General features: G+C 45.8%; 13 protein-coding genes and 4 pseudogenes across 21 annotated transcripts; 8 read left to right on the top strand and 9 right to left on the bottom strand.

The window, feature by feature from the left end:
* Positions 1 to 18969: 18969 nt before the first annotated feature.
* On the top strand, positions 18970 to 28365 carry MOG (myelin oligodendrocyte glycoprotein; the record flags this gene model as incomplete). The annotated part of the gene is made up of 7 exons (XM_082847859.1): positions 18970 to 19051; positions 20204 to 20551; positions 24300 to 24413; positions 25739 to 25759; positions 26086 to 26106; positions 27677 to 27793; positions 28091 to 28365. The coding sequence occupies 7 exons, from the start codon at positions 18970 to 18972 to the stop codon at positions 28363 to 28365; spliced, it is 978 nt and encodes a 325-aa protein (XP_082703985.1).
* Positions 28366 to 29225: 860 nt separating this feature from the next.
* ZFP57 (ZFP57 zinc finger protein) lies at positions 29226 to 33450 on the bottom strand (the record flags this gene model as incomplete). Its single annotated transcript, XM_082848428.1, has 5 exons — positions 29226 to 29237; positions 30021 to 30688; positions 31971 to 32051; positions 32523 to 32649; positions 33109 to 33450. The coding sequence occupies 5 exons, from the start codon at positions 33448 to 33450 to the stop codon at positions 29226 to 29228; spliced, it is 1230 nt and encodes a 409-aa protein (XP_082704554.1).
* An 8345-nt stretch (positions 33451 to 41795) lies between these two features.
* On the bottom strand, positions 41796 to 47706 carry LOC309967292 (uncharacterized protein ZNRD1-AS1). The gene is made up of 3 exons (XM_082847862.1): positions 47620 to 47706; positions 43123 to 43198; positions 41796 to 42728 (listed from the first exon to the last, which is right to left on the bottom strand). Exon 3 carries the CDS (start codon positions 42687 to 42689, stop codon positions 41961 to 41963), a length of 729 nt encoding a protein of 242 aa, XP_082703988.1. The 5' UTR covers positions 42690 to 42728; positions 43123 to 43198; positions 47620 to 47706; the 3' UTR covers positions 41796 to 41960.
* Positions 47707 to 47774: 68 nt separating this feature from the next.
* On the top strand, positions 47775 to 51299 carry POLR1H (RNA polymerase I subunit H; the record flags this gene model as incomplete). Of its 3 annotated transcripts, none has more annotated exons than XM_082847869.1 (4): positions 47775 to 47937; positions 48057 to 48212; positions 48441 to 48541; positions 48739 to 48900. In XM_082847869.1, exons 2-4 carry the CDS (start codon positions 48077 to 48079, stop codon positions 48898 to 48900), a joined length of 399 nt encoding a protein of 132 aa, XP_082703995.1. In that variant the 5' UTR covers positions 47775 to 47937; positions 48057 to 48076. The 3 variants fall into 3 exon arrangements, with proteins under 3 accessions (XP_082703995.1, XP_082703994.1, XP_082703996.1); XM_082847870.1 differs by lacking the exon at positions 47775 to 47937 and adding an exon at positions 50731 to 51299 and having other exon boundaries at positions 48061 to 48212; positions 48739 to 48848; XM_082847868.1 differs by having other exon boundaries at positions 47775 to 48212.
* Positions 51300 to 53283: 1984 nt separating this feature from the next.
* Positions 53284 to 56354, top strand: PPP1R11 (protein phosphatase 1 regulatory inhibitor subunit 11). Its single transcript, XM_082847887.1, has 3 exons — positions 53284 to 53510; positions 54606 to 54714; positions 55137 to 56354. Exons 1-3 carry the CDS (start codon positions 53442 to 53444, stop codon positions 55337 to 55339), a joined length of 381 nt encoding a protein of 126 aa, XP_082704013.1. The 5' UTR covers positions 53284 to 53441; the 3' UTR covers positions 55340 to 56354.
* A 476-nt stretch (positions 56355 to 56830) lies between these two features.
* On the bottom strand, positions 56831 to 61638 carry RNF39 (ring finger protein 39; the record flags this gene model as incomplete). 2 transcript variants are annotated; one of them, XM_082847853.1, is made up of 5 exons in its annotated part: positions 56831 to 57251; positions 57450 to 57742; positions 59259 to 59350; positions 59564 to 59586; positions 61258 to 61623. In XM_082847853.1, the coding sequence occupies 5 exons, from the start codon at positions 61621 to 61623 to the stop codon at positions 57162 to 57164; spliced, it is 864 nt and encodes a 287-aa protein (XP_082703979.1). In that variant the 3' UTR covers positions 56831 to 57161. The 2 variants fall into 2 exon arrangements, with proteins under 2 accessions (XP_082703979.1, XP_082703978.1); XM_082847852.1 differs by having other exon boundaries at positions 56831 to 57742; positions 61258 to 61638.
* Positions 61639 to 83894: 22256 nt separating this feature from the next.
* On the bottom strand, positions 83895 to 87135 carry LOC309967662 (E3 ubiquitin-protein ligase TRIM31-like; the record flags this gene model as incomplete). The annotated part of the gene is given in 3 exon segments (XM_082848427.1): positions 83895 to 84263; positions 84265 to 84407; positions 87108 to 87135. Coding segments are annotated over 3 exon segments (540 nt in total).
* A 4006-nt stretch (positions 87136 to 91141) lies between these two features.
* Positions 91142 to 103191, top strand: TRIM40 (tripartite motif containing 40; the record flags this gene model as incomplete). Its single annotated transcript, XM_082847861.1, has 4 exons — positions 91142 to 91486; positions 101835 to 101930; positions 102538 to 102762; positions 103057 to 103191. The coding sequence occupies 4 exons, from the start codon at positions 91142 to 91144 to the stop codon at positions 103189 to 103191; spliced, it is 801 nt and encodes a 266-aa protein (XP_082703987.1).
* A 6199-nt stretch (positions 103192 to 109390) lies between these two features.
* On the bottom strand, positions 109391 to 117173 carry LOC309967661 (tripartite motif-containing protein 10; the record flags this gene model as incomplete). Its single annotated transcript, XM_082848426.1, has 7 exons — positions 109391 to 109932; positions 111152 to 111184; positions 112401 to 112516; positions 112855 to 112877; positions 113615 to 113845; positions 114871 to 114966; positions 116745 to 117173. 7 exons carry the CDS (start codon positions 117171 to 117173, stop codon positions 109391 to 109393), a joined length of 1470 nt encoding a protein of 489 aa, XP_082704552.1.
* A 2347-nt stretch (positions 117174 to 119520) lies between these two features.
* On the top strand, positions 119521 to 128566 carry TRIM15 (tripartite motif containing 15; the record flags this gene model as incomplete). The annotated part of the gene is made up of 7 exons (XM_082847850.1): positions 119521 to 119889; positions 121771 to 121866; positions 124426 to 124656; positions 125424 to 125446; positions 126705 to 126820; positions 127169 to 127201; positions 128049 to 128566. The coding sequence occupies 7 exons, from the start codon at positions 119521 to 119523 to the stop codon at positions 128564 to 128566; spliced, it is 1386 nt and encodes a 461-aa protein (XP_082703976.1).
* Positions 128567 to 138842: 10276 nt separating this feature from the next.
* On the bottom strand, positions 138843 to 139741 carry LOC309967296 (ras-related protein Rab-9A-like; annotated as a pseudogene). Its single transcript has one exon. The product of its transcript is annotated as a ras-related protein Rab-9A-like (transcript).
* Positions 139742 to 142954: 3213 nt separating this feature from the next.
* On the bottom strand, positions 142955 to 165595 carry LOC309967276 (tripartite motif-containing protein 26). The gene is made up of 8 exons (XM_082847846.1): positions 165500 to 165595; positions 152563 to 153050; positions 152303 to 152398; positions 150812 to 151042; positions 146514 to 146536; positions 145907 to 146022; positions 145632 to 145664; positions 142955 to 145112 (listed from the first exon to the last, which is right to left on the bottom strand). The coding sequence occupies exons 2-8, from the start codon at positions 152998 to 153000 to the stop codon at positions 144427 to 144429; spliced, it is 1623 nt and encodes a 540-aa protein (XP_082703972.1). The 5' UTR covers positions 153001 to 153050; positions 165500 to 165595; the 3' UTR covers positions 142955 to 144426.
* A 5065-nt stretch (positions 165596 to 170660) lies between these two features.
* LOC309967283 (tripartite motif-containing protein 26-like) lies at positions 170661 to 236875 on the top strand (annotated as a pseudogene). The gene is made up of 7 exons: positions 170661 to 170720; positions 188450 to 188545; positions 188771 to 189001; positions 189922 to 189944; positions 192335 to 192450; positions 235719 to 235751; positions 236185 to 236875. The product of its transcript is annotated as a tripartite motif-containing protein 26-like (transcript).
* Positions 207175 to 208757, bottom strand: LOC309966992 (cysteine-rich protein 1-like; annotated as a pseudogene). Its single transcript has 2 exons — positions 208730 to 208757; positions 207175 to 207436 (listed from the first exon to the last, which is right to left on the bottom strand). The product of its transcript is annotated as a cysteine-rich protein 1-like (transcript).
* LOC309967285 (BOLA class I histocompatibility antigen, alpha chain BL3-7-like) lies at positions 220152 to 223681 on the top strand. The gene is made up of 8 exons (XM_082847854.1): positions 220152 to 220243; positions 220565 to 220834; positions 221036 to 221311; positions 221932 to 222207; positions 222326 to 222436; positions 222871 to 222903; positions 223047 to 223094; positions 223258 to 223681. The coding sequence occupies exons 1-8, from the start codon at positions 220180 to 220182 to the stop codon at positions 223260 to 223262; spliced, it is 1083 nt and encodes a 360-aa protein (XP_082703980.1). The 5' UTR covers positions 220152 to 220179; the 3' UTR covers positions 223263 to 223681.
* Positions 236876 to 258448: 21573 nt separating the features above from the next.
* LOC309967660 (cysteine-rich protein 1-like) lies at positions 258449 to 259455 on the bottom strand (annotated as a pseudogene). Its single transcript has 2 exons — positions 259359 to 259455; positions 258449 to 258710 (listed from the first exon to the last, which is right to left on the bottom strand). The product of its transcript is annotated as a cysteine-rich protein 1-like (transcript).
* Positions 259456 to 271338: 11883 nt separating this feature from the next.
* On the top strand, positions 271339 to 274920 carry LOC309967286 (BOLA class I histocompatibility antigen, alpha chain BL3-7-like). Of its 2 annotated transcripts, none has more exons than XM_082847856.1 (8): positions 271339 to 271492; positions 271814 to 272083; positions 272285 to 272560; positions 273180 to 273455; positions 273574 to 273684; positions 274116 to 274183; positions 274290 to 274337; positions 274501 to 274920. In XM_082847856.1, exons 1-8 carry the CDS (start codon positions 271429 to 271431, stop codon positions 274621 to 274623), a joined length of 1236 nt encoding a protein of 411 aa, XP_082703982.1. In that variant the 5' UTR covers positions 271339 to 271428; the 3' UTR covers positions 274624 to 274920. The 2 variants fall into 2 exon arrangements, with proteins under 2 accessions (XP_082703982.1, XP_082703981.1); XM_082847855.1 differs by having other exon boundaries at positions 271340 to 271492; positions 274116 to 274148; positions 274501 to 274634.
* The last annotated feature ends 3795 nt before the right edge of the window (positions 274921 to 278715 follow it).

The following is a 278715-nucleotide window of genomic DNA, read 5'->3' as shown; positions in this document are numbered from 1 at the left end:
AGGAAAGGGGGAAGTTTGCAGAACTAGATGGAAAAAAAGGGGGTGGTGGACACAAGACGGATTCCCTTGGGGAATGATGGAGGTTGTCCAGGAGGTATAGAAAAGGACTGTCCTCTTCCCATCCCATCCCTCGGTAGTCCTTAATACTCTGACAATTCTGCCCCCACTTTTAAGTCTTTTAAATTTTTACCCTGATAATTTTCCACCCCGGATAGCCTTTTCAATATTATCGATTTTTCTAAATATGATATATGATTTATTGCTGAGTCTTTACAATAATTCAGGTATATAATGAAGGGAGAGGGATCAATTCTAGAAGAAGGTTATGCATAGAAAGTTCTAAGTTTCGAGAAAGGAACTGAGGCTGGGGAAAACTGGAGTAGTTAAACCTTAAGAAGGGTGATGGAGGGAGAGATTCACAGGAAAGGAGAAAATGTGAGACCCAAGGATTGGGAGCACGGGGAAGATATTAAAAAAGAGAAAGGTAAAGGAAGGAAGCCCCCAGCATAGATAAAGTGGACACGGGGGACTGCAGCAGCAAGTTTGAGGCAGGTGGATGGAGGAAAGTGTTAAGCATTCACCTCTGCCTCCCCCATGCCCCCCATTTTGTATAGCACCCTATTTTTCCCCACCATCCATTCCCACCCCACTCCCATCCTCTGACAAGCGTCCTCATCTGCTGCATGCAGGCAGCTGTTCCCCTCACCCTGGCAGTGGGGCTTGGGGGTGCTCCACTGGCCCTGACTACAGATGCTCCGGGAGCTGCCCACCAGATGGAAGTCGGAGTCACACCGGAAATCCACCCGGGCTCCGTCCAGAGCTGGGAGGTCCCCACCCGTCAGGAAAACCTTCCCATTTTCCAGGGTCAAATAAGACTTGGAGCAGATTCGGACTGTGGAGACAGGAAAATAGAGACAGGCGAGTTGGAGAAGACTCCTTCCCCCTAGGGAGCAGGGAGGGGGCTCAGATTTGAGTTTGGGTCCACAAGCATCCTACTCTGCAGGAAATCAGGTGTTAAAAGGATTAGCTTCTCTAGCTGCCACTCCTCCCTTAACCCTGTAAGCATCCACACATTCCAAAAAAAAGAAAAAGAAAAAAAGAAAAGAAAAAGAAAAAGCATTTCCATCCTAGGAACCCAAGATGGAGCTATAAGCACATAAAATGGGACCTCTTCAGAGTCAGCTACAGTGGGCGGTTCTTTGGCTTTGAAATGTGTGGATGTATGTAACTTTAGATGCACAGTCAGATTTGCCTTATTATCGTTGGCTTATACTCACGTTAAACTGGGTTTTAGTTTGGGGGTATATGGTCTCTCCGTTGGAGACAAGTATTCGAAAATGTGATGAAATCATTTTAGAATATTTTTGCATAATCTGCCACTAATAATCCTCAAAGAGACTAACTCACAAGATGAATAACCAAGTTATTTTCTCAAATGGGCAGTGGCCTAATGAAGGGAGGATGAAATAAAATGTGCAGGCTGCTAACTTTGCTGCCTGCAACTGCACACAGCAAAGCCCCTCTTACATAGTAGTTGTTTAATAAATGTACTTGTGAATTTAGTTACAATGGATTTAAAGTGCTGACTTGCAAGCAATGATGCTAAGTTTGAGACAGGAAGAAGAATTCGCTTGAAGAGGAGAGGGGCTTTGAAAGGCTACTCACCACAGCGGCTGGGTGTGTCCATATCTGTCCAGGAGCCGTTGGCCAGGCACTTGCGGACCTTGGGCCCCACGACCTCGCGCTCCCCCCGGCACACATACTCAATCTCATAGTCCACGGGCAGGAAGTTGATAGCCTTCACCTGGTCTCGAGTCAGGCCCCTGTACCTGATGCCCCCTTCCCAGGGCGGGTGTATGATCTGGCAACCTGAGGGGGTGAGTCCAGAGGCAGGCGGAAAGAGAGGGATGGTGGGGAAAAAAGAAAAGGCAGAGTCAGCAGTGGGAGGCAGGGGAGGGTAGGGCGTGGTCAACGGGCAGGTGGAGGACAAAGGGGATGGGATGAGGTGCGAGAGGGTGAGAGTGGGGAGGGGTACAGACCCTGGGCGGAAGGACACAGCGGAATGAGCCAGGGTCAAGGAGCTCACAAGTGGGAAGGGAAGGGTGCTGGTTGGGGTAATGGAGAAAAGTAACTAAGAAATCGTGAAAGGGTATGCTATGCGAGTGAGTTTGCTAAGAAAGGCTAAAGGAGAATCTGAGTTGAATTAGCATGGGGGGGGGTCTTACAAGGCCACCTGGGCAGCAAGGTGGGACCAAGGAAAAGGCGGAACTGAGGTAGCAATGGGGGGCCCAGAAAGAGGGGCGGGGTTGAGGGAATAATGCGGGGTCACAGAAAGGGGGCCTAGTGTGGTAACCGGGGGCCAGAGAAACGGGTGCTGGGTAATAATGCGGAGTGATGGAAAAGAGGTCAGGAGTAGTAAAGTGGGGCCGAGGAGACGGGGCTGCCAGGCCGGGATGCTACGTAGGGCCGACGGGATAGTAGAGGGGATGTGAGCAAAGGGGGAGTGGAGGGGTGCCCGAGGTCGCCGGAGAAGGGTGCACCTTCCGAGGTGGCGTTGGGGGTCTGCGCCCCGCCCGCGCCCGGGGGGCGGAGGAAGAGTGGCGCCAGCGGCAGCAGCAGCAGCAGCAGCAGCAGCATCTGAGTGAGAGGCGGCCGTGAGGACCGGACCGAGCCCCGCCGGCGCTGGCCCGGACCCGGGAGGCGGCCCGGCCTCCCTCCGGTCGCCTCCCGGGCTCCGACCCGGCTCAGCCCGGGGACCCGAAAAGCGCCCCGTGGAGGAGGCGGGGGCGGAGCCCGGCGCGGGGTGGGGGGAGAGGAGGAGAGAGAGCCTGTCCCCACCCTCCTCCTGCCTCCCTCGGCCCCCCCCACCCTCCCGGGACTCCACCTCTCACCACCTCCTCTCCCCCGGCCCCCGCGGCTTGCCGGAGCCCGGCTTCCCCACGCTCCCCGGATCGGCCGCCTCGCCGCTCCCGGTTCCTTCCCCGCCGCTCCTCTTCTCCCGCGGCCCCCAGACCCCCGGCTCGGCCCTCCCCGCGCGCCCCTCTCCAAGCACTGCCTCCCCCGGGCCCTGGCTCTTACCTCGGCGCTCCGGCCCAGCTCCCCGGCTCTCCCGGGCCTCAAGGCCCCAGGCCCCGCCGCTCCTCCCCGCTCCCCCCTCCTCTCTCTTCCACCTTCCCCCTCCTCCCGACCCTCCTCCCCGCGAATCCGGGCTCCTCGCCGGCCAGGGTCTCTCCTCCTCTTTCACCTCCCCCAAACCCCACCCCCGTCTCTCCTTCCCCGGGGCAGCGGCGGCCGCGGGAGCGGGGAGCCGGGAGGGAAGGAGGCGGCGCCGGGGACCGGGGAAAGCTCCCGGGCGGAGGGAAGAAGGAGGGTGCGGGAGGAGACAGGGCGGGGGGAGACCGGGGAGAGGGCACCTCCCACAACCCGAGCCCCGGGAGCCGCCCGGATCCCAGCCCCGCCCTGGACCGCCCACAGCGCCGGGGGGCGGGCGGCAAGGGAGCGGGGCTCCGAGGTAGGGGAGAGGGACGCCGGTGCACAAGCACACACGCGCGGGGACCCGCAGGCTAGACTACTGGAAGCTGAGGTGGGGGCGAGGGTGCCCGAGCCAAAGGCCGAGGAGCTGGCGCTGAGACAGGGAATCTGGGATGCAGGTGGAGAAAGATGGCTTTACAAAGAGAAGGCAGCCCTGGTTCGGGGTGAGACGAGAGAGGCAGAGGCCGAGGGCCAGGAAGAGAACGAGACGGGTAGGAGAGAAAGGAGAAGCCAGGGTCAGACAGGGGATGGGCGGGGAGGGGAGGGGGTGAAGGCCGGGAGCCGCCTCAGCGCGACAGGAGTTGGGTGGAGAAGACAGAGCTGGAGACCAGAGCTGCTCCGTGGGTCCAGCAGCAATGCTACTCGCCTGCTTCGGGGAGGGAAGGCGGAGAGAGGATTGGAAGCAAAAGATGGAGAGGGTAGCATCAAGGAGAGAAATTGAAGTAGGAGGGGAAAAAAGAAAGAAAGAAAGAATAAGACCAGGAAATAAAGAGCCTCCAAGTGGGCAGAAGCCAGCATTATCTCTACTCCAGCAGGGCCTAGCAATCAATATTTCTTGACTACGGAAGAACTGGGAGCTCTAGAGACAGTGGGGGAAGTGCAGGCCTTTTGACAGTTCCGGAGGCTCCAGGCTGTTGTCTGGTGATGGAAGGTGTGTGTGTGTGTGTGTGTGTGTGTGTGTGTGTGTGTGTGTGTGAGAGAGAGAGAGAGAGAGAGAGAGAGAGAGAGAGTATGTGCGTGCGCACGCACGTGTGTATATTGTTCATGGGAATGAGTTTGGGCTGCCAGAGGAGAGAGAGGGCGCCTTCTGGAGGATGGGGTAAAACAAAAAGCTTCTTTCTGGCTTGTCCTGGGAAGGAGGTGGGGAAAAGCCAAATGCTGTGAGACTGATTAGAACTGAGGTTCTCAACCTTCAACCCTTGAAACATTTTGTCATGACTCCTTTACTGTGCTGAATTGAAGCTCATAGAGGAAATAACCTACCTACACACAGAACTTTTAAAAAAATCAACATGATTCCCTGTCTGTGACATAAGAAAAAAAGTAATTTGTAGTAAAAGAACATAAACAGTATTTTAACGAGTATTGAAGTCATGATGAAGTAGGCAGATGCTTGCACTTATCCATAGAATTACGGGGCTGGAACTGCTACAAATGCGGGATGATACAGGTGCTGAGTTGGTGACTCAACTACCTCCAGCACGTCGCCATCAATGAGGTGACTTAACGAAATGTTGAACAACTCTTGATAGCAAAGTCAGTCTTCCCTGAATTCACGCAGAACCGTAATTGCATTCCTAGAAAGTTCATTGTATATTAAAACCACTTTTAAAATTGTATTAAATTCTAGGCTCCGATAATTAAACACAAGTTTTCACCTACATGAATGTCCTAGGGGACATTTGAGAATCTGGAGGAGGGACAGTTCTTCATTTGTTCAGGCTGTGCTTTGAAGAGTATCTTATTCCCCTACCCTACCCATAAGGGCCCACAGTTCCCCCCTCATCACTGTAATTACAAAAAGAAAGCCCACGAATCTTCAAACTGTTCCCTAGGGAGTGGCTGAGAACCACTGAGCTAGAAAATGGGCAGAAGAGAAGAAGAGAGTGGGCAGGATTTCTAAACACTGAAAATGATAGCAACCCCTCCTCTGAGTGACCTGCCGTTCTTTCAGCAGGGCAGAATCTAAAATGTGTCTGTCAAGTTACTGGCAGCAGAAAAAGCATCATATGGTTGAGAATTTTCCCAGATTGCTTTAGAAAGACGAGTTTCCTGTCTGTGCCCTGTCTATGGGCTAGGTCAGCTCTCTGGTCTCGGTGCTTTTTCATGGTCCTGGCAAGGTTGAGCGCCCAGAGGACACCCTTCCCCGTCCCAGCAGGGCCTTTCTGTAGGGGAGTATCTGAGTAGGCATTCTCTCAGGAGCCCACAAGTTCCTCACCTAGTTTTTGTGTTTTTTGGTTTTGGCTTTTGTTTCTTTGTTTTGTTTTGTTTTTTGCCACATGCAAGACTTGTGGGATCGTTGTTCCCTGACCAGGAATTGAACCCGGGGCCCTAGATGCTGAGAGTGCCAGGGAATTCCCTTGTCATTCATTCTGGAAACTTGTCTCTGTCTTCCCTGAAGTCCTGAGTCCTTTACTATGCTGAATTGAGGAGGATGGAAGGATGGAATCACCCCCTGGAAAAGAGGAGTCTATGATTCTATGAACTTGAAAATTATCTTGGTAATATTAATCACCACACTCCTGATGCTAACCCAGGAAAGGAAACAACTTTAATGTCCAAATCACAGAGTGTTTATTGATTCAATAAATTAGAATGTAGTCTGTTCAAAGGAATAGTTATAAAAACATGTTCAAAAGAGTATCTAATGACATTTACATGGGAAAACATGAGAGTTTGGGGAAAAAAAAGCAGAATACAAAATGTGTACAACTGTGATATAATATGTGTTTAAAAACTGAAAGAAAATACATCAAAATGTTAGCAATGATTGCCTCTGGGGCCATGAATTATTAGATAACCTTTTTTGGTCATATTTGTTCAATTTTTGTTCAAATGTTTTACAAGGGTTACCTTTATAATCCTTTCTCTTTTTAAAGTTGGGTTTTGTTTTCTTTTAACCTTCCAAAGTACATTGAAACAGTCTAGCCAATATCTGTTATTCAGTGGGCAGAGGCATTTGAGGGTGTGGAGAGAGGCTCCAATTATATTCACTATACAAACCACTCACCTTTTTCCACCAGTAGCTGCAACTTCCTCCTTTTACACTTTTTATCTTCCAATATAGCTTCCCAGCTTCCCGGTCCATATTCCTCAGGGACATTTATTGAGGTCCTTCCCCAATCACGGCTTGAGTACCCTAACCCCACCCTCCCCACAGCCAATCCTCTTCTTCCACACCAGGCACAGAAGTCCTCTCCTCCGGAAAAGTCCCTGGACGTGATTCCATCCTTCTGCCATCACTCCTGTATTCTTTGTGCCTTTGGAGAAACCACCTCTTTTCTCAGTTTTTGACTGTTTTTCATAGAGATGGTGGTGTTCCCACTTGAATTACCTGAGAATGACCAATCTCCTTGTTCATTTTATTTCCCATACTTCCACTTCCTTTCCTGTCTTCTGCCCAACCCTGAGAGCAAAGAGCCCAGAACTTGACACCTTGTAAACTCTGGGAACATATTAACCAAAGTAGCTTAACTTACTGATGATCTGCTAGATACTAGGTGCTTTCGGGGTGAGGGGATGGTATCCAAGTTAATTCTCTCACAACCATGCAGAGTAGATGTTAGTGCTTTAATTTTGGAGCCAAGTAAACTGTGATTTAGAGAAGTTAAGAAGCAAATCAAAGGACAAAAAAAAAAAAAAAAAGGACATCCAGCTACAAAATCAACAGAGCCAATATTTGAATTCAAGTCTTTTACTCCATTTCCAAATTCTTTCCAAGGCTTTCAGAGACTTAGTCTCAAGGCACTTCTCTCACCCAAGTCCCACCTCAAGGCATTCTTTATCAGAGGTCAAACTGCATTTCAGTTCTGTCTTCCATCTAAAGCAGCAGTGGTGACTGTGTGAAGGGAGGATATTGGTGCCCTCTTACATTAGGATGAAAGACTTACCTTCAGTGGGGGCGTTTCTGTTGTACACAGCTCTTGCTGTTTAGAACATGTATGGGATGAAGATTTAAAATTCAAACATGAAGTTATTTACATGCTGGACTTCACTCAGGCATATACAGAGGAACCCAGTCTGGAATTCACAAAACTTCAATAAAATAAAAAAGCCACACTGTGAATGCCTGGTCGAGTGCTTACCTCCCCTACCCACAAGGTGCTCTGGGGTCACGGGGAACACTGTCTCACAGGATCTCAGGGCCAATAACCAGATTACAAAGTTGACACCATGAGTTACCTCTGCAAATAATTTCTCCATAAATAAGCCCTTCTATAATATGAATGAACACAACGTAATGAAATGCTCAGTCAACCTAAGCCACAAAAAAGGAAAATGGTAAGTTTGTCCCTCTTCTAAAGGGTATATGAAGTCAGTTAACAGATTTAGAAAATATTCCATTCTCACAAACAAATTTAGTGTGTATTTCTACTCCTGGAACTATGAGACAATTGGATTTTTAAGGATTTAAAAATAAACAAGTATTATGTTTATTTAAATATATATAATTAAGTATATACCAGGTATGAGTACCTGTACATAATTATTCATACCATTTCGAAAAGTGCGTGCATCTTAATGCATGTATGAAACTGGTTGGTGGGGTTTTTGTTTGTTCATTTTGCTGCAACAGACTTGTCTCTTCTGATATGTCCAATTCATGTACCCTATAATGATTCTCACTTATGCTAAACACGCTAGCACACTAACCAAATAATACTCAGAGTAAAAAGACACATCACCCAGATTTTTCTATTAGAAGCTACAAAATGTTGGAAACTCTTGTTATCTGATATGTATATGCAGGTCTCAAGCCCATAATAAACACAATTATGTTTCTGCAGTAAAATGCATGACTATTAACATTAGGTTGAGTAAACAAAGACTATAAATAGCGTCGCCTCTGGCTTTGCCACAGAATGGATGCAAGTCAGGCCAGGTTTTGCCACCCAAATGAGTTAGAAACAAAATTTTTGGTTTTCAGAACGTTGCGGACTTTGGAATTACAGAAAAGCATATGTGGAACTGACTGTATAAACATGAGAAAATTTTTACAAATAGATGTTTTTAGGAGTCAGATGAACACATCTGAGGCAACAGACTAGAAATGTCTTTTTATTATTTTTTAAATTTTTATTGAAGTATAGTTGATTTACAATGTTGTATTAGTTTCCAGTGATTCAGTTATACGTGTGTGTGTGTATACATACAGACTAGAAATTCTATTTATGGAAATACCATAAAAACACCATTGAGATGGGGCTTCCCTGGTGGCGCAGTGGTTGAGAGTCCACCTGCCGATGCAGGGGACGCGGGTTCGTGCCCCGGTCCGGGAGGATCCCACATACCGCGGAGGGGCTAGGCCCTGCGCATCCGGAGCCTGTGCTTCGCAACGGGAGAGGCCACAACAGTAAGAGGCCCGCGTACCGCAAAAACAAAAAACAAAAAAAACCACCATTGAGGATCTCCATAAAGGCACTATATGAAAACCATGACCCTATTACAGTGGGGCAGGTGGGTCCTTCCCTGGTCCAGAGAACCATATGTACCATTCAAATCCTAGCAGAAGGCAATGCCTAGAACAGCTGTGAAGCAAGCTCTGCTTTTAGCAACCTAGAGTAAACAAACACCTGCTGAGTTTTAACTCTTCCCTATTCTTCCAAGCCATCACTCTGAAACTCTAAAAACCAACATGACTCATCCACACCTTCAGATGCTTTCAGTATTCATTGCACTTAGATCAGCACAGAAACATAATACCTTTATTGGTGCATAATTTACAAAGAACTCACATCTCTCTTAATCCTTTCAACTGCTTCAGTGTGGTAATATCTCCATTTGTCACATGAGAAAACTGCTGCTCAGAAAGTTTAAATGACCTGCCCAAGGTCACACAGGCAATAAATAGCAGAGCTGGGCAAAAAACCCAGGTCTCAGGTCCTCCCTCCTCACTCACGGTGCTCCAGCCATGCTGGCCTGATTACATTTTTTAAGCTGCTCAAATACAGTACTTTCAACTCAGGAGACACCAGTCTCCTCTGCCTGGAGATGCCCTCCTCCTCCTCCACCTCCCCACCCCATACCATCTTCACTTCATTAACAGCTTAAATATCACCTCCTCAAGGAAACCTTCCCTGAATTCCTCAGACTAACCTAAACCCCCTCCCCACCCTGCTAAGTGCTCTCTTGACACACTGTATTCATCATTCAAAGCACTTATCACATTGGTAATTAACTTAATTGTGGAATCATTTACTTAACATCTGCCTTCCTGACCAGATCTTAAGCTCCATGAGGGCAGGGACTTATGGTGCCCATTTTTTCCCTCCTACGAGAGCTGCACAGTGCCTGCTATTTGGTTAGAAGTTTGATAAAAGATCAATCAATAAAAACATCTTCTGACTCAAAGATCAGTATTCACTCCACTGTACAGAATTATCACACCATTTTCCAAGCCTATTACCCTCTTGGTGGTCTTTGTTGTTTGTCAAAGACCTTCTAGTTATTGGTGAAATGGGTACTTTATTCCACAGGCCATAATGGTGATACACCCTCCACGCGTTTAGGTCTTTCCACTCTGTGAGTTACAGGGTCATAATAATAGCATTTATTATAAACAGTTCGGGGCTGTGTACTTTACTTGGATTGTCTCACTTGCTCCTTATAACATTCTCTGACATAGATATCTTTATTTCCATTTTGTAAATGGGGAAAATGAAATGCAAATAAATGTAATAATTTGCGCAATGTCTGACACATAATAAGCCAAGATGTGAACATTTATCTGACTTTAAAGACCCTGCTCATCCTGATGACCAGCTGTGGGAAGCATCCCCAAGGCACCTAGGGAGTTATCAAGGCACCCTGAGAGTTATCTGCACATCAGCATTGCTAATGTGGATAAAACTGACGGGGCAATCATTATGTGGGTAAGATTTCTGTTAGGAGTAGATTCACCCTGCCACAGAGCAGGGAGCTTGGCGGGGACACAGGCAGGGTCCCTCTCCAAGAAGACTTCTCCAGTGTTTTTCTGTATGTTCCCTTTTAGCAATATCTCTACTTACTTGCCTTATTTGCAGGTGCTGTTATTTAGCTGTCCACAATGCTGGGATGCCCATACCCTTCCCTTGCTTCCCAGTACCCTTCCCTTACTGCCCAGTAGCCCTTACTGTTAGCAGACTGAAGCTCCCTCACCGGCATTAGGCCTGGCAGGACCGCTGCTCATCTCCCACCACTCACAAGTCCTCTAATGGCATTACGGGTATAATTTCTGGTGCATGCACAAGTTTACACCCACATGGCAGCTCTAATGGTGGCCCAAGTCAGACCACTCTACTAGTACAGCAAGATGCTACCAGGAAGATGGTCCTGCTGCCTTTCCTGCTGCTCTTAAGGAAGTGCCCTTCCAAAGATCAGCCTTCTTGGTCTTATTCCAAGATCCTGCTGTGAAATAGGGACAAAGGTGGAGAATTTCCAACTGTATCTGGAGCAAACTTTCATTCTGTCTTGATAATTACAAGTAGGACAGAAGAAGGGGACAAATAAAAAGAAGAGGGAGACCAAGACCCAGTAGACCTTAGGAGAACAGGTGACCCTCTTGTCCCTGGTTGCTGTAAAACAGCCAGCAGGCAAGACAGGGTGTCTTCTTTCATCTTCCTTCTGTACTCACTGTCCTAAATCCTAGAACCAATGCCCTTTGAAGTCTCCCTCCCTAAATCCAACCCAACTGAAGCTATTGTGGGGAACTTTTTAAATAGCAGGAATGTACCAAGCAAGTATCCCTGAATTTGCTAGCTTCTTACCAACATGTTACTAAAGGGATTGAGGGTAACAATGTAGCTTCTAACTCTAGGGGCCCATGATGGAAGAGCACAAAGTAAACTGGAGGTTAAAGTGGGAAGAGCAGGATGGTGGTCAGGAAGGAGGATGAAATGGCTCCAAATAGAAGCACGACTAGCATGGGCTGAGCACCTACAACCATTTTTCTCGATTCTAAGTCCTGAGTAAATGTGAGTTCATTGATGCATTAATATTTCAGTAAGTATAAGCTCTGTACAACTTTGTCAAACGACTATGGTATGTCGTCCACTAAGTACTCTCACTGGGGCAGATCCTGACTGAACTCCACCCAGTGTCTTCCCAGCGCTAGCTTTGTGTCCAACCTCAGAGCAATAACTTAACCTGACCACTAGATGGCACTAGTTACAAGGCAACCTTAGATTCCCTCCAGAAACAGTATTTTTCCCAACTAAGACTTTCCCAGGTTTGTTTGTTTTGTAACTTTGTAAAAAATCATAATTATAAAGGCCATATGCTCACTGTGAAACTATATCAAACAGTGTATGAAATAAAAAGGAAATGCCTCAATTCTGGCAGTTTCCTAGCCTTGATTTGAATACAATAGTGTGTAGCCCTGATTAACCCCAGTTAGGCAGAAAGCTGTGCTGGGCTAATATGACTATCACCATAATATCTCAAGGCCACACCAGAGGTATAGCCATACCCAACACAAAACCACTGTACCCAGGACTATCCCCTCCCCCGCCCCGCCACCTGCAGACACACATGTCTCCACATTCAACTCCACTCACTAGTTTTAAGGCCCCAGTCCCCTTTATAGTTTACCATCTCCTTTCAAAATCCTTGTCCTTCTTTGAGGGAATAGCTTCACCAGACTAACTGAGCTGGTTGAACTTCTGTGGTTTGTTAGTCAGTACCTGAATCAACGGTTTCAGGAAGCGTATTTAAAATCCTACAGTCAAAGATATTAACATAATAGGTTTTTTTCCTCCTCTATAACATTTTTTTCTGAGATAAAACTATACCTAACATGCCTCCTTTATCAGATGACTTGGCAACACCAACCATTTGGAATGCTGCTGAGAACCAAGGGTAAATGGGAATCAAATTGCTCCAGTTGGTCAAAATGGCTGTGCTAAAGCTCATTCAACAAGAAAGACTAAGTTTGAGTCAACTTGATTGATTAAAAAATCTGGACATCGGTTTTCTCATCTGACACTTGAAAGATTCTTGAGCAGCTGGGTGCTGTGGCTCCAGAAGCCTCAATGTCCCCTGAAATATACACAGAAATGGGATTGCTGCTGGTGGGTAAAACTAATGTCTTCCTTTCCTGGAGCAGCAGGGAAGATGACACAGAGAGGAAGACTTGGGTCCTGTGAGAGTCTTGGAAGCGGTGGAAGTGGCCGTGGGGAATAACATTAAGAGAAGGGAAAGGTGAGGGGGAAGGGAGAGGAGATGCTGGCTCCGGCTAAACCACCTTTGGCCCCTGAAAATCAACCAAAGTCATTTATCATTGGTCATCCTTACCCCTCAAAATAGCTCCCTCCAGGCTAGCAGACACCTGAAGTTCCTCATCACACAAAGCCCTTAATCCAGGATTCAAGGTCAAAAGTCAAAACTACTAACCTCTGGGGACTTCCCTGGTGGCGCAGTGGTTAAGACTCCGCGATCCCAATGCAGGGGACCGGGGTTCAATCCCTGGTCAGGGAACTAGATCCCACACGCATGCCACAACTAAGAGTTCTCATGCCAGAACTAAGGAGCCCGCATGTCTCATCTAAGACCCAGTGCAACCACACAAAAAAACCAAAAAACTAACCTTTGAGTTAACAAGTTGGTGTGATCTAGATTAAGTAAGAGTGTAAATATCGACCTAGAGGGATTACAATGCAAGAAGGTGCATGAAGGGGGAACCCACAGCCTGAAAGGGAGGAGACTACAAAGCGAGGAGAATACAAAGGCTGGAGATCAGAAGGTTAAGATTCCACTTTGCTGTTCATTCTTTCCACAAACCTATTCTATTATGTATCCCTCACTCTTCTAGCCAAGGAGGATACAGGGAAAACAAGATAAAGTCCTGCCCTCATGGCTTGACTTTCTATGCCCAGGCCCTGCACAAAAGGTGTTATTACGGTTTTTGAGAGCCAGACACAGACCTAAGTACTTTGCGTACCTTATATTCAATCCTACACGGAAGTAAAGAAACACGGAAGTTTCTTTACTTTCCAAGGTAACAAGTCCTCCCCCAGGACAGTAAACTGGAGTCTGACATCAATCAGCTGCATGGAGCTGAAATTTGCATCTGAGCATCCAGGTTTATATAGATATATATTTTATATCTATATAATATATATTATATATAATATATATTATATATATATTATATATCCATATTATATATATTATATATATCCATATATATATGGAGACGCAGGTCCGCCATATTCTGGAATAGGGATATAAGGAGTCCTGAAAGAGCTTTAAGATTTCCATACTACAGAATTCTCTCTCCATATAGTTTTCTCTGCTGGGAGGCCGGCGGGGTGCTGTAGTGGCCAGGCTTTAAGATGATGGCCAAAATGACAGTCGCCCAGCTCCAAAATGGCCACCACTGTGTTTTCCTTCTATCGGAGCAATCGTGTAGTGACTGAAGGGCCATCACTGGTGGGTGCTCTCAGGAACTGGGCCAGATGCCAAAATGGCCACCTGGGTCTTCCCTCTCCTAAGCTATTCGCCCCGCAACATTTTAGGCTTCCATAATCCAGGATGGACAAAAGCAGAGGAACGAAGCGGACAGGGGAGGAAGGCAGGTAACCAAGGGCGGTGGGTCTGAAGTGACAGGGCAAGAAAAGGTTTGCCCTTTGGAACTGGATGTCACTGCACGGTCCGCAGGCGCCTCGCTTTTGCCGGAATATGTGTAGTCACCGCCTTATTCTCCGCCCCCAAGGGCTCCTGGCAACCAATTATCGGCGGGAAGTTGAGTACGTCAGCTGTTGCGAGGCAGACTGGGAGCTCCTCCTGGGCCTTCCCCTGCAAGATCCTTAGGGAATGTTGGTGGAGAGTGAAGGCGTTGGGGAGATTGTAAGGAGGCGGCAGGAGCGGGAAAAAAAGACGAGAAAGGAAAATGTATATTCTCGTAGGGTCTTATAGCTAGGGAAAAACCTTAGAGTTACCTAGCCTAACTTCCCATTCTATGTTGGCTGGATGTCCAGGGATGGGAAGCTCGCTCCCTCAGTCTCTGCCAGGGCTGGACGATTCTGATGGAGAGAAGATTCTCCTTTGTATTGAACTGAAATCTACGTTCGAGGACTTGCACCTAATTGTTTTACCCCACGAAGACCTGCAGAACAGTTTAATGCCTCTTCCATAGGACAACTCATAACATTTTGCTCAAAATCAGCACAAATTCATTCCCATTTACTGGGGGGCGCGGGTAAGCTTAAGTGTTTGACTCACCTGATTCATAACAAGCTGAATGTTTTTCTTTTTGAAAAAATGAAAAATTTTCAGAATAATAACAAAAAAGACACCAAAATGGGGGAAAATGTTAATAGATAAAATGTAAACCTTTGGGTACAAGAACTCACTTGCTGGGTACCTGCATCAGCTTGATTCAGATCAGTGTTCTCATTTTTCCTGCAGACCCATGAAACACTGGGCTAAACAGATATAAATTAGACATTTTACAGCCTATCGGTCACTGAGTCTCCATGGAATTTGCAGACCAGTTTAAACACACATATACTATGAAAATAAGACCACAAAAGTGGAAAAGAAAATATCAATCTCCTCCTGAGATTTATACCACTAGAGGGAGTTCCAGAAGAAAAATCACTGCAAGTGAGAGCTAATAACGGCACTTACAGAATGTTTACTGTGTACCATTCACAGTTCCCATGGGTCATTCATGTAATTCTGTTCACAGCCCTAATGAGGTGGATGTCAGTATCCCCCATTTACAGAGGAGAAAGCTGAGAGGTATAGTGTGTCCACCTGTACAAAGTATACAACTTTGTGCTGGGTAATTTATCAACATTTATTAAAACTGCAATTGCACATGCACTTTGAGCCAACAACTTCACCTGTGTAGAAGGCAGTGAACTTCATGGGCATTTGACAGGCAGTCACACAGGGCCCATGCTTAGGAAGGGACACTATGTTTGGGCCATGATGCTCTGTGTCACTATCTTGAAATTCTTAATAATTTTCTTTCAATTTGTGTTTTGTAAGTGAAGTCTGATGGGGTAATAGAACATGTGCTGAGGGCTTGGAGCCGAGGTTCAAGCTTGATCTCACTTCTCAGCCTCCCCAGGACTGGTTTTTAGTTGCCTTCAACTCCCCCCAGGAACCATTGCCACTCTCTGTGCTGCCCTCTCCCAGCAGGAGCCTGGGCACAGGGGAGAGGTGGAGTCAGACATATATACCTGTCTTGCCAAGTTGAGAGGCAGGACCCCAGGCACATGGGAAGGCCTGCATTCACCCCCCTAAGTATCCCAGTGCCTGAAGGAATGTGATATTAAATAGCAAAAACAAAAACAAAGCCACCATGACAGGTCAAGAGTGAAACCACAAAGAAAGCAAGAACATTCTTGGGAATTCCCTGGCTTTCCGGGCTTCCACTGCAGGGGGCCGGGGTTCGGGAAGCTAAGATCCCACAAGCTGCAGCACAGGGCGGCCAAAAAAAAATGCTTTTTTCTTCATCTTACTGAAACTTTTTACAATCAGAGCCTAATATAAAGCTTGACACACATCGTTTCTGTTAAATATTTATTGATGTAAATTAATTGAATACATTTTTATTTAACCTAGTAAAATGGATATTTTAAAAATTGAAACAATCTAAATGTCCTGGGAAACTAGTTAAATAAGTATGATACATTCATGCCATAAAATATTGTGTAGCTGTGTAAAATAACAAGGATGTTCTTTAGGTACTAATATAGATTGTCTCCAAGATAAATTGTTGTTACCATTTATGTTAAAAAGGGAGGGAGGGTAGATTAGTTCTCACACGAAGAAACTTTCTTGTGGGGCTCCCTCTAGTGGCACATATGTGGAAGGATTCAGAGAAAACAAGTTGGCCCAGGATGGCTGGGCGATTTTCAAAGTATGTCATCTTATACATTTTGGATTTGGAAACAGAAGCAAATGAACACCTAAATAAACAAATAAATAAGAACCCATTTTCAAAAGTTCAAGAGGGCTATGTTATGTATTAATATGGAATTATGCATTATTAAGTAAACACCACAAGAAGAACACAAGAAGCAGAACAGGGCATGATATATATTTTACACATTCTCTGGAAAAGCTTACGCAGTACTGTTATTGGGTAACATCTAGGTAAGCTCCCATTTATTGAGTGCTTACTATTTTACATACGGATAGTGTGTTAATATACACATGAACATATTTATAGTATGTCACTTTGCATACATGACTGTGTACACGGCCTGTTATCAGACCTGGTGAGAGGTGTAGATCAAATGGAAATTACTGAGGAGAGTAAGAAACAACTCAAGAATATTTGCAAGATCATATAACATATGCCACACAAAATTAAAGTAACTTTTAAGAGCTGAAGGAAATGACCAGCCTGACCAACAACACAGGGTTGTTAGACACGTCCACACCATGCACCATGCCCAGCAAAACCCAGATGTTCCTATACCCAGATTTCTGTAAATGGCAACTCCACTGGCTTTGTTTTGCTGGTAGCCCTGCCCCTTTCCCTTGTCCAGAGACCATGTCATCCAAGGGACTGCTCACCCCAGCTCCAGAAATCCACCCCCTTTCCAAAGATGTGAGGCAGTCGAGGACGTGGAGGCAAGTGAGGTGAGCTCTTCAGAGGTAGGGGGTGTAGTAGTTATAAGTGGTTTTGGTTGGTTAACTCCTGACCCTCTCTGATCTTTTAACCCTCCACTCCACCCTGATCTCCTATCCAGCTTTTTTTTTTTTTTTTTTTGTGGTACGCAGGCCTCTCACTGCTGTGGCCTCCCCCATTGCGGAGCACAGGCTCCGGACGCGCAGGCTCAGCGGCCATGGCTCACAGGCCCAGCCGCTCCGCGGCATGTGGGATCTTCCTGGACCGGGGCACGAACCTGTGTCCCCTGCATTGGCAGGCGGACTCTCAACCACTGCGCCACCAGGGAAGCCCTCCTATCCAGCTTTTGACAACTGGACGAGTGCCAGACAAATTCAAGCACCTTACGACCCCCAAACCCTGTCCAGGAAAGCATCTTATGCATAACTTTCTTACCTGAACCTGAACTTGTATCTTGGAGGAAGAGCATCACAGGATATGTTAGGTTCTAGAAGGAGAGAATCCCCACGTGAGAGGAAGTCAGGCAAGCACAGAGACTCCTCTTCCCACCTCATTCATCCCTCCAGACCTTGACTTTCACCCTCACGGCTTCAGAATAGCCAGCCTGCTTGTGCCCAAACTACAGCCGCCTTGCAGAATAAAAGAATACACCACTCCCAGACTCAGCTGACTGGAGTCCATCCTTCTAGCCCCTCATGCTCATCTCAGACAAGAGCAGAAAATGTCTGTCCCTGTTCTGTTCCTAGCCCTTGAACGGTGCTGCCCAATATAATTTTTTGTGATGATGGATCTGGTCTATATTTGTGCTGTCCGATGCAGTAACCACTAGCTATATGTGCTACTGAGCGTTTGAAACATGGCTAGTGCAATCAAGGAACTGAATCTTTAATTTTATTTAATTTAAATGGGCACTTGTGACTAGTGATTACAGTATTGGACAGCATGGCTTTAGATTGTCCATCCTGACTTTTTTTTGATGAGACATCCTTAAGATTGGAAAATATATTTTTCAAACTTGGTGCTGATACTGGCCTCACTCTTTAGTGATCAGCCAAGTCTGGGGATAAGGAGAAAGATCGTATTCCCATCCCAGATCTCACTTTCCCCTGTGACAGAGGAAATTGGAGAGTGATGCCCAGGCTGGGGGCTGTGTCCTGACTGCTGATCTGTCCTCAGTGCCTGTATTGATTGACAGCCGCTGACTTTGCAGATCTTGCTTTCTTCATGCCTGCTTCTTGGAGCACAGGTGACCATCAACTCCTGACACTTGACTTGTGACTTTATTATTTTTTTAAATGCATTACTTTATATATATATATATTTGGTTGCACCAGGTCCCAGTTGTGGCAGGCAGGCTCCTTAGTTGTGGCATGAGAACTCTTCGTTGCAGCATGCATGTGGGATCTAGTTCCCTGACCAGGGATCGAACGCAGGCCCCCTGCATTGGGAGCATGGAGTCTCATCCACTGCGCCACCAAGGAAGTCCCAACCCCGTGACTCTCTGAAATGTATTCTTTGGGAGGGAGAAGCTAACTAAGTCCAAGCAACACATCTGAACATAAGGAAGGGCGTTTGGATTTGCGGTGGGAGAGAGAAAGGTCAGACATCAAGAGGAAAGAATGCCCTGGTAATGACAGTTATGAGACCATAGAAATAGGAAACCAAGTCTAAATGTTCCTTCCTTTTTAAAAATCCAACACAGATCCCTATCTTTTGGCTAATACCTGGAGGAGAGGGATTGAAGGGACCTTGCAGATTGCACCGACAAGCTGTAGCCTGCAGGCCAGTGAGTGATCCATCCCAACAGGTCAGATCCTAGAAGCCCCCTCAAAGGCTGGCCACCGGGAGAGAGTGGGGGAGGAAGGCCTAGTACCAGGCAGCCTCTGCTCCGTAGCTCTGAGGGGGTGGGGAAGGCAAACCCTGGTCATCCCCTGGCTCTGTAGCCCTTTTGTGTAAGTGCCTGGCAAGGGTAACGTGGGGCTGTGCCTGGGAGCACAGCTGCGACTCTGCTGGGGAGGAAGCAGGGCTAGGGCAGCTCTGCCCTCCCCGATCCTCCCCTGGGGCTTCTTCAGCCGTGGGGACACACACCCCGAGGGCCTCTGTTGGCCTGACCCTGCTGCAGGGGCTCTCTTTCCCCACTGACAGTGGAGATGGCCAGTTTTTTGAGCTCCTTTCTGCCCAGCTGCCTCCCCTCCCTCCTCTTCCTCCTCCAGCTGTCTTCCAGCTCTGCAGGTAAGATTTCTCTTTATTCCTGCCCTGGGGAGACCCTGAGAACAGGAAGGCTAGTTCCCTGGGCTCACCTCCTTCAACTCACCCTCAAGTTGCCATGCAAGTTATCTTTTCGAAACATAGATGTGCTGACATGGTTCCCCTCAGATACCGCCAGTGCCTCCCTACAGCCTTCAGAAGGAGACCCAAATCCATCATGCGACCTTAACTCAGGGCTCTCCTTGAACTTGGTCTTACCTATCTTTCCAACTTTGCTTTCTCACCTATCAAATGGGGAATATCATAATAACAGCCTCTTAGAGTTGCTGTCAGGGTTCAATTAGATAAGGTATATATAATATGCTTAGTTGTGCCTATCCCATGGTAAATCATGATAAATGTTTGTTGAGTTGTAGCATCTCATCATGTTTGAGAGTTCTGTCTCACACTATCAGGCACTAATAAGTTTTTACAGAGGATCCCTGCTCTCCGAAGACAGATTCCCAATCTCAGGGAGCTGCCTAACAGAGAAGGCTCAGAACATATACTCCCTCGGGAAGTGGCTGCAGGTCTAATGGAGAAACTAGCTTCATCTTCTAGTAGCTACAAGGCTGACAAGGAGATATATCCCACGGAGGAAAAAAGACTGGGAACATGTAAGGTCAGGGTCCAGGAGCTGTAGAGAGGGCTGAAGATACAGAGGAAAAGAAGAAGGAGGAAAGAAGGAAAGAAGATCCTCCACCTCTAGGGTGGAAGATCTCAGAGGAGAAGAATTTGGGACCAGGGTGTGAACAAATACAGAGGGCTGAGAAGTGATGGAGAGGTGGTGGTGGAGGAACGACCAAAGCAAAACCTCTAAGGGGAGAAGAAGGATCAAGTTGGCCAAGACTGAACAGGGAGGCCCATGGGACAGTTAAGCTGCAAGATGCTGGACCACATTCCAAGGTGGGACCTAAAGGCTGGGATGACCACATGCTAGAATGTTCTGTCCAGGGAACTCACGGTATCTCTATAACCAGAGACCTTTAAGAAAAATTGAGCTTCTCCCTGGCTCTAGAATTCTATTTAAAAATCAAATGTCTTCTTTCCCTGTTTAGAAGCAGCCCTTCCCATGAAGGGTTTGTTTGTCAAGGTTCCCTCTGATGCTCAGTTTCTTTTCTTTTGTGTCTTGGATAGGACAGTTCAGAGTAATGGGACCAGGGCAGCCCATCCGGGTGCTGGTGGGGGATGAAGCGGAATTGCCCTGTCGCATATCTCCAGGAAAGAACGCTACAGGCATGGAGGTGGGATGGTACCGACCCCCCTTCTCCAGGGTGGTTCATCTCTACCGAAATGGCAAGGACCAAGATGAAGAACAGGCGCCTGAATACCGGGGCCGCACGGAGCTGCTGAAAGAGACTATTGGGGAGGGAAAGGTGACCCTCAGGATCCGGAATGTAAGGTTCTCAGATGAAGGAGGTTTCACCTGCTTCTTCCGAGATCATTCTTACCAAGAGGAGGCAGCAATAGAATTGAAAGTGGAAGGTGAGTAGTGTCTATAATAGTAGGTATTGTCTGTTGGGTGGCCAGGACCTCCCTTTGAGCCTTCAGTCATTCTCTCAATTGAGATGAGATCCTTCAACCCAAACAGCTCATTCCTGGGAATTAACTCCATAGAGATACGCACATCAGTATCTCTGGGAATTCATATGCTCACATTGTCCGTTACATCATTATTCTGTAATGATGTAAGGAAGCCAGAATCAGAGTCCGTGCCCACGAATAGGGAAGTGACTGAGTAAACACTGTTACCCATACAGTGAATATCATGCAGCCATTTAAAAGATTGTTGTAGGGCCATTCCAGACAGCTTGGAGGCATTTTACAAGGTATTGTTGAGTGATAAAAGCAAGCTACAGAATCTAGGGAACAAAAAATTTATCCATTTATATAAAAGTGTGTATATAACATGCACATTTGTGGGTACGTATAGAGAACTTTTAAAAATTTTTAAATAGAAAAATTGAAAAATGTAGGCAGCAAAATCCAAAATAATCCATTTGTGATTATTTTGTGCTACTAGAGGGGAATATTACTTATCTGAAAGATAATCAAAGTATCCAAGTGGACCTTTTCCTTTCTTGTTTTGCTTTGGATTGTCTTTTCATTTATTTGTTATAAACAAGGGCCTTATTCCTAAGGAGTCAAACCCTATTACAGTGAATTCCTCATTTGATGTGTTTGTGGTGTTTTATTAGATGAGGAACATTATTAAACAATATATTCCTGGTAAACATCGTTGCAAGGAATTAAACAAGTAGAACCAATGTCTGAATATAATCATAAAAAGAGATGCTACCTATAGATTTTACCTCCACTGATTCCTTTCTCCAGAATTTCATTTGTGGTATGTTTGGCTTTTTGTTTGGGGGTTTTTTGCCGTACGCAGGCCTCTCACTGGTGTGGCCTCTCCCGTTGCGGAGCACAGGTTCTGGACGCGCAGGCTCAGCGGCCATGGCTCACGGGCCCAGCCGCTCCGCGGCATGTGGGATCTTCCCGGACCGGGGCACGAACCAGCGTCCCCTGCATCGGCAGGCAGACTCTCAACCACTGCGCCACCAGGGAAACCCCGTGTTATGCTTTATGTGAGGGATGACTTTGAAATTTATTTTTTTGTTTTATCCCCGAGGGGTTAAGACAAGGACAAGGAGGGGGAGATTTGAAAGTTAATTGCTATTTAATTGAGGAACAAAAATATTCTGAGGCCTGGGCCTCAGGTCATTTCCCTTCCCTCCTCCCCACCTGCTGGGCAAACATCAGACAATTGATCACTTTTGTATCTCAAGGGCCACTGTTGCAGTACTGGGACCAGAAGACGGCATTGTATGCAGGATAACAAAGCACTATTTCTAGAGACGGATCTCAGGGATGTGAAAACAGCTTTGTGTGTCACAGAATGTTCTTCATACAGCTGTTTACACTGGGGGATTTTTACCTGCAAGGAAGTCTGATAGTGAGGATCTCTCCGGTTTTCCGATTTTCCTCATTCCTGTTCAGTAGCTTCCTGGCTCAGTAACTGCCTCCCCAAGTACATCCCCACCCCACCCCAACAAGTAAACAAACAAACAAATGAACTGCCCGGGGAGAAAGTTTTCCTTTCAGTGGATTTCCACATTCCCACCCTCTTCTCCTTTCTCATAATCTGCATGCCTAAGAGTCTTTTTAAAAAGAGAGTTTAATGATGGACCACCCACCTAGTGTGAGGAAGCTGAGACAAATTTAGGACTGAAATACAGTAACTATGTGATTGCCAAGTTTCAGGTGTAATTACCTCACCTCTTTCTCTAAAGAGTTTCTAATCTCTCCTTCTAACTTTGTATTTTTCTTGTCAGTTTTGTGATTTTATTACTAGTTGTCTCTAAACCTTTCTTTAAACTCTTCATTATGAAACTTTAAAACATATACAGAAGTAGAGAGATTATTATAATGAGCCTCCAAGTTCCCATCACCTGACTGCAACAGTTATGACCCAAGGACAGGCCACCTGTTTCACTAGACCCCACTCATCACCATCCTCCCCAAATGAATTCCTCCGGCAAATCCTAGGAAGCATTATCGTGTCATTGCTAAATCCTCAAAACTGTATGTCTCAAATAGAAAAACTCAAAAACAAAACAAAATCATAACCAAAATACTATTATTACATCTTTAAAATTTAACAAAAATTCTTAACAATACTCAGTCTGTGTTCACATTTTTATGATTGTTTTATAAATATATTTTTACAGTTGGTTTGCTTGAATCCAACCCAAACAAGATCCACAGGTTGGTATTCGCCCTGTAGAGTTTCCCACGATCTAGATTTTGCTGATTTCATTCCCACGTTGTTTAACACAGTGTTCCATACCTTTTATTTTCTGTAAACTTATAGATTAGGATATGAACAATCAGATTCAGGTTTGATTTATTTTGTCAAGCATATTTCATAGGTGATGCTATATACTTCGTTCATATCACTTTACATCAGAAGTCTCATAATATCTTTTTCTCTCTTTTTGTGATCCTAACCCTTTGTTAAAATATAAAAGGTGTACAAAAAAAGGAACTAAAATATGTAATTGTTAAACCATGTTGCTCCAGGTAACTTCCAATGAGAACTTTGAAAGTAGAGCTGGCTGTGTTTTCTCCTGGGGAACACAGTAACAGACAAGAGCCTGAAACCGCAGCTTGAAGGATGGTATTTATACCTAAGAAACCAGTTTGATGTTGTTTGCTTGACTTAATGCCTACCCTGATGGCAGTATCTTTATCTAGCTCCCTAACGCAGAGAACAAGATGTCAAGGGCCGGCCCTGAACATTGAGATTATACAGGGAAAGCTTTGGGGCACTGAGCCGACTCGAGAATGGGCAATAGATGGCGCCAGAGAGCCAAAGGTCATCCCCTGTCTGTTTATCTTTCCCACTCCATGTCCGCTCAGTTACCAAATCCGGCGGATCTTACTTTCTCAAAAGCTCCAGAAGAAAGGTTCTTAACTTTTCTTTGTGTCATGCACCCTTTTGTCGTACCGGTAAAGTCGATGAACCCCTTCTCAGAAGGATATTTGAAATGCATAAAACATACTTGTACTGAAATACAGTTATCAAAATATTAAAGTAAGATATGGGGTGGCCCTAATAATAGTGTCATTTCAAAATGAACATAAGTGATATTTTGAGATTTCTGTACCGTGATATGAAAATATTTGTGATTTTTAGGGATGACAAAGTCTCAGGTTCTGTTCATATTGTTGTGGAGTGTTGCCTACAAACATAATTGAAAGAAACACTAAATTTCAGCTTAAAGTTTAATGAAAATATGTATTTTTTTTCCTATTTAAGTTCACCTTGACTTCCTACACCACCACCACTGTCCTAGGCTCATGTGTTTTACTTTCACCATTACCATGGCCTCTTAATTGACTGCCTTCGACCCCCTCCTCCAGTCCTGCAGTCAGTAAATCAGACCTTGTCACTCCTCAGCATGAAATGCTTCAGTGTACCCCGTGACCTTGAGGATCAGATCTAAGTCCTTTTCGTGGTTCTCAGAACTCTCCAAGACTGGCCCAGTATACAGCCTCAACTCCTGTCATTCTAAACCACTGGCCCTTCCCAGAAACAACCACTTACTTTTCCTTTAAACCTAAGCTTAGGTGTTAGTTCTGAGTCATCTTCTTTGATCCTGACTCATGGAGCTGTGGGCACTGTGCTGGGTGTTGATGACGCAGTGCTGGGCCCCCCGGTTCTGCCTTTCAGATCCCTTCTACTGGATCAACCCTGGAGTGCTGGCGCTCATCGCGGTTCTGCCTGTGCTCCTCCTGCAGATCACTGTGGGCCTTGCCTTCCTCTGCCTGCAGCGCAGACTCAGAGGTACAGGCTGGAGGGTGGCTGGCTGGGGACCCTCCCCTGAAGTCCCTGGCCTCTTGGAGCTTGGTCAGCTAACGTTTATTTTTGAGGGACTTCTGGGTTCAGAACTCCATAACGACAAGTTTTACATCCTACCGAATGTAAATATCATTTAGATAATAGGGCCTTTCATTTCCCTATGAGGTAGGGCTGATATATAATAGCCCCATTTTAGAGAGGAAGCAACTGAGGCCTGGAGTGGTTCAGAGATTTACTCAAGCTGGCACAGCTTATAAGTGGCAGAGCTCAGGCCTAAACCCCTATCTTCTGGCCCCTGAAACATACACAGCAGCTCATGCAACTGGGGGAGTGTGAGCTTCAGAATCAGGCAAGTCTGTGCTACTAGGTTTAAATAAAGATACTGTAAGTAAAAGTCCCTACCACATAGTAGGTGTTGTTTCCTCCTTTTCCATCCAACACTGAGGACATGGGTTCAACCGTCTGAAGCTCCTCTCTTGCGCCCAAGAGCTTTCATTTTGAGACTTCTCCCCACCACCAAGCGTTCTCAAAGCTAAAGCCCGCAGGGCCTCCAATTCTCCTCCGCCTCCCATTCCTAAGAGGATAAAGCAGCAAGGAGGGCTTGGAGTATATGAGGGGGGATATTGGTGGGATCTTTTCTTCCCTTGACCTCATCCCAGATACTCAGTTACCTCTTCTCCCACATGAGAAAGGTCTTCAGCCCACATGGCTGAGCAGAAAGAACCTGATCAGTGGAGTTGGCCAGCCTGGGTTTAGATCCAGTTCAGACAATGACGAACTCTCCAAGCCTCAGTTGCCTAGTCTGAGTCAAGTAGAGATAACACCCTCCCTCCTACAAGTTATGGGAGGATTAAAGGGGATAGTGTTATGTAAAGCATCTAGTACAGAGCCGGTCACAAAGCAGCTGCTCAACTAAAAACTTAGTTCCTTCCTTCCTCATTCAGATGTGAAGTAGCTTTAGATTTACTAAGTGACAACCCAGCGGGGTGGAGTGACCTTGTGAACTGAGAACCAGCAAGAAAAGGAGCAGAGAGCAGTGGGGGCGGTAATAAAACCTTAGATTCGTTTGGGGCATTGGTGAACATCGCTGTCTACTGAGCTTCTCCACTTTCTTTAACCCAATATTTAACCCAGGCAATAGCCAGGGAATGAGCCTGAACTCCTGTTTTCAAATCTGGTGCTCTTCTCACTCTAAGGGAGTTCATGGGCTACTGAGAAACAACCTGCACAAAGGCCCAAGGCAATGGGTGTGGAGGGGCCCCATCTAGTGCCTGAGCTGGAACTAAAAATGTCGCCTTTTTCTATTTTAGGAAAACTTCCAGCAGAGATGGGTGAGTTCCAGGCACCTTCCCTCCCCATGCCTCCCTCCAGGTCTTCTGGTGTAACTGAAATGGTCATTTTCTCAGACCATCTCTGCCTCTGTCCCAATACCCTGTGCTCCCTTCAGGCGGGAACTTCACTATTAAAACTCCTATAACCAGTCATAGAGTCTCATTCCTCTTCCCTGCCTTCAGCCAGAGTAGAAGTAAAATCCTACAGCTTCCTTTCCTCCATCGTGCATCACTTATAATTTAAAGTGACTAAATAACAAAGGCTCAGAGGAGAAAAGATTGTTTCGAGTGCCATACTAATAATCCCTTTCCATTTGTTCTTTCAGAGAATCTCCACCGGACTTTTGGTAAGTCCTGGGGTACCCAGCCCCCCAGGTCAGCTTGGTGCTTCACTCGGCTCCTGTTACCTGGGGACGTAAGGACCCCTGGCTTCTGGTTGGTTTCCTCCCTCTCTTGTTCTTTCTTTGAATGTCATCATCTGCACCTAGGATGGGTTAGATAATAGCAAACACATTACGCTTTCATGTACCTGGCACTGTAACAGCTTCCCGAATGTTAATGTTCTAGCAATTACAAGTACTTTATGTACATTACTTCTTTTTTCAGGAGTTACAAAGGGGAGGTAAACAGATCCTTTGCACATCAACTTGATGTCTAGTTGGGGAGGTGATACATATACATAAATTACTGGAGAACAAAGTACATATACATCACCGACAACTCACAGAGGAAGGAGTTTTCACAGTACAGAATGAGTAACTACATGTGACTCCTCAGGGAAGGCGACTTGGGGGAAGAGTGAAGACATCAAACCCCACTAGAATGTTGGCCTGGACTTCCTGGTGGTCCACTGGTTAAGACTCTGCACTTCCACTGCAGGGGGTGAGGGTTCAATCCCTGGTGGGAGAACTAAGATCCCGAATGCCATGCAGCAAAAAAAAAAAAAAAAAAAAAGAATGTTGGCCCTAGGACATGGTCTCTGTCCTTTTTATTCACTGCAGATTGTCCAGTGCCTAACGACAATGCCTACAATAGAAGGGCACCCAAATATTTGTTGAATGGGTGTTGCAGAAATTATAAGATGGTCCCTGCTCTGAGCAGCCTTCCTGAACAGCCTCTCCTCCTGAGGCTGGAGGTGCCCCTGGCTCCACGCTAGCATTTAATCAGTGTGCAGGAAAAACAACACACATAGTCTGCAACTCAAAGGGAAGGAACAGGATCTTTGTTTTACAGGATTCAAAAAAACAAAGGTCTTAAAACAAAACAAAACAAAACAAAAAAACAAAAAAAAAAACAAACGAACAAAAAAAAACCACAAAGGTCTTAACTTTTTGTACTCTTTGGCAATCTGATGAAGCCTCATGGACCCCTCCCTTCCCAGAATGTTTTGAACTGTACACATAAAATATAACACATAGGATTACAAAGAAAACCATTGTTTTGAAATAGTTTTCGAAATATAAACCAATTTGTGATAAAGTAACAAATGTACATTAAATAATATACACTAAATACAAAATATACATTAAATAATAAAATGTAGCAGCAGGTCTAATAATTTGGTAATTTCAAAATATTGATAAACAGTATTCTGAGATTTCTGCAACAACTCTGAAGGGCATGTGGTTTCCATTGGTGATAAAGTCACAGGTACTGCCGATAACTGGTTTGTTAGCTACATTTTTAGTGTAAGAAAATGCTAAATTCAGTTTGAAGTTAGTGAAAATAAAAATGGAATGCTTTTCTCATCCAAATTCATGAACTCCCTGGACTCTATCCACAAACTATTTTGGAACCCAGGTTAAGAACCTCCCCCCTCCACCACCCAAAATAAACCCAATAATAAATGGAGAGGGGTGGGTGGGACACAAGGGGGAACACATGTTAATCCTGTTTGTTCTGTGGCAAACAATTCAGATCCCCACTTCCTGAGGGTGCCCTGCTGGAAGATAACCCTGTTTGTAATCGTGCCATTTCTCGGACCCCTGGTGGCCTTGATCATCTGCTACAACTGGCTACACGGACGACTAGCAGGTGCAGTGCTGGGGCAGCAAACAGGACCACTGGGCAGCAGGGGATCAAGCCAGCCCTGAGTGGGAAACATAAAGAGGGTGGATGGAACCAGGGCTCAAGATTCAGAGCTGGAATTTCCTTCCTGCTCTGTCCACATGGCCAACTCCAGGCTCCTCAGAGAATCCATAAAGAGAGCCACTTACTGAGATCTGTGGGGTCCCTTAGTGGAAAGGGGGGGGGGTGACTATGAATTCCACAGGGAGGATGTGGGAGGAGTTAGTCATCTTCCACTCATCACCTATTTCTCTTTGTTTTCAGGGCAATTTCTTGAAGAGCTAAGTAAGTTTTCTTCTCTTTCTTATAAGCTGAGAGCAAAAAAAAAAAAAAAAAAAAAACAAGGAAAGCAGCAAGGGGAAGAGGGGGCTATTGAGGGATCAAAATCCCAAAGGAAAGGAAGGGCTGGTGAGCCTGGCTGGAGGGAGGATTCCTCCTCCACCTTCGTGCTCCAAAGCAAGAATCCCACTCCAGCTGGCCTCCTTTCTCAATTGTTCCCTACAGCAGCTGCCCTGGGCCTCCCCTCCAAGGCCAGATGACTCCACAGGGCTTTCTTCTCCCTGGTGTGACAGTTTCATGACAGAAACTGTTGACAGCTTTTTCAAGTCATTTTCTCCTCCTTCTAGGAAACCCCTTCTGAATGATGTCGCATCTTGGCAGGGTGGAGAAGAGCCTGGTTGGCCCAAAGACTGGTCCTCGGGGATGTCACATCCATCAAGTTGCACTCACTGGCCTCTTTGCTGTGGGGACATTCCAATCTGCACTTGCAGGAACGCTCTGAATTCCAAATAGGATCAACTTCTCTTCTGTCATCTACTTTGTCTCTCCCTTTCCCCAGCTCCTTCCTTCCTCTCCCCCTTTATGCTGCCCACATATTTCTACTCCTTGGTCTATCTTCCATCTGGAAGCCCTCTCTGGTTACAGCCAGGCAGCTGCTCTTCTCTTCATCAGAGGGCACCTGTGCTGCAGAGTAACACAGACAAGAGGGTCTCTGCCATGAACTGGAGACCAGGAACCTCCTCACTGCAAATTATAGCACACCAACTTCGCAAATGGTGGTCGTTTCTTCCAAGATCTCAGCCCTGCTGGGAAGGAGCAGGAAAAGTCCAAAACATCCAAGACAGCGCCAAGTGACCTGCAGAGTGAGGACATGGGGAGCCCTAACCAAAAACAGGAGATGGGGAGAAACCCGCAAAACACTGGCCAGAGCTCCATCTTGCCCCAGGCAGCCTACCGAGGTGCCAGGGGAGCAAGGGGTGAGAACTGGGCCACACACCTGCTTTAAAATGCCTCCCTTCTACATCTGGCCCAGATGGGTCCCTCACACTCTCTCCCCCACTCATCTTTTTTCTCCCATCTTCATATCTATTGGAGTGTCCACTGTTGTCTTCAACAACTACTACTTGATGGTCTGTCAGACACAAAGAAACAAGCTGGGTGCTAATTAATAATACTACAAGTTTCCATGTGCCACCTCTTGTCCCTTTTCCTTTCTGTATTTCCTTCATTATTCCTTCACCTCTCTCTTCCTCTACCCCAGTCTCCTTACCCTGGAGGTTAGCCCTCAGGAAAACCAAACAGAGAAAGACCTTGGGTGGAAAGGCCATTTATTTACATTCCCAGACCTTCACTGCCTTATCTGCTTTCTTTCCTCTGCTGCCTTCTCCCCTCCCTTCCTTCCCTCTCCTGAGGGTATGGATCCAGGAGAAAGATCCGTCTCCTCCCCTGCCACAGTGGGCGCATCGGGAAAGAAGCCAAGCGACTGACCCAGGATCGCCCAGCATTTATGGGGACTGCCCAGGCAGAGCCCCTTGCCCCTGTAGCCCCCCCAGTGACCCAAAAGGTCCTCTTTCTCCCCAAAGCAGACGTCGCAGATAGGGCAACAGTAGAGCTTCTGCTTCCAGTGAGTCTGCTGGTGCCTGACCAGCCCAGAGAATAAAGTGAAAGACTTGCCACAGTGGAAGCAGCAGTTGGACTGCTCTGTGAAGTGGGCCTTCTGGTGGCTGGAGAGACAGCTTTTCTTGCTAAAAGTCAAGGGACAATGAGGGCAAGAGAAGACTTTGAGTCTTGAAGGCTTTCCTGGGTGAGAGCTGGACTTGGTATCCAGGCAGGCGGTTCTCGTGTTGGCTGCCTGGGTCCTGGTCACAGGCTCTGCAGTTGTAACGACTGGGCACTGAGCCTTCCCAGTGACTACCTGGTTCTTGGTTGCAGGTGCCGGGCTCCTGTCTATAGATGGCTGGGTCTGAGCCTCGGGACCGGTGGTTTTAAATGAGGGTCCTTGGGTCCCGGCCACTGGTGCATTGTTTGCAGTTGCCAGCCCCTGGAATCCAGCTGTGTTGTCTGGAATCTTCAGGATATGCTTCTGGTTTCCAGCCCCCAGCTCCTGGCCCTGGTGTATCTTCTGGTGGCGTTTGAGCTCAGACTGGTCCCGAAAGCACTTCCCACAGAAGGGACACGAGTGGGGCCGGTAACCCAGATGGACACGGCGGTGACGGCTCAGTCCAGAAGCATCACAGTAGGTCTTGTCACAGAGCGAGCAGCAGAAGGGCCTCTCCCCAAGGTGCTTGCGCCGGTGGTAGCTGAGGTCCTTGGGGTTCAGGAAGGACTTCCCGCACTGGCCGCAACTGTGAACAAACTGGTGGTTGTAGAGGCTGGAGCGCTTGCTGAAGCACCTGCCACAGGTATGGCAGGTAAAGGGTGGCCCAGCCCAGGATGCTGGGGACACTGGTGTCCTGTCCAGGGACCCAGCTGGAGCAGAGGATGGGCCTGCTCTTCTGCAAGCAAGGGAGACCTTCTTGTCATCGCTATTTCCCTCATCTCCCAAACTCTGACTCTGTTCTTGAAATTCCTCTCTCTTGTCTCCTGTAGGGAATGAAGAAGAATAGCGAGATTCACCATGACAACCCCAACACAAGCTCTCAGTCCAAGCTACTTCCCCTCTTTCTGCCCTCCCTCTCCCCCCCGCCACATTCACGCTCACTCTTAGACCTCAGAGGCCAGAGATAAGAATAAACTTTGGGGGCTTCCCTGGTGGCGCAGTGGTTGAGAGTCCGCCTGCCGATGCACGGGACACGGGTTCGTGCCCCGGTCCGGGAAGATCCCACATGCCGCGGAGCGGCTGGGCCCGTGAGTCATGGCCGCTGAGGCTGCGCTTCCGGAGCCTGTGCTCCGCAACGGGAGAGGCCACAACAGTGAGAGGCCCGTGTACCGCAAAAAAAAAATAAATAAATAAATAAACTTTGGGGTTTTCCAATTAAAAGCAAATAAAAATTTAACTGGAATCTTCCAAAAATATCAGAGATCAAAATTTTAACCACATTTCTTGAAATCCATTTCATTTTTTTTTAAAATTGAAGTACAGTTGATTTACCATGTGTGTTAATTCCTCTCATTTTCAATTTTGTTCGTACTCCCAGACACCCCAGATACCTATAGGTGACCTCATAATATATCATGCAAATTGGGACGCTTGAATGACGGGAGGTGCTATTAACAATCAAGCTAGGATGAGAAGCATAAACCAGGACTGTCCTGGCAAACCAGGAGTGTGGTCAGCTCAGACTTAAATTTCTCTCAAGCCTTTATTCTACTCTTAAGAACAAGTCTCCCCTGCTCCAACTCAGCATCAAGCTCATCTCCCTTCCCTTTCTTTTCTTTTGGAAAAGACTCTAAAAAAAAAAAAGAAAAATTTATTTACTTATTTATTTTGGCTGCGCCAGATCTTAGTTGCAGCATATGGGATCTTTTAGTTGCGGCACACGTGTGGGATCTAGCTCCCCACCCAGGGATCAAACCCGGGACCCCTGCATTGGAAGCATGGAGTCTTACCCACTGGACCACCAGGGAAGTCCCGGAAAGGACTTTTTAATCAAGGCGGTATCACTGACAAGCAACTGACATGGAATCTCTCCATCTCTAGGAACTGAAGATATTCATTTGTCCTGAATGCTTTAGATACTCATCTTCTTGAAGCCAGGGGACTTGAGCAGATGATGTCAAGGTTTCTTCCAGCTCCACGTCTGACCAGGCAGGAAGGATGCAGGCTCGGGGCGGGTATGCAGACCCCGATCCTCTTAGTCATTTCTATCCTCCCAAGGCATGTCCTGGGTCCTTTTCACCCTCCTCTCTCCTTTGCAATTCTTACCTGAATGAAGGCCTTCTCCGTTTGGGGGACGGAGACCTGCTCTCCACTGTTTCTCTTCTTGTTCAAACTTGGCGATCAGGTCTGGATTAGACAGAAAGATTCTGACTGGGGAGTGGGAAGGAGAGGAAGAGTTGGAGTCCCAGGCTCGGCCCCTTCACACCTGATGGGGATAACAGGCTACCTTCTTCCGTTATCTTTGGTTTAAGAGCCATAATCTGGGACACTTAGGTGCAGGGAGGAGACACGCAAAAGGCCAGCTCTTAACAAAGTGCCTGGTATATAATAGGAGTGACTCAGTAAATACTAGTTGGATGAATAGGCAGATTTGCATACTTTGAGAACATTATTGTCATGTCACAAGCCTTATCTTTGCCTTCATGCAAGCTTTCATTTCTTCTTTCACCCTGAGCCTAGTAACCCAGATCTTGCATACCTGGAACGTATAGAACCAAGGATCAGCGAAGCTAGTTGTGAGCTGATCTACCTGCCCAGGGAAACAAGATGTCCCAGAGGCCTGGGACAGAGGGCTTGTGAGGAACCCCAGCCTCTTACCCACAGACATCAGGTTTCTGAAGGTCTCTGACATAACGTCCTGGTAGAGGACCCTCTGACTGGCATCTAGACATTCCCACTCTTCCTGGTTGAAATTCACTGCCACATCCTCAGAGGTGACTGGCTTCTGGAAGAACAGGAGAGATTCAGAGAGTCTGTATATAGACAGACAGACATCCTGTCTCAAGATTCAGACAACTAACAGAAAAAGAAAAACATGGAAGGAAGGGAGAAATAGGAAAAGACAAGTACAAAGCCAGCAACTTTAATGTACAGACAGGAAAGGAAGGATGGAGAGGAGGGAAGAACAATGTGGGGGGAGAAAGGAGGGGTATATACTGAATATAAGTAGGAAGAACGCAAAGGAAAAAGGCTGCCACTCTGATGAATTTCAGCAAGGACTCCTTGAAGGATGCCAGGGTGGTGTGGAGTCTGAAAAAAAGTCCTTGAAACCCCTTCTCCTGAGTGCTGTTTATCTTGGAACACTCTTGAGATTCCATTTGTTCTGTAGACAGGATAATGGATGAAAGAGCTCCTGGAGTCCAGGACCCAGCCCCTCCCTCTGTCTCTCGCTAGGTCTCCTCACCTTCACCCATGCCTTCCACCAGCATTCTCCCTTCACGGCTTCCTGCAGGGCCTCCTCATCCACCTGAGGGAGCAGCTTCTGTACAGGTTCAGTTGGCTTCAGCAGGTCAAACACCACCTCTTCCCTGATGTCTCTTTCTAGCTTTATCCACTCCTGGTCTGGCCCCCAAGGCTGACTGGGCTCCTTCCTGGGGCTATCTACCTCCCAGTGACTGAGCAGATGGAGAGAGTTTGAAAAGGCCCCAGGGTTTGATGTGGCCTCCAGTGGCAAAGGTATCTGCTCCAGGGGGCTGTCTTCCTTTTTTGTCCTGCTGTCCAAATTCTCTTTCACAGCTGAGAACATCTTTGGTTCTCTCCAAGCCTAGGCCACAGAGTTCAGGAACCTGGTCACCCTCGGCTCAGCAGCCGTTGTTCAGTAATGCCAGCTTGGGGCTCGGAAGGCGTCGTCTGCCTTCTGCTTCACCTGTTTCTAGCCGCTGGCTGGTGCCCACCTCTAGGAACCTGAGGTCAGAGAGAAATGGTATCAGCAAGAGGGGGAGTGAGTGAGGAACAGCAGTTTCCTAATTTGGTCAGGGAACACCAAGAGTTACTGAACTCCTGCTTTGTACCTAAAACCCCTCAGCACTGCCCCATGAGGTAACAATTAATGACCTCATTTTAAGGAACCTAAAGTAGAGATGCTAAGTAATGTGCTCAAGGATACTCCTGGTCCACAGCAGAGTTTGTGTTCAAAGCCTTGACTCTACCACTGAGGACATGATTTCCACTGTCCCAAAGCCCTCTCTAGAGCAACATCACGGTATTCTGGAAAGAAAGCATGTGCCTGAGGTAACCAGCCCTGGATCTGCCACAAACCACCTTGTACAAGTTTCTTCATTCTGATCTGGTTTTATTGGAAAGTAAGATTAAAGGAGACTCTCTAAGATCCCATCCAGGACCCAAAAATATACGATTCTGTGGATTTTTAATACATACAGATACTTGTAAAGAATGATAATGGAGGGACTTCCCTGGTGGTCCAGTGGTTAAGAGTCTTAGCTCTCACTGCAGGGGGCATAGGTTTGATCCCCGGTCCAGGAACTAAGATCCCACATGCCTTGAGGCATGGCCAAAAAAAAAAAAGAATGATAATGGTAACAACCCAACAGCAAATGCTTCTGCAGGGCTCCCAAGGAGCCCGGCGCTGGGCTGCCTGCCCAGCCCAGGAAGTTCCTGCTCTGCCCACACGTGGCTGAACTCCCACCTCCTCCTACTGACAGCCACTCACCCCGCTTCTCCTCCCTCCAGATGGAATGAAAAGAATGAAGACATAAAAACCTGTTGACTTTCTTCCTTTCACTTCTTTGAAAGGTGGTAGAATTGAAAATGCCAGCAAGGAAAAGGGCATTCAATAATGGAGTTAGTGGGATAGCTAAAAAGAAAGCTGACAGGAAATGTGCATTCCTGGGAGGTGAAGTTGAGTCCCTCCTTCCCTCCCTCCCTTCCTTTCTTTCAAGACCATCCACAATCATCGCGTGAGAGGGGCAGGTCTGGATTATTCTCCTACTCTCCAGCCAAACACAATGAAAGTAACACTTCAAAACAGTCTCAGTAATAGTATCCTCAAGGTCCTGGCTTTCCCGTTCTCCCGCAGGAAAGACCCACCCCTGTCAGTCATTCTCAAAAAGCATTTGCTGCAGGTGGTAGCCTGAGGCCCTCGGTCCGGATTCTAAGCTGGTTCTCTGGTTTGGGAAGGGAGCATGACTATGGAGACTGAAATTTCTGGCAGCTGCTGCCTGCCTCTGGCACTTTTATCTCGATAGTACTTTCTACATCCACACGCCCCAGAGCTCAAGCCGGCTGGGCCACGATGGAAAGAGGCTGGATATAACTCAACAGACTTTCGGCGCAGACCGGTTTATCTGTTCCCGGCCCGGCCCTGCCCTTCCAGAATGTAAATTCCTCCAGGGAATGTGTCGCCATTTTCCAGTTCTCTGAGTCCACCCAATCTCTCTCTAACCCCAAACCCGTCCATGGTTTCCCATAGCAATTCTGAGAACGACCGAAATCCCCACCACACCTGCCAGGCTTCGTGGGGTCCGCCCTCGCCTCCCCCCACCGTGGTGTTCCAGCCACTATTGTTTTCTGCCTTTCGGCCAAGCAAAAAGACCCTCGGGCATTAGCCCTTCTCACCCGGTCTTCGGGTCTCTGCTCTGTCCTCAAGGACCCTTTGCAGCTCCTGCCCAGCTCTGCCGGACCAGATCGCGAGCCCACAGGGCGTACCTCCCGTCACTGCGCGCCCAGCCCCACACTCCGGTCTCGGGGCCTCCCGCGGGCAGGGACGGAGAGTTTCGCTCACCACTGCGTGGCACGCTCGTTAATACCCACTGGTTGGGGTTTCTGTGCGCTGAACTGGTCCTGTTGACTGGGACGGCACTGCCCGATGCCTGTCTGCCCCGAAACTTCGTTGCTGGGATCCCGACTTTTTCAGCACGTGCCAGGAGCCCGTCCTCTTCGCCGAGTCCCCCACGCGGCCGGAGTGGTCGGCGCCCTGGGCCATACCCTAACCCAGGTTTCCCCATGGGCCCCAGGGGTTGGAAGCTCCCCCAAGATGCGGGGCGCGATGCTCCCCTCGCCTGCCGATGTCAGGGGCGGAAGGTTGCGGCACAAAGACCCTTCACTAACTTCCACCACCGCGAGCTCAACTACCCTCTGTCCTACTCACCCGCCGCTGCCGAGGACCGGGACTTTGGGACGTAGGGTTTCCGAGGGGCCAGCGGCGAGCCCGCTCCACTCCAGCGCACGTTTACCGGCTGCCCAAGACCCCGTCCCGGCCCCACCAGTGCCTGGCACCGGCCTCGCTCTCCTCGCCGGTTTCCGCAAGGCCACCGTGCACCCTGTCGGGTTAAGCTTGTGGGCCCGCCAAGGTCAAGAGTTCACAGTCTAGGAAGCTTAAAAAGGAAGAGGACTCGCCCCGCCCCACTAGCCCATTCCTCCTACCAATTGCAGCCGCTGGTCCCACCTAGCGCTCGGATCTCATTCCCAGTCTTAATTTAGTCTTGGGGGGTAAAAAGGATTAAATTACCTCTGATTAAAACACATAATCACCAACCACCATCACCTAGAGCCCAAAGGAGAAAAATGAGACCTTTACGCGCTCCCAGAAAGAGACTTGGAGGCACAAAGCACCTTAAAAAAGCAAAGCAGGGGTTTCTGGTGGCACAGTGGTTGAGAGTCCGCCTGCCGATGCAGGGGACGCGGGTTCGTGCCCCGGTCCGGGAAGATCCCAAGTGCCGCGGAGCGGCTGGGCCCGTGAGCCATGGCCGCTGAGCCTGCGCGTCCGGAGCCTGTGCTCCACAACGGGAGAGGCCACAACGGTGAGAGACCCGCGTACCGCAAAAAAGAAAAGCAAAGGCAGGACCGCACTGGTGGCACAGTGGTTAAGAATCCGCCTGCCAATGCAGGGCACAGGGGTTCGAGCTGTGGTCCAGGAAGATCCCACATGCCACGGAACAACTAAGCCCGGGGGCCACGACTACTGAGCCTGCGCTCTAGAGCCTGCGAGCCACAACTATTGAGCCTGTGCTCTGGAGCCCACAAGCCACAACTACTGAGCCCGTGAGCCACAGCTACTGAGCCTGTGCGCCACAACTATTGAAGCCCGCGCGCCTACAGCCCGTGCTCTACAACAAGAGAAGGCACCACAAGGAAGAGAAGCCCCTGCTTGCTGCAACTAGAGAAAGCTTGTAAGCAGCAAGGAAGACCCAATGCAGCCATAAATAAATAAAATAAAATAAAATAATTTTAAAAAGAGGGAAAGAAAGAAAAGTGAAGGCAAACCACTGCGACTTAAATGGTGACAGCAGACAGAGGTAGGAGAGCAGAGAGTATATGTTCAGGTCAAGTTCTACTTACCTTGGCCACTTACCCAAACCCAGTTTGACCTTTATCAGTAATGCCTTTTTTTTTTTTTAAATCAGCTCAACGGAAATCACATTTATTTCCTTTCCACTTAATTAGCATTTACCATATACCATTTTGTATCATGATCATACTTTTTTTTTTTTTTTTTTTTTTGCGGTACGCGGGCCTCTCACTGTTGTGGCCTCTCCCGTTGCGGAGCACAGGCTCCGGACCCGCAGGCTCAACGGCCATGGCTCACGGGCCCAGCTGCTCCGCGGCATGTGGAATCTTCCCGGACCGGGGCACGAACCCGTGTCCCCTGCATCGGCAGGAAGACTCTCAACCACTGTGCCACCAGGGAAGCCCCTATGATCATATTTTATATTTCACATTGGCATGGGGTTTTGCAATTTACAAAAAAAAAAAACCTTGTAAACATAGCCTCCATTAAATCCCCACAAACATCTTGTGAGGTAGGAATTTGTTATTCTGCCTTCACAGATGAGGAAACAGGCTCAGAGATGTTGAGCCTTGCCAAAGCCCACATCTGGCTGTACTGGGACAGGAAACCAGATCCCCTGCTTTCAAGTCTGTACACTGGAGTCTTGGATCCATGGTTAGTACTGGATGGCTGGCAGATGCAGGTTTTAAATCTCTTAGTGTTCCCAAGGTACCTGACCCTGTGATCTGCCCTTGTGGACAGACCATTCATGTGGGTGGGCTGAGGAGGCTCCCACAGGGTCAGATGGAGACAGTAGTCTGGTGGAGATGGTGATGGAGGCAGCCTGTGCTCAGTGGCACCCCTTAGGGTTCTGGACCTGCCACCTTCCTAACATGGTTACTGGGTACACTCATCTTGAAAAGCAGCATCAGCTTGCTACTGGGCTCCTATCGAAACTAAACACCCGACCCATGGAGGCCTTCTGACACTCTAGCTTAATGCTCACATTTGGGGGTAGGTCAACTTGGACTCAACTTCTAACAAAGTGGGAAGGACCCAATAATCCTCATTTGGAAATGGTATATTTAAGGATGTGGCCTGGCTTCAACATCTCTACTTTACATGGAAAATTGGCAGATATCCCTCTGGGAAAAACTTTATCCCCTACTCTGCCAACTGAAGCAAAGCTGCTGGTTCCATGGGGCTCTCAGTTCACAGAGATTCCCCTAAATGCCTGGCCCTGGTTCACTGTGGTTCGGCTAGGCTGAAACCCAGCACTGTCCCTGGCTGATGCAGCCATTCAACCTCATTGCCAGTGATGCAGAGCCAAAAATGGACGCTGTCGCTCCTCTTGGTGGGCAGAACACAAGGCCATTTCATAGCTCTCGCCAATAACCTCTTTGATCAACCTTCCTATAATTTTACTGACTCTTGTGCTGTTGCCTACCTATGTGGTATGCCACTTGAAAAACTAGACTGGTGAGACATCTGTCTTTGGAGCTGCAAACTGTGGAAATAAACCATAACTGCTTATCTAACCATCTGAGTCACTCAGGTGAATGCCCACAAGAAGAGCGTGGTTGCTGATGGAATTGACTGGAATCAAGCTGCTGATGGAAACATGTTTTGTGAAGACAGTCTCCACTGCTGCCTGAGTTGATCATCATACTAGACATGGCAAGACATTCACCATCATAGACTGGGCACAAAGTAAAGAACTCAGTTTCTGATTTGGACTTGCAATTACTGCCAAAAGTTGACTTGTCTTACGATGAGGGAGGCCATATAGCAAGGGCCATTGTCCTCATGTGCTCCTGGCAGATGGACTTCATTGGCTCTTTGACCCCCTCAAGGGCTATCAGTGGAGCCTCACCACTGTTGACACTGTAGGGTACAGTGCTGCTATTCTAGCCCAGCCTTCTCCATCCATACCGTTGTGCCCCTTGAAACTAATCTGTGCCATATGTTTGGCCTCCCAGAAAACACAGCAATGGTTTGCCTTTTATTTGCCTATGCTAAATGGCCTTGCTGATCTGCTTACCATCCCCCTTGAAGGATAAAATGTACTCCTGTTCAACCTTACTGTAATTTGTAGTGCTACTCCAATGAAAGACTTTATAATCAGTTCTATTTAAAACAACACACCAACCTTGTACACCTTATATCCTGAAGCTCAATTTTCAAGCCGCTATGACTTCCATGTTTAAAGATAATATCAGGCATGCTTTAATGAGTTCAAATTCTTATCTCATGTAACTGACTCAGTATGAGGGTTATAGTAATTATCTGCTTTGTCTCCTGCCCCTGTGACCTGATAAGCTCTGTTTCTATTTTGGACTTTCTTAATCCTCCACTATTGGTTCAACTCAGCCTAAGACTCAGACTTGTCCCATCCCTAATGGAACCCAATTCAATAGTTCTACGTCCTGGATTTGTCAGTGCTTCTATTCCTATTCTTGTGTTTTATCCTGAGTCTTATAACTGTTTGTTTATCTTATTCCTTTGGTACCCTACTCCAGTTCCTTAAATGGGTTCCATTGGTTCCCTTGACTGATCTCCAACTTCTAAGGACTGTTACTCTTCCTTGGCCTCTTGTTTTCTGTGTCATGCGTTCTTACACTTGAATTGTTGATCCCTCTTGCTGCCAAATGCCTGTCAGGTCTTCTGCCTGTTGTTGGCACCTTCTCCTTTTCGTTCCACCCTTAACTGTCCATTGGATTTAGCCACACGGAGCTCTTTGCTGATGACTCCGTAAAAAGGGATTTGGTGGATTGATGGGCACTGAAACTAGAATGCAGGGAGCTGGTATAGACTTTCTAAGGGACGTGGCTTTAAAGGAGTGCAAAGAAATAGCATAGTAGCTTATTTATTCTTTTTTAAAATTTTTTTGGCTGCACCGCTCAGTTTGTGGGATTTTTCCCTGACCAGGGATTGAACCTGGGCCCTCAGCAGTGAGAGCACAGAGTCTTAACCACTGGACCATCAGGGAATTCCCACATAGTAGCTTATTTAGATGGGAGAGATTTGAGTACATTTATAGGTCAAAAGGATGGTCCAGCAGTGAATATCTTCATGGTAAACAATTACCAACAGTTATATATTAGGTTACTTTTCAATCCCACTCAACTCAAAGGCTGTATCATTACCCTATTGATTTGAATTTCTAAGTCTTTTGCCTCTGCATCCTGAGGAACCACATCTTTGCAAGGTATAAAATCTAAAGCTGCAACATGACGATGGAAGACCAGAGAACAGATAGGACAAAAAAGTCTGCATGAGGCAAATCAGGTGGGTAGGAATGAGATTTTCGTATGTGTCCTGGTCAAATTCCAGAAGGAGCAAAGGGAGGGCTAGTTTCTGAACCCAATTTAAGCAACTTCAGCCACCTCATTTCCACACAGAATTTGCCTACAGTGCTTTTTGAATCTCGTCATGGGATTAAGGAGCATCTCAAATATACAGGAAACTAAACTTATACTAATGTAAGTGAGCAGTGATCTATTATACCTGCAAATATTGTCAAAGACAGAAAACAGATTGTGGGGTTGAAGTCTAGAACACAGGAGTTATATTTATCTAGTGCCATGCTATACAATACGGCAGTCACTTGCCACATGTAGCAATTTAAAATTAATTCAAATTAAGTAAAATTAAAAATTCAGTTCCTCAGGTGTACCAGCCACATTTCAAATGCTCAGTAGCCACATGAGGGAAATGGCTACTGTATTGAAGAGCAAACCTATAGAACAGTTATATTATCGCATAAAGGTCTATGGGACAGTGCTGATCTAGCAATATCCTGGGTAAAGGGTGTCCTGTTAATACAAAAGGGTGGGCAAAGGATTATCACAACTTAAGTATAATATTCCTTAGGTCATCCAGTTTCCATTTCTCTGATTCTCTACTCACCAATTCTGAACCCCAAATTTCCCAACTTTTGGAGGACATCTATTTGAGAGAAGGTGAGTTTGGTTACCTATGAGCGAATCCAAACATTGGGAAGGTCTTGCTTAAGTGGGTGACTGAAAGTGACAAAATACGGAGCTGGAAGTAACATGAGAGATTACTACACTCCATTCTCTGACCTCCTTCCTCCTCACCCTGCTCACCTAGGCCAGGTTAGATGTCCATCCTCTGTACATACCTGTGCATACCTCTATCATAACCCTATTTTATTATCTGTTTTTAGAGTGATCTATGCCACTAGTTGTAAACTAGCCAAGGGCAGGGATATCTCTTTATTCATCTCAGTAACTAACAATACCTGGTACATAGGAGGTTCTCAAGCTTAAGTTTCTCATACAGAGAAATTGTATGGTACAGTTAGACTTTTATGGCCTGGTTAGCAGTTCCCTGATAAAGGTATGAATGGAAAATAAAAGACCACATAGTGACCTATAGCAGTCTCATCAAGATAACCTTTGAGGTTGCAGGCAGGGGGACTGGAAGAGGCAGATTAGAACAACTCCTTATTCATCATCTTTGTCCAACCCAGGTCTTTCCAACTGGGAAACCCAGCATTTATGAAACATCTAATATATGCTAATGCTTCACAAAAATGAAATTCTCCTATAAATGCTATGAACTATTATTTTCCCACTCTACAGATTAGGAATGAGCATCAAAAAGGATAAGCAACTTGAACAAACACAAGGCAACTAAAAATAGCCAAGCTAGTTTTAAAATCCAGAACTACCTGACACCTCTGTATCAGATATAAATGGGAAAATAGTCACTGAACCCTGTAGAAGAGAACTAGCATTAAAAAAAAAAGGGGGGGGCTTCCCTGGTGGCACAGTGGTTGCGAGTCCGCCTGCTGATGCAGATGCAGGGGACACGGGTTCGTGCCCTGGTCTGGTAAGATCCCACATGCCGCAGGGCGGCTGGGCCCATAAGCCATGGCCGCTGAGCCTGTGCGACCAGAGCCTGTGCTCCGCAACAGGAGAGGCCACAACAGTGAGAGGCCCACGTACAGCAAAAAAAAAAAAAAAAAAAAAAAAAAAAAGGTTAATTTAAGAGACATGACTTTATCATGAAATCACTGAATCTTTTATTTTTCCTATTTGACTTCTCAAAAAGGGTGGTATAGTTAAGAATCTTCTTTGATATGGCTTGATAATTGTACTGTCTTCTCTATTCTGAGATTTTTCCATAAGAATATTCACTTTAATCCGACTGCTACTGCATGGCTGGAAGAGTGGATATGCAATAATGCTTTCATACTCTTTTATCTCTTTCTTTACACTCTCATGCTTCTCACGTATAGGAGGCTGGCTCTGGTCTTTTCTCAAGACTCCTTCCTTGAGTTTTTGCTGTACAAGTTCTCTCCCTCGAATCATGCGTTCCTGGTGAGCTTTAATTTGCATCTGTTCCCTCTCATTTACCTGCTTTCTCCTCTGTGCGTCATGGATGCCATGTACTTCTGGCACAATTTTGGGCAATTTTATTTCACTAGGGCATGGTGGTAATTGTCTAAATGTTTTATTCTGAAACTCTCCGACCTGTTCAGGTCGATGTATGTGCATTTCTACATGTTTCACTTCTCTCTCAGGTACCAAATAATATTGTTTTTGTCCTTCTATGCTTTGGGTTGTTTTCCCCTCCAATCTCTTCTTGATTTCATTGCCTGTCTCTTGTTCTTTCATCATTTCCATTATCCTTTTATTATAATAAGGCTCCGCTTTGGCAAGCCTGTAGTCAAGAGAAAGACCTTGCTCTCTACTGAGTGTTTCATACTCCTCCTGATATTTTTGAATCATCAGTTGTCTTGCTGCTGTTGTATGCACGCCACCTAGATTCTGTCAAAGTGAGGTACAGAATTTTATAATATGACCATCTTTTTACTTTGAACATATTTAAACAGGAGCTTACGCTCACTATTGACACCAAGAAATGGCCATGGTCTTTCATTAATTTCGGAGCAATAGTGATTTTACTTCCATCGTTCCTAGGTGAGCTTGTGAGCTCTGAAAGTTGGAGTTCTCACCACCAAAATCAGTAATTAGTTTTTTAAAAACATAGGGTTGGGAGTTCTAAAAATAATACTTTGTTTTGCAAGTAAAGATTTAACTGGAAAACATTTGCCACTGTGGACACACTACTGGAAAGTGTCACTTGGACAGAAGGATTTTAAACTTAACTTTCCTTCTCCTAGTCATTTCAAACTGTATGATGTTAAGATAATTTATTTACCAAGATTTTTTTCTCCAGTGGGGACAGTTGACCTGCAGCAATCCTAGGGTCTTTAGATACTTTAGCCCAGGACAATCTGTAAGACAAAAAAGCAAAGGTAGATTAGAATGCGGGAGATGTCAGAACAAATCTGCTCTCATACTGACTAAACCAAAAAACCCAATTGTTTTGGTCATGGTCAAGGGTACTTCCCTCAGAAAGAAAAAACCTGGTAATAGGTAGGACTACAGCAGGGCCATTTCCCAATGGGAAACCACTACATTCCTATGGTAACAAATAATGAATGCTCTTTTAATAAGATCATATAAATAAGAGCACATACAGTCATCCCTCGGTATCCACGGACACCCCCCCACAAGGTCCCTTGGTTCCGGGACTCACCACCCCCACCCCAGATACTAAAATCCATGCCCTAGTCCCTTATATAAAATGGCACAGTATTTGTATACAACCTGGGCACATTCTCCTGTACACCTTAAATTATCTTTCAATTACTTGTAATACCTACTACAATGTAAATATTATGTAAATAGTTGTAAATACAATGTAAATAGTCGTAAGTACAATGTAAACACTGTAAATAGTTGCCAGTAAGTGGCAAATTCAAGTTTTACTTTTGGGAACTTTCGGGAATTTTTTTTTTTTCAAATATTTTCCACCCACAGTTAGTTGAATCTGCAGATGGGGAACCCTCAGATATAGAGGACCAACCATAATCCTTTCATATAAACTTAAAGCATACTTCTCCTGTGGACTCAACATGAACCATTCTGAATCTTGTACCAGGGACTGGGCAAGGGAAGAGACAGGCTCCTTGGTGAAGCTTTCCCCAAGCACATCTATGACAGATTGCTCAGTCCCACTGCCTCCTTTGTCTTCTGAGATAATTCTAGACTTCAGTGTTATCAGTTCATTCTCTTTGTGCAGTTTCTTGATCCAGGCCCTCTCTGCCTCTATCACCACATACAGCATCTCTGCCCTATAATCTTTCGTTCTGAAATTCTGTTCTTATTTGATCGTCCACCCCTCTGCTTGCCTGCCTTATTCTGCCAATCATCCTTCACCCTAAATCCATTATGAAACCATTCCCTGTTGATCCGCTTGGGATGAGACTCTGTGGTTACTCTGGGTTTATTTATAGGGACAGCCTGATGGCAACACAAGTGAAGACTACCAACTTTTTGTGTGTCATCCCTGGTCTAATCTGAGCTCACCGTGAGGTCATATTTAAGCCACTGAGGATGCCTGGCATCTCATCTCTATGCCTTTATTTACACCATTTATGGTTTAGAGCATGGGCTTTGAAGCCTTACAGGGCTATGCTTGAATCCTAATTCCACCACTTCCCAGGGTGTGACTCAGGGCAAGTAACTTAATCTCTCTCTAAATCAGTTTCCTCATCTACAAAATGGAGATATAAGACCAAAATTTGCCTCTTGGAGTTATAAAGAACAAATGAGAATTAGATTAAAGAGCCTGGCAAAATGCTTGATATACAGTAAGTTCTCAATAAATGGCAGTTGGGGCTTCCCTGGTGGCACAGTGGTTAAGAATCTGCCTGCCAATGCAGGGGACATGGGTTCGAGCCCTGGCCTGGGAAGATCCCACATGCCACGGAGCAACTAAGCCCATGTGCCACAACTACTGAGCCTGCGCTCTAGAGTCCATGAGCCACAAATACTGAGCCCACTGCCACAACTACTGAAGCCCGTGTGCCTAGAGCCTGTGCTCCGCAACAAGGAGGGCACCACAATGAGAAGCCCGCGCACTGCAACAAAGAGTAACGCTCCGCTCACCACAACTAGAGAAAGCCCACGTGCAGCAACAAAGACCTAATGCAGCCAAAAAAATAAAATAAAATAAAAATTTAAAAAATTAAAAAATAAATAGTATCCATCTCCACAGGTCAAGCCCTGACTATAAAGTCTTTCCAGTCTACTCTATGTAACAGTGATTTTTGCCACGCTATGAATATGAACACAACATTTTTTATTTCTACAACTCATTTGAAAACCAATCATGGTTTCCACTGTGCTATCTGCATCCATATATCACTTTTAACATTTTGATGATGAAATTCAGACTCATAAAGAGTTGGAACTATAATTTTTCAGTCTACAAATACAATGATCTATCTATCATATCAGAAAGGATCTGATAACAAATACTGGATCTCACTGACCTCTTGGGCATATTCTTATTTGCCTGACTACATATACCTATTTTGAGATTTTAAAAATATGACCACCTTACTTTTATTTCTCTGTACATAGTATCTAGCACAGTACTTAACATTAGAGTCTGTAATCCCAAATTCTCAAAATTAATGATTTGTTGATTGGTGATTATCCTCATCACATAATATCTGAGTATCTTTCTCTCTTACATTCCCCATGACACTGTATCTTTTTATTAAAACATTTACCAGTCCTCTTTGTAGTATACAGGCCTATTTGTTTTATATGCCTATCCTGGGCTCTCACATTTTGTCCTATAAGTGTACTTTCATTGCATTCTAATTATTCATTTGTACTCCTTAAGGTCAGAGACCATAGTTTTCAGCTTTGCAGCCCCAACTTCAGCTCCAAGACTGACATAGGTGCTTAATAAATACGAACTGAACAGATTGTGAGCTTTTGTTGGGAAAGGGCCATGCCTTATAATGCTTAGTTCCTTTACTGCATTAGGACAGTATTCAACTCATGGTGGATCTTCACTGAATTTTGTCAAACTTTAAAGGGAAAGTTGGCGAGAAAAGACGGCTGATTTCAATTTCCATTTTCAAAGGAGAAAGACACACAGAGAAGAGAGAATAAAAACTTGCCTACCATCACGGGCTCAGCAACAGACCTCTCCTTGTAGGACAAATTATTATGAGGCTTGTCACTCTCCAGTAGCTTGCTCAGAGTTTTAATCCCCTCACTACTGTGAGTGTTTCCATTATTGCACAGAGAAGTAGATCAAAGCCTCTCTCTAGGAGAGATCACAGCTTGTCTCTTTCAAAGGAGAAAATAGTGATGGCTCCAAAACCTTTATATTAAGGAGCTTAGCACAACTATCAGGTTGAGCGGGGTTGGATGGACTGAAAGCGAACTAGGAAATTCATTTAGAAGCTGTCCCCTCAGGACAACAAGATTCTATACTTTAGGGACTTCCCTGGTGGTGCAGTGGTTAAGAATCCACCTGCCAATGCAGGGGATACGGATTGGATCCCTGGTCTGGGAAGATCCCACATGCCGCGGAGCAGCTACGCCCGAGCGCCACAACTACTGAAGCTGGCGCGCCTAGAGCCTGTACTCTGCAACAAGAGAAGGCACCACAACGAAGCAAGCCCCTGCTTGCTGCAACTAGAGAAAGCCCGCACACAGCAACGAAGACCCAACTCAGCCATAAATAAATAAATAAATTTATTTTTTTAGATTCTATACTTTATTTATTTACTTATTTTTGGCTGCATTGGGTCTTCATTGCTGCACGCGAGCTTTCTCTAGTTGCGGAGAGCGGGGGGCTACTCTTTAATGTGGTGTGTGGGCTTCTCATTGCGGTGGCTTCTCTTGTTGCGGAGCACGGCCTCTAAGCATGCAGGCTTCAGTAGTTGTGGCACACGGGCTTAGTTGCTCTACGGCATGTGGGATCTTCCCCCACAAGGGCTCGAACCCGTGTGCCCTGCACTGGCAGGCGGATTCTTAACCACTGCGCCATCAGGGAAGCCCAGATTCTATACTTTAGATGGTAGGTTACAGATGAATTAAAATAGTAAGATTTAAAAAATACTTGTCCTCATGCTTTATAAAAGTTCAGGGGAATGTCAGCTGTCCACCTAAGGGATGACGATGATGAAGTAGAGTTGGTCCATGGGAGGCGGGGGACAAGGTGGAAGGGGGTCCGCAACTGAAAGCCAAACTCGACCAAGTCTTACTGAAATCCTACCCAAGGTTGCTCCCTTGACTAATGCTAACCTCCCTCATCTGGCAGGCATCTAAAGAGGAAGGAGTCCCAACCTCTTCTGCTCCGCCACCCCCAAGGTCCTGAGCCCCTTCCCAAGTGTCCTACTTCATCCCTCATCCCTGTTTCCTATCGTGCCTAAGGACTAGATGTTCCTCCTACGCCTTCACCCTCTCCACTTCCTGCACCGTAAGAAGTCGACTCACCCCTTCCAACGGCCCAGAACAGCCCCCACAGCACGCGAGCCAGGAGGGGCTCTGCAGAGAGCCCTTGCTTAGACCGCGAGGTCCAAGGAGCCCTAGAACTGTAACTCCCAGAATGTTTCGCTTTGTTTCTAACCACTGCCCGGCAGCTAAAGAAAAATATCAACTCAGGAACGGAGGAAATAGTAGTTCTCTCGTCCAAAGAAATTAGTATTCAGTAAGGTTAGTACGATTTTTCAGGAGAAACGCTCCCCGCGACTGCGTCCCTTTAAAATTCGAGACCAATAAAATAAACACCCCAGTACTGGGTCCTGAGGGGAAAAATAACCGGAGGCACATCTTCGATCACCTGTTTCCTTAGCCGACGTCACAGAACCAGGCTGAAGGCGGCGCTAAAACTTTCCTTCAGAGAAGTTCCTCCCCGTCTCCAGGCTCTCAGGACCACGTTTGCGATTAATTATGACGTCACAGCCAATCGTCAGGCGGGACGCATCGACGCTCTAGCCCGCCGTGCTCTCACTGCTCCGCTGCCGCGTAGAGCAGGTCCTCTAGCCCGCGGAGCTGGCTGGCCACTCACGCCAGCTCCAGATAAGCCCCCAAATCGAAGTACCGGACCCGGGCTTGGAATTCCAGATATTTGGTCTCCTTGGTTGCAGAGGAACAAGGCGTGCGTGGGAGAAGGGCTCGGGTTCTGTATGCTTAGGTCCAGGGACAGAATAGGAAGGACTCTTCAGTGGGGAGGGAGTTACTCTCTTTCTTTTATTAATACTCTCGTCCCCTTCCCAGCCCTCGACCACCCGTCCATCATGGACCTCGCCAGCACCTGCTCCAGCTTTCAGTCTGACCTGGATTTCTGTCCGGATTGCGGCTCGGTCCTGCCTCTTCCCGGAGCTCAGGATACGGTCGCGTGTACTCGCTGTGGCTTCTCCATCAACGTGCGAGGTGAGGAGCTCGTACGCAGCGGCCCCGGCAGAGGGCCCAGCGTGGAAGGGTCAGAGGCTTTAGGACCTCAAGATCGGTTGGATTGAAGAGGGGGACCCTAAAGCAGGGTATCAGGCACTTTTGGTCTTGGGTCGAAATCTGAAGGGAAGAATATAAGACCTCCTGGCCAAACCGAGAGGGAGTTGTGGGTGTCAGCCCTCTCCAAACCAACTCTTACTGCCTGCGCAGACTTTGAGGCGAAGGTTGTGAAGACCTCATTTGTGTTCCACAAACTGGGAACAGCCATGCCCGTGTCGATGGAGGAAGGACCTGAGTTCCAGGGACCCGTGGTAAGTGAGTGACATGGAGGACTGGCCCCGTTAGGAGGGTGGGAAAGAAACGAAGGGGGTATTGCACAGATCTGGAGTGTTTTGTACCCAAGTCTAAGAGGGAAGAGGGGTCTTTAAAACAGCAGTGTCTGAGGAGTGTGATAGCCTGATGTCTGTGATCAGTAGGGGGAATTATTAACCCACCAGTTGCTTCCCAGGTTGACAGGCGCTGCTCTCGATGTGGGCACGAGGGAATGGCATACCACACCAGACAGATGCGCTCCGCTGATGAAGGGCAGACCGTCTTCTACACCTGTACCAACTGCAAGTACGTATCCTTTCCCTCCCCTCCGCCCTTTCTCAGTCTGTTTGCTACCTAAACAAATCCAGCGATTTACTTTTTGTACTGAATAAACAGTTGTTTCCTTTGGTCCCATCCCTCATTTCTGTACAGTTCAAGTAATAGGGAGATTTGTGGTCTTGTTTTTTTTTAATTACACTTTTCTTATCCTTTTTATACCCAGTGAATTAAAGCTTTTAAGATATTTAAAAGGAAAGAAAAAAATACAGAAGGCAAGTATTGGTTGGTGATCAGTGTGTTATGTTGGAATCTTCCACTGCACTCAACGTAGTTTTACTTTGGTGAGAATTACTCTTGAGTGATTTAAAGAACACGGAATAGTTTTAAGAACTCCTCTTTCTCTTTGGTGTTCTGCAGTTTCACTACAATATATCAAGATGTGGCTTCCTTTTATTTATTGTGTTTGGGATTTGTTGGGCTTTCTGAAAGTAAGGATTGATTTTTTTTTCCAGCAACCTTGGAAAATTATCAGCCATATCTTATTGAGTATTGCCTTTCCCCTATGTTCTCAATTCTCACATTCTGGATCTCTAATTAATTAGTTGTTTATTAGGCCTTATCTTCTATCCTCCATTTCTCTCACCCTGTCTTTTATATTTTCCATCTCTTTTTATTCTGCCTCTGGGTAAATTCTTCTGGTCTTTCTTCCAGTTCACTAATTCTGTCTTCAGTTTATTTCAATTATTGTTACTTAAAAAAATTTTTTTGAGTTCTACTTGATTATTTTTCAAATCCCCTCCTCATTTTTAATAATTCACACTTCTTTAATCATATTTTAAATTGTTCCTTTTATTCTTAAAATATATATTACATTTAAATATACTAAACATGATATTTATATTCTGTCTGCTAATTCTCATACCCACAGTTTTTGTGGGTCTGATGCTGCCATCTGTTATTTCTACTGACTCTCATGGTGCTTCTTTTCTTTTGTGATTTTTGATGATAAGCTCAGATTTTTTAGAATTTGGACTATGGAATTCTTTGAGGCCTGGGGTGAAAGCTGTATTCTTAGCATTTGTGTTTCCTGTTCAGGTGTCTTGAGGTGCTAACAAGCTAGAATCACTTTAAATAAATTCTCAGCTTCATGTTTTTTGGAGCACACAGGTAGTATGAATTTGGACTGCAAATCCAATGTAAAGGCCAGCTTTTGGTTAGAAATTCTCAGGGGAGATTTTTTTTTTCTCCCTCTACCTAGTGAGACAGTCAAATTCCTCTTCTGAAGAGTTGGATTTTTTTTTTTCTTGTTCCCTTTTATACAAAAAGGTAGCCCTTTGGGGGTCTCAAACTTATTCAGAGTATCTCCTATCAGACATTGTAGGTTTGTCTCTAGTTCACCCATGTGGCTATCAAAACAGCAAGGGCACCATGGTAGCAGGGGCTTCAGTTTTAACTTACCTGTCTAGATTCCTGGTTTTATATCATTTCAGCCAGTGTGAAGGTTGCCTTTACTTTCTTGCCTTCTCACCAATGGATTAAAAATATTTATAGTTAGATGTGCCTTTTGCAAATATTTTTTTCCCAGTCTGACCTATTTGTTTTCTTAACTTTTTATTTTTTTTAATGAGCAGAAGTTTTTAATTTTTATGAGTTCTAGTTTATCCTTTTTTCTTTTATGGCTAGTGCTTTTTGTTTTCCTAAGAAATCTTGGCATACTTCATAATTTGCAAGATATATTTTTAATCCCAGCATTTTTAGTTGTCTTGAATTTGTGGAGGGTTGTTTAGGGGAACTAGTCCTCCACGGTCATAAATGAAAGTCTTTCTTGATTATTTAATTGATTGTCTTATCTTACACTGCTAGAACTTCTTCGTTGGGTCAATATAACAAGTCCTTTCTTTCTCTATAGGTTCCAGGAGAAGGAAGACTCTTGATTTTTTTCTGAGCGACTCAACAATCTCTCCTTCTCTTCCTTGGAAGGTGAAAGATACTGGGTTCTTAGATCCTTTGTCCATCTCCTGATTGCGGTGTTTTGCTCCCAGAGGAAAAGCAGATCATCATGTGGGGATTACCGTTGTCCCCAGAGTACTCCTACCCTAGTTGAGTTTCCTTTATTAAAGTTATAGTTTTCTATAAGAGCCAGACGTATGTATGTTATTTATAATCTGTCTTCTTCCAAAAGAAATTTTTGTTAGCTTAGAGAGATATATTTTTCCTTTCAACAAATATATCAGCTACAAAAAGAGAATATAAATTAGTACAACAAAAAGAAAAAGAGAAAAAAATAAATAAAACAAAAAACAAGGACATAAAAATGGAGCCAGGAATGAGGTTAATATAAAAAGGCAATTATAAGTACTCCCTCATTATCTAAATCTATTTGGTTCCTGAGTTTAGGGAAACAAAGAGTGGGAGTTTGGATAGTGGGAGGTTCAACAGAAAACTTAACCAGATTCAGTTGATATGTAAGTCTGGACAATAAAACAATCTGACACTCAGAGATACAGGTGGACACTTTGGAAATTTTTTTTATTGCTCTTGAGATAAATGTAATATATGTATATATATTTTACATTGTAATAGATTCATATATAGAAAGGTAGAAAGAAAAAAGTAAAAATCAAAAGGAATCCCATTCCACAGAGATATTTGGGGTTTTTTTTAATGGGATTTACTATACATGCTGAGTTGTATCTTGCTTTTTTCAGTTCAAACCAGAAACTTAAAAGGGAAGCAAATGCTTAGTCCAGGCACAATAAACATTCAAATTTCAGTCTGGGAATGCTGATTCCTGCATTCCTTGGTTTAAATGGCGACCAAGAGGTGATGGTAACGATTATCTTGTAATTGTGCGGCCCTTTATATATTGCGAGCTCTCTAACATACACTGTCTTGTTTGATCCCACAGCAACGTGGAGGGATGGGCAGGGCAGTTTTCTCCACTGTATGTTTGAACAGTTCTCCTGCCTCACTCCTGAAATCTAAAACAAATCTGTTCATGTTTCTACCCAGCTTTAAGCCTTTCACCGACTGGATAAAGTGCAAGTTTCTTAGCAAAGCATACAGGGCGTCTTATATAACCACGCCCACCTGTCAATCACCATTTGGAACTCCCCTTACATCCCTTCAGTATTAAACTGCATTTCCTTCAGTGCGCACAACTACGACTTTGTAAGCTGCTTTCTTTACCTAAAAAACCCATTTGTCTGCCTTCTTGTTCTCTTTTTGCCACTCTTGTGCTCCCTGAGGAACAAACACATATTTTTATCTTATAAACTGGCCTATATTGTAACTTATGACAATTTCTGTGCTTAATCTTACTCATCTCCACCCCAGAGCAAGGGTAGGCAGTATGTAACTAAATTCAGTTTCATAGATGAGACTTACATCTATGTTAATATTCCAATGTCTTATATTTCTGTTAGTATTTATGCCAGTCTTTCCCATTAGTCTGGGAGCTAAAACGCAGGGTGTGAGTGTTTTATGCTCCTCCATCTTCAAGTGACAGCACAGTGAAAGGAAAAAATCCAAGTTGAAGACGCATTAAGCGCCCTGCTCGAACACCTACAGGCAGAGGGCGAGGATTAAAACCCAGATTCTTTTTTTTTTTTCATAAATTTGTTTATTTTTAAAATTTTATTTTTGGCTGCATATAGTATTTGTTTTGCTCTTTTTGGCTGCGTTTGGTCTTCGTTGCTGCGCTCGGGCTTTCTTTAGTTGCAGCGAGCGGGGGCTACTCTTCGTTGCAGTGTATGGGCTTCTCATTGCGGTGGCTTCTCTTGTTGAGGAGCACGGGCTCTAGGCATGCAGACTCAGTAGGCGTGCAGGCTCAGTAGTTGTGGTGCACAGGTTTCGTTGCTCCGCGGCATGTGGGATCTTCGCGGACCAGGGCTACGAACCCGTGTCTCCTGCATTGGCAAGCGGATTTTTAACCACTGCGCCACCAAAGAGGCCTAACCCAGATTCCTAATCAAGTGTGTTTCTAACTGCTCCCAGGTCTCGATTCTTTAATTCCCAAACGAAACAATAAGAAAACGAAGCTAGGCCGTGGTAGGATCATTATTGCCCCTTAGTTTTCTCGGCGCTCCCACACAGCCAAGGGATGGGGGTGGGATGGACTCAGCTACTGGACATCTGAACCACGTGCGGTAACCAGTCTGCAGCGCCAAGCCCAACTCTACCCTCCCTGACCGCAGGTTCCAGCTCAATCTCTGTGGCGCATGCGCGTGCTGCACTTGCTCGCTCCGCCCCTGCTTCCACATCGCAGTGACGCCCCTTCCGCCAAAGTTGTGTAGCCTTCTTGCGGCGCCTGCGCACTGTCGCATTACGGCGGAACTAATCCGGCGACCTTGAGCTTAGACACATTTAGTGCCAGGAAGGGAAAAGGGGGACCACAGAATGCGTCACACACCCGGAAGCGGAGATCCGGAAGTGGGGTTGGACAGGTTATCCCCAGGGGTGGGGCAGCGGAGGCCCAGGAAGAGGGGGAAAAAAGAAGGTGGAGGATCCTGGCTACTAATCTGAATCCGATACCGATTGTCTTAGACCTCAGAGACACAGAAAAGACAGAAGGGTGCCTCATCCCCCTTCCTCCCCTCCTCCCTCTCTTCAGCCTTAGCCATGGCGGAGGCAGGGGCCGGGCTGAGTGAGACCGTCACTGAGACAACGGTTACCGTGACAACTGAGCCCGTGAGAAAGGCGGGGGGCGGTGCTGTTTAGGGGTTGGGGAGATACCGGGAGGGAAGGGATAGCGCTTTGGAGAGTTGCTGGAGGGGCTGGGCCTGGGGATATGGGAGGAAGTGGGGTTGGGAGAATCTCAAGGTATTGGGAGATTTGGGGTGTGTCAGAGTTGGTGCAGAAGGCTGGTCAAGAGACCAGCAATAGAGTTAGGATATAGGTGATGCTTCTTGGAGTGGTGGTGTGTATAAGTAATGAAAAAACGGGAATTTGGAGATTAAGGAGCAAGGGATGTGCTGGGGGTAAATGAAGGGCTGTGTGAGAGAGCATGGTTGGAGGCCAGCTGCAGGGGAATTTGACTGGAACCATACTTATCAGTAAATATTTGTTGAAGGAATGATTGTAAAAGGAAGCAGAGGGAATGAGGGAACAAGAAAAGGGAGATGAAGATAGTATTTTGAAAAATCAGAGGAGATATGAATAGAGAAAAATGTAGTATTTTTGCAAAAACAACTTAAGCTGCCTTCAAAGGGAGAAGGTTGTGTTGGGTTTAATAACCCTCGGACTAAGGGAGTTTAGAGTAATAGTTACTAGAGATGCCAGGATGCTGGGGAATAGGTGGATAACAGGTGGGGAGGGCTGGGCTTGAGGATGAGAGAAGTGAGAACAGAGTTCTTTCTTTAATGGGAAAAAGAGTAGGGGGTCTGGAAAAAAAGAAAGGGAGATCAAAGATTAGGCATTGGTGACTGAGAAAATAATTTCCATGTATTAATACCACCAAGGATGATTTGGGGAGGAAGATGGAGAAACAGCGAGGATTATATTTTCCTTTGAAGATTTGCTGGGACCTTTCCTAGGTTAGGAATTGTATCTTCTCTGTATACTAGTGGTTACCAAGAACAGGAAATAATACTTCATGATTCCTCAAGGGACTCCCTGAGGCCAAAAATCTGTTCTATTTTATCTTCTCCCAGCCCTCAGCTCCTCTGGCACTATGTCTGATCCTGATTGAGTGGGGGAAGGGAAGAGAGGAGGCCCCTGGGAGGAAGTGGGAAAGGTTAATAGGAGGGGACTAGCTAGGTATGGCCATCCTTCTTAACGTTCCAGGAGAACCGGAGCCTAACCATCAAACTTCGGAAACGGAAGCCAGAGAAAAAGGTGGAATGGACGAGTGACACTGTGGACAACGAACACATGGGCCGCCGCTCATCAAAATGTGAGTAATTGTTGGCCCACAGTAACCCTCAGCATGTCTTCTGCCTTCTTACATTCACTGACCTTCCCGAAGCCCCCAGATGCTCACAATCCTGTGGCTGTCCTGGTGGTTCTCCGGTATCAGGGAGAGAAGGTTAAGGTTAGAGGAACAGAGGTAGGGAGAGGCTTGAATTGGGATGTGCCAAGGCTTAAAGTCAAGAGGTATCTGAGGTGGGAGAAGTGGAGCTTCGGATTCCTGGCTGGAAAGGACGAGGGAGTTGGGTGTCTGAGTCCCAGGGTGTGGGCCTGGGGAAGTTGGTTCCTGGAAGGTAGGAGGAGAAAATGGTGAAAGTAGGGATTTTTACTGAGATCCAATGGGAATGGAACTGATGCTCCATCTTATCTCTTCCTCCTTTTTAACTGGGCTCCTCCCTCCAAATCCAGGCTGCTGTATTTATGAGAAACCTCGGGCCTTTGGCGAGAGCTCCACGGAGAGTGACGAGGAGGAAGAGGAGGGCTGTGGTCATACACACTGTGTACGGGGCCACCGCAAAGGACGGCGTCATTCAATCCCGGGACCAAGCCCCACCACCCCTCCCCAGCCTCCTGACCCCTCCCAGCCCCCTCCAGGGCCAATGCAGCACTAAATTCCTCTCTGCCCCACCATTCCTGTGTCTGTCTGGCCCTGAATGTATTCATGTGGCTACTCGGGGACTTAACCCATGGTTTGGTCCCTTCTCCAGCCCCCTCCTCCCCTCTCCTCTGCCTGATAGAGGGAAGATGGGGAGGAGGGTGGACAGAGATCCTGGAATTCTGACTTGCTGCTATTCCAGAACCCAGGCTTCTGGGTTCCCCCAGCCCTCATTTCTGCCTCCTCTCTTCAGGGATCCAGGCATCTTGGTCCCAGTCTTTTCCCTTTGTTCTCACTGCCAAACTACTTGTCCTGTGATCTAATTATCTTGGCCCCTTGCACTCTCTACTTGAGTTCCAAACAGTTAAATTGGGTTTCCAACAGCCCCAGCTTTCACTGCCAGGGTCCTAGTCAGATTCCAGGCAATCTTGCCCCAGCTATGCTTGTTAATCCTGGCTTAGAGCTTTTCCACTAATGTATTTATGTCATCCTAACTCTTAGTCCTTGCCTGTGGGATGTGAGGTCTTATGTGAGACCTCAGGGCTCCTAGCCCTTTCCCTCCTCTCCTGCCCACTCCCGTCATGCCCTTAAGAGGAGTTAGGAGAGAGAGAGGTCTTTGTCATTCTCACCTTGGGAGAATGGGAAATGGAAAAAGAAATAGTCATATCTTCTCCCCTCACCATTCTTGTGTGACCTAGGGTTTCTGACAAAGCTGGCTTCAAGACTGGTCACTTAGAGCCAACTATCTCCTCAGCCTTTGGTCTTCCAGCTTAGGAGACAGATCCAACACGGTCCCAGGGGCCTGGGTCCCTGGGAGAGGAAGGAACAGGGAGGGAGCAGAGATGTACTCTCACCCCTTCCTTCCTAGGCTTTGATGTCTCTGCCAGCCCAGATGTCCTGGCCTTCCCCACCCCTTACTGGGATCTAGATATCATTTTCCAGGCCTCTTGCCATGCACAGTTGCAGAGATCAGTCAAATCCATACCACCACTGAGATCTCATTTATTGCCACAGATGCACAAAATAAATAACCCAACATCACAAAATGTGTTAAATACGGGCCCATTTATACATATGGGGAAAGAAGTGAGGCTATATACAAGGGTGAATTTGGGGTGTCTGGGCCATTCCCAGGTTGAGGAAAGGAGAGGTAGCACCATTGGTTGCTTGTTGTATGTGCAGGGGGGAGGTTTTAAGAAGGTTCTTAATGGGAAAAGGCTGTAAGCATAGAAAGCCGCCATGGTGGAGTAGAACTGGCCTGCCCCCTTCTCCCCCAAAAAGAGGGCCCTAAGGCCCAGGCCAGAGTCAAGCCTCTTGTTTTGGGGGAGGAGGCTTTTGTTTCTCTTGAGGAGAAACCTCAGAATGGACGAGGCAGGGAAGCCCAACCCTCAGACCTGTGGAGAGGGCACTGGGCCCTTCTTTGCCAGGAGGAGAGGCAGGGGTGGGAGGTAAATGTTTGACCGGCAGGGCCTCTGTGTATTAAACATGGGCCAATTACCAGTACTGATGGGGCAGGACCTGTTCCCCAATTCAGGCCCGGGAGAGATAGAAGGGGAGAGATCCCTTGGGAAGTACTGGGGTAACCAAGGGAGAGAAGCATCCCAAGATTTGGTGGGGGGAGCAGGAATGAATTAAGCTTCGGGCATGGATGCGGAAACTGGAGGCCAGTTGAGGTCCTAACTATCTGGAAGAAAACAGACAATGTAGGTGGAGGGGTGCTTATCAATACACCGGCAATGGGCGTGGACATGATGCCTGGAATGAGTAAGGATTTCCGTGCCCAAGTGGAAGCAGCCTTATTTCTGACCAAGCCAGAATAAGGGTTGTGGGTGAGCTTCTCAGCCTTCCGCTGGCACGAGGCAGAGGGGGACGCGGGGGTCGCGGGTGCACAGCAGCGGGAAGACGCGCTCACCCAGGGGACCGGGCGCCTGGAAGGCGAAGAGCAAGTCCAGGGAACGGCCGTCGTAGAAGGCCACGCGGCCCCGCTCCCAGTCCAAGTCCACGCGGATGCGCCGCGGCTGGGGCCCGGCGCCGCCCAGCGGGGTGGGCTCCGGGGCCGTGAGCGCCCACAGGCGGCCGCCGCGATCCTCCACGGCCCACACAGCCTCCGCGGGACATAGGCCTACTCTGCCCTTGCGTCGCACCGACTCCCCGGCCACGCCCAGGGCATAGCGGCTCTCCCCGTCGTCCTCATCCTCCCTGGAAGAGTCTCCGCGGGAGGCGGTGTCGGCGATCTCCACCTCCCAGCAGTGGCGGCCAGCCCTGAAGCCCTGCTCACCCAGCACCGCCGGGAGCTGATCGAAGCGCCCCGGGCCGTCGCGGGGTGCGGGTGTCCCCGGTGGGGCCAGTCGGACGCTGCGGCGGTCCGCGGAGACCAGCAAGCGGCGGTGAGCGGTGCCAGGATCCAGGGTCAGGTCGGCTGGAGAGGAGAAAGCAGGAGGAGGACCGTGTGAGCTGGCTTTCCGAATCAGAGGAGGGATAGGATGGAGAGGATGCGCGGAGGGTACACAAGAGGCCCACAGCAGCTCAAAAGGCTGCTGGAGGACCGAAGAGGGTGAAGGCATACGAAGAGCAGGCTTGGGCAAGACCCAACCTGCGCTGATGGGCCACTTCCTCCTGGAGAATTGGACTTGGAGAAGGACCCTGCTGGCCCAGGGCAGGGGGCACAGCGCAGAGACTGAAGGAGGGGTTGCCCGGGTTTGCGGGCTTGGCGGCAGAGTGAGGCTCGTCTGACTTCTAGGGAAGGTGAGGACTGATACCTCAATCTGCAGCATCTGGGGCGGGGGTGGGGGTGGGTGGGAGCTGGGTCAACAGGATGGAGAAGATGGAGCTAAAGAGGAAGACTGATACCAGATACCAGCACCGCACGTGATAGAGGGGAGGGCTAGAGGGAGAAATCCAAGTATCCTGAGAAACCAGCCCACCACCCGCAGGAACAGGTGGGAGTAGACAGGCCTATTTCTATAGGGAGCGCAGGGCAGAGGAGAGAGAAGGTGGTGATAGCCAAAGGGACCAGAAAGAACTAATCATTGGCCTTGTGTGTATGGGTTGCTTTGAGGAAAGATTTCTGGATTAGGGGTGCTAGAAGCAATCTGGGTTGGGTGGGATGGTGGGTGACCAAGAGGGCGGAGCACCTTCTCTAGGCAGTTTAAAGAAGGGCAGAGGGCAGCCTTGGAAGTGATGGAAGGAACTCCCCAGAAGCTGCAGAGAAGGCCCAGAGCCTCAGGGGCAAGGAGACGCGGGAATCCTGGGACACTTCTGGAAGGGAGTGATGAGAAGTGGTGGCAGCAGGGATTCCCCAGAAGCAGCTGACCCCCAGGGGTCTGTTGTGTGAGTGTATGAACAGGTAAGAGGAGAGAATAGCTGGAATGTGAGGAATGAAGGATAGACCTTATAGGTTGAATTGTGTTCCCCCCCCCCCGAAAGTTGTGAAGTCCCCACAATACCTCAGAATTTGACTGTATTTGGAAATAGAATCTTTACAGAGGTAATCAAGTTAAAATGAGGTCATTAGGGTGAACCCCAATCCAATATATCCAGTGTCCTTATAAAAAGGGGAAATTTGGACCCAAAGACAAGTGTGTATAGAGAGAAGATGCTGTGAAGACAGGGAGATGCCATCCACAGGCCAAGGAACGCCTGAGGCTATCAGAAGCTAGGAGAGAGTCCTGGAACAGAGTCTCCCTCTCCGCCCCCAGAAGGAACCAACACTGTTGACACCTTGACTTCTACCCCTAGAATCATTTAACTTCTGCCTCTAGAACCATGAGACAATAAATTTCTATTGTTTAACCCACTCGGTGTGCAATGCTTTCCTATGGCAGTCCTAGGAAACTAATACAGACATCAAAAAAGACTTGATCATATTTGAGAGAGAAAAGGGAATAAACTGAAAACAGCCTCTCATTTAGTTCCCTCCCTTGTGCCTTCCTTACCCGTCAGTCTATGAAGCATGTTTTTGACCACTGGGTAATCTTCAGGGAGATCGTCCTCTGAGTTAGATGACTTGGGAGTTGGGGCATCAAACCTGGATAGATGAGGGAGAAGAGTCAGGAAATTGGTAGACACCCTCTGCCCTCTGATGTCCCCACCTCTATCCCACTCACACCTCTAGAGCAGAAAAGGGTGAGGCCACACCCACAAAACCTGTCTGTGAGTGGGGACAAAGGTGTGGCTCCTGTAAGAAGATGGACGTGGCAGCTGATAGTGGAAAAGAAAAAACAGTAAACATGGAACTCACCTTCTCCATGTCTTCTTCGTATCCTGGGGTGGGCAGAAAAAAACATGGATGTGAGCTCTGGGCTTCATACTGTGGGGAGCTCTTCCCCCACCTCCTCAGGTAGCTGGGTCTGATTTGGTGAGGTCCCTCCTCGCATCTCCAACTGATCTCACCTCTTTATCCCCTGTGCTCCCTTTTCCTCTCATTCTCCCGCTTCCCTTTTCATGACCTTTCCTTCCTCTCAGTCACCACTTTCTCATCCTCCTAACTCCACCCCTACCGTCCTCCTCCCTTTGCCGTGCCTCAAAGCCTCTCAGTTCCCCTTCCCCAGCCTCATCCAGGCTTTTTTCTTGTCCCCAGAGTCCTCACCGTTCCCTGTTTCCTCCCAGCCCGCCCCCCTTCTCTTTCTCAGTGGCCCCCATCCTTATCCACCTTACTGAGGGTGTATCCCAGATAAACATCCCCTGCCTCCTCCATCACACAGACCAAACACATACTTAGAGTCCTTAGGCTAAGAGTTCATTTATAAAATCCTTATAATAAAACTGCTTCCCCTCTTGCCATAAAAGCCCAGTGTCGTTTATAGGGCCCTTTGTTCTGTGTCTCTCTACCCTGACCAAGGAAGCAGCTGGACTTGGATGTGTCCCAGAAGGCCCAGCAGATCTGCAGGGTACCATGAGAGCCAGGAGAGGGCGCTGGATGCTCCCCATCCAAATACTAGGATTCCCTCTTCCGGCTTCGCAGTCTAGTGGGAAAGACTGGGGCAGACCCGTAGGGCGGTGAAGGGGAGAGAGGAAAGGCAATTTGCCTAATTATGCCAATTACACCTAGACTAGGTATATGTAGACTTCAAAGGGTGGAAGCAAGACTCGAGACCAGCTCGGCTGCTGGCGAGAAGCCAGGCGGGAATGCGGGGCGCCTGGGGGTCGGCAAGGGAATGGGGTTGGTTGACGGCCAAAGAGTCAGGGCCCAGGAGGGACGCGGGAGGCTAGGTGGGTGGGTGATCAGAGTGGGATGTGGAGAGGAGCCAGAGGTCCCAACGTCTGTTTTCCCGGACCTTGCCTCCACCCGTGGCCGCCTCTGCCTGGGGCCCTGGGAGGAGCGGAGGATAACAATAACAACACAGCAAGGCCCAGGCCGGAGCCCGGGGACCCACCCCACGACACGGCAGGGGAGTTTGGATCTGCCTCCCTCCCTTCTTCCCAACTTGTGACAGCCGCCTCCTTCCCCGCCCCTCCACTCCAGCTTTTTGTCCATCCTCCCTCCTGCTTCTCCTCCGCTGGGCGAGTTCTGATCTCCCTCACCAACCTCCCAGGCACCCAGCACCCTCCCCTCCGCCTGGCCTCCGCCTCCGGGGCGCCTAGCGGCGTCTTTTCCCAGCCTCCCAGTTCCCGCGCTCTTCGCCGGGCCTTAGGGGTCTCCTCCTGTTCTGTCTGCTGCCCCAACCCCTTCCCTCCAGCCCCTCTCCCAAGACTCAGGCATCCGTCCAGCTTCGCTCTGGGCAAAGCGTCAACTCCCTCCCGGCATCTCTCACTTGACAGCTGCCGCCCCCCCCCCACCCCCGTCCTCTGCTTTTCTTTCCCCAGCTCCATCTTTTGCCTAAACTTCGAGAAGGGCCCCAGCTCGGGAGGTGACATTCCCCGCTTCCCCAGGGAGCCCGCGGATGGCCCCTTCGGCCGACAGCTGCGGACTCGCGAAGCGCACCGCTGCCTCACCTCTCCGTGCGGGGCCAGGCAGCCCATGGTGGGGATGCGGCCCCCTCGGCGTTTCCCAGTTCGGGCCCCGGGCTCGGCCAGCTTCTCCCGCAGCTCGCGGCTGATCCGCACTTCCACCGCCAGCCGCACGTTAGACCTCAGGCTGCGGCGGGGGCACGGCCGGCCACAGCACGGGCAGGCGGTGGGGGGCGCCTCGGAGCCGGGGGGCGGCGGGGTCCCCCAGCGGCGGTCCAGGCACGGGCGGCAGAAGCTGTGCTCACACGCCAGGAGCACCGGGTCCTCGAAGAGGCTCCCGCACAGCGGGCACGTCGCTAGCTGCTCCAGGCGCTGCACCAGTCCCCGGCCCAGCGGCTCGGATGCCTCCATGGGGAGCCAGCGTCCGGGCGCCGTCCCTTCCGCGACCGTCGCGAGCACCTTCGGGCTACTCAGGTGGCTGAGCGCCTCTGCTGCTGGTTGCGTCGCTGCCCCTCTCTCCGCCTCCCACATTAACTTTCTGACGCTTTCTGGCGCTCTCATGGAATCGCCTCTCTCTTCAACCAGTCTGTCTCCGCCAATCTCCTCACTACGTCAGGCTTTATAGGGAGGGAGGAGGCCCCTGCGGGAGGTAAACATCAGGGCTTGCGTAACACCCCATCTGGTTCTCCCGCTTCCCCGTGAGGTTTGGAGGAGGAGAGTGGAAGGGACATCTAGGTCTCGAGCCAAGGAGGTGTTCGCTAGGGGGCGCTCTGGGGGCAAGGTATCAAGGTGTGGGGTGGGTAGCCCCCGTCACCCACCCCCCGAATTGCTCGAATCTCGCCTCCCCCTTGGCCTGCTGTGTACAGGTGGGCAGGGCGCCCCGGCTCGCTTTTGGCATGTGTGCCCACATCGCCAGGGTATGTCATTCTAGGTGGCTGGCACACCTACATCTGGGGGCCTGGGGCCAGGAAGCAGGGATCCTGGTTTGTGCGGCTTTGGCAGGCCTCTGAGTGTTGGTGTGTGGCTGTCATTCCAGAGGCCTCTCTCCTCTCCATCTTTCTGCCTTACCTATTAAGGGCTTGAGGACACTGAAGCTGTGGGGTAAGTGGTGGAGAGCAGGCGCCCACACCCCCACCTCAAGGAGTCAGCGTAGGGTTCTCTCAGCTGTACCTCTGGCTGGCTCCCATGGCCTCCCTTGTTTCTTCCTATGTCTCTCTTTCTAGTTGTCTGTCTCTCTTTTCCCTGTGTATGTTTTTTTTTCCACTTTTCTCTTTCTCTCCTTCTTTGGCATGTACCCAAAGGTTGTCTATTTTCACTCTTTTGGTCAACTGAGGCCCAGAGACCTGGCACTGTCAAGGTCACACAGTAAGGGAATGACCTGAAGTGGAACCATACCCAGATCTTCTGATTCATGGCCTTGCTGTGATTCCACCCTGCCGCTCTTTAATTTCAGATCCCTAGAACTCCCTTCTACTTTCTGATTTTTTTTTTTTCCGGAGTTTTCCTCATGCCCTCTTCCCTCACCTCCATCTCTCTGTCTCTTTCCTCCTTTCCTCTCCTCTTCCCTCCTTTCCTTCCTTCCTTCCTCCTTGCTCCCTCTTCTTCCTAGTTCCTCCACCTCTCTCATGCTAGGCCTTTCTGTCTGGTACCCCTGTGCGGTTGTGAATAAGTAAACATTCAGATGTCTACAACTATGATCACACATACTGTTGTACAAACATGCGTGTGCATCCACCAATGTCTAAATGCCCCAAAATGCACAAATAGGCAGATACTTTCATATAATGCAAAATCACAGATATGCCCAAATAGTCTCATACACACTAAATATCACTGGGACGGACCTCCAGGATTATTTAGGGACAGATAGATGTACTCAAAGAACACATGCAAAGAGACACTCTGTCATTAGTTTTATTGTCAATTAGAACAGCAATACAACAACAATAAGTCTTTATGAAGCAGCAGCATGTTATTAGGCAACTCCTCCAGGCATCCTTCTCTCCCCTACTTATCAGGGAGACACTCAAACATGACACCCTGATAAACAAGGTACACAAATCAACACACTCATCTTGGAAAAACCTCCCAGCTCCATGCTAATCAAACACACAGCTATCCAAGAAAAAGACTTCAGATATGACCAAAGTCTATTTTGTAAAATGGACATCCATGTAATGATAGGTAGAATAAAGGTCCCCCAGAGATGTCTATGTCCTAATTCCTGGAACCTGTGAACATGTTACCTTACATGGCAAACGGGAATTAAGCTTGCAGATGGAATTAAGGTTGCTAATCAGTTGAGTTTAAAGTAGGGAGATTATTCTAGATTATCCAAGCATCCTTAAAAGTGGAGGACAGGGACTTCCCTGGCGGTCCAGCAGTTAAGACTCCACACTTCCGCTGCAGGGGGGCGCTGGTTGGATCCCTGGTCGGGGAACTAAGATCCCACATGCTGCGTGGTGAGCCAAAGAAAAAAAAGAAAAAAGTGGAGGACAGAAGCGGAAGAAGACAACCAGAGAGATAGAAGCTTATCTCTCAGCCTGACATTGCTGGCTTTGAAGACTGAGGATGGGGGGTCATGAGCAAAGGAAGTGGGTGGCCACTAGAAGCTGGAGAAGGCTAGGAGATGGATTACAGATGGAATCCAGCCCCGCCGGCAGGGCTTAATTTTAGCCCTGTAAATCCTATTTTAGACTTCTGAACTACAGAACTATAAGATAATAAATGTGTGTTGTTTCTCAGATTTCAAACAAAAGTTTGTGATAATTTGTTACAGCAGCAAATAGGAAACTAATACACATGCTTTCCCTTTCTCCCTCAGTCTCTGGCCCTTTGGGACTGTATGCACTTGTTTTTGCCCCTTCCAGTTTGTCACGTTTTTCGGATTTCTCTGCCTCTCTGGGCTTTCTTGTCTGTCCTCTTCTGTCTCTCTGTCTCTGTCTCTCTCTCTCTCTTTTTTTTTTTTTTGGACTGCTTCATTTTCTTGGCTCTATCCCCACCCCAAGGCCTCTTGGACATTGGGTTCTTTCTGGAACTGGGCCTGGAATATCAGAGAAATGCCTCTGAGTCTCATCAGGAACCTTGTATCGTCACCAATCCAAGAGCCTTTCTATGACCTTCAAGTCCTAGTCGATGGTTCACATCCTTAGTTGCACATTAAAGTCATTGGGGGAACTTTTAAACTCCTGATGCCCAGGAGACACCTCAGATCAATTAAACAGAATCTCTGGGGATGGGTCCCAGGAATCAGGAGTTTTAAAAGCTCTCCAGGTGATTCCAATGTTTAACCAAGGGGGGACCCACTGTCTTACATGTTGAGGTTACAGGTGGACCTTCCCCTCCCCATTTTGCTCCTTATGCTTTACCTGCAGTGCCTTATATTTTCTGTTCCTTGAGCATAACAAGACTGACATTACCGCCAGGCCTTTGCACTCATGTTCCTTCCTCTAGCAATATCCATGGCTGTCTCCACCTTCTCATTCAGGTCTCAACTCAAAGGTAACATATTCAGAGAGACTTCTTTCACCACTGTATCTCAAGTAGTTTTCCTCCAAAGTGCTCACTGTCTCTTTACCCAGATATATTGATTCATGGTATTTATCACTATCTGAAATGATCTGTTTATCTGGTTTGATCTGTTTCTATCCAACAGAAGGTAGCTTTATAGGAACAGGAACCTAACCTGGTCACTGCTGTTTTCCCTGAACCTGGAACCGTGCCTGGCACACAGACGGTCTCCATAAATATATAGCCAGTCATTGAACTGCCCATCACCAATAGGGCAACGTGAAAGAATCTTTTGACTGACTCTGCTTAGATCTTCTAAATGCCAGATACAGATATTCTTTTTATTGTTTTTAGATTTTTGAGTTTTATTTTATTTGTTTTTTATACAGCAGGTTCTTATTAGTTATCTATTTTATACATATTAGTGTATATATGTCAATCCCAATCTCCCAATTCATCCCCCCCCCCACCTCTTTCCCCCCTTGGTGTCCATTACAGACACAGATGTTCTTATCCTTCTCAATCAACAGTCATTCTTCACTGGCAGACGCCAGGCCCAGTGCTGGGGGATGCTCATATGAAGTGAGACGTGGTGTTCAGTCTGGCTCAAGAAGTTCATGATCCAGCTGAAACTTGCGTTCTACAACCAGATGATGAGGATTTCTGCTAAAAATGCTTTAGCTCAGCTTTTAAGCAGTAGTTGCTGTGAGTTCACACTTAATGATTTTAGGACATGTAGTGCAGGGAAAAGGCATTTGGAAACAGACATTGCCAGGAAATGTCTCACTTCTCATGACTGTCTCCCTCCCTCACCAGAATCTCCATCAACTCTGCACTTGATCCTCTAATTCCCCCTTGGGTTTATTCTATCTCCGGAGAGCTGGGTGGGTGGAGGTGATTTTTAGTGTGTGTTGGCTTGGCTTGGCTTGGCTTGCTCTAGTTGACCGTGACTGGATCCTGCCTCTCTGTTAGCACCACATCTTCTTAATGTAGGTGTCTCCCACATAACTGTTCGCACCTCTTTCCAGCTCTCTCCAGGATGTCTGCTTGTGGTGTTGTGGAATGTTGCAACTAAACACCCATGCATGGCACTGGAGATGCTAGAGGTGCAAAGGCCTTACCTAATCCCCTCATTTCTTTTCCATCGCTTCCTTTTTTTCTCTCTTTTTGTTTATTCTTCAGTTTATCTCTTCCCATATCAGTCACATCCCCATCTTTTTAAACAGCCTACAAGTCTTGGGACTTCCCTGGTGGTCCAGTGGGTAAGCCTCTGTGCTCCCAATGCAGGGGGCCTGGGTTCTATCCCTGGCCAGGAAACTAGATCCCGCGTGCCGCAACTAAGACCCGGCGCAGCCAAATAAATAAATATTTTAAAAGGTAATAATAAAGAGCCTACAAGTCTTTGGGAGCCTTGGAGAGGGAGAGGTAGATATGAAAAGGTGTTTGGGAGACTGATGACAAGCCAACCAAGGTCCCTGCCCTTAGGAAGTATGATAAGGCAGGTAAAGTGTATCCATCATCATCCAAAATCTGCCATTACTGAATCAGGGAGTGGGATGAGGCAAACAAGGTATATCTATCATCAACCAAGATATGTCATTACCAAATTGCAAAGGTGTGCTGAGGGGAGAAGAGTGAGTGGAGGATTATGTTTACAGATCAGAGAATGAGTGAAAACGATTTCAGGAAGACTTCCTGGAGGAGGTGGCTTATAAATGAAGGATGGGTTGGGTTGAGCAGGAGACAAATGAAAAAGCCTGAACAAAGAATGTGAAGCAAAAAAAAAAAAAAAAAGAATGTGAAGCATCTTTGGGGAAAAAACTGGAAGTGGGAAAAGAGGCCCAGGGGTAAGAAGCACAAATGAAGGAGACCATTACTCTTTCTCAATTCCCACTTACTCTTCCCCTTCCCAAAGATTTTCTTCGAATTCGATTGCTTCCAGAAAGACTCTTCTTTTTTTTTTTTTAAGACTCTTTTTTTTAAAAGACTGCTGTTTACAATGTGCTTTAACAGAACTGAAAGTCCTAATAGAGCACGGCTCTATTAGGAATAGGAATAGGAATATTTCCTATTCAAGGGCTCCAGGAACTCTGGGTAAAACACCCCCTGATTCAGGAAGGGTGACCTTAAGATAGAGATAGACGACAAGGATTTGACCAGATTAACCAAACAATCCTGATACTCAAAAATGTGACCAGGGTTATATAGGACTGTCATCTTTATTGCCTGGTCTCTTGTTTAACCTTTTAACAGCTGCGGGGTTGAGAGTCCAGCCATTTTACAGTAAGGAGTCGGATTCCAGCACGGTAAGGGATTTGCCTGGGCTCAAACAGCTGGTTAGAGGCAGAGCCAGGACTGAAATGCAGATCTACTGCCTCCAAATTCTGTGCTCTTTCCCTTAAAAATTACTTCGTCTCTTCTGAGACTTTATTTTCCCTCCTGTAAGCCTCCTTTGTCCCTCTCCCTTTAAATCCCTGCTTAAGGCTAACAGTTTCTCCAGGATGTTGCCCCTCCTCAAGTTCATTCTGGATACTCATTTATTCTCCTTCCTTCTGACAATCCCCCATCAACGTCACTGACATTACTTTATCTATCCTTTAAATTCCCCCTTAAACATTTGCTAATCATTCTTCTCTTCTCAGTGCTCCCTAAGCCTTCTTATTCCCCCATCCTTTAGCAGTGTTCCTTTAAGAGCCATGCATTTATTCATCCATTCATTTAATCATTCAAGAGCTATTTACTAAGCACCTACTGTATGTCAAACACTGTTCTAGGAGTTAGGATACAGTGGTGAACAAGCCAGCCATGGTCCCTTTCCTCTGGCAATTTTATTTATTTATTTAGGCTTCGTTGGGTCTTCATTGCTGCGTGCGGGCTTTCACTAGTTGCAGCGAGCAGGGGCAACTCTTCCTTGCGGTGTGCAGGCTTCTCATTGCGGTGGCTTCTCTTGTTGCGGAGCACGGGCTCTAGGTGCGCGGGCTTCAGTAGTTGCGGCACCTGGGCTCAGTAGTTATAGCTACTGGGCTCTAGAGTGCAGGCTCAGTAGTTGTGGTGCATGGACTCAGCTGCTCTGTGGCATGTGGCATCTTCCTGGACCAGGGATCGAACCGATGTGCCCTGCATTGGCAGGTGGATTCTTAACCTCTGCCACCAGTGAAGTCCCCCTCTGGCAATTTAGATCCTACTGAGAAAGACTAACTAATAAGCAAGTAAACAAATAAATTAACAAGATAATTATAGATGTGATAAGTGCTTTGGAGAATATAAAGTGGGTAATATACAAGGAATTAACTGTAGGAGGTGCACACTGCTTTTAAAAGGGTGTTTGAAAAAGCTTCTCTGAGGAGGTGACATTTGAGCTGAGCCCTGACTGATAAGAGGGAGCCAGCAGTAAAAAGAGTTGGGGGAGAGCTTTCCAGGCAATGGGAACAGCAGGTGCAAAGGCCCTGAAGTAGGAAAGATCTGGATGAAGATCACATGCTATGAGGTGTGATGAGAATGGTTTAAAATGAGATTGGAGAGGTACTAAGAGCCAGGCTGTGCAGGACCTTAGGGACCAGGATAAGAAGTTGAGTTTTGTTCTACAAAGTGCAATGCCACTGAAGGGCTTTAAGAGGGGAATTTACATGGTCCAATTTATGTATTTAAGACATTCACTTTGTCCTAGTCATCTTTTCTTTCCATTTCCTTTTCTAACTCTCATCCTGTTTCACGTATTCAAGATGAGCATCTCATTTCCTGCCCATTTCCCCATCAGGGAGAATGAGTCTTCCAAACAAACAGTGTATTAACCTGTACAGTGCACCAAGTGTAGCTAATTTGACTCTGATTCCTGCCTATATTACAGAGTTCAAAGAATCAGAGATTTGTAGAATATTAGAGTTGAAAGGGGCTTTAACCCTTATATTGAAGATAAGAAAATTGAGGCCTAGAGGGGGTGTCCTAACTTGTCCAAGATAACTGGTAAGTGGGGAAGCCTTTGTGGACCTCGTCCTTCAAGAGCGCAAGAGCAAATTGCTTCCTGTTTCTTAGACACTCATTTCAATTAAAAAGGTATTAACTGACTACTCAGTATATGCCCAGAGTTGGGGCCCAGCTTGACAAGGAATAGGAAGAGCAAATGACAAGGTCCATTCACAGCCACACTGGCGTGTGATGGTGGGCATAACAACAACTGCCCTCAGGCAGCTTAGAGTCTGAGGGTGAGAGATACTGAATAATCACACAATGTATACCAACAGTGATACGAAGGAAGGTACAGGGTGATGAGAACTGTACCAGGAAGGCCTCAGTACAGGAAGCAGAAATCACTCTAGGTACTTTAAGTAGCAAGAGATTTAACACAGGGAAGTAATTGACAAGAAAATCATTGAAAGGCCTGGAGAATTAAAAGTCATTAGGTCCTAACTGGACTCTTGGCTTCAAGGTCAATCACCATAGGCGAGAAATGCTGCAGCTACTGATAGCATAGCAGCCACTGCCCCAAGTGTCCTACTCCCATGCACCTCTCATGTTTATTGGAGATTGTCCACCTGACCATCTGCTATAGGAAAATGGCTTCCACTTCACTTCTGCCTTTCAAATCTCATACAAACACATCTGGGACTTCCCCAGTGGTGCAGTGGTTAAGAATCCACCTACCAGTGCAGGGGGCATGGGTTCGATCCCTGGTCTAGGAAGATCCCACATGCTGCGGAGCAACTAAGCTCCACAACGTACACCACAACGACTGAGCCTGCTCTCTAGAGCCCGTGAGCCACAACTACTGAGCCCAAGTGCTTCAACTACTGAAGCCTGTATGCCGAGAGCCCGTGCTCTGCAACAACAGAAGCCACCGCAATGAGAAGCCCGCGCACCACAATGAAGAGTAGCCCCCACTGGCTGCAACTAGAGAAAGCCCACGCACAACGATGAAAACCCAATGCAGCCAAAAAATAAATAATTAAAATTAGGAAAAAAGAAAACAAACACATCTAATTGGCCAAACTTAATTCATGTCCAGAACCCTAGCTGCAAAAATCTCTGAGAAATAGTTTTTTACTGTCCAACCAGATAGAATGGGAATAAAGTCAATCCACGTATCTAGAGTTGCCAGGTAAAATACAAGCAAATTTGAATTTCAGGTAAATAATTAATTTAAAAAAAATATAAATATCTTCCAAATATGTTTGGGGGCATACTTATACTAAAAAAAAAGATTCATTATTTATCTGAAATTCAGATTTCAAGTAGGTGTCTTGTATTTGTACCTGCTAAATCTGGCAACTTTATAAACATCCAGCACAGAGACTGACAGCAGGGGGCTCTAATTTAGATGAGGGGCTGAGGAAGGCCTCTCTGAGGAGGTGACATTTAAGAGGAGACCTGAGAGATGAATAAGAGTTCATCAGGCACAGAGAGGAGGGAAGGGCGCTCCAGGCAGAGGAAACAGCTTTGTAAAGACTCTAAGGCAAGAACAATTTGGGCTAATTTAAACAAAGCTGGGGGAATTCCCTGGCAGTCTAGTGGTTAGGTCTCAGCGCTTTCACTGTCAAGGGCATGGGTTCAATCCCTGGTTGGAGAGCTAAGATCCCACAAGCTGTGCAGCACGGCCAAACAAACAAACAAAAGCTGGTGCATGGGGAGCTGGGGGGTAAAGATGGTATAAGGTGGATAAAAACTTAGGCAGAGACCAGATATGCAGGGTCTTAAGGTTTTTTTTGTTATTTATTTATTTATTTATTTATTTTTGGCTGTGTTGGGTCTTCGTTGCTGTGCGCGGGCTTTCTCTAGTTGCGGCCAGTGGGGGCTACTCTTCTCTGCGGTGTGTGGGGTTCTCATTGCGGTGGCTTCTCTCGTTGCGGAGCACGGGCTCTAGGCGCGCAGGCTTCAGTAGTTGTGGCTCGTGGGCTCTAGAGCGCAGGCTCAGTAGTTGTGGTGCACGGGATTAGTTGCTCCACGGCATGTGGGATCTTCCCGGACTGGGGCACGAACCCGTGTCCCCTGCATCGGCAGGCGGACTCTCAACCACTGCGCCACCAGGGAAGCCCCATTTTTGTTTTTTAAATGCATTCTTTTCCTTAATGGTTAAAGCAGATGCATGCTTGACAGGCTGTAAGACAGGCTGTTCTAGTTAACATATGATCAAGCAAATCATGTATTAGCCAGAGTGACTTCCCCATACCTCAACATGTGAACCTTTCTTCCATCAAGCCCTAGGTAAGCGTATGACATTATGAGCAGTGACAGAACCAAAAAGAATAGTTCATGTTTATATAGAAATTTATAATCTTTAAAGCTTCTTATTATTTTTAAAATTTCACTAACCGCTCCAGGGGAATTACAGGGACGAAACCAGGGCCCAGGCTTGCTTGCCCAAGGTCAAGGCTGCCGAGGTGCACAGTCAAGACTGGGATTCAAGGGCTTCTTCTCCCAACCCAGTGTTAGAACCCTGATTCCTGACTCCCAGGGACAGAGACACAGAGACACAATGAGAGTCAGAGACATGGATTATGAGTCACAGAGACCAAGTCAGAAACATGAAAGCAAGCGTGAGGCAGAGTAGGGGCGCCCTTGAGGGAGACAGCAACACAGGGAGTGACCTAGAAAAGCCTAATGAGCTGGAGAGCTGTTGAGAGAGCCCCACGTGCCTCTCAGGTCTTGACCCACATGATGGACTGTCCCTCCCTCCCTTCCTCTTCCCAGGTGACCTGTCGCCAAAACATCACTGGCATGCTGCTGGCATCCAGCCTGCCAATTAGTTCAGGAGCCTCTCCCTCTGACTTCCTCCAGAGCCTCAGATGTACTCCTTTTTCCTCCCCCTCCCTCAACACTCCCCTGCTGCACAGTCCCGCCCTGCCCTGCCCTGCGTCTCTGGGAGGAAAACTGACTTCGGAACCTGGGGACTCTGAAGCTCCCCTCATCAAACCCGTCCCTGTGTAGAACGTGGCATCTCGCACCCTTTTATCTCCCATCTCTGAGCACCTTTGCGAGCGTCTTGAAACCAATGCTTGGTAGAGGCATCCACCGGCCACGCCCGGCGGCCCCCCGACCGCTCCCCACCAGGGGTGGTGTGTGTGGCAGGAAGGACAGGGAGGGGCTTCCAGGAGGTGGAGGAAAAGGACCCCACCAAAGTTCGTGGGATGGCTCCGAGGAAGCTGTAAAGATTCATTTACACGTAAGAGGAGAAAGGCAAAGGCTGCAGAGAAGTCACTGGAGGAATTAGTGGAGAACAGGGCCCATCAACTTAGATGAAGGGGACTGGAGAGTGAAACAATAGCACCAGGACTGAATGGGGAACAGAGATGGAGGGGAGAGAGATGGTCTCACAGAAGTGACTGGACCTGGGGAGAAGATTTGTCAGAACTAAGTTGGAAATGAGATGAGTTTGGAGAAGGGACAATAATAATACTTGTTACTTTTTAGAGCACTTTTTATATATTTTAATTTATTTCATCCTCATGAAGTAGATATCTTTACCCCCATTTTACAGATGAAGAAACTGAGGCTCAGAGAGGTCATGTGACTTGCCCCAAATCACACAGCTAGTAAGACTCTAAACGGGCTCCTTTATCCTTTATACTAAAAGTGCTGCTGCTTCTGTATGTGGCATATTATATAGAAAAGAGAGATTAGACTTTCAGGAAGTTGAAGATTTTTATCCAACAAATATTTATGGGGACTTTTTTATGTGCCAGGCAATGTGCTAAGCCCTGAAGATGCTAAGACAGTCTGCCTTCAAAAGGCTGAGCTAGGGACTTCCCTGGTGGCACAGTGGTTAAGAATCTGACTGACAATGTAGGGGACACGGGTTGGAGCCCTGGTCCGGGAAGATCCCACATGCTGCGGAGCAACTAAGCCAGTGTGCCACAACTACTGAGCCTGCGCTCTAGAGCCCACAAGCCACAACTACTGAAGCCAGAGAGCCTAGAGCCGGTGCTCCACAGCAAGAGAAGCCACAGCAATGAGAAGCCTGCACACTGCAACGAAGACCCAACGCAGCCAAAAATAAATAAATAAATATATTTTTTTAAAAGGCTGAGCTATTTGAGGAGTAATGTGAGCAGTACAAATGGGATAGGAAGGCAGCCCAGATGACTGAGGGCTCTTCTCTGGGGGAGAGCAGTTTTCACAGGGGAAGTGATACAGTCTGGTCTCGAAAGAAGGGAAGTATTTCCCCAGTGGATGGAGGGAGGGCGGGTGGGAGAGGGCCTTTGGGGCATAGGCAAGCCAACACAGTGTCTGGGAGAGCTCCAAGGAGTTGAGTGGGTTAAAAGAGAACAAAGGAGGGATATGAGGGGAATTGGATGGAGATCAGTAACTTTTAATTCACGATCTATTTAAAACCATTGCATAAACAAAGAGAAGCCACTGCAATGAGAAGCCTGCACATGAGAAGCCCACGCACCGCAACAAAGAGTAGCCCCTGCTCACCGCAACTAGAGAAAGCCTGCGTGCAGCAATGAAGACCCAACACAGCCAAAAGTAAATAAATAAAATAAATTTAAAAAGAAAAACAAAAAAGACAAGGGAATTCCCTGGTAGTCCAGTGGTTAGGACTCTGTGCTTCCACTGCAGGGGAGCCAGGTTCGATCCCTGGTGGGGGAATTAAGATCCTGCAAGCCACAGGGTGAGGCAAAAAAAAAAAAAGGGCAAGAGATGAGTGATGGGAAAGATGTAGAGAAAACAGAACTCTGTTGGTGGGAATGTAATCTGGTACAGCCACTATGGAAAATATTATGGAGGTTCCTCAAAAAATTGAAAATAGAACTATCATACAATCTAGCAATCCCCTTTCTGGTTATATATCCAGAGGAAAGGAAATCCATATCTTGAAGAGATAGCTTCATCACATTCAACACTATTCACAATAGCTAAGATATGGATACAACCTAAGTGTCTGTCAATAGATGAATGGATAAAGAATATATGTTGTTCATCCATAAAAAAGAAGAAAATCTTGCCATTTGTGACAACAGAAATGAAGCTAGAGGACATTATGATAAGTAAAATAAACGAGGTACTGAAAGACAAAAATAAAAACCACTGCATAGCTCTTGTCAGGGTTGATGAGGGATCTCACAAGTATACAGTTAAGGGAAAGTGAGAGTGCCCCATTATGCTGGAGTAATAGGAACTTAAGTGAAGTAAAGAAACATTCATTGAGAATTTCTATGTGCCAGATAGCATGCAAAGCAGTTTCACATACATTATCTAATGCAATTCATGTAGCTATTAAAAAGGATGTGGAAGACCTCTTTGGAGTGACTTGTGAAGATCTCTAAGACCCATAGCTTAAAAGTGCAAGACAGGGGACTTCCCTGGCGGTCTTGTGGTTAAGACTCCATGCTTCCACTGCAGGGGGCATGGGTTCAATCCCTAGTTTGGGAACTAAGATCCCACATGCCATGTGGTGTGGCCAGAAAAATAAAATAATAAAATAAAATAAAAGTGCAAGGTAAAATAGAGCTACCATATGATCCAGCAATCCCACTCTTGGGCATATATCCGGAGAAACCCATAATTTGAAAAGATACATGCACCCCAATATTTATTGCAGCATTATTTGCAATAGCCAGGACATGGAAGTAACCTAAATGTCCATTGATGGAAGAATGGATAAAGATGATGTGGTACAAATATACAATAAAATATTACTCAGCCATAAAAAAAGTGAAATAATGACATTTGCAGCAACATGGATGGACCTAGAGATTGTCATACTGTATGAAGTTATACAGAGAAAGACAAATATATGATATCGCTTATATGTGGAATCTAAAAGAAAATGATACAAATGAACTTATTTACAAAACAGAAATAGAGTTACAGATGTAGAAAACAAACTTCTGGTTATCAGGGAGAAAAAGGGTGGAGGAATAAATTGGGTGACTGGGAATGACATATACACACTACTATATAGAAAATAGATAACTAATAAAGGCCTACTGCTTAGCACAGGGAACTCTACTCAATACTCTGCAATGGCCTATATGGGGATAGAATCTAAAATAGAGTGGATATATGTATATGTATTACTGATTCACTCTGCTGTACAGCAGAAACTAACACAACATGGTAACTCAACTATACTCCAATAAAAATTAATTTAAAAAATTTAAAATATAAAAGTGCAAGATATTTTGCACTATGAGTTATGATCCATATTAAAGACACACAGGGAAGTTTTGGTCAGAGGGAACAGGGAGTACAGAGCCAGGGAAGCCCAAGAAAACAAGGTGTGTCTGGAGAAAGGTAGGTAGTTAACCTTGATGTTGTGTATGGTACCAATGTTTTCGTGCCTGGGGCTGGAGCTGAGAGGGACATGGAGCTTGCCATGCAAAAGGCTTAATATTAACCCTGAGTCTCAGAGACATTTTTTCTTTATTTTTTAAAAAATTGAGATAGAGTTGATGTACAATATTATATAAATTAAGGGTGTACAACACTGTGATTCACAATGTTTAAAGGTTATACTCCATTTATAGTTATTATAAAATATTGGCTACAATCCCTGTACAATGTATCCTTGTAGCTTATTTATTTTATACATAACAGTTTGTACCTCTGAATCCCCTACCCCTATCTTGTCCTTCCCTCTTCCCTACTCCCCACTGGTAACCACTAGTTTGTTTTCAGAGAATTTTTAAGTGGGGAGAAACACACCCTGATGAAGCACGTTACAGAGGCGGTTCTGGCTGCAGGTGGAGAATGGACCAGAGCGGGGAGGGAGACCACGAGGGCTGCACAAGGCTGGAGCGTGGGAATGGAGAGGAGGAGGAAGAAGGAAGTGTGTGAACTGGTCTGAGGGAAAAAAAAACAAGGAACACAGAACACAGGTTATTTTGGGGGAGTGTGATCGAAGTTATACCTGCACGTGAAAAGGCAAACAATGAGTTAATGAGAAAAACTCGCAGCCCCACCCATATCCACCACTTTCAACTCTTTTAGCTGATTTGCTTTTTGGTATTTTTCTCCATATCTGTAAACAAGATTATATTATTACTGCATGCTTTTTCCATCTTAGGCATGATCTTTTGATTTGCTTTTACAAAGACACAGCTTTTTTTTTTTTTTTTTTTTTGCGGTACGCGGGCCTCTCACTGTTGTGGCCTCTCCCGCTGCGGAGCACAGGCTCCAGACGCACAGGCTCAGCGGCCATGGCTTACGGGCCCAGCCGCTCCACGGCATGTGGGATCTTCCTGGACTGGTGCACGAACCCGTGTCCCCTGCATCGGCAGGCAGACTCTCAACCACTGCGCCACTTGGGAAGCCCGACACAGCTTTTTTTTTAACCATCAACCTCATTTGGTCCACAAACAGATATCCTCACCATCCCCACCATCCTCACTTTATACCTGTTTTAAAAATATATACACACACATTCACCTAAATATGTATGTAAATGCACAGAAAAATGTCCTGAAGGACCACATCTAACTAGGATCTAGGGGGACACTGACTAAAGGAGACTTTCATTCTACCGGTCTGGTTTAAATTCTTTACAAGTGAATGTATACATTAATTACATGTGTAGTTAAAAAAAAAAAAAAACTAAATCACACAACAATAGTAAGAGGTAATTATCATTACCCACAGTTTACAGACGCAAAAACTGAATCCCAGAGACTTAATTAATCTGTTCAGTCTTACAGCAAGCAAGCACAACTGGTAAAAACCAGAACTGAGCCTGAAGGAACAAGCATCAGAGCAGGACAAAGGGAAGTGAAAGCGAAAGCCGGGAACATTTAACGGGAGAGGTGCCATCTTTGGCAGAAAGGCCTCAAGAAGGCAGGAGGCGGGAGGCAGCAGCATCGTAGCTGTTGTTTGGAAGGAGATGTTAAGGGCTCTGTGGGGGAGGAGGACTCACTAACAGACAGGAGCAGTGGACCGAAGGAGGCAAGGTCACAGCCTCATGCCCGCCTGTCCTTAGAGAGTATCCCCAGAGAACTCAGGTACCAGGCATCTGCAGTGAGTCACTGGATACCAGAAACTGATGGCATGAGTGAGATCATCAAAAGACAGGGAGCAGAGACAACAAGGCCCCCTTGGGGTCCAGGGAGTTCAACCTGTCTGGTCAGAGGCCACTGTCACAAAACCAACAAAAAGTTCATGTCTGATAAGTTTTCCTCAGGGCTCAAATGAATAGGTAGGGGAGTAACTGTGAAGCTATGATACCAGGCAGGATGACAAACAAAAACAGCCAGGCCAAGGAAACAACTGCAGAGTCTCTGTCCTGGGAGAATGAAGGATGTAGGGAGAGGTCGCAGCCCAGGCCAGCCAAGGCAGCCAGCCCCTCCCTAATCAGGACTCAGCTTCACCAGCGCGCCAGCGGTTACCAGTCCCCTCCCATGGCCATGGGGCTGATGACCGTAAGGGCTGAATGTGTCAGCCCTGTGACGTGGGATCATATGGCTGAGTTGGGGGTTGGACACTGGAGATAAACTCAAGCCTCGCTCTATTTGAAAAGTTTCTTGCATTGAACCGGATTCTGCAAAGATAAACACACATGCCCCAGCCCCACTAATTCATCCTTTGCCCAATTCCCCAACTAAACATGGAGAATGAACAAAAGAGCCGCCTCTGACGTTCAGAAGCTGGCTTGACACCCACAGGTAAACCATGTTATTCTTCTATTAGGCATAAACCATCTTACAAAACAATGACCTCAGACAAGTTCACTCTGAAATCATATGAGACAAAGCAAGCCCAGCTCGTAATTCTATCCGAGCACAGATGAAAAAACAGTCACTATGCCACCCACGAAATACCAAACACACCTTCCCTTGGCCAAAAAAAAAAAAAAAAAAAAAATGCTACTACTTCTTTACCCTCATTCTGGTCTCCCCTCCCTGTAGAGAGGATTGACTGAGATAGTCATAGAATCTACCCTGCTTTCTGACAGCATTCTATCTAGAGCAAATCCCTACTTCCTCAGACCCTCCCCCAAATCACCTAACCAAAGCCCAAATCCTATCATAGGTTTTCGTTCTAACACTCTCTTACTGAGATGTTCTACAGTTCCCTATGGTGTGCATTCTCTTTTGATGCCAAGAGTAATAAACCCAACTTGTTCAACTACAGGTGTGTTTCTGGGGGTCTTTGGCTGGAGGACATTGATAACATCCAGTGTTTCTTTTCTTCATTCTTAGCCTCTGAGATCTACCTTGAGGATCTGGACCCAGGCTGTGTGGGAGAAGATGGGACAAAGGCAGGAGGTGCTGTCAGAAGGGACAAAACAAAACATGCATTCACTCAACAAATATTTATTGGGGACCCACCCACATATGCCACACACCTATCAAGGTGCCAAGGACAATAGGCAAATAAAGCAGGATCCATGATTTTTCAGGAAGCTTTCATTTGGGGGCAGAGGTGGGAAGGACACATAAACAGATCATTATGATTTATAGAGCTAAGTGCAGTGATTGAGGGAGGGATGCCCTGGGGACTGTTGACTGCTCAAGAAGAGGTGCATCTATACTAATGTGGTAAAAGGCAGGTGGGGTATCAGGAAAGGCTTTCTGGGAAAGGGGATACTTGAGGTCCTGGAGGCTGAGGCCAATCTCATGAGAAGGGACAAGAAGAGCAGGGCAGGGAGGTGACAAACTAGATGGTGATTGGGGAATTTTTTGATCTCACTGGAGTGAAAAGTAGGAAGCACATTGCAGGAGGAATTAGGCTGCAGGCACTTGCAATCATGATACGGAGTTGCGTTTGGGCTTTACCTTTAACAAATGGTGCATCATGGAAAGTCCATTGAAAGTTCTGCAAGTCCTGACGTGATGAGATTATGTTTTTAAACATCATTTGAATGTCTGCAACTTACTTGAAAATGCATAAAATTATAAAATGGACTGATGGATGGATGAAGGGACGGATAGATGGAAAAAGCACTTGATAAAGTGATTATAGTAAAATGCTAATGATAGAATCTAAGTGGTGGGTATTTGGGTGGCCCCTGTAAAATATTCCAACTCTTCTGTTTGAAAATGTTTGTAATAAAATTTGGGGAGGGGGGGAATTATGTTGGCCTCCATCATGGAGAATGGATTGAGCAGCGTAAGTCTAGAGGCAGCGAGACTGGATTGATGCTTGTAGAAAGCCAAGGGAGGACAAGGATTGCCAGTGAACACAGGAATTTGAAGGGGGCAAGGAAGGTTCTTCCTTAGACCCTTCTGAGAGAGCATGGCCCTGTTGACACCTTGATCTCAGACATTCAGCTTCCAGAACTGCGAGAGGAAAGTTTTTCTTGTTTTAATCCACCTAGTTTGCGGCAATTTGTTATAGCAGACCAAAGAAAATAATACAGGAGTTGAGGGTGTCAAGGTAGAAGGCAATACCATGGAAAGGTTATTATTTGTTATACCACACTATCATATATTTTATAGTATTTTATCTTTTCAAGATGGCTTTTGTATGTGCTTTGGGTTAACAGACCTGAGTCTGAGCATCAGTGTGCCGTATCTGGAATATGGGGAGGTAATGAAACCTAATTCAAGAGGTGTTGAGGAACAAATGGAGTAATGTGTATAAAACTATTTGGTAAACTGTTAAACTCTGTAAACAAGTTGTTGTTAGTACTGTTATCAGCGTGTGGAGGAGCAGAAAACACCTTGAATTAGAGAATGGAAATCTAGGCCCTCGACCTCAGTGACCACTTGGCTTCCCAGCCGTATCACTGTGTGAGTGGCCAGCACCCTCTTCAGGTTTGTCAGCTTCTGAAAGATTCAACAGTGCTCCTCTCAGAAAGGGACAGAAGAGGGAGTGGTCGCAGTTCAAGGTCAGGGATCGGTGGGGAAGACCTCCCCAGATTTAAACCGTGTCACGCAGTGTCCCTTCATTCACTAAGAACTGTGCAGGAAGGGTGGGAGGGTGAAGCCAGAATGAGTAAGAGGCTGCTTCTGCCCTCAAGTTCACAGTCTCCTGAGGTCAGTGCTACCACTTTGGGAATGTGCACCTTCCTAACAGAAGGAGCCGGGAACCGGACTGGGGAAGGCATCCTGGAGGAGGTGAGGTGAAGCTGGTCCACGACAACTGAGTGGGATTGCCAAGACGTCCTTTGTGGGAAAGAGGAATTAGAGGATGGTTTCAATTTAGTAAATGTTATCAACTACCTCACTGAGGATCTGCGCTAAGCGTCAGGGGTTAGGGGAGGGAGAAAGAAAGTATGAAATCAACATACGTCAGTCCGGGAAGCTCCCCTGTTCTAGCAAGGAAACTAAATCTGCATACAATTAAAGGAAACTACGAGATAGTGTGACGTCAACGACTCGGGCTTTGAATACCGGATATAGCGAATGTGGACTGTGTCAGGGATGATTCTGAATTAATGTTGGGGGCGTGGAGTGTTGTGCGTCCTGGTCCCCGTGTCCCCAGTCGTCACCTAACAGGCAGATGACGGCTGTTTATATAATTGACGGCGCCTCGCAGGCGACCGGGGGAACAGGATGGGGGAGCCGGCCGGGGCTGAGTGCGCGCTCCTGGAATCCGCGCTGGGGTGTTGTCTCTCCCAGGCCCGACACCTGGGTCCGCCCTCCCACTGCGGAGACTGGCGCGCGGCCTCCGAGAGGTCGGCGGGCGGCTCGCCAAGCCTCCTGTAATCCAGCCATCTCCCAACTGGTACCGGGCGGCTGTAAATGCCCGGGAAGCCCGCCCCACCCGCCTACCCCGCTCTCCACCCGGTTGGAGGGAGTCGAAGAGGAGGAAACCGATAATAATCTTGAACTCTGGCGCAAATCCTGGGTCTTGCTCTCCGTAGGTCATCTTGTCACCCCGTTGGCTCGGGTTTCCAAGCCTCTCGCCCCTTTTACTTTTTCGGGATCATCCTGGAAACAGGGGCGGTCCTTCTCTGAGTCAAACTTCGATCCCTCACGTGACAACACTATATTAAGATTTTTGCTGCTCGTGGTGGTGGTGGTGAGGTTTAGAGAGGAGGATGCATCTGGTCTTGAGATTAATTTTGAGGAAGAAGAAAATGCAGACGGTTTGCCTTTGGAAGGGAAACTATTGATACATCCTCTTAACCTCCAGGTTAAGCCAAACTTTGGTAAGAATCAAAATCTTTTCACACCTTTGAAAGGATGTTTGGGTTCTGAGTCAGATTCACTCCTAAGTATTGACTGTGGGAGACCACACTTACAGGATGTCTTTAAATTTTTGTGTCAACTTTTTTCATATGGAAAAATTCAAACATACATGAAGTAGAGACAATAATATGATAAACTCTTGTGCACCCATCAACCCCTTCAACAATGATCAACCCATGACCAATTTTATTTCATCAATTACCTCCCACTCATCCTTCCCCTTTTCCCAGTGTGGTTTTTTTTTTTTTTTTTTTTTTTGCGGGCCTCTTACTGTTGTGGCCTCTCCCACTGCGAAGCACAGGCTCCGGACGCGCAGGCTCAGCGGCCATGGCTCATGGGCCCAGCCGCTCTGCGGCATGTGGGATCTTCCCGGACCGGGGCACGAACCCATGTGCCCTGCATCGGCAGGCGGACTCTCAACCACTGCGCCACAAGGGAAGCCCTCCCAGTGTGTTATTTTTAAGCAAATCTCAGACATATTTTATTAATAAAACTTCAGGGACTTCCCTGGATGGGGAACTAGATCCCACATGCATGCCACAACTAAAGAGTCTGCATGCCACAAGGAAGATCCCGCGTGCCACAACTAAGACCCAGAGGAGCCTAAAAAAAAAAAACTTCAGTATACCAAAACCTCATTTTTAAAGAGGTTTAATATAAATGTACAGTCAATGTTAAAATTTCTGTCTCATGTTTTAAACATTAGATTACAATTAATTTGTTCAAACCGGGATGCAAACAAGTCTACCACTGTGTTCTTTTGATATGTCAAGTCTCTTTTAATCTATAGGTTCCCTTTCTCTCATCACCCCCCCAACCCTTTTTCTTCTGGAAATTTATCTGATGAAGAAAACTGGTCCTTTGTCCTGTGAATTTTCCCAGACTGGAATTTGCTGACTGCATCTCTGTAGCATTTTTTAAATGATTCTGGTAGATCCAGAACTGCGATGGGTTTTAGATTCATCATTTTCGGCAAGTATCAAGTCATTACCTCCTGTTGTATTACATTGGAAGGCACATCATGTTGGATTGTCTTTCTTTTTATGATGTTAGGATTGATCAGTGCGTTCAGGGGTTGTCAGCCTGATTCATCATTGTAAGATTCCCCATAGGCTTTTCACATATGCTTCTAGCAGCTGTTGATGATTATTGCATAGGTCCATTATTTCATTGGGTGTTACGAAAGAATGATATTCTTCCATTCTGTCTTCATTTATTAGCTGGAGTTTGTAATAAAAACTGTCCCTCAACCATTTGGTATTCTTAGATATATTTGTACAAGAATGATAGCATAAAAAACTGAGTATTTACCAGTGTTCAGATAGTGGTATAGTTTCCTAGCATTCTCCAAAAAATGACCAATGAGTTTAGTTTTTAGTTGTCATGATGAACTGATGGAATTTTTTGCATATATGACGTGTCTCAATCAATTGCAGTTATCCTTATTCATGCCAAAAGTATCCCATCTTTAACCCTTCATGTTGGCTCCTGAATCATTTTTGACATGACCCCAGTAGCTTTCTCACAATCTGATGTGACAAGATGCTCCGGAATCATCTTGTATATTTTTCCTCCCAGACCTAGAATTAGCCAGTTCTTTAAGGAAACTTTTTTTTTTTTTCCTGCCACACTGCGGGGTATGTGGGATCTCAGCTCCCCGACCAGTGATCGAACCCATGCCTCCTGCAATGGAAGCAAGGAGTCTTAACCACTGGACCACCAGGGAAGTCCCAAGGAGCCGTTTTCTTTTTGGTGGGAAATAATAAGATCACCATCTGGATGTAAGCAGTGCTTTTGCTCAGTGTATCCAGATAGGCTATTAATATTAGGCCTTCTTTATGAAGGGAACTAAGAAATACATTTTATTATGTTTTAAGAGAAAACACATCATGAGTTTATACTGATTTTCCAATTCAAATTTGGGATCACTGTGTTTTTATTTCTCTTCTTTTATGTCATAATCATAAGAGAAAACCTAATCTTTCAGGTTGAAAATCTTGGTTCCTGGTAACATTAACATAATTGCTTATTTTTTTTATCCTATTATATATGTGTATATATGTACATGTACATAATATATAATATATTCAGAATAACAACAAAAATATTATTACCCAGATGATAACTGAAAAATTTAAGTTTTATTTTCACCTCTTTTTTGTCATTAGGCTACATCCCACTGGGGATATACAGCTAAATTACTGCATTTTAAAGTCACCTAAAATAACTCCTCTCTAAGGAGTAACCAACTTCCGAGAGTTTAAGCTACCAACTACACACACAGTTAGTTTCATTTTGTCTTAACTTAATTTTGTTTTATAGTGATGTAAAACATTTACATGATTCCAAAGCCAAACATACAAAACAAAGTACATTTAGAAATGACTAATTTCCATCTCTTCCACCTGGTTTTCCTTTCCCCCCCACAGGTAACTGTTTTTGTTAGGTTTTGGTTTATCCTTCCACTTAAAAAATAAATATAAGCCCCCCAAAATGTATATTTACATTTCCCCTTTCCTTAGGTAAAATGTAGCATGCGGTGTGCACTGTTCTCCACCTTGTTTTTTTCACTTAATATATCCTGGAAGTCACCATAAAATAATACACAGATAGTCCTCATTTGCAAAATGGATAGAAGGCGAGGGGGCAGACCTGACTGAGTCGCCTGGGGAGACAACATCCAGCGGTCCAGCGCCATGTTTTTCAGATCCCCAGAAAGGATGAGGTCAGATGGGTCAAGCCCGCATAGGCACCCATGGGCTTCGGGGAATGAGTTGGAGGAGGAGAAAGCCGCAGCCCAAAGTCAGTTGTCTGGTCCCCTGTATCTGGTTCTCAACCAACTTTCTCATTGCAGAGTTTTCAACTATCACCTATAGATTTACAGTGCGACAATAAATAGCCTTGTGTGGAGTCTTTTCGTGGATTTGAAGCTTTCTTTTCGACCGAGGTGTACTGGGGCATCAGGCCTGGATCAAGAAGGCCGAAGAGTGTAACCTTCCTAAATTGCTCCTGGAAGTCTAGCTTCAACCCTACCTGCCAGCTGCAGCATATCCCAAAGAGAGGAAGGAACGGGGAGGAGACGGAGAGAAAGGCAAAGGAACAACTCTAGGGACTCAAGGGAAACAAGAGCCAGAAAAAGGGGAAGACCTGCCCTGGAAAGGAGGCCTGGAAGGTGTAGATGTGGTTGCTGGTAGTGGCGTCGTAGAAGACTACCTCCCCGCATTCGTGATTCACGCGGACGCCCACTTTCCTGGGACAGACCGAGAGATCCTCCCGGGTGCCGGCCTTGGTGAGCGCCTGGCACTCGGAGCCTGCGATGCGCAGCGCCCAGAAGCCGGTTAAGGGCTCCAACGCCAGCATGCCCCTCCGTGGTACTGGCTCTGAGGCCACGCCCACCACGCAGCCCCCGCCCCCGGGCCCTTGGAGCTCCACCTCCCAGGCCTGGCAGCCGGAGGAGAAGCCTGGCAAGCCCAAGGACACAGCGGAACGGATGGGAGCGCTCAGGGTCCGTGGGCTCAGTCCAGCCGCTTTGAGAAACCTGGTCCAGCGTCACTGTCTTCAGATCCTGGGAAATGATGAGATCCGCGTGAGCCGAGGCCGCATCTAGGGTCACTGAGGCTGCGGGAAGATAAGGAGGAGAAAGAGGGGCAGCCCCAGGTCAAGTCGTCCAGCCCCCTTTAGGATGGCTTTCTCTTCATAGTCACAGTCCTCTTTGTCCCCAGAGAAGTCCTATCCCCCCCTCCCCCTCTTCGAAGTTAATTCCTAAATTTCACCATATGCTGCTCTGAGGGTGCTCTCCATTGGTGGTGAGGGGGGTGTCATTTCAACACTCAGCTGAGACTATCTCCTCTTCCTTCCCCGTTTCCTGTGGTCCTCATATCTAGAAGAAGATTTGAGGCTTGTATAAGAGATGTCGAAGCTCAGGCTATCTGAGCTCGAGTAATTTTCTAAAGTGCAGCCCCTCAAAAACAGGCATAAATGGAAGGGTGGAATGCAGAAGGAGGGATAGTCAGCCCCGGTCTCACCACAGAAGCACACATTTTTTTTCTTTAATTTAATTTATTTACTTATTTTTGGCTGTGTTGGGTCTTCATTGCAGTGTGCGGGCTTCTCATTGCGGTGGCTTCTCTTGTTGCAGAGCACGGGCTCTAGGCGCGCGAGCTTCAGTAGTTGTGGCACGTGGGCTCAGTAGTTGTGGCTCGCGGGCTCTAGAGCGCAGGCTCAGTAGTTGTGGCACACGGCCTTAGTTGCTCCGTGGCATGTGGGATCTTCCCGGACCAGAGCTCGAACCCATGTCTCCTGCATCGGCAGACGGATTCTTAACCACCGCGCCACCAGGGAAGTCCCCATTATTATTATTATTTTTTCTTTTTTATGTCCGCGTGGCCATGGGGGATCTTAGTTCCCCCACCAGGGATCGAATCCACGCTCCCTGCAGTGGAAGCGTGGAGTCTTAGCCACTGGACCATCAGGGAGGTCCCAAAACATGCACACTTTTAATTGGATTTGGACATTAAGTTATAGTTTGTCAAGGCTAGAAGGCCCCCATCTGCCCTCTCCAATTGCCTGAGTGGCTGTGGTTCCAGTCTTTGCCAAAGACTTAGGAATGGGGACCTCATTCTGCCTGTTGTCTAATTTGTTGTCTCATTTGTTGTCTACTTTGTTGTCTGATATGTTGTCTGATTTGTTGTCTGATCTGTTGTCTGATTTGTCGTCTAATCTCACACCCTCTTACTGTAATATTACTTAATTTTTCCTGCTGGATGGGGGGTGGGGAGAGATGGAGAATGTGGGAATGTGGGGAAGAGGAGAAAGAGTGACCAGGTTCATGGGGATGAGTTAGGTGAATTGTGGCCCAGGCAGTCCTTACTGGTCTCTAGAGTCTACCCTGGCTGAACTGATGCCTAGGTAAATAGTTTTAAAAAAAGAAAAAAAAAGGGGACCGGAGCAGTCAACTATAGTGACTTCCTTTATCCACTAGGGGGTACCACAGCCAAAGCAATAAGCAGAAGCCAAGCTGGGGCTTCCAGGTCATCTTCCTCTTTTTGCTTGAGAACCCCCTCTTCCTTCTCCAAAGCGTCAACACTACCCCCACCTCCCTCAGCCCAGCTCCACTCAGGGACACTGTCTCTGAAGTCTTCTCTCTGCTGGGGTCTCGCTTCTGTCTGCCCCTCACTCAACACCTCACCTAATGTCACGCTCTGCTCTTACTAGCTCCTTTTCATTCTTCTCCCTGCCTCAGTGAGCTTGGAATTTCATAAATTCCCCTATTTTGCTAATTGTATAGCTCCATCCTTTTGTTGAAAATAGGTGTGTCCAACCAAGTACTGATGGTAAGTCAGCCACTTGTACACTTTCCACTCAGGGTGGATTCAGCCCTTTCTGCAACCTCTACAACCAAAGCATCCATACAGGTCCATCTGGCTGTGCTTCTCGGGAGAAGCTGTTCTATAGGACTCAAAATAAGGACTCTATCAACCTGCTGAATGACTAATAGCCTCAGTACATTTCAGGCTGTACTTTCCTCCATGCCATTGGGTAGAATCCAGGAGGTCCCACCAAGAACGTGTTACTTTCATTAGCAGCTCCTAAGGCCTCTGCTGAATTCTTCATGTCTCCTGAGTTTCAAATCTTGAGCTCCTGTTCCCCCCACCCCTACCTCCTTTTTCATAATCGTGGAGCAGATAAAGGTTCAACATTACATTTTGTGTTTTAAAATTCTTGGCTATTTCTGCCACAGGACATCTTTCACTGGCGAACTTTCTTCCTTGGTCCCTGCCTTCTGCTGCTCTTCAGGCTGTCTCTCCTGGGCTGTACCCCTCTTCCTCTTACATAGTTTGAAGGCCCTTTCTCCTTCCTCCCTCCCTCCTCCTGGATCTGCATATTTCAGAGCTAACTTTCCACCGCCAGGTATTCCTTGCTCTGAGGAATGTCAAGGCCAGATTTGAAACTATCATTTTTTAATGAAATGTCCCAGTGCCCTGAGTCGTTCTCCCTCCCAGAGACGTGAAAATAAGGTCCTGTCTTGGGAGACAACGCCACCTACTGCCCACTGAGAGCTGTCAAACACACAGCTGAAGGACACTTTTTATTGCCTGTTCTGGGTAAGGTCGCAAATAATCCAGGTTAGAATAATTTAGAATTGAAGTTGAGGTGGTGATGAGACATTCAAGGATGCACAGGAATTTAAACTTGGTAAGTACATCGAGACCATAGACAAGGATCTGGATGGTCCTGGGGCTCAGGGAGGTTACAGGACCTGCTTAAGGTTAACAGCTGCAAAGTGGTGGAGTGGAGGTCTGAATCTGGCCCATCTACCTTCAAAGTCCATGTAGCTCCACCTCATTGTGCTAGGAGGGAGCGGATCTCTGGTAATGAATGGTAAGAGAGGTGATAGGGAACCCAACAGCCAGCAGAGACGAGAATTTCAAGGAAGGGACTGCTGACAATCTCATGTTTCAGAGTCATCAGTTTGGATGTGGGCTGAGAAAGCATCACTAGGATTTAGTTGGAGACTTGAAAGAGTGGCTTAAGATGCCCAGCATTGGGCAAGGCATCAGAGGGTAAGCAAAGATGGGAAGATATAGTCCCATCCCTCACGGAGCTAAGCATGAGCCAAAGTCAGGGAAGTTGGCAAAAAATGTAATGGTAATAAATTAGGAGGTGGTTCATAAAAGGGAGCGAGGTATATAGACCTGCAAGTCCCTCTGACACCTTTGTGCAAATTAGAATAAGCCCCTCCCCTTCCTCAGGGCCAGTCATGCTCTTGGCTGCAGAGGCCCATGGCTTGGTAAGTAGACTGTGGGCTGGGTCCCAGTTCCGACTCATCCACTCTCCTGGCTGCTCTTGTAACAGTGAACAACCTGCCCACTGTAAGTGGAGGCCCCGGAAGGATGACGACTGAGTAGCTAGGAAAGTTTCATGCAGGAAACTGGGACGTTGAGCTGGACTTAAACTGATGTGAGAATTTAGAGCAGCTGCAAGAAGAGGTAGAAGGGCTTCTCTGCTGGAAAGTGTCGAGCAGAGAGCCAGGAAAGAAGTGATGAAGGAGAGGGAAAAGATGCAAATCACCGGGCCCCTGGCTCCAATACTTTGAAGTAGGCAAAATTAGGTAAAATCACTCATTCAAAAACTATCAATGGCCTGCTGTATGCAAGGAGCTATCTGAATAGGTTGTGAGGCAGGGGAATAATAATAACCCCTAACAATTGTGCATTGGTTTATAATTTATAAAGAACCTCCATTCCCAGCTGTGACGTTTGATCCCCTTTCCTGGCAAGGAGACTGTGGTCGTGGTTGTCTCAGAACATGAAGCTCTAAATCTCAGAATTAGGATCATAATCCGGATCTTTTGGGCAGTTCAGAATTCCTTTCATTCTAACCACTGATGCTTCTTCTTCTTTAAATGTAAGTAATTGTTTAAATAGATGATACCCTTACTTGGTTCCAAATTTAAAAGGTACAATGGGAACCTCCAACCCCAGTTCTCCAGACAGCCAGACATCTAATTTGAGTGCATTTTAATGTGTGTTTTCTTCATGTGGGAGATACTGAGCATCTTTTCATATGTTTTAGAGATATTTTTTCCTATGAAGTATCTGTTCATTTCCTCTGTCCAGTTTCACCCTTGGTAGTTAATTTCTTTTTCTTTTGTAAGAGCTCTCTATGCATTAGGGGGATTAACCCTTTGATTTTCTATTTTTTTAGCCCTTTGATTTTGAAGGTAGCTGTTAATGTGTTTTCTTTTTACGCTTTCCTTTGGTCATTTGTCTCTTGACATTGTTTTTGTAGATTTTTCCCCCATGCAGATCTTTTAAAATATGATTGAATTTATCTGTCTATCCTTGTATGATTTCTATATTTGAATCATTCTTTCTTTTTCATTTTGTTTTGTTTTGTTTTCTTGGCCATGCTGCGTGGCTTGTGGGATCTTAGTTTCCCAACCAGGGATTGAATCCGGGGCCCTCGGCAGTGAAAGCGCAGACTCCTAACCACTGGATCACCAGGGAAGTCCCTATATTTGAATCATTCTTAAATTGGTGTTAAGTACAGTGGGTCCTTGCCTTCAACTTGCTCAATAAGAAAGTAGGAAAATCAAGAAAAGTACCTAAATAACTATAAAAGGAATTATCATATGGTCAGTACTCTAAATTTCTTCATCTGTCTATCCAGAATCCAGTTATCAATCTATCTGAAAATTCACTTTCCATTTATTAAGGCTTTACTTAACTCCTTCTAAGGGCCAGGAAAGGTGTGAACAGATGACATTTTGTGGTGATGAGGCATGTGGGCTAAAATGACAGAGATCCAGATCTGAATCCCAACTCTCTGTTTACCCCTCTGTGGCCTTGGGCAGGTTACTTAATCTCTCCTCATTTTTGTTTCTCATATTATCTCCTAAGATGTGACAAATGAGGAATGTGGAGGGGTCAAGGATTAGAGACTGATGAACAGATGTGTTAGTGAGAAGCTTAGGGAGAGAGATGTAAGATGAGTCCGATGCCTAGATTTGTGATGTCAGGTGGTGAAGTCTGTTCTGACAAGGACAAGAGAATGGTCACTAGTGTGGGCAGCAAAAGTAAAGGTCGCTGGATGTGAGCATGTCAATGAGCTGAAAGACCTCAGTGTTGATGGTCATCTACATCATCCTTGAAATCACCCAGGATGGTGGCAGGACATGGGTGGCTCACAGGGCTCAATGGCTCATCCTCAGCAAATCAAGGGAATTGGCTCTGTGGAGAACAGCAAGGCAGAGGGAGAGCGTGGGCGACCAGAGCTCCACACATAGGGGCTTTTATCTGGCTCTGGGGACTTCACGCTTAGGAGGTGGTGTATGGAGTGAGGAAGATGCTCACCCCACCCGTGACCCTGAGATTCGAGGGAGCCATCCCCTTTGATAAAAAGGCCAGGGAACTATGACTTACGGGGAAAGTGACTTTTTAATAGAAACCCTACAGCAGACAGTGGTCAAGTGGGATTAAGGAAGGATAGTATGGAGTGAGATTTGAACAAGAATGTTGGACCTTCTAATACAGCCTCAGCTGGCAACTCTCATTAGTGTTGTCCCCTGTGGGGCCCCAGCGTCAGTGCTGAAACCAGCCTGACTGGAGGGAAATTGGAAGACAATGGCTGGGCACTTGGTTTTCTGGTATCCTGAGCAGATGCCGTGGTTCTCTGACGCCTGGATCCCGAGGTACCTAGGCGGAGGCTCTGGGAGGTCTTCATTCTGTGCGTTGACTCTCACTTCATGTCATACTTACATCACAGGCACCAAGACTTTCCTCCTCCCCATGTGCAAACAAGCCACACCTTTCACCAGCCAAAGTCCATCTCACCTTCCACCTCCCCTAGATCAGTCACGCAGCCATGGGAAGATGGGCCTTGTCATCTCTCCCCCATGTTTACTAACGCGGGAGCATATATAATCGGCACGGTCTAAAAACCATTCACCTGCTGGCCATCTCTCCAGATCTGGAGCATGAGATCATGGCCTGATGTCGTGGCAAGAGAAATTGAAGTAGGATACCAGGGGAACTTTTCTGGAGGAGGACTAGGCAAGAGGCTTAGGGACTGAGTGTTGAATGCAGTGTTTAAGTGAAGTGGGGATGGGGGAGTACTTTCTTCTTTGGGTCTTCTTTGGAGATGGCTTGAAAGGAAGGGAAAATGTCTCCAAACTGCTCTATGTCCTGTTCTCCGTCTCTTTCCCTTTCATTGCAGAATCTGTATAACCGTGAGAGGGATGCTGGTTGGGGGAATGAACAGCTGACAGAGATGCTGATGCAAATAGTCGGGTATTAATTGACAGCAGTAGCCAAATTTTTAGAGTGTGACCGCGAGCCTGCAAGTATCACAGTGTGGTACTTGATAAACTCCTGCCAGCTTCTCTCAACTGAGGGCAAATCAGAGAAGACGTTCAACTTTTAAGTTTATGAATCTCTGGCTTCTGACCAGGATACTCTGGCCTTTTAACTTTGAGCTGTAAAAATATGCACAGAAAGCTCTGAAGAGGAAAACTGGTCTTTGAATCACCTGCTTCCTCCAGGTGTGTGAAAAGGAGTGATTTCAAGTTTAGTAAAGACAAGGAAACCAGAGGGTGTGTGTCAAAGTTGATGATTGGTTTCTGAAACTTGTTGCAGAATGGTGGTTTCTGTTGTCCGTGCTACAGTTCTATTGATGGAGAGTGGGCAGCTGCCTGCAGTTGGAGGGCTGAATCAGGTCCTCTGAGCCGCTCCAGGGCCGCCTCCTTCCAGCTGGGCCATCTTACCTGGACTGTCTAGGGTGGCAGGCTGTCCAAAGCTCCAGTGGAGAAGGAGGCCCTATAGATGGGAGGCTGGCAGTGTGAGGTGGAGGCCATGCTCCCTCTGCGGGAGGACAGCCGGGAAGAGGGCATCTGCCCCATCTGCCAGGAGTGCCTGAAGGAGGCGGTGCGCACTGACTGCAGACACCTCTTCTGTCGAGCATGCCTGGCCCAGCACCTGGAGAAGGCCTCAGCCTCCGGGATCCTCAACTGCCCCCTCTGCCGGAAGCCCTGTTCCGAGGGGGTCCTGGGGGCCGGCTATACCTGCGACAGCCACCAGAAGAAGGTGTGCTGGTTCTGTGAGGAGAGCAGATGTCTTCTGTGTGTGGAATGCCGGGTGTCCCCTGAACACAAGTCTCACTGTGAACTGGCCATTGAAAATGCCATCAGCCACTACAAGGTAAGGCGGGGTCATCACAGCCATCCCTCTGCCACCACCTCCCTGAGTTACTCCTTCCTACTCCCTGTCCTTTATGCCTGACGTATCATAGAGGCTCAGTAACTGACACTTTTCTTTGTTTCTTCTGCTTTATTCTGTTTTGGACCCTTGTCTTCACTTTTCTGTGTTTATCTTGCTACTAATGTTAAAGTTTCAATGCATTAATAGGAGTCTAAGAGGAGGTACGGTCACACGATGTCAGATTCCCAGGAAGCATGAGCTCCTTGCATTTTGCTCATCTGTAGCGCAAAGGAGTTGGACTAAATAATACAAAACTCTTTTAGTACTGAGACTGTATGGTTCTGCTGTTTGATAGTACTAGAAAATTGGCTAGAAATATAATCAGGTTTTACATATCCTAATGATTAACCTGTAAATACATTGAAACCTGGAAATTAGTACATGATTCTCTCTCTCTCTTCCTTCTTCGTCTTTTCTTTCCTTCCTTTCTATAGTGATTATTTTTATCCTATTTAAAAAAATTTTTTATCATAAAACTAGTACATTCAGACAACACTGTAAGGTATAAAGTCAAAACTAAAAATCTTTCTTCCTGCTTTCCCCCATTCTCAGTCCCCAGAGGTAACCACTGTTAGATTTTTGTGTATCATTCTTCCAGAAACTTGTGTGTGTGTGTGTATGAATGCAGTCTCTAAAACACACACACACACACACACACACACACACGGATTCTCTATATATTTTTCTGTAACTCATTTTTATCATCTAAAAATACATCGTGGACATTATCCCATTTTCCCATCAGTACATCTAGATCTTATGAATTCTTTTCAACAACCGCATGGTATTCAATTCTATGAATGTACTATAAATTGGCAGATATTGAGCTATTTCCAGGTTATTGTTTTGTTTTGAGGTCTCATGGAATATTGTAATGAGTATCCTTCAACATATATTTTGGAGGACTTAGAATATCCAAGCTGTATTTTGGTGAAAGAATAACCTAACTTCCAAGTTTTGATCAATCTTTCCTATCACTATTTACTGAATAATCCATAGTTCCCACACTGATTTGAATGCCGACTTCTTAATCTGCCATGGGTACGTATAGACTTGCACATTTTCTTGACTCTCCATTCCGTTCTATTCTTCTATCCATTCCTGCTTGTGTGTCAAACCATTTTAAGCACTGTACCTTTGCGATGTGTTTTAATGTCAGGTAGCTCTTGGGACCCTCACAATATTCTTATTTTTCAGAATTTTTGTGGATATTCAGATATATTTATTTTGCCAGTTAGCTTTAGCATTTTTTTCCCAACTATCCTCTACCCCCATCCCCAATTCAGTTAGTATTTGATTGGATTGACAATTGACATATTTTCACCATGGTGTCTTTCTATCCAATAATGAAGGATGAATTTCCAAGTCTTCTTTTAGATACTTGGCTTTTTGAACATGTTATAATACAGGATGAGAAACTGGGGAGTCCAGATTGAGGGTGACTATGGGAAGGTAGAGAAATAACTCAGAAAGCCAAAGAGGCAAATTTCTCTGGTTCTAACATCATTCCCTTTAAGTGCAGGGCACCACAGGAGGGCAGGGAGAGCTCTCCCACCTGCTGATGGGCCAGTGAATAGATGGAAAAATCTATTCACTCACTCAATGATTTATTCAGGCCTGTGCTTTGTATAGGATGCCATGCTAGGTATTGTAGGAAGTATAAATATGATTCATAATCTTTGTCTTCAAGTTTACCTTTAAATTATGACAGGAAAACTAAAATAAATAAATAACAATATTTGTTCATTTAAGAAAGACTTATGTTCCTGTAGTGTATTAGGAACTACCATACATGCTAGGAGTACAATGATGAACAAGTCAGATGCCATCCCTCCTGCCAGGGACTTTGCAGTTTAATATGAAAGACAGACACGAAATCAAGCAAACTACAAGTCTCGTATGAGCTAAGAAGAAAACAAACAAGAGTCTGAGATGGAGAGTAATGGGTGATCCATGTGGTTGGTGAGGGCCTCATGGAGGAGGTGGCACCGGTGCTGAGATCAGGAAAAAGAGAAGGTGGCCAATGTAAAGACTGGGCAGAAGGGAAGCACAGATTTGAGAGTCCCAGATCCGGAAAAGCCTTGTTATATTTGAAGAGTTTATAATTAGAGTGTGAATTGCCAGGATTTACTGACAGATTAAAGTGGGGTGAGGGAATGAAGGGAATCAAAGATGACTTCATGAGTTTCTGATTTGAGAAACTGGATGAATGATGGAACGATAAGGACTGGGGAGAACAGGTTTGAATGAAACATCAAGTTTCATTCAAGTTCATTCAAGTCAAGTCCAAGTTGAGACACATCAAAGTAGGATCTTAGTTACGTGGCTGGCTTTGAAATCTGGATCTCCAAAGAGAGTCTGGGTTAGTATTCCCAGAACTTAAGACAGGGTTCCATCAGAATAAAGATAATATTTAAATCCAAGGGAATGGATGCAATATCCTCAGGAGAGAGCCTAGAGAGAAAAGAAGTTCCAGGGCAAGGTCCTTAGAAAGGCCATCATTTAGATGTAAGGTGGAGGGGGACCCAGCAAAGGAGACTGAAAGCAAGCCACTAGCAAGGCAGGAGAAAAGCAAGGGGAGTGGTGTTCTAGATGCTAAGAGAGAAGAATCTGTTAAGAAGTGACAGTAGAAGGACTTCCCTGGTCGTCCAGTGGTTAAGAATCTGCCTTCTAATGCAAGGGACGAGGGTTCGATCCCTGGTCAGGGAACTAAGATCCCACATGCTGAGGGACAACTAAGGCCGTGAGCTGCAACTACTGAGCCCACTGCAACGAAAGACACTACATGCCGCAAGGAAGATCCCGCGTGCCGCAACTAAGACCCGATGCAGCCAAATAAATAAATATTAAAAAAAAAAAAGAAGAAGAAGCAATGGTGGAGTGCATTGAATGATGCTGGGCCATCCAGTAAGATGGGCAGCAGAGAAGTGGTTGCTGGGCTGGGAGGAGGCACACTTCTTCCGTTGTAACAGTGGGGAACAAAAGAAGGCCTCTGCAAGGGGAGGGAGTCTTGCAGTTTGGGAGAGGACCCGAGTGTTTGGGTATATTTCCTCAATAATATGTGAGGGAAGGACATCAGCAGTGCGGGTAGAGGTGGAGGTGTGAAAGGTTTGAAAAGAGAAGAGAAGCCGCGGTAGAATTTGGAAAAGCGAACCTACAAGTGAAACAGTGGAATTGGCAGGCAGCATAGAGCACCCGTTTGAGTTTTGAAACTAGGGATTTAGTGAGTTTCATGAGGCTGCCTGAGGACAGCCAAAGTCTGGGGAGTTGAAGGTATTTTCAAAGGACTGATTACAATGGGAGACCCTGAGTGTGTTTGTAGATGTTGACAGCATAGTTTTGAAATAAAGATTTCTTATGATTTCTCACTATGCCTCTATTCCTTTGAGTTAAATTTTGTAAATTAAATATTTTAAATTGTAAATATTGTAAATTGTGCCCTTTTTAAAGGAATTACGTATTGCCTGACCGCACTCCAGAAGACTGAAAAATTTGCAATGTCTTTTTTGTACATCTGTTTCCCTACTGCCCAACTCATGTTGTTGTCAATCACTTTTTTCAATGTGGTTTGCTGGTTTTCCAAGTGCGTGACAATGATTGAAGTTGTTTTACTATGCTGGCGGTGAGGTTTCTCTCCACATGGAGACTCACCGTCTACATTTCCCCTTAGAATCAGGGCATAAATTCTACATGAGCGCATCAGAGTAGTTTATCTTTTGGATAATAAGCTATACTAATTATGTTTAACCTTCATTTTTCCTATTCCGATATTTCTTTTCTTTTCATTTCATTTTTGGGGCAAAAATTTTAAGAATTTGTACTTGAATCAGTTCTATTCTTTTTAAGAAATAAAATCTCCATGTCTTACTCAGAAATTTACCTAATATGGTGATAGATAGATAGATATTAGGTCTGTATCATTTTTAAAGGTTAAGTAATTCCTGGCTTATTTGGAATTTAATATACTGTGTTGTGTGAAGGATGACTCCTTTATCAAACAATAAAGTTATTTTTTCTTTATTCTGGTATACAGTTGTCCCTCAAACATTTCTGTGAGTCCTTTTCACATCTATATGTTCTTTTTGGTTTGACATAAATTAAATTCTTATAATAGTGGTATTTTTCTTACTCTAGTCCATTGATTATTTTTTTCTGTTCTAAAGTTATTATATAGTTTTGATACTTATTGCTTTATGGTTTATTTTTAAATTTAGTAGCATCTTTGTCAAATAATAATTTTTGTAACCTGATGGTCTTGCTGACTGTCTTTTCAGAAGGATTTTCTTTTTTCTAAATTTAATTTAATTTAATTTAATTTAATTTATTTGGCTCTGTTGGGTATTACTTGTAGCACGTGGGATCTTTGTTGCTGCATGCGGGATCTTTGTTGTGGCATGTGGGATCTTTATTTGCGGCATGCAGGTTCTTAGTTGCGGCATGCGGAATCTAGTTCCCTGACCAGGGATCGAACCCAGGCCCCCTGCATTGGGGATGAGGTGTTTTAACCACCAGACCACCGGGGAAGTCTCCAGAAGGATTTTCTTATATAATGTTTCTAAGTTTTATGAAGAATTCCTGAAATTTTAATTGGCATTGCATTAAATTTGTTGATTACATTAAGAATTATGACTTTTGGGGCTTCCCTGGTGGCGCAGTGGTTGAGAGTTCGCCTGCCGATGCAGGGGACACGGGTTCGTGCCCCGGTCTGGGAAGATCCCACATGCCGCGGAGTGGCTGGGCCCATGAGCCATGGCCGCTGAGAGTCTTTGCTGAGTTCATATATCCTTTAACTTAATTTCCTGACATTTTCTAGATGCACGATCATGTGGACATTGTCAGGTTTAGTCATCAACACCGTTTTTCCTCATAAAATATAATGGGTGATATCATTCTTATCCATATTTTTGGGCACTTTTTGTTCTGTGAGGAGCATGTATTTTGAAAGTTGCTCTTTTTGTGTGTGTGTGTGACTGTATTGGGGGAAAGATACCTTTTTGCCTGTTAACCACTTTTTCTTTGATGCGTTTTGTAAGCCTTTTTAAAAACTTTTTAATTTATTTATTGGCTGCATTGGGTCTTCATTGCTGCGCGTGGGCTTTCTCTAGTTGCAGCGAGCAGGAGCTACTCTTCGTTGTGGTGCGCAGGCTTCTCATTACAGTGGCTTCTCTTTGCTGCAGAGCACGGGCTCTAGGCGCGGGTTTCAGTAGTTGCGGCTCATGGGCTCTAGAGTGCAGGCTCAGTAGTTGTGGTGCGTGGGCTTAGCTGCTCCGCGGCATGTGGGATCTTCCCCGACCAGGGATCGTACCTGTGTCCCCTGCATTGGCAGGTGGATTCTTAATCACTGCACCACCAGGGAAGTCCTAGTAAGCCATTTGAGAAGGATTTTAAATGTTGCTACGTTCTCATGTTTCCTCACTACTTAATGTCCTTTTCAGTCAATTTTTATCTGATATCTGATAGGATCACAGACTTTAAAAAATATTTATCAAGACAAAACAGGTCTTGCACTATTCCCTATATTTCAATTTGTCTTTTTTTCCCCCTAAGGAATATTTTAGGAAGATAAAAGTTTGTAGAATTTTACTTTCTAATTCTAATGAGTACCTTATTTACACAAATATTACCTTAATGCAAAAATGGATGAATAAATATTTTTTGAAAAACGAGGGACTTTACCTTACTCATTTTGAATATTTTAAATGATAGATCTGAATTATTCTCATTTTTCATGCGTTATCTTTATTGCTGTTATCTTTGCTTCCTTTTTTCATTTACACAATCTCTGTAGTTGACTTTAAACTCTTCATTAAATTTTAAACTACTCCAGAAGACAGGACTCTGACATTTTGAACCGGATCTTAAGAACAGACCTGACTTTGACAGGCAGCAATAGACAGCATTCCTGGCAGAAGGAAGTAAAAGAAAAGCCATGAAGAGGCATGGCTGCGTGGGAGTGTGTCCAGGAAACCACAAGCAGCTCTGTTTGGCTAGTGCGGAGGACAGGGAGGGAGTAGAGAGAGGTAACACAGGAAATGTAAATTGGGTTACAGAGGGCCTTGGATATTGAGTTAAGGAGTTCAGGCTTATCTTTGATAATGAGAAACCCTTTTGAAGACAGTAGTAGCACAGGTAAAAAATAAAATATGACTGAGGTTTCAAGCTGAATGACAGACAGAAGGGTGAGTCCAAGGACAGAAATATGGTGGTCAAGAGTAGTGAATTGTGGAAGAGGGTGGGGAAGAGGAGGATAAGTTTGATTACTCCAAACTGAGTTTGAGCTGTCCATAGGGCAGTGGGAGATACTTAAGTCTCAGCTGGAAACATGGGATTGACTGTTAGGACAAAGAGCTTTTGGGAATTATGATAAAATCTGAAGCCTGAAATTAAGGACATCATTTAGAGAAAGAGGAGGGTTAAAGGAACAACCTCAGGAAGGTCAAGGAAGGACGGGGGTGGGAGATCGGGGGAGTGGGGTGGGTAGAATCACATCCAAGAAGAGGAGGCCTGAGAAGAAGGCACCTGTGGGTTTCCTTCCTGGGGATCACCGTGACCTTGGAGAGAGCAGTTCCAAAAGAATGATGAGAAGCAAAAGCAGATGCTGAGGAGCAAAGGGGCCACGAGGACGTGAAGACAGCAAGAACCAACTACTTCAAGAAATGTAGTTGTGGGCTTCCCTGGTGGTGCAGTGGTTGGGAGTCCGCCTGCCGATGCAGGGGATACGGGTTCGTGCCCCGGTCCGGGAGGATCCCACGTGCCGCGGAGCGGCTGGGCCCGTGAGCCATGGCCGCTGAGCCTGCGCGTCCGGAGCCTGTGCTCCGCGACGGGAGAGGCCACAACAGTGAGAGGCCCGCGTACCGCAAAAAAAAAAAAAAAAAAAAAATCTAAGAAATGTAGTTGTGAGAACAGAGAGAGTAGATGGAAGGGGTAGCAAGGTGAAAGTTGCTTGCTTGTTTGAACTTTTCGAGACCTGAACTTTCGTGCTCACACAGACAATTCCCCGCCACACTCCAGCCTCCGCCTTCACCGTTGAGGCCCTTGAGTGAAATCCAAGATGCCCGTTTACTTCCTCCCCCTCCTTCTATGACTGTTTTATTCCTTGTCTGCTGGGAAATGCCTGCAGGTAACACCAGTGACATGAAACATTTTATAATAATTTCCTAGTGACATCATTGTCTCCTCTGTTTTCTGTTTGTTTACTTGAATGTCCTCGCTGAAGTCTCACCCACAGCCCCTTGACCTTGGTTTCACCCTCTGAATCTCAGGGCCAGAAAGAACTTTCACAGTATCTCGTCCACCCCCAGCCTTACCTGTACATCTCCAGTGATGTGGGACTCTCCTTTTCCAAAAGCAATACATTTTAAGAGTTTATAAGAGAAAATGAGGCAAAATGACAAAAAGAAGAAACATTCCCCATAAACAGCCAACAACAACAAAATCCACCCCCCCCCCAATTTTTTTTTGACCTGAGGTGAGAAGGATTTACTTAATGAAACACACACGCTTCAGTCAATAGCACACTCTTATCTTTAGTCCACAAATCCTGTTCATGTTTTGTTTGTTCCATTTAATCATCATTCCTCCCTCTTCCATGGACAACCACTTAAAGTGTTTGTTGTATTTTTATTTGTAGACAGTTTGGTAAAACACACATTGCTGCACGGTGTGCTTGTATATTGAATTAACAAAATTATATGATGGGCTTCGTGCTATTTCTTGCTTTTCACTCTACCACGTTTTTGAGATCAGTCCATGTTTTGTGGGTGCCATAGTCCATTTTTTCTGACACATGCACTGTGTTCCATAGTGGGCACCTGCCCTATTTTACCCATCCATTTCCCAGGAATGGACTTTATGTGATTCCGATTCTCTGTTACCACAACCAGTGCTGTAGTGGACATGTTCTCTTAGAACCTAGGAATTCTCTGGGATTTTTACTCAGAAACCGGATCACTGGATCACAGAGGAAAGCACACCTAGGTGGCCGGAACCGTTGCCAGAAGGGCTGTGCCAGTGCACATCTCACCAGCCCACAGTGTGGTCCTTATATCCACACACATCCCACCTCCCCCAGGTGTTATCCAGTTGTCTAATTTTTATTACTCTGATGGGGGTCAAATAACATTTCATTGTGTTAGTTTCCATTTCTCTAATCACAGGTGAGTTTGGGCATCCCCTCGTCTGTGAATTAACTGTCCATATTCTTCGCCAATTTTTCTCTTGGGTTCCTGTCTTCTTATTGATGTCTAGGCTTTCCTTTTATTTATTTACTTCTTTACTTATTTATTTAGGCTGCGCCTTGCAGCTCGAGGGATCTTAGTTCCCCGACCAGGGATTGAAACGGTCCATGGCAGTGAAAACACTGAGTCCTAACCAGTGGGCCACCGGGGAATTCCCTAGGCTTTCCTTTTATATTCTATATACAAGTCTCCTGTTGGTTTTAGACTTTGCAGATATTATCTCTTAGTCTGTCATTTCTCTGTTAGGTTTGTCCATGGAGTTGTCATTGAACAGAGATATTTAATTTTGAGGTAATCAAATTAAATCATTCTCTCATGGTTTGTGCTTTTGGGGTTTTATCTAAGACATTTTTCCCTACCCCCAGGTCACAAATTTATTCTTTAACATTATTTTCTATTAACTTTGTGGTTTTCCTTTCACACTGTCTTTAATCCAGCTAGAGTCTGCCTTCACATATGGTTCTGGATAGGGATCTGACTTTATTTTTCCCTGTTGTTGTAAGCCAGTTTTCTCAACACCATCTCCTACAGATTTTGTCCCTTCTCTTACTGAACCGTGTATTGCTTTTTATTTTTATTTTATCTTATTTTTCCCAGTTTTATTGAGTTATAATTGACATACAGTAGTATGTAAGTTTAAGGTGTACAGCATAATGATTTGACTTACATACCAAATGAAACGATTATTACAATAAGTTTAATGAACACCCATTGTCTCATATAGATACGAAATTAAACAAATAGAAAAAAATGTTTTATTGTGATGAGAACTCAAGATTTACTCTCTTACCAACTTTCATATATAACATATAGCAGTGGGAATTATATTTATCATGTTGTACGTTACATCCCTAGTACTTATTTATCTTATAACTGGAAGTTTGTATCTTGTGACTGCCTTTATCCAATTCCCCGTCCTCCCACTCCCCACCTCTGGTAACCACAAATCTGATCTCTTTTTCTATGTTTGTTCGTTTGTTTGTTTTGGAAGCATAATTGACCTGCAATATCATGAGAGTTCCTCTTACACAACATAGTGATTCAATATTTCTATACGTTTCAAAATGATCACCACGATAAGTTTACTTACAGTATGTCACGATACAAAGATATTACGCAGTTTTTTACTGTATTCTCCACATTGCACATTTCATACCTGTGACTCATTTCTTTTTACTTTTTTTTTCTTTTAAAATTCTTTTGTAAACATGGGTCTGTCCCTGAGCTCTCTCTTCTTCCATTTTCTATTTGTCCTTGTCCCAGTACCATACTGTTTTATTACTATGGCTTTGTACACCCTTTTATCTGGTACACAAATATATTTTGTAACTAAGGTAACAAGGGTTACAAGAAGAACGTTTCCAGACTCTTTTGCTGACACCCCCCACCCTGCGCCTTTCTTCCATTTTGATTCATTAAAGGCTTATGCTGATATCAGTATCAGCTTTGTTTATATTTGCTTTCTACATAGTTTACCCAAGATCTGAAAGTAAATGTTTTAGAAACTGAAATGATTCATTATACCCTTAGATTCCAGGACACCGTGACCCATCCAGACACTGATTTAACATTTAGAGAGAGGTTCCATGCCTTCCTGGGCTGTGGGTTTGCTCTAATAGAGAGTTCTTGTCCCTCCCAGCCAGAGTAGGGGAGTGGTACCAGAGGTTTTTCATCTCCTCTGTAAGTCAGGTCTCTCCAGATTGGCTTCACTTGTTGATGAGAAATAGTGAGGGTTGCCAGTGATCAGCACATAACTCTTAGATGTCAGGAGAAAAACACCCTGAAGTCAAGTAGAAAAGGTTCTCTTACTATCTGTTATTTTTATGTAGTTAAGTCTCTTTTAAAAATTACCTATTGCTTTTTGCCATCACTATCCATTAAATAAACTCTTGTGTTCCTTAACCCAAGCATGATGCATAGAAGGCTGCCTCTTTTTACGCAGAATTTTACTTTAGCCTCATCCTGGGATCAGGACACCCCCTCCCTGCCGTGTGTTCCACGGGCACCACCCTCACCCCCAGTCTGACCAGCAGGGGTGTCTGTCTCTCTAGGAACGACTCAACCGCAGGATCAGGAAGCTCAGAAAGGACATCTGCGAGCTCCAGCGGCTCAGGGCTCAGGAGGAGGAGAGACTGCAGGCTATGCAGGTGGGCTTCGCAGAGTCCCAGGAAGGACTCCGGTCTGATCATCTGTCTGTCTGGAGAAGGCTGCTGTGGGGGGAGGGCCTGGAGGCTGGAAACACAAGTGCTGGGCTCGGCCTTGGGGTTTGCTGGCTGAGTGACCGCCTGCCGATGCAGGGGACACGGGTTCGTGCCCCGGTCTGGGAGGATCCCACATGCCTCGGAGTGGCTGGGCCCGTGGGCCATGGCCGCTGGGCCTGTGCGTCTGGAGCCTGTGCTCTGCAATGGGAGAGACCGCAGCAGTGAGAGGCCTGTGTACCGCCAAAAAAAAAAAAAAAAAAAGTCAGTGGAAGGATATAGCCGAGTGGGGTGTGTGTGTGTGTGTGTGTGTGTGTGTGTGTGTGTGTGTGTGAGACATGGCATCTGTGGATGTTCACAAGGGTGTGAGGTGCGCGGGGAGGTGTCCCTTCATTTTTGAGGAACATGGCTCCCCCTGTAATACCCATAACAAGCAGAGGCAATGCCATGAGGGGAGGAGGACCGAGAAATCAGCATTCTCGCTCGGAACGTTCAGAGACTGAAGGTCCAGAGGGAGCCATCTGACATTGAATCTTAGGGAGCCCCTTTTCTGGAGTTTCAGGCAGACTGTAGGACCCACAGGCTGGAGGCTGAACTGGAGCGTCAAGACCGAGCCAGGAGACAGCTGGATGCCCTCCCTCAGCAGCGGCCAGGCCAGCTGGAGGACATGCCAGCAGAGGTGTCCAGAATCCCTGGCATCTCCAGGGCAATGATTCAACTCAGCAGCCTGGTCACTGAACTGGAGGGGATGGCTAAGAAACTGGATGCCAGCCTGCTGAAGGTGCACACCCTGAGGTGCCTCCCGAAGCCTGGGATTCTCCCCAAATAGTGGGCAGCCTACGTGTAGCATCCCTCTGGGAGGTGTAAGGAGAGTCTTCTCTGTGACATGTGGTGGTGGCTTGTCCAAGGCTGCACAATGCTGCTGCAGCAGAGGCGGGTACACAGAGGGGTGCTACCCTCTCCGGTTCTCAAGGTGACAGCCCAGAGTGCCATCCACTAGTTGGTTGGGGAGGGAATTGGAGGGGACAGGAACCTGAGAACTGGTTGTGACTCTCACTCTCTTTCTCTCTCCTAGGACGCCAGTGACTTATTGAACAGGTATGAGCCGTCCCATCTCCCTTCCCACATGTGCTTACACAGCACAAACCCACACAAACATAGATGTGTGTATGGACTTTCTCACGGTCAAGGAGCTCCACTGCTCCATTAACTTGCATCTTCAGACTACATGGAAAGTGGAAGATTGAACAGAATATACTGAAGGATTTCTTTGTTTCTAGGAGTGCTCCAGAGCAGTTAGAGGTTATTTATCCCAACTTAGAGAAAAGAATCAATGAATCACTTAACCAGCCATCCTCAGCAGCTCTGACCAGTTCATCCCTGGACCAGCTCCTCTCAGACTCACCTCCGCCTCCTGGCTCTCCTTCCCCCAACCTGTCCAGCCTCCCACTAGGTCTGCCCAGTGCACCCTCAGGCCTGCCACCTCCTGAACATGCCACAGCTGTGATCAGATGCCTGACCCTCTGATACCTGGACAATAGTCACAGCCTCTCTCCTGAACCAGGCTCCCACTGCAGAAGTCAGGATTCAAGACCTCCTTTTTGCCTGTGAACTGACGGTAGCACCCATCTCTCACAATCTCATATTAAAATGGGAGTACCTGGATGGCATGAGTTCACAGTGCTGAGGCCACCTCTGCCTATGGAGCTGGCACGTCTGTTGGCAGAAATATTCCTTCTGAGCTCCTGTAGCACCTGTTGTCTGTACAACGCACCTGGAGCTTACATTACTTTTGTGGTGGACAGACTCTACAGGGACCTCCCATGATGCTCCCCTCGTGGTGTTCATGCCTTTGTATGATCCCCTCTCTTTGAGTGTGAGCAGAACCTGTGACTTGCTTCTAATCAATGGAATATGACAAAGGGGATGGGCTGTCCCTTCTCAGACTGTATTACATGGATAGGATGCCTCCTTGCTAACACGCTCACTCTTGAAACTCTCCTTGCTGGATTCATGACGTGGGTAGCCCTGTGGCCAGCAGGCAGCCTCTAGGAGCTGAGAGCAGCCTCCAGCCTTCAGCCAACAAGAAGCAGAGGCCCTCAGTCTTGCAGCTGCAAGAAAATTAATTCTGCCAACTGCCTAAGTGAACTTGGAAATGGACTTTTCCCCAGTCGAGCCTCAAGAGGAGAACCCAGCCCAACTGACATCTTGATTGCAGCCTTGTGAGACCCTAAGCAGAGAACCCAAATTTCTGACCCACAGAAGCTGTGAGGCAATAGATGTCATAGAAGCTATGATATAATAAATCTGTGTTGTTTTAAGACACTAAATTTGTGGAAATTTTTATGGAGCAATGAATAATACCTTTGTATATTAATTATTTGTGCATCACTTCTTTGGGTGAGTAAAGAGAGTACACTGTCTTTGTGTCCCCAGGGTTTAGGACAGTGCCGGGCTCATAGTTGGTGTCCAGTGAAATTTATTAAGTGGATGCATGAATAAATTAATAGACAGTATAAGGACCCTTCTTTTTTCTTTTTTAATAAATTTATTTATTTATGGCTACGTTGGGTCTTCGTTGTTGCACGCGGGCTTTCTCTAGTTGTGTCAAGTGGGGGCTACTTTTCATTGTGGTGCACGGGCTTTTCATTGCGGTGGCTTCTCTTGTTGCAGAGCATGGGCTCTAGGCACGCGGGCTTTAGTAGTTGTGGCTCTCAGTCTCTAGAGCGCAGCCTCAGTAGTTGTGGCGCATAGGCTTAGCTGCTCCGCGGCATGTGGGATCTTCCCAGACCAGGGCTCGAACCCGTGTCCCCTGCATTGGCAGGCAGATTCTTAACCATTGCACCACCAGGCAAGTCCTAAGGGCCCTTCCTGATGCTCCATGATTAACAAAGGGGACCTTTAACTAGTATTACTGAGCCCTTGCAGAAATGGTCAATAGTATACTTGGCACTGAAGGATACAAAGAATAAAACATGGCTACAAGGAGATGCTGCATTGTGGTGTAAAGAGTAAAAACTCACAAGTCAGACTTGAGTTCAATCCCAGTCCTGACACCTAATACCTCTGTAACCCTGTACAAGTTACTTAGCCTCTCTGCACCTCAGTCCTACCCCCTCTAAAATGAGGATAATGATACTCATGGCCTGGGATTGTTGTAAGAATTAAATGTTATTATATATGCCTGCTGCAGTGCCTAACACGTTGGAAACATTTAAATGTGTTAATTCCATCTACTTATTCTACGTCTCCAGCCAAAAGCTTATAATCTAGCTATGGAACCAGAATAAACACAGATGGAATGACAAGAGAGTGTGATGGGTAATTAAGTGTCCTAGTTGCTAAGAGCAGTGGGGATTTAGAGGAGAGACATGAGTGAGGCTGGCAATGTCGGGGTTGGCTTCGTGGGGGTGGAATTGGACAGGCAGGAGAGAAAGGTGGAGAGCATCCAGGTCAGGACAGCTCCACGGATGAAAGCGCGGAGGTAGGAAAAGGCCTCAGCACGTTTGTAGGAGTACGAAAAGACTGACCCAGTCAGTCTGGAATATTCGGGAATGCGGAAGACCAGAAGTCAAGCAGAGGGTTAGATGAGTGACACCGAAACATAGGCAGTCATCAAAGGGTTTTGAGTCAGGAGTGAAAGGAACAAGTGGTGTTTAAGGAAAACCAGTCTGGACTCTTGTTGCCAGATGGATTGGGGGCAGGAAGTCGGGGGGTTAAGGGAGGGGAAGGAGAAAGTGCCTAGTGTGGATGTTCAGAAAAAGAAGGGTATAGCTACTAGGCAGGAAGCTGTATGTCTCAGAGAAACGTGAGACCCCAAATCTAAGAATAAGACATTAGCCAAGGAAAGAGCACCCCTGGATGTGACAGCTAACAATTCCTGTGTCCTAGCTGTGGTTAACATCAAACAGAGAACTGGTCCAGAAGCATCCTACCAGCACTGGGAGGAGACTGACAAGCTCCGAGGGTCTGTCTCCACTGGAGAGTCAGTTACCCTGCAGGTGCCTGCCAGGCCCTCTGTCCTCTTCTGATGTGACTGCAGATGATCAGGCCGGGTGGGCATCTGACCAGCAGATGGTTGGCCAGTGGAGCCTATAAGGTGGCCTGCCGAGAAAGGTCTTATCAAAGAAAGACAATGATAATTAGGTTCTCTAAGAAATTCAAAATGGATCTATGATGAAGGCATCATCGGTTGGCAAGAAGGGCAGCAACATAGGGGATCAGAGCCACACACGTGACTGTGTCCTGAAGCAAGTGTCATTGACCACGTTGCTCAGTGGCCACAGGCTAGTCCAGTCTCTAAGCTGCCTTGGGCCTCAAGTCCCCTTCCCACCGTTCTTGGATGTACAGAGGCAGTATGACTTAATGGTCATGAGCACAGACTTGCGAGCCAAACCGTCTGTCTAATGTCTAGTGTCTAATGTGTATTATCGCTGTGCTATTGACTAGCTGCTCACGTGGGACCAGTTACCCAACCTCCATACATCTCGCTTCTCTGATGTATAAAACGGGGCTGTTAAAAGACAAAACGGGGCTATTAATAATAGTACCTACCTCATAGGGTTGTTATGAGGATTAAATGAGTTAATATATAAAATAATATTTACTCCAGTGACTGGCCAGAGTGAACTCTCTATGTGTTGATTATTATTATTAGCATTTTTAAATCTCCAGTTCTTCCTCTGGGAACTACTTGTATCTCCCACCACTCCCACCACCCCACCAGAGCTTCCCACAAGGCTTGAGTCCTAACAGTGGAAAAATCCCATTTTCCTTACTTGCATGTCCCATCTTATAATAAACTTTCTTAATATTTGAACTAACTTGAGTGAGTCTCCATTCCCTGTAGTAGAAGAAGCTGCTACAGCGTAAGTTGTGAAAAGTCGGCTGAACCTGCGCATGTCCCAACAGGTGTGCACGTTTCCTTTGGAGTCTTGGAGAGGGCGACTGGGAGCTTGGGGTTCTGGACTTCAGCGCTTCCCTGGGGGAGGGAACCCCGAGTTCAGACTCTGTGACAAGCAGAGCATGGAGGCTCAGGGAGCTGCCTTATCATGTTTTAGGATCTATCCACTTCCTCTGCGCTGAGTCCACAATCCAAACAAGTGAATTTCAAGTAAAATTACCCTGGGAGGGGAGCAAGTGCTGATAGACCGACATGAATATTTTCACTCACTAGCGGTTTTACTTCTCAGTGTACGAAATATAACATTTTTTCCTGAATCCAAACCCCTCATGGGAAGTGTGGCCAGCAGTAAAATAGTCACACCAAGGCACACATTTCTGAACAGGGCAGCACAGTAGTTAAGAACTCTAAAGTCTGACGTGGATCAAAATCCTGGCTGCCTGATCTGGCTGAGGAAGTAACCCAAATTCACCTGGCCTCAGCTTTTTAACTTTAAAATGTGGATAATAATAGGAGCTACCTGGTGGGGTTACCAAGCTTAAGTGACATAATACATGTAAAGACCTCCAACAGGCCAGGATCTTCATACATACATACCCTAGAGGCTAATAGTCATTTGAAAAGACCCAGCTAAAACCTACGAAAAATCAACAGAAAAATACAGTCCACTCTTTGTTGGAATCCCAAGTCTGGGGGCTTTGGGTATGTTTTAGCATTACTTAGGGACTTGTGTGTGTCTTTTTTTAAATATACGTTTTGTATGAAATACTGAACACTCCCAGGGAAAGCAACTGAACCTCCCTCCGATCCTTGGCTCCTGGTCTCCACGTCTTTTCTACCTGCTAAACTGAGGATGAACAACAGAACTTTTGTGGTGACCTCAAACCCTGGGCCTCAATACATTGTGCTCACCCCCTAGAGGTTGCACCCGGATGGTTTGCTCCTCCCAGGGACCTCAGTGGGGAGATGATAGAACATTTTAGTTTACATCCAAGCAGATTCAACAGACATAGTATTACAAAGATTGACAGTAAAGGGTATGTTTAAGCAGAATAAATGACACCTCCAATAAGAACTAGAAAATAAAATATGTTAAGACAATGCTTTTATTATGCATAGGATTTTAAATTCCTTGGGACGAGGGAAGTCATTTTACAAATTCTAGGCAGCCACGTGTTAGTGCTTGTTCCTGTCCCAGAATCACACCAGGCAGGGGGATTTCTGGAGTCACGGATAATCAACTTCTTCACACCACCCGTGGCCACAGCTTCTGCAAATGCAACCTGCTCCCCCGCGGCTCACCACCCAAATCCACACATCTACAAATCCCTAATTCTCTCCCTTCTTCTGCCCCATCCCTCAGATGGTACTTCTTGTCCAGCCCTAGAGCAGTCCCAGTGCTTTGGGCTAAAAGTCACAGGTCATGCACTTCACCCCCTGCCTCCACCTGGGATTCTTTACCCAGCACAGAGCTTACAATGGTGCTATTTCTGCTCCCACAGCTGAGCTATTTGAGACTCAGTCCTTTCCACCATCTCATTCCTTTCGTCTCACTTCTCAACCTCAGATGGTGATCAGGAAGACGCTTTTCCCCAGGGGTTGAGTGTGGTCCTTGGGTTGTGGCTTATAGCGATACTTCCCCTGTGCCCTTCCCACCAAGGCCCTGAATTTTCATCTCAGCCAGAAGGAGGCACTGAGTGGTGTCAAGAGTGGGGGTGGCAGCACATCTGTTTGTGAGGACAGTGGAGGTGACCCAGCGCCCCAGGGGTCACAGATCATCCAGCTAGTTCTCTGCTGTCTCTTCTTCCTAAGAGGCTTATTCCCCTCCTTTCATCATTCATTATACTCATCTTTTAGACTCATCCTTTCCAGAAAGCCCTCTCCAACTCACCTCCTGTTACCTCCAAGGTGGGTTATGCCCCTCCTCTTGGCTTCCCTAGTATCCAGGTCAGACCCCTATCACAGCGCCCATCACACTGTGCTGTCATTTCCTCCTTATGTCTCTGTCTCTTCTCTTGAGCTCCTTTAGATACAGGACAAATTTTTTTTCTTTTTCTTTTCATATCACCAGTGGCTACCATACTGCTTGGCTCATAATTAGCACACAATAAATATTTCTTAAGGATATGAGTAAATGAACTCTAATATTTTGGGGGGAGAAAACAAGATGAAGAGAGGTGAGATGCCTAGTTTAAGATCATATAATTCGTTGATTACAAGGCTGGATCTAGAACCCCAGTCTTCTGGCCCCAAATCCGGTATTCCTTCCACTACACAGCTACTTCTGTGCCTGGTGGGGATGGTGGTGAGGAGGGCTGGCAGTGGTCTGAGTCCCACACACTGGTCATTGAGGCAAGGGCTTGATCAGCAGACTGAAGGTCATCCCACCTGTCCCTTGCCAAAGTCCCGACTCTATCACATCATCTAAAGCAGTGACTACTGTTCTGAATCTTACAGGTGACCCAGCCAGGGTCAAGTCCTTGGGCCCTCTCTTTGGACCCTGTGCTTAGGGGAGGTTAGCTGCACCCTCTAGGGAGCTCAGGGAGAACTTGGACCCTCGTCCCCAGAGCCCAAAGAAGGGAAAGATCTTCTGGGTGAAGGAGGCAGTGAAGGTGTAGATGGGTTCCTGAGTGACGGCATTGGCAAAGGTCACCCAGCCCACCTCGTAGTCAACAGACACACGCACCTGCTGGGGCTGTTTCTCCAGGGCCAGGCGGGTGGGGAAGGAGCCCAGGGCCGAGACGAAGCCCCAAGCCAGTCTCACCGCCCACACCCCCTCCTCTGGCCGCAGCCGAAGCTCCCCCTTCCGCCGGATGTCCTTACTGACCACACCCAGGGTGCAGCTGCCCCCGGGAGCCAAGTCCACACTCACCACCCACGTGTGTCTCCCCCCAGTGAAGCCACCATGGGCCAGGACACAGGTGGCCCGGTCGAAACGCTGGGGGCTGTCTGGTGACTTCTGCCATTTATAGGAGAAGCGAGCCTGCTGGTGGTCCTCAGACAAGAGGAGCTTCGGGTGGGAAGTCCAGGGGTCTAGAGAGATGTGAGCTGTGGGGAAAACCAAAAGGGCCACAGATGTCAGCAGACATGCTATCACCTTCAGGAAAGGCCTAAATACTCCCCTTGACGCCTGCGTTAGCGTTACTACCAACAAAGTATATAGTGCCTACAAAGACCTGCAGTATGGGTATCACCTGGAAACCTGTTAGTAACAGACTCTCAGGTTCCACCCCAAACCACCTGAGATGGAATCTGCATTTTTAGCAAGATCCGCAACTGATTCCTGTGCTTGTTAATGCCTGCTTCAGAGGATGTGTTGGTTAGTTCGTTAGTTCGGACATCCGGGCTCTCATCTGGTTCTGTGTCTTCCCCTGGAAAGCACTTCTTCTCCCTGCAGACTGGCTGACTCCCAAAGCTGTGCATGCCTGCTCTGATCTCCTGCTGCTGACACATCACGTCCTCCCCCTCCTGTATCTCGGAGGGTGGAAATATTCTTCCCTCAGTCCAAACTTCATGATCACTCCCTGGGCACTTATGACTCATTTATACAGTCTCCACTCCACCCAGACTCTCTGGCTCACCCACGGGTTATTCATTCTGTCTCAGTAATTCTAAAATCAGGCAGGGTCTGAGGATCACCTTTTAACAAAAACACTTCTGCGGACTCCTGCATAGTGTTACTTTTAGTATCCATAAATTGGGACAAATTCATAAATTCAGATATGTCCATGAGTTAGGATCCCTGCCAAGAGCTCTGTGACTTCCCAAGGTCTTCGGCTGATAGACTGGGAACAGTGCCCTTGAGTGGGGTCCATTCTTCATTCCTTTCCTACCTGCAGGCTTCACTCCTATCATCTATGAAATATAATAACACCTGAGAGAGAGTAGGGGTTCCTGTCAATTCTAAGAATGTGATTCTAAACCCAGATCAAATTCCACTCATCCAGGAAGCCCTTCCCCGATAGACCTTGTCCCATCCTGATTTAATCTTTCTATCCCATCATCACGTGCAGATCAGAACATGAGCTTCCTGCCAGGGATGTGGTATGTGTGTGTGCCTGTCCCTTCTTCATGGTTCTCCCACAAGCGTTACAAAGGCAGTGACACATATCAGTGTCATGTGTGACATTATGTGTATATGTACATTTATATATGTGATATATATGTATTTGACTATTACAGTGCCCAGTGTAGAACCCTGCAAAATTATCTGCCCATTTCAAGATTAGAATGCTCACTCCCTCCCATCCTGACAGAGGCTGCTTACCTGGCTCATAATCCAACTCAAAGCAGAGTTTTTCTGTAAAGAGGAAATAAAACAGGATGCGATTTCATTAGTCTTACCGAACCATAGAACATTTAATGATGAGGAAACTGAGACCCCAAAAGGGAAGAGACAAAGAGAGGAATGGAAGCTGGAATCCTCTAGACCAGTGGTTCTGAACTTGAACTTGCAACAGAGTCCCCAGAACACTTGCTAAAACACACATGTTTTTGATTCAGGTGGCCCGGGGTGGGGCTGAGATTCGCATTTCTGGCAAGTTACCAGGGGATGCTGATGCTGCTGGCTGGGAGCCCCACTTTGAGCCGCACTGCCTAGCTCTGAGCGGGCAGCGACCAGTGCCTTGCACAGAGCCTAGGACACAGTAAATGCTCAAGAAACATCGACTTAATGAACAGATAAGTGGGTTAATTTATTTCTCGTTCTGCTTGGAAATGATTTTGGGGATAGTCAAAGGTCAGCCTTTGATTAGAGTAAAATTTCCTTCACTGCCAGGCCATTTACTTGTAGGAAGTGGACTTGGGGGAAAGCTCTTCTAAGGTGACATTTTTGTGGGTGGGTCATTTAGAACTAGGTGGCATCATTCGTGATGTCACGTAGGAGGAGAGGGAAGTGTTGGCGAGGAGCCAGCCACATTCCTGACTCTCATTTCAAACCCTCCACACCCTCTCCTACCACCACTCCCTGTCCCGGAAAACGGGGTCATGGTCCCCACAGGGGCAATTCAACTCTGAGGAAGGACCAAACTAACAGGGGCGGGGAAGCCAAGGAAAAGAGGAGGGAGGGAAGTCAGCTACCACAGGGCACAGAGAAATACCCTTGCTGGTTATTAATTAACAATGTTCATCATCAAAAACTTATCATGTATTACAAATGTGGATTTTTAAAATTACTGACAATGACAGATTGTGGATTTTTATGGATTTTTAAAATTACTGACAATGACAGATTTTGTTCATCGTTATCTTATATATCACTTCATGGCAAGCAGTTAGATCTATTTCATTATTTTTCAAACCAGTTACATTTTTTTCCAGAAATCCTCACCTTTATTATCTCACTTCATTGTCACATCCTGATAAGCAGATTTTATAAAGATCTGCAAATAAGGAAACCAAGGCACTGGGAGAGTGCAAGCCTTGTCAAAGGTCATACAAACGTCGGGCAGCGGGGCATGGAGGCCATTCCTAAATCCAGGCTTCACAGCCACCTGTGCTTCGTGGGGTCCGCTTACCCAGAAACATCTTCATCTCCTTTCGCAGCGGGAGGGCCTGCTGGGGGAAGTCCCGAATCCTCTGGCCCAGCTCAGGGGATACAGCCTCTGGTTTCCGGCACCTTCTGGTTTCACATCTAGGGGCACAGAAATGGTGGGGTCTGGGAATTATCCTTCTTAATGATGCCTCCAGACTCAGCTGGTCACCTTCTAATTGTCTTGGAGGTGCCACTTCCCATGGACAGACATGATTCCTCTGGGATGGATCCACTCCCTCCCCACACTGTCCCCTCTTGGGCAGTGTCGTGCAGGGGTGTGTATCTACAGCTGGCTGTACATGGGAATGCATTTGAGTATGTGAAAGTTTACATGTGAGTTATTATCCTTAATGTGAGAATGTATATTTGTGTGGTAATAACCAGCATGTGGTGCGTGTATGTTTATGTATGTGGGAAAAGAGAAGAGAAAATCTTACCTTATTAGAGTGCTTCTGATATCCTAGGAGAAAGAGAGAGAAAGCAGGGATTCAGTTTCCATTTCTCCCTCCCACAAGAAAAGACAAAATACCGTATTCTCAGCCCTAGATAGAAAAAGGACACCAGATCCATGGAGTCACAGCGTTTTCAGGTTTACGAGGCTTCAGGGATCTTAGAGCCCAACCCCTTCATTTTATAAGATCCAGACAGTGAAGTGACCTGCCCCTTAGAGGCAAAGGCAAGTCCCATCCCAATGTCTCCAGCTTCTCAGTCCCCAATGCGTCCACCTAAATCATGCTGCCTTTCTGATGCCTAATTGGGACCCCAGTATCTCTCCTCCAGTGTGAGGAAGAGAAACAGAACAAGAAGAACTTCCTGCTGGTGGGCGGTGACACAGAGAATAGTTTGCCTCGGAAATAGCACCTGACATTCGTTCGCATAGTGCTTGATGCTTCTCAGAGCGCTAATTTCACTTGCATTTTACTGTTGGATCCTCACAAATAAAGTATTTTTGAGATAAATAAACAAAGTATCTCCCCTATTTGATGGATAGGATGAAGAGACCAAGACCAGAGAGCAAAGCAACCAGGGAGCTCTTGGGGAAGCAAGGACTCTTAGAATTCAGAACTTCTGGTCCTGTGACCCATCTTCCACTTGGGATACAAGGATGTGTGAGTGAAGAAGAGATGGCTTAGACAGGTAAAGATGCAACAAATCATAGGTGAGCACAGGTGGATGGGGGCGGGGCTCAGATCTCACCATCAGGAGCTCCCTTGCTGGCCTCTCCTTCTTCTCCTCCAGTTCTTCAATGAGGGTGCTAAACCGGCAGATTTCCCCAGTGACCAGGACATCAAACTCATCCCGATGCTTTAAGATGTCCCCATCCAGCCTCTCCAACTGGGCTAAGAGGATGCTCTGCTGTTCCTCCAGGAACTGGCTCAGATGTGCAAACTCAGAAATCACTTTTTGTTTCTTGGTGGCCACCTGAGTCTGAGGGGGCAGGAGGAGAGGGCAGGAAGTTATTCCTCCACTTCCTTTTCCTTCTTTTTCCTTAATTCACTCCCGTCTCCCTCCAGATCCACATTCTCCAAGGTTTGGTGGTAAAGTCAGAGACCCCACTCCCCAGGTCACCTGCCATGCCATTTCCAGGAGGAGGTGTACGGGAGGTGGTGAGGACACCCCACCTCCTGCCATTTACAAAGTGCACACAATGTGCGGGGCACTAAGGTACATTACTGTCCTTACAGCAATTCAGTGAGATAGTGATGATTTTTTTTTTTTTTTTTTTTTTGCGGTACGCGGGCGTCTCACTGTTGTAGCCTCTCCCGTTGCAGAGCACAGGCTCCGGATGCGCAGGCCCAGTGGCCATGGCTCACGGGTCCAGCCGCTCCGCGGCATGTGGGATCTTCCCAGACCGGGACATGAACCCGTGTCCCCTGCATCGGCAGGCGGACTCTCAACCACTGCGCCACCAGGGACGCCCGATAGTGATAATTTTTAATCTCCACTTGACAGAAAAATAAACTGAGCATAGAGAGCTGTTTGAGGTCATAGAGCTAATTCATTTCAGGATTCACACTCAGAATGGGGCTTCCGTGGTGGCGCAGTGGTTAAGAATCCGCCTGCCAATGCAGGGGGCAAGGGTTCAAGCCCTGTTCCGGGAAGATCCGTGTGCCACAACTACTGAGCCTGTGCTCTAGAGCCCATGAGCGGCAACTAGTGAAGCCTAAGTGCCACAGCTGCTGAAGCCCATGAGCCTAGAGCCCATGCTCCACAACAAGAGAAACCACCGCAATGAGAAGCCCACGCACCACAACGAAGAGTAGCCCCCGCTCACCACAACTAGAGAAAGCCTGCACGCACAGCAACGAAGACCCAATGCAGCCAAAAATAAATAAATAATAAAACAAAAACGCAGAATGACTTCAGAGCCCTCTATGCTATGTTGCCTTGGTTTCAGAAAGGCACTGGACCCTGAGGAAGGGAAGAGGACCAGGCAAGGGATGATGACTTACCAGGAGGACTTGTATCCTTCGATTTTCTCTTGACTGAATTCCTTGAATCTCCTCTCTCTCCTTTCTTAGACACTCAAGACACTTCTGTATTTGTTCCTGGGAAGAAGGAGCATAAAATATTTAAGATGGGGGCAGGGATAAATTAGTAGTTTGGGATTAAAAGATACAAACTACTATATATAAAATAGATAAACAACAAGGACCTACTGTACAGAACAGGGAACTAAATTCAATATCTTTTTTTTTTTTTTTTTCTGTGGTACGCGGGCCTCTCACTGCCGCGGCCTCTCCTGTTGCGGAGCGCAGGCTCAGCGGCCATGACTCATGGGCCCAGCTGCTCCGCGGCATGTGGGATCTTCCCAGACTGGGGCACGAACCCGTGTCCCCTGCATCGGCAGGCGGACTCTCAACCACTGCGCCACCAGGGAAGCCCTAAATTCAATATCTTGTAATAAACTATAATGGAAAAGAATCTGAAAAATATGAGTCACTTTGCTGTACTCTAGAAACTAACAAAACATTGTAAGTCAACTATACTTCAATTAATTTTTTAAAAATATTTAAGACGGAAACAATGATTTGTTAAGAGATGTCATCTCTGCCTCCAGGAATGGAATGACCCAAGGGAAGGAGTCGTTCTCTTAGCTGACAAGCCTGGGCCGTTATGGTCCTTGACAGCTTACTCTCTTTGGGTCTTCTTCCTCTTGTTTTGTCCTCCAAGAATTTTGATTAGGGCTTTCTGCTTTTAGCTCTGTGCCATCATAAGCTATGACTCTGTGTTCTCACCTGAGCCTTCCTGTCTTCAGGCTAAACACCCTAACTTCTTTTGCCTTAATGAATGGTATCGAGGATCTGTCCTGAGCTTGATACGCCCTTCTTCGAAATTATCCCAACTTTCTCACATATCCCAAACAGAACACATCCAAACAAGCTCTCTTATAAATGGAATCAACTTTCTGGGTATGATTCCGGAGGGAACAAGAAACTTGGATAACGCAAAAAATAACCAATGAATTGTTTTAAAAATTGCTTGCTCTAGGGGACTTCCCTGATGGTCCAGTGGTTAAGACTTCAAGCTTCCACTGCTGGGGGCACAGGTTCGATCCCTGGTTGGGGAACTAAGATCTTGCATGCCGCAAGGTGTGGCCAACCCCCCACCAAAACAAACAAACAACAACAACAAAAATTGCTTGCTGTAGAATAAAGAACAGGTATACACACATAAATGTCCATATAAGCACATTGCAAAATATATTTAGAACTCTTAACAATACATGCTAATTAACTAATTGACACATATACATAGACTCCCACTTGTAATAAAACACAATGCATAAACAGCTAAAACCAGTACACACTCATTTAATGACAGATAAAGTTATACACCATATATATTTACCCAACCTGCATATATGTAAACACTAATTTACCTACAAACACGAGCAGTCAGTTACACATGCACACCCAAGTAGTCAGATCCCCCCAAACACACTGCACACGCTGGTAAACGTGCAAACATTAATACACATACACACTGTGCAATCATTTCCTCAAGTGCAAACCCAGACATCCTCAGACACACCTGACTGATCCATGGTTCAGACACATACGTTCATGTTTTGGTGACTCATTCATTCAACATGTATTTATTGAGCTATTATTATGTATTGGCCATAAGTAAACAACATAGGGCATACTTAAAACACAAACACATGATCTTCCATGCCTGGGTCTATTGCCTGGGTAATCACAGAAGCAGGGAGATGGAATTAAGTTTCAGAGTGACCCAAATAATCCACAGCTCTGCTCTGATTCTTTCAGTCCAGTCCAATTCCAGACCCACCCTGGGAACCTCTCAGTTTCCCCTTTCCTACCCTGTAGGGCCCAGCCGCGTCCTCCAGGAAGCGCACAGTGTGGGCACGGTGCTCCCAGGCCTCCCGGCACACCACGCACAACTGCATCTCATCATCCTCGCAGAAGAAGTAGACTTTCTCCCCGTGCTCGGGGCAGATGTCCTCCTCTTCTATGTCCAGCCGGGACACCAGCTTGAGACGCTCAATGTTCTCCACCACGCTGGCCAGCTGCCAATTGGGCCGGAAGCTCCCTGGGCGGAAAGGCTCCTTGCAGAGTGGGCAGGTTGGGGGCTCCTCGGGGTCCGGGCTGGGGATCTCAAGGTAGCGGGTGAGGCAGATGTGGCAGAAGTTGTGGCCACAGTCAATGGTGACCGGCTCCCTGAGGGTCCCTTGGCAGATGGGGCAGTTGACCTCATCTGCCAGGCTGGTCACAGAGGCAGCCGAAGCCATAGTGCTGCTGCGCTTGTGGCCTCTTCAAGGTCACCCTCTCTGCTCAGCTTGGGGAGAAGGGCTGGGAGAACAATGAGGACACACACCTCACACTCACACACCTACATGTGCACATGGCCAGACACAGGGGCATCTTACATACCCAGTGACGCCCTCATGGTCACACACACATACGTGTGCACACAGGGCAAGGTACCCACTTGCATCTCTGGCAGCCAGGGTTCTGCTGTCCCCCTCCCTAAAGAACAGACACACACCCTCCAACAGCAGAGACAGAGAAATAGCAGAGGAGGGGCAGAAGAAGCAGTCACAGCATTCCAGATATGACCTCAGTTACTCTCTGGACTGGTGCCCACGACCTGGGGGTTCCTGCTCTTTCCCGTCCATCCAGAGACACTTGCAGTAGAAGGAAAGTGGTCGTATCTTAACCATCCACAATTGGAAGAGACTGTTCTTCTTTTGGGAGCAGGAGGGAGACTGGGTCACAGAGCAGTAATGCCACCCCAGCCTCCCTGCAGTATGACCAGCTGTCTCCAGGGAGATTGGAGGTATCAGCCAACCCAGGGGAGTGTGGGGACCCAGATAAGGCGCTGTGCCCAGGGCAGGGGTGGTGAGACAGGGCACAAGCAGCTTCACCAACCGGCCTGCCATAGGCTTCCAAAGCGGTTGGAATGTACTCTGTCTGGGGGAGGAGAAAGAAAGATAACAGCGGCCATCATTTATTTACGATGGCCATGTTCCTCACGCTAACATAAGCGATGTAAACATACGATCTTATTTATTCCTCCTGTCTGCTCTGTAACCTTGGTGCTATTAAGATATTAGCTGGGCTCAGCCAGGTTACTTAGCTTGCTCAGGCGCACAGGTAGGGAGGTGGGAGGCCATAATTTACACTCAGATCTGTGAGTCTCCGAGCCATGCTGTCCAACAGAAATACAATGTGAGCCACGTGTACAAATAAAAGATTCCCAGTAGCCATATTTTCAAAAGCAAAAAGTGAAATTAACTAATATTTTATTTAGCCCCAAGTAGTATCAATATGTAATCAGAAAAAATTAGTCATGAGACATTTTACACCCTTTTTATTTGGTGTTAAGTCTTTAAGAAGGGACATATTTTACACATACGGGACCAGCCACATCTCAGTGCTCAGCAACCTCGTGCAGTTGGAGGCTCTTGTGCTGGACAGTGCAGCTCCAGGGGCTGCACTCTTTGGGGCAGAGGGGAGGTGATGTACAAAATAGTTGGAGTGGAAAGGGAGCGAAACACGGTGGGGTGCTGATCCTCCAGTGGGAGAACGGAAGGAGATTTCCTTGGTTTTATCCACAGATGAAGGTGAGTGGATGAAGAACCATGGCTGTTTGATCATTGTCTTGGCTGGCAGTTCAGGAAGGGCACGGGCTGGAAGCCAGGAGACTTGGATTGACCCTAGCCTTGCAACTTTCTAGCTCTGTGACCTTGGGGAAGTCACTTTACCTTTCAGTTTACTTTTCCTGTAATCATCTCCTGCCCCCGAGCACTGTTTTCAGATTGGATGTAATAATATGAAAATACTAAGCCTTAGATAAACGTGGTTGAACCTGTTTATCTTTCTGATTAACTGAGTTTTCTAAATTATATCAACATTGTGTTATACTTTCTCCCCTTCTCCCCGCTGCAGTTAAAAACTAAAATTGAAGTACAATGTTACCCAAACTCCAGTGGGGACACAGGCACTGGGAGGTGGTGGGGGGGTAGGAGTTTAGGAGAGACCAGCCAGAGTCGAGGAGCTGAGACAAGGAAAGGAGGGCGGAGGAAGGGACCCGGTGAGTGACCATCACACCTGCGGCATCCGAGCAGAGCCCCCGGAAGTCAGCATCTCCCACTCCGTCTGGACTTTGCCGCTGTGTGCACACCTCGAAGCCAGAAGTTTATGGCTCCCACCTGCTCAGCCAGACAGGAAGCAGCGTCTCCTCCCCAATTCCCCCCACCCCACTGTGGCCAAGGGAGGGGTTCCAGGAAACCCCATCTCCCTGTGACCTCATGGCATACTCTGCTCCCCACTCCAGGAGCCGGAAGGACCAGAAGGAGTGGAGAACTGGATGACGGGGCCACTGTTGGGAAATGCTGGGTAATTTGAGATGCCCTGGAGTTTGGACCCACTCAGCTGATAGGTGGTGGCCAGGACTCTGGGAAGCACAAGAGGTGGAGCCAGGTGGCTCCTCTGTCCAGACACTCCTGCCTTCCCCTCGCTCAGCCTCTCATTCCTTTCCCTCTGTGACTCATAAAAGTGACTCCATTTCAGGGAAAGAGGATTCATGTGGACTGAGACAGAAGCCTCAGTAGACGGGCTGGGGAAGGCACCATGATGCCCTCCACCCCCTCCCACAAAGGGGCCGCCTGTTCTGAGTGCAAAGGGCCCCTGGAGGATGCAGTGACCGCCACCTGTGGACACACCTTCTGCTGGCACTCTCTCCCCCCACCCTCCCAGATGGGTGCCCAGCCCTCCGGCAGGGTCCTGCTCTGTCCCCTCTGCAAGGAGAAGAAGCAGACCGAGACCCTCTTGGTCCCCGTGCCCCTGGGCCCTCTGGGGGAGACTTACTGCGAGGAGCATGGTGAGAAGATCTACTTCTTCTGCGAGAACGATGCCAAATTCCTCTGTGTGTTCTGCCGGGAGGGTCCCTCCCACCAGGGCCACGTTGTGGGCCTCCTGGACGACGCCATCCAGCCCTACCGGGTAAGAAAGGTAGGGTCAGCTTGGGACTGTTTGAGGCAGGACAGTACCCCAAGGTGGTGAAGGGAATAGGGCGGGGATCTTTATGAAGGGCACAGCTTCCACATCAGGGGACCCCAAGGCTGTTGGGACCCTGGGGCAGTCTCAGACTGAGGGGGACGTGGTTCCTTCCACTTGGATGCGTGGCCTTTCACGTCTTGGGGAAATTCAGCTCCAGCCCCGAGAAGACCTTGCGGTGATGGAGCACAGAGAATTGTAGCCACGGCTTCACTCTCTAGGGAAGGAAGGAGAGCAGGCTGTCCTGCAGGTCATGGGCAGGGTGGCCTTTGTCTCCCTGGATCCAGACTGGATATGGGGTCTAGCAAGGCCCTGACTGCCGGAGCTCAGAGGGAAGATAGGGATGGGGAAGGCATCCAACGAGCACTGCTCTTCTTTTTGAGAAAGGGAGGTGTGGCAGTACACAGCCCATCTGGTCTTGGGGACATTATGCACTCCTGTCTGCCCCTCAGATCTCTCTCCTGTCACTCAGTCACCAGGTCTGGAAGTGGCCTCCGCAGAAATATCTCTCACCTTTCCCTCTGCATTTGCCCCACTACTGAATCCAGGCTCTCACCATCTGTCACCCAGAGGCTCCAACAAGGTCCCTGTCTGCATTCTTACCTTTCCCCTCACCCTCCAATCTGCTGAGAGGCAGAGCTTCCCAAAACACAAAGCCCGTAATGTCGCTGCCCTGCTCACAATCATTCCGTGGATCCCTAGTGCCCAAAGAAATCTCAAGTCTTTAGCAAGGCATTCAAGGCCCCTTGGAGTCGGGATCCTGCCTTTATCTGTCAGCCACCCTGCCCGGGCACCATGTGTCCAGACAAACTGACCGTTATGTACCTGCTGTTTGTTGAATTAACACTCTTTCCTGCTTCTAATACTTTTCACATGCAGTTCCTTCCTCCTGGAAAGCTCTCCTCTCTCCTCTTTTTTTTTTTTTTAGCCATTTTACCAATTTTTAAGTGTACAGTTCAGAAGCATTAAGTACGCTCCTCCCCCTCTCTTACCCAACTGGAAATTTATCTTTCAAGGTCCACTGTAACCGGTTTCTGCTTTCGACAAATTTCCCTTGTCCCTACAGGCAGAATTGTCCCCTCCACTGTGCTCCCATCTCACTGTGTGCACACCTTGATTATTGCATTTGTCCGTTTGTATTTTTTTTTTAAACAAGTTTCTTTTTTTCTTTTTTTAAAAATTTTATTTATTTATTTATTTATGGCTGTGTTGGGTCTTCATTTCTGTGCGAGGGCTTTCTCTAGTTGTGGCGAGCGGGGGCCACTCTTCATCGCGGTGCACGGGCCTCTCACTCTCGCGGCCTCTCTTGTTGCAGAGCACAAGCTCCAGACGCGCAGGCTCAGTAGTGTGGCTCACGGGCCTAGTTGCTCCACGGCATGTGGGATCCTCCCAGACCAGAGCTCGAACCCGTGTTCCCTGCATTAGGCAGGCAGATTCTCAACCACTGCGCCACCAGGGAAGCCCTGTCCATTTGTATTTTAATCACTTGTGACCGACTCCATCTCTAGAGGGTGGTCTTTTTTTTTCTAATTTATTTATTTTTATTTGTTTATTTATTTTATTTTTTGGCCGTGCTGTGCAGCTTGTGAGATCTTAGTTCCCCGACCAGGGATCGAACCCAGGGCCCGGGCAGTGAGAGCACCATGTCCTAACCACTGGACCGCCAGGGAAGTCCCGATGGTGGTCTTGTAGGGACAGGAACTGGGCTTTTTTCACCTTTGAATTCCTCAACACTTAACGGTGTGCCTGGAACATGGTAGACAATTAATACCTGTGAGTTGAATTATGAATTAAGCCGCCTCTTTCTGCCCACTCTTCTCTCCACAGGACCGTCTCAGGAGTCGGCTGGAAGCCCTGAGAATGGACAGAGATGACATTGAAGACATGAAGAGCCGGGAAGACCGGAAGTTCCAAGTGCTCCTGGTAAAGGCCACATTACTGGCCACCTTCTCCTTTGGGGGTTTTCTTTTTTTTTCTTTTCTTTTTAATTAATTTTCAACTGTTTGATTTCTATTTGGTTGTTTTCCAAATATGCTTTTTCAGTTTTCTTTTTTTTTTTCTCTTTCAAATTAATTATTTTTCCTATTATTCCCATTGTCTTTAAACCTTTTTTAAACATATTTCTAATATCTGAAGTTTAGGTGATGTTTAATTTCTTCTGACCCTTCATCCTGTTAGCTTATTTTCTTGTGAGCTTTCCTTGCGGTTCTTACATTTGGGGATCCCACATCTGGGATGTCTCCAGTCAGCACCTTTCTTTCTTTGTTCCAAGTGGGCAGGGTGGATGGTCCAAACAGCAGTGAGGGCCATGTGATCAGTCAGTATCTGGAAGGAACACTGGCTTCTCAGTTTGATCACTCCTCTGGATCCTTCTCTTGTTTACTTCTGGTCCTAAGAAGTTCCCAAATTTTCCCATCAGCTCTGTTGGACGTTTTAAGGATTCCTGTAACTTTTGAGAGTTTTTAGTTGTCTGCATTAAATAACTTTTGGGAATATATATAATTTTGTTCTAAAACATCAAAAATCCACCTAGCATCCATGAGTAAAATATTTCACACGGACATTTGTGACAGAACAGTGTCTTGTAAGAAATCCCGATTTTCTTCATTTAGAACACCACTCCCCCCCATATATCATATAACGTCATTATTTGTAGAGTGTAACTATTTTCTTAATTCTTGAAAGTGTTTTTATATTTTGCACAAATTTCTGAAGTGATAATCCTCCACTCTAATGAATAACACATGTACATGGCCAGAATTACTGTTTTTCTTTCCTTTCTTGTAAGGGTGCATTTTTCTCCCCCAACTCCAGTTTTATTAAGGTATAATTGAGAAATAAAAATGCATATGCTTAAGGTGTGCAACATGATGTTTTCACATATGTATACATTGTTTCCTGTAACATTAAGGTAGTTTTGGTAGAATTAGGTGAATTTAGTCTTTTGTCTCTAGTTTCAATGCTTCCTCCTTAGCACTTCTTTGACTCTGTAAAAGTAATCTCAGTTTGGATTTTCTGTCTAATGCAGTAGCTATTTAAAATGATCCTAAGTTCAATTTTCATACAGCTAGGTAGTATTTATTGGTTACACATTAACTGATGGTTTTTAAAATTATTATTCCCAGTGCTGAGAAAATATGACCTGTAGGATTTCATAAAGTTAATGGCACATTTTTTAGGCCTAAAACCTTGCAATGTTACATAATGTTTTCTGAAATATTAAGTGTTAAATAATATTATTTGAAAATAATAATTTAATTTAATAACTTAATTATTATTTGAAAATAATAATTTTCAAATAGTATTTGAAAATAATGTCCATACTCCGTTTAGTGCTCAAAAATGCATTTCATAAGTCTACCTGTGTAGTCAAACTTCAGAATAAAGTTATTTGACACTTTATTTGTTTCTAAAATTCACTTTATTTAAACAAAAACAATTTATCCATTTCTCCCACTTGGAAATACCCATCTAGGGGTTTTCTTAACAGACTCTGGGGAAGCCTGTTGTCTAGTATCCGTTGCCGAGCTGGGAAGAACGGGCTGACTGTTCTTATTCACCTCCCTGCCTCGGCAGAAGGGCATTTGGGGTCAAGGTTATGGAATCCCAGAACATGAGAGCGGGAAGTGGTTCTGACATCTTCTAATCCCGGATCCGTCTTGCCAGCCATTATTTTTCAGAGCAGAAAATTGATGTCCAGAAAAGTGCAGCTCCCAAGGTCAGACGGCAAAGCCGTCTCATAATGAAATGGTTAGAACCTGGGTCTCTTGACCCTTAGTCCATTGCTCTTCCCATTACAGTCTGTCCGCCTGAAAGCATTGCCTTCAGATAGGATGCTTGGGGCCAGAAAGTGTATATCAGTGTCTGCATTCCGGTACTGACCACAAGGCTGACCCCTAGGACAGTAGGTTGATGGTGAGGCGATATCTGCCTCCCGCCCATCTCTTCTCTCGTGCTACAAAATTTTCCGGGAGGAAATCCACAGTGTGGGAATTTCTGGTCCCTTGACCAAGGAGACAGAGTTTGGGGACAGGAAGATGTCTCCAGCATCCCTCAACTCCCATCAAAATATGCCCTGTAGATGGCGACCTCGGTGGCTAAGAACAATGCCACACCATGCTCTAATCACAGCTTCCTTTCGCTTCAATTGCTCTCTAAGAGATCATCTCCACCTGACTCTAGGGATGGTATGGAAGGGTTAGGATGGTATTGCAGATGTGGAAGGATGTTTGAAAAGTTCAACATGGCTCTGAGAGTATAATGTGCATTATTATTAGAATCTCTAGGTGAGACAAGAGCATCGCCCTCATCGTTGGTAAGTTTATCGTGACACCTACCTCCTTGTACCACAGTATTATTTGGGAGAATGAATCTTGGAACTAGTTACTCCTTATCCCTTTTAATCAAGTTCATAGATGATCCTCTGGGAACCCAGCTCTGTGAGCTTCTCCCTAACCAGGCCTGTCTTTCTACCCCTCGTAGACTCAGATTGAAAGCAAGAAGCAGCAGGTGGAAGTGGCTTTTGAGAGGTTGCAGCAGGAGCTGGGGGAATATCAGCATCTCCTGCTGGCCAGGCTGACGGAGCTGGAGCAGCAGATCTGGAAGGAGAGGGACGAGTATATCTCGAAGCTCTCTGAGGAAGTCGCCCGGCTTGGAGCCCAGGTCAAAGAGCTGGAGGAGAAGTGTCAGCAAACAGCAAGTGAGCTTCTACAAGTGAGAGACAGCCCACCAGCTCATGGGAAAGGAGAGGGAGTCCACAGGAAGGGGACACCATACTGGGGGCTGGAAGATGCTGGAGAAAGACAGGAAAGGGAAGCGGGGATTACTTCTAATGAGAGGGACTGATGGTTATGGGGTTCCTTCGGCCCAGAGAGGTTACGGAGATGTAGTCCCAAAAAGGTTGGATGACTTTCCCATGTCACGCACCATGGTCATGCCAAGGGCTTTGGAGTGAACTTTGTAGTCAAGGGCTTGAGCGTCAGCTCATCTAGCTGTGTGACATTGGCAAATCTTGTAACCTCTCTAAACATGGGGATAATCATAGCACCTCCCTCATAGGGTTGTTGCAAAGACCGTGAAAAAACAAATTCATGCAAAATGTTTAGCGTAGTCTCTGCTTCACTGAAAGGACTCAGTAAACAGTGCCTGTTGTGATTATCATTATATTATCCTGTTTCACATCAGGTCTGGCTGATAACTGAAGGCCTGGTCCCTGCTAACCACCATCTCCTAATTGTTGGAGGCAGAACACACTCCTAGGATGAGGCTGAGACAGAGAAAGCAGCTCAAATGAACTGACAACACAGTCCCACATTAGTACGGAAACATGATGTAAATGAACAGTCTGATGAGTAGGGAATTAGAAAGATCACCTCTCTGGAGGAGGAGAGTTTTGAGCTGATATGCTAAGGAAGAAAGGATGTACAGAGTCCCTGATGGGGAGGATGTATGGAAACTAAGTGTATCTTTTTCTTTTGTAGGATGTCAGCGTCAACAAGAGCAGGTAGGGCCCACTGCCCAGTCCCACCTGCTTTACACTTGACCTTGAGACCGAAGGGGGAGGGGCACTCACTGACTCCCCCCACCCCGCCCCCACAGGTGGCTACTCAGAAAAGCAAAAGCACTCCGACAGATACACTCTCTCATCCACTCATACATAAACAGCCCCAATTTACTAAGGTTTGTATTCTAAGGTTCCTTTTAAAACTGATTGTTTGGTATTGGGGACGCACTTTTTTCCCTGAGAAGTGAAGTTAAAAATAATAATTACGTTAGGCTGATCCAGGAACATTTTATTTAATCCCTGAAATTATTAGAGCTTAAGTCAGTATTTAACACGGTTTAAAATGTCAGTCTAAAAAAAATAATAAATAAAAAAATAGCCTAGGGGAAATATTTTGTATAGAATATGATAAGCACAAAACTTGGGAAGACCAATCTGTTCTTTCAATCATTTTTCCCACTCAACTTTCCAATTTCTTCAAAATTTCAAATGCTACAATAAAAGGACAGCAACCAGCAGCTGAGAGGCATTACTAATAGCAGGGCTCCGTTCCTTTCTAAGCATCAGCAGTCTGCCGTGGGCTGAGCAGAGACACAGCAGCTAGGGAAGACTTCTCATATACTGTGTGCGCATGTATGTGTAGGGGGGCTGAACTCAGCTATCCATGAATCAGGAAGTTCTCTAAACATACTTTCAAAGAGTGTCAGAGATTTAGATCTAGAAGGGCCTTCAAGGTCTTCTGGTCGGGTGAAGAAACTAAAACCTAGAGGCGAAGGGCTTGCTCCAGGTCACACAGAGACTGACAAGCAAAGACTGAGCTGGAACCAGAATTGAGGGCTTTTTCACTGCAGTATAGGATTTCTTTCATCTCCTTTTTTCATCCCTGCACAATCTCTTTCCCTTTGTACTGAACAGCACAACAAATTAGAAAGACTGTGTAAGGCTGTTTTTCAAATGGTACTGTACCGCCCTCTAGAGGCTAATGATCTCTTCCCTTTTGGTCCCCACAGGTCCATTCTCTTAAAGCACCTACCTCTAATTCTTGAGGAGTGGTTACCATTTGTTCCTCTTAGGTCTAGCTGAAATGCTCTTGCTTTAGTAGCTACACATGTCCAGCAAAGATAAAGGGATGATACTCAGTCTAATTATTCACCACAGATGCCAAGATTCTTTAGTCTGATTTTAGCCTCATTGGGTCTGGATGACCCAAACATTATTTTTGGAATTAGAACCTAACTGGTTACCAATTTGTCTGCAGGTATGAGATGAAGAGTTTTGTGAGTCCAGAGGCCATTTCTCCTGACCTTGTCGAAAAGATCCGCGATCTCCACAGGAAAATACTCACCCTCCCAGAGATGATGAGGGCGTTCTCAGGTAAACAGGAAGGGGCAGCCACTCTCCCCATTCCCATCAGTTGCCAATCTGCCTTCCATCCAGCTCCATCTTTCCCCACCTTCCAAACCTGGCTCAAGACATCTTCCATCTCTTAGGCCCTCCTTTAGTGATCCCCCTCTGCCCAGGGAGACCATTCCCTCGAGCATCTCCTCTCCCCAAGGACGGGCACTGCACTGAGAGGCAGGAAGGTGAGGACTACATCTCTTTCATAGCAGAAGCCGAGCCTTCTTCTGTCCCTGATGTCACATTGTTCCCAGACCACACCACCCTTTTGGGTGCCTATAAGAAATAATAAGTCACAGATCTTTCTATTTTTGCTTCCCTCAGAAAACTTGGCGCATCATCTGGAAACAGATACAGGTAAACACTTGGGGGCTTCGGGAGCCATTCTTTCCTTTATCCGTTTGTGAATTCATCCTTTCAATCCAAGGCAGCAAACAGAGCAATTAAAGATATGAACTCTGGAGCCCGATTGCTTGGGTTCTCTTTGCTCGTTATGAGACACTAACAAGTCATTAAGCCCCTTTGTCCCAGTTTCTTTATCTATAAAATAGAAAATATAATAGTACCACCCCACAAGTAGCTGAAGATAAATGAATTCATGTATGCAAAAAGCTTAGTATGAAACCTGGCACATAGTAAGTGCTCAATTAATATTAGTTACTTGTATAGATATTATTTATTCAAAAATATTTATCAAGTGCTTGGTTTTTTTTTGTCCAGCATTGTGCTGGACTCTTTATTGACTTGGACAAATACTGAACAATTTTTAAAATAGCATTTACTTTTAAATTGGTGCTTAATTTAGAAACTATTCCCAAAACATCATCTCATTCTGCTTCTCAAATTAATGTGCAGAAAACTCACCTGGGGATCTTGTTAAAATGTGGATTCTGATTCACTAGGCCTGGGATGGGGCCCAAGATTCTGCATTTCTAACAAGCTCCCAGCAACAGCGGATGCCCCTGGTCCATGGACCTCACTTTGAGAAGCAAAGCCTTATAGCACAGCACCACTTGCAGGTCAGGTAGAGCTGTCATCTTCTGCCTCCTGGAACAAAAGGGGGAACTGAGGTTCTGAGAAGCCGGGACAATGGCAGGCTGCACAAGGCCGGTGCTCCTTCTGCCTCGCACTCACAGCACACGTGCTCTAGGGGCATTTTTTTGTGCTGCCAGCTCTGTTGATGGCCACGCCTTCCTCCCAACAGGGGTTGTCACTCTGGACCCTCAGACCGCCAGCCAGAGCCTGGTCCTCTCCGAGGACGGGAAGTCTGTGAAGTACACCCGGCGGAAGCAGAACCTGCCCGACAGCCGCCTGCCCTTCGAGGGTCTCCCGGTGGTGCTGGGCTCCCCCAGCTTCTCGTCGGGGCGCCACCGCTGGCAGGTGGAGGTGCAGCTGGGGGACGGCGGCGGCTGCACGGTGGGGGTGGTCGGGGAGGAGGGGATGGGGAAAGGGAAGCAGGGTCTGAGCGCCGAGGAGGGCGTCTGGGCGGTGATCCTCTCCCACCAGCAGTGCTGGGCCAGCACCTCGCCGGGCACCGACCTGCCGCTGAGCGAGATCCCGCGCCTCGTGGGCGTCTCCCTGGACTACGAGGCGGGGCACTTGGCCCTGCTCAACGCCGAGACCCAGGAGCCCATCTTCACCTTCACCGCCTCCTTCTCCGGCAAAGTCTATCCTTTCTTCGCTGTCTGGAAAAAAGGTTCTTGCCTTACTTTGAAAGGCTGAGGCTTAGCCTCCGAAGTGCGGTGCAGCGCCCGGGGATCCAGCTCCAACCCCTGGGCGAGTCGTCGTGCCCAAGACTGCGGGAGGACACAGGATCTCCGTCCCTGTGGCTTTGTAATTCTTTCACTTTATTTATCTTATGTCCTTCAACTCCCTGACGTTCCTGGTCCCCTCTGCTGACGCTCCCGCCTTCTGTGCACCTCCGAGTGGAGAACCAGAGGCAGGCGAGGCTGTGCCCAGGACACCAGCAAAGCTGGGGAGCCAGTAGGTTTTTAAGAGGAAAAAAATCTAAAAACTGTTTAAAGCTTCAGAATAACCGTCATGGGAAAAAGCAGAATTTTGTGGAGTTTGCACTAATTTTTTCAGTTGCCTGTTTTTATTGGGGCTTACACATGGAGGTACTTCCACCTTTACAGACCTTAGGGCCTCTTCATCCAGCCCTGGGTGGACCCAGGTCACCTTCCTTTCCGCTCGTTTCTCTTTCTCACAGAGAATGTCCTAATTAAGTGCGCCACCCACCCAGACTCCTGCGTTTCATGTGTCTAATCAGTGCTGATGAGGCTGAAGGAAAGGTTTAAAGCCAGTGGAATCTCTGTGACCCAGACACATCCTGCCGGTTCTTTTACTCAGGACTTGCCTGAGGGCAGTCTAGCCAGATCCCGTTCTTCAGTAAAACGAGGCTTGTGTTCAGTTCTTAACTAACCTCTTAGATATTTATTATTGTTACTGTTGTTACTATTATTGGACACAGAAACTAACCACACATTAAAATACCTTCACAAAGTATGAATCTCTGTAATGATGATTCTCACACCACCTCCACCCTTTCTGATTCTAGCTCTCTTTCAAGTTTAACACTTACATTCCCACCCTCCCACCGCAAGCTCCGAAAAAATCTACATTCATCCCCAGTCAGGTTCCCTCTAGTATAGATCTACCGGCACGATTACCTTTTGTGTAGTATGAGCCCTGCTCCTGAAGTGTGGGGTCAGATGGCTTAAAGATACTCTAAGCGCAGGTACCGTATGTGAATTTCATTACAAAATTGTAATACGAATCACTGGGATGTGAATAATTACCCCTAATTTAACTGAGCAAATAGAAGTCCTTGATACAAATGAAGCCAGAGGTATTAGGGTTTCTTCTGTCACCTTGTGTGACAGGCAGAACCATGCTGTGTTTAACCCAGAAAAAAATCAAATTGTTTGGTAGTCCAACCTAGTAGTAGTAGTAACAGTAGTAGTATTGCCTAATGTTTATTATAAAAGTAGTATATACTGTACTCCTGGTTTTAAAAAGATTCAAACATTTTCAAAGAGTTAAAAGTCCCTCTCTCCAATTCACTTACTCTTATCACATCTTGTAGGTAACCACTGGTAAAACATTTTTGTTTATCCTGCCAGTTTTGTAGACAAGTGTATTTAGCTTTCTTTTTTTTTAACAGATATGAGATTATACCATAAATACTCTTCGCAATCCTCCCCCTCAAAGAAGAACGATATGCAGCACATGCCTCATTGTAACACTTGTCAAACATTACCCAAGTCAAAAGTTATTTTTCAAAAATACACATCTTCCTTTGAACCTTTTAACAAACCTGTGAAATACACAGGACTTACTTTGTTTTTCTCGTTCTGTGGTTGAGAAAACTGGCACAAGTTAAAGGAACTTGTCTGACAGGTTTCCCAGCTGGTCTTTGTAATCTTCAGGAAGTGGAATCCAGAGGTCCTGGTCCTCAGTGCCTCAGTCCAGTGACCTTACGAAGAAGCTCAGACTTTCCAAACAGACAGGTCATATGGGGCTTTGTTTCATTTTCTCTGCCCTGAGCTAGTGTTTTTGTCAGACAAGACTTTTTGGTTGAGTATGAAAGAGAAAAAACAAATGAACGACTTACGCTGTATCTCCAAGCCTCTAGTACTTCTCATTTTAGGGTGGCCCAGGAAACAGGGGCGTGGATATGCACGTTTAGAGGCTCTGGGCCAAAATAAAATTGCCCTGTATAAATAAAAGAGAATTTAGAAGCCTGAGGGAAGGTTTAGGAGTAGCCAAGACCCGAGAATGAGGACTGAGAGCTGCCTGGAGGAAAATAATCATTTGGTGGCCCCCCTGGAGAGTCTGAGGATATCTGTGTTGCAGTGTTTGTGCTGTAAATCCGTCCTTGTATCTCCTCTACAGGTTCCTCAGCACAATCTCCGTTGATCTCAATACTTCTGTTAGCACTGCTGTTTTCTGGGAACGTGAGAGTGATGTGTTCTGTCCACTACTGGGCAGGAGGCAAAAAGAGATCCCACATCTTCTTTATCCACTCCTCTGTTGGTGGACATTTAGGTTGCTTCCATGTCCTGGCTATTGTAAATAGTGCTGCAATGAACATTAGGGTGTGTGTATATTTTTGAATTATGCTTTTGAATTGTGTTTTCTCTGGGTATATGCCCAGGAGTGGGATTGCTGGGTCATACGGTAGTCCTATTTTTAGTTTCTTAGGGAACCTCCATACTGTTCTCCATAGTGGCTGTATCAATTTACGTTCCCACCAACAGTATAAGAGAGTTCCCTTTTCTCCACACCCTCTCCAGCATTTACTGTCTGTAGATTTTTTTTTTTTTTTTTTTTTTTTTTGGCTGTGTTGGGTCTTCATTTTTGTGCGTGGGCTTTCTCTAGTTGCGGCGAGTGGGGGCCACTCTTCATCGCGGTGCGCGGGCCTCTCACTGTCGCAGCCTCTCTTGCTGCGGAGCACAGGTTCCAGATGCGCAGGCTCAGTAGTTGTGGCTCACGGGCCTAGTTGCTTCGCGGCTTGTGGGATCTTCCCAGACCAGGGCTCGAACCTGTGTCCCCTGCATTGGCAGGCAGATTCTCAACCACTACACCACCAGGGAAGCCCTACTGTCTGTAGATTTTTTGATGATGGTCATTCTGAAGATGTGGTACATATATACAATGGAATATTACTTGGCCATAAAAAGGAATGAAATTGTATCATTTGCAGAGACATGGATGGACCTAGAGACTGTCATACAGAGAGAGGTAAGTCAGGAAGAGAAAAACAAATATCATATATTAACGCATATATGTGGAATCTAGAAAAATGGTAAAGATGATCTTATTTGCAAAGCAGAAATAAAGACATAGATGTAGAGAACAAATGTATGGATACCAAGGGGGAAAGGGGTGTGTGTGTATGGGGGGGGGATGAATTGGGAGATTGGGATGAAAAAAAATGACAGAGAGGGCTTCCCTGGTAGCGCAGTGGTTGAGAGTCCGCCTGCCGATGCAGGGGACACGGGTTTGTGCCCTAGTCCGGGAAGTTCACACATGCCGCGGAGTGGCTGGGCCCGTGAGCCATGGCCACTGAGCCTGCGCGTCAGGAGCCTGTACTCCGCAACGGGAGAGGCCACAACAGTGAGAGGCCCGCGTACCGCAAAAAAAAAAAAAAAAAAAAAAAATGACAGAGAGAGAGAGAGCCCTCATAAGAGCTGCCAGTCTGCTGGATTACATACACTTGAGGTGCCTTAGAGGACCAGAGGGGTGATTATAGGGAACTTGAGGGGCATCTCTCCGAAGCCCAAGAACGGTGATTAAAGCAGGCTGGATGTGATGGGAACTGGAGCCGCGGCAATGCATCATCTCTGGTCCACTTGCTTGGCTCTGCGTGTGGGGCGCATTTTTCAGTCTATGGGCGGGCTTGCTGGCTTTACTCGTGTCCTTTATTTTCCTGCTCATTTCAGTTCTTTCTTTTATTCTGGCTCCAGTTTAGAGTTAACTCAATAATACTCCTTCATTCTAGGTACATAATCATCAGCCCGTGCAAGGTCTTCTTGTTTTATTTATATTTTCTCATTTATCTCCAATTCTCATTCACATTGTCCTCACCCCTGCAGGCAGCTACTTTAGTGTTTTCCATGTATCCTTGGATACAGAGGGATCTTTGAATATATAAATAGTATGGCACTAGATCTGTTTCTTACTTTTTAAAACCCAGTACCATGATTTTTAAGATCTAATTGTGTTGCTGTATATACATCTGGTTTATAGCTTCTAATTGCAGAATCGTATTCTACAATACACATCACCGCATTTTATTATATTTTCTTTTGGCAAAGGGCTTCTGGGTTACCTCCATCTGCCTATGACAACAAGCAATGCTGTGATGGACTTCCCTGGTGGCCCAGTGGTTAAGCCTCTGCGCTTCCACTGCAGGGGGCACGGGTTGGATCCCTGGTCAGGGAACTAAGTTCCCACATGCCTCGCAGTGTGGAGGGGGGAGAAAAAAGCAATGCTGTGATGAACAGCCTAATACTCTCCCCCGTGTAAGAGCCTAAGATACAGCCCAGGAGAGGATGGCTGGTATTTGCACACTTAATTTTCTTAATTACCACCAAATTGCTCCCCAGAATGGCTATATCCATTTACGCTTCCGCCAGAGGGGCTCTGAGATTTCTGCTCCCCTGTAACAGGGAAGAGCTAAATCAGACTCCATGTTGGATCTGTTTCTTTGACTTTCACACATAATGGCCGGACTCAGGGAACCCTGCTCCTCTGCCTGGCACTTAAACTAAAGTGCCTTTGTTCAGCTCACAAGGAGACAATCTGACCCTGCCCACCTGTAAATGGCTGAAATTAACACATCCCCTCACCGAGGCTGGCCATTCCAGGACGCGTTTCGCAAGACTGATGGCCCTTTTCACTTTACTTCCTCACTGCCTCTCCCTCTCTATTTTGCCTTTCTGCTTTACTTCCCTCTCTGATTCTATAAAAGAAACTGGCATCCAGACCCCGATAAGATGGTTTTTCAGAGACACTAGTCTGCCATCTTCTCAGTCTGTCGGCTTTCCGAATAGTTGTATTCTTTACCTCAATACCTCGCCTCCTGATTCCTCGGCCTGTAGTGGGGTGGCGAGCGGGAGCTTGGACTCGGTAACACCCCACCTCACCTCAACAATAGGTACTATCAAACTTGCTAATTTCTGGAAACCTGCTGACTGTAAAGTGATCTCTCACTACTGTTTTATTTTAGCTTTTTTCTGACTTCCCGTGAGGGTGCATATCTTCTGGAATTTTCTATCTTTCATTCATTATTCAGTTTTCCATCTTCCTTTTGTTGACTTCCAGGAATTTCTTGCATATTTAGACATTAACCTGCTCATTTTAGACTTGAAAATACGACTCATTTGTTAACTTTGATAATGGTGTTATTCATTAGGTTAAAATCTCGAATTTTGTAATAAATTTCATAAATTTTCACTTTGTGATTTATGTTTTTAAGGTCTTTTTCACCACCACAAGATCACAACTCTCACCCTTCAGAACCTACCGTAGCTATTCCAACTCCAAATTCCAGAGAAAGGCTTTTGATTGGCTCAGTGCTGATTTTTGTGCCAGATTGCAAGTCACTAGCCAGTGTGTCTGGATGACACTTGATAAGATATCCATCTCAGGGCCAATCGTTGTGGCCAAGGTACCTGGTAAGTTACTTAATGCCTCTGAATCTTAGTCTCCTCAAGTGAAAAAGAGATTTAAAAAAAAAAAAAAAAACCTGTTCTATCAGATTATTATGAGTTTTAAATGGATTATCAACGTACTATGGTTCTGGAACCCAATTCCAATGTGGGGCAGCAGCGGGGGGATGGGATGGTTTCCCCACATCACCAGCAATTCTCTGGACACTAGCCGCATGTCCTACAAGTCAGCTCAATTCTGACACTATCTACCTGGAGATAGCATCAGATTCCACAGGTTAGGGATTCAGTCCCACAGGACCATCCTCCACTTCAGAGGCCAGTTGCAAGTCCATGTTGTTACCTGTACATATGACCCACTGGCTATAAATCAGAGGTTCCCACGACCCCATCCTTGGGTTCAATCTACCTTCTAGTGTGGCTCACAGAACTCAGGAAATCTGCTCACTCACTAGATTACTGATTTATTACAAAGGATATTAAAGGGCATGAATCAATATCCAGTTGAAGAGATACATAGAGTGAGGTCTTGGACAAAGGGGCTTCTGTTCTTGTGGAGTTTGGGGCCCAGCACAGTGGCACATGGAAGCATTCTTGTTCCCCACCTGGAAGCTCTCCGAACTCCCTCCCTTTTGGGTTTTTGTGGAGGCTTCATCACACAGGCACAATTGATTAACTCACTGGCCATTGGTGATTGATTCAACCTCTAGGCCCTCTCCCCTCCCTGGAAGTCAGGGGAAGAGACTGAAAGTTCCACCCCTTTTCCTGGTTGCTTTCCCTGGCAACCAGCCCCAATCCTTAGTTGATTTCCAAAAGTCACCTCATTAACGTAAAGCCGCTTGTTATTCATAACAAGCCACCCATTTCACCTTTATGGCTCTGAAGCATTTTCAGGAACTGAGGACAAAAGATCAAATATTATAACAAAAGATGCTACCATTGTTTTTATCCTTCAGGAAATTCTGAGGGTTTGGGGAGCTGTGAGCCAGAAACTGTGTACAAAGACCAAACATATATGAGAAATACATCTGAATGACCAAATATATATATATATATATATATTTGTTTTTAAATAAATGTATTTATTTATTTATTTTTGACTGTGTTGGGTCTTCGTTGCTGCACGCGGGCTTTCTCTAGTTGTGGAGAGCGGGGGCTACTCTTCATTGCGGTGCACGGGCTTCTCGTTGCGGTGGCTTCTCTTGTTGCAGAGCACAGGCTCTAGGCACGCGGGCTTCAGTAGTTGTGGCATGCAGGCTCAGTAGTTGTGGCTCGTGGGCTCTAGAGCGCAGGCTCAGTAGTTGTGGCACACGGGCTTAATTGCTCCACGGCATGTGGGATCTTCCCGGGCCAGGGCTCGAACCTGTGTCTCCTGCATTGGCAGGCAGATTCTCAACCACTGTGCCACCAGGGAAGCCCTATATATTTCCTATAAATCACAATATCGCAACATGTAATAGGCCTGGTACAGCGCTTGGCATTTAGTAAGCAGCTAAGGTTGCTCGTGAAGTTGGGGCAAATTCCCTTAGAATGAGACCCTGGAAGGAAGCTCAGTGATTGATGTCTCAGATGACTGGTCTGCAGAGTCAGAATTACACTGGCATAAACCACTCAAATGTGCACCAAACAGAACCTATTTATCAATAGAAGTAAGGAAATCCTCAATTATCCTTTCTTTTTCTCATGTGTGATAAAGAAGTCTGTGGTCAAAGTCCAAAACTTGGGATAAGTCCAGCACTCTAGGACAAACATAACCGAGGTAGCAGAACTAGAACCTCAGACACTCAGAGCCACGGGTGAAGGAAGGAGTGGAGCTAGGAGTGGCCTCTGATCACGGCCAACTTTCCTGCATCTCTAGGGCTGGATGTCCCCTGAATTCATAAAGAAGTGCAGCTTCATTGCCGGGGGTCAGAGTAGGCAATTAAAAAAAAAATAAATGTATTCTAATTCACAGAAGAACAAAAAAATTAAACTAATGAGAACTGCCGTGTAGATTATCTTTAATTGGGGACTACGGGGCTATCACCAGTGAATATTATTTTTGTAAATTCTCTCCCACGCCATTAGAAAGAAGACACAAGAGCTAATCATCCTTATGATCACAATAAAGCCATTGCCACCAGCACCATCCCCTCACAGCAGTCTCTTTGTATAGGGATTCTGAGACTGGGTGAGTGGCTCTAAGAACTATGCAGAAGAAACAGTGAATGCAAACAAGTCAAGGTGCCCCCCTGGAGATGGGAATGCCTACTGTTCTGATCTTGGCTCAGTCAATGACCTTGACCTTGGAAAAATCATCCAATTTTCCCAGGGCCTAAAGAGCAATGGGATCCCTTCTAACTCTGAGACCTCGTGACTTACGTCCTCTCCTCAGGGAGCTGTCCATCTAAGGGAGTGAAGAGTGAGTACTGCTTCTACCCTCTAAGTATCACCTTGTATCTCATAGGAATGGGGACTAATTTCAGATACTTCCTTCTAGGTCTCTTGGGAAAGCAATGACCTCACACCTTTGTGCTCAGTGAAAACCATGGGCTCTAGAAACAGGAAGACCTTGATTCATACCCTGACTCAGGTTTTAGTTGTGTGACCTTTAGTGGTGAGACCTTAATCTCCCTGAGCTTCTAGACTCCTGGTCTGAAAACTGGGAACAAGAACCCACCTTAGGATTGTTATCAGGAATAAATGAGACAATACACGTAAAAGTGCCGAGCACATTGCCTAGTGCAGTTAAGTATCAACAATGCTGCTGCTAACAATGACTTAAAATCTTGGAGCTGGGAAGAGCCTCAAGGGATGATCAGATCCAGGTTTCTATCTTTAGGCAGAATCTAAGGATGTCCTCTTACAGATAAGGCAAAATACATAAATACAGAAAATTAAAGAAATGAGAAAACGGCTATTTCCTCCAATAAATGAGACCCCGGGGGGTTCCTCTTTTTTTTTTCCCCCAAGAAGGTCAAGAGCTATCAGGGGCTATGTTTTCCTCAAAGGCCTCATTCTCTCCTCCTGAAGCATGCACCAGGATCACATCACCTTCCTTGTTATGCTATCTTCTGGGGTAAATTCAGAGAGGCACTGCAGGTTTGCTATGGGAGTTTTTGAAATTTTCATCTTAAATTTATAGCTGATGAGTGTAACTCGCCCTGAGCTTCACCATATTGTAACCTATCATGTTAAAAAACAATTACATTTCTGCCAGTGGCACTATGAGTGGTCAGAATTTTTTTTTTTTTCAGTTTCACAAGAAAACGGATGAGTACACTGACCTACTCAAGGAATTTGTTTTTTACTCTTTAAAGCCTGAGTGGCTGTGAGAGTCGAGACTGGAATACAGCCAGGTCCCTGTGAGGAATGCATATTCCGAGAAAGGATAAGTTGGGGGAAAACCACCCAGTGGCACAGGAGATAGGAGGGGAGCTTTTCCTGGGAATCCTTCTGAGAAACAGAATCCCTGGCCTAATGTATGGATAATGTTTTCGTTTATGGGTACGAACCCCCAAGCCAAAAAATAAATATAAAATGGTATCAGACCGGTATTACATCTGGGTTCCCTGGCTGAAGCACTGCATAGAATGCTCTCAAAAAGCCCTGCTGAAGAGGAGCTCAAAATAAGTTACTAAAAACACATGAAGAAATGATCCCCTTCCACACCAGAAGACACAAACTGGAGGAGTACAACCCCAAGAACTTCAACTATAGAACAATCTAAAAGAGACTAAAAATGGGAATTTTTAAATGATTAAAGAACGAAAAGGAAAGAAAAGAACACGAAAATCTAGTGCTAAGAACCAAGTAGAATTAGACATAAAAATATAAATGAAAATAGTCTTATTGACTTGGTCAAACAATAGATTAAATGCAGATGCAGAGACAGTTTATGAATTGAGGAAATAAATGTAAATGACAGAGAGATAATGAAATGGAAAAGCGGAGAAAAATTAAGACACCTGAAGAGTGGAACGTGAAGCTCCAAAATATGACTTACCGGAGTTCCAGGAAGAGAGGCGAGAGAAAATTGAGAGAAGCAGTATTTTAGGAGACACTGAGTCTGAGTTTTCCAGAACTGATAAGAGGTAGCAAGCATAGATTCAAGAAACACAGGTACTGAACAGGATAAATAATGACAAACTTACCCCTAGACACAGAAACTGAACAAAAGAAAGACAGAAAAATCTGAAAAGTAGCAAGGAGAAGACGTCCCAAGGAGCAAGTCAACCGTAAGCAGACTTCTCAACAGCAACAACGTAGGCCATGAAATAGACCCTCGACCTTCTTCTTCTTCTTCTTCTTTTTTTTTTTTTTTTTTTTGCGGTACGCGGGCCTCTCACTGTTGTGGCCTCTCCCGTTGCGGAGCACAGGCTCCGGACGCGCAGGCCCAGCGGCCATGGCTCACGGGCCCAGCCGCTCCGCGGCATGTGGGATCTTCCCGAACCGGGGCACGAACCCGTGTCCCCTGCATCGGCAGGCGGACTCTTGACCACTGCACCACCAGGGAAGCCCCTTTTTTTTTTTACAGTGCAAATGCATTGGATTTTAATCTTTAATATCTAACATTGCTTTAGGACACGTTTTCTCTGAACCAGAAACAATGCTAATTGCATAAAAATATACACATAGAAAAAGTAGTTCTCCATTTTCCCGGGGAAAAGACAGTAACTTCTAGAATACTCAAGTGTTTTAATTATAAAGCCTTGGTCATCTCATTTATTAGCTCTGTAACATGCATATTTAAACATTATTAGACAACCGTTAACAATTTATAAAGGTAAGGTGCCATTACTAAGTAGCTTCTCCTGTGAGTGGATGTGTCCCTTCTGCCACCAACAAGGCAGCAATATGGTTAGTTTAATTTCATGAGTACATGATCCATTGCTGCAAACGCTAATTCTCTTCTCCACCCTGTGCTTATCTGTGCATGTATGTGAGCTGGTTAGATCGCACAGGCAACCTCTCTAACTTCACTAGTAAGATGAGCTGGGCTTGGGCTTTCGATGCAGACTGACCGTGTCTGTCTGCATCAAGTGATCTGACCTATCCTTGGTAGCAAGCACTCTCCGAACTGCTTCCTCAAAGGCCGCTGCGACATTCGTGGCATCTTTGCACTTGTTGCAAAGTAAGAATAGTCGCCGTTGTCCCTGCACGAGGCTGGTGCTTCTTCTGCAGACACCTGCCGCTCTCTGATGTCAACCTTGTTACCCCAAATCACAAAAGGAAAGCTTTCGGGCTCTTTCACATCCCCATATGAATTCTTTTTTCCAGTTACTCAAGTTCTGGAAGCTTTGAGAATCATCAACGCAGGCAACAGTCAGAACCTCTGTAAAATGGCGTCCTTAGGCTTCTGAATCGCTCTTGACCGGACGTGTCCCAAATCTGCATGGTAACAAAATGTCCAACCACCTCCAAATCTTGACTTAAAAATTCCACACCTATTGTATGGAAGAGCTGGGTATCAAACTTATTAGTCACATATCTGTTCATTCGAGAACTCTTCCAACTCCACCATCTCCAAGGAGAATTACTTTAAAAAGCGATGATTTTCCTGCCATTATTAATCTCAAGATCTCTGATTTCAGACCCTTTAATTGTTCAGTTCAAACATCATCATTGCCTCTAGGACTGTCTGGAAGATTCACCTGGACACGGACAACAGGGAAAGCGGTTCACCACTGTGCCGGGCTCATTATAGGAGTGCAGGGAGTTTCTCGCGGCCACACGGAGGAAGCCTGGGAGCTCCTGTCTGGTCAAGGACCCGGCAGGCAGGACGCGTCGGCGGCACTGATGACCCTCGAACTTCTGAAAGAACTGCCATTAAACTAAATCTCCGTTCTCAGTTAAATTCTAGCTCCAGAATGAGGAGGAAATGAAATTCACAGAGAAAAAAAGGTAGTTTACCACAAACCTTTGCTGAGAGATCTCCTCACATTTCCCTCTCAGGAAGAGGGAAGTTAAACCCAGGAGGAAGTGGGGGGGTGGTGCGGGGATGCAAGAGGCAGCCATAAGAAGGGGCACTGATGAACGTGTGAGAAGCAGAAGGAAGCATTAAGTCCGTAGAACAACGATAATAGTGACTAATTGGAGGTATATTAAGACAAGGCGTGTACAAGATTGTTTTCAGACATCAAAATATGAAGGAAGGGACTTCCCTGGTGGCCCAGTGGTTAAGAATCCGCCTGCCAACGCAGGGCATACGGGTTCGAGCCCTGGTCTGGGAAGATCCCACATGCCGCAGAGCAACTAAGCCCGTGTGCCACAACTACTGAGCCTGTGCTCTAGAGCCTGTGAGCCACAACTACTGAAGCCCACGCGCCTAGAGCCCGTGCTCCACAAGAGAAGTCACCACAATGAGAAGTACATGAGCCGCAACCAAAGAGTAGCCACCGCTCGCTGCAACTAGTGAAAGCCCGCGCAGCAACCAAGACCCAACGCAGCCAAAAATAAATAAATTTTTTAAAAAGAAGAAAAAAAAATTTAAATATGAAGGAAAACCTGTATGAGAAGTAAAATTAATCATGGTTTACCTCATGGTGTAAGTAGCTTGGACATACACATGGTAATGAACATATTCAAGTACTGCGTTGGCTGGCCAAAAAGTTCGTTCAGTTAATGAATACGTTGTTCAAGAAAGTTCTTGGCGGGGTGGGATAGGGAGGGTGGGAGGGAGGGAGACGCAAGAGGGAAGACATATGGGAACATGTGTTTATGTATGACTGATTCACTTTGTTATAAAGCAGAAACTAACACACCATTGTAAAGCAATTATACCCCAATAAAGATGTTAAAAAAAAAAAAGTTCTTGGTGAAAATGAAAAATGTGTCTTATTTTTACTTAAAACTGAACGAACTTTTTGACCAACCCTATACTTACCTGATGTTAGGCCTACACTGAAGGGATGGGAATGCGTGGGGAGTGAGTGTGTGTGTGTGTGTGCGGTGGGAAACAGGGAGAACAGAGCTAAATCTTCCTTCTCCACAGTGTAAAATTAGAGGATAATGCCCCAAACTCATGTTATTTACAAAAAATGAAGGTGAACACCAAAATAGTCTGCTAAAAAGGATGAACTAGGCGACTGGGGAGAGGAATAGGGCAGGGCACTGTTCTTTTTTCCTCTGTAATAAGCACTGTAGATGTTTGACCATATGTGCAGGTGTAGCTCATAAAAAACAACTTAAAAATATGAATATAAAAATTTTTTAAAATCTGTTGAATAAATCTTGCTAGCAACCTTCTGTACTAGGATGGCATCATACATTTTTATTATTACACATTTTTATTATTTTGCAAGGGTCTTCTATGCTGACACTTTATCTTCTACAGCTTATTGTAGAAGTATGACACTCATAAAACTCATCAAAGCAACAATGACCTGAATGCATTAATACTTTGTTCAAATGGAAATGTTCCCATTTTAATAACTATTAGCTTTTAATTATACAATAATCACCTAAAAGTTTCAAAAACCCCTCATTGTTGTATAAAAACTCTTTCCAAGAAAGAGTAAAAGGCATTTTGAGAATATGAAATTCTTTCATAAATAAAGGGTTAGTAGTGTATAATTTTAGGGGACAGTTCACATCAACCAACAAAATAAATTTAAATTTTCAAGAATATGCTAGTAATCAGATGCAGAAAAACAAACATTATATGATATCACTTATCTGTGGAATAAGATGATACAAACGAACTTATTTACAAAACATAAACAGACTCACAGACTTAGAAAACAAACTTATGGTTATCGAAGGGGAAAGAGGCGGGGAGGGATAAATTAGGAGTTTGGGATTAATGTATATACACTACTATATACAAAATAGATAAGCAACAAGGACCTACTGTAGAGCACAGGAAACCTTACTCAATATTCTGTAATAACCTATACAGGAAAAGAATCCGAAAAAGAATGGATATATGTATATGTATAACTGAATCACTTTGCTGTACACCTGAGACTAACACAACACTGTGAATCAACTATACTCCAACATAAAATAAAAAATTTAAAACAGATTATGCTAATAAATATTGTCTCTCAAGATTCAAAAGTAAATTAAGACTTTATTATAATTATGCATGTCATTTCTAATAACTGACACATTTTACATATATGTATTTAGAAAGAAAAAATAAATTTAAGAGGGAAAACATTAATGAGTCCACAAATGAGAGCTCAGGGAGGAAATATGCTCTTTGCCATTAGTATAATCTTAGAGGTACTTCCTGTAATCCTCCCTCTTCTACCTTTCAGATGGCAATTTTTTTTTTTTTTTTTTTTTTTTGCGGTACACGGGCCTCTCACTGCTGTGGCCTCTCCTGTTGCGGAGCACAGGCTCCGGACGCGCAGGCTCAGCGGCCATGGCTCACAGGCTCAGCCGCTCCGCGGCATGTGGAATCTTCCCGGACCGGGGCACGAACCCGTGTCCCCTGCATCGGCAGGTGGACTCTCAACCACTGCGCCACCAGGGAAGCCCTCAGATGGCAATTTTTAAAAAATCAAAAAACACAGACAAAAAATGGTGAGATGATTGAATGTTAGGAGGCAGAATTGAATCTCCGTAGGTTATACTTCCTTTGGGGTACTGCTTATTTTCCAGGGAAGGACTGTGGGTGTGCCGTGCTGGACATTACCCTTCTTGCAGGAGCCCCATGCTCCCCAAGTGCTGGATCTCAGCGCAGGGCCACCACTGCAGGAGGGGAAGAGCAAGGTGGAACCTTGGCGTTGGCTGATCTGTGTCCCATGAGGAGCTCTTCTTTAGGGACTTCTACAAATGACAGCATGTGTGCAAGCAGAGTTGCAGAGTTCTAAAGGACCCAGAAGGGGCACAGTAGAAAAGCCCTGGGCTACTGCTATCGACGGAACCTCTCTGTAGCCATAGACTGTGAAGGTCAGTAATATTTGAGTTATAATAAAATATATACGAATCCGGGCTGTTCATTCACCAAGTTTTTATTGAGCACCTACTCTGTGCCCAGCACTGCACTAGGTGCCATGGAGAATACAAGAGAAGTATAAGATACAGTGTCCGCCCTCAAGGAGCTTACAAAACTAGAGGCAGAAATCAGATGTACATGTGACTCAGGCAGCATGTGATATATACAAAGAGTACAACTACAGATAATGTAGTGGCTAAGAGACGCCCGAGATCCACAGCGGCTGGGAAGAGTCTCTTAGAGCAGGGGAGGAGTTAAAACTGGCTAAGCGGGGGGACTGGCAGAGTGCCTGGAATGGGCAAGGACAAAGGCTGCGAGGTAATCTAGCTGGAGCAGGAGCTTGTGCTCAACTGTGGGCACTAGCGGAGCCTGGACAGAGGCTGGGACTTGGGTTGGGCCCGTGGGCGATGAGGATACGCTTTGATCCCTCTCTTGATATGAAGACCTGGTGGCTTGCTGGGGACCCCTGCTGCCCTCCTCTCCTCTCCCGGCACAGCCCTGTCTTGCCCTCCCCAGCCCCTCTCCTAGGAAAATGGAAGCTGGATGTTGAGTAGAGCCAGTGACACAAGTTTCATACATACCCTGCTGCAAAAACTGATCAGGGCTTCCAAGGCAGGGGAGTTTTTGCTTGGCTGGATATTTGCCCTGGTGCTTTCATATGAACTGACCAAGAGGAGGGTATCTGGGATTCTTTTAAAAACTCTCCTCGAGAGGACCAACCCAGAGATAATTCAATGATCACCAATCACAACTGTTACCCCAAAGCCACATCTATCTAGATCCTTCCCCTCAGACCACAGATGGCTTCAGGGAGTCCCACCTCCTGGCAATGGAAACCTCACATGCACAGCCCTGGTCTCAGAGAAGCATGGACTCCGCTCTGGACCTTGTGAAGAGATGCTTTCCACTCACACTCCAGGTGGCTTAAGTGGCCTGGGAAGCCTCAGTGGATTTTCATTCAGTTCATTTCCAACATTTTCATGTATGTTTAACTCTGCGTTGGGGTGGCAGTAGGCATGTTTAAAGTGCCAGGGGAGGTAGGCAGCAGAGTGGATTTGGGCAAAGGGGAAGCCATGGGATTGGAAGGCAGTAAAATGGCCTTGGGTGCAATAGTCAACTGGTCTCTCCCAAGAGCAGCTGGCATGGGATGCCACACAGGGCAAGAAGGTGCTGCCTCGCCTCTTACTCAACAAGGAGGGCAGAGCTGGGTCAAAGGCAGTGGGCAGGAGGGAGGGAGAAGCCCTGTGGACTTCAGGGTCAGAAGTCAGTACGGGAACCCCAGGGGGCGGGAGAGGAGCCCGAGAGCATGATGGGTGGAACAGCACTGAGCGAGGCCCCAAGGGGGCCACAGCCACAAGGAGGGAGCGGCAGCGACACGGGGTCCCTCCCCTTGCCTGCTCCAGGTGCTCCAGCCAGGCCCCTCCCCTCCCATCACAGAGCCCAGGAATCCCAGAGCAGTGAAGCATCGGTGGGTGTGGGGCTCAGGGTCTCAGCAGGAGGCGTGTTCCTGGCCACTTGAGCCACAGGAAGGGGAGCAGGCGCCGGGTAAAGGTGGCAGTGAAGGTGTAGATGAGTTCTTGCGACTCCGCGTTGGTGAAAGTCACGGTGCCCCCTTCGTAATCCAGGGCGATGCCCACTCTCCGGGGCCGCAGTGCTGGGAAGAGCTCGGCCTCGGGGCTGGTGTTGGCCCAGATGCCCGCGGACGAGAGGCGCAGCGCCCACACGCCGTCCTCCGGCCGCAGGGAGAGGTCGCCCTTCCTCTTCACCGAGTCTCTGGCCACCCCCACCATGCAGCTTTCCAGAACTTCCTCCTCCTCCGCCGCCTCCTCTTCTTCCTCTTCATCCCCCAGCGATTCCTCGTCCTCATCCGTTTCCCAGTCATCATATCCGTCCCCGTAGCCGGCCTCCTCTTCCTCCTCCTCCTCTTCCCCCTCTTCCTCCTCGTCCCCCTCCTCTTCATCCTCGGACCAGCCCTCCCTCTCCACCTCCACCTCCCAGTACACCTTGCCCCAGGTGAAGCCCTTACTGCCCAGCACCCCCGGCTCACAGTCAAACTGCTGGGGATGCAAGTATGCTCTCTGGTACAGGCCGCTGTAGGTCACGCACTTCCAGTCCTCCGACAGCTGCAGGTACCCACTGGCCGACTGTGGGTCTAGGGTGACACTCACTGCGGGGACAAAGGAAGAAGCAGCGGTGTCGCCGGCGGACCAGGAGGGGACCCCCCCAGTCCCACAGCAGGGCTGCCACACCGCACGATCCAAGGGGTGCGCTCCACACCTGTGGCAGCGTGAACAAGCCCCTCAGGGGTATGTGACGCGCGGCCTGACTGCAGGGCCAGAGGCAGTACAGCAGCGGGGCCTGGGGCAGAGAGTTCGCTCCGAATACAGGAGCCACATGACAGGGCAGATGAGAAGGAACTCAGTCACAGGGAAAAGGACTGGCAGCAGGACCTCTGAGGACAGAATGACCAAACATGGGCAGGAAGGGTCAGAGGCTCCAGTGGAGGGCTCTACTGCAGACGAAGGGTAGCAGAATAGTCAGAAAATGCAAGGTGGGGACTTCAGAAGTGCAGCTGGGAAACTCTCCCTGCTGTACAAGAGGACGGGCTACCTGGGGGCAGAAGGATTCTGTGGGGAGAGTATTCTTTATTTGAGGCAAATCTAGGAACAACCCTTTGGATACTCACCTGTCTTATATTCTAAGTCTCTCAGCAGCTTCCCTGGGGAGAAAAAAAGGACAGCAATGACCCTCAAGCCCAGCAAACCTATGAACCTGTTTCTCACTTGGACAGTATTAATTTCGTGACAAGGCTCCATCCCTGAGATCCCAAGAAGGGAAAAACCACCAGGAGACCTCGGAGGAATGAGGTCAGAGAATCCGAAACGAAGGAGCCAGGTACCCTCTTCTCAAAGCGGCACCCCAGCTCCTGACTCCCACCTCAAGGCCCTCCCCAACCCCTACCTTGGAATTCTCTCAGGCCCCGCTGCAGAGACAGAAGTCTATCTGAGAATTCTCCTGTCCTTTTTTTAACCACACGAGCAATGGGTTTCCCAATCCAGAACTTCTTCCGTGGATACCTGAGAAGATGACAGACAAACCTGCTACTTAGCTCTTCCTACATTTCTCTCAATCCTCATGACAATTTATGAAGAGGGAGGGAAAGGTATGATTACCCCCAGGTAATGGAAAAACAGGGCCTCAGAGGTACTAAGTGAACTGCCCAAGGCTGAGCCAAGACTTACAACCACCAGCAGACTCAACATTCAGATCCCTTTTGTCTACCAACATGTGTTCTCACACCATCCTGTCCCGTCTCAGACAAGGATAGCGGACACCGGAGTGCGGATTATACAGAGAACTTGCTCCGGTGCAGAGCAAGTCTCCACCAGTTCTCAAGGACGTGTTCTTGCTTCCCAGGAGAGAAGGTTATCAGGATGAACCATGCGATGCGGGAACCTCTGGCCTCATATCACACAGCCATTAATTCAGATGGATCATGGTCAAGGAACAGGGGAGGGGACAAAGGCACAGGGGAATGAGGTGCACCATGGAAAGGAAACTCTTTTACCTGTTTAAGAAGTCTCTGGTGTCCTGGAAGGGAAGAAAGTACAAGAGTCAATGTGAATCAAAGACGACTTCATTCACAGGTACCAACACTATTAGAGACCGGGACACATCAGTGAACAAAACAAATGCGGTTCTTCCTTATGGAAATGACATTCTAGTGGCAGCAATGGATAAAACAAAAAGAAAACAAACAAAATAATCACAATGACAGAGCAAATGGAGGGGGCAGTAGAAGGGGATGACAGGCCAGCTTCTCTGAGAGGATGACACCTGTGCTGAGATTTGAAGAACTCAGTACTGGCCAGGTGAAGAATGGGAGGAAAGCAAGGTGGGAAAGGGCTTGGCAAAGGGGGCAGGGGCCACATCATGCAGGGCTGGACAGGTATATAGCAAGGAGTTCAAATTTTGTTCTATGTTCAGTAGAAAGCCACCAAAGTGTTTCAAGTAGGGGAGTGATGTATGTGATCTGCTTTTCAAGTGGCTGAGACTGCTAAGTGTCCTCCAGGATCTATTCTCCCCTTCTTCCTTTTAGTAATAGAACCTGTGGAGTAATAGCTGGGCAGAGGGCCACCCAACAGAAAACTACACTTCCCAGATCCCCTTGTAACCAGGTTTGGTCATGTGACTAAGCTCCAGCCAATGGGATGCAAAAGGAAGCAATGACTATAATTTTGGGGTCACATCCTTTAAAAAAAGAAATTCCATTCTACTTCCTCTTTTTCCTTGGCTCAGTTTTGGATATGATGGTGAGCCCAACTTTGACAAAACAGCTGAGGACAACGTCCCTTGAGGTTAGTGAAACAACCAGATGGAAGTAACCAGCTTTCTGGATGACCTAATGGACAGCTGCCCTGACAGCTCTAGACCCCTCATGTCTGAACTGTTTCTGGGAGGGAAATAACTTGTTTGATATAGTCGCTAGCCAAAATCCCAAGTGATCAATCACTTGGGCATCCTGTACAGAATGGATTAAGAGAGGCAACGCCAACATCAGGGGGCAGTCTGGAGGCCGTTAATGGACCTGGCAAGAGATAATGATGCCCTGACTAGGGCAGTACAGTGGAGCCAGGGAAGCAGCACATTCTAGGTATGTTTGAGACAGACTGGGCATACTGGTGAGAGATAATCAAGGACAGCCCACGGCTTGCACAGGAGGGAGGATGGTGCTATCTGAGTGATAGGAGGGGGTAGAATGGGGAGGAGGTTCTTGCAAGATACTGGTTATTTCCCTTTTATAAGTCTAAATCCTCCATAATACTCTATAGTAATTTTTGCCTTCCTTTTACTCATCCCACAAATTTTAAGTGCTTCTTATGTCAGACACCACTCTAGAAGCCTGAGATAGAGCAGGAAAAAAAAAGAGAGAGAGAGAGACACACACACACACACACATCCCTAGCAGCGGGAAGCAGAGAGCAAAGAATCAACATAACAAATCTATTATATGATGCTATTAAGTGATAGGTGCTACAGGAAGAAGACAGTAGTGTGGAGGGGGACTGGGTAAGGGTGGGGGCAGTGACCTCTTTGAGAGAGTGGGATTTGGGAAACAAATGGAATCGCCAAACTGTGGCTGCTGCGGACTGTTTCAGCAAGTCTCAGGAACTTGGGGTTTTGCTCGAGGGGAGGCCATCCAAGAGGTCAGAGCTACACCTCGCCCCCATCATGAAGCAACTGACCAGAGACTGGTTGTGAGTTGCTGGCAAATCCTTCTACTCTGTCCCTCAAAACTAGTAAGTCCAAGCCAGCTTCAGAGAACGGGGGGACAAATCTTGAGACAGTGTATGCCACAGCTCTGCTGGGATACGTAACATAAAAAGGCAAATAAATGGGCAGTAGGTGGGTGCGGTTAGGGAGCCAAGAGGGCATATTTTGTGACACAGGAGCTGCTAGAACAGAGACAGAATGAGGCCCATCTAAGGGCTGAAGGGTGTGAGTGGCCCAGAGAGGGTGGGACCCGGAGCACCAGTGCAGGAACCCTTCTCTCAAAGGACGCAGAATGGGAGACTGGGGAGTACCGAGGCAACCTGCAGCCCCACACACTGGGTCTTCCAGAGGGACGCAACCTGCCCAAGGCTCCTGGAGGGTCTCTCACCCCCCAGACTCCTGGGGCTGTGGTGAAAGAGGCAGTCAGAGCAGAGAGGCTGGGGCAGGAATCACAGCAATGCTGGGTATTAAGAACCCTAAGGTTCTTCATGGGTGTGGATGGCGACCGACAGTGGAACAGGCAGAGGTACGACCTGCCACCAGACCCTGCAAGGCCTGCCCAGGGCTGAACCAGGGGGGCTTCATAATTCTCTCCAGAGGGGCTCTCCTATCCCCTAGTTCCCTTTATTGTCTTCCTGATAGTCCCAGTCCAGAGATCTTCCCTTTTCTATCGCCTTTGTCAAAAGGCCTCTGTTTCTTTTTTTTTTTTTTCCCGCACCACGTGTCTTGTGGGATTTTTAGGTCCCCAACCAGGGATCGAACCCGGGCCCTAGGCAGTGAGAGCGCCAAATCCCAACCACTGGACCAGCAGGGAATTCCCTGTTTTTATCTCTCGTCCTGTCGCTTCTCTCTCTCACCTGTATTTCTCTACCAGACTTTTAGATCAGGGCCCCTATCTTAGTAGGGCCTCATCTTTACTCTCCACTGACAATCAACTAATCTCTGGTAAAATACTAGTGACAGTTCAGGAGTGAGCAGTCCAGTTCCCTTGCGGCAAAAGCAAACCCAAACAAAACACGCAGACAAAACCCACCAGCACCAACATTTCCTTGACTTTCAGCAGACGCCACCTTCTCTCCTTTCCCTCCTCCCACCTGGCCCCAGGGATGTCTTCAATCTGAGTGGTCTCAGAGGCACTGAAGGCTGGGCCTCTGCTGGCCCACAAAGCTCCTCTGGGCAGACCGCGGAGAGGCTCCCCTCCAGGCAGACACGGCTGGATCTCAGCCCCCCCAGTACCCCAGCTATGTCCCCGCTCTGTTCCACAGCAAGTACGCATCCACGTGGTGGCAGCGGCTGTGGGGAAAGGAAGGATGCGCGCTCCTGGAGAGGGGGGAGGGGGTGGAGAGGCAGCAAGTGACCCAGTCAGAGTCTGAGAGAGAAATTCTAGGGAACAGAATGACTTCTGGAGGAAAGGAAGGAACCAGAGAGACATTCTGGACAAAGTGAGAGAAAAGAAGAGCAAGAGGCCGGAGGCCTGTGAGTCAGGACACCCGAGCTGGAGCTCTGACGTGATTCCTGACCTGCCCCACGGCCTGGGACAAACTCTTCCTCTCTCTGGTCGTCAGGGACTTCATCAGCAGGGGCTCGACCGGAAGAGTTCTAAGTCCGCGCCAGTCCCGAGGCATGAGTCGGAATCCGCAATGATGGAGAGGCAGGCAGAGGCTACCTGTGCCGGCCCGTGTACCCGGCGGACTCGCCAACTCTCCCCAGCATCCCACCTCTGGCTCGCCCTGCCACTGGCCAGGGACAGCACTTCCCTAGAGAAGGTCCTGGGCAGTTCCGCTGCCGGCCAGCAGCCCCACCATGCAAGTGGAGGAGCTCATCACACAGGCCTTATCCTGGCCTGCAAGGGCAGAAAGATCGAGCATGCTCCCTCCAAAGGCCGCTGAGCCCTGTTTAAGGCAGTGTGACTCCTCTGAGAGGCTTGGGGTGGAAGGAGCTGTGGTGTCATTTCAACGTGGCAGCCTTTTCTCCAATCCATGACCCTCCCTTTCTCGGGGCCAAACCTGCCTCTTCCGGGAGGTGTTCCAGAGGCCCCCTGCCTGCTCTCCACCTTATTCTCTGAGGCTGATTCCACAGTCCCAGAGAAAACCTCTGCCTTCGAGAAGTCTCCCTTCCCCAGCTACCCGTCTCCTCCAGACCCTCTGGGTTCTTGACAGAACCCACGCTCAGCCCTCCCTCAGTGACCCCTGATCCCACAGGCTTCTTCATCTCCAGAACCATAAACAGCTTCCCCTGGACCAGTGTCTGCCAATGACTTGTTAGAAGACAGGCTCGTGACAGTAGTGATAAGCATGGAGGACAGTAACGAAAATACTAATAACCTTCTCTTCCATTTCTACAACACTTTTCAAAATTTTAAACTCTTTCATGTAGAAAATTTACTTTTTGAAGTGACAACATGCCAGTTATTTTATGCTCATGCAATCATTGCAATAAGTGGTGGGGATAAAGATTATCATCTCCATGCTTTAGATCAGAAAACTGAGGCCCCGAGAAGAAGTGACTCTCCAAAGGTCCTGTAAAGTGAGTGGCAGGGCCAAGACCTACTGTCCTGGTCTCCCGGCTCCCTGCCCCAGGGAGGTCTCTCACCTGCATGAGCTCTGCAGCCGGCTGCTGTGCCTTGCCCTCCAGCTCGGAGATGACCAGCGCCAGTCGGGCAAGCTCCCCGACGCCCCTGGTCTTGTACTTCTCCCTGCCCTCTGTGAGCTCCTGCTCCAGCTTCGCCAGCTGGTCCAGCAGGCGCTGTTCCCGCTCCCTCAGGAACTGGTGGCCCTGCTCAAACTCAGCCACGATGCACTGCCTCTGGTCCTGGAGCTTCTTCTGCAGGGGTGGGAAGGGGGAGAAGGGGGTGACACCTCCGCCCCGGGGTAGAAGATCCCTCCAGGATCTGGTGTAGGGGTGCACAGGCTGGCTCTTTGCCTCTCGTGCCCCTCGCTGACCCCATTCATGAATTCTGCAGTGTTTGGGCTGGAAGGGGCTTTAGAGCTCTCCTGTGGCAACCTCCTTTCCTCAAAGAAGACACGGTAAGTCAGTCAGGTCAGTTCCCTCAGACACCATGGGATTGGAACCCTGACTGCCTGCCATTATCTGTTCTAGGTAAACCAGTATGTTCTGGGGCCCTTTGAGGAACATTATGAGCAAACACATTTTCCCCTCCTGGACACCAATTGCCGTGTGCTGCCTCTTCCAGGAAGTTTTCCTTGATTAATTTTATCCAAGCCTGACCTATCCTCTCTTCAGCATCCTCCCCATTATGTGTAAAATATCTGCGTGTACCCCATCCCTGCCATGTAGGACTATATCCTCTTCCCTCAGTGAAACTGTGGAACGTCTATGCTCAGGGACCATGTCCTTTCTTGCCCCCAAGTCTCCCTGCCGAGTCCAGGCTGGGATCTGGTCAGCATCCTCGCACACTGAGCGCCTGGAGGCACTCCTTGGATTGGGCCGTCTCCTGCTTCACTCTGTCCCTCTCCCAGGGCCTAACTGCTCACCACCGGGACTGGCCCCAGCATCCCTCCACCCTCCAATGCCCACTTCCCGAACAGACGTTCCCCCAGAAAACTGGAACCTCTTATCAGTTTTTTCCCTCTGATCCCATCTCTCATCAAGCACACAACGCGCTGCCTGTTTCCAAACTACTGGCAACCACAGGCGCAGGACTCGCTAGACACAGCGTCTTCAGAGCTGGTCGGGCCTTGCCTAGCCCACCCCTCTCACTTCTCGTCCCGGAGCCAGCTCCCTCCTTCTAAGCCCCCTGCTCCCCTCACTCTCAGGAACCACGTCTTTCTCCCTCTCTTTGAAAGGAAGAACGAAGCCAGGCCTTCCTCAGTTCCCTACACTCTGGCTCTGCTGAGCAGACACACCCTGCAGCTGCGGTGAGTCACAGAACGAGAAGGACCTTAGCTGACATCCAGGCAACCCAGTCACTTGTGAGACGAGGAAGCAGGCCAGAGCCATAGAGCTCAGACCGGCAGGGCCTGGGCTAAAGCCCAGGCTTCCCAGCCGTCAGTCCAGTCGGGGCTCCCTCTCCCAGGGAGCCAGCTGCCTGCCTCAGAGCTTTCCCTCAACAGCCTCACTTACCAGCACAGCCAGGATATCAGCTTCTCCCTTGGCCTGAAAGCCCTGAATTTTGTCTCTGTCTCTCCTTAGGATACTCAGGTGGTTCAGGATTTTTTCCTGTAGAAAGACAAGCAGTGGGGATGCTCTGGGCTGAGGCAGGAGGGTGGACTCGGGCTGAGTCCTCGGCCAGCGAGAAGCCTTCTGAGGGGTCTGCGCCAGGCCTCGCCTCCGGGTGGGTGCCAAGCAGAGCATCCCTCCCTGCGGGGGTGAGGAGGGCTTACCCTGTGGGGCTGGGCTGCCTTCTCCACGAGGACGGCCGAGTGGGGCCTGTGCTCCCGGGACTCCCGGCACATGACACACAGCAGCTTGCCATCGTCCTCGCAGTAGTAGTGCAGCTTCTCCTGGTGCCGCTCGCACAGCCTCGTGTCCTGCTGCTCCCGGGCCGCTTCCCCCGGCTGCCGGCCCTTGTCCACCTTCAGCCGCTCGATGTTCTCCACCAGGCTGGCCAGCTGCCACACTGGCCTGATATTCTCCTTCTTAAAAGGCTTCTTACACAGGGGGCAGACAGGGCGGCCCCCTGATGCGGGGCGGACGTCGGTGGTACAGCTGCGGCAGAAGACGTGGCCACAGTCAATGGTCACCGGGTCCCGCAGGTAATCGAGGCAGATGGAGCAGGTCACCTCCTCTTCCAGGCTCCGCAGTGGTGCCAACGCAGCCATGGTGTCCTGAGCTCAGAGGGGTCCCTGTTCACTGGTGGGGACTCCTCCTCCTTGGAGACCAGACACGGAGTCAAGAGCAGGCACAGCAGAGGGGCAGGAATGGCAGCCTTGCACAAAGCTGCCAGCCCCAGCGATCGATCAGTCAATCAATAGATACTTAGCAGCTCCTACGAGGCTCACACAGAATCAGAGCGAAAGGACCTTACCGATCCTCAAGTCCAACGCCCTCATTTTACAGATGAGGAAACTGAGGCCCAGAGAGGGTAGCTTGGTAGAAGGGAGAGCAGAGCTGCCACCAGCCCATGCCACGCTGTTGGGAAAGCACTCCTACCTCAAGACCCTTTCCTTCCATCTGTTGGGAAATTGCTCTAATATACCAATTATGATAGAACAAGGCACCAGATAACTACCTGCTGAAAAACTGTCATAACATACAAATCTACCATGTCTATTATGTGCACAGTGCTGCCTCACTTCTGCAGTGCATGGGCTGCACAACTGTTCATGGGGGGCCCTGACAGAGTCAAGAGACTCCTTTGTCTTCCCTGTAGATCTCAGGTGCCAAGGACTAAGCGCATTAAGTTTCTTTACCAAGACTCAAGAAGCGTCAAGAGTCTGAGTTCTGGTGTTCTCCTTTATAGATGTTTCCTTGGGCTGTGCTGAAGTTTTGGCTTGGTTCACTTCCCCCAGAAAGCAGGTCTCTACCCAGACTCAGCCTGCCGGCAGAGCACGACCTGACCACACTGGACTCGTTCTCAGCTGTGCCCCCCTGTGCAGCTGGCCTGGCTGCTCTACTGCTAACAAGGGCGACTGAGACCAACATGGGAGGAAGCCTCAGGTGGCTTGCGACCGTGATGTGCTGATGAGGGCTTGGCCGTAAGAGGGAGCACAGAAGCTGAGCACAGAGAGGACTTTTGTCCTGTTTACCTCTGCAGCCCTGGCCCACTTCCTGTCTGAGGTTAGGAGCCTTAGCACACTTAACCCAACAGCTTCCTCCTGCCCCTGACACTGTGTGACAAGATAGAACTCATTTAAGTACTCTGAGCCTCAGTTTATCCATCCGTAAAATGGGGAGAGTGATACTTACCTTCAAGGGTTTCTAAGTGGGTTGAGTAAAAGAATTATGTTGAAGATACTAAGCATAAGTGCGGTATAGAGGGGGAATCTAGGAGAGAACCCAGAACCCACGGTTCCCAAATCCAGTGAGTGTTCAAAGCACAAGTAGAGCAAGAGTGGAAATTTAAAGTGAGGATGAACCGCCATAATGACACACGAGCTCCAGAGTTAAAGCAAACGAGAGACTCGTGGGGCAAACTGGGGAACCTGCTCTGCCGCAGACCCACAGAAGGACCCACGGGAGGCAATAAGCAGTCGCTGGGAAGACAGCCAGCAGACAGGGCACGCAGGTAACTGCGAGGCTGGAATGAAGCCCTTGGAACCGCAGGCAAATCAATCCGATTACTGGCTATGTACGTGAAAGTCCATTACAGCAGAGTTCAGTGGCCTTCAAGGTCTTTCACTGTAGTGACATGAATGAGCTAGAAATAAAGCCCCAAAGAGAAAACGACACAGGAATACAAAGTCTACTTCTTGAGGATCTAATGCAGCAATATATAAAAAGTGCTTTATAAAGTGAAAGTACTGTATAAATGTAAGGGATTATCTTTCTGCTGACAATGAACTCCAACTGGAAGCTCCAATGGATTTAGAGATGTGTGACTTTAAGAGTGTGGAAAAAACCTGTACCTACAAAGCTCAAATGAAAGAATCAAGGAATTTAACTGGTAAATGAAGGTAATAAAGTTTTTAGAATGTTAATAAGGGTAGTAAAAATCCTAGGAATTGCCTGGTCAACTCGCTGGTTTGTCTGTTGAGGAAGCGAGCCTGACCCAGCCACTTGGAGGTGTAACACAGGAAAGGGTCCTGGTGCTGGTGATTCCTATGGGTGCTGCAGCCCTTCACCAACTCACTTTGCTGAGGGGCTTGGAAGTTCAAAGGCTAAGGTTATTTGTTTCTTTTATTGTTGTAGGGGGATGGCATGTGTTTATCTTTGGGGCTGGGAACTTAATTCTGTTGCAAATGACCAGATGAATAAAAGGACTAGGAAGAGCTCAGCTACAGCTCCCCATCCACACAAAACCTGACACAATCAGGCGCCCTCATCACTTGGAGCAGGAGTTCTTAACCCAGGCTCCATGCTGGACTTCCACAGATATTTAAACCCCCAACACTGTATGAAAATGGTCACTAATGTACTAGATGAAAAGCCTGTCCAGGGATTACAGAAGAATGCTGGTAAGTAAGTGTAGGAGGGATGATAGAACTAGAAAAACACCATCTTGCAAGCTCCATTGTATAAGACAAGGATCATCATCAGATACTAAAACCAGGAGGTACTAGGGGACAGGACAGTCCCATGGTGCTAAGTACCGCCCAGTGGGTTACTCCCTAATGTACCTTGATAAGGGAGAGATCTGGTGATGGCCTTAGTCAGGGACCAAATCCAGCATTGCTAATAGAGGGACAGGTGTTTCTGGCATATGGTTCCCAATGTGGCACCATATGAATTGCACAATGTCACCTTTGAAGTAGTCGTGCCAAAAATGTTTGAGGTGGGACTTCCCCGGTGGCGCAGTGGTTAAGAATCTGCCTGCCAGTGCAGGGGACACAGGTTCGATCCCTGGTCCGGGAAGATCCCACATGCCGCGGAGCAACTAAGCCCATGCGCCACAACTACTGAGCCCGTGCACCACAACTACTGAAGCCTGTGCACCCCAGAGCCTGCGCACTGCAACTACTGAGCCCATGTGCCACAACTACTGATGCCTAGAGCCCGTGCTCTGCAACGAGAAGCCACTACAATGAGAAGCCCGCGCACTGCAACGAACAGTAGCCCCTGCTCACCGCAACTAGAGAAAGCCCATGTGTAGCAACGAAGACCCAACGCAGCCAAAAATAAAAAATAAAAAAAAGTTTGATGTGAATGAATCCAATCACCTCTTTCAACCTACCTTCCAGTTTATAGAAAATATGAGGGTTAGAAGAATGAGTTAAAGCCCATCATCAGGAGACAGATAAATCCAGAATAGGAGACATTCCACAAGACAACTGGCCTGGACTTTTAAAAAGTCAGTCATAAAAAATAAAACAGGATTGTTCTTGAGTTAAAAAGACTAAAGAGAAATAACAATCAAACGCAAATACTTTGATTGGATCCTGGTTTTTTAAAAAAAGCTATTAAAAACAGTTTGGGGACAATTAGAGGAAATTAGACAAAAGACTAGGTATTGCATCATATTAAGAAATTATTATTGATTTTTTAATAGCATTTATTGAAGTTATGTATGTATGTACATATTTTCAGGCAACACATGCTGCAGTATTTAGGACTGTATGACTACAACTTACTTTTAAATGGTTCAACAAAACAAAATAAAAAGTCAGAAAATCTCTAATAGAGAGATGATCGTGCCCAACACTTGTAGAAGCTCAATACATAGGTGCTGAACAAATGAATGGATTCAGAGGAAGGAAGGCAATGTTAATTGCATATGCATTTGTTTGAGAGCCTGCTGAAACTAACAAATGAAACACAGTACAGTTCTATGTCCAATCCCATTGCTTGGTTATATAGGCTCCATCCTGAATATATAACAAATATTGAAGATGGCTTACTCTGACATTGCTGACTACGTATAAGACTCGAGGTGTAAATCTGTGGGTTGAAACCAGGTTCAAGTCAGGGCTCTAACCCAATAGCCCAGCGACTAACAACTTCTTGGTGACAGCATTTCTGTAGGACCCACCTTACCAGTCATTTACACATCTTATGTTATTTAATGCTCAGGATACTTTTCTGAGGAAACTGAGGCTCAGGGAGGGAAGCAACTTGCCCAAGAGCACGTGGCTAGGAAGCAGTGTCTGGTGCCGATGCCTCAGCCCAATCCATTACACTCTCTTCTCTGCCCAGGCAAACTGTAAAACAGGGCCTAATACCAGCTCCTTTGTCAGGAAGCTCGGATGAGGTCATCTCAATGGAAGGGCTTTGTAAACTGGAGAGTGCTGACAAAAGTAAAGGGGCATGTATTACTGCTGATGCTGAGCGAAAGCACCCTTGCCTTAGATTCGACAGGCAGCAGGGCTCCTGTATGAGACGCGGGCAGACCTGGGCTCACACCGCACAGCCAACCCTTTCGAGCCGACGCAAGACTGACCCTCTCCAAAACCCCTCCCCAACTTACCACGCTCCCCTGTGATTCTGCTTTTCTATCATTTGTGCCTTTAGCACATTCTGATGATCTCGACAGGTTTTCACAATAAGGGGTAAAACTACCATACTCCTCTCCATTCCTGGCTCTCGGGTGGACAGAAACCATAGAAAGCCAGAGCCAGAAAGTCTTCACAACGACATGGTCCACCCTACGTCCTTTACCCAAATGAGAATTCTGAAACCTGAGCAAGTCGTTTCATGGATTACCTTCTACCAGAAGCCACTCACCCCCGCTCTGGGGTGGACAGGTCTTCTGTCCTTTCAATAAACCAGAAGCTGGTTTCAATTCCACAGAACCAGGCAGAACTGGAGACACTCCCGACCTTTTTGAGTCCCCCTTGCCCCACCAACCACCTGTCCCCTACAGCTCTCCGCATCTCCTAAATACCTACTCTGCATATGTCAACAGACTGGCTGAGGTGACACCACGTAATTTCTGGCACACATTTCAGGATGTAGATGCCATGCACAAGTGTTGGCTGCAAGAACCACTGTGAGTTGTAAAAACTAGCTGAGGTTTCTCTTTTCATGGTTAGAATTCTGGTAGATAGACTTTATCAAGTTATGAAAAGAAACTTCTATTCCTACTATTTAGAGAATTCTATATATATATTATACATACGTGTATATATATATATAACTTGATACATGATTTTTTCTTCTTTATATAGTCACGTGTTTTTTCTTTAATTCATTAATGTGATGAATTGTGTTAAAATATTTTCTTATAAGTCATCTTTATTTAGGAATAAACCCTACTTGATTATGATGTATTATGTGTAATTTTAATAAACAGTTTGATTCAGGTCAAAAAAAAAAAAAAAAAAAAAACTAGCTGAGGGAAGCATCGCCACGAATGCCCACAGTAGGTACTTACACTCCTCACCCATCCCAGAGGGAGAGGATCTAACTCAAGACCCCTGTTTCTTAACAGTTGCCAACTTCTACCCTAGCAGGTTCTAAACCTTCCCTCAACTTCCCATGGCTTTTGATGCCCCACACCTTCGTCCCTCCTTCCTGCTGCCTTGGGCTGCTACATGCCACAGCAAGGGACCCTAGAAGATACCGAATCCCAGATGTGGACTCCAAGGCCCAGGAAGGTGAATGGAGGGGGCTGGGTTTGCACCCTGGTCTCCAGGCTGCTTCTCAAGTCCACGCATGGGGCTCCAAACAAGAGCCCCTTCTTCCTTGTGATCCTAAAGTGCTTAGCCTAGGGCTCCGTGCCCTGTGGGAAGGCATTTAAGGGCTCTTGGGGCTCCAGATTAAGCCTCATTTCTTAATCTGAAATAACCAAATTCTCTTAGAAGTAAACTTCTGTGAGACACCTCGAACAAAGCAGGAAAGGACAAAATTCAGGGCAAAAAGCAAGTGATCTGGATCTGGACACTAGAAGGAGTGGCCATGCCCCTGTTGCCAACACCTGGACTCCCAATATCTTTACAGGCCTGGCTGTGGGCTGGGCACCAGGCAATCTCAGGGGATGCCAGTTTGGTGGGCGGTGCATTGCTGAGGTCACACGTGGGTTACTTTTCCCCCACAGGTCAAGCATCACTGGTGCTCTGAGGCACAGTGCAGGCCACGCACACCCCCAGGGCCAGGCCAAGACGACATGCTCTGAACAGTGGAAATCCCCACAGGGCCCAGGGTGGGGCATGGAAGCAGCAGCCACTGGGAGTTGGATGGGACAAGGCTTTGAAGTGCTGCTGAGGCTTTTAAGTAGGAGGGTGTCAAAATTCATTCAACAGGTAATAGGTGTTTACTAAGCGCCAGGCACTGAGGATACAACAGAGAACAAAAATGGGAAAGTCCCTGCCCTCCCAGAGCTTACATCTAGTTACATAACTGAGTGATCCTTTGGAAGTTGCAATCAGAGCTAACTGTGGGGATTATACAATCCTCAAGGCTTTCCCGATTTACTTAAACCTCCTCTCTTCATTGCCTAGTGTTCCAGGCACCACAGCCTTCCTTTCGTCCCTCAAACATACCCTGCCACGTGTTAAAACACAGGTTCGCTCATGTAACCACCCTGGTTAGTTCCCAGGCTCCAGGGATAAAGTGAAAACTCCTTCCCACGCTCTGTGAGGCCGCTGATAATCTAGGCCCAGGCCTTGTCTCCAGGCTCATTTCCTGTCATTGCCCACTTCAAACTCGACCCCACAGACAAACCAAACCCCTCTCTAAGCCTCCAAAAGTGCCATGCTCTTTCCTGCCTGAACCCTTTGAAAATGGTGTTCCCTCTGAATAGAACACCATTCCTTTCCTTCTTAGTAGACTCCTTTTCCAGCTTGAAGTCTCAGCTGAAAGCCACCTCCTCTTTCCTGACCTGTCACACTGAGGCCACATGCTCTCTCCCTTATACAGCCCCCCAGCACTCCACACTGCACTGGATACTTCTATGCAATCGTTGAGTCCCTACTTATTATTATAATTACTTATTTAACACCAGCTTTTCCCGCTGCATTGGACAGAGACTGTGTCCGCCTTATCCCCAGAATCTAGCACAATGCCTGACAGAGGAAACATGAAAAACTGGCTGAGGAAGTGAATAAAGCACAGGCACAGAGCGTCTGATGCCCACAAAATGCTTCCTAAGTATCTGCTGAACGAATGCAAGAAATCTCAGCCACTTGTCCTTGCCCTCCAGCAAGATGAGAAAGTACTAGACAGAAGTGATTTCTTCAGATTCCCTGCAGAACAGTGGGCTGCAATCACCAGCACACCCCCAGTCATGGTATCCAAGGTTTGGCTCCAGGAACGTACAGAAACCAGGAGAGAAGAAAAAGCTGTGTCCCGGGAAATGGTTGTGATTATAATGGTGATAATCGCTCCTTCCCTCTTCTTTCATTTTACACTGGGTATGCATCCATGAACAAAACAGTTTATTTATCCTGGTTTTGAGCGTTTCAAATGAATGGAATCATACTGCATTGGGGGGGGAGGGGCGGGCGGGGGGGAGACTATCCACGTCAAGTCTGTGAGGTTCACTCACACGATTATGAGCCGATTTTGTTCATTTTCATTGCTTTATGACTGTATAATTTTACTTCTAATGTAGCCAATTTTGTTTTTCGGCCACGCCATGCGGCTTGCAGGATCTTAGTTCCCCAACCAGGGATCGAACTCCAGCCCTCGGCAGTGGAAGTGCTGAGTCCTCACCACTGGACTGCCAGGGAACTCCCTGATGTAGTCTACTTCTTATGGCCCCTGAGTTGTTTCCAGTTTGGGACAATTACAAACACTGCTCTGTGAACATTTCTGCTCACGTGCCCTCGTACACCCAGGCAAGCAGGATGCATCCCCAACTTACCTAGATCAGGCCAAACTGTTTCCAAAGTGGTTGTACCATTGCGTGTCCCCACTAGCAGGCTCCGAGCGCCCATGTTGCTCCAGCCTCACCAATACCTGATATTTTCATCTTTTATATTTCTGCCAAGGTGACTATAGGTAATAATACTGAATTGCATATTTGAAAGTAGCTAGGAGAGTAGATCTTAAAAGCTCTTAACACAAGAAGAAAAAACTTTGTAACTATACATGGTGACAGATGTTAACAGGACTATTGTGATCATTTTGCAATATATACAAATATCAAATCATTATGTTGTACACCTGAAACTAATGTAATGTTATATGTCGATTATACCTCAATTTAAAAAAAAAACAATTAAATACGCAATAGATTATTCACACTCTAAAAAAAAAAAATTGCCAATCTGGTGAACGGGAAATAGAATCCCATTATGTGTATGTATGTTTAATGCTTTAAACAAATAATAAAAAGAAACAGCATGAAGAAAGGCCCAGTAACAGGCCAGGGAATCAGCCCTAAAGCAGCAGATCAGATTGTCCCTTGATCCAACTAGTAAGTGCTGTAAATGTTTATCTTTTGCAGGAAGGGGTCCACCAGCTTCCATTCTTCCTTCCTCTGCTAACTTTACCCAGTTCCTTTCTGGGATCATGTGCTTGGGGCAGAGCTCTCCCCCCAGCTCAAAGGTGGAACAAGAGAAAGAGTCGTAAGCCCCCCTGGCCACAGTGCTTGCTTCAGGGTTGAGAACATGACTCAATTGCAGCCAGTCACAAGGGGACCTAGTTGAGTCACGGGGGAAAAAAGATTCTTGAGAACTTTTTCTCTAGAACTTGCAAGAAGTGAGGTCCAACGGTTTGGAGCTGCTAGAGCAGCTAGCCAGAGGGTTAGCCTGTTTGAGAATGAAGCCAACCCAGGGATGAAGTGAAAGAAACCAGGTCCTGATGGCATCCGGTGAAACCGGTATCGAGCTGTGCCTGAAGCTAGCCTAACCTTGAACTTTTCTGTCACTGGAGGCAATAAATGCCCTTTCTGCCCAGCCAGCTTGGACTTGTCTATCATCTGCCCTCCCCCATCCCCACCCCAAATTCCTGCCAGATACAGCAGAGGAAGTTATTGATGGTTACTAGGCTGAAATATACAAAGAGCTCATGCAGAAAAATCAGCCTCTTCATCTAGACAAAGCATTGGGCAAAGGTAGATACTAAGTGGCAATTCTGTTCTCTCTGGGCCCCACAGGTAGAATACAACCTGCCAGGACATAACAGATCTCCAACCTGCTCCACTGTGAGTGAGGAGCAGGCAGATCTTCTTCCACCCCAGCTGTCATTCTAACCAAAGCCTAAAGTGAAGAGTCCTGGGTTAGGATGAAAACCCAGATTATCACCCAGCCTCAGCTACTCTGCTGTGCAGCCCAGGGCAAGATTCTTGACCTTTCTGGGTCTCAATATCACCATGAAGTAATAGGGGTAGGAGGTAACATCCAGGCAATTCACAGGACAAACTGAAATAAAGGTTTGGCAAGCATACCAGAATATTTACTGCGCAACATAAAGTCACCGCTGTGATCAAGAGCCACCAAAGCAGAATAGACATAGATGGTATCTTTGGATCAGGTATCCCAGTTTTATTGTTTTGTTTGTTTGTTTTGACAATTGGTTATCCGGCAGGAAAAAACCAGTTTATCAAATTTAGTTTCTTCAAGCTCATAAATGGAGTCAGTGAACTCAAAATCTATGGGTTAGTGAGATGGAGACAGTCTAACCATTCATTCCCCAGAGGAAGGAGGGCCCTAAACCACCAGCTAGGAAGTTACTACTTTAACCAAATTTGAGACACCCATGTCATTACATGTTTGCATCTCTGCAATGTGATAAATGGCATGCCATGATTTAACTGGCAAGATATTTTTTCTGTGTGGAAATAAAATAATTGATGACATCTTAGATGTGGTGAAATGTAGCATATCTCGTACAAAGTGCTGCTGGGGTCCTCTAACACATGGAACTCATCCCGTCACCCTCCTGCTTCGAAGCTCCTGAGGTCCAAGCTGCACAGCAGGGCACACAGGCCCCCTATAATCTGCCCCCCACTTACCCATCCAGCCTTGAATCCTAACGCTAGAGACACTGAACTGGAAAGACAGCCCCTTCTTCACCGCCCCCTCTCCCCACCCCTTGCTCTTGTACATGAGCTTCTCAGTCCCAGCTCAACCTTGAAACCTGAATCAGATATGCCCCCTTATCTGTGAGGTCCTTCCTGTGCCCATCCCACCTCTGAGCTGAATGAATTCCCTCCCTTGGGAAGCTCCTGAAGATACTACATTTCTATTATAGCACTATCATACCACTTCCTAATTGATATTTTTACCCATCTTTCTTCCAACCAGGATGTGAACCCAAGGGTCACGTCAAACCTATCTTTTCGTATCTCCGGTATCGGGCACAAAGTCTGTAAATGTTTGTGAGGCTAAATGTTATCCCATGATTCCAGAGCCCCATATCTTCTTCATTCTCCCCCTCACCACACTTCCCTTCCCACTTTGCAATCTCGCTTCAGCAGGAGGCTCCAGGGGCTCCCCTCAGATTAGACATTCTTGGCCACAAACATTACCCAGATCTCCTCCCTCTGCACATATAGTTTGGGGGGAAAGGTCACTGCATTTTACCAAGTTGGCAAGTTTTAATTCATCCTGGATGCCAGCTAAATTAAACCTTTGTTTTCCAAAACCAATTTCTTCCCATTCTCCATGTCGTTTCCTATTCTGATCCTGGGGGGTATAAGTCTGAAGTCACCCCAAGAAGCCTCAATTCCAACTACGGGCTCTCCTCTGCAGCTCGCAGTGTCTTCTGCAGTGGTCACCCCAGTCTGAGCCCAGCCTATCACTCCCTTTGGGGGAAGTGACATCTAAGAAGTCACCTACTGCCCCTGGGCCTCAGTTTCCTTACTGCTTTACAAGGTAAGAATAACGTCTTGTCAAGTTCGCCAGGCTGTTTTGAATTTCAATCGAGGTCACGTAAGTGAAAGTGTTTTCAACAGCAAAAAACTCTATAAAAATACATGCTAGAAAAGAGCACAGGAGCCAACTTAAAAGAACTCGCAATGGCTAAAGTTGTAACAAAACAAAGTAGTACTGAATTATAATCCTAAGTATAAAATAAATATCCATGAGTCCATACTGATACAAATAAATGACTGAATAAGTGATTAAATAAGGCAAAAGAGACAAATGTCCCACACAGAAGAATTCCAGATAATATATGTATGGAGTTGCCCTTAAGGAGGTAGGAGATAATCCCATTCCTTAGGTCAGGGCTGCACACAGTTTGACTACTTTCCAAAGAGTACAGTATGGAAGGGGGTGGGGGTGGGGCTCGGGGAGAGGAGGGGAGGAAGAGTAACTTTACAGTGGAGAAGCCTGACTTCTCAGCCAGGTAATCAAGATCAGCATCAAGTTATAAAGCATGTTCCCTTGATGTGAAGTGATGAAAACGGCAATCTACCTCTGTGGTTTTCCTCCCAATAACCCATAAGCCCAGACTCAGGAGAAAAACAACAGACAAATTCCAATAGAGGGGCATCCTATAATACACATGGGGGGTATTCCTCAAAACTCTCAAGATCATCAAAAACAAAGTCTGAGGGGCTTCCCTGGTGGCGCAGTGGTTGAGAGTCCGCCTGCCGATGCAGGGGACACGGGCTCGTGCCACGGTCCGGGAAGATCCCACATGCCGCGGAGCGGCTGGGCCCGTGAGCCATGGTCGCTGGGCCCGCGCGTCCGGAGCCTGTGCTCCGCAACGGGAGAGGCCACAGCAGTGAGAGGCCCGCGTACCACAAAAAAAACAAAACAGAACAAAACAAAAAACAAAGTCTGACAAACTGCCACAGCCACGGGGAGCATAATGAGAGCTAACTGGAATATGGTAACCTGGGTGGGATAATGAAACAGAAAAAGTACTTAGGTAAAAACTAAGGAAATCTGAATACATTATGGATGCAGGCCAATAATAACGTATCGATACAAGTTCATTAATTGTTAACAAATGTTCCATATTAATGTAAGGTGTTAATAAATGAATGGGGACAAGGTTTGGGGTACATGGAACTCTGCACTAGCTTTACGATTTTTCTATAAATCTAAAACTGTTCTAAAAAAATAGTCTTTTTTCAAAAATACGGAATTGCAGTTTGAGGACTATACAAAATAAAGTCTATTTTTTTAAAAAGCTGATTCTTTTAAGCTTGGGGGGTGAGTAACTCTAGGGATTGATTTTTAGCCCAGGCACGGTCCCTGACACTGATATTTGTTGCATGCACGAACGAATATCATTCTCTGGAAGTGCACACAAAGCGGCGTGGTGTCAAAATCTGGAATGTACTGGGAATTTGGAAGTGTTTGCCTCTCATAAGCTCCACAAAGGCAAATTTACACACTTTTCTAAGGCCATACAGGGTGAAAAGCAGCAGGGAAAATGCTGATGTGTTAATGGGCTGGAGGAGGAAGTGAATGCACAGCTCCAAGTATACGTGGCTAAACCGGTTTATTCTGACCAATTAAAAAACAAAAAACAACAACAAAACACCATGGCTCTGGTCCTGGAGCCTGACTGGCACTCTACGCGGCTCCAATCGACGAGACCGTCATCTGGGCCCCGCTTACTTCTGGCTCTGGAGACAAGAATGGATGGGTGCCTGAGCTGGACATGGGAAAGCGAGGAAGACCCAAGAGGAGGGAGCGAATGGTGGCCCAAGCAAGCAGGAGGATTAGGCCGGGAGGGAGGACGCCGCGAACTTCACCCTTCTCCCAAGCCGGCCCGGCGGCCCGGCCTCGTTCCGCTCGTGCGGCCGCGTTCGGTTGCCCGGACCCCAGGGCGCGTGTGTGACTGCTGCTTTGCTGCATTTCTCACCGGGCGCCCCCTACTCACCGGTCCCCAGCTCCGAGCCGCGAATCCCGGGCTGGTGTCGCTTCTTTCCCGCGGCGGTCAGTTCCGGGTCGCTCTCCTCCGCCAGCACCCAGCGCGACGGCGCGTCCCCGCCCGGTAATCTCCGGGTTCTTTGGAGCCCTCCACCGAGATTTCCCCCGGACCAGAGCCCGGATTGGCCCCTGCCGAACGCCGCCTCCCAATGGGAGCCTTAGTTCCCTCTTCGTCACTGATCACTGGGCAAATCCCTGGGCCGCAGCGGTGGGTGGGGCAGCAGGGGCTGAGAAAGGGAAACTGAAATCTTGCGGAGCTGAGGCTTAGCGGCTGCCGCAGCCGGAGTTTCGTGCGTGATGCGCGCTCCCGCTCTACGGGGTGGAAGGGAGTCGAAATTTGAGGCCTAATGAGACATCTCCGTAGGACTCTGGGACCCCAGAATCCCTCCTCTCCCAATTCCAGCCCCGGTCTGGACGAGGGTCGGAGGGCACTAGGCGGCGAAGCGAGTTTGCCAGGTGCTCAACATTAAATATGACTCTGCCCGCAACGTGGCCTAAATTTGCTTCCTGGACCAGGCAGAATCTTACCAAGCAGATAGTCTCAGGGGGCTATTTGCAGAAATTAACTACAATTTCCGAGGCGCTTACGATGAGGCGCTTTACATAAAATATCTTTAAACCAGTCAGGCATTTTTGTCCCCATTCGACAGAGATCCCAAGAGTTTAGGGGCCTGGGCTGTTTCCCTCTTCGGCGTTGGATTCAGAAACCACACAGCCCGAAAAGTGGACGGACACTCGGGTTCCCAGGATCCTCGGTGGGGAGATTTCCTTGAGGCTTCCGAGCGTCCACGCCACCCGGGGCCCGGGAAGCTGACGACGCCAAGCGTCCCTGGCCGCTCGCTCGACTCCTGTGTAGTCGTGTCCCAGGCACCGCCGCATGAAAATCGCCCAGTCTCCCTGGGCCAGCGGGAGAGTCACCGCGTTCAGCACATAGGCCCTCCAGCTACCTACTCTTTTAGTTGGTGTTTTGGAGGAAATGTTTAAAATGCTCCTTAAATGATTTCGTGCTACTAATTTGTCCTCTCCTTGTCTCTAGGAGGGACTTGCCCCACCCACAGGCCATTCGTGCATCCTCCAGCCACAGAGGTACTTTCCCCTGCTTGAAATTCTCTGATAACTTCCCAGCCCACTTAGAGAGACAGGAAGGCCTCTGCAGGGCCTGCGGGGCTGACATAACCGCCCTGATTATCACTCTGACTTCCCTCTTGCCACTTCTCCCTAAGTCCCTGTGCTTCAACCCCTCTGGTCTTGAAACTCCCTGCCCTAGCCCCTGGCATGGCTGCCCCCTTCTTGTCAGTCATGTCTCTGCTCCCTTGACATCTCAGAAAGGCCTTCCTCCACCATCCAGTCTGTTTCACTTTTGTCATACATTTTCCATTATTCCAAAGCATCTTGTTCACTTCTTTGTCAATGTGTTTATACTCCCCACTCGCCACCCACCCCTGAGCAATGTAAGCCCCATGAGGGTGGAGACATCACCTGTCTCCCCTGCACATGACTGTCATTCAATAAATGTATATTGAATGAATGGGCTCTGCTTGGGCATTTCTAGAAGCTTTCTAAAGCCCTATGGCCCTGCTTGGCTGCAGTGTCAGTTATGCACTCCCCTCTCCCACCACACTACACCTTGGTTGATGCGGCTTCTCAAGCCCAAATAAGGGCAATGGTGACTCCAAGGCTTGCTTTGTACAGTCAAAGGCAGTTTTGTAGTCGCATACAGTGGTATCCGCCCCTATAGCTACTGGGTGCTCAGACTCACTGCCCCAAGTTTCTGAGGGCAGAGCCAAAATTCCTTCCTCCAGCCCTCCAGCCCAGTGTTCATACTAGCTGGAGACCAGAACATCATATGGGGCTGGTTAGGAGTTTAGCTTTCAAGTCAAGTCTCTGCTTGGCTCTGCATGGGCTGGGATCCCCCTCTCTGCCACTTTCTTTGTGATTCTGCGGAGTTGCTCAGCCTCTATGTGCCACAGGTTCTTTCTCTGAAAAATAGAGATAATAATTATCCCCACTTCATAGAATCATTGTGAGGTTTAAATGAAATAATACATGTAAAACCTTTGAAACTGTCTATAAGTATTGAGTAGCCCAAAGGATATAATTACTTGCATCTGAAATGAGAATCTTAAATCAAGCAAGAAAATTTAGTAGGTATGTTCCTACTATTTACCATATTTATTGAGTTAAAATATGGCTTTCAGAAATCTCAAGGTCTGAAGAATGTTAGAGTGCTTGGAAAGAGGCCTCTAACAAAAATACTTAAAAATATGAAGCTCCCACTGGTAAAGAGGCAAAGAATTTGTTTGAATCTTTCATATGAAGGATACCTTGTTATCAGGGCCAGAATAAATGACTATCTCTAAAGGAAAAGCTAAAAGTTACATGAGCTAAACTGGTTTTAAGCCTATATGTCTGTTTTCTAGCAAAGGTTTAACAAAGAAATAAATGTATGCTACTAAGAACCGACTGCTTTTGTGCTAAGACCTGGCTATGGGCTAAAAAAATAACAGGCTTCACTGTCCCTTTAAAAAGGAAAAAGAAAGACATTTTGAATGCTAACAGCATTGACTGCCGGGTTTTAAACAGAAAGAAGGCATAGGCTGAGCCAATCTCTTATACGACTTGAGTTGTTCTTTAAAATACTTTGTATTCCAACTTTAGGGATGTTTATATAAACGTCTTTTTGTTCAAAAGTTAGTGAAAATATGCTGTATAGTAAACAATGAGAAATTCAACTTTTAACTTTAAAACTAAGAATTCTAAACCTTATGTGGTGAAGGTGCAGTTACCCCAGAGTGTGAAGCAGAATACTATCATTACATTTTTTAAAATTATTATGGAATTTTTCAAACCTACACAAAAGTAGAGAAAATATCGTGAACCACTTGGCCTCAACAGTTATTAACATGTTGTTTTGTTTCACCTATTCCCTCCCCCCACTTTCTTTTTTAACTGGAGTATTTTAAAGCAAATCACAGACATGTTTTACTTTACTTGTAAATACTTCCACATGCTTTTCTAACAGATAGGGACTTTGCTTACATAACCAAAAAGCCATTACTGCACCAAGCAAAATTATTCATTTAATTATTCAATATTTTCATAATGTCATTTAGTACCCAGACCATATTCAAATTCCCTGATTTTCTTAAAGATGTCTTTTTGCATTTGAGTTGTATGAATCCAGATGCAAACAAAGTCCATACTATTAAGAAAAAGAAAATTCCAAACTTGGGCATAGACAAAATGATGACTGTGTGTCCTTTCTGTGTAACACTGGAGCATTTTCCAACAGGCCCATGAAAGAATTATCTCATTCTCTAGGGAGGTTTTACTTTGACTTATTATTTTAGGGTATTTAGCATATTCTTTAATGGTAGATGTGAATTTATAGAAAAATAATATAGATACAAATGATTCTTGGTCAATAACAATGTACATGAATATTAGTCAGTAGAGATATAAAAGATGTATGTCCAGTGCCCATGTATATTAACTTTTTTTTAAATCTCTTTGAAATAGTTCTTTTTTACTGGTCCCCTTGTTAATACTTCCTTGATAAATGCTCTTTATATTTGTCTAAGACCACTGTTTTTAAGTTTTTGAAAATTATACTTTGACAATACATTGCATTTTATTATTATGTCTTTTAATCCTTTTCTTATCTATAGCAATCCACCCTCCCTTTAGTTTTATACTATTAATATGTTGGAGAAAACTGTTCATTTATCCTGTAAAATGTTCTACATTTTGGATTTGCCTGGTTTCCTCATAGTGTCAATTAACTTGTTTCTCTATCCCCTATATTTCTTGTAACTGGTAGTTAGATCTAGAGGCTTTATCAGATTTGGGTGCCATATTTATTTATTTATTTATTTGGCTGCGTTCCGTCTTAGTTGCGGCACGTGGGATCTTGCGTTGCGGCGCGCGGTCTTCTCTCTAGTTGTGGCTCACGGGCCTGGGCTCAGTAGTAGCGGCACCCAGGCTTAGTTGCCGTGTAGCATGTGGGATCTTAGTTCCCCAACCAGGGATGAACCCGAGTCCCCTGCATTGGCAGGCAGATTCTTAACCACTGGACCACCAGTGAAGTCCCTCGAGTCCCATTTTTTAAGGCAAGAAATATTCCATAAGTGCTGCTGTGTACCTATTGCATCACACGAAGAAATATATGATCTCCACCCCACTTTGAGTGATGGGAAGTTTGATGGAAGGTTCAGATATTGTCATCCTGATTACTCTTTCCCCATGGGATTGGTTATGTATTTATTGTTTCTCAGCTCCGAAATGCACCTGAGCCATTTAAATATTTTTCCTTTGCCAGCAGGCACTGATCTTTGTCACTAGAGGGCACTAGAGAGTCATTACAGGGAAAACGATTTTTGCTTCCTGGTTCTGGTATGCTCCTTGCCAGGCTCCTAAAGCTAGCGCCCGGCTTTTCCAGCACCAGCTCCTGAAGCACAGGAAATCTCCCTACCATCCAGCTTCTGCCCTGCATGGTGGTCACCAACAAACAGCGCCAGCAGCAACCCCTCGGGAGATCTTATATTGTTCACCCTGGTGTGAACAGCTTTCTCCTGCACCCAAGAGGGTGGATTTCTGGGAAGTTCCAGAGGGCAGATTTCCAGGAAACTCTAGACATCATATTTCCAGCAAGTTCTACTGTGGCAGAACCACCTTGACTTCCCTCCTGTCCAGTGAGCCTCGTTGGCACCTTCACTAACAAGGCCAGATCCCATCCCTTCTGTTTTCTCGAAGACTATGCCTCTGTGATGTCCCACGTCCTGTATCATCACTTTTTACCTTTTCACTGACTTAGTCTCATAAGCATACACACATTATAATATCCCTCATTTAAAAAAAAAATTCCTTGATACCATAAGTTTTTCAAGGATTTTTGCTTAGCCAACCCCTCCCTCCATTTCTCTGCTCCCATGACTGGAAATCTTGTTTGTACTTGATTGCTTCATTTCTTTTCCTTCCTCCCAAAGACTGTGAAATATATCAAAATATATCATCTGTTAGAAGGAGTACATATAATGCATGTATATGTTTTAAAATAAGAAGAAGATAATAAAGTAGACATTTTCACTCATCTCTCTTTCTAGGAAATCAGATTTCCATCATCTTTCACTGTGTGCCCCTAACGGATGTATCACTCTCTCTCTCCTCTAGAGGTAAGCTTCAATGTGCTTTTCTGTGACAGTCATTAGCTTTTCTTTGTAATTGTTTTACACATGTAGATATCCCTAAACAGTACGTTACCTAGTTTTGCCAGTTTTCGGACGTTATATACATGGAATCACACTGTATGTGTTCTGTGACTCGTTGTCTTTGTTTTTGAGATCCACCATCTTGATGCATTTAGCTTTGGCTCATTCATTTTCACTGCTGTGTAGTATTTCAAATATGAACAGTCTATATTTTTTTCTTCTCCACTCTACTGTTCCTGGAATTTGGTTTGTCTCCATCTTTTTGCTATTATGGGTAATGCTGCTATAAACATTCTCATACATGTATCCTGGCACACACCTGCAAGACTTTTTAGGGTACGTGACCAAGAGTAGAATTTCTGAGTCTTAGAATGTGCATATATGTCATGTTACTCAGTGAGGCAAGACTATCCCCCAGGGGTTGTATTTCTTACTGTTCCTCCACTGGCAGATGAAGTTGCAATTGAACCACATCCTCAGCATCACTTGGTATTGTCAGACTTTCAACTCTTTGCCAGTCTGATGTGTGTGAAATGTTATCTCATTTTAGTTTTAGTTTCCATTTGCCTAATTATTAATGAGGATGAGAATTTTTCATTTTTCCTTCTTTTTTTTTTGCCATTTGTATGTCTCCTTCTGTATAATGCCTCTTATGTCTTTTATCCATTTTTCTATTGGGCTGTTTTTGAATTTATCTTGTGGATTTATGGGAGATATTTGTTTTTTCATATATTCTGGGGACTAATTCTTTGTTGATTGTATGTGTTACACATATCTTCTCAGAGTTTCTGGCTTGTCTTGATGGTGTCTTTTGATGAAGACAAGTTCTTCATTCTAAAGGAGCCGAATTTATCATTCTTTATGTTGTGGACTCTGGGTCTAGTTTAATAAATTCTGCCTGTCCCGAGATCACATAGTTAATCTCCAGTATTATTTTATAAACACTTAAAAGTCTCGTGTTTCAAATTTAAGCCTTTAGTATACCTGGATTAATTCATTTTTATGTTTGGAGCCAGATATGGATTTGTTTCTCTTTTCTTGATGGTTATCTGATTATCCCAGGATCATCTATTGCATATGCTCTTTAACCATTTATTCATCCTCCAATACTTATTGAGCACCTACTTTGTGCTAAGTACTTTTATAGATGCTGGGGCTCCAGCAGAACAAGAGAGACAAAAATTTCAGGGGGGCTTACATTCTACTGGGGGAAGACAAATAATGGACAAAATAAATAAATTAAATATTTGTTATGTTACATGTTGATAAAGGATCCCTATGGACAGTTCACACAGAAAGGGAAACAAAATAGCCTTCAACATGAAAAAATGCTCAACCTCACTCATAATAAAGAAGGAGCAAATAACTACACAGGGATTTTATTTTGCACCTGTCAGAATAGCAAAAATCGAAAAGCTTGGCATACACTTGATTGGCAAGACTGTGAAGAAACAGGCCCTTTCATTTATTGCTTGTAGAATCCAACTTAGGACAAACCTTTTGAAAAACAATTGGCAATGTGTGTCAAAATTGTAGGTGTATATACTCTTAAACCCTGCAATTCCACAATTCCATTTGTTGGCATTCATCCTACAGATATGCTTATACACATGCAAAAAAATTGTACTATTTTGTTCATTGCAGTTTGTCTTTAACAAAAGATTGGGAATAATCCATGCATCCATCAATTTTGGACTGGCTAAAATTTTATACACACACACACACGCACACACACACAGGAATATTATGCAATGAAAAACTAATCACAATACAGGAGTTCTCTGTGTACTTTTGGTAAGATCTCCAAGATATATTGCAAGTGGAAAGAGCAAGGTGAAAAACATTGTGTATAATAGGCTAGTTTTGTGTTTAAAAAAAAAAAGAGGAGGGAACCAAGAATCACTTGATATTTTCATAAACTGGAAGGTACACAAGAAACTAAAGAAGGTGGTTCCCTGTTTGGGGATGAGGCTTGAACTAGGCAGATGGTGGGCGGGATTGGGAGCAAGAGCCTTCACTGTCTCTACTGTGGCAATGAGCGCTTCTTCAGACAAATGGATAAATGAGGAAATGGTGTCAGCATAATGTGGAAGCTGCATTGTGTCGCATGCAACTGTCCCAGTATGTGAATGTTTTGCTCTGAGTAGCAGCAGCTGAATGCAAAGTAGCAAATGTAATTGAGCAGAGCAAGCTGCGGGAATATGATGCTATAGACAATGCCATTCACCCCACCTCCTTCCTCTCCACTCAGTATGGACACATTCTCTATCTTGAAGTACTTATTAAATAATTATCCCGATCTTCATGAATTTTTTTTTTTTTTTTGGCGGTACACGGGCCTCTCACTGTTGTGGCCTCTCCCGTTGCGGGGCACAGGCTCCGGACGCGCAGGCTCAGCGGCCATGGCTCACAGGCCCAGCCACTCTGTGGCATGTGGAATCTTCCCAGACCAGGACACGAGCCCATGTCCCCTGCATCGGCAGGCGGACTCCCAACCACTGCGCCACCAGGGAAGCCCTCATGAATTTTTAAAAAAATATTTCCTTATTTATTTGGCTGTGCCGGGTCTTAGCTGCAGCATACAGGATCTTCATTGTGGCATGTGGGATTTTCGTTGCTGCATGCGAGATCCAGTTCCCTGACCAGGATGGAACCCGGGCCCCCTGCATTGGCAGCGTGGAGTCTTAACCGCTGGACCACCAAGGAAGTCCCTTCATGAATGTTTTGAGGATGAGACTAGTAAATGCTGCTGCAGTACGATTCTACACAGGAATGGCAACAAATTTTTTTGCTGATGCACCCCTCAGAAGTGTGGAAGAAAAATGTCATTAGGCTGCCCTACAAGAGCTTTCCTAGGTGTCTTCTGCTTTAAGTAGAAATGAGACCCATTTGCAGTGATAGAAAATGATGATTTTGGTGCAGTCTTTGCTCCGTATTTGGAACTCTGTTAAGCTGCTTCTCAATAAAAGAAAGAAGATAGCAAGACAACCAAACAAGGCCAGTGCAAAAGAAACAAACACAAAACAATGAGCCAAAGCCACCCATCATCAACACCTACTTTTGTGCAAAGTCTCAACTGCTTATCCTGCAACTTCTGTTGGTGAGGACCCCCTGCCTTGTTTCCATAAACCACCAGCTTCCATCTTTCCTTACCCTCTCAACATATCTTTACCTTTTTTTTTTCAATAACAGTAAAGTCCTCATATCATAATCTTTATCTATTAGCTATTTAACAAGTCTTTTAAAAACAATGCTAGTGTTTTTATTTGGATTGTTATTGATTGTTTTGTTAGTGTTAAGTTTACAAAGAAGTGTAGATTCTGAGTTGTCTCCCAAAACCCTATTTTCCCCATAAACCCTCTTATTTTTGTGGTTATATATTTATACTCTTTGATTATGTGAATCATGTGAGTTCCTTACTATTCAAAAAGTTTTAAACAAAGAAAATTAATAAACCAAGGAAGATTAAAAAACAAAAAAATTATCTATACTCCCACCACAGTAGACCCCATAGCAGAATGAGGATGCCTAGTTGGAGAGTGACAACTTTCCCTTTGACCAGATGATCAGCCTTCCTTCTGGACCAGGAACAGCTGGCAGCTGCTGTGCCAAGGGCTGTCCTGCTCCGCAGGGAGAAAGTTCATGAAGTCCAAAGCCCAGGGGCTGGCAGGTGCTGGAAGAATCTTGTGCCAGAGACGCTGGGGAGCATGGTCACAGACGCCCATTGCTCTGTGAGGCCTGAAAAGGCAGGGAGACCAACGGCAGGGGGCCTTGAAACCAAATGGAATTTTCCCTGCTGCTTTTAACATTGCTTCAGACCAGTGACTCCTTTCTTCCTTCCACTTTTTCCCTTTTGGAATAGAAAACACAGCTGTTTCATATACCTGTCCCAGCACTGAATTTTGAGAGAAGGATAACTTGTTTTCTAGATTCACAGGTCCATGGTTGGAGTAGAATTTTGCCCCAGGATGAATCATACCCAGAGATCACTGATACCTGGTTTAATGATTTAGATGATGAGATTTGGGTCTTCTGAATTGAGGATATATACATGAGATTTTGAACTTGAGTTCATGCTGTAATGGGCTGAGACTTTCAGTATGGCTGAGATGGGGTGAATATATCTTGCACTGGGGATGGACATGAATTTTGGGGTGCCAGAGGGTGCAGTGTGGGTAGGTTGAATAATGGGCTTCAAAGATACTCATACTCTAATCCCGAGAACCTGTGAATATTTTCTTATATGACAAATGGAATTTTGTAGATGTGATTAAGTTAAGAATCTTGAGATGATGAGATTATCCTGGATTATCCAGGTGGGCCTTAAATGTGCTCGCAAGTGTTCTTATAAGAGGGAGGCAGAATGAAATTAGACTACAAAAAAGAAGAAATAAAAAACTGGAGTGATGTACTTCGAAGACAGGGGAAGGAACCACAAGCCAAGGAATCTGGCCATCCGAATCTGAAAAAGGCGAGGACAATGGATCCTCCCCTCAGAGCCTCCAGAAGAAACCAGCTCTACTGACATCTTGCTTTTCGTCCCATAAGACTCATCGTTATGACTGTTAAATTAACATCTGTTAAGTAGAGCACAGAGTGCTAGATGGTGAGCATGGCTCAACAACAGGTGCTGGAGGAGGTACGTAGCATGCCTCAAGGGGCCACAGAGGAAGTTTAAGAGAGAGTGCAGACAGAGAGAGAAGCAGGACCTGGGGCACCTGCCTTATCTAAGGTGTGCACGGGGAATGGTTCTGGGAGTAAAGGGAGACTGTTAGGGAAGTCATATCAGGAACTTACATTTGCTTGTGATTCTGTGGGCTGTTTTCTAGGGCATGTGGTTGTGGTTGTGTGGAGTGGGGGTAGGGTTAGTTTAAGGCCCCTGCAGGCTGCTTTGTGGTAATTTGTTACAGCACCAGTAGGAAATGAATACAGTTGGCCACCGGTTTAATGCACGTATTGCTTCCTTTGGGATAGCACCCTAACCTCCTAGGGGGTCATCTTCCAGTTGGTGCTGTAAGTGAGCCTCAAAGTACGTCATTGCGGAATTTTATGAAGCCAGCTTCTTCTAGGTGATGGGACATGTGTTAAGATCAGTGAAGTCCACGGGCATAAGTCCATTTCCACATTTCCTTTGCTGCAAAATATGTCACTTGTCAGATGTGATGCTGTATAGAATACCATGGTGATGGACAAGGCATTCTGCAAGGGTACAGTTGTAAAGCTGGGAGAAGTGAACCAGTCACAAAAGGCAAATCCATATTGGAGTAAGTATCTGTGATGGAAAGGTTAACTCAGCAGGCCTGAGTTGCTCAAACCCTGCACATTCCCAAGAAGGGCCTGTTTTCATGACTGACCTTTGGCCAACTCCTGGGAATTGAGCTCTTAGAATGTTGTGACTGATAAAAATGTTTTGCATGATGTGGTATAAGGCTTAAAATTATGTAATTAATATTATAAAATTATAATGAGCTTAATATTATATGCTGCCTTGACATTGGGTAAAATTGGGGGAGCCCTGAATGGCCTAACTGCAAGTTCCCGTCCCCACTCTGTTCTTGTGGATAAGGGCCCTAGCCAAACAACCCTCCTTATCAAAGGGACCAGGCACAGTTCCTGCTTAACCCTGAGTGGTGAGTGGTGTCAGGTTCCTGACAGCCTGAAGAATTATTGAAACAAGCCAATCACATCCTCCTCTAAGAACCAGGGGTCACTCAGCTTCTTGATACTACAAAGCTGGCCTCCCACAGAACCTAGTTGTTGAAAGTGTTACCAGGTGCAACCCCTTGGTGCCCCTGCGTGGTGTACCGTGGGGTACTTTGCCTTTGCACACAATCTTTGAAAGCAAGACTTTAACTGCATCTACGCTTCTCCAGAAGAACAGGTATGATATTACACTGATGACACCATCCTCTGAGAAGATTCATTTGACACACTCATTCAGGACATAGAAACAAAGGAGCTCACAAAAAAGGGATGGCCCCACACGTAGTACAAGACCCTGCCAGCCACCTCTGTTCAATTCCTAAAAATTATTCAGCAGCTCAAGGGCTGCTCCATCCCCTACACACTGTTAAGAAATCTTTGACCCTCTTGCCATCCACAATGTTAATAAAAGATCAACCTTTTGATCTTTTGGGGGGATTCTGTAGACAACTTATTCCTAATTTACAAATTTTACTTAATCTCACTTTTGCTGTTACCTGCAAATCAACCCACCGTGAATTTTCCCGTCTCCATCCAAAGGCTACAAGAGGCACTCTTATTGGTTTCTCCAGAGACTCCTTCACTGTAGAGGATTTAGCAATCTCCTCTCATACCTCCTGGAGTCTCTGGACTACCCAAGTTTGCCATAAGTTGTTCATTGGTTTCTGAAGCAAAAAGTTGCCTTCCTTGGTTCTGTGCTATGTATCATTAGAGGAGCGGCTGCTAGCTGCTTATTGTGTGCTTCTGGAAACAGACACTTTCACAGGCCCTGTATCTGTGACCCTTTGTACCCAGCTGCCCATTATGCCTTGGATCATGAAAGCACCCCACAGCCCAGCATAGCTACCTAGGCCTCCTTGCTATAGGATGGAGCCAAACCTGGACCCTTTGGCATACTTACCTGCAGGAGGGGATGGCCTCCCCTGTCCCCAGTCCCTTGCCAGATTTCTTGGTGCTAGAGGAAGTCCTCTCTCCCAGACCTCTTGGCTACCTGGGATGCCCCTTGGGATCAACCAAGTGAACAGCAATGGGAGTTGATACAATTTGCAGATGGTATCATCACCATAATACATAAAGGAGCTCAGTGGAACATTTTTGATTTTCATCCCTTAACCAGGATGTCCCTAATAAAGGAGAGGACCCAGAGGTCAGAACAACTGGCCACACTTCTGGCAGTCATCTTAGCACTGAATGCCTGGCCAGCAAGTGGCCACATCTGTACTTTTTTACAAACTCTTGAGCCATTGCCTAAGAGTTGCCCCCTTTGGGGTAAAGAATTCTGGGAATATCTTGCCTCACAGATACCCAAATTATAAACTGAGGTAACAGATGTCTCTACATATACTAAGGCCCCGATACAAGTTTCCCTCCCAACTCTGCTCCTGCAAATAAAGTCCTCTAGTCAAACAGACTTTCTTATCAAAAGAGTCTGGGCATAGTTCCTGCTTATCCCTGAACAGTGTGTTTCAGTTCCTTGCCAGCCTGCAGAATTTTTCAAACAAGCCAATCACATTCTCCCACAAAAACCAGGGGGCACCTCACCCTCTTGATACTACATAGTCTGCCTCCCACAGCCACTGGTTGGTCACCGTTCCCAAATGCACCCTCCGTGTGTGGCTCTGCGTGGTGTGCAGTGTTCTCTTTCCCTGGGGTGTGAGTAAATGTGACTATGAAACTGCTGTCGAACTCGTTTGACTCTTGTTGGTACACCCTGGCCAGATCCTTCAGCTCTTTGAGGATAAATATCTTTCCTCCCTTAGCAGGTCCACAATTCTCCAACTCAGTATTTTTGACAGCCATAGTTATTGATCTAATGGTCAGGAGGAGAGGTTAGCCCTTGGTCCTGAGAGGAGTACATATTATGTCGCAAGGCAGAGGTCACTGTGTCATCTTTTAGTAAGGGGGCATGTATTAGTTTCTGAGGGCTGCGGTAACCAAACTAGGTAGCTTAAAACAACAAATGTCTTCTCTCATAGTTCTGAAGGCCAAAATCAGAACAAAATCAATGTACCGGCAGAGGTCACTCTCCCCAGAGGCTCTAGGAGATATTTTGTTCCTTGTCTATTCCAGCTTCTATTGACTCTAGGCATTCCTTGAATTGTGACTGTATTACTTTAAGTTCTGCCTCTGTCTTCACAATTGCCTCTTCCTTTTCTCTGTGTGTCTCTTATAAGGACATTTGGATTGAATTTAGGGTCCACCCTGGTAGTCCAGGATGGTCTCATCTCAAGATACTTAGTTACAACTGCAAATACCCTTTTTCCAAATAAGTTAACCTTCACAGGTTCTGGGGATTCAAGAGTACACATATCTTTTGGGGGGCCACCATTTAACCCACCACTGGGGAGGACAGCCCATAACAGGAAGGAGTGGGCCACTTCTCTAGGCCAAGAAAATGCAGAGGAATCTGAGTAGTCAAGTCTTTATCTGGCTTTGGTGTCAGGGTAATGCTGGCCTCATAGACCTAATAACCTGTCCGGCCTAGAAGCAGTTAAGATGTAAATTCCATGCAAAAATGTTTTTTTTACAACTACTATGACCTTTTACATCTTTTGTGCTCCTATTCGTTTTGGGGATTCAGATTTGTTCCCACTGATTGTTTAGTTATATGTGACATTGCACTTTGCCAACATACATGCCTAGTCTGAGGTAAAAAATAATGGGTGTCTGGCATCACACAAAGAGTTGGTAAGGCCTTACACATCCCTCTAGGGAAAATATAGACGAATTCTGGGATACCAGTGGATATGGCTGTCCAGATCGGTGGAACTCCAATGGTCCACGACCTCTCCAAAGGGCTAGGGTGTGGGGTGGGGTGGAGCACTTGGGAGTTTCAAAAGGGCAAAAGCAAATGAATACTGAAAATGGCAGAAGCACCTGACTCTGGATGGGTGAACCCCCTGGTACAAAGGGTAAAACCTCCACCTGTAGGTCCGGGAAACTAGGCGCCAGCCTGGGAGCATGGGTGCCCCGCGTTGCCAAGCAACCGTAGGGCTCGCCCCCGGGGCCACAGGGACTTGGGCTAAGTGAGGGCAGCCATCTTGGCCAGTTGGTCTCTGCTGTGTTGCCTTCCTTGCTCTGATTTGTAAAATGGGCCTACCAGCGCCTTTGTGCCCTGACGCACAGGCTTGTTGAGGATCACAACGCGGCACAAATTATTTTAAAAGCTTTCGTAGCTGGTGAATCCCCCTGGTGCCACTGGGCCTTCCTTTTCCCTGCCGACCTGGGCGCGGGTCCCTGAGCAACGGCTACAGTCCTTGGGCCGCCTGGTGGAGGCCTTTCCTGAGGGTCCAAGACGCGGGTCTGAGGGGCAGGGGTCCCGGAGGCACAGGCAGGGCTGGGGTTGCCCAGAAGGGCCCGGCAGTTGTCGCAGAGGCTCCAGCAGAGCCCAGTGACTGAGACCTTTCTGCGATTAGGCGGCAGGTGGCCCAAGTGAGTCCGGGGCTGGGCTGGAGAGGCCACGGAAGGGTGGGCCAGGTGCTGTGATGATGGATGCACTGCAAAGGAGACAGAAACAAGAGGCTCAAAGCAGGGGTCCCTGTGAGGCTCAGGATGGCAGCTAAAAGTGAAATATTAGCTCCCTTTCTTGGTGTGGAAATAATAACCAACATTCTATAGCGCATTTTGCTTTGCAGAGTGAGTTTCATTTATTTACCTGATCTCACTGAATCCTTTCTGCAGTCCTCTGGGATGTGGGGGTTATTATTATTATCTCCCTTTTATGGGAGATAATGGGGGTGATGGTGGTGTTGGAAGGAGCTTCATTGCTGGGTTAAGGCCAACTGATGCCCTAAGAACAGCTCTACAGTGGTGCCTCCTTGGCCTTTCCATGGTTTAACATAACATCTAAAGAATACTGAGTCCTTCAAGCCATTAATATATTTCACCATTTATTTAGATCTTTGATTTCTTCCATTTTTTTTTTAGCTTACAGCATAGATATCTTACAGATATTTTGTAAGATTTATACCTAAGTACTTCACATTTTATGGTATTGTTGTAAATGATACTGTTTTAAATTTCAATCTTCAGTAGTTTATTTATTTATGTGTATTAACAAACAATTTTTAAAATATTGACCTTGTATCCTGTGGCTTTGTTAAACTCATTTATTAGTTCTGCTCCTGTTTGTAGAATCTTTGGCATTTCTTTTTTTTCCCCCAAACTCTATTGAGATATAATTGATACATAATGTTGTGTAAGTTTAAAATGTACATCATGTTGATTTGAAACACATATACTACGATATGATTACCACCACTGTGTTAGCTAACACCTCCATCGCATCACATAATTACCATTTATTTTTTGTGGTGAGAACATTTAAGATCTACTCTCTTAGCAGTTTTCAATTATACAATACAGTACTGTTAACTATAAAAACAATGCAATGCATTAGGTTCGCAGAAATTGTTCACCTAATAACTGGAAGCTCGTACTCTTTGACCAATATCTTCCCAATTCCCCCATTCTCCTAGCCCCTGGTAACCACAATTCTACTCTCTATTTCTGTGAGTTGTTTTTCTTTTAGATTCCATGTAAGTGATATCATATAGTATTTCTCTTTCTCTGTCTGATTTATGTTTACTTAGCGCTATGCCTCAAGGTCCATCCAGGTTGTCACAAATGGCAGAATTTCCTTCTTTCTCATGGCTGAATAATATTCCATTATATAGATATAGATATATCATATCTTCTTTATCCATTCATTCATAGATGGACTTGTAAGTCGTTTCCATATCTTGGCTATTGTGAATAATGCTGCAATGAACACGGGAGTGCAGGTATCTCTCTGATATCCTGTTTTTATTTCCTTTGAATATATACCCAAAAATGGGATTGCTGGATCATATGGTAGTGCTATTTTTAATTGTTTGAGAAATCTAATAAAAACCAAACTCATAGATATGAAGAACAGATTGGTGGTTTCCAGAGGCGGGGTGGGCAAGATGGGTGAAGGTGGTCAAAAGGTACAAACTTCCAGTTACAAGACAAATAAGTTCTAGAGTTGTATTATACAGCATGGTGACAAAAACGTGTATTCTGCTGCTGTTGGATGTCTGTTAGTTCCATTTAGACTAAAGTATGGTTCAAGTCGAACGTTTTCTTGTTGATTTTCTCTCTGGATGATCTGTCCATTGCTTGAAGTGGAGTATTGAAGTTCCCTGCTGTTATTGTTTTGCTGTCTATTTCTCCCTTCAGATCTGTTAGTGTTTGCTTAATATATTTAGGTGCTCTGGTGTTGGGTGCATATATATATATATTTTTTTTTAAATATATTTTTATTTATTTATTTTGGCTGTGCTGGGTCTTAGTTGCGGTATGCAGGATCTTTTTTAGTTGAAACACGTGGGCTCATAGTTGGGGCATGTGGACTTCTTAGTTGCGGCATGTGGACTCTTAGTTGCGGCATGCACGTGAGATCTAGTTCCCCGACCAGGGATCGAACCCGGGCCCCCTGCATTGGGAGCGTGGAGTCTTACACACTGGGTCACGAGGGAAGTCCCTGGTGCATATATATTTATAATTGTTATATCTTCTCGATGACTTGATCCCTTTATTATTATATAATGACCTTCTTTGTCTATTGTTATTGTTTTTAGCTTAAAGTCTATATTATCTGATATAAGTAAAGCTACCTTTGCTCTCCTGTTTACCACTTGCATGGAATATCTTTCTCCATCCCTTCACTTTAAGCCTATGAGTGTCCTTAAAGCTGAAAGTGAGTATCTTGTAGGCAGCTTATATTTGGATCTTTTTTTAATCCATCTAGCCACTCTGTGACTTTTGACTGAAGAATTCAATACATTTACATTTAGAGTAATCATTGATATGTAAAGACTTACTAACTAATACCATCTTATTGATTTCTGTCTGGCTGTTTTGTAGTTCTCTGTTTCCTGTCTTGCTGCCTTCCTTTGTGAATTGGTGATTTTCTGTGGTGGTATGCTCTGATTTTCTTCTCTTTGTCTTTTGTGAATCTACTGTAAGTTTTTTTTGCTTTTTAGTTACCATGAGGCTTACATAAAACCTCTTATTAGATGTATCAGCATGCAAAAACTTAATTTCACTAGCATGCAAAAACTCTGCCCTTTTACTTCTCACCCATTTATACTTCTAATGCCAAAATTTACCTCTTTTTATATTGTATATTCATTAAAAATTATAGTAGCTATAGTTATTTTTAGTACTCTTGTCCTTTAACCTTTACACTATAGTTAAGTGGTTAACACACCATCATATTACAGTAATAGAGTTTTCTGAATTTGACTGTATACTTACCTTTACCTGTGTGTTGTATATATATGTATGTTTTCATGTTACTAATTAGCATCTTTTCATTTCAACTTGAAGAACTCCTTTTAGCATTTCTTGTAAGGCAGATCTAGTGGTGATGAACTCCCTCAATTTTTGTTTGTCTGTTAAAGTCTTTATTTCTCCTTAATAAAGGACAACTGTGTCAGATAGAGAATTCTTGGTTGGCAATTTTTTTCTTTCAGCACTTTGAATATATCATCCCACTCTTTCCTGGCCTGTAGGATTTCTGCTAAGAAATCCACTGATAACCTAATAGGGGTGCCTTTGTAGTTTACAATCTTCTTTCTTGCTGATTTTAGATTCTGTCTTTATCTTATATTCTTGGCAGTTTTATTATAATGCGTCTAAGAGAAGATCATTTCAGACTGAAATAATGGAGTGATCTAATAGTTTCACGAACTTGAATATTCAAATTTCTCCCAGGTTTGGGAAAATTTTAGCCATTATTTCTTTTAAATAGTTTTTCAGTCCCTGTCTCCCTTTCTTCTACTTCTGGAACACCAGTGATTCAGATTTTGTTTCTTTGGATGGTGTCCCATAGATCACATAGGCTTTCTTCACTCATTTTTATTTATTTCTCTTTTTTAAAGTTTTAAATAGTTTTTATTTTTAAATAGTTTAAGATTTACAAAAAGTTATGAAAATAGCTCAGAGGACCTCTGTGTACCCTTTTCCCCATCATCTGCCAGTGATAACATCTTAGGAGACAAAGAAATTGACATTGATACAATACTATTCACCATGGCTTATGTAAAAGTGCATTGTTTAATCCCCAAATGTTTGGAGATTTTATAAATATTTTTCTGTTCTCTATTTCTAGTTTAATTCCATTATGGTTAAAGAACATATTTTGTATAATTTGTATAATTTCAATTCTTTTAAATTGTTAAGGTTTGTTTTACAGCCCAGAATATGTTCCTTTATATGAATATTTCATATGCACTTGAAAAGAATGTATATTCTGCTTTTGTTGGGCAGCGTGTTTTGTCATTGCCATTAGGTCCAGCTAGTTGATATGTTGTTCAGGTTTTCTTTATCCTTACTGATTTTCTGTCTAATTTTTCTCAGTTTTGGAGAAAGGAGTGTTGAAGTCTCCGACACAATTTTGGGTTTGTCTATTTCTCATATCAGTTCCATCAGTCTTTGCTTCATGTGTTTTGCAGCTCTGTTGTTGCACACACATTTGTGATTAGCATGTTTTCTTGGAGAATTGACCCCTTTATCATTAAGTAATAGCCCTATCTATCCCTTGTAACATACCATGTTCTGAAGTCTACTTTGTCTAATATTAATATAGCTACTTCAGCTTTATTTTGGTTAGTGTTTGCATGGTACATCTTTTTCAATTCTTTTACTATACTTTACTTTTACTTTTAGTATATTATTATATTGATATTTAGTGTGGGTTTTTTTGGAGATAAAATATAGTTTGGTCTTTTTTTAAACCAATTTGACAATCTCTTTTAATGGGTGTGTTTAGACTATTCACATTTAATGTAATTATTAACATTGTTGAACTTGGGTCCACCATTTTATCATCTCTGTTTTGTACCCTTTGTTTTTTACTCTTCTATTTTACTTTTCCTGCCTTCTCTTCTTTTATTCTAATATTTTTAATATTCCACATCAACTTACCTATTGGCTTTTGGCTATATCTCTTCATATTACCTTTTTGGTAGTGGTCTCTGGGTTACAATATACATACCTTAGAGTTAAAAATCTACTTCGAGTTAAAAGTTTGCAACTTCAAGTAAAATGTAGAAGCCTTACAACCATATAGGTTGCTTTCCCTATAGTTGTCATATGTATTACATATACATACATTATCTCACTAACAATGTTACAATTTTTGCTTCCAACAGTCCTACATATTTTGAAGAATGTGTGAGGTATAAAATAGACAACTGTATTTATCCAAATATTTACCATTTCTGTTGCTCTTTCTTCTGTTCTGTTGCTATTGCTGAAGTTCCAAATGTCCCTTTGGAATTTCACATCAGCCTGAAGAACTTCCATTAACAATTCTTTTAGGGCAGGTTTGCTGGTGACACATTCTCTCAGTTTACCTTCATCTAAAAATATTTATATTTTGCTTTCATTTCTGAAGCACATTTCACTGGGCTGACAGGTTTTTTTCCTCCAGGACTTTACAGATGTTTGCCCCACTGTCTGTTGGCCTCTATGGTTTCTAATGAGAAATCTGTTCGGATTCAAATCTGAACGATTTGAATCGTTCTTCCCCTCATTGTGATATGTTATTTTCTTCTGATTGCTTTCAAGATTTTTTCTTCATCTTTGGTTTGCAGAAGTTAGATTATGATGTATCTGGGGCGGTTTTCCTTAAAGTCATTCTGTTTGGCATTTGCTGGGCTTCTTGAATCTATAAATCTATGTCTTTTGCCATATTTGAAAAGTTTTCAGCCATTTTTTCTCTAAACATTTTTTTCCTTTACCAATTTCTGTCCCTTCTCTGGGACTCTAATGACATGAATGTTAGACCTTTTAATATTTCATAGGTCACTGAATTTCTCCTTTTTTAAAAAAAAATCTTTTTTTTTCTCTTTTATTAAGACTTGATAATTTTTATTGCACTATCTTCAAGGTCACTGGCTCTTTCTTCTATTATCTGCATTCTGTTGTTAAGGCCATGCAGTGAAATTTTTATTTCAGACATTCTATTATTTAATTCAGTGACCAGATATCGGAGGTAGTAGTGAAAGAGAATGAGCTGTCTAAAATCACACCTAGCTTCTGGCTTGGGTCATGGAGTGGTTGTTGGTACCTTTTACTGAGGAGTAGGAACAATGAGGAAGATAATGCATTTGGAGGTGTGAATTTGAGGTGCAAGTGGTATACTCAAGTGGTGATACAGTAGGCTTCTGTAGCTCCCTAGAGTTTGCATTTCTGGGTAGAGGTCAGGGTTAGTGATAAAGTTGTTGTGGTTTAAATCAATGTTTTTCAAAGTGTAGACTGCAATACCTTGTATCATGGCATCAATTTTGTGGGTTATAACGGCATTTTAAAAAATGGACCATAGGGACTTTCCAGTGGTAAAGAATCTGCCTTACAATGCGGGTCACATGGGTTCTATCCCTGGTCAGGGAACTAAGATCCCGCACGCCGTGGGGCAGCTAAGCCCACGTGCCACAACTAGAGAGAAGCCCACGTGCTGCAACGAAAGATCCCACATACCGCAACTAAGACCCAGTGCGCCAACTAATGAACCCATGCACTCTGGAGCCCGAGCGCCACAACTAGAGAGAAGCCTGCGCACCACAACGAAAGATTCTGCATGTGGCAACTAAGACCCAATGCAGCCAATAAATAAATAAATAAAATATTAAAAAATAAAAATAAATTGCTTTAAATGATTCAACAGTAGAGAATAAGAATTACAAAAATTTAGGGCTATATTTTAAAACTCATTTGAGAGTATGAGAGTTAGATTATTAGAAACCACTATGTTCAATCATAGGTCTGTTATTCATACTCTGCCTGGAAAAGCTCATCATCATGGTTTAAACTAAGGGTTTTCAAACATTTTTTTGAAACATCACAGTAAGAAATTAATTCACAATCCAGTCTAATATACATGCATACGCATACACACACGCATACACACACACTAAAACACAAGTTTTGTTAAATACCATTTACTCTTTATTATATGTAATATACTGATTTTTAAAATTGCAGTCCAATTTTTTAAAGATTTATTATGTATTTATTTAATTTATTTATTTTTGGCTGCGTTGGGTCTTCGTTGCGGCACGTGGGATCTTTGTTGAGGCATGTGGGCTCTTTCACTGTGGTGCGCGAGCTTCTCTCTAGTTGTGGCGTGCAGGTTTTCTCTCTCTAGTTGTGGTGCGTGGGCTCCAGGGCCCGTGGGCTCTGTAGTTGTGGTGCGTGGGTTCCAGAGTGCGTGGGCTCAGTAGTTTTGCGGCACGCAGGCTCTCTAGTTAGGGGCGCACGAGCTCAGTAGCTGGCCATAGACATATCCATCACCTCCCAAAGTTTCCTCCCACCCGCTTTATTATTATTATTATGTTATTGTGTGTATGTGTGTGTGTGTGTGAGATAAGAACACTTAGCATAAGATCTATCCTGTTAGCAAATTTTAATTATATAACACAGTATTGTTATCTATAAGCACTATGCTGTAGAGTAGATCTTCAGAACTTATTTATCTTGCATAACTGAAACCATTACCCTTTGACCAAACTATTACCCTTTTCCTTCACCTCCAGCTGTTGGCAACCACCATTCTATGGTCTGCTTCTATGAGTTTGACTATTTTTAGATTTCTCATATAAGTGAGATTCTACTGTATTTGTAGAATTTCTGTGTCTGGCTTATTTCACTTTGCATAATGTCCTCCAGGTCCACCTGTGTTGTTGCAAATGCAGGATTTCCTTCTTTTTTAAGGCCAAGTAATATTCTATTGTATGTATATACCACATTGTCTTTATCCATTCATCCATTGGACATTAGGTTGTTTCCATATCTTGGCTATTGAGGATAATGCTGCAATGAACATGGGAGGGTAGATATCTCTTCGAGATCCTGATTTCAATTCCTTCAGATAAATATCTAGAAGTGGGATTGCTGGATCATATAGTAGTTCTATTTTTAATTTTTTGAGAAACATCCATTGGGTTTTCCATGACTGTGCCAGTTTCCATTCCCATCAGTAGTGTACCAGGGTTTCCTTTTCATCACATCTTCACCAATACTTATCTTTTGTTTTTTAAATAATAGCCATTCTAACAGGTGTAAGTGAAGGTTCAAATTCTGTAGCATGGAAAGTTCTTGGCAACATGTTATCCTTTGCATTTGGATAATAAACTGGTTTGTTTTCGTATCTTTTATAATATCAAGTCTGTCCCATTGCCTTGATGTTTTAGTTTCTGAGGCAATCAATCAAGTCTCAACCAGCAGTACAGAATACCAGCGCTCTTGATAGCCCTCTGGATACGTAGCTTCGAATTGTGTGTTTCTAGCACATTATTGTTGTAAAAATATTTTTGAGAATATTTGAGAATATATCTTGTATAAGTTTTCTTTCAGAATTTAATCTCAGGGAAACTATTATTTTTTCTGACATAGTAGTATTTTTTCTCCTGTCAGCTGAATAATTAATGTGATTCAGTATTTCCCTTTTCTCCTTGGTTGATGGGACTCTTCAAACCAGTTTAGTCATTCTCTTAATGATTTGGAGTTAGTACATATACTTTCCTTCACTTTTTGTGTTGATTTTCTTTTTTACTTCCATGTTATCAATTAATTTTAATATAAATTATCTATATTTGTGGTGGAAAGAGTAAGTATAAATAAATACTACACTATAAGTCTTAGTACTTGCAATGATAATAAATCATTATTTTATCTCACTTAATTTCTTCCAGTTTTATTGAGATATAATTAACATATGGTACAGTATAAGTTTAATATTCATTTTATCTCACTTCTGAGAAACTGCTCTAAGTTAACATAGCACTCACTTTGTTTCTTCTTCATTAAGTAGGATAGAAACTATTCCATCCTAGTTACCTTATTATACTACATAAGGTCAAACACTATCTGATTTCACTCTGGAATCATTTTGCAAATCTCTTTTCTTATTGAGGGCATTTTCATCTTCATCTTAATATTACCCATGTTTATTTCCATAGGGTAAAATTCTAAACCATCTGAAGATTCTGAAGGGAGACAGGGACAGGATTCGGAATTTTTAGTCTACGGGACAAGATGAGATTCAGGCCCTGCTGGTAAGAGAAGTCTCAAGTGAATGTTCTGTGTACCTCTGTTGGGTGGGAGAGTGTGTGTGTGTGTGTGTGTGTGTGTCAGGGGGAGGGGGGATATTGAAGGATGGGGAGAAGGAGGGTGTGATGAAAGGGATTCTTGTTCTGGACTCATTCCCAGATCTCACAAATGTTCTGGTGTTTCCTAGCCTCTCAGAAGAAATCCTCTTCCCCTTTCTGCCTTTACTGCAGGCAAAATTCCAGAACCACAAGCAAGACATAGCATCAGTGTTTGAGCAGAGCCATCAGTTCCTGAGAGAAAGGGAGCAGTACCTGTTGAAGTGGCTGGATGGGATGGAGCAAGAGCTCACTGAAGGGAGGAACAGCCATGTCACCAAGGGCTCTGAGGAGGTCATCCAGCTTGAGACCCTGATTTCTGAGTTAGAGAAGAAGGCTCGGCAGCCAGCACTTGAACTTTTGCAGGTGAGTGACCAACTAAACTGTACCTGGGTCCCCTTGCTCCAGGATGCAGTGTAGCCCTCCATTAGCATGAGATTTGGACAAGGAGTCAGGAGAAACAAGGTTTTGTTCTCATTTGTTGAGTTCTTTAATAAGTTAATCAACAAAGCAATAGGTTTTAAGTCCCAAATTGTGGTGGGCAAGGGACTGTAATAGACCCAGATCTTACAATGAGATAGTAAGATCTATACATTTATAATTATAAGAAATAATCGAGTGTTAAATCTTGTGGTCAGACAGGAAGCCCCAGGAATTCTGGAAAAGACTAGGTTTAGTCAGGGAAGTCTTCAAGGAAGAAGCAGCTCTTAATGGCAGCCTTGAAGAAAATGTAAAGATTTGGATTAGCAGGAAGGAGGAGTTGAACATTCCATTTGGTGGAAGTGCATTGGTTAGAATGAAATAAATGAATGTGATAATAAACTTAATGAGTGTGATAATAAAAGGGTGGGTGTGGGTGCTGAGGAAGATAGTTTGGAAGGTAGAAAGGGTACATAGAGTGAACAGAGCTACCTTTCTGGAGGAATCAGCTTAAGTGAGGAAGAAGTTAGAGGGAAGATGAGACAGGTAAGATGGGGTCAAATGAGTAGAGGCCTTCCAAGGCAGGCTGAGATTTCAGTCTTAACCTGGTAGACCATAGGATTCTTGACAGATCAAGGAAGGTTTCTTGGAGGGGATAGTCTAACACTCAAATAGAGAAAAGGATGGGGAAACATATGTCCACATAAACTGATACTACAGTGGAGAACAGAACAGGTCCAGGCTCATCAGAAAATTCTCTGTACAGTCCTGTTGTGTACCCATTCCCCAGCAAGCCCATCGTAGGGAATGGTGTCAGATCCTGGGAACCTTATTTCCATGACAGTCTGTCTTCTCTTCCTTTCTAGGACCCAAGCAACATAATAAGCGGGTAAGTGCTGCTTGCTTTTTTTTTTTTTTTAACCACTTAGGTGTTCCTTTGTTTTTTCTTTCTGTCACCATAACTTATTGAAATGTGGCAAGGGCTGGAAAGGGGTTGTTTGGAGGAAGAGAGGTTCTTCTAGAAAGGGTAAGTTGAAAGGTGTTCCATAGAATGGGGGAGGGAGTCCTAGAAAAATTATTGGCATGGAACTTATGTTAGGATGGTAATGGGATAGGGAGAAATGAAATGGGAGGAGATTATGGGAGAGTATTAGAGAAAATTTAGAATACACATTAGTTTCTAAAACCCGATTTCCTCTTGTTCTTTCTGTACTTGATTCCCAGCTGCTTCTCCTGGCCACAGCTTCCCTCATATTCTGTAGAGCACATTTCATCGTCAGATTGCCCTCTATGCTTGCTAGTGATGGTTTCCTGCTCTCTGCCTGACCATAAGAAGAGGGACATTTATATGAGTCATAGAGATAATGGGTTCTTGAACAGTGCGTCTGAGGGAATGTGTGTTAGGCATTTAACATTGGCAGTTTTCAAAAATTATACCCACACGATACTCAGAAGCTTTGAACAGAGATAAAAGGGAGGTATTTTGATAATACACTGTTCATCCCAGAGACATCCAGGACTATTGGCATATACTGAATGTTTACTGTGGACCAGTTACTGGGTAGAAAGGGGTGTAATGAGATAGGTTACCAGATTCTGTCTGGGGAGACTAGACAGAGACAATTAGAGATGAGCAATTATATAAGAAGTGAGAGTGATACAGAATGGGTAAGACTTCTTGCCTGAAAGCATTTTGTCTGATATTAGTAGAGGTATTCTAGTTTTTTTTTGATTAGTGTTTGCATGCTATTTAACTTTTTATCCTTTAACTCTCAACCTTTCTCGGTTGTTATTTTTATGTACCTCTTATAAGAACATAAATTTTTTTTCTTTTTAAATAAATTCATTCTGACACTTTTTAATTGGAATATTTAGTATTTATAGCTCCTGGAATATCACAATTTTCATTTATATTTTCAAAAATAGTTGCATAATTTGCCAAATAATGTCCTTAAATTTAATTTTTTTATGTCAATGTATTTGTTTGTTTTGTGTATTTCTACTTTTGACTCCTCTACTTGCCTCTCCCTTTTTTCCATTTTTAATATTTTTTTATTTTTTTGTGTGTATATCTATGAGCCCTGCTTTTGTCATAGGCCAAAATTTCTAGTATTTGGTATTTTTATTGTTTTCTAGCTATTTTAAATTTGATTTGCTATTTAACATAAGATTTAAGAAAGAGGATATGTGTCAGTGGCGCTGAGTTCTTTTTCTAGTAGTTTCAGGCTTCATAGTTTTTAAATCTTGTGATCACACAAGTTGGTTGCCATTTCTACCATTTTGGACTTTATTGAGGCTTTCTGTATTGTATGTTGTAGATTTTTGTACAGTTCTAAACACTTAAAAAGAAAGTACATTCTCTGGGTTCTTAGAATAGGATTTGATATAGCTCCATGAGGTTTTCCTTAGTAATTTTGTTATTTAGGTATTTTGTATTGATACTTATTTTTTTACTTCTTGATATGTCATGGACTAAAAGAAATCACTCAAAGATTCCTATTAGCAATGAATTTTTGCCAATTTTTCTTGTATTCTTATAGTTTTTGCTTTTTATATTTTGATGTTTTCTTTTCTTTTAAAGAGAGTTATATCTTAATTGTGGATTATAATCTTCTTAGTAACATAACATACCCTCTGTTGTCTTATTTAATATTTTTTTGCCTTGAATTTAATCCTGTTTGATAATATCAAGACCTCAAATTTCTTTCATATTGTATTTAGCTTATATATGTCTGCCCAGCTATACCTTAATTTTAAATTTAAAGCTTTTAAAAATGTATATTTAAAGCTTAATTTTGGGGCTTCCCTGGTGGTCCAGTGGTTAAGACTCTACACTTCCATTGCAGGGGGCCCGGGTTTGATCCCTGGTAAGGGAACTGAGATCCCACATGCCGCACAGTGCGGCTAAAAAAAAACAAACAAAAAAAGCTTCATTTTAATTTTATTTATCTAGTTTATATCCTCAGGTAATTTCTTTAGAGGTTGTAGTATTAGTAGCATGTTTCAAAGACTTTCAAAGGCAGAAAATGGCTTTCTTTCTTTTTTAACATGGTCTATAAATGACATATTGGTGGGTAGAGAATCCTTGGATCATGGACCATTCTTCAGAACTCTATATATCTACTCTTTGAGTCTGATGTTGAAACTATGCACTTGGAAATGAAGCTTTTACTCTCTGCCCCTTTGGTCCGTTGTTGGTGTTTGTGCACATGCACGTGCTGACGATGGGAAATCATGCCTCTCTCTCAGGAGTTCTAACTGTGACTTCATTTTCTCTAGATATCCCCAGAAGAAGTTCTGGATTGAAAAGTCTACCAGTCCTCCAATCAAAAAGCAGACAGAAGAATTTTCAGATAAACTTCTTTCTTTAGAGAAAGGACTCAAAGGATTCCATGGTAAAGGAAGTGGTTTGAGCCTAGAAAAACTTCTTACTTTCTCTATAATGTTTCCTTAGGTTTTGATTGTGGCGGTGGCTCCTCAGAGTTCCTTGCTCTTGTGCACCTCACTTACACCACGCAGGGACATTGGGGAGGGAATCTAAGCAAGTCCAAACCAGAGAGGATTCCACATGAGAGTCTAACAATGTTACCTAGACTAAAGTAGAATCATAGTCAATAGGTCTCAGAGTTGGTAAAAAGATATTTCACCTTTAACAGTGAGGTAAAAGAAAATTGGAAGGCTATGGAAAACAGTGTGGCATTTCCTCAAACAATTAAAAATATAATTACCATATGATCCAGCATTTCCACTTTCCAAAGAATTAAAAGCAGGATCTCGAAGAGGTATTTGCACACTCATGTTCATAGCAGCATTATTCACTATAGCCAGGTGGTAGAAGCAACCCAAATGTCCATCAGTGCATGAATGGATGAACAAAATGTGGCATGTGGAATGTGTAGACGATGGAACATTATTCAGCTTAAGAAAGGAAGGAAATTCTGACACATGCTACAAGATGGATGAATCTTGAGGACATTATATTAAGTGAAGTGAGCCAGTCACAAAGGGACAAGTACTGTATGATTCCTTTTTGAGGTCTTTAAAGTAGTCAAATCCATAGGAACAGAAAGTAGATTAGTGGTTGGAAGGACGGGGAAATGAGGAGCTGTTGTTTAATGGGTATAGAGTTGGAGTTTTGAAGAATGGAAAAGTTCTGGGGCTTCCCTGGTGGCACAGTGGTTAAGAATCTCCCTGCCAATGCAGGGGACACGGGTTCCAGCCCGGGGGCCGGGAGGATCCCACATGCCGCGGAACAACTAAGCCCGTGCGCCACAACTACTGGGCCTGCGCTCTAGAGCCTGTGAGCCACAACTACTGAAGTCCATGCTCCTAGAGTCCGTGCTCCGCAACAAGAGAAGCCACTGCAGTGAGAAGCCTGTGCACCGCAATGAAGAGTAGCCTCCGTTTGCCACAACTAGAGAAAGCCCGCACTCAGCAGTGAAGACCCAACGCAGACAAAAATAAATAAATAAATTTATTTATTTAAAGTGAGAGAGTGGCATGGACCTATATACACTGCCAAATGTAAAATAACTAGTGGGAAGCAGTCGCATAGCACAGGGAGATCAGCTCGGTGCTTTGTGACCGCCTAGAGGGGTGGGATAGGGAGGGTGGGAGGGAGACGAAAGAGGGAGGAGATATGGGGATATATGAATATGTATAGCTGATTCACTCTGTTATAAAGCAGAAACTAACACACCATTGTAAAGCAACTATACTCCAATAAAGATGTAATAATTAATTAATTAAAATACCAAAAAAACAAAATGGAAAAATTCTGGAAAATGGTTGTACAGCAATTTAAATATACTTAATATTAATGAACTGTACACTTAAAAATGGTAAAGATGGTAAACATTATGCGTTTTTACCACAATTAAAAATTTAAAGAGGGCTTCCCCGGTGGCGCAGTGGTTGAGAGTCCACCTGCCGATGCAGGGGACACGGGTTCGTGCCCCGATCCTGGAAGATCCCACAGGCCGCGGAGCGGCTGGGCCCGTGAGCCATGGCCGCTGAGCCTGCGCGTCCGGAGCCTGTGCTCCGCAACGGGAGAGGCCACAACAGTGAGAGGCCCGCGGAACGCAAAAAAAAAAAAAAAAATTTAAAGAATACTGGGAGAATTAATCTAAAAGAGTATCTTTGAGAGTAGAGAAAAATAGTGTGGTTCAGGACTAGAAGTTTAGGGCTTACTTTAAAAACAGGGAACATGCCCAAAGGTACTCTTTAATGAAGCAGCAGGTGGGTTCAGCGGATGTAGGTATGCATATTTACATGGGTGTCTCCTGAATTGATTTCTCTGTTTCGCTTGAGCTTTCATGGTGCCCTGTCATCTTTTAAAGTTATATTAGCCAACAGTAAGAGAATTTAACCTAGAAGATGTGGTGTCAGAATTGCTTACTGTCCTTTGGTACTTTTATCCCAGGAAAATTGATGAGGGATCTGGAATATAAAACAAGTGAGCATCTGGAGGGGATAGTGGCTGAAGTTTGCTAATTGCAGCTTTCCTATGAAGCTCCACTACTTATGGGTCAGCTCTTTCGTTTTAAAGAGGAAGGTCTTCGTGTGACTAATGTATCCAAATTCTTTATCCCGAGAATTCAGATTTCAAACCCACAAACCTTTCCCCAGATTTGTGCAGCTGCAGTGATCTCAGTCCTTACCGTTTTGCCCTCTCAAGTCTCATCACACTGCCTGTGCCCTTGAATTTTCTGTGTTCTCTTCATTTTCCAGATGTGGCTGCTAATCGTATGAGCACAAGGTCACAAGCAGTTTCTGGCCTGCTCCTCTGAGGAGTCCACCCCCATTGTCATAAAGGCCCCAGAACCTATGGGATAAATCTTATTTGCTGTCTTTTGTGATGCCACACCTTTGTCTCCTTGTCCCCACAATGAGGATCATCCTGAATTCCCAGACAGCCAAAGGCTACCTCTCAGTGTTTCCAAATGGGAAGAGCATGATATTCACTGGCTTGTGGATGAACACATAGCAGCATGGTCAGCGATTTGATCCGGAGCCTGGTGTGCTGGGCAGTAAGGGCTTCACGCCCTTTGATTTGGTTCTTCACCTGCCACTGAGATAAAGGTATGAGAACGAGTGACGGTATCATAGGACTGCAGCCCCTGCCACGAATAGGAATTGATTACAACATCCATATCCATTTCTAGAGCACCTTTTCTGTCACATAATTTCTCCTGTCATCCTTCTAAGCAGCTGAGGAAACAGTAAATGTTTTGCAACTCATACCTGCTTACCATTGATACATTATGAGACTTGAGCTATCTGGAGTGGGAATTGGTTTATTTCTTTCTGCTATGCTCTGATAATTTTTGCAATAAGAAGGGGAGAGTGGAAGCCATGTGAGGTTCAGGTGTATATGAGTTTTTGGAGGTCACTTGGACCTGAAGTTCAGTCTTATGTCAGCTGTGTTTTGAGGTGGTAGAAATAGATACTTAGCTTAATATTAAATTAGTAGTCTTAAGTATAAGCAGCAGAAAACAACCTTGGCTAATTTTAGAAAAAGGAAATTTATTAAACGTTACTGGGGCTTGTAGAGTGTAAAGAGGGAGGGATATGTGTGCCTACCTGCTTGCAAATTCTGCCCCAAGAGAGCTGGGAGTCAGTGTGGGCGCTGCAGTGAGAGGGAGGAGCAGCTGGGGGGTCACAGGGGTTGAGAGGATGGTTGGGGTTGGCAGCACCTAAACAGAACATACCACACATGAGGACAAGCTAGTGGGGAGGGGTTGTGATCTGGTGGGGAGCAGAGGAGGAAGAAGTAATGAACACACACAGGGGTGGAGCCAGAGCTGGGTTTGGCAGCAGCTATCGTGGTGGATTCATAGACCCAGCTGATGGGTATAGTTCTCCTGGACATAGAGATGAGAATGAAGAGTTGAGGAGGGAATGGTCTCAGGAAATTAGTGGATAGAACAGGCCGTAGTTCTTCATGTAAGTAACTCCTAAAGAAAAATCTGGCATAAGTGCACCAGATTGTCAGAGAATAGGATGCCTGCCTGTGCGCCAGCAACATTAAAGGTTAGGAAAGCGTGCTTTTGGCTTCTGTAACGAGAGGTGGTCTCATCAAGACTCACGTAGTTTAGCATTCTGAAGACATGGGAGCAGATGCTAGTTGCCTAAGAAGAACATCCCTTATTTAAATTGCTGTGTTCAAGAGATGTGGGTATACTTGCTCTGATAGCTCAGTTGTATAAGAATGTTTTATCAAAAAAATATGACCAAACAACAGAAGATTCCTATACCCTATAGCTGTATCTATCAGTAAAAGCAAGTACAAGTTGAGTGCTGACGTTGTATGTTCAGATCCTCATTATAGAAGGGACAAAGCAACGTGCAAACAGATTTTTTCTATATGGTGAGTGGCCAAAGGTTTTAACTATTATATTCAATGACAGTGCAGTCCATGTTTCACTTACAGGACTGAAGGGAACAGATTTTTTAGGTTAAGGTTGTAGATAGAGGATGTTGCAGTGCTTTTGGTTAGAAGTAATTATGAGATGAAATGTGAGTAATTACTAAAGAACAGGGTCAGAATTTAGCAAGACAATGTTGAAACTGTTCCTGTTTAGAATGTTTCTTAAGTCAAAGATTAATGTTAATAAGATACTTATTAGACAGATAAATAGAAAAAAAGTCAGAAAAAAGAAGCCAAGAAAAGAAATTATGTCTGATAGTAGAACCACAGGAAGAGTCCTCTGGGGATTCCAGATTCTGTGCCAAGAGAGTGACTCCAAGGTCCCGCCCTTCTCTCAGGACAACTAAAGCATCCAGTCTCTCCAGGTATGGAGGGGAAGACAATCCCCGAAGTAACTGATTAGCAGTTCCCTTTGACCCCAGCGGCAGCAATGGGCACTATACTCTGGGTGACTTTCTCTCTCTCAGGCCTTGCTCTCTGCCTCACCCTCAATCTGTCTGGAGGTCTGACTCCAGCTTTTCTGAGTTACTCGGCCCCCACAAAGGTCAGGACCAGAAGTGGTGTTCTCCAACCCAGAAACCTGGAGCCTCTTACTCTGAGTTGTCTCAACCTGAATTTACAGCTATCCAAGGAACAAGAGATTATCCCAGACCCCACGTCCAGGCTGGTGTCTTTCTCCCCCCAACTCAACTGTCCTGTCTGTTCCCAGGATGGTCACATGAGTGCTGCTGGAGTGTCCCATGAGGGTTGCAAAATGTCTGAATTTTCTGATTCATCCTCTCAGATTCCCCCAAAGACACATGCAACCCATCACTCTATCTCTGACCGTGAGGTCACCCTAAGATGCTGGGCCCTGGGCTTCTACCTTGTAGAATAACACTGATCTGGCAACATGATGGGGAGAACCCAACTCATGGCACAGAGCTTCTAGATAGAGAAAAATATACCATGCTAACACTAGTCTAATGAAAGCAAGAGTAGCTGTATTAATTTCAGACACAGCAGACTTCAACACATGGAAGGTTATCAGAAATAGCAAGAAAGGCGTCACATACTGATAAAAGAGTCAATTCTCCAAAAAGACATAACAATCATTAATGTGAATGCACCTAACAACGGAGGGTCAAATGATGTGAGGCAAAAACTGATAGAATTGATAAGAGAAATAGATGAATCCACAATTTTAGTTGGAGGCTTCAACATCCCTCTCTCAGAAATGGACAGAGCAAGCAGGCATAAAATCAGTAAGGACATAATTGAACTCAAAACACTATCAATCAACTGGATATAATCAATATCTATAGACTACTTCAGCCAACAACAGCAGAATACACAGTCTTCTCAAGCTCACATTAAACATTCACAAAGATAGACCACATTCTGGGCCATAAAACACACCTTGACAAAGTTTTTTGTTAATAAATTTATTTTATTTCTGGCTGCGTTGGGTTTTCCTTGCTGTGCGTGGGTTTTCTCTAGTTGCAGCAAGCGGGGGTTCCTCTTTGTTGTGTTGTGCAGGCTTCCCCTTGTGGTGGCTTCTCTTGTTGCAGAGCACGGGCTCTAGGCACACAAGCTTCAGTAGTTGTGGCTCACCTGCTCTAGAGCGCAGGCTCAGTAGTTGTGGCACACAGGCTTACTTGATTCTCGGCATGTGGGATGTTCCCAGACTAGGGATCAAACCCGTGTCCCCTGCATTGGCAGGCGGATTCTTAACCACTGCACCACCAAGGAAGTCCCCACCTTAACAAATTTAGAATATTAGAACTCATACAGAGCCTGAACCAAGATGGAGGAGTAGAAGGATGTGCTCTCACTCACACTTGTGAGAACACCAAAATCACAACTAGCTGCTGGACAATCACTGACAGGAAGACACTGGAACTCACCAAAAAAGATATCCCACATCCAAAGACAAAGGAGAAGCCACAATAAGATGGTAGGAGGGGCACAATCACAGCAAAATCAAATCCCATAAGCACTGGGTGGGTGCCTCACAGACTGGAGAACACTTATACCACAGAAGTCCACCCACTGGAGTGAAGGTTCTGAGCCCCACATCAGGCTTCCCAACCTGGGGTTCCGGCAACGGGAGGAGGAATTCTTAGAGAAACAGACATTGAAGGCTAGTGGGATTTGATTGCAGGACTTTGACAGGACTGGGGGAAACAGAGACTCCACTCTTGGAGGGCACACACAAAGTAGTGTGCACATCGGGACCCAGGAGAAGGAGCAGTGAACCCAGAGGAGACTGAACCAGACCTACCTGCTAGTGTTGGAGGGCCTCCTGCAGAGGAGGGGGGTGGCTGTGGCTCACTGTGGGGACAAGAACACTGGCAGCAGAAGTTCTGGCAAGCACTCCTTGGCGTGCGCCCTCCCAGAGTCTGCCATTAGCCCTACCAAAGAGCCCAGGTAGGCTCCAGTGTTGGGTCGCCTCAGGCCAAACAACCAACAGGGAGGGAACCCAGCCCCACCCATCAGTAGTCAAGTGGATTAAAGTTTTACTGAGCTCTGCCCACCAGAGCAACACCCAGCTCTACCCACCACCACTCCCTCCCATCAGGAAACCTGCACAAGCCTCTTAGATAGCCTCATCCACCAGAGGGCAGACAGCAGAAACAAGAAGAACTACAATCCTGAAGCCTGTGGAACAAAAACCACATTCACAGAAAGATAGACAAGACGAAAAGGCAGAGGGCTATGTACCAGATGAAGGAACAAGATAAAACCCCAGAAAAACAACTAAATGAAGTGGAGATAGGCAACCATCCAGAAAAAGAATTCAGAATAATAATAGTGAATATGATCCAGGACCTCAGACAAAGAATGGAGGCAAAGATCAAGAAGATGCAAGAAATGTTTAACAAAGACATAGAAGAATTAAAGAACAACAAACAGAGATGAAAAATACAATAACTGAAATGAAAACTACACTAGAAGGAATCAATAGCAGAATAACTGAGGCAGAAGAACAGGTAAGTGACCTGGAAGATAGAATGGTGGAATTCACTGCCGCAGAACAGGATAAAGAAAAAAGAATCCAAAGACATGAAGACAGCCTAAGAATCCTCTGGGACAACATTAAACGCAACAACATTCGCATTATAGGGGTCCCAGAAGGAGAAGAGAGAGAGAAAGGACCCGAGAAAATATTTGAAGAGATTATAGTCGAAAAGTTTCCTAACATGGGAAAAGAAATAGCCACCCAAGTCCAGGAAGTGCAGCGAGTCCCATATAAGATAAACCCAAGGAGAAACACGCCGAAACACATAGTAATCACATGGGCAAAAAATTAAAGACAAAGAAAAATTATTGAAAGCAGCAAGGGAAAAACGACAAATAAAATACAAGGGAACTCCCATAAGGTTAACAGCTGATTTCTCAGCAAAAACTCTACAAGTCAGAAGGGAGTGGCATGATATATGTAAAGTGATGAAAGGGAAGAACCTAAAACCAAGATTACTCTGCCCGGCAATGATCTCATTCAGATCCAATGGAGAAATCAAAAGCTTTACAGACAAGCAAAACCTAAGAGAATTCAGCACCACCAAACCAGCTCTACAACAAAAGCTAAAGGAACTTTTCTAAGTACGAAACATAAGAGAAGAAAAGGACCAACAAAAACAAACCGAAAACAATTAAGAAATGGTCATAGGAACATACAAATCAATAATTACCTTAAACGTGAATGGATTAAATGCTCCAACCAAAAGACACAGACTTGCTGAATGGATAGAAAAACAAGACCCATATATATGCTGTCTACAAGAGACCCACTTCAGACCTAGGGACACATACACACTGTGAGTGAGAGGATGGAAAAAAGATATTCCATGCAAATGGAAATCAAAGGAAAGCTGGAGTAGCAATATTCATATCAGATAAAATAGACTTTAAAATAAAGAACGTTACAAGAGACAAGGAAGGACACTACATAATGATCAATGGATCAATCCAAGAAGAAGATATAACAATTATAAATATATATGCACCCAACATAGGAGCACCTCAATAAATAAGGCAACTGCTAACAGCTGAAAGAGAGGAAATCGAGAGTAACACAATAATAGTGGGGGACTTTAACACCTCATTTATACCAATGGACATATCATCCAAAATGAAAATAAATAAGGAAACAAAAGCTTTAAATGACACAATACACCAGATAGATTTAATTGGTATTTATAGGACATTCCATCTAAAAACAGCAGGTTACACTTTCTTCTCAAGTGCTCATGGAACATTCTCCAGGAGAGATCACATCTTGGGTCACAAATCAAGCCTCAGTAAATTTAACAAAATTGAAATCATATCAAGCATCTTTTCTGGCCACAACGCTATGAGATTAAATCAATGTGATACAGCATATTAACAAATTGAAGAATAAAAACCGTATGATCATCTCAATAGATGCAGAAAAACTTTTTGACAAAATTCAACACCCGTCTATGAGATAAACTCTCCAGAAAGTGGGCATAGAGGGAACCTACCTCAACATAATAAAGACCATATATGACAAACCCACAGGAAACATCATTCTCAATGGTGAAAAACTGAGAGCATTTCCTCTAAGATCAGGAAAAAGACAAGGATGTCCACTCTCACCGCTATATTCAACATAGTTTTGGAAGTCCTAGCCTCGGCAATCAGAGAAGAAAAAGAAATAAAAGGAATATAAATTGGAAAAGAAGAAGTAAAACTGTCACTCTTTGCCAATGACAGGACACTATACATAGAGAATCCTAAAGATGCCACCAGAAAACTACTAGAGCTAATCAATGAATTTGGTAAACTTACAGGTTACAAAATTCATGCACAGAAATCTCTTGCATTGCTATACATTAGTGATCAAAAATCTGAAAGAGAAATTAAGGAAACACTCCCATTTACCACTGCAACAAAAAGAATAAAATACCTGGGAATAAACCTACCCAGGGAGACAAAAAACCTGTATGCAGAAAACTATAAGACACTGATGAAAGAAATTAAAGATGATGCTAACAGGTGGAGAGATATACCATGTTCTTGGATTGGAAGAATCAATATTTTGAAAATGACTATACTACCCAAAGCAATCTACAGATTCAATGCAATCCCTACCAAATTACCAATGGCATTTTTTAAAGAACTAGAACAAAATATCTTAAAATTTGTATGGAGACACAAAAGACCCCCAATAGCGAAAGCAGTCTTGAGGGGAAAAAACGGAGCTGGAGGAATCAGACTCCCAGACTTCAGACTATACTACAAAGCTACAGTAATCAAGACAATATGGTACTGACACAATAACAGAAACAGATCAATGGAACAAGATAGAAAGCCCAGAGGTAAGCTTGAGGGAGGAGATATGGGGATACATGTATACATATAGCTGATTCACTTTGTTATACAGCAGAAATTAACACACCATTGCAAAGCAATTATACTCCAATAAAGATGTTAAAAAGAAAAATGGGGCTGGGACAGCTGGACATGCACATGCAAAAATAAACAATAAACAGTAAAACGAATCTAGATGCAGACCTTACACCCTTCACAAAAATTAAATCAAAATGGACCACAGACCTAAAGGTAAAATGCAAAAGTGTAAAACACCTAGAAGTAACATAAGAGGAAACCTAGATTACCTAGAGTATGGCAGTGACTTTTTAGATAAAACACCAAAGACACAATCCATAAAAGAAACAAGTGATAAGCTGGACTTCATTGTAATTAAAAATATCTGCTCACAGAAAGGCAATGTCAAGAGAATGAGAAGACAACACACAGACGGGGAGAAAAATAGGTAGTATTTTACCTATTTTAGTAGACAGAAAATAGAGGTGTTCTAGGGTAGTGAAACACTCTGTCTGATAGTATAATAATGGACACATGTTCCTATACATTTGTCCAAACCCACAGAATGTAGAGTTCCAAGAGTCAATCATAATATAAACTATGGACTGTGGGTGACGATGATGTGTCAATGTAGGACCATCAGTTGTAAAAAATGCACCACTCTGCAGGGGACATTGATAATGGGGCATGCTATGCATGTATGGGGGCAGGGAGTATATGGGAAATCTCTGTATATCCCCCCTCAATCTTGCTGTGCACTTAAAACTACTCTACGAAAATAAAGTCTTAATAATATGTGAACGAGTGTTATCTAAATACCCAGCATCACAGAAAAGTCTGCCTTCTTGTGAGAGGACTCTTTCACTTACAAGTTAACAAAACTGGAATGAATCTAGCTTTGGCAAAAGAGGTTTAACATGTTGATTTACCGGGGAAGGCCGGGGTGAGGCCAATTAGAGACATGAATGGACCCAGAGACTCAAACTTGTCATCAGACCTCAATTTCTCTTCTCTTTCACTGTTCCTGGGGAAGACAGACAATATGATCTCTAAGCCCCTCACATTACCCACTTTCACAACTTTAGCAGAAAGATAAACATCTTTCTCACATTAAGCATACATAAAGTACTGGAGAGGAAAGACTACCCTTGGACCAGTCCCTGTTGCTAGGTGGATGTGGTACAACGTGGTAACCTGACTTGTCAGGCCTGGGTCATGTGATTTCCTCATCCCTCGGTTCATTATATTTCCTAAGTCATTTAAGGTCATGCTGATTATTAAACCATGTAACTATTAAACAAAATGACTTTTGCAAATTCTCAGAAACATAAAAAAATAAGTGAGAACATTAACTTTTAGAACTGCTGGGTGTCCTTTTATTTCCTCTCCTTTATATTTCTACCTAGCCTTTTGCCTCTTCCATTCCCCAAATTACCTAGAAGACTGGGCTACCTTTCTGGCATCATAATTTTGTCCTGTATTCCTGTGGGATGAACACAAAATCCCTTGGACCTCAGCTCTGATCTCTGCACTCCTGGCTACCAGCCCTGTGAGATGCCACACTTTCAGGTGGTTGCCAGAGTCCCCCTTGTGGTGAGCACACTTCTAAGATGTGATTCCCATCTCCTGGTGTTCATGCATTTGTGTAATTCCCACCTTTGGAGTATAAGCTGGACCTAGTGACTCTATCACAGTGAAGTGATAGAATTTTATGATCACCAGGGCACAGGATATGAGGGACCGGAGGTCAACTATCCAAAAGTCAGCTGTTCAAACCAGTTGGGGGAAGCACAGACTCCTCATGGAATCTGAGGCGGAATGACCCTGCACTCCTTTTCTACCTGAGGGGTTAATCCTCTAGATTTCCACCTCCACAATCCCTGTCATCAGACAGGGTGATGAGGAGGGGACCAGCAGTGATTCTGGTCCTAGGTAGGATGAGCAGGAGGTCTGGTCTGCAAGGAGGACAGGAAGTGAAGAAACAAGCACTGCCAAATCTAACACCCGGTGACCCAAACACTTCCCTAGGCCAGACCCCATGGCTAGAAAGATGAGGAGGGTAACAATCTCCAATCTCCCTGTGCTGCCCCCTCTGGCCCAGTTCTCCCTTTCTCTAACTCACAGTAATGTCCCAAGAGCCCACAGAGGTGACACGAAATATATCTCTGCTCATCTCCAGAACAGACCACTATGGCCACACACTCCTGGGAAGTCCTATTCTCTCGATATGTATTAATTCAGTATGTGCAGCAGAAACCCAAATAAGAGTGGTCTCACAGGATGGAAGCTAGTGTGTGGCTCCCATGACAGTGAGGCAGGCAGTTCCAGGGCTGCTAGGGTGGCTCTGCACCACGAGGATGTCCAAGCATCCAGGTCTCCTTGACCTTTGTTTTCTGCCGTCCCTGGGATGTTGCCCTGATCAGCACGGCCCAACATACCTAAGACCATGTCATTGGTCCATGAGCAACCAGGGCAAGCAGGAGAGAAGGGAAAGTCTCATTGTGTATCTCCATCAGAGCTCTTGGGGGACCAAGTGCATCATCAATGAGCAGTAATATTTTGAAAGGAATCTTTTTCTGAGCAGTAAGTTTCAATAGTGGGCTGAAAACATTTAGTCCACCATGTTGTAAACAGATGTACTCTCATCTAGGCTTTGTTGTTCTATTTACAGATCACAGGCAGAGTAGATTTAGCATAAACCTTAAAGGGCCTGGGATTTGAGGAATGGAAAATAAGCACTGGCTTCAAGTTTAAGTCACCAGCTGCATTAGCCCCTAACAAGAGAGTCAGCCTGGCCTTTGAAGTTTTGAAGCCAGGCATTGACTTCTCCTCTCTAGCTATGGAAGTCCTAGATGGCACCTTCTTCCAATAGAAGGCTGTTTCATCTATACAGAAAATTTGTTATTTAGTGTGGCCGGCTTCATTAATGGTCTTAGCTAGACCTTCTGGATAACTTGCTGCAGCTTCTACGTCAACACGTGCTGCTTCACCTTGCATTTCCATGTTACAGAGACGGCTTCTTTCCTTAAACCTCATGAACCAACCTCTGCTAGCTTTAAACTTTTCTTCTGCAGCTCCTCCCCTTCTCGGCCTTCATAGAATTGAAGAGAGTTAGGGCCTTGCTGTGGTTTGGAATTTGGCTGAAGAGAATGTTGTGGGTGTTTTGATCTTCTATTCAGAGCACTAAAACTTTCTCCATATCAGCGATAAGGCTGTTTTGCATTCTTCCCATTCGTGTGCTCACTGGAGTAGCACTATTTATTTTCTTCAAGAACTGCTCCTTTGCTTTCACAACTTGCCTAGCTGTTTGGTGCAAGAGGCCTAGTGTTCAGCCTATCTAGGCTTTTGACCTTCCTCACTAAGCTTAATCATTTCTAGCTTTTGATTTAAAGTGAAACATATGCTACTCTCCTTTCACTTGATCATTTAGAAGCCATTGCACGGTTTTTAATTGGCTTAATTTCCACGTTGCTGTGTCTCAGGGAATCGGGCAGCCTGAGGAGAGGGAGAGAGATGAGGGAACGTCTGGTTGGTGGAGCAGTCAGAACACACACAGATTTATCCATAAGTTTATTGTCTTCTATGGGAGTGGTTCCTGGTGCCCTCAAACAATTACAATAATAACATCAAAGATCACTGATCAGAGACCAGCATAATAAATATAATAATGAAAAGTTTGAGATATTGTGAGAATTACCAAACTCTGATACAGTGTATGGTCAGGCCACTCAGGACGGCTGTTCTCTTGTTCTCTTGTACATCCCCTGTCCGACAAAGGCCTGCTTCACAACTACACGCTACCCACATGACTGACCTGCTACATGCTTGCCCCCAGCCCTAGCTAGTGATTGTTCTTATCAGGGAGGATGTGAGGGGTGTGCCCTCTACTGGTTTCCCTGGTAACTAATGAGCCCACCTGATGTCAATTCCCCTATAACTGGTAATATACCCCCTGGCCCCCGCACACGGTGGCGTGTAGCTCCAGGGTCTTGCTTCAGATGTGTAAGCTTCCCCATCCATTACACCACTGATGCCTTTGTTGCTGACTCCGAGCCTTTCTTCTGTCTTGAAGCTGGGCAAGCACAGGCCTTGTAGGCCTGCGGGGTGCAGCCCAACACACAGAGACATGAACTGAGCAAATGCTGTTGGAAAAGTGGCGCTGGTGACTTGCTCACTGCAGGGTTGGCACAAACCTTCAATTAGTAAAAAATGCAGTATCTTCAAAATGCAATAAGACGCGGTACACCTGCACAGGTCGACGCCAATTACTTAGTTGAACCTTTGTCTAAAACTCTAGGAAGGGAGGGGTGAAATCAAACAGTGTCTATTTCAGCTCCTTGGGGGAAGGTGTAAGATGACAGTGGGTAAAACTATTGTTTCCTTCTCTTTTCTGGCGCTCTCCCATCTCTCCCGGCTGGCCATTCTGTGTAGCAGGAGACAGACGATCGCAGGCAAGACCCAGGCTTTTTCTCCCACCCTCCCGTCCTTCTTTCTTTGCCATTAATATTGCCATCATCAGATTACAATATTCCCATGTTTGGATTTCCCCTGCGACCCCATTCACTCAACTCTGACTCTACCGCGGGCACCGTCAGACCCCACAGGTTAGTGCTCAGTCCTGCACGCCCGCCCCCTCCTTAAGATGCCAGTCTCGAGTCCAGGTTGTCACCTGTGTTTCTGACCGACTGGCTACAGATTGGATGTTCTAATGATCCCCCACTCGGGTTTGATTAATTTGCTAGAGCGGCTCACGGAACTCACAGGAACACTTTCCTTACTAGACTACTGGATGTAACTCTGGAACAGCCAGACGGAGGAGACACAAAGGGCAAGTGTGTGGGAAGGGTGTGGAGCTTCCGTGTCCTCTCAGATTGGGACACTCTCCCCGTGTATTCACCAGCGTGGAGGCTCTCTGAACCTCATCATTTTGGGGTGTTATGGAGGCTTCATTAAACAGGCACGATTGATTACATCATGGGCCACTGCAGTAGGTGAAAACGCCAGCCCCTCTTGGACCCCAGGACATGGGGGATGCGGTGGTACCGGAAATTCCAACTGCCTATTAACATGGTTGCTTCTCCTGGTAACCAGCCCCCATCCTTAGGTTCAGTCCAAAAGCCAACCTTTAACATAACAAAACACACATCTGTGGCTCTCATCACTTAGGAAATTCGAAGGATTTTAAGAGTTCTGTGCCAGAAATATAAAATTAGGAAAATGAATGAATGTGTTTTCTTCCAAGTGTACGGGTTTGTTGAGGGCATGGGGGTCTACAGGACAGTCCCAGGTGCCTGTGGAGAAGGCCCGCCATCGGCCTAGAGGGGGCAGCCGGGGATGGGGTCTCCAAAACCTGGGTTTACTTGAAAGTGTGACTCTCCGCTCCAGGCGCCCAAAGCCTCTGGGTCCGAACATGGCCCAGTAGCAGGGTTGGTTGCAATAGGGCTTCCCTTCATGCTCAGTGTGTCCCCTCCCCCCGAGGTCAGCGTCTTTCCACATTTCTCACACTTCAGGCAAGGCCATGCCAGTCCTTCCCCAGGACGTCACCCGCTCAGCCAAGTACACCTCCTTGTCACACTTGGGGCACTTGGGCACGGTGGCGCCGGGTCCGGGGCGGGTGGCTGGGCGGGAGCACACCGGAGCGCGGGACTCGGAAAATGAATACGTTTAAATGCAATTTATAATAGCATCAGGATAAAATATTTAGGTATCAATTTAAAGAAAGTGCGCCACATAAGTACACTGAAATTATACAGTTTTGCTTAGACTTTCAATCTCTTTGGTAAAGTATTCCTTCTGTTCGTTCATAGTATTCCTGAGCTCCTTATACTGCCTTTCTGAATTTTCTTGTAGCTTGTGGCGTTTCCTCATGAGCTGTTTTGAAATCTCTATCAGTTATGTCACAGTATTCCATGACCTGAAGTTTGGTTTCTGGAGAACTGTCCTTTACTTTTCGTGATGCAGTGTTACTGTGGTTCTTCGTGTGCTTGCTGTGCTGTTCCTCTGCCAGCACTGATGAAGTGGGGAGCACTTTTCTGCTTCATTCTAACCATTCAACAAATTAGAGAGCAGAGGCTTTTCGCTTCTCTTCCAGGAGGTGGCGCTAGAGCACAGGTTTGGGGTTCTCCTACCTGTGTTACCTGCTTGGGAGAGTTGGCGCTTTCCACCCCCCATCAGGGGTGTGGTCCCGTGCCCTCTTATTGCTTCTTGTGCCTCCAGGGATTTTGCTGCCTTGTTGCTGCCTGTGCCACTGGCATCGCTGCCTGGTGACCTGGGATAGTGGGCTCTTCCCTCGTGTCCGGGATCCCCTGAACCACGAGGGAAGAGGGGGGCGTGGGTAGCTGGGGTGGTGCAGGCACCTCTGCCATGTCCCGTGCTGTAAGGTTCTCCGGCTCTGCTGCTGCCAGTGGGTGGCTGGAGGGGCCAAAGTCATGGGCGTCTCAGGGGCTGGTGGCTGGGGCCCCAGGACCCACTTCTGCTGCTGCCTAGTTACCTGGGGCCCTGGGCACTGCTGAGGCTGGAAGGCTGGATTCCTGTGTCCTGTTGCGGCTGCTACTGGGTGTTCTGGGGCTTCCAGCTCAGTGGCCGCAGGTGGAGAACAGGATCGCAGGCTCCGCCTCTGCTCTTCCCTCGGTTCTGCCTCGTCTCTGTGTCCCAGTCCACCCACCTTTCCATGCACACTGGGTGGCATTCTCCGGAGTCCTGGTGTGTTGGGCAGAGTCACCTGTGGTGTGTCGTGGACGTTTCCTGGTTGCGGATGGAAGGGGGGAGAGACAAAGGCAGCTTTTCACTCCTCCGTGTGGCTGATGTGTCTCCTCCAGGTCGCAGTTTTATGTCCAGAATCAGCTGATTCTGTTCAGCTGGAAGCCTGGCTCAGCTGCAGCCTGTGGGGCCCTGGGGGAGCCTCCCCTGACCCCTGACCACGAACTCCTGGGTCAACATCAGCGCCAGAAATTAGATCTGAGTCCAGGACCACAGGGCCTTTAAGTTCAGGTTGGGAAGTGGCTGGAGGGATCCAGACAGCAGGTCCCTGTCTATTATTAGGTCCACGGAGGGGAAGAAGAGACAGGACACTGGGGTGTCCTGGGCTCTCGGGACTGGGGAGGAGCGGAGAGGACCCTTGAGGCTTCAAACGGTGGCGGACTTCATGCCTGGACAGGAGGGGCCATGCTTGGTGTCCTTGGGTACGGTGTTGGGACACCTGGGTCCCAAGGTCTGGGGAGGGGGGAGGTCGTTTTTGTGTCTCAGGGAAATGTTAGGGGGACCCCCGGGCCCAGACTCATGGCTGATCTCCTTGTCCCACTGTGGTCTCCAGGCTCCAGTCCACGTCCTGTCCTCTGCTCTCCAGTCCTCTGCTCTCCACCTCCACCAGCTGGGCAGGTCTTTTTCCAAAGGTCTTTAGCCAGTCTTTTTGGCACAGTGGTCACCGCTGTCTTAGCTCACAGGGAGACGATGTCCAGGTAGCCCCGGGCTGTGAGCTGGGATGGACTCTCCCTTCCTTGAGTCTCCCTGCTGCCCCCAGCACCATGTGTGTGTGGGGTGGAGTGAGGACTGGGGGTGAGGCTATTTCTCTGGAAGAGAGGAATTCCTTTAACCACCTCCCCTCTCTCCTTTTCTCTTTTCTCTTTCTTCCAGGTGTATTTGAGTTATACCATACCTGTAAGGACAGGAAAACACCGAAAACATAAGCATAGTTTACCAGCAAAATAGAGAGCTGACACCTGTGTACTTATCATCCAGGTGAAAAACAGAGCCTCTACCAGCGCCCAGGCCAGAAGCCCCTGAGCCTCTCCCCACACAGACCCCACCCTCCCCGCACCCGTGTCCACTGAGTGAGCCGCCCTGCCCCCTCCTCTCTCGTTCCTCCCCCTCCGCTCCTGTTGGCCTCCGTCCCCTAATGTCACTGTTTCCTTCCTCTCCTCACTTCTCCAGGAGCCTCCCCATCTTCATAGGCAGATATCTTAGGGGATCTCCTCCCCCTCCCCTCCCCCTCCCCCCCTTCTACCCCATTCTAGGGATGGAGGTTCCAGAGTTGATTCCCTAGAGGAAGAGTCTATAACCCTGTCAGCAACTGCAAGAAGTGACAAGGACTTGGGGTTCAAGGTCCCACCCGTGGAGACTGAGGACACCCAGTATGTTTGTGGGGTCCACCCTGGACTTGGGAACCAGCTGTTAAAGGCCTTGAAATCTGATCCTCCCTGAGGCCTTAGTCCTTGGTGGTTTGATGGGGAGGAAAAGGTCCGTGTCAGCATGTATTCTGAGTAACAGTTCAGACTTTGAACTTGACACTGGATGAACTCCAACTTCTGTGCGCAGCACTGACCCACTGCTAGGAGCCCAGGGAAACCCTGGGCAGGTGTTTTGTAAGGGGGTCAAAGGCGAGCTCAGGTCTCCTGTCATCAGCGACTGTGGCCACACGGGGACGCCACCACTCCGCCCTCTCCTATTCAGCACAGGGAAGGGAGAGGATGGGCTGTGGTCTGAGTCCGACAGAGATGGCTGCCCTGGAGGCTGGTCAGCAATCAGGGGATGAAGATGCTGCCTGAGCAGCTCTGGGGTCGGGCTCGGGGATGCGGCGGGGATTAGAGGGGAGGAGAGCCCTGGAGCCCTGCCTTGTGTCTGAGGTTTCCATCTTTCCTCTCCACAACCCATCTCTCCGACTCATTGATGAAAACACTCTGGAAAACTCAAAGTCGATTATTATTTCACTCCCTGTTCGTTTCTGGCAGATAAATATATATTTTTTCATTTTAGTGTAGTTTGAGATTCACAAAAACAGTAGCAGAGTTAGTAGAGAGTTCCTGTAACTCCCACGCTCAGTCTCCCTGTGGTAATATCTTATATCACCATCATACATTTGTCACAGCTAATGAAGCAATGTTGATACATTATTACTAAACTCCAGAATTTATTTGGACTTCATTCGTTTTTCCTTTTCCTGATCTACGATCCTATCAAAGACACATTGTGTTAAGTCCCAATCATGTCTCCTTCAGGCTCCTGTGGCTGTGACAGTCTCTCAGAGGTCCCTTGTGTTTGATGGCCTTGATGTTTTCGAGTACTGCTCAGGGATACTGTAGAATGTCCCTCTATTCAAGTTGGTTGACTGGGGCAAAGTATTTTGGGGAAGAAGACGACAGAGATGAAGTGACGTTCTCCACACAACAAGGGTGTATACTCTCCACTTGATAATCAGTAATAAGTTCACCTCATCACCCAGCTAAGGTACATTTCCCAGGTCTCTCCTTGTGAACTTCTATTTTTACTTCCCCACTTTCTGCACTGTAGCCTTTAGAAGGAAGTCACTACGTGCAGCCCACACTTGAGGGGCGCTCTGCTATAAACTTTGGTGTGCCGGGGTTTGTGCATATATAAGTTTTCAGATGAGTTGCATGAGGACTAGAGCGCTCAGTAGACTGGATGGAGGGTCTCTGTGCAGCTTTATAAGAAACTGCTGACCATCATTTCTAGGGGCTGTGCTGCTTCGTATTCCTGCCCCAGTGAGTGAGGGTTTCTGTCGCTCCACATCCTGGACAGCACTTGGTATCACCAGTTCTTGGATTCTACCTATTCTAATAGGTGTGATGATACATCATTTTTTTAAATTTACATTTCCTAATAATATATGATGTTGAGCATCTTTTCATATGCTGGTCCATGGATAGATCTTCCTGAAGAGGTGTGTGTTCAGACTTCCCTTCATTTTTAAATTGTTTTCATATTATTGAGTTTAAGCGTTCTATGTGTATTCTAAAACAAGTCCTTCATCACATACGTGAATTTGCAAATAATTTCTCCCAGTCTGTGGCCTGAGCTCTTTCACTGACATAACAGTATTAATTAATGCATAGATATATTTGGGGAGAAGGAAAATGAGAATTTCCCAACTGCAGTGGTTTCCAAGTAGAGGACTTGGGCAAATGGGGGACGAGAGGGAGAACATAAATTATTTATTTTGTATACCCTTGAGTACCTTTTCAGTCCCCTTCTGTGTAGGTAAATATGCTTTCAAAAATTACATTAAAATCCCTTGCACTTGTAAAACACCTGACACATCCTCTTCAGATCGTGCATTAGGACACATATTCTCTACTTTGGCACCCAAAGTCTTTTAACTGAGCTATTCTGCCACAGAAATTCCATTACTGGAAAAGATGGGCTGGATTGTAAGGAGAATTCTGCTCACTGAAAGTAGCTGAAAATGCCATGTAAAATATAAAAACTATCTTAGAAGCATCAAAGAGGTGACAAGGTCCTAATAAGTGACCACACTGAAAAAAGAAGGGAAAAATCCTGCTTGGCCTCCAAAGAAAACTCGGTCCTGAGAAAAGGAGAAAAGGCTGTGTGAGTTCACTGCCCAGAGCTCAGGCACAGAGCCCGGCACGTCCAGCTCTGGGCCCACAGCTCTTCATTTTTTCTGCCCACTTGCCTTCCTTTTAAAAATTTAAACAAAGCTTTTGAATTCTTATTATGATGTATATGTGTAACGTATAATATAGGATATAATGTATGTTCACTGTAAAGCAAGTAATAAAGTGTCGAAAGTGATAAATGACAAAGTAAAAAGAATGTAATCCTCACATTTGCAGATAGTTTGTTGCATTTTTCTTTCGTTTCTTATACATCCTTCTGTTGTTGCCCAAGAGCTGGAAATTTCTCTCAGCTGAACAGCCCAGACCTCAGTGGCCCCCACCCTGCACTCTGTAGACGCCATTTCCATTCAGCTCACTCTCACACCCCTGAGAGGGCGATTTCTCATTTCCTCCTTTCCCCTCAGACCCCTCCACTCATCCCTCACTCCCTGTTGGTAATGATGAGCTTTTTTTTTTCACTCAGAAAAAAAAAGCACTCGGGTGAGAATTACATCCTCCTCGTCCACTATTCCCACATCTGCACCTGTATCTCACCTTCCCACCAGTGATGATGGATGGTCCCCTACTGTCTACGCCTGCCCCTCAGCGTGGGTACAGGATCCGACTCCATCCTCCCCTGTGTCATCAGTTTCCCACTCTCTACTGCTCCTTCATCCCTGCCTACAAACATGCTGCAATTCCTCCCATTAAAATTAATCAAACAAAAATAAATAAATCAAAACAAAATCCTCCCATAAACATCCACCACTCTGTGTACAGTTTCCTCCCAACTACTGCTCCATTTCTATGACTCTTCTTAACAGAACAATTCCTAAGGCCAAAGGCCATTGTCTCATCTACTAGGTTGTCTTTTTATTTTGAGCTAATGGATATGTGTACATAGTTTTAAAAAGCAAAATACTTCTACAAGACTTGATATCTAGACCGATGTCCCCAATCTTCCATGTCCCCCTTCTCTTGAATCTCAGAGAGATGCTCTTTTAGTTCTTAAGCTGATTCTCTAATTGTTTCTTCTGTCTCTAAAATGCATACCTTTAATACTCCTTTGCTTTCAGTTTTATGTATCATCTTTAGTTAATTGGTTTTTCTTTCACACACCCCTGTCTTTCCAAAATAGTTATAACTTATAATTATACTATCTATCAGTTTTGTAAGTTTGATTAGCTCAGTGTATAATATTTGCCTTATGATGATGACGCAAACGATAGTCACAAGTGAGCATTTAATAGACTACGATTACTTTTCTTGAATGGATATTTAAGATTTCGCTGGAATAAATAATATCTTACTTTGGTTGTACTCATTTTTTTTTTTTTTTTTTTTTAGTTTATTTGCCTGCTTTGGGTCTTCATTGCTGCATATGGGCTTTCTCTAGTTGCAGCGAGCGGGGCTACTCTTTGTTGCGGTGCGCGGGCTTCTCATTGCGGTGGCTTCTCTTGTTGCGGAGCATGGGCTCTAGGTGCGCGGGCTTCAGTGGTTGCAGCAGGCGGGCTCAGTAGTTGTGGCTCACGGGCTTAGTTGCTCCACAGCACGTGGGATCTTCCCGGACCAGGGCTCAAACCCTTGTCCCCTGCACTGGCAGGAGGATTCTTAACCACTTGACCACCAGGGAAGCCCCATTTTGTACTCATTTTAAATCATTCTAAAACTCTGTGCAGAATCTAAGCCTTTCTGAATACATTCAAGCACATCGGATATTCCACCAACTTCACCTCTTTGCACAGACTCTCCCACAGCCCTCTGTGCTGCCACACGGAGACTGGTTCCCTGCACACCTGGGGCAGGGATGACGTCCCGGATCTCCTTCTCCTCATTCTGGGCAGCCCTCTGCCTCTCTCTCCTACTGTATAATTTTACAAGGCTTCCCTGTTGCCTGGATCCCATGTTTCCCTGCTGTTGGTTTTCTCCATCATTTCCCCCGCACTTTGTCTATCAGTAACCTGAAGAAGGGAACATGGAAAGGAAAACATTGTAACTCTGAAATGTCTTAGGCTACCCTAGGACTTACTCTCATCTTGACTCAATATAGAACTCTGTGTTGGAAATACTGATTTTTTTCCTTAGAATTCAGAAGGTGTTGCTTCACTGTCTTTTAGCCTCCAGGCCCATGTTTTTTGCCTCTTGAAGTTTTCAAGGTCTCTCTTCTTTTCCATCCTTTCTGCAATTTCACTGTGATGTTTCTTAGTGTCGGTTTGTTTTCATCTACTGCAGTAAGAGTTTGCTTAGGCCATTCCAGATGTAAATTTTTGTCTGTAAACTCCGAGAGGTTTCCTTGAAAATAATTTTTTATTATTTCCGACTCTCCCTTATTTTTGAAACTTGTATTGCTTACTCGCTGGAATCTCTTGATTGACAGAGGAATATTCTAATAGGTCTTCTCTCCTCCTTGCCATTATTACTTTTCTATTCCTATTACTTACTGTGAGTATGACTGTAATTTTTCAATTCATCTACTGAATTATACACTTCTATGACATTATTTTTAATTTCAAAGAGCCCTTTTTGGTTCTATGATTTTATATAATTGTATAGAATTCTGTTTTTGTTTTATATACCATATAACTTTTACATCTTTCAAATATTATTGCTAACAGTGGTAGGGGAGCTGTCAGGTCTCTTGGTTATCTACTTTCATGATATCATGAACTTCTTCCTCACAGCACTTAGCTCAGTAGTGATTTACATTTATCTTTGTCATTTCTGTCCATCTCCCTCACCACAGTGCCTGTCGCACATCACCCAGGTCCTAACTGTTGTTCTTCATTTTTTCTCCAGTGTCTCCAGATCCTGATTGAAAGTGGCCTTGAAATATACACTCCTTAACCTCTCTGAGTCTCCACTTCTGTGTCTCCTCTCTCTGAGTCTCTCTCTCTGTGTCTATACAAAGGCATCACACGTTGGGTGCCTCATGGGTTTGCTTTTTGTTTTAATTAATTTATTTATTTATTTATTGGCGGCACCAGGTCTTCATTGTGGCACGCGGGATCTAGTTCCCTGACCAGGGTTCGAACCTGGGCCCCTGCATTAGGAGCTTGGAGTCTTAGCCTCTGGACCACCAGGGAAGTCCCCTCGTGGGTTTGCTTTGAGGAATAAATTTGACCCACTATGTAAATCACATGGCATTATTGCTTTAATTCTTATTAAGTGTTCCTCTATTCATAGTTACCATCATTACAATGACTATAGCATTTAGCTTGTTTCCATTCTTTGCTTTTATAAACCACAATTCAAGAACATCCTTGAATATATATTTTTGAGAACATGTGTGATTATCTTCGCAGGATAAATTTCTGAAAGAGAAATTTCTGTCATAATGTAGACATATTGAAGGCAACCCTCCTACACTGTTGGTGGGAATGTAAATCGGTACATCCACTAGGGAGAACAGTATGGAGGTTGATTAAAAAAGTAAACATACAAGTACCATGTGACCCAGCTATCCCAATCCTGGGCCTAGATCCGGAGAAAACCGTAGTTTTAAAAGACACGGGCACCCCAACGATCATGGCAGCACTATGTACAATAGCCAAGACATGGAAGCAACCTAAGTGTATAAGGACAGATGAATGCATAATGAAGATAGGATACATATACACAATGGAATATTACTCAGCCATAAAAAGGATGAAATAATGCCATTTCCAGCCACAAGGAAAGAAGCGAAACAGGAAAAGACAAGTATCCTATGATATCACTTACAGGTGGAATCTAAAAATGGATACAAATGAACTTCTTTACAAAAGAGAAACAGCCTCACAGACTTAGAAAAGAAACTTAAGGTTACCAAAAGGGAAAGGTGGTGGGCAGGGAAAAATGAGCAGGTTGAGATGGACATGTACACAATATTATTTATAAAATAATCAACAAGGACCCACTGTATAGCTCAAGGAACCCTACTTAACACTCCATGATAACCTATATGGGAAGAGAACCCAAAAAAGGACATATATACGTCTATGCATAAGTGAGTCAAGTTGCTGTACACCTAAGAAAACAAAACACCCCGCAACATTGTAAATTACCTATACACCAATACAAAATAAATAAATTTTTTAATGTAAATATAATGAAATTGAGACATTCTGCATAGTGACCTTTAAAATTTTTGTACCAGTTTTCAATCCCATCAATCTTTATGACAGTATATTCTCCCTAAATTCCTGTCAATACTCTCCTCATACTATTATCTTTGACAAGATGATAGATTTTAATTTATTCCCACTTCTTATTCCACATTTGCATTTTTCTTTACATTTATTTGTTATATATTTGCTTGACATTTGCATTTCTTATTTTCCAAATTGTTTTCTAATACACTTTAATTATGTTTTGTTTGGGATTTAGTTATTTTAAACACTGAATTCAGGAAGGACAAAGCAGCCTCCAACATCAGAAGCTGGTCTGACGTTTACCTTAGGCCTCAGCGTTGCCAGAAGCTGGGCTGGTGCTCACCACGCAGCTGTGTTCTTCTCCTGTTGGACATATGTCACCTCACAGAACATCAACATCAGACAAGGACACCTGAGACCATGATACAGTGTGAAAAAACAAGACCACAACATCATTTTCTCCAAGCACAGACCAAACAAGGCAGCACTATGCACCTCACAATGTATCAAACCTCTCCCTGTGCTGATACCAGCAACCACGGCTTCTTTCCAATCACAGCTGCATCCTCACTCTAGTCTTTCCTCCTTACAGGGAAGATTCACTGACATGCCCAGTCACAGAATTGGCCCCACTTCCTGACAATACCCAATCTAGAGTGAGCCCCTCCTCCATACACCCTCCTCCAAATCACCCAACCAGAGCCCACTTCCTGTATATGTTCTATCTGGATAGGTGTTCTATCTAACACCTCACACTAAGACACCGTGGTCCCCGATGGTGTGTCATCTCCCTCGCTGCATCCAGTAATAAATCCAACTTGTTTGCCCACAGATTTTCTCCTGGTGGTCTTTGGCTGAAAAACATTGCTACCTGTTTGTCAATGTTTTTGTCTTTGAGTTTGATAGGGGCATGTGTTTGTATCTTTGTGAATGTCTGGTTGACATAAAGAAAATTTATGATTTTTTAGTGGTTTTTCATCTTTGGGTCATACAACTCTTCATTCCCCAAATGTAAAAAACTCAAGTATTTTTTTGTCTAGGAGAGAGGGGTCCAAGGGTGAAGGGAAACAGAATTGATTGAATTTGGGGGGAACGAATAGCAGGAGAAGTCAGTAAAGAATTCTAAGCTGGTGGATTCTAAGGTTTACATCTCCTGCTTTATCGTTTCACAAGTATGTACAGGTCCTGCAAGGTATTTGATATATGCTGTGTTCAGTGAATACTTTCTCTTGGGCTAAGTGAAGACTTCAGTGTTTGCTTATATTTACCAGGTTAATGAAAAGAACAGCAAGAGCTCAAGGTTATAAAGACAAGAATTAGCTCCAGCGATGGGCAGTCTTGAACACATATGACCTTAAGGTGATAAACCACGGTGTCCTTAATGTCTGAACACTCTAGTTGTTAAAATACATGTTAATGAAACTTTCTGCGCATGCTGCATTTTAAGGATATATCTAAGACCCACATAGACAAATCCATGATTTCCATATGAAGGTTATTTTAATATGCATCAACTTATGAGTCACACAGTATCTTTTTGGGGGAAGAGACTGGAAATTAAGAACATTATAGATATGTAATGCCCAATAGGCTAGCTACTAGCCACATATTTAATGTTATTTAAACTAAATAACATTAAGGTGTTCAGCAGAGTAGCCACTTCTGAGGTGCTAAAGAGCGACCTGTAGCTAGTGGCTACCTGATTTTGACAGTACAGATATAGAACAATTCCTTCACCACAGAACATTCTATTGGACAGGACTGCTCTTCATGTTTTCTGGGCCTCAAGTCAGATATACTGGACTCATGAAAGGGCCAATATTATTTCTCTTAGAGATGATGTCAGATTTCTGTCTGGGATATGAATACATACTTAGCTGGTGTGTAAAAAACCAAACTAGGTTATGAGTGGGTATGGTACCTTCAGGCACAAACTGTTTCCAGGTCCAAACGGGAAACACCTGTCCCCCTACCTCCCTTCCCGGACTGAGGACACTCTCTGGGATCAATTTCCAAGGGGTAAGTTCTCTCCTAGAGGAGCCCTGGGGGCAGGGCCCTCAGCTAAGTGTGGGGAGGCAGGGAGTCCAGCTCAGGGAGAGGGATTCTCCAAAACGAAGAGGAGGCAAAGGCAAGGGTCAGTTAAGAGATTTTCCCAGGTTTATTCGAACAGCAGTTCTCAGAGTGTGATCTGTGGAACCCTTGAAGTCACGGAGACCCTTTCATGAGATCCATGAGGTGAAACCTACTTTCATAGCATTACTAAGATATTATTTGACTTTCCATTATGTTGACATTTGCTTTGAGGTATAACTTAGCAGTAATGGAGACTACTGTAGCAAACTGCAATATAATTATTTTCACCACAACTTACTTGCAGAAAAAAAAAGCAGGTTTGCTTTAAAACATTCTGGTTGATGCATTACAAATTTTTATCTTTCCTTAATAAGCTATAATGGAAAAGAAAATGAATGTATATACACATGTATAGCTGAATCTCTTTGCTGTATAACAGAAATTAACACAACATTGTAAACCAACTATACCTCATTAAATAAACTTTAAAAAATACATTAAAATTCTTTTGTTTCCTAAATTATCCTTAGATCCACTTTTTCTTTTTTTGGGGCCACGCCCCACAGCATGTGGGATCTTAGTTCCCTGAACAGGGATTGAACCCTTGAACCCAGGCCATGGCAGTGACAGCTCTGAGTCCTAACCACTGGACGGCCAGGGAACTCCCTTAAATCCACATTTTAAAAGTACCTTCTAAGATGACATGAGAAGTACCCATCAAGCCCTTCTGCTACATTCCAAAGTACTATGTCCCAAGGAAAATAATTTGTGTGACCTGAACTACCCTCCTCTTCATGGAATACAATGTTTACTTGAAAGAATGAATGACACTGGAAGATCTATATAACTTAGTGAAACAACGTATTACTTCTTTAAAATCTTACCTTAGTCCAAGAGACATTCAATGTGCAAAATAGGGTTATGGAGTTTAACGTAACAGAATAGGAAATAGTTAATAATATTGTTTCAGGTCCACTCTGAAAATAACCTTTGAGAAACTACCACTTGTGTAGTTTTCGTTTTGTATCAAAGACTAACATCCATGACTGTCTGAAAAGGTTTTTGAAAATACTACTCCTACATATGTGTGGGCCTGTTTATTTTCATAGACTTCAATCAAAAGAACGGATTCATTGAAGAAGCAAACATGAACATCCAGGGGTCTTCTAATGAGACAGACAAGAAACAGAGAGACTTGCAAAAATATAAAAATCTAAAAGCTCCACTTTTCCCACTACCGTGTGTATTTTGGGAAGCAGTTATTTTTCATATTAAATCATGGGTTATTAATATTATTCTAAATAAATTAATTTAAAATTTTAAACTTTATTATTTCTACTTTGGAAAGTACAGACAGAAGTATCCACATAAAATTATCTGTGGGGTCGTCACTAGTTTGTAAGACTGTATAAATATTCTGACCACAATGCTGTGAAAATCGCTGACTACACAGTCCCTGGGCCAGGACTCAGGGAGACACTGTGACAAAGCTCTCGGTGCAGGAGGGGAGGGATCAGGCAGAGTCCCAGGTCCCGGGAGGGGCAGGCTCTCAGGCTCTCAGGGTGTCAGGCGGTCTCTGGGGCGGGGACGCTCCGCGGGGGGGATTCCCAGTCTCCCGGAGTTTCACTTTCTCTCTCACAACCTGTGTCGGGCCCTCCTGCCTGGACACTCGTGACGCGACCCCACTTCTCACTCCCATTGCGTGTCCGGTTTCTGGAGAAGCCAATCAGCGTCCCCGCGGTTCCCGGTTATAAAGTCTCCACCGACCCGCCGCACGCAGTTTCTCCTCAGACGCCGAGGTTGTGGGTCATGGCGCCGCGAACCCTCCTCCTGCTCCTCACGGGGGCCCTGGCTCTGACCGAGACCTGGGCGGGTGAGTGCGGGGTCGGGAGGGAACGGCCTCTGCGGGGAGGAGCGAGGAGACCCCGGGGGTCGGGGGTCAGGACTCCCAGGGAAGGAGCCACGCCGCCGCCCCCGGTCCAGACCCGCCCCCTCACCCCGGTCCCCGCCTGTCCCTCCCTTGCTTCCCGCCCCCTCTTCTTTCCCCCCGGGGTGCCGGCCCTTCTCCGACCTCCACACCTTTTCCGTCTCACGAGCCCCTCGCCCCCTCCCCCCTGCCGGCCCCGTCACCTGGGACCCGGGGACCCGCGGCGGGAGGAGGGTCGGACCGGCTCTCACCCCTCCCCGCCCCCAGGCTCCCACTCCCTGAGGTATTTCTACACCGGGGTGTCCCGGCCCGGCCGCGGGGAGCCCCGCTTCATCGTCGTCGGCTACGTGGACGACACGCAGTTCGTGCGGTTCGACAGCGACGCCCCGAATCCGAGGATGGAGCCGCGGGCGCCGTGGGTGGAGCAGGAGGGGCCGGAGTACTGGGATCGGGAGACGCGGAACTGCAAGGACGCCGCACAGATTTACCGAGTGGACCTGAACAAGCTGCGCGGCTACTACAACCAGAGCGAGGCCGGTGAGCGACGCGGGCCCGGGTCCGGGTCACGACCCCCATCCCCAGGGACGGGACGGCGTCGCCCCGAGTCTCCGGGTCCGAGGGTCACCCCAACATTGCGGGACCCGCCCGGCCCCGCGACTCGGGAGGAAACGGCGGGACTTTACTCGGTTTCATTTTCAGTTTGGGTTTAATCGCTGCGGCTGGTCGGGGCGGGGTCAGGGTCTCACACCCTCCAGGAGATGTACGGCTGCGACGTGGGGCCGGACGGTCGCCTCCTCCGCGGGTACAGACAGGACGCCTACGACGGCGCCGATTACATCGCCCTGAACGAGGACCTGCGCTCCTGGACCGCGGCCGACGCGGCGGCTCAGATCACCAAGCGCAAGTGGGACGGGACCGATTATGCGGAGCAACTAAGGAACTACCTGGAGGGCACCTGCGTGGAGGGGCTCCTCAGATACCTGGAGAACGGGAAGGACACGCTGCAGCGCGCAGGTACGAGGGGCCGCGGGGCCTCCCTGGTGTCCCCTCGGGCTGGAGCTGACTTCCCACAAGGGGAGGAAATGGGGTCCCTGTGGGAACACCGCCCCAACTTCTTGTCGGGAGAGGGAGGAATCCGCCCAAGTTTTCATATTCTGTACAAGACAGTGACTCCCCCGTGGCCTCACTTCTCTGAAAGACAGTGAAGGAATCCAGTCTCTTTGGGGAAGAAGCAGGAAGCCATCCCTGAAATAACTGACCAGCGGCGCCCTTTGACCCTGACCCCCATCTTGTGAACCGTGACTTTCTCTCTCAAGCGTGTTCTCAGCCTAAGAACATCTTAGGAGGCCTGACTCCAGCTTTTCTGAGGCATTCAGCCTCCACCAAAGTCAGGACCATTGCTCTGTATTCTCCCCTTTACATGGAGCCTCCTACCTTGGCTTTCATCCTTATCATAGAACTTGACAAGGACTGGGAGATCTTCCCAGACCCTGGAGTCCAGGCTGGTGTCTGGTGTTTTTGCTGCTTCTTTTCAAACCTGTTGTGCTGTTCATTCTCAGGATGGTCACATGATGCTGCTTCAGTGGCCCATGAAGGTAACACTAAGTGTGAATTTTCTGATTCTTCCTCCTCAGACTCTCCAAAGACACACGTGACCCACCACCCCATCTCTGACCGTGAGGTCACCCTGAGGTGCTGGGCCCTGGGCTTCTACCCTAAGGAGATCTCACTGACCTGGCAGCGTGATGGGGAGGATCAGACCCAGGACATGGAGCTTGTGGAGACCAGGCCTTCAGGGGACAGAACCTTCCAGAAGTGGGCGGCCCTGGTGGTGCCTTCTGGAGAGGAGCAGAGATACACGTGCCATGTGCAGCATGAGGGGCTTCAGGAGCCCCTCACCCTGAGATGGGGTAAGGAGGGACACGTGGGGTGGAGCTTCCTCTCAGATAAAGCAGGAGCCCTTCTGGACACGTTCAGCAAGGTCGGGATTCGTGCCTGAGGTCAGGGCCCCTTCCCTTTCCTCCACAGAACCTCCTCAGCCCACCATCGCCATCATAGGCCTCATTGTTGGCCTGGTTCTCTTGGTGGTCACTGGAGCCATGGTGGCTGGAGCTGTGATCTGGAGGAAGAAGCACTCAGGTAGGGAAGGGGGGAGGGATCTGAGTTTTCTTGTCTCACTGGGGGTTTCAAGCCCAGGTGGAAGCTTGCCTGCGTGTGTATTGGGCAGCACCATTCAGAGACATTGCTTGTCAGTCTGCAGACTGGCAGTTATCGTTTTGTAAAGCACGTGTGGAAATGAAAGACAGGTTTTTTCACCTTCATAATTCCAGTTGGGGACCAGGTTACCAGCACTTGAAGGTCAGAGAGGGAAGGTTCCTGCTGAGGACGGACCCCCAGGAGGGAAGAAGTTGATCCAGTCCCCGCACATCTCCTTTCTTCATGTTCCTGATCCTATCATGGGTTTTGGTCAACAGTTCTGGAAAGTTCTCTGTGGTCCAGGACTAGGGGGTTCCTCTAGGATCTCACAACTCAGTCTTCTCCCTGGCCTCTCACGTGATGTTTTCTTCTTACAGGTGAAAAAGGGGGGAGCTACACTCAGGCTGCAAGTAAGTGTGCAGGGGCTGTGATTCCTGAGACGCTTGTGAAGGTGCAGACAAGAGGCCATGGCGGGGGGCTCACCCTCCTAAAGTTCCTTCTCTAGTTTCTCTCCTGTGGGTTCTGACCACATCCTGGTTTTGTTCTCCCCCAGACAGTGACAGTGCTCAGGGCTCTGATGTGTCTCTCATGGATCCTAAAGGTGAGACCCTGGAGGGCCTAGATTGGGAGAGATGTTGGGGCGGAGGAGATGCCCCGGGTGGTGGGGATCCTTGAATGGGACATTTGAGCATGTAGGGGGCTGTTGGGAAGGTCAGCACTTATATGACTGACCTGAATTTGTTCATGATTATTTTCTTTCACAGTGTGAGACAGCAGCCTCGTGGGACTGAGTGATGCACGGTCCCACTTCTGTGGCTTCAGATCCCGTGACTCCTCTTTCTGCAGCTGCATCTGAATGTGTCTGTGTTTCTCGTAGCATAATGTGAGGAGATGGGGAGACTGGCCCTCCCCTGCCCACCACGACCCCTCCCCACCCTGATCTGTGTTCTCTTCCCTGATCCACTTGCCTGTTCCAGCAGAGGCAGGGCTGGGCCACCTCCATCCCTGTCTTAACTTCGTGGTGCACTGAGTAATAATGTCTTATCTTGCCTGTTGGAAATAAAATCTGTATATGAATTTTGTTGTTTCTAATTCCTGCCATGAGGCGTTGATGGGATAATAAAGGAAAGGATTCTTAAAGTTTGAGAGAGAAAATAAATGGAAGCGCTGAGAACCTTCCAGAATCTGTGTGCTTGCTGTGCTCTGTCTGATGCAGGTGGGACAGGAGGTGGCGGTGAGGAGCTGAGTGTGGACGTGGCCTGTGCCCACTCCGTGCTCACTGCATCGTGGGCTTTGATGGGGTCACTGCTCTGCCAGGTCATCTGCTCTGTTCCTTTGTCCTCGTCACTTCAGTAGAACCTTGTCCCACGAGGACCTGTGATCTCAGAGGCTCAGAAATCAGCTGGGCCTCGTACTGTCTCCAGGACTGTGGGCAGCAAGGGCTTCCTGTAACCAGGTAGCCTTGGCTCGGGCCTTGCTCCCATCCTCGGACCCTGTCTTTATCGTGCGTGTTTATTTTTTGCTTATTTAGTTGTTGTTGTCGTTGGAATAATGACTTGTTTTTCACGTGCACAGTTTGGTCTCATTCTTCTCTGGGTGTCCCCATCTCTGACAGCAGCCGGAGTCATTTTGCCTGTCTTGTCCCCACAAGTCCAAGGGGGCCCTGCACCCAGGATTCTCAGTAGTATCAAGAGAGCAATTTTCAGCCTCATCCAGCTCTTGCCCTCCTTCTAGAGATGTCTGCTGGATTCTTCTTTCCAACTTTTCCCCATCTTTTAAAAGGAACCAGATTCTGGAATTAGCAAACAGAAGGGACCCAATATGAGATGAGAGAGTCAATGTCTCTCATCTTGACTTAATTCTTGCTGGATTTCTCTCTTCTCTGCAGCCTGGCCCCTCTTCTGCCCTTAGATCTTCTAAGCCTATTGCTGACTCCAATCCAAACTGATGGATTTAGAAAGCAGAGTCTAACAGAGTCAGGGTATGTTGGAATATAGGATGCATAAGTGCAGGATATTCTTTTCTGAAGCGAGAAGGAGCATGGTGTGTGGTGTGCAGACTGATTGGTGTGGGAGGGAGGGGAGATCAGCCCTTCTGAGAAAAGTACAGGCGGCATTGATGTCATTGCAAATGGATGTTGTGCTGTAGCTGCCACAAGACAGCATGTGGCCTGAGGTCACGTTAATAAAGACACTGTCTCTAGAATAGGGAGGTGCTCTACACTGATCATTCATTCAATTGATATTTTTGTGTGCCAAATACATGACACACTATTTTTGCATCTAGGAAACGTCAGGGAACTAAGAACAGACAAAACTTGTCAGCCATGTGGAGTATATGCTCTAGGGGAAAGGGCAGAGAGTGCACTATGAAACTAGTGTGTGAGGGAAGTGTTTACATTAAAAGTTGGTAAGTGCTTTGAGGAAGGTGACCCAGCGTGTAAGTGTGTGGGGACAGGGATGATGTCTCTTTTACTAGGGCCGTCATTGTGGGCCTGATTGAGAAGGTGACCTTTGAGTAGAGATGTGAAGGACATGAAGGTATGTCCACAAGGATGTCTGGGGCAAGTTCTCTCCAGGCAGGGGAGCCTCCAGTGCCAGTGCACTAGGGCAGGAGAGTGCCTGTGTGTTCAAGGAAGAGTGAGGAGGCCATCATGGCTGGAGGAGAGAGGAATTGAGATGAGATGCAGTGTCCGGACAGATCATATAGACCTAGACAATATTAGAAGGGTTTTGATTTTGAGTAAGATGCGGAGTTTACATGATGGTTTGAACAGAAGATTGACCTGGTGTGACTACTCTCTAGAAACATCTGGCTGCTGGGCAGAATCAGGAGGTGAAGGGCAAGATATTCCATAGAGGAAACTGTAGGAAATGGTGCAGTGTCCAGGCTGGAGATACTGGTGCTTGTCTGGGGTGTGAGCAGGGAAAGTAATAGTAACTGACTGGATTCTGGATATATTCTGAAAATGGCGTTTTACAGCAATTCCTAATGGATGAAATCTGGGTTATAAGAAAGCAGAATGAAGGAAGACCCCAAATTTTGAGATTTGCAAGTAGACATATGGGGCATTTTCCGCAGAAATGGGGAGACTCTGGAAGCAGCATATTTGAGGAGGCGGCAGCATTGGCATTCGGTTTAGGAAAGTGCAAACTGAGTCTGGGGTTCAGGTGAGATGACTTGGCTGGAGAAATAGTTGGAGGAGGTGACACCCTATAAATGAGGTTTAAAGCTTTGAGAACAGATGAGGTCACCAGGGGAGAATTGGCTACAGATGAGGAAGGACAAGGACTGAACCCTGGACCCCCCAGCGCTATGCGATCTGATCAGACCACACACCCGAGCAGACCACACGGTTCTGAACACCGAGTCTAGACGGCAAAGAGACCAGGGGGTCCCGATCTTCCTGTGCACCACCTGCACACCTCAGGTGGAAGGGAGCGTGAGAATCTGCATTTTAAACAAGTTTGGTGCTGATGCTGCTGGTCTTCAGATCACACATTTCGTAGCAGCAATGTAGACCAGGATTCCCACGTGGCTGTGCATCAGCCTCACCTGTAGGGCTTGTTCATAAGGGATTCCTGGACCTCATGCCCACATTCTGAGATGGTGGGTCGGGGAAGAGGCTGAGTACTTTGTCAGAATCCCTACAAGCAGTCCTGAGGCTCAGGCAGATTGGGATCCACTGAGGTCAGGGATCAGAGAGTAATCAGGGTGGGGAGGGGTTTTAAATCCACACTGAAATGTTTCTTCCCTGGGAAGAAAAAGGCAGGACATTTTCTGGGAGACACATGTTTTCTCTACCATGCAGTATAGCCAGGTGGAAAATTTAAGAAGCAGTTATCCACTCAGCATAAAGAAAAGCTTTTGAGTTCTAAGAGGGTAGACCTAAATTTTCTCCACACACACGAAAAAGGTGATTATGGGGCATGATACAGTTGGAAGCTAATGCCACAGTGGTAATTATTTTGCAATATAAAGTGTATGAAGTCAACAAGTTGCATACCATAAACTTACTTAATATTGTAGATCAATCATATCTCAATAAAGCAGCGGGGAAGAGTCTCTGAATCCCTGCTCTCTCAGAGTTTCGCTATATGGTATTCTCATGCAATTCTTTATGGGCAAAGAAGGGTTTCAAATTGTTCTAAATGGCACGAGAGAGAGAGAGAGAGGGCGGGAAAGAGAGATTGATTGTAGTTTTGTTTTATTTCAGGAAAAAGCCACAGAACAGCCCTGAGACTACACAGCCAGGAACAGAATCCACAATCCCACCCAGGTCGGGTCCCACAGAGGAACCCCTGCCCCTGCAGGTGGGCACAGATGCCACTTTTCACAGCACTGTCAACCCTGATGCTGGACAGTGCGCCCTGCGACTCGTCCTGCTGTCTCTGCTGCTCCTGACAACTGGATGACCCTACTGCTGCCTCTGCCACATGTGCCAAAGCATTCAGCACAGTTCCAACCTCTCTGTGTCACCACGTCCTGAGTCAGAGTCCAGCATGGGGTCACCTGCCTGGTGGAGCCTCAGGCTGTTTCAACTTGCCAGAATGTTTGGAAGCAGGTTTTTCTCTCCTATGGAAGGAGGTGGTCTCTACCTCCTACCAAGATCTTCAAGTTTGAAATTCCCCTAACTTGGGAACAGGGTACAGATTCTAGGGGTGGAGGTTGAAGGTGAGGAAGGGAAAAAGAATGACAAATTTCTATTTTTGCAGCAGTGATCTAGACGAGAACTTGACCTGGTACATTGTAAGCAGTCAGGTTGGATGGATGAGTAAGTAATAAATGACATCTTTCAACTTCTTCTGTGATGTTCTGTTATGGGGTCCAGCTTCTGTCTACTCCAGTTTATACTCAGATAAGCAGAGTGCATTTTTCAATAATGAAATGATTACTCAAAATGTCCTCTCCCTACCTTTGTCTCTTTCTAAGCTTCAAAAAACAAGATCTATAAGTCTTCATGGGATCCATACATAAACACTGACATTTTATACTGTTTCATATTTCTTTGTACATGCACATCTTCTTGGGGAAAGTATCCATATCACTTATCAGTTTACATGTGATCCCCACAAAAGTCTTTAAAAAGTATCAGTACTAGTTTAGACACCAAGTTACTCAATCTCTGGTCCATGAGGAACTAATGATCCAACTGTCTTAGCAGATCCAATGACATGATATACATGCTCATCTTTTTCTTGGCAATTACCAGTCTGGGACAAGATAAAGGTAGAAGTTTACTTGCTTACACTCACTTTCAATGTCTGTATTGAGGTGAGAGCAAACATTTCACAAACCAGCACTGGCTCACACAAGTGATAAAGAATCATTGGTTTGGGTGGACTTGTATTCTCGCACCTACCATGGTGCCAGATAAATAGCAGGAGTGAAAAAATAGGTCATGGAGACTCCATTCCCAGTACCGCGATAGAACTTGTTTTAAGGCTGCCTCTTCCAGTGAAAACAAATAATAAAGTATAAAAAGCTTCCATAAGTACAGTATCAAGAGAATAATTGTTTAGGCCAAAATATAAACGTGGGTAATAACCCAGAGGGAAAAGTTGTTTTTATCCTTAGGGCATCATCCAAATCTGGAAAAATCTTACCTTTGGTTTTCTCAAGCTTATGAGCTGTAATTGGAAATGTCACCCAGAGAGCTCATATTGTTGTTTTTGTTTGTTTGTTTGTTTGTTTGTTTTGCGGTACGCGGGCCTCTCACCGCTGTTGCCTCTCTCGTTGCGGAGCACAGGCTCCAGACGCGCAGGCCCAGCGGCCACGGCTCACGGGCCCAGCCACTCCGCGGCACGTGGGATCCTCCCAGACTAGGGCACGAACCCGTGTCCCCTGCATCGGCAGGCGGACTCTCAACCACTGCACCACCAGGGAAGCCCCTCATATTGTTTTTTTTAATCTGTGAAGTAAAAGCTTTTAGTCAGAAAGGCTTAGTGGAATCCCCTGAAAAAGCCTCCCAAGCTCAGCTATGACAGAACATTAAAGACAATATCGTGTCTTGGGACAATGAAGGAAGTTAACGTCATCCTCACAGACTTAAAGGATGCAGGGGTGGTGGTCACATCACGTACCAGTTAACTCACCACTGTGGTTCTTGCGGAAACTGGAAGCATCGTTGTCAATGACAGTGAGACAGCGCTAACGCTCAGCGCTGCTACCTGGCTTTTCATTTCCTACGTTTATGTTTCTACCTACAAAGTTCTCTCTTTAAAAAATCCCCAATTACCTGGAAGATTGGGCCAGTTTTGGGGGAATATAATTTTGATCTGGATTCCTGTGAAGTGAGCCCCAAAACCTTTGACTTCAACTCCTTATTTATTCTGGTCTCTGCATTGCTACCCTCAGCCGTGTGACAGGCCATGTAGTCGGATGGTCCCAAAGTCACCCTGTGGTCGGCAGACTCTAAGTTGGTCCCCGATGTTCCCTCCTCTGGTATCTATGCCCCTGTCTAATACTTTTGGAACATAAGCTGGACCTAGTGACTCATTGGTAACAAATGGAATAGGGGAAGTGATGAATGTATATTTGGGGATCGCCAGGGAAAAATATATGAGGGACCTGGGGTCCGCTGTCTCAGGGCTGGCTGTCCAGGCCTGGCTGGGGAAGCAGAGATTCCCGATGGAACCCAATGACAACCGATGCTGCATTCTCTCCCTACCTGAGGAGTTTCTCCTCTAGATGTCAGCCTCCACAGTCACTGTCATCAGACAGGAGGAGGAGGAGGAAGAGACCACCAGCAGGGATTCTCATCCTGGCTGGAATGTCAAGAGAACTGTCTGTGAAAAGGACAAGAAGGGAAGTGAAGAAACGAAGGCTCCCAAATCTCTAACACCTGGTGACCCAAACGCTCCCCTATCAGACCCCATGGCTAGAAAGATGAGGAGGGTAACCGTCTCCCTGTGCTGCGCCCCCAGCCCTGGCCCAGCTCTCCCTTTCTCCATTTACAATAATGTCCCAGGAGCCCAAGTGGTGACACTGTAAATATACCTCTGCTCATCTTAGAACAGACCACCACAGCCCCACACTCCTGGGAAGTCCTTTTCTCCCGATATGTATTCAGTATGTGCAGCAGAAACCAAATAACAGTGGTCTCACAGGATGGAAGCTTGTGTGTGGCTCCCATGACAGTGAGGCAGGCAGTTCCAGGGCTGCTAGGGTGGCTCTGCACCACGAGGATGTCCAGGCGTCCAGGTCTTCTTGACCTTCCTTCTCTGCTGTCCCTGGGATGTTGCCATTGTTGGCATGACCCAAGGTACCTAAGACCATGTTCATGGTCCATGAACAACCAGGGAAAGCAGGGAAGGAAAAAAGGTTTCTTCCCTTTAAGAGCAAAATTATAAAGTTCACATCTGCTTCATCATATTGGCCAGAACGTAATCAAAAGGATACAAGTAGTGGAGATTGAATGTTTTTTTTTTTTACTTTAATTAATTAATTAATTTAGGCTGCATTGAGTCTTCGTTGCTGGGCTTTCTCTAGTTCTGCTTAGCTGCATTGCAGGGGCTTCTCATTGCAGTGTCTTCTCTTGTTGCGAGAACGGGCTCTAGGCGCACAGGCTTCAGTAGTTGTGGCACACGGGCTTATTTGCTCCGCGGCATGTGGGATCTTCGCCGACCAGGGATCGAACCTGTGTCCATTGCATTGGCAGGCAGATTCTAAACCACTGCGCCATGAGGAAAGTCTCTAATGTGTTTTTATTCTAGGTGACTTTCTCCAGAAAAAGAACTCTATTACTATGGAAGAGAGATGATTTTTGCTATACTTAATTTTTTTTTTTTTTTTTTTTTTTGCGGTACGCGAGCCTCTCACTGTTGTGGCTCTCCCATTGCGGAGCACAGGCTCCGGACACGCAGGCCCAGCGGCCATGGCTCACGGGCCCAGCCGCTCCGCGGCATGTGGGTTGTTCCCAAACCGGGGCACGAACCCGTATCCCCTGCATCGGCAGGCGGACTCTCAACCACTGCGCCACCAGGGAAGCCCTATACTTAAATTTTTTTTAATCACCAGTGGAGAATTGTTATTATCAATATCTTAAGCTGAACCAGATTTATAGTTTAAAAATAGAATAATCTTACAATATATTGCTAATTGATAACAAAATTGCAGATAGAATATGTGATAAATACCACCTGATAAAATGAAATCTCTCTCTATAACACTGTCGAAACTGGTAACAGTTACTGTGTCCAGGGAGGGAATTTGGAAGGGTTTTGGATGGGATGGAGGAGGAAATTTACATTTCACTATATGTCTTCTATGTCATATGATTTTTTTAACTTTATGCATGTATTAGTAAGTTGAAATAAATGTTGAATGACCAAAGAAAACCCCACACTCATTTAGTAATCATTTACTAGGCGGTTACTAGATGTCAGGCCCTGTGCTGGGCCTCAGTGAGTGACACATCAAGGAACTCACGATGGAGTGAAATGACCTGGTAAATGCAACATAGTCTATAATTAGTTGTTGGGGAAACAGCTTCCAGGAGGGAGGGAGCTGATTGAGAGCATACTGTGTGCCGAGTGTGGTGCCCCCTGCCGGGGACATAAAGAAAGCTAAGGTCTATGCCTTGGTGACCTAAATGTCTCACCCCGATGAGGGTCTGTGCCAGTCCATGACTTCCCAGGAGCCCCACTCTTATCCTGTCCCTGTGTGGGACGTGAGCTGAGGAATGGAGAGACGACCTTGGCCCATTTGGTCCAAAAATTAGTGGAAAGGGTTAGTTAGAGAACACAATTTCCTAATGAAACTGAGTAATCAACACGAGAGAAAATCGCTAAGAAATAATCTGGATGAAGGGGAGGAAGCCAACAAACTAGAATCACAAGGAGTGACTCTGGGATCCTGTATGAAAGTAAGATGTGAGGAATAGTGGGAGCCCAGGGTTTGCTGGCAGGATGACACAGGGAAGAAAATGTGGGTGACTTTAGTGACAGCACTTTCCTAGAGGCGTAGGAGGTTTGAAAAGTAAGGGGGCAAATATTCAGAGCAGACCCTCTCAGATTCCCACAGACCTGGAGAGAAACCTTTCCGATGAAAACATTGATTCTTGTATCCAGGTCGGTGCCCAGATAAACACAGGTCAGTTCTGCAGATCATCCTGCCTGCGGCGGACCCACAGTGACAATGACTCTGCAATCCGTGTGTGAACACGGCCAGGGCAGAGTCCTCACTACCTCGTGCTCCTGCTTCTCTGACCTGGAATGTCCCAGTGCAGACAGACTCTGAGAAGCTACCCAAGGATCCCTGCCTCCTGGGGTTCACACCTTGTGGCTCTCCGCCCCTGAGTGTGGGTGGGACCTGTGACTTGCTTCTGACCAATAGAATATGACAACAGGGATGTCACTCCTGAGATTAGATCATAGAAGAGCAAGACCCCATCTTGCTGGCTGACTTTCCACTGTCTTCACTGCTTGCAAGCTCTGAGGAAGGAAGCAGCCGCGTTGGCAAGTCCTACATGGCAAGAAATTAAGGTCAGCCTCCTGTCAACATGCAGCAGAAGTCTGAGGCTGCCAGTGTAACAGTCCACAAGAAACTACTCAGTCTTCTTCCCTAAGGCAACGCTTTCCTTCCCTTGGTGACAGACCTTCTGCTTTCTCTTTACCAGCGTAATGTCAGCTTCTCTGTCTATCCTAGTTGCTGTCCTCTCAGTTCATCCAGGAGGCCCCAGAAGGGAGCAGCAGGCAGGGTGGGAGGAAGTGCTGGTGAGCAGGGCTGTGGCCAGACCCCTCCTCATGTGTCACCTTGGACAGCAGATGTTCCCAGGGAGTCAGCTGGCAGAAGAGCAGTCGGGGCAGCAGGGATGGGAAGGAGATGCATGAGCACCCCTGTGACTCTCAGGCCCACAAGGGGCCGTGGTTTCAGGCTGTGAAATAACACAGTGATGAGTAAACTCTGCATGGGCCCTGCTGGTCGTCACCCTTCAGCATCTGGAAAGCCCAGCTCACACCCAGATGCAAACACCACTGAGGCCCTCCAGCCCAGATGTGACCCTCACTTTCCCCCACCTCCGGCAAACACACTCCAGCAGCCAATGGAGAACCAACTCTCCTGTCACTTCAGACCCCATGGACATACCTATAGGGAGTGTGAGAAACGCAATAGACTCCCAGCCAGTCTCAGAGCCCAGAGCGGACAGGGAAGCTGTCAGAGCCCCCAGAGGAGGTGACCCTTAGTGAGGCTGGTGAACAGTGTATGGGAGTCAACACAGCAGAATGAGCACAGACCTGGGCACAGCGGTCAGACCGCTTCCTTAGAGTCATGGCTCAGCCAACTGAGAGCCAGCCAAGTTCTCTGAGGCCTCAGTTTCCTTGTCTGTAAAATGGGGTTGATAGCTGCCCCTATCTCAGAAGACTCTTATGAGATTTAAATGATTTGCTTCATGTAAGTCCCTTAAAATGGTATCTGACACATTTATTAAGGCAAAATCCTGGGGAGGAAGAGAGTCCACGCAGGCAGCTCCTGTTTCTTTCTTCTGAGAGGACGAGGACCACTTCTCCCCAACACTCATCACCTCAGCCTCTTCTTACTCATGTGCAGATGGAGAGCTGTCCTGTCTCTTATATCCCTGAGGTGGGAGGGGCACCTGGAGAAGGACAGGGTGGGGACCAGGATGAGGACGCATCAGAGCAATGCACACCCGCACACCACAAAAACACACATACACATACAAAGGCCCACACATGCTTGTGTACACTCACCCACACACATATACACAGACATCCACACACATTTCTATCCGCATGTGAACACACACAGACAGACACACAGGCAGGTTACACTCTCCCTTCAGATTTGCCAGTTCATTGTAGGACTGGGCTTAATACTACTTCATCTTTGTAAAAACATTTAGGATCCTGCTGGAGACCAACCTGAGAATTTTTGTCCCACTAGAAAGAGACCCATTCCCCAGGCAATCTTGTACTTTCTGGGCCTCATGTGGCCCTGCTCCTGGAACCCTCATAGAGGAGAAGGGGAGCTGAACTTAGATCAAGGTGAAGGAGTCCAAAGGCAGCCACGTACACTGGCTGGACCTGGAACTGGGGCTCGGGGGATCCAGCAGGTCCCCAGCCTCCCAGCTCACCTGCACTTCCTCAGCTGGCCTCCCACCAGCCAGGGTCCCTCCAGGCTTTGCTGCACAACAGGATGTCTGCACGTTGGCTGCAGAAGTCACGAGGACAGGAGCTGCAGTTCAAGCCCTGAGGCAAGAGACCCTTGGGTCAGAACCATGAAACCCAGAATCCCTTCCTAAGCTGAGCTCTTGTTGTTCTAGAGCACAGTTCTCGCAGGCAAAGTTCGACCCATCTAAACTCCTGCAAACACAACCCCCACTGACAGCACCTGCAAGGAGAACCTGGCCAGCAAATGCTCCCTTGACGGGGATGTTGGGCTGGGAAGATGGCTTTGAGGAGGAAAGGAGAGGGAGGGGCCCTGACCTCACACCTGAGCCCTGACCCTGCTGAAAGTTCCCAGAAGGGCTCCTACTTCCCTGAGAAGAAGGTTCCCCCTCAGATCCCTCCACACCAGACCTCAGGAAGAGGGGTGCAGGCAGCCCCTGGTGCTGCACGTGGCACGTGTGTCTCTGCTCGTCTCCAGAAGGCAACACCAGGGCCACCCACTTCTGGAATGTTCTGTCCTCTGAAGGCCTGGTCTCTACAGGCTCCATGGCCTGGGTCTGGTCTTCCTCACCACACTGCCAGGTCACAGTGACCTCTGAGGGCCCAAGATCTCAGGGTGCCCTCTCCGTCAGGGCTGGGATGGTGTGTCACCTGTGCTCTGGAGGCTCTGTGGTAGACAAAGCAGGGAGGGCTCAGGCAGGGGCTTGCTGAGTAGCACCGACTCCAAAGATCAAGACACCATAACTTCTGATGATTTGGCTGCCCACCAGCACGAGGCAGGGACCATCCTATAGGCAGTGGGTGAAGGGAACGAGCACTAGACAGCCAGGTCCAGGACACGGAGGTGAGAACTCTGTCCAACATTCTCCTCCAGGATAAGATCCTCTTCAAGGACTCTCCTCCCTCTTTTTTTTTTTTTTTTTGTTTTCCTGTCAGTGGTGTGAAGGGTTTTTTCTAATAGTTTTATGTTTCATAGTTTTTAAATCTTGTGACCAGACAAGTTTTTTGCCATTTCTACCACTCTCCACTTATTGAGGCTTTCTGCATTGTACGTTGTAAACTTTTGGACAGTTCCAAACATTTGAAAAGAAGGTACATTCTCTGTGTTCTTGGAATAGGATTTGCTATATCTCCATGAAGTTTTCCTTAGTAGTTTTGTTATTTAGGTATTTTGTATTGACACTTATTTTTTGACTTCTTGATATGTTATGGACTAGAAGAAATCACTCAAAGATTCCTATTAGCAATGAGTTTTTGCCCATTTTACTTGTATTCTTATAGTTTTTGCTTTTTATATTTTGATGCTTTTTTTCTGTATGACCTTTAGGGAGAGTTATATCTTAATTGTGGATTATAATTTTCTTAGTAACATAAAACACCCTCTGTAGTCTCACTTAATAATTTTTTGCTTTGAATACAATCCTGTTCGAAAATAAGATCAACACCTCAGATTTCTTTCATTTCGTATTTAGCTTACACATCTCTGCCCAGCACTTCCTTAATTTTAACTTTAAAGCTTTAAAAAATGTATATTTAGGGCCTTCCCTGGTGGCGCAGTGGTTGAGAGTCCGCCTGCCGATGCAGGGGACATGGGTTCGTGCCCCGGTCCGGGAGGATCCCACATGCCGCAGAGCGGCTGGGCCCGTGAGCCATGGCCGCTGAGCCTGCACGTCTGGAGCCTGTGCTCCGCAATGGGAGAGGCCACAACAGTGAGAGGCCCGCGTACCGAAAAAAAAATTTTTTTTTAATTTAATGAGTACTGGGAGAATGAATCTAAAAGAGGTGTCTTTGAGAGTGGAGAGAAATAGTATTGTCTAGGACTAGAAGTTTAGGGCTTAGTTTAAAAACAGGGAATATGCCCGAAGGGACTCTTTAATGAAGCACCAGGTGGGTTCAGCAGATGTTGGCCGGGATACTTACATGAACCACTTTAGACTGGACAGCTCTGGGTGTCTCCTGAATTGATTTCTCTATTTCACTTGAGTTTTCACGGTGCTTTGTCACCTTCTAAAGTTATATTAGCCAACAGTAAGAGAATTTGACCTAGAAGATGTGGTGTCAGAATTGCTTACTGTCCTTTGGTACTTTTATCCCAGGAAAATTGTTGAGGGATCTGGAATATAAAACAAGTGAGCATCTGGAGGGGATAGTGGCTGAAGTTTGCTAATTGCAGCTTTCCTATGAAGCTCCATTACTTATGGGTCAGTTCTTTCGTTTTAAAGAGGAAGGTCTTCGTGTGACTAATGTATCCAAAATCTTTATCATGAGAATTCAGATTTCAAACCCACAAACCTTTCCCCAGATTGGTGCAGCTGCAGTGATCTCAGTCCTTACCGTTTTGCCCTCTCAAGTCTCATCACACTGCCTGTGCCCTTGAATTTTCCGTGTTCTCTTCATTTTCCAGATGTGGCTGCTAATAGTATGAGCACAAGGTCACAAGCAGTTTCTGGCCTGCTCCCCTGAGGAGTCCACCCCCATTGTCATAAAGGCCCCAGAACCTATGGGATAAATCTCAATTGCTGTCTTTTGTGATGCCACACCTTTGTCTCCTTGTCCCCACAGTGAGGATCATCCTGAATTCCCAGACAGCCAAAGGCTACCTCTCAGTGTTTCCAAATGGGAAGAGCATGATATTCACTGGCTTGTGGATGAACACATAGCAGCATGGTCAGCGATTTGATCCAGAGCCTGGTGTGCTGGGCAGTAAGGGCTTCACGCGGGGCAAAGTGTATCAGGAAGTGACAGTGGACAGGATCTGGTGGGGAGCCGGGGAGGAAGAAGAAGCAGTGAAATACGGGGGTGGAAGCAGAGGTGTGTTTGGCAGTAGCTATCTTGGTGGATTTCTAGGCATCCCTGATGGGTCTAGCTCTCCTGGATATAGAGGTGAGAAGGAGCAGTCGGAGGGGAATGGTCGCAGGACAATGGAATGTGGCCAGAATTCTGCCTGCTGAGGGCGGCAGGAGAGTCAGTGGTGAGAAGAGGGTTTCTCAGCTTCACCCCCAAGGAGGGGTTCTGGACTCTGCAGCTGTCTTCAGCTGGGGTCTATATATGCACCGGCCCTGAGCCTTGCCAGATCCTGTCCTACTGTCCAAGGCTGACTGGAGCTGCTCTGGATTATGATGGTGGGAAGGTAACCTTTACCAATGCCAGAAGTCAAGAGTTTCTCTTTGAATTCTCAGCTTCCTTCACTGGGAGAATTTCCCCTTTCCTGTGGCTTGACTGCATGAGATCCAGACTTACGCTGGGACCCTGAGAGGACACCTCCTGGGCACAGCCCTGGGTGTTTGCATTGATCCTCTGCTCCTTTACATCATTCCCAGCTCGCTGCCTCAGCTGGGTGGTCCTGCTGGGTTTCTGAATGCACTTAGATGACTGGAGCCTTACGGTAGTCAGGACTCTCTTGTCCTCACCGCTTTGTCTCTAAAATGGGAGTAGTAACGCTTGATCTGCTTTGTCTACAAGGGAATGGTTGAAATGTCTTTAAAGTACTTATTAAAATGCGTGTTAATTATTAATTTTTCTCTTCAGTTGCCTTTGATTTGGTTCTTCACCTGCCACTGAGATAAAGGTATGAGAACGAGTGACTATATCATAGGACTGCAGCTGCTGACACGAATAGGAATTGATTACAACAACCATATCCATTTCTAGAGCACCTTTTCTGTCACATAATTTCTCCTGCCATCCTTCTAAGCAGCTGAGGAAACAGTAAATGTTTTGCAACTCATACCTGCTTACCATTGATACATTATGAGACTTGAGCTATCTGGAGTGGGAATTGGTTTATTTCTTTCTGCTATGCTCTGATAATTTTTGCATTAATAAGGGGGGAGTGGAAGCCATGTGAGGTTCAGGTGTATATGAGTTTTTGGAAGTCACTTTGACCTGAAGTTCAGTCTTATGTCAGCTGTGTTTTGAGGTGGTAGAAATAGATACTTAGCTTAATATTAAATTAGTAGTCTTAAGTATAAGCAGCAGCAAACAAATTTGGCTAATTTTAGAGAAAGGGAAACTTATTAAACGTTACTGGGGCTTGTAGAGTGTAAAGAGGGAGGGATATGTGTGCCTACCTGCTTGCAAATTCTGCCCCAAGAGAGCTGGGAGTCAGTGTGGGCGCTGCAGTGAGAGGGAGGAGCAGTTGGGGGGCTCGCAGGGGTTGAGAGGATGGTTGGGGTTGGCGGAACCTAAACAGAACATACCACGCATGAGGACAAGCTAGTGGAGAGCGGGTGTGATCTGGTGGGGAGCAGAGGAGGAAGAAGTAATGAACACACACAGTGGTGGAGCCAGAGCTGGGTTTGGCAGCAGCTATCGTAGTGGATTCATAGACCCAGCTGATGGGTACAGATCTCCTGGACATAGAGATGAGAATGAAGAGTTGAGGAGGGAATGGTCTCAGGAAATTGGTGGATAGAACAGACCGTAGTTCTTCATGTAAGTAACTCCTAAAGAAAAATCTGGCATAAGTGCACCAGATTGCCAGAGAATAGGATGCCTGCCTGTACCCCTGAAACATTAAAGGTTAGGAAAGCGTGCTTTTGGCTTCTGTAATGAGAGGTGGTTTCATCAAGGCTCATGTCATTTAGCATTCTCAAGACATGGGAGCAGATGCTAGTTGCCTAAGAAGAACATCCCTTATTTAAATTGCTGGGTTCAAGAGATGTGGGTATACCTGCTCTGATAGCTCAGTTGTATAAGAATGTTTTGTCAAAAAAATATGACCAAACAACAGAAGATTCCTATAACTGTATCTATCAATAAAAACAAGTACAAGTCGAGTGCTGACGTTGCATGTTCAGATCCTCACTATAGAAGGGACAAAGCAACGTGCGAACAGATTTTTTCTATATGGTGAGTGGCCAAAGGTTTTAACTATTATATTCAATGACAGTGCAGTCCATGTTTCACTTACAGGACTGAAGGGAACAGATTTTATAGGTTAAGGATGTAGATAGACGATGTTGCAGTGCTTTTGGTTAGAAGTAATTATGAGATGAAATGTGAGTAATTACTAAAGAACAGGGTCAGAATTTAGCAAGACAGTGTTGAAACTGTTCCTCTTTAGAATGTTTCTTAAGTCAACGATTAATGTTAATAAGATACTTATTAGACAGATAAATAGAAAACAAGTCAGAAAAAAGAAGCCAAGAAAAGAAATTATGTCTGATAGTAGAACCACAGGAAGAGTCCTCTGGGGATTCCAGATTCTGTGCCAAGAGAGTGACTCTGAGGTCCCGCCCTTCTCTCAGGACAACTAAGGCATCCAGTCTCTCCAGGTATGGAGGGGAAGACAATCCCCGAAGTAACTGATTAGCAGTTCCCTTTGACCCCGGCGGCAGCAATGGGCACTATACTCTGGGCGACTTTCTCTCTCTCAGGCCTTGCTCTCTGCCTCACCCTCAATCTGTCTGGAGGTCCGACTCCAGCTTTTCTGAGTTACTCGGCCCCCACACAGGTCAGGACCAGAAGTGGTGTTCTCCAAACCAAAAACCTGGAGCCTCTTACTCTGAGTTGTCTCAACCTGAACTTACAGCTATCCAAGGAACAAGAGATTATCCCAGACCCCACGTCCAGGCTGGTGTCTTTCTCCCCCCAACTCAACTGTCCTCTCTGTTCCCAGGATGGTCACATGAGTGCTGCTGGAGTGTCCCATGAGGGTTGCAAAATGTCTGAATTTTCTGATTCATCCTCTCAGATTCTCCCAAAGACACATGCAACCCACCACTCTATCTCTGACCGTGAGGTCACCCTAAGAACATGGGCCCTGGGCTTCTACCTTGTAGAATAACACTGATCTGGCAGCATGATGGGGAGAACCCAACTCATGGCACAGAGCTTCGAGACAGAGAAAAATATACCATGCTAACACTAGTCTAATGAAAGCAAGAGTAGCTATATTAATTTCAGACACAGCAGACTTCAACACATGGAAGGTTATCAGAAATAGCAACAAAAGCATCACATACTGATAAAAGAGTCAATTCTCCAAAAAGACATAACAATTTTTACTGTGAATGCCCCTAACAACAGAGGGTCAAACGATGTGAGGCAACAACTGATAGAATTGATAAGAGAAATCGATGAATCCACTCTTTTAGTTGGAGGCTTCAACATCCCTCTCTCAGAAATGGACAGAGCAAGCAGGCAGAAAATCAGCAAGGACATAATTGAACTCAAAACACTATCAATCAACTGGATATAATCAATATCTATAGACTACTTCAGCCAACAACAGAATACACAGTCTTCTCAAGCTCACATTAAACATTCACAAAGATAGACCACATTCTGGGCCATAAAACACACGTTAGGCGGAGATCACCTTCCTCTCCACAGATACACCAGAAATACATCAACGCGTGGAACAACTCCTACGGAGCACCTACTGAACGCTGGCAGAAGACCTCAGACCTCCCAAAAGGCAAGGAACCCCCCACGTACCTGGTTAGGGCAAAAGAAAAAACTAAACAGAGACAAAAGGATAGGGACGGGTCCTGCACCAGCGGGAGAGAGCTGTGAAGGAGGAAAAGTGTCCACACGCTGGGAAGCCCCTTCGCGGGTGGAGACTTCGGGAGGCGGAGTGGGGGAGCTTGGGAGCCGCGGAGGAGAGCACAGCAACAGGGGTGCGGAGGGCAAAGCGGACAGATTCCAGCGCAGAGGATCGGGCCGACCGGCACTCACCAGCCGAGAGGCTTGTCTGCTCGCCCGCCGGGGCGGGCGGGACTGGGAGCTGAGGCTCCGGCTTTTGTCGGAGCGCCGGGAGAGGACTGAGGTTGGCGGCGTGAACACAGCCTGCAGGGCGTTGGTGCGCCGAGGCTGGCCGGGAGAAAGTCCGGGGAGGGGTCTGGACCTGCCGAAGAGGCAAGAGACTTTTACGTCCCTCTTTGTTTCCTGGTGCAGGAGGAGAGGGGATTAAGAACGCTGCTTGAGAGAGCTCCAGGGACGGGCGCGAGCCACGGCTAAGAGTGCGGAGCCCAGAGACGGACATGGGACACTAAGGCCGCTGCTGCCGCCGCCAGGAGGCCTGTGTGCGAACACAGGTCACTAGCCACACGCCCTTCCGGGGAGCCTGTGCAGCCCGCCACTGCCAGGGTCCCGGGATCCAGGGACGGCTCCCCCGGAGAGCGCACGGCGCGCCTCAGGCTGCAGCGTCATGCTGGCCTCTGCCGCTGCAGGCCCGCCCTGCACTCCGTGACCCTCCCTACCCCCCGGCCTGAGTGAGCTAGAGCCTCCGAATCAGCGGCTCCTTTAACCCCGTCCTGTCTGAGCAAAGAACAGACGCCCTCCGGCGACCTACACGCACAGGCGGGGCCAAATCCAAAGCTGAGCCCCTGGGAACTGTCAGAACAAAGAAGAGAAAGGGAAATCTCTCCCAGCAGCCTCAGAAGCAGCGGATTAAAGCTCCACAATCAACTTGATATACCCTGCATCTGTGGAATACCTGAACAGACAACGAATCATCCCAAATTAAGGAGCCCTGTGGATGAAAGGCTCTTGGTGCTGCAGCCAGGACTCAGTGCTGTGCCTCTGAGGTGGGAGAGCCAACTTCAGGACTCTGGTCCACAAGAGGCCTCCCAGCTGCACATAATATCAAACAGCAAAAATCTCCGAGAGATCTCCATCTCAACGCCAGCACCCAGCTTCACTCAACGACCAGCAAGCTACAGTGCTGGACATCCTATGCCAAACAACTAGCAAGACAGGAACACAACCCCACCCATTAGCAGAGAGGCTGCCCAAAATCATAGTAAGTCTACAGACACCCCAAAACACACCACCAGACGTGGACCTGCCCACCAGAAAGACAAGATCCAGCCTCATACACCAGAACACAGGCACACCCTCCACCAGGAAGCCTACACAACCCACTGAACCAACCTTAGCCACTGGGGACAGACACAAAAAACAACAGGAACTACGAACCTTCAGCCTGCAAAAAAGGAGACCCCAAACACAGTAAGATAAGCAAAATGAAAAGACAGAAAAACACACAGCAGATGAAGGAGCAAGATAAAAACCCACCAGACCTAACAAATGAAGAGGAAATAGGCAGTCTACCTGAAAAAGAATTCAGAATAATGATAGTAAGGTTGATCCGAAATCTTGGAGATAGAATGGACAATAGAATGGACAAATTGCAAGAATCAGTTAACAAGGACCTAGAAGAACTAAAGATGAAACAAGCAACGATGAACAACACAATAAATGAAATTAAAAGTACTCTAGATGGGATCAATAGCAGAATAACTGAGGCAGAAGAACGGATAAGTGACCTGGAAGATAAAATAGTGGAAATAACTACTGCAGAGCAGAATAAAGAAAAAAGAATGAAAAGAACTGAGGACAGTCTCAGAGACCTCTGGGACAACATTAAACGCACCAACATTCGAATTATAGGGGTTCCAGAAGAAGAAGAGAAAAAGAAAGGGACTGAGAAAATATTTGAAGAGATTATAGTTGAAAACTTCCCTAATATGGGAAAGGAAATAGTTAATCAAGTCCAGGAAGCACAGAGAGTCCCATACAGGATAAATCCAAGGAGAAATACGCCAAGACACATATTAATCAAACTGTCAAAAATTAAATACAAAGAAAGCATATTAAAAGCAGCAAGGGAAAAACAACAAATAACACACAAGGGAATCCCCATAAGGTTAACAGCTGATCTTTCAGCAGAAACTCTGCAAGCCAGAAGGGACTGGCAGGACATATTGAAAGTGTTGAAGGAGAAAAACCTGCAACCAAGATTACTCTACCCAGCAAGGATCTCATTCAGATTTGATGGAGAAATTAAAACCTTTACAGACAAGCAAAAGCTGAGAGAGTTCAGCACCACCAAACCAGCTCTACAACAACTGCTAAAGGAACTTCTCTAGGCAAGAAACACAAAAGAAGGAAAGGACCTACAATAACGAACCCAAAACAATTAAGAAAATGAGAATAGGAACACACATATCGATAATTACCTTAAATGTAAATGGACTAAATGCTCCCACCAAAAGACACAGATTGGCTGAATGGATACAAAAACAAGACCCATATATTTGCTGTCTACAAGAGACCCACTTCAGACCTAGAGACACATACAGACTGAAAGTAAGGGGATGGAAAAAGGTATTTCATGCAAATGGAAACCAAAAGAAAGCTGGAGTAGCAATTCTCATATCAGACAAAATAGACTTTAAAACAAAGACTATTAGAAGAGACAAAGAAGGACACTACATAATGATCAAGGGATCGATCCAAGAGGAAGATATAACAATTGTAAATATTTATGCACCCAACGTAGGTGCACCTCAATACATAAGGCAAATACTGACAACCATAAAAGGGGAAATCGACAGTAACACAATCATAGTAGGGGACTTTAACACCCCACTTTCACCAATGGACAGATCATCCAAAATGAAAATAAATAAGGAAACACAAACTTTAAATGATACATTAAATGAGATGGAGTTAATTGATATTTATAGGACATTCCATCCAAAAACAACAGAATACACATTTTTCTCAAGTGCTCATGGAACATTCTCCAGGATAGATCATATCTTGGGTCACAAATCAAGCCTTGGTAAATTTAAGAAAATTGAAATTGTATCAAATATCTTTTCTGACCACAACGCCATGAGACTAGATATCAATTACAGGAAAAGATCTGTAAAAAATACAAACACATGGAGGCTAAACAATACACTACTTAATAATGAAGTGATCACTGAAGAAATCAAAGAGGAAATCAAAAAATACCTAGAAACAAATGACAATGGAGACACAACGACCCAAAACCTGTGGGATGCAGCAAAAGCAGTTCTAAGGGGGAAGTTTATAGCAATACAAGCCCACTTTAAGAAGCAGGAAACATCTCGAATAAACAACCTAACCTTGCACCTCAAGCAATTAGAGAAAGAAGAACAAAAAAACCCCAAAGCTAGCAGAAGGAAAGAAATCATAAAAATCAGATCAGAAATAAATGAAAAAGAAATGAAGGAAACAATAGCAAAGATCAATAAAACTAAAAGCTGGTTCTTTGAGAAGATAAACAAAATAGATAAACCACTAGCCAGACTCATCAAGAAAAAAAGGGAGAAGACTCAAATCAATAGAATTAGAAATGAAAAAGGAGAGGTAACAACTGACACTGCAGAAATAAAAGAGATCATGAGAGATTACTACAAGCAACTCTATGCCAATAAAATGGGCAACCTGGAAGAAATGGACAAATTCTTAGAAATGCACAACCTGCCAAGACTGAATCAGGAAGAAATAGAAAATATGAACAGACCAATCACAAGCACTGAAATTGAAACTGTGATTAAAAATCTTCCAACAAAGAAAAGCCCAGGACCAGATGGCTTCACAGGCGAATTCTATAAAACATTTAGAGAAGAGCTAACACCTATCCTTCTCAAACTCTTCCAAAATATAGCAGAGGGAGGAACACTCCCAAACTCCTTCTACGAGGCCACCATCACCTTGATACCAAAACCAGACAAGGATGTCACAAAGAAAGAAAACTACAGGCCAATATCACTGATGAACATAGATGCAAAAATCCTCAACAAAATACTAGCAAACAGAATCCAACAGCACATTAAAAGGATTATACACCATGATCAAGTGGGGTTTATTCCAGGAATGCAAGGATTCTTCAATATACGCAAATCTATCAATGTGATAAACCATATTAACAAATTGAAGGAGAAAAACCATATGATCATCTCAATAGATGCAGAGAAAGCTTTTGACAAAATTCAACACCCATTTATGATAAAAACCCTGCAGAAAGTAGGCATAGAGGGAACTTTCCTCAACATAATAAAGGCCATATATGACAAGCCCACAGCAAACATCATCCTCAATGGTGAAAAACTGAAAGCATTTCCACTAAGATCAGGAACAAGACAAGGTTGCCCACTCTCACCACTCTTATTCAACATAGTTTTGGAAGTTTTAGCCACAGCAATCAGAGAAGAAAAGGAAATAAAAGGAATACAAATCGGAAAAGAAGAAGTAAAGCTGTCACTGTTTGCAGATGACATGATCCTATACATAGAGAACCCTAAAGATGCTACCAGAAAACTACTAGAGCTAATCAATGAATTTGGTAAAGTGGCAGGATACAAAATTAATGCACAGAAATCTCTGGCATTCCTATATACTAATGATGAAAAATCTGAAAGTGAAATCAAGAAAACACTCCCATTTACCATTGCAACAAAAAGAATAAAATATCTAGGAATAAACCTACCTAAGGAGACAAAAGATCTGTATGCAGAAAATTATAAGACACTGATGAAAGAAATTAAAGACGATACAAATAGATGGAGAGATATACCATGTTCTTGGATTGGAAGAATCAACATTGTGAAAATGACTCTACTACCGAAAGCAATCTATTGATTCAATGCAATCCCTATCAAACTACCACTGGCATTTTTCACAGAACTAGAACAAAAAATTTTGCAATTTGTATGGAAACACAAAAGACCCCGAATAGCCAAAGCAATCTTGAGAACGAAAGAAGGAACTGGAGGAATCAGGCTCCCAGACTTCAGACTATACTACAAAGCTACAGTTATCAAGACAGTATGGTACTGGCACAAAAACAGAAAGATAGATCAATGGAACAGGATAGAAAGCCCAGAGATAAACCCACGCACATATGGTCACCTTATCTTTGACAAAGGAGGCAGAAATGTACAGTGGAGAAAGGACAGCCTATTCAATAAGTGGTGCTGGGAAAACTGGACAGCTACATGTAAAAGTATGAAATTAGATCACTCCCTAACACCATACACAAAAATAAGCTCAAAATGGATTAAAGACCTAAATGTAAGGCCAGAAACTATCAAACTCTTAGAGGAAAACATAGGCAGAACACTCTATGACATAAATCACAGCAAGGTCCTTTTTGACCCACCTCCTAGAGAAATGGAAATAAAAACAAGAGTAAACAAATGGGACCTAATGAAACTTAAAAGCTTTTGCGCAGCAAAGGAAACCATAAAGAAGACCAAAAGACAACCCTCAGAATGGGAGAAAATATTTGCAAATGAAGCAACTGACAAAGGATTGATCTCCAAAATTTATAAGCAGCTCATGCAGCTTAATAACTAAAAAACAAACAACCCAATCCAAAAATGGGCAGAAGACCTAAATAGACATTTCTCCAAAGAAGATATACAGAGTGCCAACAAACACATGAAAGAATGCTCAACATCACTAATCATGAGAGAAATGCAAATCAAAACTACAATGAGATATCATCTCACACCAGTCAGAATGGCCATCATCAAAAAATCTAGAAACAATAAATGCTGGAGAGGGTGTGGAGAAAAGGGAACCCTCTTACACTGTTGGTGGGAATGTAAATTGATACAGCCACTGTGGAGAACAGTATGGAGGTTCCTTAAAAAGCTACAAATAGAACTACCATATGACCCAGCAATCCCACTACTGGGCATATACCCTGAGAAAACCATAATTCAAAAAGAGTCATGTACCAAAATGTTCATTGCAGCTCTATTTACAATAGCCCAGAGATGGAAACAACCTAAGTGTCCATCATCGGATGAATGGATAAAGAAGATGTGGCACATATATACAATGGAATATTACTCAGCCATAAAAAGAGACGAAATTGAGCTATTTGTAATGAGGTGGATAGACCTAGAGTCTGTCATACAGAGTGAAGTAAGTCAGAAAGAGAGAGACAAATACCGTATGCTAACACATATATATGGAATTAAAAAAAAAATGTCATGAAAAACCTAGGGGTGAAACAGGAATAAAGACACAGACTTACTAGAGAATGGACTTGAGGCTATGGGGAGGGGGAAGGGTAAACGGTGACAAAGCGATAAAGAGGCATGGACATATATACACTACCAAACGTAAGGTAGATAGCTGGTGGGAAGCAGCCGCATAGCACAGGGAGATCAGCTCGGTGCTTTGTGACCGCCTGGAGGGGTGGGATAGGGAGGGTGGGAGGGAGAGAGACGCAAGCGGGAAGAGATATGGGAATATATGTATATATATAACTGATTCATTTTGTTGTGAAGCTGAAACTAACATACCATTGTAAAGCAATTATACTCCAATAAAGATGTTAAAAAAAAAAACACACGTTAACAAATATTTTTTTAATAAATTTATTTATTTTATTTCTGGCTACGTTGGGTCTTCCTTGCTGTGCACAGGCTTTCTCTAGTTGCAGCAAGAGGAGGGTACACTTCATTGTGGTGCACGGGCTTCTCATTGTGGTGGCTTCTCTTGTTGCAGAGCACGGGCTCTAGGCACACGAGCTTCAATAGTTGTGGCTCACGTGCTCTAGAGCGCAGGCTCAGTAGTTGTGGCGCAGGGGCTTACTTGCTTCCCGGCATATGGGATCTTTCCAGACCAGGGATCGAACCCGTGTCCCCTGCATTGGCAGGCAGATTCTTAACCACTGCTCCACCAGGGAAGTCCCCACTTAACAAATTTGGAAGATGAGAAGTCATACAGGGCCTGAACCAAGATGGAGGAGTAGAAGGACGTGCTCTCACTCCCTCTTTGAGAATACCAGAATCACAACTAGCTGCTGGACAATCACTGACAGGAAGACACTGGAACTCACCAAAACAGATATCCCACATCCAAAGACAAAGGAGAAGCCACAATAAGATGGTAGGAGGGGCACAATCACAGCAAAATCAAATCCCATGACCGCTGGGTGGGTGCCTCACAGACTGGAGAACACTTATACCACAGAAGTCCACCCACTGGAGTGAAGGTTCTGAGCCCCACATCAGGCTTCCCAACCTGGGGTTCTGGCAACGGGAGGAGGAATTCCTAGAGAAACAGACTTTGAAGGCTAGTGGGATTTGATTGCAGGACTTTGACAGGACTGGGGGAAACAGAGACTCCACTCCTGCAGGGCACACACAAAGTGATGTGTGCATCAGGACCTGGGGGAAGGAGCAATGACCCCATAAGAGACTGAACCCAACCTACCTGCTAGTGTTGGAGGGTCTCCTGCTGAGGTGGGGGATGGCTGTGGCTCACTGTGGGGACAAGAACACTGGCAGCAGAAGTTCTGGCAAGTATTCCTTGGCATGAGCCCTCCCGGAGTCAGCCATTAGCCCTACCAAAGAGCCTAGGTAGACTCCAGTGTTGGGTTGCCTCAGACCCAACAACCAACAGGGAGGGAACTCAGCCCCACCCATCAGCAGTCAAGGGGACTAAAGATTTCCTGAGCTCTGCCCACCAGAGGAACACCCAGCTCTACCCACCACCACTCCCTCCCATCAGGAAACCTGCACAAGCCTCTTAGTCAGACTCATCCACCAGAGGGCAGACAGCAGAAACAAGAAGAACTACAATCCTGAAGCCTGTGGAACAAAAACCACATTCACAGAAAGATAGACAAGATGAAAAGGCAGAGGGCTATGGACCAGATGAAGGAACAAGATAAAACCCCAGAAAAACAACTAAATGAAGTGGAGATAGGCAACCTTCCAGAAAAAGAATTCAGAATAATGATAGTGAAGATGATCCAGGACCTCGGAAAAAGAATGGAGGCAAAGATCGAGAAGATGCAAGAAATGTTTAACAAAGACATAGAAGAATTAAAGAACAACAAACAGAGATGAAAAATACAATAACGGAAATGAAAACTACACTAGAAGGAATCAATAGCAGAATAACTGAGGCAGAAGAACGGATAAGTGACCTGGAAGACAGAATGGTGGAATTCACTGCTGCAAAACAGAATAAAGAAAAAAGAATGAAAAGAAATGAAGACAGCCTAAGAGACCTCTGGGACAATATTAAACGCAACAACATTCGCATTATAGGGGTCCCAGAAGGAGAAGAGAGAGAGAAAGGACCCGAGAAAATATTTGAAGAGATTATAGTCAAAAACTTCCCTAACATGGGAAACGAAATAGCCACTGTAGTCCAGGAAGTGCTGTGAGTCTCCTGTAGGAGAAACACAAAGGAGAAACACGCCAAGACACATAGTAATCAAACGGGCAAAAAACAGAGAAAAATTATTGAAAGCAGCAAGGAAAAAACGACAAATAACATACAAGGGAACTCCCATAAGGTTAACAGCTGATTTCTCAGCAGAAACTCTGCAAGTCAGAAGGGAGTGGCATGATATACATAAAGTGATGAAAGGGAAGAGCCTACAACCAAGATTACACTACCCGGCAAGGATCTCATTCAGATTCAATGGAGAAATCAAAAGCTTTACAGACAAGCAAAACCTAAGAGAATTCAGCACCACCAAACCAGCTCTACAACAAATGCTGAAAGAACTTCTCTAAGTGGGAAACACAAGAGAAGAAAAGGACCAACAAAAACAAACCCCCCAAAATTAAGAAAATCGCCATAGGAACATACAAATCAATAATTGCCTTAAACGTGAATGGATTAAATGCTCCAACCAAAAGACACAGGCTTGCTGAATGGATACAAAAACAAGAACACATATATGCTGTCTACAAGAGACCCACTTCAGACCTAGGGACACATACAGACTGAAAGCGAGGGGATGGAAAAAAGATATTCCATGCAAATGGAAATCAAAAGAAAGCTGGAGTAGCAATATTCATATCAGATAAAATCGACTTTAAAATAAAGAATGTTACAAGAGACAAGAAAGGACACTACATAATGATCAAGGGACCAATCCAAGAAGAAGATATAACAATTATAAATATATATGCACCCAACATAAGAGCACCTCAATAAATAAGGCCACTGCTAACAGCTGTAAGAGAGGAAGTCAACAGTAACACAATAATAGTGGGGGACTTTAACACCTCACTTACACCAATGGACATATCATCCAAAGTGAAAATAAATAAGGAAACAAAAGCTTTAAATTACACAGTAGACCAGTTAGATTTAATTGATATTTATAGGACATTCCGTCTAAAAACAGCAGGTTACACTTTCTTCTCAAGTGCTCACGGAACATTCTCCAGGATAGATCACATCTTGGGTCACAAATCAAGCCTCAGTAAATTTAAGAAAATTGAAAGCATATCAAGCATCTTTTCTGACCACAATGCTATGAGATTAGAAATGAATTACAGGGGAAAAAATGTAAAAGACACAAACACATGGAGGCTAAACACTACATCGCTAAATAACCAAGAGATCACTGAAGAAATCAAAGAGGACATCAAAAAATACCTAGAGACAAATGACAATGAAAACACGACAATCCAAAACCTATGGGATGCAGCAAAAGCAGTTCTAAGAGGGAAGTTTATAGCTATACAAGCCTAACTCAAGAAACAATAAAAATCTCAAATAAATAATCTAACCTTACACCTAAAGGAACTAGAGAAAGAAGAACAAACAAAACCCAAAGTTAGCAGAAGGAAAGAATCATAAAGATCAGAGCAGAAATAAATGAAATAGAAAAAAATAAAAGAATAGCAAAGATCAATAAAACTAAAAGCTGGTTCTTTGAGAAGATAAACAAAATAGATAAACCACTAGCCAGACTCATCAAGAAAAAAAGGGAGAAGACTCAAATCAATAGAATTAGAAATGAAAAAGGAGAGGTAACAACTGACACTGCAGAAATAAAAGAGATCATGAGAGATTACTACAAGCAACTCTATGCCAATAAAATGGGCAACCTGGAAGAAATGGACAAATTCTTAGAAAGGTATAACCTTCCAAGACTGAACCAGGAAGAAATAGAAAATATGAACAGACCAATCACAAGTAAGGAAATTGAAACTGTGATTAAAAATCTTCCAACAAACAAAAACCCAGGAGCAGATGGCTTCACAGGTGAATTCTATCAAAAATTTAGAGAAGAGCTAACACTCATCCTTCTCAAACTCTTCCAAAAAATTGTGGAGGAAGATGCACTTCCGCACTCATTCTGTGAGGCCACCATCACCCTGATAGCAAAACTAGACAAAGATACTACAAAAAAAGAATATTACAGACCAATATCACTGATGAATATAGATGCAAAAATCCTCAACAAAATTCTAGCAAACAGAATCCAACACATTAAAAGGATCATACACCATGAATAAGTGGGATTTATCCCAGGGATGCAAGGATTCTTCAATACATGAAATCAATCAATGTGACACACCATATCAACAAATTGAAGAATAAGAACCATACGATCATCTCAATAGATGCAGAAAAAGCTTTTGACAAAATTCAACACAACACCCATTTATGATAAAAAAACTCTCCAGAAAGTGGGCATAGAGGGAACCTACCTCAACATAATAAAGACCATATATGACAAACCCACAGGAAACATCATTCTCAATGGTGAAAAACTGAAAGCATTTCCTCTAAGATCAGGAACAAGACAAGGATGTCCACTCTCACCGCTACTATTCAACATAGTTTTGGAAGTCCTAGCCCCGGCAATCAGAGAAGAAAAAGAAATAAAAGGAATACAAATTGGAAAAGAAGAAGTAAAACTGTCACTGTTTGCAGATGACAGGATACTATACATAGAGAATCCTAAAGATGCCACCAGAAAACTACTAGAGCTAATCAATGAATTTGGTAAAGTTACAGGATACAAAATTAATACACAGAAATCTCTTGCATTCCTATACAATACTGATGAAAAATCTGAAAGAGAAATTAAGGAAACACTCCCATTTACCATTGCAACAAAAAGAATAAAATACCTAGGAATATACCTACCTAGGGAGACAAAAGACCTGTATGCAGAAAACTATAAGACACTGATGAAAGAAATTAAAGATGATGGCAACAGATGGAGAGAAATACCATGTTCTTGAATTGGAAGAATCAATATTGTGAAAATGACTATACTACCCAAAGCAATCTACAGATTCAATGCAATCCCTATCAAATTACCAGTGGCATTTTTTACAGAACTAGAACAAAACATCTTAAAATTTGTATGGAGACACAAAAGACCCCCAATAGCCAAAGCAGACTTGAGGAGAAAAAACGAAGCTGGAGGAATCAGACCCCCTGACTTCAGACTATACTACAAAGCTACAGTAATCAAGACAATATGGTACTGGCACAAACACAGAAACACAGATCAACGGAACAAGACAGAAAGCCCAGAGGTAAGCTCGAGGGAGGAGATATGGGGATATATGTATACATATAGCTGATTCACTTTGTTATACTGCAGAAACTAACACACCACTGTAAAGCAATTATACTCCAATAAATATGTTAAAACGAAAAATGGGGCTGGGACAACTGGACATGCACATGCGAAAAAAAAAAAAAACAGAATCTAGATGTAGACCTTACACCCTTCACAAAATTTAAATCAAAATGGACCACAGACATAAAGGTAAAATGCAAAAGTGTAAAACACCTAGAAGTAACATAGGAGGAAACCTAGATTACCTTGAGTATGGCAGTGACTTTTTAGATAAAACACCAAAGACACAATCCATAAAAGAAACAAGTGATAAGCTGGACTTCATTGAAATTAAATATATCTGCTCACAGAAAGGCAATGTCAAGAGAATGAGAAGACAAGATACAGACTGGAATAGGGATAAAAATTTGCAAAAGACGCATCTGATAAAGAATCTTATTCAAAATAGGCAAAGAACACTTACACCTCAACAATAAGAAAACAGTCTCATTTAAAAATGGGCCAAAGGGACTTCCCTGGTGCACAGTGGTTAAGAATCCGCCTGCCAATGAAGAGAACACGGGTTCAATCCCTGGGCCGGGAAGATTCCACATGCCGCGGAGCAACTAAGCCCGTGCGCCACATCTACTGAGCCTGCACTCTAGAGCCCGTGAGCCACAACTACTGAGCCCACGTGCTACAACTACTGAAGCCTGTGCGCCTAGAGCCCGTGCTCCACAACAAGAGAAGCCACCGCAATGAGGAGCCCACGCACTGCAACAAAGAGTAGCCCCCGCTCGCCACAACTAGAGAAAAGTTTGCGCGCAGCTACGAAGACCCAAATGCAGCCAAAAAACAAAAAAAGTACCAAAGACCTTAATAGACACCTTACCAAAGATGATATACACATGGCACATAAGCATATGAAAAGATGTTCCCATTTTATGTCAGTATGGAAATGCATATTAAAACAATGAGATACTACTACGCACGCATTGGAATGGCCAAAATCCAGAACACTAAGAAGACCAAATGCTGGAGAGGATGTGGAATAACAAGAACTCTCATTCATTGCTGGTGGGAAGGCAAAATGGTACAGCTACTTTGGAAGACGGTTTGGCAGTTTTTTACAAAACTAAATAAATATACTCTTAGCAGACAATCCAGCAGACAATCCAGCGGTTGTGTTCCTCGGTATTTACCTAAAGGAGTTAAAAACATGTCTACACAAAAATCTGCATATGAATATTTATAGCACTTTTATTCATAATTGTCAAAACTCGGAAGCAACTCAGACATCCATCAGTAGGTGAAGGGATAAATAAACTGTGGTACATCCAGACAATGGGATATTATGCAGTGTCAAAAAGAAACGAACTAGCAAGACTTGTAAAGACTTGGAGGAACCTTAAATGCATACTACCATGTGAAAGAAGCCAATCTGAAAAGTCTATATACTGTATGATTCCAAGCATATGACATTCTGGAAAAGGCAAAACTCTGGAGACAGTAAAAAGCTGTGTTGCCAGGGGTTGGGGAGTGAGGGGAGGAATAAGTAGGCAGAAAATAGAGGATTTTTAGGGTAGTGAAACACTCTGTCTGACACTATAATAATGGACACATGTTCCTATACATTTGTCCAAACCCACAGAATGTAGAGTTCCAAGAGTCAATCATAATATAAACTACGGACTGTGGGTGATGATGATGTGTCAGTGTAGGTTCATCAGCGGTAACAAACGCACCACTCTTCAGGGAACATTGATAATGGGGCATGCTATGCATGTATGGGGGCAGGGAGTATATGGGAAATCTCTGTATATCCCCCTCAATCTTGCTGTGCACTTAAAACTACTCTACAAGGGCTTCCCTGGTGGCGCAGTGGTTGAGAGTCTGCCTGCCGATGCAGGGGACACGGGTTCGTGCCCCGGTCCGGGAGGATCCCACATGCCGCGGAGCGGCTGGGCCCGTGAGTCATGGCCGCGGAGCCTGCGCGCCTGGAGCCTGTGCTCCGCAGCGGGAGAGGCCACAACAGTGAGAGGTCCGTGTACCGCAAAAAAAAAACAAAAAACAAAAAAAACTACTCTATAAAAATAAAGTCTTAATAATATGTGAACGAGTGTTATCTAAATATCCAGCATCACAGAAAAGTCTGCCTTCTTGTGAGAGGACTCTTTCACTTACAAGTTAACAAAAGTCGAATGAATCTATCTTTGGCAAAAGAGGTTTAACATGTTGATTTACCAGGGAAGGCCGGGGGTGAGGCCAGTTAGATACATGACTGGACCCGGAGACTCAAACTTGTCATCAGACCTCAATTTCTCTTCTCTTTCACTGTTCCTGGGGAAGACAGACAATATGATCTCTAAGCCCCTCACATTACCCACTTTCACAACTTTAGCAGAAAGATAAACATCTTTCTCACACTGACCATACATAAAGTACTGGAGAGGAAAGACTACCCTTGGACCAGTCCCTGTTGCTAGGTGGATGTGGTACAACGTGGTAACCTGACTTGTCAGGCCTGAGTCATGTGATTTCCTCATCCCTCGGTTCATTACATTTCCTAAGTTATTTAAGGTCATGCTGATTATTAAACCATGTAACTATTAAACAAAATGACTTTTGCAAATTCTCAGAAACATAAGAAAATAAGTGAGAACATTAACTATTAGAACTGCTGGGTGTCCTTTTATTTCCTCTCCTTTATATTTCTACCTAGCCTTTTGCCTCTTCCATTCCACAAATTACCTAGAAGACTGGGCTACCTTTCTGGCATCATAATTTTGTCCTGTATTCCTGTGGGATGAATACAAAATCCCTTGGACCTCAGCTCTGATCTCTGCACTCCTGGCTACCAGCCCTGTGAGATGCCACACTTTCAGGTGGTTGCCAGAGTCCCCCTTGTGGTGAGCACACTTCTAAGATGTGATTCCCATCTCCTGGTGTTCATGCACTTGTGTAATTCCCACCTTTGGAGTATAAGCTGGACCTAGTGACTCATTTGTAATAAAGAGAATACAGTGAAGTGATAGAATTTTATGATCACCAGGGCACAGGATATGAGGGACCGGAGGTCAACTATCCAAAGGTCAGCTGTTCAAACCATTTGGGGGGAAGAACAGACTCCTCATGGAATCTGAGGCGGAATGATCCTGCACTCCTTTTCTACCTGAGGGGTTAATCCTCTAGATTTCCATCTCCACAGTCCCTGTCATCAGACAGGGTGATGAGGAGGTGACCAGCAGTGATTCTGGTCCTAGGTAGGATGAGCAGGAGGTCTGGTCTGCAAGGAGGACAGGAAGTGAAGAAACAAGGACTGCCAAATCTAACACCCGGTGACCCAGACACTTCCCTAGGCCAGATCCCATGGCTAGAAAGATGAGGAGGGTAACAATCTACAATCTCCCTGTGCTGCCCCCTCTGGCCCAGTTCTCCCTTTCTCTAACTCACAGTAATGTCCCAAGAGCCCACAGAGGTGACACGAAATATATCTCTACTCATCTCCAGAACAGACCACTATGGTCACACACTCCTGGGAAGTCCTACTCTCTCGATATGTATTAATTCAGTATGTGCAGCAGAAACCCAAATAAGAGTGGTCTCACAGGATGGAAGCTAGTGTGTGGCTCCCATGACAGTGAGGCAGGCAGTTCCAGGGCTGCTAGGGTGGCTCTGCACCACGAGGATGTCCAAGCATCCAGGTCTCCTTGACCTTTGTTTTCTGCTGTCCCTGGGATGTTGCCCTTATCAGCACGACCCAACATACCTAAGACCATGTCATTGGTCCATGAGCAACCAGGGCAAGCAGGAGAGAAGGGAAAGTCTCATTGTGTATCTCCATCAGAGCTCTTGGGGGACCAAGTGCATCATCAATGAGCAGTAATATTTTGAAAGGAATCTTTTTCTGAGCAGTAAGTTTCAATAGTGGGCTGACAACCTTTAGTCCACCATGTTGTAAACAGATGTACTCTCATCTAGGCTTTGTTGTTCTATTTACAGATCACAGGCAGAGTAGATTTAGCATAAACCTTAAAGGGCCTGGGATTTGAGGAATGGTAAATAAGCACTGGCTTCAAATTTAAGTCACCAGCTGCATTAGCCCCTAACAAGAGAGTCAGCCTGGCCTTTGAAGTTTTGAAGCTAGGCATTGACTTCTCCTCTCTAGCTATGGAAGTCCTAGATGGCATCTTCTTCCAATAGAAGGCTGTTTCATCTATACAGAAAATTTGTTATTTAGTGTGGCCGCCTTCATTAATGGTCTTAGCTAGACCTTCTGGATAACTTGCTGCAGCTTCTACGTCAGCACGTGCTGCTTCACCTCGCATTTCCATGTTACAGAGATGGCTTCTTCCTTAAACCTCATGAACCAACCTCTGCTAGCTTTAAACTTTTCTTCTGCAGCTCCTCACCTTCTCGGCCTTCATAGAATTGAAGAGAGTTAGGGCCTTGCTGTGGTTTGGAATTTGGCTGAAGAGAATGTTGTGGGTGGTTTGATCTTCTATTCAGAACACTAAAACTTTCTCCATATCAGCGATAAGGCTGTTTTGCATTCTTACCATTCGTGTGCTCACTGGAGTAGCACTATTTATTTTCTTCAAGAACTGCTCCTTTGCTTTCACAACTTGCCTAACTGTTTGGTGCAAGAGGCCTAGCGTTCAGCCTATCTAGGCTTTTGACATGCCTTCCTCACTAAGCTTAATCATTTCTAGCTTTTGATTTAAAGTGAAACATATGCTACTCTCCTTTCACTTGATCATTTAGAAGCCATTGCACGGTTTTTAATTGGCTTAATTTCAATGTTGTTGTGTCTCAGGGAATCTGGCAGCGTGAGGAGAGGGAGAGAGATGAGGGAACGTCTGGTCGGTGGAGCAGTCAGAACACACACAGATTTATCCATAAGTTTGTTGTCTTCTATGGGAGTGGTTCCTGGTGCCCTCAAACAATTACAATAATAACATCAAAGATCACTGATCACAGACCAGCATAATAAATATAATAATAATGAAAAGTTTGAAATATTGTGAGAATTACCAAACTCTGATACAGTGTATGGTCAGGCCACTCAGGACGGCTGTTCTCTTGTTCTCTTGTACATCCCCTGTCCGACCAAGGCCTGCTTCACAACTACACGCTACCCACATGACTGACCTGCTACATGCTTGCCCCCAGCCCTAGCTAGTGATTGTTCTTATCAGGGAGGATGTGAGGGGTGTGCCCTCTACTGGTTTCCCTGGTAACTAATGAGCCCACGTGATGTCAATTCCCCTATAACTGGTAATATACCCCCTGGCCCCCGCACACGGTGGGGTGTCGCTCCAGGGTCTTGCTTCAGATGTGTAAGCTTCCCCATCCATTACACCACTGATGCCTTTGTTGCTGACTCCGAGCCTTTCTTCTGTCTTGAAGCTGGGCAAGCACAGGCCTTGTAGGCCTGCGGGGTGCAGCCCAACACACAGAGACATGAACTGAGCAAATGCTGTTGGAAAAGTGGCGCTGGTGACTTGCTCACTGCAGGGTTGGCACAAACCTTCAATTAGTAAAAAATGCAGTATCTTCAAAATGCAATAAGACGCGGTACACCTGCACAGGTCGACGCCAATTACTTAGTTGAACCTTTGTCTAAAACTCTAGGAAGGGAGGGGTGAAATCAAACAGTGTCTATTTCAGCTCCTTGGGGGAAGGTGTAAGATGACAGTGGGTAAAACTATTGTTTCCTTCTCTTTTCTGGCGCTCTCCCATCTCTCCCGGCTGGCCATTCTGTGTAGCAGGAGACAGATGATCGCAGGCAAGACCCAGGCTTTTTCTCCCACCCTCCCGTCCTTCTTTCCTTACCATTAATATTGCGATCATCAGATTACAATAGTCCCATGTTTGGATTTCCCCTGCGACCCCATTCACTCAACTCTGACTCTACCGCGGGCACCGTCAGACCCCACAGGTTAGTGCTCGGTCCTGCACGCCCGCCCCCTCCTTAAGATGCCAGTCTCGAGTCCAGGTTGTCACCAGTGTTTCTGACCGACTGGCTACAGATTGGATGTTCTAATGATCCCCCACTCGGGTTTGATTAATTTGCTAGAGCGGCTCACGGAACTCACAGGAACACTTTCCTTACTACACTACTGGGTGTAACTCTGGAACAGCCAGACGGAGGAGACACAAAGGGCAAGTGTGTGGGAAGGGCGTGGAGCTTCCGTGTCCTCTCCGATTGGGACACTCTCCCCAAATCTCCGTGTATTCACCAGCGTGGAGGCTCTCTGAACCTCATCATTTTGGGATGTTATGGAGGCTTCATTAAACAGGCACGATTGATTACATCATGGGCCACTGCAGTAGGTGAAAACGCCAGCCCCTCTCGGACCCCAGGACATGGGGGATGCGGTGGTACCGGAAATTCCAACTGCCTATTAACATGGTTGCTTCTCCTGGTAACCAGCCCCCATCCTTAAGTTCAGTCCAAAAGCCAACCTTTAACATAACAAAACACACATCTGTGGCTCTCATCACTTAGGAAATTCGAAGGATTTTAAGAGTTCTGTGCCAGAAATATAAAATTAGGAAAATGAATGAATGTGTTTTCTTCCAAGTGTACGGGTTTATTGAGGGCATGGGGGTCTACAGGACAGCCCCAGGTGCCTGTGGAGAAGGCCCGCCATCGGCCTAGAGGGCCGCGGCCCCGGGGGCAGCCGGGGATGGGGTCTCCAAAACCTGGGTTTACTTGAAAGTGTGACTCTCCGCTCCAGGCGCCCAAAGCCTCTGGGTCCGAACATGGCCCAGTAGCAGGGTTGGTTGCAGTAGGGCTTCCCTTCATGCTCAGTGTGTCCCCTCCCCCCGAGGTCAGCGTCTTTCCACATTTCTCACACTTCAGGCAAGGCCATGCCAGTCCTTCCCCAGGACGTCACCCGCTCAGCCAAGTACACCTCCTTGTCACACTTGGGGCACTTGGGCACGGTGGCGCCGGGTCCGGGGCGGGTGGCTGGGCGGGAGCACACCGGAGCGCGGGACTCGGAAAATGAATACGTTTAAATGCAATTTATAATAGCATCAGGATAAAATATTTAGGTATCAATTTAAAGAAAGTGCGCCACATAAGTACACTGAAATTATATAGTTTTGCTTAGACTTTCAATCTCTTTGGTAAAGTATTCCTTCTGTTCATTCATAGTATTCCTGAGCTCCTTATACTGCCTTTCTGAATTTTCTTGTAGCTTGTGGCGTTTCCTCATGAGCTGTTTTGAAATCTCTATCAGTTATGTCACAGTATTCCATGACCTGAAGTTTGGTTTCTGGAGAACTGTCCTTTACTTTTCGTGATGCAGTGTTACTGTGGTTCTTCGTGTGCTTGCTGTGCTGTTCCTCTGCCAGCACTGATGAAGTGGGGAGCACTTTTCTGCTTCATTCTAACCATTCAACAAATTAGAGAGCAGAGGCTTTTCGCTTCTCTTCCAGGAGGTGGCGCTAGAGCACAGGTTTGGGGTTCTACTACCTGCGTTACCTGCTTGGGAGAATTGGCACTTTCCACCCCCATCAGGGGTGTGGTCCCGTGCCCTCTTATTGCTTCTTGTGCCTCCAGGGATTTTGCTGCCTTGTTGCTGCCTGTGCCACTGGCATCACTGCCTGTGACCTGGGATAGTGGGCTCTTCCCTCGTGTCCGGGATCCCCTGAACCACGGGGGAAGAGGGGGGCATGGGTAGCTGGGGTGGTGCAGGCACCTCTGCCATGTCCCGTGCTGTAAGGTTCTCCGGCTCTGCTGCTGCCAGTGGGTGGCTGGAGGGGCCAAAGTCATGGGCGTCTCAGGGGCTGGTGGCTGGGGCCCCAGGACCCACTTCTGCTGCTGCCTAGTTACCTGGGGCCCTGGGCACTGCTGAGGCTGGAAGGCTGGATTCCTGTGTCCTGTTGCGGCTGCTACTGGGTGTTCTGGGGCTTCCAGCTCAGTGGCCGCAGGTGGAGAACAGGATCGCAGGCTCCGCCTCTGGTCTTCCCTCGGTTCAGCCTCGTCTCTGTGTCCCAGTCCACCCACCTTTCCATGCACACTGGGTGGCATTCTCCGGAGTCCTGGTGTGTTGGGCAGAGTCACCTGTGGTGTGTCGTGGACGTTTCCTGGTTGTGGATGGAAGGGGGGAGAGACAAAGGCAGCTTTTCACTCCTCCGTGTGGCTGATGTGTCTCCTCCAGGTCGCAGTTTTATGTCCAGAATCAGCTGATTCTGTTCAGCTGGAAGCCTGGCTCAGCTGCAGCCTGTGGGGCCCTGGGGAGCCTCCCCTGACCCCTGACCCCGAAGTCCTGGGTCAACATCAGCGCCAGAAATTAGATCTGAGTCCAGGACCACAGGGCCTTTAAATTCAGGTTGGGAAGTGGCTGGAAGGATCCAGACAGCAGGTCCCTGTCTATTATTAGGTCCATGGAGGGGAAGAAGAGACAGGACACTGGGGTGTCCCGGGCTCTCGGGACTGGGGAGGAGCGGAGAGGACCCTTGAGGCTTCAAACGGTGGCGGACTTCATGCCTGGACAGGAGGGGCCATGCTTGGTGTCCTTGGGTACGATGTTGGGACGCCTGGGTCCTGTAGGTCTGGGGATGGGGGAGGTCGTTTTCGTGTCTCAGGGAAATGTTAGGGGGACCCCCGGGCCCAGACTCATGGCTGATCTCCTTGTCCCACTGTGGTCTCCAGGCTCCACTCCATGTCGTGTCCTCTGCTCTCCTGTCCTCTGCTCTCCACCTCCACCAGCTGGGCAGGTCTTTTTCCAAAGGTCTTTAGCCAGTCTTTTTGGCACGGTGGTCACCGCTGTCTTAGCTCACAGGGAGACGATGTCCAGGTAGCCCCGGGCTGTGAGCTGGGATGGACTCTCCCTTCCTTGAGTCTCCCTGCTGCCCCCCAGCACCATGTGTGTGGGGTGGAGTGAGGACTGGGGGTGAGGCTATTTCTCTGGAAGAGAGGAATTCCTTTAACCACCTCCCCGCTCTCCTTTTCTCTTTTCTCTTTCTTCCAGGTGTATTTGAGTTATACCATACCTGTAAGGACAGGAAAACACCGAAAACATAAGCATAGTTTACCAGCAAAATAGAGAGCTGACACCTGTGTACTTATCATCCAGGTGAAAAACAGAGCCTCTACCAGCGCCCAGGCCAGAAGCCCCTGAGCCTCTCCCCACACAGACCCCACCCTCCCCGCACCCGTGTCCACTGAGTGAGCCGCCCTGCCCCCTCCTCTCTCGTTCCTCCCCCTCCGCTCCTGTTGGCCTCCGTCCCCTAATGTCACTGTTTCCTTCCTCTCCTCACTTCTCCAGAAGCCTCCCCATCTTCATAGGCAGATATCTTAGGGGATCTCCTCCGCCTTCCCTCCCCGTCCCCCCCTTCTACCCCATTCTAGGGATGGAGGTTCCAGAGTTGATTCCCTAGAGGAAGAGTCTATAACCCTGTCAGCAACTGCAAGAAGTGACAAGGACTTGGGGTTCAAGGTCCCACCCGTGGAGACTGAGGACACCCAGTATATTTGTGGGGTCCACCCTGGACTTGGGAACCAGCTGTTAAAGGCCTTGAAATCTGATCCTCCCTGAGGCCTTAGTCCTTGGTGGTTTGATGGGGAGGAAAAGGTCCGTGTCAGCATGTATTCTGAGTAACAGTTCAGACTTTGAACTTGACACTGGATGAACTCCAACTTCTGTGCGCAGCACTGACCCACTGCTAGGAGCCCAGGGAAACCCTGGGCAGGTGTTTTGTAAGGGGGTCAAAGGGGAGCTCAGGTCTCCTGTCATCAGCAACTGTGGCCACACGGGGGCGCCACCACTCCGCCCTCTCCTATTCAGCACAGGGAAGGGAGAGGATGGGCTGTGGTCTGAGTCCACAGAGATGGCTGCCCTGGAGGCTGGTCAGCAATGGGGGGATGAAGATGCTGCCTGAGCAGCTCTGGGGTCGGGCTCGGGGATGCGGCGGAGATTAGAGGGGAGGAGAGCCCTGGAGCCCTGCCTTGTGTCTGAGGTTTCCATCTTTCCTCTCCACAACCCATCTCTAGCTCATTGATGAAAACACTCTGGAAAACTCAAAGTCGATTCTTATTTCACTCCCTGTTCGTTTCTGGCAGATATTCTTTTTTTTTTTTTTTCATTTTAGTGTAGTTTGAGATTCACAAAAACAGTAGCAGAGTTAGTAGAGAGTTCCTGTAACTCCCACGCTCAGTCTCCCTGTGGTAATATCTTATATCACCATCATACATTTGTCACAGCTAATGAAGCAATGTTGATACATTATTACTAAACTCCAGAATTTATTTGGACTTCATTCGTTTTTCCTTTTCCTGATCTACAATCCTATCAAAGACACATTGTGTTAAGTCCCAATCATGTCTCCTTCAGGCTCCTGTGGCTGTGACAGTCTCTCAGAGGTCCCTTATGTTTGATGACCTTGATGTTTTCGAGTACTGCTCAGGGATACTGTAGAATGTCCCTCTATTCCAGTTGGTTGACTGGGGCAAAGTATTTTGGGGAAGAAGACCACAGAGATGAAGTGACATTCTCCACACAACAAGGGTGTATACTCTCCACTTGATAATCAGTAATAAGTTCACCTCATCACCCAGCTAAGGTACATTTCCCAGGTTTTGACTTGTGAACTTTTATTTTTAATTCCCAACTTTCCGTACTGTAGCCTTTAGAAGGAAGTCACTACGTGCAGCCCACACTTGAGGGGCGCTCTGCTATAAACTTTGGTGTGCAGGGGTTTGTGCATATATAAGTTTTCAGATGAGTTGCATGAGGACTAGAGCGCTCAGTAGACTGGATGGAGGGTCTATGAGCAGCTTTATAAGAAACTGCTGACCATCATTTCTAGGGGCTGTGCTGCTTCGTATTCCTGCCCCAGTGAGTGAGGGTTTCTGTCGCTCCACATCCTGGACAGCACTTGGTATCACCAGTTCTTGGATTCTAGCTATTCTAATAGGTGTGATGATACATCATTTTTTAAAATTTACATTTCCTAATAATATATGATGTTGAGCATCTTTTCATATGCAGTTCCATGGATACATCTTCTTGAAGAGGTGTCTGTTCAGACTTTCCTTCATTTTTAAATTGTTTTCATATTATTGAGTTTAAGCATTCTATGTATATTCTAAAACAAGTCCTCCATCAGATATGTGAATTTGCAAATAATTTCTCCCAGTCTGTGGCCTGAGCTCTTTCACTGACATAAGAGTATTCATAAATGCAGAGATATATTTGGGGAGAAGGAAAATGAGAATTTGCCAACCGCAGTGGTTTCCAAGTAGAGGACTTGGGCAAATGGGGGACGAGAGGGAGAACATGAATTATTTATTTTGTATACCCTTGAGTACCTTTTCAGTCCCCTTCTGTGTAGGTAAATATGCTTTCAAAAATTACATTAAAATCCCTTGCACTTGTAAAACACCTGACAGATCCTCTTCAGATCATGCATTAGGACACACATTCTCTACTTTGACACCCAAAGTCTTTTAACTGAGCTATTCTGCCATAGAAATTCCATTACTGGAGAAGATGGGCTGGATTGTAGGGAGAATTCTGCTCACTGAAAATAGCTGAAAATGCCATGTAAAATATAAAAACTATCTTAGAAGCATCAAAGAGGTGACAAGGTCCTAATAAGTGACCACATTGAAAAAAGAAGGGAAAAATCCTGCTTGGCCTCCAAAGAAAACACGGTCCTGAGAAAAGGAGAAAAGGCTGTGTGAGTTCACTGCCCAGAGCTCAGGCACGGAGCCCAGCACGTCCAGCTCTGTGCCCACAGCTCTTCACTTTTTCTGCCCACTTGCCTTCCTTTTAAAAATTTAAACAAAGCTTTTGAATTCTTATTATGATGTATATGTGTAACGTATAATATAGGATATAATGTATGTTCACTGTAAAGCAAGTAATAAAGTGTCGAAAGTGATAAATGACAAAGTAAAAAGAATGTAATCCTCACATTTGCAGATATTTTGTTGCATTTTTCTTTCGTTTCTTATACATCCTCCTGTTGTTGCCCAAGAGCTGGAAATTTCACTAACCTGACCAGCCCAACCTCAGTGGCCCCCACCCTGCACTCTGCAGACACCATTTCCCAGTCAGCTCACTCTCACACCCCTGAGAGGGCGATTTCTCATTTCCTCCTTTCCCCTCAGACCCCTCCACTCATCCCTCACTCCCTGTTGGTAATGATGAGCTTTTTTTTTTCACTCAGAAAAAAAAAGCACTCGGGTGAGCATTACATCCTCCTTCTCCACTATTCCCACATCTGCACCTGTATCTCACCTTCCCACCAGTGATGATGGATGGTCCCCTCCTGTCTAAGGCTGCCCCTCAGCGTGGGTACAGGATCCGACTCCATCCTCCCCTGTGTCATCAGTTTCCCACTCTCTACTGCTCCTTCATCCCTGCCTACAAACATGCTGCAATTCCTCCCATTAAAATTAATCAAACAAAAATAAATAAATCAAAACAAAATTCTCCCATAAACATCCACCACTCTGTGTACAGTTTCCTCCCAACTACTGCTGCATTTCTATGACTCTTCTTAACAGAACAATTCCTAAGGCCAAAGGCCATTGTCTCATCTACTAGGTTGTCTTTTTATTTTTAGCTAATGGATATGTGCACATAGTTTTAAAAAGTAATACTTCTACAAGACTTGATATCTAGCCGATGTCCCCAATCTTCCATGTCCCCCTTCTCTTGAATCTCAGAGAGATGCTCTTTTAGTTCTTAAGCTGATTCTCTAATTGTTTCTTCTATGTCTCTAAAATGCATGCCTTTAATACTCCTTTGCTTTCAGTTTTATGTATCATCTTTAGTTAATTGGTTTTTCTTTCACACACCCCTGTCTTTCCAAAATAGTTATAACTTATAATTATACATCTATCAGTTTTGTAATTTTGATTACCTCAGTGTGTAATATTTGCCTTATGATGATGATGGAAACGATAGTTACAAGTGAGCATTTAATAGATTACGATTACTTTTCTTGAATGGATATTTAAGATTTCGCTGGAATAAATAATATCTTACTTTGGTTGTACTCATTTTTTTTTTTTTTTTTTTTTTTTTTTTAGTTTATTTGCCTGCTTTGGGTCTTCATTGCTGCATGCGGGCTTTCTCTAATTGCAGCGAGCAGGGCTACTCTTTGTTGCGGTGCGCGGGCTTCTCATTGCGGTGGCTTCTCTTGTTGCGGAGCATGGGCTCTAGGTGCGGGGGCTTCAGTGGTTGCAGCGGGCGGGATTAGTAGTTGTGGCTCACGGGCTTAGTTGCTCCACAGCACGTGGGATCTTCCCGGACCAGGGCTCAAACCCTTGTCCACTGCACTGGCAGGAGGATTCTTAACCACTTCACCACCAGGGAAGCCCCGTTTTGTACTCATTTTAAATCATTCTAAAACTCTGTGCAGAATCTAAGCCTTTCTGAGTACATTCAAGCACATCGGATATTCCACCAACTTCACCTCTTTGCACAGACTCTCCCACAGCCCTCCGTGCTGCCACACGGAGACTGGTTCCCTGCACACCTGGGGCAGGGCTGACGTCCCGGATCTCCTTCTCCTCATTCTGGGCAGCCCTCTGCCTCTCTCTCCTACTGTATAATTTTACAAGGCTTCCCTGTTGCCTGGATCCCATGTTTCCCTGCTGTTGGTTTTCTCCATCATTTCCCCCGCACTTTGTCTAACAGTAACCTGAAGAAGGGAACATGGAAGGGAAAACATTGTAACTCTGAAATGTCTTAGGCTACCCTAGGACGTACTCTCATCTTGACCCAATATAGAACTCTATGTTGGAAATACTGATTTTTTTCCTTAGAATTCGGAAGGCGTTGATTCACTGTCTTCTAGCCTCCAGGCCCATGTTTTTTGCCTCTTGAAGTTTTCAAGGTCTCTCTTCTTTTCCATCCTTTCTGCAATTTCACTGTGATGTTTCTTACTGTCGGTTTGTTTTCATCTACTGCAGTAAGAGTTTGCTTAGGCCATTCCAGATGTAAATTTTTGTCTGTAAACTCCGAGAGGTTTCCTTGAAAATAATTTTTTATTATTTCCTACTCTCCCTTATTTTTGAAACTTGTATTGCTTACTCGCTGGAATCTCTTGATTGATAGAGGAATATTCTTATAGGTCTTCTCTCCTCCTTGCCATTACTTTCCTATTCCTATTACTTACTGTGAGTATGACTGTAATTTTTCAATTCATCTACTGAGTTATACACTTCTATGACATTATTTTTAATTTCAAAGAGCCCTTTTTGGTTCTATGATTTTATATAATTGTATAGAATTCTGGTTTTGTTTAATATACCATATAACTTTTACATCTTTCAAATATTATTGCTAATAGTGGTAGCGGAGCTGTCAGGTCTCTTGGTTATCTACTTTCATGATATCATGAACTTCTTCCTCACAGCACTTAGCTCAGTAGTGATTTACATTTATCTTTGCCATTTCTGTCCATCTCCCTCACCACAGTGCCTGTCGCACATCACCCAGGTCCTAACTGTTGTTCTTCATTTTTTCTCCAGTGTCTCCAGATCCTGATTGAAGGTGGCCTTGAAATATACACTCCTTAACCTCTCTGAGTCTCCACTTCTGTGTCTCCTCTCTCTGAGTCTCTCTCTCTGTGTCTGTACAAAGGGATCACATGTTGGGTGCCTCATGGGTTTGCTTTTTTTTTAATTAATTAATTTATTTATTTATTGGCTGCACCAGATCTTCATTGTGGCATGCGGGATCTAGTTCCCTGACCAGGGATCGAACCTGAGCCCCCTGCATTGGGAGCTCGGAGTCTTAGCCTCTGGAACACCAGGGAAGTCCCCTCGTGGGTTTGCTTTGAGGAATAAATTTGACCCACTATGTAAATCACATGGCATTATTGCTTTAATTCTTATTAAGTGTTCCTCTATTCATAGTTACCATCATTGCAATGACTATAGCGGTTAGCTTGTTTCCATTCTTTGCTTTTATAAACCACAATTCAAGAACATCCTTGAATATATATTTTTGAGAACATGTGTGATTATCTTCGCAGGATAAATTTCTGAAAGAGAAATTTCTATGTCATAATGTAAGCATATTGAAGGCAACCCTCCTACACTGTTGGTGGGAATGTAAATCGGTACATCCACTAGGGAGAACAGTATGGAGGTTGATTAGAAAAGTAAACATACAAGAACCATGTGACCCAGCAATCCCAATCCTGGGCCTAGATCCGGAGAAAACCGTGGTTTTAAAAGACACGGGCACCCCAACGATCATGGCAGCACTATGTACAATAGCCAAGACATGGAAGCAACCTAAGTGTATAAGGACAGATGAATGCATAATGAAGATAGGATACATATACACAATGGAATATTACTCAGCCATAAAAAGGATGAAATAATGCCATTTCCAGCCACAAGGAAGGAAGCGAAACTGGAAAGGACAAGTATCCTATGATATCACTTACAGGTGGAATCTAAAAATGGATACAAATGAACTTCTTTACAAAAGAGAAACAGCCTCACAGACTTAGAAAAGAAACTTACAGTTGCCAAAAGGGAAAGGTGGTGGGCAGGGAAAAATGAGCAGGTTGAGATGAACATATACACACTATTATTTATAAAATAATCAACAAGGACCCACTGTATAGCACAAGGAACCCTACTCAACACTCTATAATAACCTATATGGGAAGAGAACCCAAAAAAGGACATATATACGTCTATGCATAAGTGAGTCAAGTTGCTGTACACCTAAGAAAACAAAACACCCCGCAACACTGTAAATTACCTATACACCAATACAAAATAAATGAAATTTTTTAATGTAAATATAATGAAATTGAGACGTTCTGCATAGTGACCTTTAAAATTTTCAATCCCATCAATCTTTATGACAGTATATTCTCCCTAAATTCCTGTCAATACTCTCCTCATACTATTATCTTTGACAAGATGATAGATTTTAATTTATTCCCATTTCTATTCCACATTTCCATTTTTCTTTACATTTATTTTTATATTTTTTTTGACATTTGCATTTCTTATTTTCCAAATTGTTTTCTAATACACTTTAATTATGTTTTGTTTGGGATTTAGTTATTTTAAACACTGAATTCAGGAAGGACAAAGCAGCCTCCAACATCAGAAGCTGGTCTGACGTTTACCTTAGGCCTCAGCGTTGCCAGAAGCTGGGCTGGTGCTCACCACGCAGCCGTGTTCTTCTCCTGTTGGACATATGTCACCTCACAGAACATCAACATCAGACAAGGACACCTGAGACCATGACACAGTGAGACAAAACAAGACCACAACATCATTTTCTCCAAGCACAGACCAAACAAGGCAGCACTATGCACCTCACAATGTATCAAACCTCTCCCTGTGCTGATACCAGCAACCACGGCTTCTTTCCAATCACAGCTGCATCCTCACTCTAGTCTTTCCTCCTTACAGGGAAGATTCACCGACATGCCCAGTCATAGAATTGCCCCCACTTCCTGACAACACCCAATGTAGAGTGAGCCCCTCCTCCATACACCCTCCTCAAAATCACCCAACCAGACCCCACTTCCTGTATATGTTGTAACACCTCACACTAAGACACCGTGGTCCCCGATGGTGTGTCATCTCCCTCGCTGCATCCAGTAATAAATCCAACTTGTTTGCCCACAGATTTTCTCCTGGTGGTATTTGGCTGAAAAACATTGCAACCTGTTTGTCAATGTTATTGTCTTTGAGTTTGACAAGGGCATGTGTTAGTATTTTTGTGAATGTCTGGTTGACATAAAGAAAATTTATGATTTTTTAGTGGTTTTTCTTATTTGGGTCATACAACTCTTCATTCCCCAAATGTAAAAAATTCATGTATTTTTTTGTCTACGAGAGAGGGGTCCAAGGGTGAAGGGAAACAGAATTGATTGAATTTGGGGGGAACGAATAGCAGGAGCAGTCAGTAAAGAATTCTAAGCTGGTGGATTCTAAGGTTTACATCTCCTGCTTTATCATTTCACAAGTATGTACAGGTCCTGCAAGGTATTTGATATATGCTGTGTTCAGTGAATACTTTCTCTTGGGCTAAGTGAAGACTTCAGTGTCTGCTTATATTTACCAGGTTAATGAAAAGAACAGCAAAGATCAAGGTTATAAAGACAAGAATTAGCTCCAGCGATGGGCAGTTTTGAACACATATGACCTTAAGGTGATAAACCACGGTGTCCTTAATGTCTGAACACTCTAGTTGTTAAAATACATGTTAATGAAACTTTCTGCGCACGCTGCATTTTAAGGATATATCTAAGACCCACATAGACAAATCCATGATTTCCATATGAAGGTTATTTTAATATGCATCAACTTATGAGTCACACAGTATCTTTTTGGGGGAAGAGACTGGAAATTAAGAACATTATAGATATGTAATGTCCAATAGGCTAGCTACTAGCCACATATTTAATGTTATTTAAACTAAATAACATTAAGGTGCTTAGCACAGTAGCCACTTCTGAGGTGCTAAAGAGCGACCTGTAGCTAGTGGCTACCTGATTTGACAGTACAGATATAGAACAATTCCTTCACCACAGAACATTCTATTGGACAGGACTGCTCTTCATGTTTTCTGGGCCTCAAGTCAGATATACTGGACTCATGAAAGGGCCAATATTATTTCTCTTAGAGATGATGTCAGATTTCTGTCTGGGATATGAATACATATTTAGCTGGTGTGTAAAAAACCAAACTAGGTTATGAGTGGGTATGGTACCTTCAGGCACAAACTGTTTCCAGGTCCAAACGGAAAACACCTGTCCCCCTACCTCCCTTCCCAGACTGAGAACACTCTCTGGGATCAATTTCCAAGGGGTAAGTTCTCTCCTAGAGGAGCCCCGGGGGCAGGGCCCTCAGCTAAGTGTGGGGAGGCAGGGAGTCCAGCTCAGGGAGAGGGATTCTCCAAAACGAAGAGGAGGCAAAGGCAAGGGTCAGTTAGGAGATTTTCCCAGGTTTATTCGAACAGCAGTTCTCAGAGTGTGATCTGTGGAACGCTTGAAGTCACTGAGACCCTTTCATGAGATCCATGAGGTGAAACCTACTTTTATAGCATTACTAAGATATTATTTGACTTTCCATTATGTTGACATTTGCTTTGAGGTATAACTTAGCAGTGATGGAGACTACTGTAGCAAACTACAATATAATTATTTTCACCACAACTTACTTGCAGAAAAAAAAAGCAGGTTTGCTTTAAAACATTCCGGTTGATGCATTACAAATTTTTATCTTTCCTTAATAAGCTATAATGGAAAAGAAAATGAAAAAGAATGTATATACACATGTATAGCTGAATCTCTTTGCTGTATAACAGAAATTAACACAACATTGTAAACCAACTATACCTCATTAAAAAAAACTTTAAAAAATACATAAAAATTCTTTTGTTTCCTAAATTATCCTTAGATCCACTTTTTCTTTTTTTGGGGCCACGCCCCACAGCATGTGGGATCTTAGTTCCCTGAGCAGGGATTGAACCCTTGAACCCAGGCCATGGCAGTGACAGCTCTGAGTCCTAACCACTGGACGGCCAGGGAACTCCCTTAAATCCACATTTTAAAAGTACCTTCTAAGATGACATGAGAAGTACCCATCAAGCCCTTCTGCTACATTCCAAAGTACTATGTCCCAAGGAAAATAATTTGTGTGACCTGAACTACCCTCTTCTTCATGGAATACAATGTTTACTTGAAAGAATGAATGACACTGGAAGATCTATATAACTTAGTGAAACAACGTATTACTTCTTTAAAATCTTACTTTAGTCCAAGAGACATTCAATGTGCAAAATAGGGTTATGGAGTTTAACGTAACAGAATAGGAAATAGTTAATAATATTGTTTCAGGTCCACTTTGAAAATAACCTTTGAGAAACTACCACTTGTGTAGTTTTCGTTTTGTATCAAAGACTAACATCCATGACTGTCTGAAAAGGTTTTTGAAAATACTACTCCTACATATGTGTGGGCCTGTTTGTTTTCATAGACGTCAATCAAAAGAACGGATCCATTGAAGAAGCAAACATGAACATCCAGGGGTCTTCTAATGAGACAGACAAGAAACAGAGAGACTTGCAAAAATATAAAAATCTGAAAAGCTCCACTTTTCCCATTACCGTGTTTATTATGGGAAGTAGTTATTTTTCATATTAAATCATGGGTTATTAATATTATTCTAAATAAATTAATTTAAAATTTTAAACTTTATTATTTCTACTTTGGAAAGTACCGACAGAAGTATCCACATAAAATTATCTGCGGGGTCGTCACTAGTTTGTAAGACTGTATAAATATTCTGACCACAATGCTGTGAAAATCGCTGACTACACAGTCCCTGGGCCAGGACTCAGGGAGACACTGTGACAAAGAGCTGTCGGTGCAGGAGGGGAGGGATCAGGCAGAGTCCCAGGTCCCGGGACCGGCAGGCTCTCAGGCTCTCAGGGCGTCAGGCGGTCTCTGGGGCGGGGACGCTCCGCGGGGGGGATTCCCAGTCTCCCGGAGTTTCACTTTCTCTCTCGCAACCTGTGTCGGGCCCTCCTGCCTGGACACTCGTGACGCGACCCCACTTCTCACTCCCATTGCGTGTCCGGTTTCTGGAGAAGCCAATCAGCGTCCCCGCGGTTCCCGGTTATAAAGTCTCCACCGACCCGCCGCACGCAGTTTCTCCTCAGACGCCGAGGTGGTGGGTCATGGCGCCGCGAACCCTCCTCCTGCTCCTCACGGGGGCCCTGGCTCTGACCGAGACCTGGGCGGGTGAGTGCGGGGTCGGGAGGGAACGGCCTCTGCGGGGAGGAGCCAGGGGACCCCGGGGGTCGGGGGTCAGGACTCCCAGGGAAGAAGCCACGCCGCCGCCCCCGGTCCAGACCCGCCCCCTCACCCCGGTCCCCGCCTCTCCCTCCCTTGCTTCCCGCCCCCTCTTCTCTCCCCCCGGGGTGCCGGCCCTTCTCCGACCTCCACACCTTTTCCGTCTCACGAGCCCCTCGCCCCCTCCCCCCTGCCGGCCCCGTCACCTCGGACCCGGGGACCCGCGCCGGGAGGAGGGTCGGACCGGCTCTCACCCCTCCCCGCCCCCAGGCTCCCACTCCCTGAGGTATTTCTTCACCGGGGTGTCCCGGCCCGGCCGCGGGGAGCCCCGCTTCATCGTCGTCGGCTACGTGGACGACACGCAGTTCGTGCGGTTCGACAGCGACGCCCCGAATCCGAGGATGGAGCCGCGGGCGCCGTGGGTGGAGCAGGAGGGGCCGGAGTACTGGGAAGAGCAGACGCGGATCTGCAAGGAAAACGCACAGATTTACCGAGTGAACCTGAACACCGCGCTCGAATACTACAACCAGAGCAAGGCCGGTGAGCGACGCGGGCCCGGGTCCGGGTCACGACCCCCATCCCCAGGGACGGGCCGGCGTCGCCCCGAGTCTCCGGGTCCGAAGGTCACCCCAACATCGCGGGACCCGCCCGGCCCCGCGACTCGGGAGGAAACGGCGGGACTTTACTCGGTTTCATTTTCAGTTTGGGTTTAATCGCTGCGGCTGGTCGGGGCGGGGTCAGGGTCTCACACCCTCCAGGAGATGTACGGCTGCGACGTGGGGCCGGACGGTCGCCTCCTCCGCGGGTACAGCCAGGACGCCTACGACGGCGCCGATTACATCGCCCTGAACGAGGACCTGCGCTCCTGGACCGCGGCCGACGCGGCGGCTCAGATCACCAAGGGCAAGTGGGAGGCGGCCGGTGTTGCGGAGCGCTACAGGAACTACCTGGAGGGCACCTGCGTGGAGTGGCTCCTCAGATACCTGGAGAACGGGAAGGACACGCTGCAGCGCGTAGGTACGAGGGGCCGCGGGGCCTCCCTGGTGTCCCCTCGGGCTGGAGCTGGCTTCCCACAAGGGGAGGAAATGGGGTCCCTGTGGGAACACCGCCCCAACTTCTTGTCGGGAGAGGGAGGAATCCGCCCAGGTTTTCGTATTCTGTACAAGACAGTGACTCGCCGGTGGCCTCACTTCTCTGAAAGACAGTGAAGGAATCCAGTCTCTTTGGGGAAGAAACAGGAAACCATCCGTGAAATAACTGACCAGCGGCGCCCTTTGACCCTGACCCCCATCTTGTAACCATGACTTTCTCTCTCAAGCCTGTTCTCGGCCTGAGAACATCTTAGGAGGCCTGACTCCAGCTTTTCTGAGGCATTCAGGCTCCACCAAAGTCAGGACCATTGCTCTGTATTCTCCCCTTTACATGGAACCTCCTACCTTGGCTTTCATCCTTATTCTAGAACTTCCCAAGGACTGGGAGATCTTCGCAGACCCCGGAGTCCAGGCTGGTGTCTGGTGTTTTTGCTGCTTCTTTTCAAACCTGTTGTGCTGTTCATTCTCAGGATGGTCACATGATGCTGCCTCAGTGGCCCATGAAGGTAACACTAAGTGTGAATTTTCTGATTCTTCCTCCTCAGACCCTCCAAAGACACACGTGACCCACCACCCCATCTCTGACCGTGAGGTCACCCTGAGATGCTGGGCCCTGGGCTTCTACCCTAAGGAGATCTCACTGACCTGGCAGCGTGATGGGGAGGATCAGACCCAGGACATGGAGCTTGTGGAGACCAGGCCTTCAGGGGACAGAACCTTCCAGAAGTGGGCGGCCCTGGTGGTGCCTTCTGGAGAGGAGCAGAGATACACGTGCCACGTGCAGCACGAGGGGCTTCAGGAGCCCCTCACCCTGAGATGGGGTAAGGAGGGACATGTGGGGTGGAGCTTCCTCTCAGATAAAGCAGGAGCCTTTCTGGACACATTCAGCAAGGTCGGGATTCAGGCCTGAGGTCAGGGCCCCTTTCCTTTCCTCCACAGAACCTCCTCAGTCCTCCGTCCCCATCATGGGCCTCATTGTTGGCCTGGTTCTCTTGGTGGTCACTGGAGCCGTGGTGGCTGGAGCTGTGATCTGGAGGAAGAAGCACTCAGGTAGGATGGGGGGAGGGATCTGAGTTTTCCTGTGTCACAGGGGCGGTTCAAGCCCAGGTGGAAGCTTGCCTGCATGTGTATTGGGCAGCACCATTCAGAGACATTGCTTGTCAGTCTGCAGAGTGGCACTTACCCTTTTGTAAAGCACATGTGGAAATGAAAGACAGGTTTTTTCACCTTCATAATTCCAGTTGCGGACCAGGTTACCAGCACTTGAAGATCAGAGAGGGAATGTTCCTGCTGACAGACCCCCAGGAGGGAAGAAGTTGATCCAGTCCCCGCACATCTTCTTTCTTTGTGTTCCTGATCCTATCATGGGTTTTGGTCAACAGTTCTGGAAAGTTCTCTGTGGTCCAGGACTAGGGGGTTCCTCTAGGATCTCACAACTCAGTCTTCTCCCTGGCCTCTCACGTAATGTTTTCTTCTTACAGGTGAAAAAGGAGGGAGCTACGCTCAGGCTGCAAGTAAGTGTGCAGGGGCTGTGATTCCTGAGACCCTTGTGAGGGTGCAGACAGGAGGCCATGGGGGGGCTCACCCTCCTAAAGTTCCTTCTCTAGTTTCTCTCCTGTGGGTTCTGACCACGTCCTGGTTTTGTTCTCCCCCAGGCAGTGACAGTGCCCAGGGCTCTGATGTGTCTCTCACGGATCCTAAAGGTAAGACCCTGGAGGGCCTAGATTGGGAGAGATGTTGGGGTGGAGGAGATGCCCCGGGTGGTGGGGATCCTTGAATGGGACATTTGAGCATGTGGGGGGCTGTTGGGAAGGTCAGCACTTAAATGACTGACCTGAATTTGTTCATGATTATTTTCTTTCACAGTGTGAGACAGCAGCCTCGTGGGGACTGAGTGATGCACGGTCCCACTTTGTGGCTTCAGATCCCGTGACTCCTCTTTCTGCAGCTGCATCTGAATGTGTCTGTGTTCCTCGTAGCATAATGTGAGGAGGTGGGGACACTGGCCCACCCCTGCCCACCACGACTCCTCCCCACCCTGACCTGTGTTCTCTTCCCTGATCCACTTGCCTGTTCCAGCAGAGGCAGGGCTGGGCCACTTCCATCCCTGTCTTAACTTCGTGGTGCACTGAGTAATAATGTCTTATCTTGCCTGCTGGAAATAAAATCTGTATATGAATTTTGTTGTTTCTAATTCCTGCCATGAGGCGTTGATGGGATAATAAAGGAAAGGATTCTTAAAGTTTGAGAGAGAAAATAAATGGAAGCGCTGAGAACCTTCCAGAATCTGTGTGCTTGCTGTGCTCTGTCTGATGCAGGTGGGACAGGAGGTGGCGGTGAGGAGCTGAGTGTGGACGTGGCCTGTGCCCACTCCGTGCTCACTGCATCGTGGGCTTTGATGGGGTCACTGCTCTGCCAGGTCATCTGCTCTGTTCCTTTGTCCTCGTCACTTCAGTAGAACCTTGTCCCACGAGGACCTGTGATCTCAGAGGCTCAGAAATCAGCTGGGCCTCGTACTGTCTCCAGGACTGTGGGCAGCAAGGGCTTCCTGTAACCAGGTAGCCTTGGCTCGGGCCTTGCTCCCATCCTCGACCCTGTCTTTATCGTGCGTGTTTATATTTTGCTTATTTAGTTGTTGTTGTCGTTGGAATAATGACTGTTGTTTTTCATGTGCAGAGTTTGGTCTCATTCTTCTCTGGGTGTCCCCATCTCTGACAGCAGCCGGAGTCATTTTGCCTGTCTTGTCCCCACAAGTCCAAGGGGGCCCTGCACCCCGGATTCTCAGTAGTATCAAGAGAGCAATTTTCAGCCTCATCCAGCTCTTGCCCTCCTTCTAGAGATGTCTGCTGGATTCTTCTTTCCAACTTTTCCCCATCTTTTAAAAGGAACCAGATTCTGGAATTAGCAAACAGAAGGAACCCAGTAGTCTCTCATCTTGACTTAATTCTTGCTGGATTTCTCTCTTCTCTGCAGCCTGGCCCCTCTTCTGCCCTTAGATCTTCTAAGCCCAGTGCTGACTCCAATCCAAACTGATGGATTTAGAAAGCAGAGTCTAATAGAGTCAGGGTACGTTGGCATATAGGACGCATAAGTGCAGGATATTCTTTTCTGAAGCGAGAAGGAGCATGGTGTGTGGTGTGCAGACTGATTGGTGTGGGAGGGAGGGGAGATCAGCCCTTCTGAGAAAAGTACAGGCGGCATTGATGTCATTGCAAATGGATGTTGTGCTGTAGCTGCCACAAGACAGCATGTGGCCTGAGGTCACGTTAATAAAGACACTGTCTCTAGAATAGGGAGGTGCTCTACACTGATCATTCATTCAATTGATATTTTTGTGTGCCAGGTACATGACACTATTTTTGCATCTAGGAAACCTCAGGGAACTAACAACAGACAAAACTTGTCAGCCATGTGGAGTATATGCTCTAGGGGAAAGGGCAGAGTGTGCACTATGAGATTAGTAAGTGAGGGAAGTGTTTACATTGGAAGTTGGTAAGTGCTTTGAGGAAGGTGGCCCAGCGTGTAAGTGTGTGGGGACAGGGATGATGTCTTTTACTAGGGTGGACAGTGTGGGCCTGATTGAGAAGGTGACCTTTGAGTAGAGATGTGAAGGACATGAAGGTATGTCCACGAGGATGTCTGGGGCAAGTTCTCTCCAGGCAGGGGAGCCTCCAGTGCCAGTGCACTAGGGCAGGAGAGTGTCTGCGTGTTCAAGGAAGAGTGAGGAGGCCATCGTAGCTGGAGGAGAGAGGAACTGAGATGAGATGCAGTGTCCGGACAGATCATATAGACCTAGACAATATTAGAAGGGTTTTGATTTTGTCTGAGTAAGGTGCGGAGTCTACAAGATGGTTTTTTTGGTTTTTTTTTTTTTTTTTTTTGCGGTACGCGGGCCTTTCTCACTGTTGTGGCCTCTCCCGTTGTGGAGCACAGGCTCCGGACGCGCAGGCTCCGCGGCCATGGCTCACGGGCCCAACCGCTCCATGGCATTTGGGATCTTCCCAGACCGGGGCACGAACCCGTGTCCCCTGCATCGGCAGGCAGACTCTCAACCACTGCGCCACCAGGGAAGCCCCTACAAGATGGTTTGAACAGAAGATTGACCTGGTGTGACTACTCTCTAGAAACATCTGGTTGCTGGGCAGAATCAGGAGGTGAAGGGCAAGAGATTCCATAGAGGAAACTGTAGGAAATGGTGCAGTGTCCAGGCTGGAGATACTGGTGATTGTCTGGGGTGTGAGCAGGGAAAGTAATAGTAACTGATTGGATTCTGGATATATTCTGAAAGTGGCGTTTTATAGCAATTCCTAATGGATGAAATTTGGGTTATAAGAAAGCAGAATGAAGGAAAACCCCAAATTTTGAGATTTGCAAGTAGACATGTGGGGCACCTTCCGCAGAAATGGGGAGACTCTGGAAGCAGCATATTTGAAGAGGCCACAGCACTGGCATTCGCTTTAGGAAAGTGCAAACTGAGTCTGGGGTTCAGGTGAGATGACTTGGCTGGAGAAATAGTTGGAGGGGGTGACACCCTATAAATGAGGTTTAAAGCTTTGCGAACAGATGAGGTCACCAGGGGAGAATTGGCTACAGATGAGGAAGGACAAGGACTGAACCCTGGACCCCCCAGCGCTATGCGATCTGATCAGACCACACACCCAAGCAGACCGCACGGTTCTGAACACCGAGTCTAGACGGCAAAGAGACCAGGGGGTCCCGATCTTCCTGTGCACCACCTGCACACCTCAGGTGGAAGGGAGCGTGAGAATCTGCATTTTAAACAAGTTTGGTGCTGATGTTGCTGGTCTTCAGATCACACATTTAGTAGCAACAATGTAGACCAGGATTCCCACGTGGCTGTGCATCAGCCTCACCTGTAGGGCTTGTTCATAAGGGATTCCTGGACCTCATGCCCACATTCTGAGATGGCGGGTCGGGGAAGAGGCTGAGTACTTTGTCAGAATCCCTACAAGCAGTCCTGAGGCTCAGGCAGATTGGGATCCACTGAGGTCAGGGATCAGAGAGTAATCAGGGTGGGGAGGGGTTTTAAATCCACACTGAAATATTTCTTCCCTGGGAAGAAAAAGGCAGGACATTTTCTGGGAGATACATGTTTTCTCTACCATGCAGTATAGCCAGGTGGAAAATTTAAGAAGCAGTTATCCACTCAGCATAAAGAAAATCTTTTGAGTTCTAAGAGGGTAGACCTAAATTTTCTCCACACACACGAAAAAGGTGATTATGGGGCATGATACAGTTGGAAGCTAATGCTACAGTGGTAATTATTTTGCAATATAAAGTATATCAAGTCAACAAGTTGCATACCATAAACTTACTTAATATTGTAGATCAATCATATCTCAATAAAGCAGCGGGGAAGAGTCTCTGAATCCCTGCTCTCTCAGAGTTTCGCTACATGGTATTCTCATGCAATTCTTTATGGGCAAAGAAGGGTTTCAAATTGTTCTAAATGGCACGAGAGAGAGAGAGAGAGAGAGAGAGAGAGAGAGAGAGAGAGAGGGCGGGAAAGAGAGATTGATTGTAGTTTTGTTTTATTTCAGGAAAAAGCCACAGAACAGCCCTGAGACTACACAGCCAGGAACAGAATCCACAATCCCACCCAGGTCGGGTCCCACAGAGGAACCCCTGCCCCTGCAGGTGGGCACAGATGCCACTTTTCACAGCACTGTCAGCCCTGATGCTGGACAGCGCGCCCTGCGGCTCGTCCTGCTGTCTCTGCTGCTCCTGACAACTGGATGACACTACTGCTGCCTCTGCCACATGTGCCAAAGCATTCAGTGCAGTTCCAGCCTCTCTGTGTCACCACGTCCTGAGTCAGAGTCCAGCATGGGGTCACCTCCCTGGTGGAGCCTCAGGCTGTTTCAACCTGCCAGAATGTTTGGAAGCAGGTTTTTCTCTCCTATGGAAGGAGGTGGTCTCTACCTCCTACCAAGATCTTCAAGTTCGAAATTCCCCTAACTTGGGAAGAGGGTACAGATTCTAGGGGTGGAGGTTGAAGGTGAGGAAGGGAAAAAGAATGACAAATTTCAATTTTTGCAGCAGTGATCTAGACGAGCACTT

Source organism: Leucopleurus acutus (assembly GCF_964270905.1).
Source record: "Leucopleurus acutus genome assembly, chromosome: 10".
Taxonomy (NCBI): Eukaryota; Metazoa; Chordata; class Mammalia; order Artiodactyla; family Delphinidae; genus Leucopleurus; species Leucopleurus acutus.
The sequence above is the reverse complement of the archived record's forward strand: the minus strand, read 5'-3'. Positions and strand labels throughout refer to the sequence as shown.

What these genes read in the sequence shown, in the direction of transcription:
- LOC309967292 (XM_082847862.1), bottom strand. Translation starts at nt 42,689, where the DNA reads ATGATTCAAAAATATCAGGAGGAGTATGAAACACTCAGTAGAGAGCAA.
- PPP1R11 (XM_082847887.1), top strand. Translation starts at nt 53,442, where the DNA reads ATGGCGGAGGCAGGGGCCGGGCTGAGTGAGACCGTCACTGAGACAACG. An exon ending in TTACCGTGACAACTGAGCCC is followed by an intron (nt 53,511 to 54,605) that starts GTGAGAAAGGCG and finishes TTAACGTTCCAG; the next exon opens with GAGAACCGGAGCCTAACCAT. An exon ending in GGGCCGCCGCTCATCAAAAT is followed by an intron (nt 54,715 to 55,136) that starts GTGAGTAATTGT and finishes CTCCAAATCCAG; the next exon opens with GCTGCTGTATTTATGAGAAA.
- LOC309967276 (XM_082847846.1), bottom strand. Translation starts at nt 153,000, where the DNA reads ATGGCTGCGTTGGCACCACTGCGGAGCCTGGAAGAGGAGGTGACCTGC. An exon ending in CGGCTGCAGAGCTCATGCAG is followed by an intron (nt 146,537 to 150,811) that starts GTGAGAGACCTC and finishes CTTCCCTTCCAG; the next exon opens with GACACCAGAGACTTCTTAAA. An exon ending in ACCAGAGACTTCTTAAACAG is followed by an intron (nt 146,023 to 146,513) that starts GTAAAAGAGTTT and finishes TCATCTTCTCAG; the next exon opens with GTATCCACGGAAGAAGTTCT.
- LOC309967285 (XM_082847854.1), top strand. Translation starts at nt 220,180, where the DNA reads ATGGCGCCGCGAACCCTCCTCCTGCTCCTCACGGGGGCCCTGGCTCTG. An exon ending in GCCCCTCACCCTGAGATGGG is followed by an intron (nt 222,208 to 222,325) that starts GTAAGGAGGGAC and finishes TTTCCTCCACAG; the next exon opens with AACCTCCTCAGCCCACCATC. An exon ending in GAGCTACACTCAGGCTGCAA is followed by an intron (nt 222,904 to 223,046) that starts GTAAGTGTGCAG and finishes GTTCTCCCCCAG; the next exon opens with ACAGTGACAGTGCTCAGGGC.
- LOC309967286 (XM_082847856.1), top strand. Translation starts at nt 271,429, where the DNA reads ATGGCGCCGCGAACCCTCCTCCTGCTCCTCACGGGGGCCCTGGCTCTG. An exon ending in CTACAACCAGAGCAAGGCCG is followed by an intron (nt 272,084 to 272,284) that starts GTGAGCGACGCG and finishes GGGCGGGGTCAG; the next exon opens with GGTCTCACACCCTCCAGGAG. An exon ending in CTGTGATTCCTGAGACCCTT is followed by an intron (nt 274,184 to 274,289) that starts GTGAGGGTGCAG and finishes GTTCTCCCCCAG; the next exon opens with GCAGTGACAGTGCCCAGGGC.